The 230,075-nt window shown below is 41.2% G+C and overlaps 3 protein-coding genes across 3 annotated transcripts; all 3 read right to left on the reverse strand.

Annotated features, from left to right (window-relative positions):
• Positions 1-16,764: 16,764 nt before the first annotated feature.
• On the reverse strand, positions 16,765-52,253 carry LOC140729851 (uncharacterized). The gene is made up of 8 exons (XM_073050060.1): positions 51,841-52,253; positions 25,397-25,734; positions 23,781-24,096; positions 22,841-22,954; positions 20,626-21,066; positions 19,827-20,207; positions 17,521-17,832; positions 16,765-17,033 (listed from the first exon to the last, which is right to left on the reverse strand). The coding sequence occupies exons 1-8, from the start codon at positions 51,962-51,964 to the stop codon at positions 16,780-16,782; spliced, it is 2,280 nt and encodes a 759-aa protein (XP_072906161.1). The 5' UTR covers positions 51,965-52,253; the 3' UTR covers positions 16,765-16,779.
• Positions 52,254-61,345: 9,092 nt separating this feature from the next.
• Positions 61,346-174,421, reverse strand: LOC140729543 (uncharacterized). Its single transcript, XM_073049387.1, has 19 exons — positions 173,588-174,421; positions 165,919-168,478; positions 163,115-163,201; positions 149,842-150,006; positions 143,543-143,881; positions 139,017-139,310; positions 130,457-130,558; positions 117,722-117,814; positions 113,399-113,824; positions 110,031-110,075; positions 108,789-108,866; positions 108,439-108,483; positions 107,196-107,273; positions 104,758-104,835; positions 103,165-103,242; positions 101,572-101,649; positions 93,603-93,680; positions 93,255-93,299; positions 61,346-61,728 (listed from the first exon to the last, which is right to left on the reverse strand). The coding sequence occupies exons 4-19, from the start codon at positions 149,891-149,893 to the stop codon at positions 61,706-61,708; spliced, it is 1,932 nt and encodes a 643-aa protein (XP_072905488.1). The 5' UTR covers positions 149,894-150,006; positions 163,115-163,201; positions 165,919-168,478; positions 173,588-174,421; the 3' UTR covers positions 61,346-61,705.
• A 21,710-nt stretch (positions 174,422-196,131) lies between these two features.
• On the reverse strand, positions 196,132-206,802 carry LOC140729852 (natural cytotoxicity triggering receptor 3 ligand 1-like). The gene is made up of 4 exons (XM_073050061.1): positions 206,651-206,802; positions 204,181-204,519; positions 198,030-198,350; positions 196,132-196,217 (listed from the first exon to the last, which is right to left on the reverse strand). The coding sequence occupies exons 1-4, from the start codon at positions 206,697-206,699 to the stop codon at positions 196,132-196,134; spliced, it is 795 nt and encodes a 264-aa protein (XP_072906162.1). The 5' UTR covers positions 206,700-206,802.
• Between the last annotated feature and the right edge of the window lie 23,273 nt (positions 206,803-230,075).

A 230,075-nucleotide genomic window follows, 5' to 3' on the forward strand; every position in this document is an offset into this window, starting at 1 on the left:
GCATGAAAAGGAAGAGGAATGTCGGCTAAGGTACATCCAGAAAACTTGCTGCTGATTTGGAAGAGTTTCTTGGGAAAGTCAGGTTTTTACCAACGAAGACCTCTTCAGTTCCATGCACTTTCATTACACACTGAAATTCTATCTATTGTTCACTTACTCAAGACACCAAGAAATATTTATCATTGACTAATCCTCAACCATTTAAGTACTATAGAGTTTTAAAAATTAGGAAGAAAAGATAGTGACATTATTACAGTACACATTAAAAGGTACCTTTATGATTATGCATTGTTAAGCAATACTTTTACGTTAGTAATTATTAAAGGAATAAAGGGAAATATACAGAGAAGATATACATTCATTTTTATGCATACATTCATGTATGCATACATTTAAGATTCTGAAAAGTGTAAATTAAATAATTCTGAACCAATGACTGGAATTATAAGCAACACAACTGACATAGAGATCAAATTCCACCATTTGTGTGATTTTCTTACGTATAACTTACAGATTTTGAATTTGGTAACAATACAGCATGGATTTGTTGATATAATACAAGATATATTTGTCTGAAATTGTATACAAAGTGTGGTATAAGGAAGAGGAAGGAGATTGTGAAAGCATAAACTACCTCTCTTGTTTGTAATATCTATATTTTGATGAGATTTTCAGAATCCTTAAACATAGTTTAATGGTGCCTTGAAATAGTTGGAAACTTTTTTTTAATAGTTTTTAATTAATAATATCTGAAATCTTTAAAATTTTGATAAATCACTAAGATCGACGCATACTGTGCCGAGAAACAGGTTTTACAAGTGCTTTGGAAAACCGGCCTAAATGAAAGCAGCAATTCATGATCCACATTTGATTGTCCAGGCTAACAATGTTTTTTAACTTTGACCCAAGAAAATGCAAAACTTCTGGCATCTTACCTGAATATAAAATGGAAGACATCAAAAGGGCAGACAGAGTTAAGATTCCCATTATTAAAATAGAAGGTTTTCTTTCCTGTGCAGCCCGTTCTTGCAGCCCTTTAGTTTCAAAAACTTCTTAGTTTCACTTTCATCATTTCTGCACTTTGGTTTGTGGACTATAGACTGAAGCAATATATCAATGAAGTCTGAAAGATATTTTATTCGTGGAGACATCAAAATGGTAAAGTTTTTCTGACTGATTTCCGTCAGATTGTAAATATCTACACAACAATTCTTTAAACCACCCTCTAGAGATATTTCTGGAATGACGCCCACATTCTTCAATACAGCTGAACTTTCTTTGCCTCAGTTTGGTAGATACAGAATCACTTACTAACACTGAAAGAAAACATGTTCTGGCAGGGCAGGCAACACTGAATATTGAGAATTGCCCTTTTTTTGCTGATGATCACACGTACTGACATTCACCAATTTAAGCAATATGTAAGTTTGCTCGTCACACCACTGCCAAATGAAAAGTGGTAATGAATTGGCATGTAGGAAGGAGATTGAAAATCTGGCTTTATAGTGTCACAACAACCTCTCTCTCAATATCAGCAAAACCAAATGGTTGATTATTGACTGCGGGAGGAAGAAATTGGAGGTTCATGTTTCAGTTCTCATTAGGAGATCAAGGGTAGAGAGGGTCAGTAACTTTAAATTTCTGGGTGATACCATATCAGAGGATTTGCTCTGGGACCACCACATAAGTACCATTGCAAAGAAGGCATGACGGTGCCTCTAGTTTCTTAGAAATTTTTTCAGATTCAGTATGTCATCGAAAACTTCAACGAACATCTATAGATGTACAGTGAAGAGTATCCTAGCTGGTTGCATGAAGGCCTGGATTGGAAACACCAATGCCTGCCCAATTACAGAAAAGCCTACAAAAAGCACTAGATACAGCCCAGTCCATCTCAGGCAAAACCCTCCATACCACTGAGCACATCTACAAGGATCACTGCACCTCCACCAGCCAAACTATGTTCCCTTCTCGTGGCTGACATCGGAAAGGAGGTACACGAGCTTAGGTCCCACTCTACCAGGTTAGTACCCTTTAGCCATCAGGCTCCTGAGCTAGTGTGAATAACCTCAACACCATACAGATGTCACAACCGATGGATACATTTTCAAGGACTCTACAATTCATGTTCACAGTATTACTTATATATCTGTTTATAATTATTGTTATTATATTTTTTCAGAGCTCAAGCTGGTAAAACTTAAGATATGGGCGGAGCCCAGCACACACATTTCTCAATTGCTCGAAACCTTTGGACTGTTCTAGTGCTGTTTAGTACAATGGCTTTCTAGCTATTTACATAAATATTGCTGTGTAGGCCTAATTGGTTAATGCTATTTTGTAGTGAATTTGGTTGATACTGGTTGTAGATGTTACAACTGAGACCATGTGTACCCTGTTCATGTTCCATAGTCTCTCAATTTCATCATTTAATTTAACATATTTCTGGTATTCTTCATTTCTGTATGTTATGTGAGTTTGGAAATAAGTTGTTTTTGCTTGTTTATCCTGTTTTTACACACACACACACATATATATATATAATTATTATGGATTCTCATCTATGTAATCATGGATTGCTTGTAATATCTAATCGCAAACAAGAGAAAATCTGCAGATGCTGGAAATCCAGGATGCTGGAGGGTCCTGCCAAAGGGTTTCGGCCAAAATCATCAACTGTACTCTTTTCCATAGATGCTTCCTGGCCTTCTGAGTTCCTCCAGCAATTTGTGTGTGTTGCTTGTAATATACTGTAATTTTAGAACTCTGACTATAAAACTGGATCAGGCTTGTATTTATAATAAGGTATGTTATCTTTTATGAGTTTGTATATTAAAGCAAGATTTTGGTGAATGATGTGCCTGTGTAAGTAATCAGATTATGTTAAACTGCTACAGGATCCTGTAGTGCGTTGCATTGTTTCTGGTTTCTCTTGGCATTTTCTGCATTTATCATCTTGAATTTGTTGGATTTTTAATGCATTTTTTAAAACTTTTTTGTGTGTTAACTACCTGGTCCTATATTGTTACAAGGAACCCCCTCTGTTTCTGGGAAGCAGTCTTCAACTCTGATCCAGGTGTTTGACACTTCATTGTCAACATCTAGTCCGCTCAGATTGTGGGGATGTCTTCCATTAAAAATCAAGCTCATCTAAAGTGATAACTTCTGAATTTTTCTGAGTTGTGCTTTAATTTAAGTTTAGTGGCGTGTTCTTCTTATCAGAATTGCATATGTTCGCATGGAGTGTGGAATTCTGTTTTTGTTGATGAAAGTATATCCTGAGAAGTTTTATCTAACTGTTGAATAAATGTTTTATGCCTGTTATTCCTCTTCTTCCTCCTGTCCTAGATAGTGTTAATCTAAGTGCACTGGAGTGTACATTGGGTTTGTCATTTCAGTTCTTATTTTTCTTTGTAAATTTTCCAGATCAGTTTTGAACCAAGATATAACGCCAAAGGAATATGTTAATATGGGTATATTGAAAGTGTTTATTGCCTTTGTTATATTTTTTCTATTGAGCTCTGTTTGGCAGATTTTCTTCAGCCTGATGTAAGTTCTTTTGTAAGTTTCCCTTTTATTTCAATATGATCTATTTACTTTACTTGCTGATATCCCAGATACTTGCATGTTTCATATTCATCCATTGGTTGTACTGTATCTTGCTGCTCTGTTTTATATTCCACCAGCCCTATTGCACCTTTCTTTATGTTTAAGTCTAAAGTTCATGTTGATATCTTTAGTTCTACTCTTTGAATTAATTGCTTTAGATTTACTGATAAAGGAGCATATAATTTCAAATGGTCTATGTATACTAGGTGTGTCAAGGTATAATTCATTTAGTTGTCTCTATTTTCATTCAATTCAGTAATTTAGGGAGTGCGTTTAAAGCTAAATAAAATCATGAAAACCCAGGTGTACGCTTTCGTAAATAAAACAGCCGAGGTGCTTTCCGTTTAAAGAAATCTGTAACAACAACTTTATTCTCAACCAAGTACAGAATACAAAGTGCAGTAAAAAAACTTCATGTCATTACCTCATCACGTCAGAGCAGCCTCTTAAAGTGAACCCCAACTCAATGTAGATGGTTTTGAATTATGTGCGTTTCCACCCAATATGTTATCCTATGCAAGCCCTCCAGAATCCACCAGAACCGGCATTGTGAACCTGTCTGGAGCCCAAACAAGCTGCCCGGCTCAGGTCTGCTGTTCCAAGGGTGGAGGAACAGCAGGTGCCTCCAGCTTGCCCAGACGTATGGTGATGCACTCATGCTCATGTCGTGACGCTGGGTTGATGAAAATGAATGAGGCAGAACGTAGGTCAACAGGAATTGAAGAGTACTGTATGTCATGATGGGAGGTAGGAATAGGTACCAAGGAATTGAGTTTACTAAGAAGGGCAGAATGCTGTTGAGAGGCTGACCGGGCAGACATGGCATTAGGAATAAAATCAGCTGGCATAAAGGCTGTCCATGTACCAGGTCAACCACGGATGACCGCAGGTCCTCTTTTGGAGCCCTTCTGAGCCCCAGAAGGACCCGGGGTAATGATCATGATCAGTCAGAGAAGCCTTTAAGGTGCGGTGAAACTGCTCACTTCAGCCATTGGACTGCAGGTGATACAGCATGGTGTGATGTAGCCCAGCACCAAGGTTCTGGGCCATTGCAGTCCAGAGGCAGGTGTAAATTGGGGACCACGGTCAGAGGAAATATCAGATGGATTGTCAAACTGAGCAACCCACGTGCTGATAAATGCCCGAGCCATGTCAGTGGCTTTCCTCAATGCTAGAGGGATGACTTTGGGCCACCTAGTGGTACTGTCCACCATGATAAGGAGGTGCATGACACCATGAGAAGGGGGAAGAGGACCAACCAAGTCCACACTGACATGATCAACCATCGCTCAGGGATCTGTTGGTGCCAATGGTGCTCGAACACAATGGCTAATTTTCACCTGCTGGCACTCGACACAGGCTGCACTCCAATCACACACATCCTTTCTAAGGCTGTGCCACACTACATTTTGTGCAACCAGTTCCTGTGCGGCCTTCCAGCCTGGATGCAAGATGCCGTGAATGGAGTTAAAAACAGTACATCTCCAATCTGTGGACACTATGGGGCAAGGGCAACTGGCTGAGACATCGCACAGGACAGAAGCCCCAGCTTCCCCGAACTTTATGTCAGCCAACCACAGGCCTGTGCCTGCTGTTCAGTAAGTCTGGATCACCGGATTGGCTGCTATGCAGGCATGGTCAACCCCTGTGTATATGACCTCAATGGCTGGCCGTGAAAGCCAATCAGACTCGGCATTATTTCTCCCCTTGATGTGTTGTAGGTCAGCTGTGAACTCCAATATGGAGGCCAGGAGGTCTGATATTTTGGCCAACACATACACAAGGGGTTTGTGGCCAACGAAAACTGTGAAATGGCAACCCTCTAGTAAAATACAAAAACGGTGAACAGCCAGGTAGAGACTGAAAAGCTTATGGTCAAACTTGCTGTACTTCCTTTCAGGGGGACAGAGCTGCCGGCCGAAGAAGGTGAGCAGCTGCCACATGCCTCCAAGCAACTGAACGTGCACAGCATGCTCTGAAGCATCAAGAGTAATGGCTATAGGTGCATTGGAGAGCAGGTGTGCTGGGAGGGTCACATTGGAAAGAGCTTGCTTGCTGTCATCAAATGCTCTGGTCATGTCCACTGACCAGTCAACCACGTGATTAGGGGTTTTGCCATTAAGGGAACTATACAAGACTAGCATAAGTTCATCAGGTTGTGGAATAAACCAGTGATAGAAATTCACCATAGCTAAGAACTCTTGTAGTTTTTTAGCAGTGCAGGATGGTGGGAAATACATAATAGCAATGACTTTGGATGGGAGGAGTTTTGCACCTTCTGTGGAGATACGATGGCTGAGAAAGCCAATGGTTGACACCCCAGACTGGCATTCAGTAGGATTGATAACCAACCTGTGTTGGCTTAAGTGCTCTAAAAATTTGTGGGGATGAAATGCGCATTCAAATTCAGACGCACTGGCGACAAGTATGTAATCCAAGTAAACAAAAGGAAAATCTAAGTCTTTTAATGGAGTCCATCAGCCATTGGAAAGTCTCTGCTGCATTTTTCAGCTCAAATGGCATGTGCAGAATCTCAAAGAGGCCAAATAGGGTTATCATAGCCATTTTGGGAATGTCCTCTAAACACGCTGGCACCTGATGGTAGCCCCTAACTAACTCAACTTTAGAAAAAAAAACAATTTTCTGGATAAATATGCCAAAATGTCTTGGATGAGTGGGACTGGCTGACGGGGGTGATCGGGGATGGTGGCCTCATTAAGGTGTCAGTAATTGCCAAATGGGCAACCACCATCGGGCTTAAGGACTATGTGGAGGGGTGAAGCGTGCATAGAATGCCAAGTCATTCCACATTGGCAAACTCAACCTTTATGGTGGCCAGCTTTTTCGGGTCCAGTTAACACACCCGGGCATGGATCGATGGGGCAGTTGAGGGAATGTGGTACTTGACCCCCTTGTTTTGTGACTATAGTTGAGAATGTGGGCCTGGTGAGGTTTGGGAATTCGGCCAGAAGTCGAATGAACTCATATGTGGTACTGCATGCACTTGGCAGAATTGTTGTGGGGAACTTACTGGGAGAACAGGGTAACGACCCTAAGCCTTGACATCCACAGGTCAGCAGTTCTTAAAATCAGCCAGCAGTCTTTCTGCACACAGGAAATCTGCGCTAAGCAGACGCCTAGCCACTTCAGCCAGGATGAAGTCCAATGCATAACGTCGCCTGCTGAAGCAGTGTCACACATCATGTCCCATAAATCTGGATCCTGCTGCCGTTGGCGGACTCCAACGAGATTTTATCCCACATTGTCTTCTAATCAGTAGGTGAAGCTGGCAGCACACTCACTTGAGCACCCGTATCACACAAGAAGCATTGGCCTGAAAGGGTATCTGTAATGAACAGGTGTTCTTTACATCTTTTCATATCCTTATAGCACCCTTTCTTCTCTTCTGTAAGTGTGATGTGGTTAACTATGTGAACAGTGATTGATGGAAAGATGCATGGTTTGTAAACTAGTAATAGGGCGATACTTTGATGGGTCATTTGAGATTTCTCCTTTAGGTAAGAGATATGTTTTTGTTGGGTCAGTGACCACGTATTCTGTTAGTGTGCTGTTAAATGTTTGGATAATTGTGTCTGTTAGCTCCACTTTGTCATCAGCATCCTGCAGAGGCTCTATATCTGTGTTGTTTTTATTACCGTCAAGCTGTGCAGCAGTTGCTGAAGTATTTATATTTTCATCAATGCTCCGGGGGCAAGCGTGGCATCTTCATTATTTTCTTGTATAGTATTGTTGTGGTCTTTAGGTTGGTTTCTTTCTTGTGTTACTTCATATTTTATTTGCTTTAATATTTATTTGTTTATTGTTTATCCCGATACAGTGTGGAATAGGCCCTTCTGACCCTTGTGCCACATTGCCCAGCAACGCCCCCAAATTTAATCCTCACAGTCATGGGGAGAACATTCAAACTCCAGAATTGAACCTGCGTGCTCGTACAGTAAAGCACTGTGCAACCCTAAGGACTAAGATAAGTTCCATTACTCAATAATGTATGGGCATTATGAATGGAGTTACTTCCAATGAGCATTTCATGAATGTCTTTCTTATCTTAACTGCTTGAGTGGCTTCAGTTTTCAGTGTACAGCTCCCCTGCGAAACGCCTGCAGTATTTGCAGCCTGTGGTGTTGGTTGGCTACTTTGGTTGTATCTTTATCGGTTTCCCGGTGCCTGTGCAGCAGTTTCCTTACTGCTACGTCCAGTGCTGGCTCCTGACATGCCCTGGAAATCACCAGGCAATGCCTGTATTACTCAATTCCGTAGACATCTCTCCAGTTCTAAAGTGAAAGGGAATAGCCTTTTATACCTACAGCCAGGTTTTCGTTTCAGCCATCCCTAACATGGAGATCAGATGCTGACCAATATTGTTATTATTATTTTGTATTTGCAGAGTTTGTCTTCTTTTGCTCATTGGTTGTTTGTCAGACTTTGTGTGAAGTTCTTCACTGATAATATTGTATTTCTTTGGTCGACTGTGAACGTCTGCAAGGAAATGGATTTCAGAGTGGTATATGGGGATGTATAGGATCTTTGTTAATAAATTTACTTTAAACTTGGAATAATTTTCTCCAGACCAAGTATTAAATGTAGTTGATATCAAGAGTGAAATATGGAAGCATTGGCAATAAGAGAAGGCCAGTTAGCCCTTTAAGCATGTTTTACTATTCAACATAATCAAGGCTGATCATCCAAATCCAGTACTCTGCTTCTTGTTTTCCCCATATACCTTGACTTTGTTATTCAAATATACTTCTTAAATGCATTTGAGGATTGAGCTCCACGGTCTTCTGTAGTAGAGAATTTCATGGGCACACATCCCTTTGGGTGAAGAAATCGCTTCAAACCAGTCCAAAATGGCACCCCCATGACTTTGCACTCTGAACTCTTACTGTGGCCTTCTTCATAATCAGGAACACATTTCCTGCATGGAATCTGTCATTCCTATCAGGATTTTGTAAGTTTCAATGAGCGCTCTACTCATTCTAAATTGTAGTGCATATAAGCTCAGGTGTCTTAAGCTGCCTTCATGTGTTGGTCCTGGTATCTGAGGAATCAGTCTGATGATTCTTCAACCAAATCATTCTATAGCAAGAACGTTCTTCTTCAGATAAGGACACTAAAGCAGCACCCACTATTCAAGGTGTGGTCCTACTATTCCACCGTTCAATTGCAGTAAAACATCCTTGACCTCAAACCCCGCTGCCATACAGATCAACATAGTATTTGCTTGCTTAACTTCCTGCTGCACTTGCATGATTACTTTCATCAATTGTTGCAGAAGGATACCCAAGGGCATTTATGCCCCTGTCCAACCACACTACCCCAACTTTACCTTCCTCCTGAATCTATTGTAAAGGTAATCGGTCTTCCTTGTTTTAGCCACCTAAAACGATTTCACACACCAGCTTATCTGCATCCTCCTCACAACTCACAGTCACATCCAGCATTTAGTTGTTTGCAGACTTGGAGATGTTACATTTAGCCCCTTAACTAAAGCCTAAATATACACTTAATGGCCAGCTTATTGGGTGCAATGTACACACATACATCATTAACGGCAATATCTAATCAGACAATCATGTGGCAGTATCTCAAAGGATAAAGGCCTGCAGACATGGTCAAGAGGTTCAGTTGTTGTTCAGATCAACAGCAGAATGAGGAGGAACTGTGATCAAAGTGACTTTGACTGTGGAATGATTGTTGGTGTCCGCCAGTGTGGTCTGACTACCTCGGTAATCTTTGATGTACTCCAATTTTCACGCACATCAGTTTACAGAGAATGGTGCAAAAGACAAAAAAAAAACATCCAGTGAGTGGCAGTTCTCTGGGCAAAAGCACCTTGTTAATGAGAGAGGTCATAGGAGAATGGCCAGACTAGTTCAACCTAACAAGCAGAGGACAGTAACTCAAATAACCATGCATTACAACAATGGCGTGCAGAATGGTGTCTCAGAACACACACCACATTGAGCCTTGAAGTAGATGGCACTACAGGAGCAGAAGACCACTTGCATACGCTCAATGGCCTCCTTATTAACTGCAGAGGTACCTAATAAAGTGGTCAGTGAATGTACATGCAGAATAGCTGAGGTCTCATCGCAGAACTCTGTGGTGTTCCGCTAGTCACCACCTATAACTTAGAAACGAACCTGCATAGTGCTACCCATTATTTCCTATCTGACAGTCATTTCTGTAAGAATGCTGGTAAATTATCCCCAATCCCATGTTGTGCATATACTTGATTGGGATCCTATCAAAAGCAATCTGTAAGTCTAAATAAACACCAAGTCCACTGATGTAGTGTGTTTTCAAAGTTATATGCAAGGTTTCATTTCTTCACAGGACAGAGTAGTCTTATGGGGTGTTTTCAAATATCATGCAGATGGTGTCCAATGCCTGACTCCAGTTTTGCCTTGACTACTGCATGATGACACCGTCTGGTCTTTTTCAGAGTGACACCCAACTTGGCAGATGTCCTAGTTACAGTTGATGCTTAATATCCTTGGTCAGTCACAGCTTAAGTTGTACCAGCTCTTTATCAGCTCTCTGCATCAGATTAGAGGATCCAAAACTGGTAGTTATCATGCAAAGAAGCAAGTTAAATAAGAAGTGAAGAAGAACCCCACAATTCTCATGATCAGTGGCACCTTTAAGCAAATGAAAATACATTGCCATGACCAAAAAGGAGGGAGGAGGGAAGGATGCCAAGCCAGACTAAAACGCCAGGGCATGAAACCTCCTCTGCCCAGTATCCTGTTAGCAAACATTCACTGGAGAACAAGACCGAGGGCAAGATTGCTCTACCGGAGGGAAGTGAGGAATTGCTATCTTCCTGTTTCATGGAAACATGGCTTACTCTGAACACAGCAGAGTAAGATCCAAGGGTTTCTTGATACAAAGGATGAACCAGACTGCTGATTCAAAAAAGGCAAAAGCTGGGAATCTGTGTTTCATGATAAAATCTTTGTGGTGCCTGGACATAGTGTTCTTGTCATGTTCTTGTTCCCCTGACCTGAACATCTAATGATTACGTGTTGACCATTCTAATTACAGAGAGTAATTTGTGATCCTGATCACTGTTTACATACCAACAAAGGTAGCAAACAAAAACAGTCTACCCCGACGCCTTTTCAATCATTGTCAGGGTCTTCAATCAGACTTATATGAAGATATCTCTGCCCAATTATCATCAACATATCACTTGCAGCACCAGGAGTACCAACACAGTCAACCATTTCTATACTATCATTAGGAATACCTACCATTTCAAGCTTATACCACATTTCTGAAAATCTGATAACTTGTCTGTCCTCCTCCTACCTGTATGCAGGCAGAGGCTAAAGAGCAAGGCCCCAGAAGCAAGGACAACAAAGAGGTGCTCATGGGGGTCAGAGGAGCGGTATCAAATTGTTTTGAGTCTGTGAACTGAATGGTACTCAACATCTCATGAAAGGATCTGGATGAATACAACATGAATAACAATGACTTTATAAAAGCAGTCGTAGATTAGCGCATCCCCAAAAAATAATTCAGAGTCTTCCTCAATGAAAAGCCCTGGATGAACCATGAGATCTGCAATCTGCTGAGGGCCAGGCCTCAAGTCTTCAGGTCTGGCGACCAAGCAATATACAAATCATCCTGATACGATTTCCGCAAGGTCATCTTACATGCAAATTGGCAATTCTGGACCAAGGTTGAATCACTGAAGGAATCTCCACAGCTTCGGCAGGGCATGAATGCTATCACTTCCTGCAAAGTGAAACTATGTAATAAACACAAGAAAGTCAGCGGATGCTGGAAATTCAAAGCAACACACCAAAAATACACAGGGTCTTGTAAGAGACTCTTAGATAGGTCTAAGGAGCTTAGAAAAATAGAGGTCTATGCGGTAGGGAAATTCTAGGCAACTTCTAGAGTAGTTTACATGGTCAGCACAACATTGTGGGCTGAAGGGCCTGTAATGTGCTGTAGATTTCTATGTTTCTGTGTAAAAATGCTGGGGGAATTCAGAAGGTCAGGTAGCATCTATGGAAATGGATAGATAGTTGACATTTCAGGCCAAGACCCTTCTTCAGGACTGAGAAGGACAGGGGAAAGATAGCAGAACAAAAAAGTGGGGAGGGGGAAGAGACTGACTGGAAGGTGATAGGTGAAGTCAGGTGGCTGGAGAGGAAGGAATCTGATAGGAGAGACGAATGGACCATAGGAAAGAAGGAATGAGGAGGGGACCCAGGGGAAATAATTAAACATGGAGGCACCTTCACGAGCCCCCACCCCCCGACAGCTCCAAATGACCCTGTGGTTTCAGTCCTGAGCATCCTTCAGGAGAGTGAATGCACAGAAAGCATCCAGCCCAGAGAAGGTACCTGACTGAATACAAAAGACCTGTGCTGATCAGCTGGATGAAGTGTTCAACGATATCTTTAAACTCTTACTTCAGCAGTTTGAGGTACCTACCTGCTTCAAATAGACCGGTACCCAAGAAGAATGTGGTTACCTGCGCAATAACTATGATCGAGTTGCACTTACATCCACTGTACTGTAGTGTTTTGAGAGATTGGTGATGAAACACATCAACCTCTGCCTGAGCTACAACTTAGATCTGCTTGTAGATCTATCATCACAACAGGTCAACAGCGTTTCGTTGGTTCTTTACTCAACCCTGAAACATCTGGACAGCAAAAATGCATACATCAGGATGCCCTTCATTGACTACAGCTTGGCACTCAACACTATCATCCCCTCAATGCTAATCAATAACCTTCAAGACCTCAGCCTCAATACCTCCCTGCACATCTGGAGTCTTGATTTCCTTATTTACAGACACCAGCCATTTCAGATTGGCAACAACATCTCCTCCAAAATCTTCATCAGCACAGGTGCACCACAAGTCTGTGTGATTAGGTCCCTGCTCTGCGCACTTTATACAAATGACTCTAGGGCTAAGTACAGCTCCAATGCCATATTTAAGTTTGCTGTTGTCATCACTACTGTAGGATGAATCAAAGGTGATAATGGATCAGCATGTCAGAGGGAGATTGAAAACCTTGCTGAGCTGTGCCACACAAGAACTTCTAGTTAATGTCAACAAGACCAAAGAGCAGATTATTGACTTCAGGAGGAGGAAGCTGGAAGTTTGTGAGCCAGTTCCCTTTAGGGGATCAGAGGTGGAGAGGGTCAGTAACTTTAAATTCCTTGGTGTTATCATTTCAGAGGATCTGTCCTGGGTCTAGCATGTAACTGCCATTAAAAAGAAAGCAGGGCAGCATCTATACTTTCTATAAGTTTGTGAAGATACGGCATGTCATCTAAACCTTTGAGAAACTTCTGGTTGCATCATGGCCTGGTATGGGAACACCAATGCCCTTGAATGGAAATGCATACAAAAAGTAATGGATACAGCCCAGTGCATCACAGGTGAAGCCCTCTCCACCACTGAGCACATCTACATGGAGCGCTGTCACTGGAAAGCAGCATCCAGCATCAAGGACCCCCGTCATCCTGGCTATGCTCTCTTCTCACTGCTGCTGTCAGCCAGAAGCTACAGGAGCCTCAGGACTCACGCCATCAGGTTCAGGAGCAGTCACTACCCCTCTGGCTCAGGCTCTTGAACCAGAGGAGATAACTTCACTCAATTTCACTCGGCCCATCACTGAACTGTTTCTATAACCAATGGATTCATTTTCAAGGGCTCTGCAACTCATTTTCTCGATATTTGTTTTTTTCTCATATTTGCACAGTTTGTTGTGTTTTGCACATTAGTTCTTGTCCATCCTACTGGAGTCAGCCTTTCATTAATTCTATTGTTTCTTTTATTTATTGTAAATGCCCACAAGTAAATTAATCTCAGTGTTGTATATGATGACATATATGCACTTCGATAATAAATTTCCTTTTAACTTTGGACTTTGATACCTGCAGTTCATTTGCAGAACTTAAGAACTATTATAAAGGTAGCAGCTGCATAATGATAACGGTTCTTGCCTCAATGGATTCCAGTCCAACAAAGTCACCTTGAAGTCTCAGAAACTGCTGTTTCAACATATGTCATTCCTTGACAAATCTATGTTCTGAAAAGGAAACTAGGGAAGTCTATAGCTTCATAAGAATTAACACTGCTCAGAGTCACCGTTGACTCTCATATGTAGCACAGATGGCTGAGATACAAGGGACATACTGATGTGTTGGTGCCTGTACAGAAAAAAAAAACACCAATGAAAATATACAGGGCAGAATATAGACTTTGATTTCTTTATGTGAACTTGGGTTACACATTATTTATTGGACTGGGGTCTCTCTTTTTTAACTTTGGGTTCTTGGGTTTCCTATGTTGGATCCATACACAGGCTGACAATGGGAAAGAGTGTAGTAGCAATTGAGGGAACCCAAAGTCATGATATGCCCCTTGCTCACAATTGGCTCTTCTCAACACTGCAGTCATTTCACAGCAACCTGTGCTAAAGTGCTGAAGGGTTGCACTGGAGATATCATTTGCACTTTAGAGGCTTGTGTCTTCAACGTAATGTGAGTATCCCGATAGTTATCACACTAGTAGAAGCAGAAGATATAGAAAGACCAAAAGCAACACCAGAAACAGCTTGCTAATCACAGACCTGGAAGAGACAGAGGTAGCCAGAGAGCTCACAAAAGATCTACCTAGTTGACATCTTGATACATCCATATGTCAGGAGGCTTTGTCTATTGGTGGTGGTGGTCACTTACCCATCACTGGAGCAAACCTGCTGCCAATTAGGTCTGGTGGCCATGTTTTATTAGCAGCTATCAAAACATCACCATCACCAACATTTTGTCTGTGAATATTGCTCGTGCACTATTCACAGTGGCACATAACAGCAAAGGACAGGTGCCTAATGATAACAGTCTCCAGAATGAGTGTATGTGTGTGTGCTCAGGTTTGTAACTCTGATTGGCTTCTCATAAGTGCGGGGCATCATTTGGTTGTATGAATTTTGAAATAACCATTCTCATATCAATCAAAAATACTCCAAATGCCAGGATTTTCCAGTCCATCGATGTAACAGTGGTGTGCCAAAGCAAACAAAAATCCCAGGTAGTTGCTAATACAGACTGTGGGGGCCTAGACCTTATTCATGAATTTTTATAGAATTACCAGCTAAATGCTGAAGACAATGAATAACAATGAAAAGAATGAAGCCCAGAAGGAATATAACCTCCAGACATATGATCAGATAAGCCATTTGTTTCATAAGGTGCAATTCAGTTGCCTGGATAAATCTAGAAATATCCTGTAGCGTGTACCAGCCAGGATCTCTGCAATGACTGAATTATACAGTGGCTTACTCAGTATTGTTCAGCAGCAAAATCTGCCCAGTAGAAGAAGTAGACAGAGGGAATGAAATTCATCTGTAAATCCTCTCACAAAATGACAAAAATTCTTTCTCTGAATATGCTTCCACTGATAGTTAAGGCCTTGAATTATTGATGCATAATATATTGTGTAGCTACTGCCGTGTTGTATATTTAGTACCAGTAATTGAGATTCTTTTCACCTGTATTTTCTTCAGATGAAAACAAGAAGAGGAAGATGAAGGTGGTAATTCCAACAATGTTATAGGGAAGTGAATTTTTTCCTTATCAATTTTATGTCCTGGGTTTTCAGCATATCTTAAAGAGATATCTTCAGCATATCTACCTGAGCCCATGCGGCTTCAACTGGCATCATTTTGCCCCTGTATATGGGATCACACAACTCTCAAATTTCAATACCACTGCTCAGGCTCGGGTAAAGATTGCAGAAATCTGCATGTTATGTGCAAACAGAAGCAGACCAGTTAGTTCAGTGCAGAGGGTAGAGCACCTTGAGGCAGCACAAGAGAGAGTGAGCTGGACAACAGGATGGAATGTAGTCAACTCGAGAAAATGTTATATGGAAAACAGTAATAGAAGACGAAAGTAGATGGGCAAAAAAAGGCTTACTAATTAATTTGCATCAATTGTATTTCTAAGGACAAAAGTGTGATGGCAAGGTAACTGTCAAAAGGGATATAGGGTTGGTGGGCCTGAAAGGTATTTGGCATGAAGGTTCATTTGTACATCCAAGAGTAGTACTCCTGCTCCTCTAGATTGTACATTGCAGATAAATTCAATTTTCTTTTGCTACCTCTGGAAGCACTCTGACAGTTTATTCATTTGGCTTATTATATTATTTTGGCTTATCTTGAATACTTATCATTGCTTGTATGTTGAAAGGAGTTGGGAGCAAACACCATACCTCTCGACGTAAAAATCAAGCTGGTTGTCATATGGATGAGTATATGTATGCACTGGTGTAATGCAAAACATACTGCACAAGCCTCACAGGCATCAGATAAGCAGCATTCATAAAAAAAACATAATCACGCACGTTTTACAAGGAACACAATTAGAAGAAAAAATAATAAATGCATTTTTGAGCAAAGTGGTCACAGTGTTGCTGTACTGTAATGATTAGTGTTGTACCTTTTGGCTAAGAACTGAATGATTGACGGAAAGTAGCCATTCTTGAAAACGGTGGTTTTGGACCTCAGGCTGATTTATAAAGGAAATCTAATTAGTGCTGGTTCATACATTGCTGTGGATGATTGAGTGGCATCACTTAGAACACACTTCCAATACACTTTGAGCTTGTGCACACTGCATGGTGTATTAGCCTTCAGCAACAACAATAATTAACCATCAGTGGAGAATGCAGCATAGGAAGTGTGGAGATGCACCTAAAGTGTGCATTTGCCTACTTTAACTGTTCAATGATCACCATATATTTCAAATGAACTTCCAGTGCTTATTTTGAATTCCATTTTAGAAATCTAATGAGATTTAGGTTATGAAGTGAAGATGCATTCTGTTGAATTTGATAACCTTAGACAAGCATTACCTACATGCTTTCAGTTCAAGTCATGTGCTTGACCATTTCCAGCAACTGACTGAACAACAAACGAAGGTTATAAAAATGATTAGAGCTACAGGATCATACCATATGCAAATAGCCCTTTCTGCAAGCTATCAAGTCTACTCTAATCTGATTTTCCTTATTGCATTTCCATCATGCATCCCCTTCCTGCCATTTCTGCTACTCATCAACACAATGTTTAATTTACATTAGCCAATTAAAATAGCAACTAAAACATTCTTGGTTCATGGGAGGTCCGCAGCAGTTGGTATAAATGTCCACTGGGATGATCGTGAGTACAAACCACAGGAACCCAATTTACTTGCTTCAGTGACTATTCCTTCTCTTGATGGATCTTGAATTTTACTTAAATCTTTGAACCAGAATATCTGATTTCCTTCTGGATAAAATCCATAAGCTGTACAGGAAAGTGTTAAAGGCTTTCCTATTTCAGGGCAAGGTGGATCTGCCTCAATTTCTGAGATCTTTGGCAATGAAACTAGACATAATAAAGGAAGAAAGATAAGTTAAACTAAATATGCAACTTAAAGATGATTACAATTTAAACCAAAACCGACAAGCATTTCTTAGTAAGTAGTTAAAAACTGAAAACTATTAAAAGCAATGTAAAAAAACAATTGCCATGTCTTTCCTGATTTGGATTATTATTTTATTTCTAATTATTGGATCTCACTGCTTTCTTGTGGGTTCTGAGCTGTTGTTGATTGCTCATTATTCTGTTGTAATATCTGTTCAATCAAATCCATCATGTTCACCTTCCTTTGCAATAATACAATTAGCCTGTAGGCTTTGCAACAGTTGGCTTTCTGTCTTAGCAAACGGATGCCAAAGAATTACAAGGGTATGTCCTAGTTCCAACAGTTATCATTAGACGTTCATCTTTTATAAATTTCAAATTGATTGTAGAAAAAAACAATTTCAGAAACAAAAAGTGATCATGCTTTAGTTAAAAACCTGTTACTTACTCACTTCACCAGCTACCCAGTGAGTCTCTATTGGCTTTGATAAGCTCTCATGTATGACTTGACATGTGTATTTTGTCTCAGTGTCAGCAATGGTAAGAACAATCTTCACATTAGTTGTCAACTGATAGAGTTCATCCTGTCCAGTTTCTGCTTTATTAACTACAGAATTTTGTTGAATTTCTGAGCCATCTTTGAGCCATTTAACTGTGATATCTCTGGGGGAAAATGCACATATTTGACAGCTTAAAATCATGGGCTCTTCTGCAATTGGTTTTGCTGGTTCACACTTTATAGTGCCCAGTTTTGGAGGAGCTGGAAGAGAAAACAAGGCTTTAAACATTAGCAGATTGTCAAAAGTGTGGGATTAGATATTGCGCTTTCCATATGTAATTACTTATAGCTTCGAAAAATTTGGAAAAAAGACAAAATATAATTATTTAATTTATTCATTTCAGTATAATCATACCTGATTGATTTAGCTTGCTATATTCCTGAATGCTCTCAAATCTTTTCCTTCATAACATTATTACTACCTTGTAACAATAGGAGAAATATGGTATTGTTATGAATGTACCACAGCTCTGAGGGGCTGAAGGGTGTGGGACCAGCCCCCTCCTTCCGGAGAATCACAAGATCGCTATTAATTCGGGTCTTGGACTCAGGAAATGAGAGACAATGCAACAGATTTGACCATTGTTCTTAGAGGCACCTGTGTGAATTGCAACTCTATAGTACGTGCCAGCTATCAGGGACATGGACACCCTCGGGCAATGTGATGTGGGGATGGCCTCACCCTACCTTGATTGACATTTACAAATCTGCCAGCCATAATAAAACGGAGACTGCAGGAGGCGGTACTCCAGCGACGCACCAGACGGAGACCATCGCTCATTCCTCTCATAATAACGGGAAGCTGCTCGGAAGCCACGTGTGATTTGGTTCCCCTAGCTAGGGAATCGAGTGGCTAATAACCCCGAAAAGGATTCCGAACTGACAACGGGGAACTCACGTTCCCGATTCCACGATTTGAGTCCAACAGGCTGGCAAGTTTATTTTCTCTCTCCAACCCGTGAACACCCAGCGGTCCCTCAAATGGCTAAAAGCCTTCATGACCTGGCGAGACTTTTTATATTTCCATCGGACAATAGTTTTACCCCTAGACAAACGATAGAGCTACTTCGAATTGTTGATTATTACTATACCCGTGCTTTAGATTGAGTATTGACGACGTATATTATCTGAATGTTTGTATTAACCTTACTTTTGTGCCCCTTTATAAATAAAAACGTTTGAAAATGGTACCATCAGACTTCAGCGGACCTCTCTATCTTTGCTGGTAAGTGACCCAGTTATGGGGTTCATAATAGTATCAAGACAATGCCAATAGCCAGTGTAATAATGCCAATAGACAATAGGTGCAGGAGTAGGCCATTCGGCTCTTCTAGCCAGCACCGCCATTCACTGTGATCATGGCTGATCATACACAATCATTACCCCGTTCCTGCCCTCTCCCCATATCCCTTGACCCCGCTATCTATAAGAGCTCTATCTAACTCTCTCTTGAATGCATCCAGAGACTTGGCCTCCACTGCTTTCTGGGGCAGAGCATTCCACATTCCACCACTCTCTGGGTGAAAAAGTTTTTCCGCATCTCAGTTCTAAATGGCCTACCCCTTATTCTTAAACTGTGGCCTCTAGTTCTGGACTCACCCATCAGCGGGAACATGCTTCCTGCCTCCAGCGTGTCCAATCCCATAATAATCTTATATGTCTCAATCAGATCCCCTCTCATCCTTCTAAATTCCAGTGTATACAAGCCCAGTCGCTCCAATCTTTTAACATATGACAGTCCCGCCATTCCGGGAATTAACCTTGTGAACCTATGCTGCACTCCCTCAATAGCAAGAATGTCCTTCCTCAAATTTGGAGACCTAAACTGCACACAATACTCCAGGTGGGGTCTCACCAGGGCCCTGTACAACTGCAGAAGGACCTCTTTTACTCCTATACTCAATTCCTCTTGTTATAAAGGCCAGCATGCCATTAGCTTTCTTCACTGGCTGCTGTACCTGCATGCTTGCTTTCATTGACTGATGTACAAGAACACCTAGATCTCGTTGTACTTCCCCTTTTCCTAACTTGACTCCATTTAGATAGTAATCTGCCTTCCTGTTCTTGCCACCAAAGTGGATAACCTCACATTTATCCACATTAAACTGCATCTGCCATACATTCATCAGAGGAACCTCCAACTGAAATAAGCAATCTGGATCCTTTCTCGTTGCAAGGCTTAGATAACAGTATACCTGTAATGCTTAGGGTTATTGTTTTCTCTTGCTTGTCGTTAGTGGAGTGGTGCTGTATGCTACAGAAGTACTGCGAGTTGTGGTCTTGCTGTATATCTGGCACAATAACTAATACACTAGTAATGCTGTAAGTTTTGTCTTCATGCTCCACTTCACTGATGTAATGCTTTGCCTTCAAATTCATCTTGTTGTCACCGTGTATTATTGTCGTGTTGTCCAGCTGCAACTGGACAAGTTCTTCCAAATCTGCATTCTTTCTCTTTTGTTGCCATATAATACTTAATGGCCTGGGTTTAAATCCACTGACTGAACAAAACAAAGCCGCAGGTTCCTTGTTCCTGATGAGAGGAGGCGTCAAAATGTTTAAAACCTTAGGTGGCACTTAGAAAAGAGAAAATGAAAAATAAATCACACAAACTGAAATACAAAGAGAGAAAAAATATTGACTTATTCTAAATGTTTAATGACTGAGTCCACCTGATGAAGAACTGCATTCAACATAACTATCCACATCATTGACATAAGAGATTCTACTGGTGCTGGAAATCTTGAGCAAAACATGCAAAATGCTGGAGAAGCTCAGCAGGTCAGGCAACATCTATGGTGGGCAATAAACAGCTGATGTTTTGGGCCGTGACCCGTCAGTACTCTTCACCATAGTTGCTGCCTGACCTGCGGAGTTCCTCCAGAATTTTGTGTATCCACGTCAATGTCAAATACCATATATGTTAATGAAAGACATTCAAAATGGAGCCAAAAAGACAGCATTTAATAATTAAAGAAAATGTTTGCAATTTACCTGCTGTAACATCTAGTGTCAGTGTCTTAGTTATAGGCTCTTTAAGTGCTCGATGTTGAACTTGGATCCTTAACTCAGCCCCATCATCCTGAGAAATATCTGGATATATTCTGACACTGACTTCTACACTGGAAATCTTAAGTGTGTTACTTTTAAATTCAGAAATCCGTGGCTTAAAGGATGCATCTTCGACATCTGGCTGCAAAAGGATTCCCGTTACATTACAATCTTGTCCATTTGTTGATACATGCTGACTGTAGTTTTCATTCCAATCCTTATCGCTCCACTTCAGAAGCTGACGTTTATCCTCCTGCTTCCTCTTTGCGTAGATCACAACTGTAACCTCACGAGGCCGAAATGAGTTAACCATCCAAGTGACTACCTTTTCTTCAAGATGTTTCAAAACTTGATGTTCACTGCATCCAGTAATTTTTGGAGCAACTAGTCAAAACAAAATAAGTAATTAACACTTAACAATGTAAATGTTCTTTCTTGCATCCTCAGTCTTTATGGCCCTTCTGGAATTACAGAAATAAGACAATAAGTGTAAACAGACAAACTCAGAATTTCCATTAGTCTGTACCATTTTTATTCAGCATATTACAGTCCAAAATAGTGAAACCAACAAAAATTGTATCCAGTGGAATTAAGAGTATTTTAAAAAATTGCACTATTTGCTTATTCCAGAACACTGGACAGCTATTTATTTATTTAATTTCTTATGTCCAAGGGAGTAAAAAACTTTATGTTATATCTGATTCACAATGTACAAGCAGTAAAGAGGGGCAATGTGGGAGGATATTGCCCTAACATTAAAATTGTACACATGATTGTTTAGTATACATGCATGTACAGTTAAATATACAATCAGATCAATGTACAGTCAGATATACACTCAGATCAATGTACAGTCAGATAGACAGTCAGATCAATGTACAGTCAGATAGGCAATCAGATCAATGTGTATTGATAAATATAACTTCTGATTTCAGATTTCTGTTTATTGCTTCTATTGATGAACTTTAAAGCAGGTTCTTAAAAAAATCTAGGTAATAAAAACCTAGAAAATTCATCTCTTAGCACAGCTTATTTCTAAACATGTGAACATATTTTTTCTCTACCCCCCCCCCCCCAATCCCTCTGCAGATAAAGGATTTCACAAACAAGAGAAAATCTGCAGATACTGGAAACCCAAGCAAACACACACAAAATCCTGGAAAATCCATGGAAAAGGGTAAACAAGCGATGTTGTGGGCCGAGACCCTTCATCAATCCTGAAGAAGAGTTTCAGGCCGAGACATTGACTGTTTATTTTTCTATAGATGCTGCCAAGCCTGCTGAGTTCCTCCAGTGTTTTGTGTGTGTTGCTTAATGCTCATTTCATGTCAAGGGCAATTAAGCAAATGAAGTGACAAAAACCGGATAAGAACCCATGAAATGGGCCACATTTAGTGGGGTCCCACATTGTGCTATTAAAACAGTGCCCTGGAGGAAATTCAACTAGTTTTCTAGGGAAGAATCTTACTGGGGAAATTAATCTACATTATCCAAAAGTAACTTTGAAAATTGAATGATGTAATTTATTACATCATAACAATGAACTGTGCATCAATTCCTAATTCAAATGTGTTTGAAGGGAAATATAATTATAAAAAAATTCAAAATAAAATGGAGGTTGTGTCTGGAGTATCAAATTCCATTCAATGTAGAAACTCAGGGCAAGGTTTTCTGTTGAACACCAATGGGGGAGTACAATTACTGCAGCCCAGTTGTAAGCAAAGCAAAAAGATCATCACTTCCCAGTTTGGGGAAGAGATACAAGAAGCAGTCAAAGGATCAGAACAGCAGTGCAAATTCACAGCCAGCAACCCAGGTTCAATGCCAACCTCTGGCACTACTTGTGTGGAGTTTCCACACTGCCCGTGATGCAGGAATTTCCTCCAGGTGCTTTTGTTTCCTTCCGAATCACCAAATTAAAAAGAAAAAATGCAGGCCAATAGGTTAATGAAAACTCTGAATCTCCCCAAGTTTAGGTGAATGGTAGAACCTGGGGGGAGCTAGTGAGAAATTGGGGGAAATAACATGGGATTTTGTAACGAGTGCTTGATAGCTGACACGGACACATGGAGCCAAATGGGCAGTTTCTTTGCTGCATCTTCTATGACTCAATGCACAAACTGCAACACACCAAAAGGATTCACTGTCCTCATATTACCTTTTAGAAATATCCACAAATAAGCAGGAAGTCCTGCAGCAAACAGTAACCCAAATACTCCTAGAAATGCAGAAATAACCACTGCTGCTGTTGAAGTTGATTCAGGCTCTGAAACTTAGAAAACCAAAACGACAATATGAGCATTTAGACACACAAATAAACTTCATCATCTTGAGACACACGAGTTTTTGCAAATTATAAATCACCATTCATAAGCCCTGTAAAGAATTTCAAGAAAATTAAACAATAATTAAGCAACTTGTTTTCATTTTAAATCATGGTCTGGGAATTCCATTCTGTAGTTTTGTTATTTTTCATATAATCTGGAATAAGTGATGGGCTCAGAGTTACTAGTATCCCAACTTTTGACCGAACTTATTTGCACATGACATCAGTTGTAAGTTATGCTGTCAAATATTCAAAAAGAAAAAGAAAAAACTAGCCCTGGGTAAGGGTGGTGACAGAAAGCTAGAACAATGCCTCCAAACCTGCCCAAATTATTTATGGGACATATTAAAAGAATATCTAACCCACAGGATGAAGACAGAGGCAGAACGGCAGGGCCCTTCTTACTCAGCCAAATCAAGTACAGGAAAGGTAGACAGCGGTGTACAGAAAATGAAATGATACGATAAAGGTAGAAACTAATTACTCATGGCATAGAAAGAATCAGCAGTTGCATTAGCACAAATAGTAAAATGAGTTAATGAGCAAGTAACTAACAGCCAGGCACCAAGAGTCTCTGTACAAATCCAAAATGTGCCAGCCTACTGTTTATTTTCAGGCATGACTCAAATTCTCAGCCAATATCTTTCTGTGATGAAATAACAAACAATGAACTTTGATTTAAATCAGTGCAATGAGAGTCAAACATTTAAAAAAACATTGTCACAAATATTGCTACAAAGTATCCCCAACTTATTCAAAGTATGGAACATACCTTCAACTGTGAGTTTCACCTCTTGTGAAAGTTCGTCTGGAAGGGACTGATGTCTCACTGTACACTTGTATATATTACCATCATCATTCAGAGTTGGTACAATTCTAATATTACTGGAAACATTAAATGTTCCATCATTATTAGAAACCGCAGCTCCAGTGTAGACATGTCTTTCCAATCTCTCAGCTTTCCCTCTGGATATCTTTTCCCAGAAGATTTCATGATTCTGAGGATAAAATTCCGTAGCATCACACCAGACAGATTTCTCTGTACCATTCAGAATGGTAATGTGTTGTGTGGATAGAAGCACCTTTGGCTTAGCTATATTAAAAAGAAAATCCAACCTTAAGTTAGATTGGATGAAGTGTATTATCATAAATATCTAAAGCCAAGTCTAAGCTATTGCTATGTTAAAATAAACAAATGGTACCACTTTACTTCCTTCAATTACTCCAAAACACAGGATTTCCTTTCACTATTACTCCTGAAAGATAATTCACTTGCTCAACATTCAATGCAGTTCTATGTGAGAGTCTTTAATTAGTTATTCCTTCTGATCCAGAGTCTCCAAGTAATAAATTAACAGACAGTGGATAAGTGCATTGGTAATTCTGCAGAGATTGTATGCATTATGGAAAAAGTAGACAATTGCCAAAGGATATGGCAGGATATAGATCAGTTATAAATATGGGCAGAGAAACGGCAGATAAAGTTTAATGTAGCTAAGTAATAAGTGTCACAATTTGGGAACTCAAATATGAAGGGGTAGTAAACTTTTAATGGCAAAATCTTTAACAAAATTGATCTACTGAGGGATTTTGTGACCCAAGGCCATAGTCCCTGAAAACAGCACACGTTGATAGGGTGGTAGGGAAGTACATGGCACACTTGTCTTTATTAGTTGAGGCACTGAGATCAAGAGTTGATAAGTTATTTTGCAGCTTTATAAAACACTGCTTATGCTATGCCTAGAGCACTGCTTCCAGTCCTGGTTGTCCACATAATAGGAATAGAGTAGAGGGTTTGAAGAGGGTACAGAAGTGGGATGTTGCCTCAGGAAAAGAGCATGCGCTACAAGGAGAGGATGGACAAATGTGGAGCAACACACGAAGAGCTTCGTCAGGCAGCATGTTTTGGACAGTTAACGTTTTGGATTAAAACCACACAAATGAACTAGAGTTGCTTTCCCTGGAGTGTCAAGGTGAGGGAAAACCTGATGGAAATTTATAAGATCATGAGAGGCAAAGATAGAGTGGACAGCCAGTATCTTATCCAGGGTCAAAATGCCAAAGGTGAGGGGGCGGGCAAGTTTAAAGAAGATGTGAGTGGCAGGTTTCCTTTTTTTTAAAAAAACACATAGAGCAGTGGGTGCCTGCAATGCACTGCCAGAGGTGGTAGCAGAGGCTGATGTAACAGATGCATTTACAAAGCTCTTAGAAAGGCAAATGAATGTGTAGAGTCTAGGGACGATGACATTGTGTAGGCAGAAGAGATTACTTAACTTACTAGCTAGTTACTAGTTTAATTAGTTCTGCACAACATCATGGGCTGAATGGCTTGTTTCTGTGCTGTGCTGTTCTCTGTTCACACCAGGTAATGCTTTAGAAGTCTCTTACCCAAAACCACAACTCGTGAGCTCTTTTCCACTTTGGAGTGACAAGCACAACACAAGTGTATTCTCCGGCTTCACTTAACTGTATATTTGGAAGATGAAGTGAAGCATCTCCTTTCTGTAATTCAGTTGCAGATGTTTTGACTCCAGATCGCTTAGCGGTAACTGCTCCTGCATTAAAGGTGTAGATTTCTTTCTTTTGGGATCCATACAACCACTGAACACCTACATTTGATAGGTCAAGAACGGGCGTTCCAAAATCAGTAACTTTACATTCCAAGGTAATGTCTGTATTCAAAAATACATTCTTTGGACTTCTAAAAATGGTCAAATCCAACGTTTCTAAATGCAAACAGAAAAATGAGGCAAGTTTATCTTCAAACACATATTGCAAGTAGAAATTAAAAAGATTCAAGTTATAGTGTAAGTTATGGCATTTTTCTCTAGCAATCCCACAAGTCAGTAGGTTGTCCAACTCCAGGATTACAGATTGATTTGTGCATTGAAGTGGATGCTGTATTGTTTGAAATCACAGATTACAGATGAGGTACTAAACCTTCAGGAACATAATACATAGATACAAAATTTCTCATCAATATTAAATATGTCCCTGGGCACTACCTTGAACATAAACATAAGTCAACATTACTAACATCTCAGCTTAGTAAAGGTTAAGTAATAGGTTGTGTCTCAGATGTTAATAACAGTGTGCACTCTTCAAAAGGTACTTCCTTAATTGTAAAGTGCTCTGGGACATCCTAAAAGCTACTCTTTCATTTAAATCTTTCACTTAAATGGATTGGCACTGTATTATTTCCAATACTTGATCCAAAGCATTGTTACAGAATGGTTAAATGCAAAACACATCCCTAACTCACTGATGTGCCACACTGTAAATGAGTCATCAAATGGAAAGAGTTGAGGTGCTTACTCACAGGAAGTTTGGGGGCAATTATCTTAAAAAGGATTGCATAGTGCTGCATTTTCACAGCACCACAGGACTGTATTTTGATTTTATGCAAAGAATAAATTGCACCTTTAATCAATTTAGGATAAAATTGCATTAGTGGCTACAGATAGACGCTTTGATCTCAATGCACAACACTGATTTCAATGGTTTCCCCAACAACAAATGCACGACACTAACATGGCTGGATTAACAACAACTGGAGCACAAAGATCTGCACTGAGCACTGTTGAACAATTTTGGCCCGAGATGGAGACCAGTGTACTGTTTTTGAGTTTCCAAGCTACTTAAAGGTACATTCTGTTGGTCAAGGAAGAAGTAACTCAACAGCTTCAGAAATGGCTACATATTACAGTAGCACAGAAGTCTAAATTACTGGATGAGTAGTTAGAAGTCTAAACTAATAATTCAGAGACCCAGGCTCAAATCTGACACAGTAACTGTGGAACAGAAATGCAGTTGATAATCTGGAAGCTAGTAAAAATAAGGCTTAGTATTTCTAACACTAGGCTGTATTCTCCAATGTGCTCTTTGGGAGAAAACTGACATCTTTCCCTGGGCTGGTCTACGTGTGATTCCAAAGCCACTCCACGCAGTTGACTTTTGGCGGCCCTCCACAGTATCTAACAAGTTACTTTATACCAGAATCAAGTTTAATACCACTGATATATGTCGTGAATTTCTTGTTTTGCAACAGCCGTACAGTGCATTAAGAAATACTATAAAGTACAGTAAGAAATATCTATTAAAAATGGCTGCATGATGGTAGGGAGTGGGGACTTCAGGGCCCCATGTTTCAATTTTACAGGCTGCTTAGCCCGATTTCCAAATTTCCTTTACCTGCAGTCTGGAGTCTGCTGATTTTGACTAATCGACAGTTTTCTTAAAAATGTCTTAAGACAATATTGCTTATTGAATTACCCATGGGATTGACTGTGGATTTCAATTGTAGAATGCTGATGAGGATACACTTGGAATATTGTGTACAATTTTGGTTATGCTGTTATAGGAATGACTGCATTAAGCTGGAAAGAATACCAAGTAAATGTACAAGGATGTTGCTAGAGAAACCTCTTTTTACTGGGAGTCTCTGTAAATGCAGCTCTTTGGCCCCTCACTAACAGCCACTGGACTCCGCGGTGAGGAAACCATGGCTACATCCACACTAGACCGGATAATTTTGAAAATGCCAGTTTCACATAAAAACGATATGTGTCCACACTATGCGTTTTTGAAAATATCTCTGTCCACATTGAAATGGAGATTTCGGTGAATCTCCTCCTACTGGGCAGGACACATCTACCGAAAACAAGCGACATGTTTGGTGTCGAATTTCGCCGTAAAAGTGCGTGTTTGTATAGTTACAGACTAGAAAAAGTTTGAATGACAGACAGCTGTTGGCTCTCACGCAGGAGAACTTAAAAGTAAAAAAAAACAAATACTGGAGCGTACGGAGGCAACCAACAGGGAGTTCATGGACGCCTATTGTTTTTACTCAAAACTGGGGGTTTCAAAATTATCCGGTCTAGTGTGGATGTAGTCTCAGTATTATAGGAGCAAAAACATACGGGCTGCTACGGAGCTTCTCAACCCCCGAAAAGTTCAAGCAAATAGTAAAGACTCTCCAACAGCATTTAAACATCAAACCACTGGTCATTGCTGAAAGATATAAATTTCACCAATGGAATCAGAGCAAAAATGAAAGCATTTCTGAATATTGTGCTGAATTGCACAAATTATCAGAATATTGTCAATTTGGAGTGGGTCTATTGGACACATTAGGGACAGGTTAGTGTATGGCATGCACTGTGAAACCACACAGAAGAAGCTCCTGTTTGAAGAAGCACTGGACATTGCAATAAAATTGCAATATCATCAGAGATACAACAAAAATCTCTGGAATATACTACGAATAAAATATCACTGAACAGAAATGAAGGAAAGAAATCTTACCATTGTGGGAACATGTCACATAACCCTGAGAACTGTTGGATTAAAGACAAAGAATGCAGAAACTGTGGCAAACAGAGCCACATTGGCAGAGTATGCAAAACTAGTAAACAGCAGAAAAAGGACAAAATACAGAGAAACAAGAAACCACAGAAAGGAAAATACAACAATGTACACAAAATGAAAAAGCAGTTCTAATGAAACTGATTCAGACAAAAGTGAATTGTCTTGTCTGCAACTTCACAGCGTGAAAGGGACAGATGATTGAAGAGTAATATAGATCACTCCACAAGTGGCAGGCGTGAGACTGAAAATGGAGTTGGACACAGGCTCAGCTTTAACAGTGATCTTTGTACATGACTACAAATGACTGTTTTCCCACATACCTCTGAAATGAACTAAACTACTGCTAGAGACTTACACAGGACAGAGAGTATGTCCCAAAGATAAATTAAAGTGACAATAACCTACAGAGGCAAAACACAGCAGCTGAACCTCTATGTACTGAAACATAGAGGACCACCATTACTGGGACGTGAATGGCTCAGGAAAATCCAGTTGGATTGGAACACCATCAAGGCACTAGATGTTTCAGCAAAGGAGAGCAGCAAGGCCACATCTGAGAGACTGTCACAAATACTTGCTGACTCTGAGGAAGTGTTCATGAAAAGAATAGGAACACTTCAGGGCATGAAGGCAAAGATTGAGACTGAGGAAAATGTCCAAAATTTCACAAAGTCAGACCAGTGCCATAAGCAATCCGTCCTACAGTACAGGCTGAGCCGAAAAGTCTGGAGCAGGCTGGAGTCCTGTCAAAGGTGGATTGGAGTGAATGGGCCACACCTATTGCTCTAGTGATGAAGAAAACCTCCAGCACAAAACCAGGAAATCCAAACAAGGTGCGCATACGTGGAGACTTTAAAGTGGTTGTTAACTCAGTTCTCTGCACAGTACAGTATCCTCTACCTCATATTGAGGACATCTTGAGAGACATCCCACTGGTCGCTGATAGATTAGCAGCTTTTTGCAATTGCTCCTATCTTTATTACTTTACTGTTTCCAAACTGTTTTGAAACCTTTATTTTAAACATGATATTGTTTTACTATGACTACAAGTGGTGCCAAAGGTACTAAAAAAGAAGATTCCCCTGCATCTTAAGAATTATGGAGCTGCTTCGAAAACACAGAAAAGAATCTTCCACTGAAATTAAACAATTAGTTGCAAAATTGGATTCTATTCAAAAGACCTTAACTGAACATGATAAACGAATAGAAGAGAATGAAGCAAAGCTGACAATTTTGGATGTGAAAATTGATGACCTGCAAAAGCTTTGTGAAAAACAATCAAATTCTAATAAAAATTAGGACAGAAGATAATCGATTTAGAAAATGGAAGCAGAAGAAATAACCTATGAATTCCGGGCCTTGAAGAGTTAATGGAAGGTGATCAGCCTACAGAATTCTTTGCAAGCAGTTTGATACAATTATTTCCTAAAGTTTTATCGTCTTTACCTATGATTGATCAAGCTCATAGATGGCCTGTGCCCAGACCAGGTCCAGGAGCAAGACCCAGATCAGTAATAATCTGTTTTAATGAATTTCAAACAAAGGAACTTTTAATTTGTGAATCCTGTTGAAGAGGAATGATTGATTTTAATGGCCAGAAGATTAGCATTGTCAAGGATTTTTCACCCGAGATCATGAATGAGCGTGCTAAGTTCAAAATGTTATGTCGGAACATTTCTACTAAGGTTTAAACCCTTCTCTTCGTTATCTTGCTTGGCTCAGAACTATACTGAAGGATGGCTATAAGGAACGGTTCCATTCGACTGAAGAAGCCCAGGAATTTTGGAATCTATAGATTGACTGTTCAGTATCTTTCTACATGAATAATTGCTTCTTTTACTTTTGGTAAACCTTTGTAGCTAACTCTCTTTTCAAACCTTTTAATGCTTAACTTAGAGAATAAGATTTTAACCAGTTAATACTTTGCGTGTTCATATGTTTTGAATTTTGATAGGTTTTGAATTATTTTATATTATACTTATTCTTCTTGAGGCTTTTCTTCTATCAATAAGGCTTAGTATGAGTATTTTTCATTTTATTATTTTGAAACTGTAATAATTAATCTATATGTGTTCTTGTTATGAGGGCTAAGTTTTGTCTCTGTCTGTTGTTTTGTCTAGGTTGGAATGCAGCCAACTTTCAAATCAATTTGGAGCTAAACCAGTAGGTTTTTTTTGGTGGGATATCAACATTAGGTGTAGCTGTCAACTGTCTACTGGTCGACCTTCTGACTTTGGGAGGAGGGTGTCTGGATGGATTTTTCTTCTGGAAGCTGTTTTGGACTCTCAGCCAAATCTGTTGCTTGGTTACCCTATCTCAAGGTTCTTTGTTTGGTTTTAAAATAAATTCCAATGATTATTACTTTCTTTCTTGTAAATAGTATTAAAAATGGCTCAGACTATTAACTTACTTAGTCTTAACATGAAAGGGTTAAATCACCCTATGAAACGTAATAAGATATTTGCCTATATTAAAAAACTTAGGGTCCCAATTATTTTTTAAACAAGAAACTCACATACGTAAATGTGACAATTTACACCTTTTTAGCCGATGGAGAGAGCTTCATTTTCATTCCTCTTTTCAGGCTAAGTCTAGGGGAATTTCAGTCTTTATAGATAATACAGTTCCATATGTCCAACATAAATTAGTGTCTGTTACTAATGGGTATTTTGTTATAGTGTCAGGAAAATTAGATAATAAATTAATGGTATTTGCTCATCTGTATGCCCTGAATATAGATGATCCAGGATTCTTTGAGAGTTTTATTTTCGTTTCTGCCAGATTTGAGTCTTTACTCATTGGTGATGGGAGGAGATTTTAATTGCTGCTTAGATCCAGTTTTAGATTGGTCATCTTCCAAACCAGCGACAACTCAATAAAACAGCTTTTTTTCATTTAATCTTTCCTAATGAAATGTGATATTGTTGATGTCTGGCGTATCTTACATCCAGTAAACAGGGAGTATTCAGTTGTCTCTCATGTCCATCATACATATTCCAGGATTGATTTTTTTTAATTGATAGCCAAACGATTCCATTAGTTTGATCCTGTGAATATAAAGAGTTACTGTCTCAGCTCATGCTCCTGTGTTTTTGTCTTTAAATCTCCCTGGTCTCCCTCAAATAAACAGACTTTGGTGTTTTAATCTAACTTTGCTATCTGATAAGGATTTTTTAAAGTTTCTGGAGAGACAAATTATTCTGTTTTTTTTTAAGAGAATACGCTGCAAGAGACTTCTACTGTTATTATATGGGATGCCTTCAAGGCCTATATTAGAGGACAAATTATTTCTTATGTAACGCTCACGCGACCGGCTGGTGTATGTCTAGGGGTGGATTCATTCACTCGCCAAACCGCGCCTCTCATATATGTGGATGCTGTGAAATACACACTAATACAAACTCGCACACACAATATCAAGCGCACACCAGGTACGTTTACAGAGTACACTTTATAAATCTTACTAGAACTAAGTAATTAATAATGATACAATATATATGAAGGGAAAGAAAATAAAGAAAAGGCGTCAAAACTTATCAGAGTTCAGTCAATTAGTGCACATCATTGGAGCTCAACCATCGAGTTTTCCCACCATTCTTCGATCTTCTCCGAACTCCATGACCCACGCACCTGGGACCACCCTCGGTGATCGACCAGCCATGCTGCATCTGTCTGCCTTCCTTGCGGTCTCCTTCCTGACTCCCAAAAGTCCGCACAATCACAGCTCACAGACTCACAAGAGAAAATAACATCCAGCCCAATTGGTTAACAAATGAATACAATCCCCATTATCAGTAACTTTAACCCAAACAAGCTTCAAGAAGCTTTGAGAGTGCTCTGCAAGAAAAGCACTCTCTCACCAGTTAGCATAACAAAGAAGCATTTTTACTTTTAACAAAGTAGACATTTTGATTAACATACATAGTACACTTATATTGCAAGTATTCAGAAAAAAGCTAATAAAGAGAGAATTGATTTAGCTATTCAGTTGAAACAATTAGATCAAATATATATATATGAGGAGGAGTATAGGAAACTGATACAGGACTTTGTGATATGGTGCAACTCAAACTACCTGCGTCTCAATATCACCAAGACCAATGAGATGGTGGTGGACTTTAGGAGATCTAGGCCTCATATGGAGCCAGTGATCATTAATGGAGAATGTGTGGAGCAGGTTAAGACCTACAAGTATCTGGGAGTACAGTTAGATGAGAAGCTAGACTGGACTGCCAACACAGATGCCTTGTGCAGGAAGGCACAGAGTCGACTGTACTGCCTTAGAAGGTTGGCGTCATTCAATGTCTGTAGTGAGATGCTGAAGATGTTCTATAGGTCAGTTGTGGAGAGCGCCCTCTTCTTTGTGGTGGCATGTTGGGGAGGAAGCATTAAGAAGAGGGACGCCTCACGTCTTAATAAGCTGGTAAGGAAGGCGGGCTCTGTCGTGGGCAAAGTACTGGAGAGTTTAACATTGGTAGCTGAGCGAAGGGCGCTGAGTAGGCTACGGTCAATTATGGATAACTCTGAACATCCTCTACATAGCACTATCCAGAGACAGAGAAGCAGTTTCAGCGACAGGTTACTATCGATGCAATGCTCCTCAGACAGGATGAAGAGGTCAATACTCCCCAATGCCATTAGGCTTTACAATTCTACCGCCAGGACTCAAGAACTTTTTAAAAGCTATTATTAATGCTTTTTGAGATAGTGATTTAGATGCATATCATATTTTTTACTGAGTTAAGTATTGTATGTAATTAGTTTTGCTACAACAAGTGTATGGGACATTGGAAAAAAGTTGAATTTCCCCATGGGGATGAATAAAGTATCTATCTATCTATCTATCTATCTATTTCATATATAAAAGGCATGTAGAAATTAAAAATAAATATGATTTTCTTTTAACATATCCAATTGAAACTCAACTCCTAAAAGATAAAAAGTCAATTTTATATTCATGGAGACAAAACAGGTAAATTATTGGCTAACCAATTAAAAACCTTTCTAGCTAAATGGCAAATTAAAGAAATTTGTAAAGTTAACGGTGATAGGACAACTGACCATTTGTAAGTAAATGATACCTTTATAGAATTTTATTCTAAACTTTATAGTTCTGACTCTCCTAATGATAATACTGTAATGAATAATTTTTAGACCAATTAAACATTCCTAACCTTTATGTTGATAACTAAAAATAGTTGGGTCAACCTATTTATTATGAGGAAATTGCCGAGGCTGTACGTCATATAGGTCAAACTCAAGGCCCGCGGGCCAAATCCGGCCCACGGTGGAATTATCTTTGGCCCGCGAGATAATATCTAATTACTATTAAAGCTAGCCCCAGTAATCGAAGCGCCTATGGCGTATGATATGGCTAATGCTGAGTTTATTCAGGTACCAGGTTTTCAGTGTTTTTAGTGTTTATTCGGCAGTCTTGCTCGGCAGTCTTCTTCATAAGAAACGGAATTTGAAAAGTGAAACACTTTGTAGTTATAGCAGAGACTGAGGCACATGAGAGCAGGCTGAAAAAACGGAGGCAACGAAAGCTGCGTTCACACGCGTCCGACTGATCCGGCCCACATGAAGCTGCATTTTGCTCAATCTGGCCCGTGACCTAAAATGAGTTTGACACCCCTGCTGTACGTTCATTGCACTCGGGGAAGGCTCTGGGTCCTGATGGATTTTCTGGAGAATTTTATAAGGCTTTTTTCTCACTGCTTATACCTCATTTATGTTCAGTCTTTTTGGATTCCTTTAAGTTGGGTAGGTTAATCTTTTTTATGAAGCTTCTATTTTGCTTGTTCTTAAAAAGAATAAGAACCCAACTGAATGCTCTCCATATGGACCAATTTCCTTACTTAATGTTGATGTTAAAATCTTATCCAAAGTTCTGGCTCATAGGATTGAAAATATTTTACCATCTATCATTTCTGATGATCAGACTGGATTCATTAAAATTCGATATTCCCACATTAATATTCATTGTTTATTAAATGTTATCTATTCTCCTTCTAAGGAGATATCAGAATGTGTGTATCCTTAGATGTTGAGAAAGCTTTCGACTGGGTTGAATGGAATTATTTATTTAAAACCTTAATTTTGGGCCTGATTTCATTCAATGGATTACTTTATTTATCTCTCTCTGGTCAGGTTATTACTAATTTTAAGAATTCCAAACCATTTAAACTTCAGTGTGGAACAAGACAAGGCTGTCCTTTGAGCCCTTTGCTCTTTGATCTGGCCTTAGAACCCTTAGCCATTGCTTTTCAAGAATCTAGTGAATCTAAAATATCACTGATATTTTAAGGAGTGTTACTACCCACAAAGTTTTGCTCTAAGCTGATGACCTATTGCTTTCTATTTCTAATGTCGAGACTTCGTTATCTCCTGTTCTTTCTTTACTCTCCTGTTTCAGCTATTTTTCAGGATATAAACTGAATTTTGCATAAGAGTGAACTTTTTCCTTTGAATAATTTGGTATCAATTAATACTAACCTTCCTTTTAAAATTGTAAGAAATCAATTTACCTATTTGGGTGTAACAATTACTAAGAATTATAAACACCAACTTCAAGATTACGTTCTTACCCTACTGAATTATGTAAAAAGGGCACCATCAAATTGGTCGCCCCTCTCATTATCGTTGACTGGCCAAATTAATTCTATTAAAATGAATATCTTACCTATATTTATATAACTTTTTCAGGCCTTATCCGTTTTCAGTCCTAAACTCTTTTTTGATTCCCTTTATTCTATTCTAACTTTTTGTATATGGAAAAACAAACATTCTCGACTAAATAAAGTTCATCTTCAAAAGCTAAAAAGAATGGAGGTTTAGCTTTACCAAATTTTAGGTTTTATTACTGGGCAGTCAATATACGAAATCTTACGTTTTGGTCATACTAGTGTAAAGGGGGTTTCTTCTTCTTTTTTACTGTGTTATGTTAATCAAAATGGCTTCTTTGTTTTGTTAAAAGTAGGAATGCTTCTTTGTTGCGAGAGAGTGCTGGAAGCTTGCTTGGGTTAAAATTTACTGATAACGAGAATTGTATTCCTTTGTAAACCAATGGGGATTAATGTTGTTCTTTCTTCTGAGTCTGTAAGCTATTGTTGGCGGGCTTTTGTGGAGATCGGTGCGAGGGGGTGAGAAAGAGAGGATGCAATGCTGTAAACTGGATGAGGAATGGACCGCAAGCAGGGGTCCAAGGCCAGGAGGTACCCCGAGGAGAGGAGACGAAGATAGATGTGCTTGGTTGACCACTTCGGGTGGTCCTGAGCTGCGAGTCGAGGAGTTTGGAGGGGATTGAATGGTGGCCAGACAACTTCAGTGATTGAGCTCCAACGGTTGTGCACGAAGTGGTTTGGACTTTGATAAGTTTGGCGCCTTTTCTTTATTTTATTTTCCTTCATGTATGCCAGGGGTGTCAAACTCATTTTAGGTCACGGGCCGGATTGAGCAAAATGCAGCTTCATGTGGGCCGATCAGTCGGACGCGTGCGAACGCAGCTTTCGTTGCCTCCATTTTTTCAGCCTGCTCTCATGTGTCTCAGTCTCTGCTATAACTACTGTTACGTAACCCCGTAACCAGGTAACTTACCAGCAAAGATAGCGGGATCAGCTGAGTCCGATGCTACTATTTTCAAAGGTTTTATTCAAAAAGGGGCACAAGCGTATGGTTAATACAAAACATTCAGATCATATACATCATCAAAACTCAATCTAAAACACCGGTGTAACAATAATCAATCAGAAATAAGCTCTATAGTTGTCTAGGGGTAATACTGAGTCCAATTGAAATATAAAGAGTCACTCAGAAGTTTGCAGGCTTTTCCCTTTTGGGAACCGCTGGGTTTTCACGTTGTAGAGAGAGAGAGATGGTTTAGAAAGGATAAACACTTGTCCGTTGTCTTTACAGAGCAAATCCTTGGAATCAGGGGAGCAGGCTTCCCCGTTGTTAGTTAAAAGCAGTCTTCCGTTGGTCCTAGCCACAGATTCAAAATTTGGAATCTAACGCACGTGGCTTCCTTCAAAATGTCTTCCCGCTCCCACGGGAATCGGTATCGTGCTTCCTTGGTGTCTCCTGGGTGCGTCTGAGGGTTTCCCCCCCTCAGACCCTCCTTTATACTTCTTCACGGGATCGCAGGTGTCAATCAGGTTGCAGGTGATGCGATCTCTCTCTCAACCAGCCCACTTTGCCCGAGGGTTTTTCACGTGGTCTCCATGAGACAATAGTCAATGTCGCCTTTATTCTGCTTCTCAGGAGAACGTGGTCTTCCGCACGTCTCTCTCTCTCTCTCCCATTTTCCTGTGTCTATTCAGCACGTCTCTCCCTCTCCTGGGTCAGTTGACCCCCCCTTGACTAGGGCTCTTGCGATTCTCACAAAGGAGGGGGCCGAGGGCATAACACCTCCCCCCATAGCAGGTTTTTTTACCAGCGGTTAAAAACAGGTTGGTACAGGACTTTTTTTTTAATCTACATACTACACAAGCTTTTCTCTTCACAGAGTACTACCGTTATACATTCAAGTCAGTATCTAAACAGGTAACAAGTACAGTGCCCCTTTTCTTTAATTCCTTAACCTCACGTGCCATACTAAAGTCTGGTAGCATCAAACTTCAGCTTAATAACCACCTTATTTATTTATTTTCTTCAGCAACATAACTAAGGAGGTGTGATCTTAGCTTACGTGTGTACTACAAAAGTTCATGCAAAATACTAATTTTTATGTTACTTTCAAACATAACAGTCAAGCTTCCATGGGTGTTGTCTTTATTATTCACATACTTTGTCAAAATCCCTTAAAACCGGCTTCTGCTATTTAAAAATGGCGTCCCCATTAACCCTCGCCTCTTTTCCGGTTAATTCCCTCGTGGTGATCTTGGGCACCATGGCGAAATAGGCTTTCACCCGCTCCTTTCATAGGAGTTATTTTATCAACAATGTGTTCCAAACTTAGACCATCTTCCGAATTTCCACCCAATTCTTTAATTTTATGCAATTTGTTAGTTTCCTCTTCAGGACCCTTCAGGCTATTAGTTTTCAGTTTAAACTCTTTGTTCAAACAGCATTTCAAATTCTGCCTTTTCACACCACACTCTGGAATAACAATAGCGTGTGGGGCCCCTTTACCTTCCAACTCAACCTGTAATTGATTCACAGGCTTTGTGGTACCAAGCCATTGTCTCTGTAGCCTGGTTGCTGCTTCTGATATCAGTCCAGCCTTTAAATTTTCTTCATTCAATTTGGGAACTACACATTCCCCTTTTCCTTCAATATTAATATTCACCTCACCAACTTGTAACCCACCTTCGAGCACAAACACCTGGGAACTCTCACTTCCCAAGGTTAACCCTTTTTTTTCCCGAACCAAGTCTATCTGATCCAAAAGGACGGCCGTCTCGTCCAGCTGAGTCAAATACCTCAGCTTTTTCCTGAGCTCCGTGACTAGGTTCAGCACCACGTGCATCCCCATCTTGGACAGACTCAAACGGGACATTGGCCTCTTCCAGGCTTTCAACACCCATACCTTTTTCAAATTCTAACGTCCCCCGATCCTTCCAGCTACTCTCTAGGCAGCCCCCCATTGGGGAAGGTGCAACCCCGCGAGCTGAAACAACCTCCTCGGCCATTTCAGCTGACTTCTCCACAGCAAGGATACCCTTCCTCTCTAAGACTGCCCTCATTTCACTCTCGGGACCATTGAGAACACCTTTAGAACTCTCAGCTTCTCCAAACAATTCTGCCAAACCAGACAGATCAACCACGTCCAACTCTGGACGTTTTAACAGCTTTATCCGTTTCTCATCTTTATTTCCTACCTCTAGGACCTTTCTCTTCACTAAGGGGGGGGGCTATCTCCTCACCCTTACCCCCTTTCACTTTACTACCTTCTGTTTTACCACCCTCGGAACCCTCGTGGTATAGGGTCGGTAAAAACGTCTTGGCCAATTCACTATTGGCCCGATTTAAACTGCTCTGGTTCTCAGCTGCTTTTCTCAACAGGCTGCGAGTGACCGCACATGCGCGATAGCTTTGGGACTCTAGGGGCGGGGAGACCGTACTTGCCGGTCGGCGGGTCGGCATCATGGCTGCCCAAATCCTACCTCTGGCTAAATCGTCCCCCTCCCCTCTCTCTTCCCCTTGAGCTCTTCGCTCTTGCCTTCGCCTGTCCAGCTCCAATTCATGGCTCCTTTGTTTCTCTTTCTCTTCTGCTTCTGCTTCTAGCTGCTTTAGCTGGAGCTCATGACCCCATTTCATCTCTAATTCCTTTAGTTTGAACACATGCTCTCTTTCCTCAGCCTTTTCAGCTGCAGCTCTTTCTGTTGCCCTTTCAGCTCGTTCCGCAGCCTTCTCAGCTGCTTCTAGCTGCTTTACTTTAAGATCATGGTCCAACCTTGCTTTCTCTAACTCTACCTGATCTGTCCCACTCGCTAATCTCTTTTCGGGGATATTTTCCAAATCCTCAGCTGCAAACACCTTCTTCCCAACGTAATACTGTTGTATGACCCTTCGCACTTCCTGCTTTTTCATTGCTGGCTTCACCACTGTGAGGTCTAACGCCTGTGCCAAATTTACCAAGTCTGATTTTGTAGCCTTCCCTAGCGCCTCTACCGTCGGGTTTCTCGTAAATTCATCTACATCCATCTTTGCTGGTTTCCTGTCTGGCTACCTGCGTAACCAGATTTAAGTTTGGACTTACAGCCCGATTCACTGACCTTCCCCTTTGGTTTCAAATCCGGGACGAGAACCCCACTTGTTACATAACCCCGTAACCAGGTAACTTACCAGCAAAGATAGCAGGATCAGCTGAGTCCGATGCTACTATTTTCAAACGTTTTATTCAAAAAGGGGCACAAGCGTATGGTTAATACAAAACATTCAGATCATATACATCGTCAAAGCTCAATCTAAAACACCGGTGTAACAATAATCAATCAGAAATAAGCTCTATAGTTGTCTAGGGGTAATACTGAGTCCAATTGAAATATAAAGAGTCACTCAGAAGTTTGCAGGCTTTTCCCTTTTGGGAACCGCTGGGTTTTCACGTTGTAGAGAGAGAGAGATGGTTTAGAAAGGATAAACACTTGTCCGTTGTCTTTACAGAGCAAATCCTTGGAATCAGGGGAGCAGGCTTCCCCGTTGTTAGTTAAAAGCAGTCTTCCATTGGTCCTAGCCACAGATTCAAAATTTGGAATCTAACGCACGTGGCTTCCTTCAAAATGTCTTCCTGCTCCCACGGGAATCGGTATCGTGCTACCTTGGTGTCTCCTTGGTGCGTCTGAGGGTTGTCCCCCCCTCAGACCCTCCTTTATACTTCTTCACGGGATCGCAGGTGTCAATCAGGTTGCAGGTGATGCGATCTCTCTCTCAACCAGCCCACTTTGCCCGAGGGTTTTTCACGTGGTCTCCATGAGACAATAGTCAATGTCGCCTTTATTCTGCTTCTCGGGAGAACGTGGTCTTCCGCACATCTCTCTCTCTCTCTCCCATTTTCCTGTGTCTATTCAGCACGTCTCTCCCCCTCCTGGGTCAGTTGACCCCCCCTTGACTAGGGCTCTTGCGATTCTCACAAAGGAGGGGGCCGAGGGCATAACACTACAAAGTGTTTCACTTTACAAATTCCGTTTCTTATGAAGAAGACTGCCGAATAAACACTAAAAACCCTGAAAACCTGGTACCTGAATAAACTCAGCATTAGCCATATCATACGCCATAGGCGCATCAATTACTGGGGCCAGCTTTAATAGTAATTAGATATTATCTCGCGGGCCAAAGATAATTCCACCGCGGGCTGGATTTGGCCCGCAGGCCTTGAGTTTGACATATATGATGTATACTGTATCATTATTAACTACTTAGTTATAGTAATCTTTATAAACTGTAATCATTTAATCGCATATGATGTCCTGTTAGTTCTTTGGTGAGGCGGGGACATCACACAGCATCCACACCAGCTGATTACCCAGTTTGGCGGGGCCGAAGGCTGCTCCCCCTAGACGAGAACGAGCTGAGCGAGTCTGAGGCGACCCAGGGGGCTACATTGTGGGGGCTCATCCGGGATTGACTGCTGTGGAAGCTGTGTGATCGCTCTCTTTAAATTATGTCTGCGGTGAAGAGCTGGTGTGCCTTTGCGGTTGTGCGATTGCTGGTTATCTCTGCATGTGTGTTGGGTGGGGTGGCTGTTGATGCCCCAGAGGGCGTTGTTCAGGTTCCGACTAGCATTGACATAATGGTGGTGGGGCCATGGGCTGTCCATGCTGTTAAGAGAGCAGGGAAGGACTGGTGGGTATGTTCCAGCTATGGTGGGCTCCGTCCGGTTGTTGGAATAATGTCCCGCCCTAAAGGGGCAGAGGCGTGGGTGGAGCGGACCTCTCAGTTGTTGGGTGAGTGGCAGTGCTTGGCTGAGGGAAAGCAACAGGGATTGGTTGAAAGTTTGAGTAGGCGGGCTGGTGACGTTGTTAGAACTGTCGGGTACAATTACCTCGAAGTGACAGCTGCCAGTTCTGGGGAAGTGTGGGAAAATGCGTGTGGTTCGACTGGAAGTCAAATGCCGCAGCTTGGGGGCTTACCAAATATGTGGCAGGAGATTGGTGGGAAGTTTTTAGGGTATCCCTTTTGGCTAGGTTGGCAGATAAATTGCTTGCAGTGCCATGGGGGGTCTGTCAAGGGGATCAACTCCTCCCTCAGTTGTTCAGTTGATCCAAGAGATGTTGGGAAACTTAGAGGAGGCCCAGTGGGGGAACAGCTTGGGGTCTCTGGGGGAGCACATTCCCAGCAATGTACCAAGGAACTTCTGAAAGGAACAGACCCTATTCCTGAAGGCTTCGAGGGACCACGCACTCAGGTGTCATTACGGATGGATGGAAGCCAAGTTAAAGCCATCCTCGACATCGGGGCGCCAGTTAAGTTGCTGTACAGTTCATTTTATAACCGTTATTGGAAGCATTTACCCTTGACAACATTGAGGGCACTGGAGATTTGGGGTACCAGTGCCGGTGATTATCCAGACGATGGTTGTTGGTCAGTGAAAATGGAGTTCTTAGAGGCAAATGTGGGGGTGACTGAGGTTCGTGAATCATTAATGCTGATGCGTCCATACAAAGTTGAGACAGGAAGCGTTTCGGTTCTGGACAGAACCAATACCCTGCTGGTGCACTTGGGGGCTTGCCCGGAGGAGGTGGGTGAGCGTTGTTTGGAGGCATTGTCGATGCACCCAGAGTTTCGAGCTGCTTGTGCGGACGTGTGTAGCAGCATTGGGCCGGTACCGAATTCAAACAAGAGCCGGTGGTGGTACGGCCTGGGGGAAGTATCTGAGGGTGAGACCCTCTTAGTGGACACTGTGAAATACCACAAGGGAGGGGAGTTGACCGCTGAAGGCACCTCGGTGAGAGAGAGGTTACGACATTTGTTCTTTGGCAAGGCAGGGACATCACACAGCATCCACACCAGCTGATTACCCAGTTTGGCAGGGCCGAAGGCTGCTCCCCCTAGATGAGAACGAGCTGAGCGAGCCTGAGGCGATCCAGGGAGTTACACTATATCGTGAGGACCGTCTGGTATGGGTTTTTTAGAAGCTAATTCTGTTAATAAATTTTCTATCATTTCTCTTCTTGGATCCTCACTTCCTTTATCTTTAAGTAAACTAACTGACAATTTGGTAGTTAAACGTACTTTGAGGATCTGGGTACAATTTACAAAATACTTTGCTTTATTGAGATTTTCTCTTTCAAGTCCCATTTTTTTAAATTATTTTTTTACACCTTCTATGACTGATCCAGTTTTTGAAGAATGGGATAGATTGGGTATTAAATGCTTCCAGGATCTGTTTGTTGGAGGAAGTCTCTTTTAGTTTGAGCAATTGTCAGCTAAATATAGCTTACGAAAAACCCACTTTTATCATTATCTACAAATTAGAGACTTACTGCGATCTCAATTAAATATATTTCCTAAAAGTCCCGATAAGAACTTATTAGATGTAATTTCTAATTTGAAACCTTTTCAAAATGGTTCAATATCCAATATTTATGGCATGTTGCTGGGAATGAGAAATGCGCCTTTAGATAAAATTAAAAATCTGTTGGAACAAGATTTACAGATTTCAATTTCTGAGGAAACTTGGATTGGAATTTTTAAATCGGTTAACCCTTCATCATTATGTGCCCACCACTCTCTCCTACAATTTAAACTGGTTCAAAGGGCTCACATGACCAAGGATAAGCTATCTCATTTTTATTCAGATATATCTTCCTATTGTGATAGATGTAACAATGGAGAAGCTTCACTAATTCATATGTTTTGGACATATCCGAATCTTGAAAAATACTGGAAGGATGTATTCCAAACTTTCTCTGTGGTTTTCAAAGTAAATTTTAAGCCTAACCCTTTGACTGCCTTATTCAGTTTTGTTGGAGGAAAAGATATTAATTTGGAGACATTTGATTTGCACATTTTGGCTTTTATTTCTCTTATAGCTGGGAGGGCGCTCTTGCTTAAATGGAAGGATGTTGTTCCACCTACTCACGGTCAATGGTTACGTGATGTTAAGTCATGCCTAAATTTAGAGAAGATCCTTTGTTCAATTTCTGAATCTAGTGAAGACTTTCAAACATTGTGGGGACCATTTCTGAACTATTTTCAAAACCTTTGATTTGCTGTTAAAGTACAGATATTGGCTAATAACATATTTCACTATATTAGTGGTCACCAACCTTTTTAAGCCCAAGATCTCCTCCCTCGGCCTTAGTAAAAGGCAAGATCGACCCCAGATCAATTAGTTACACGCATGCTCACCGGGACAGAGAAGTCCGGAAGTAGAAATAATGTATAAACACCAGGGATAGCCACCCTTTTTTTGCACCGTGGACCGGTTTAATATTGACAATATTCTTGTGGACCGGCTGACAGGTGGGGGGGGGGGGGGGGGGGAGTGTTAATCACCACGAGAATACAGCGATACTCGAAGCAGGTTCCTTATGTCCAGTCTATTCCGCAATTTATTTTTCGCGGCTCTCAGCACTTAGCTGCTGTCCCGCGCTGCTCACGTTTTTTCCGCTGAAAAAACTCAACGGGTTTGTCTTGAAGTACTGGGTGCTTGGACTCAGGGTACTGAAGCAGTTTTGAGTGCTTCATTGCCTCATTGGACAGCCTCCAGGCCTGAACTCCAGCTTCCCGCCCGTCTGCTGCCAGACGCCTTGGCCAGGTGCGGTTGGTCGTGGGTGGGGTGAGAGGACAAGGTCAGGGTCGGAGGTCCCCATGCCGGGGCCGCGGCGGTCACAGTCCGGAGAGAGCAACTGACTGAGCGAGGAGTGCAACAGGGTGCCCGCCCGCACCCCCTGTAGGATCTATCGGCCGACAAAAGTTTGTTTCAGTAGATCGCAACAAGGTAGCTGCTCTGATACTTATGAAACGCTGAGTCCGAATTAGGTCGTCTGCGAATATTTTTGCACCAGATTCCCCACGAACATTCAGTGTGTTAAACAGGTTTAGTGGCAGCGCTGTAGGCCAGTAGTGATGGCACATCCTGCGCGGCCGCCCGCGGCCTACCGGTGATCCCTGGCGCGAGGGTATAACTGTGTTTAGGCGACTGATGATCTTGCATGGGTTCAAGTTCAAAATGTGCATGACAGGGAATGAGGAAAGGTGCAGCTGACTCCTATCGTTTCCTCGCGGCCTGGTGGTTGGGGGCCACTGAATTACACGGTGTAGTGTGGGGGAGCTACACACATGCGCACTGGGCAGAAAGAACAGAACTAAAACCCCGCAACCCAGAAACAATCTCAACAGAATTTGTGTATTTATTTTTCTTTTTTTTTCGGGATCTGCTGGGAAAGTCTAAAAAAATCGACTAGTCGATCGTGATTGATGGGTTGGTGACCACTACACTACATGATATGGATTTATTTCCTTTTTTCTTTCTTTACCAACCAGTTTCGGTCTTGATAGTGGGATTGGATTCTTTTTTTTAATAATAAAATTATCACATTTCAATATTATGATTTAATTTACATGAATATAGACGTAATGCGATTCCAAGTGTGATTCAAATATACTGTATTTGATAATATTTGATCCTTTTTTGACTTATTATATCTTATTGTACTCTGTATTCTTCTATGTAGAAAATTAATAAAAATATTGAAAGAGGATATCTTTGCTTCCCTGTCAGGAAGGGGACATTTCACAATAATTGATTTGGCCCAGGCTGATCTCCAATGGAAATCGATGATACATCCAAGAAATACCTGACAATAAATACACACAAAGGACTTCACAGGTTAGTGTTTGGGATAGCATCAGCTCCTGCAATCTGGCAAAGGGCAATGGACCAGGTCCTGAAGGGGAGTCCCGGGACTCAGTGTTACCTGGATGACATCATTGTCACCGGCAAAGATGATGACGAACATCTTTCTAACCTTGAACAAGTTCTCACCAGGTTACGAGAATATGGGCTCAGAGCTAATTGACAGAAATGTAAGTTTTTCAAAAGGAAATCTCGTACTGTGGGCATGTGATCAACAAGCATGGCTTACACGTGTCTCAAGACAAGATAGAAGCGGTGTTTAAGGCACCACCACCTGAAAATGTGTCTCAGCTGAGAGCATATCTTGGACTAGTGAACTATTACCACAAGTTCTTGCCTAACCTATCCACAGTCCTACACCCACTAAATGCACTATTACAGACAGGGACACAATGGAAGAGGACTGAGACTGTGAGAAAGCATTTCAAGAAACTAAAAGACTCATAACTTCAGAAGGGGTGCTCACACGCTTTGACCCCTCCTTACCAATATGACTGGCTGGTGATGCCTCACCCCATTGGATAGGAGCTGTGTTATCGCACAAGTTTGCAGATGGCTCAGAAAGACCAATAGCCTTTGCCTCAAGAACGCTCACTTCACTTGAAGGCAACTACGCACTGATTGACAGAGAGGCCCTAAGCCTTGTGTGGGGAGTCAGGAAATTCAGTCACTACCTGTATGGTCATGAGTTTACGCTGTTGACTGACCATCAGCCTGTCGTGTGAATCTTCAACCCAAGGAAAGGCATTCCAGTGTTGACAGCACAAAGGCTGCAGCGATGGTCTCTTTTCCTAGGAGGTCACATGTCTGACATTGAACACATGGGGACCAAACAACATGGCAACACAGATGGTCTGTCACATTTACCACTGCTGACATCAAAAACAAATGGATTCAGCAGAGGTATTTCACACACCAATTGTTGAACAATTACCAGTGACAAACAGCCTCATTGAAAGGGAAACACACAATGACACTATGTTGTCAAAAATGTATGACATCACGGTAAAGGGATGGCTAGCACATGGTAGCAAAGTTTCCAGCCTTCTCAGCGAGGAAGGAGCAGTTGTCAGTGTGTCGGGGAACAGTAATGTTTGTTCACGAGTTGTGATTCCTCCCAAGCTACGCACCAGAGTGCTGGAGGAACTGCACAAGGGGCACTTGGGTACAGTGAAGATGAAAAGTCTTGCCTGTGTCTATGTGTGATGGCTAGGAATCCATAAACAGATTGAGGACTTGACCAAGAACTGCTCTGGATGTCAAAAGATCCAGAACACACCACCACAATCCCCTCTCCATCCATGGGATAGGTCCTCATCACCACGGCACATCGACTTTGCTGGATCATTCATGGACTCTATCTTTTTAAATCGCCATCAATGCACATTCCAAATAGCCAGAGGTCATCAAAACGAGGACAACCACATCGGAAAAGACAATCACATTTCTGAGGACGATGTTTGCCAGGAATGGCATACCAGAGCAAATCTGCACAGACAATGGACGACAATTTGTCTCTGAAGAATTCCAAAGTTTTGCGAAGAACAATGGAATCAAACATTTTGCATTGGCTCCTTACCATCCATCCACAAATGGCTTGGCAGAAAGATTTGTGCAGACATTCAAGAAAGTCATCAAAGCAATGGACAGCAAAAATCGACCACTGCAACACAAGATAGACAACTTCCTCCTTGCCCATCATAATGCAGTACATGCAACCACTAACCAGACTCCAGCGATGATGTTTCTGAACAGGAACCTGAGGTCCTGCTGGATCTTCTCAAACCAGATGTACAACGTGATGTGGAGGAGACAGCTTAATCACTTGAATGCTAAGTCAACACAGAACAACAGTGGGGGACAGTCAGTTCTTGCACGTGATTACTGGACTGAAAAGTGGCAGCCAGGTACAATTTCCACCATAGATGGGTCTCTGATGTGGAAGTGGGAGAGAAGGTATGGAGACGTCATGTGGACCAAATCCTGGATGGTCAGGTGAGAAACACAACAACACCTTGCCTGGACTCCCCTGACATAAAGCAAACACTCCTGTTATGACCACATCAGCCTCATCTACAGATAAGCCAGTCATCATTGCTGATGACCCACCTGATGTACCTGTGGTGACTCATTCCCCAAAGCAAACTTTTCAGGACAGACGTTATCTGGAGAGGCAGAGAAGACCTCCCCAGAGACTTGTGTTATAAATGGGTCTTAGACTGAAAGTTAAAATAAAAGAAAAAGAAGGCTTGTTATAATTTGATATTAAGTTACTTTGCTATAATTTGTAAACAAATGGTAGGCATTTGTACGTTAAGGGTAAACATATTTGTTTAGCATAGTGCCCCAGAACCAGCTGGTGGTGTAATGGCATCAGTGCCGGACTTTGGAGTGAAGGCTCCAGAGTTCAAATCCAGCCGGCTTCCTTGCACGCTTTCCATCCGTGTTGGGTTGAGCGTTGAGCTAGCAACTCAGCCTTGTAAAAACAAGAAAGCCTGCTAAAAAAAAATGCTGTCACGAAGGTGTCCAGATGACTCGTTGTTAAGGTCGAAGAGAGATAGTGCCCAGGAAAAAAATTTTTTTTTAAAGTTGATACACTATTAAAATAAATGGGGAGGAGTGTACTGTATGCCCTACATTATAATAAGGGACTTCTTTATGTTTTAGTAACATGCGTTGCATGCGCTATTAGGCACGTATTGATCTGTATGTGTGTGTCAAGTTCAGACTCTACCAGTAAAGAACCATGAAACTCAGTTCCCATCTCCAGTGTTTTTATTACTAACATAGTTGTGTAAACAGGCCACATACACAACATGTGGCATCAGGAGTCACTTTAGCACCAGAGGCAACTACCAAAGACTGTGCCCTACTGACAGAGACCTCCCGCTCCTCCGCTGCATTTTCCTCCTCTCTTTTGTGAGTAACTCAGTAAAAGATGGAGAATGCCACATCTTGTGGGTCATTTGAATAACAATGAAACCACTTTTTACTGGGCTCCTCTGGAAATGCAGCTTGTTGGCCCCTTGCTAACTGGACTCTGTGGCAAGGAAACCATTTTTCTCAGGCTCTGTATGTCGAGGGTGTATGCAACTTTAGTCCTGCCAAACCCATGAGGTTGGGATGTCTCGCCCACCCAAACCCCAGTTTGTGTGAATACTGTGTGATTTACTGCCCCACCCCCATCGTCGTTGGTAAGAAATAATAGACCATACACTGCATACAAGTACAAAGAACGTATAATTAAGAATGTTAACTTAACCTAACAGTTATTAAAAAAAAGAAAAAAAGAGCCCATCATAACTAAACAGTCAAATGTGCACATAAGTAGGAGCTCATCTTGCAGTTGTCTAACTCACATGCTGGACCCGTAGTCTGTGTGAAAGCACACACCAGCTTCCAAATGTTGCTCGAAATCCATCTCAAACAAACGGGCTCTCCCATGGGAGTACTGGTCCTTCCTCCTTGAAGCCATTCATCTGTACAAAGCACCTTGTGCAACAGGGATGGCGTCCTCAGCCACCTTCCCTCCCAAAGTCTCCCAGCTCACGCCAAAAAGACGTCAACCCACACCCCTGTCCCTCAAAAAACAAATCATCTCTACCCAGCATTCTCTGGAACCTTCTCCCAATTCCACCATCCTGATTGGCTGACACCACATTCCTAAGCTGAACAACAAAGCCCCTTATTTCAGCCCAAAACCAAAAAGGCTGATCGCAGAACAGACTGCTCTTACAAAACTGCTAAAATGAAATATGTACAGCTCAGCGATTAAAAACTTCACAGGCTGTTACACCAGTAACTGTGGGTCGGAGGTTATAGAGGGAGGTCGACCAAGTTAGGACTTTATTTCTTGGAGCCTAAGAGACTGAGAGGAGCCTTATGAGAGGAGCCAAAATCATGAGGGCCATAGATATGGTGAATGCACAAAGTCTTCCTCCCAAGGAAAGGGAATCAGAGAGAAAGGCGTAGTTTTAGATGGGAAGGGAAAGATTTAAAAGGGACTTGAGCCAGGTCTTCCGGTAAGATGGTGATAGTTTAGTCACTTAAAACTATTGCTCCATTCCATTCCCTACCTCTGCACTCCGTATCTCCCCTTTTTCCACTCCAGACTGTTAAATGTTTTGCTCTCCTACCTGCCTGTGAATACGCCTGTCGTACAATGACTGCAAAGCTTCCTAAATCTGGGAAAAAAGAAGTGTCTGTGACTGTCTCTGGTTCCTCTGCCAAGATTATCTCCATTTTGGAACAGCACTGACAAGAGATTATATCTGAACTCAAGTCTGAATATAAGTCTTCTTTCAGTTCATTGGAGTCAAAATTGGATCAAATTAATTCCAAAGTGGAGGATCATGCCGAACAACTCTCTCATCTTGAGTCAGCTACTGAAGATTTAAAATGTCGTGTTCAGCAGCTGGAAGCCGTCTGTTCCAATTTGAGTGAGCATAACACCAAGTTAACGTTCAAAATAACTGATCTCGAAGGACAGAGCAGATGTCATAATCTACAAATCTTTGGTCTGCCAGAGGCTATTGAAAGTGGTTCTCTTGTTGAACTTTTTTTCTTCTTTACTCTGTGAAATTTTTGGGAAGGATATTCTTCCGACCCAACCCGAGTTAGACAGAGATCACCGTACATTTCTGTCCAAGCACAAGTTGGGCTCCAGGCCACACCCAATAATTCTGTGTTTTCATCGATATCAGGAGAAAAAGCTTTTGATTGTGGAAGCACGTCGGAGAGGAAAATTGGATTACAAGGTTCATTTTATTGGTACTGTTGAGGATTATGCTCCTCAAGTTCTGAAGCTGTGCGCCGAGTATAAAGAAGTTATGAAAGAGTTTTACAATCATGGATTCAGGCCCTCTCTGCATTCTCCAGCCCGTCTCCAAATAACTCTTAGTACTGGACACAAAAATATGGTTTAACTTGCTTACAGAAGCTCAGAAATTTATCGAAAGTCTCCCTGCTGTTTCGATGCCATCAGACTCGGTCTGATTATTTAAAATGACCAATTAGTACTTTTTAAAAATTGTTTTTCTTTCTTTTTTTCTGTTTTCTTTTTAAATTACTGATTTTTTTCATAGTTTCTCACGGGTAGGCTACTTTGGATTATTACTTTGAGTTAAGTTTGATACCTTTTGATGGAACTGTTTCTCTTTACTTTATGTATAATTTCAATTCATAATGCATAAGTTCTCTGGATTTTGAATCGTTAATTAAACGGAGCTTGCAATGATGTTATGAAACTGGAAGTTGGTTTTTGGGTTTTTTTTTCTCTGAAGAGCTTGCTGCTGTTTTTTGGTAGCTTTCTTGTTCTGGGATTTGAGGGGGGTAGGGCTCTCCAGTGCCAAAACCATGCATAGAACCTTTAGTTATTCTTTGTTACTCAGGACATTTTTTTGTCCTGATTCTCTTGTTTTATACTTTTGCCCCAGAGCTGTTATTTGAATGTTTGGTCTTGTTTATGCCTACTACCCTTTAATGGTTTTTTAGGGAGAGAACATTTTGAGAAAAAGAAAATGGTGCAAAATTAAAGTTCTGCTTAACATTGCAATTGACTGTCTCCACACTACCAAGAAGGATACCAGAGTAATTTTCTTCTGATTATAAACCAGAAATAATTTGATTCAATGAGCAGAGAGATGAAGGGTGTTAGTTTTGATGAGAATACTTCACCATTTACCAATTAAAATAGGGAAATCACTTAGAGTCCAGTCACTTTGGGAGTAGGCTGAAGCCAAGATCAAATCTAGAAAGAGTATAATACTTCCAGTCCAACCAACCAACCTATCAAGGCAAGCACCTCCTACTCCACCTGGGTCGAGTTTACAGGTACCATATTGGCCTCAAAAATACCTCAGAAATACAGTTAGCATCAACCCTGAGGAATTGCCAAAAAAGGGGTAAGAATGGGCAAAGAGAGGAGAAGAATTAATTAAGACAAGCTACAGCAAACAAAAACCACTTCACAATCCTATCTGGAATAATGACAAATTTTTGCTGGTGTCAAACAAATCTGTAGGTGGCCTAATTATATAAATTTAACAAACATAAATGAAATAGTAACCTGAACATCCTATTTTTGAGGTGGAAAACATTTTTATGGGTGGGGAACTCTAGTTAGAGCACACTTTAAAATGTATAATCATACCACAAAAGGAATATCACAAACGAGAAAATCTGCAGATGCTGGAAATCCAAGTAACACACAAATTGCTGGAGGTCATCAGAAGGCCAGGCAGCAACCATGGAAGAGTACAGTTGATGGTCCTGCTGAATGGTCTCGGCACGAAACACTGACTGCACTTTAATCCCTGCCTGGGTTGGCCTGCTGAGTTCCTCCAGCATTTTGTGTGTGTTGCCACAAAAGAAAATAACCCATCCGCATTTTACTTGAAAGAATTGACAATAAACAGATTATAAACAATAGGTGCAGGAGTAGGCCATTCTGCCCCTCGAGCCAGCACCGCCATTCACTGTGATCATGGCTGATCATACACAATCAGTACCCCATTCCTACCCTCTCCCCATATCCCTTGACCTCGCTATCTATAAGAGCTCTATCTAACTCTCTCTTGAATGCATCCAGAGACTTGGCCTCCACTGCCTTCTGGGGCAGAGCATTCCACATATCCACCACTCTCTGGGTGAAAAAGTTTTTCTGCATCTCTGTTCTAAATGGCCTACCCCTTATTCTTAAACTGTGGCCTCTAGTTCTGGACTCACCCATCAGCGGGAACATGCTTCCTGCCTCTAGCATGTCCAATCCCTTAATAATCTTATATGACTCAACCAGATCCCCTCTCATCCTTCTAAATTCCAGTGTATACAAAATTACAAAAAGATTACAAAAGTTTTAAGCAACACACACATGCTGGTGGAACACAGCAGGCCAAGATGAAGGGTCTCGGCCCGAAACGTCGACAGTGCTTCTCCTTATAGATGCTGCCTAGCCTGCTGTGTTCCACCAGCACTTTGTGTGTGTTGCTTGAATTTCCAGCATCTGCAGATTTCCTCGTGTTTGCTTACAAACGTTTTAAGCTTCTGTGTACAATTCTCGAGAATGATCTTTTAAAGAAAACTTTAGCCAGACTCTATTTTATGCCCCGCAGTCTAAATAAACCTGCTTTACCCAAAGGAGAGTAGACGCACGCTGACACCTTACCTGCCGCAGGGGCGAGCCACACAACAATCAGAAACAACACCAAGGGTCCCGAAGCCCTTGACCACCGGTATCGCCGCGACCCCGCCCGGGCGCGGCTGCAAGAAGAACCCAGCTCCGCCGCCATTTCAGATGGAAGACAACTGCTTTCACTTCAATAATCTTAATGTGGTTTGTTCGGGTAAATTCCCACCATCATAGACTACGTTTTAATTTAACCATGCTGTCTTGACAACCGCCGTCTCCGCAAGAGTGGGTTGTACATACGTTGTAGGGACGTATCGAAAACTCAGGCTGCGGTCTACAGCGGTGTGCGGGAAACTCGGCTGCAAGGTCCCGGTGGCCCCGCTCATCCTCGGAGAGGGAGAATCATTTAGCGCTTCGCCAGGCGGCGACTGCTGCCGATCCAGCGCCTCTCCTCGTCCCTTTCCCAAAATAAAACCTATGACCAGAGCCCACTAGGGACCTCTGTGTTTGTAATTTTTAACATGAGCTGGTCCTGAGACTTTTCTGTTGGTAATCCATAACCAATCTACCTAGTCTGGCTCTTGTTCTTCACCTGTTTGCCTGCACTTACCTCTCTAAATCCATCACTATATAATGCATTCTGTTATGTTTGCTACCTGAATATACTTACTTATGGAATGATCTGTCTGGATGGCTTCCAAACAAAAGCTTTTCGCTAAGGCTTGGTATTGGTATTATTGCCACATAACAATACCAGTGGTAGCAATTGTGATGTTGATAAAAGGCAAGGGTGTCTGACGTTCAGCAACATTGTAGCCCTGGTGATATCATATTCTGGCTCTCTAGGTCAAGTCTTGGGAGCTCCCAAGTGCAGGCATGAAAGGAAGGAAATCAAGTGGTGAAACCTTTCATATTTGGTGTCTGTCAGATGACAAGCAAATCTGTCTTCCTTTTGGCTTTTTTTGTTTTGAGAGAAAACAGATAAAACTGCAGATACTGGAACACAAAACAACATCTGCAGAAAGAGAATATTTTGGGTCAGGAATGAGAATCCTTGCCAAAGTTGAAGGATGAGGGATCAATCATCTGGTGTTGATGTAGTGTTGCACATCAACCTTGCACTCAATATCAGAAAGACCAAGGAACTGACTGTGGACTTGAGGAAGGGGAAGTCTGAAGAACACACACCAGTCCTCATCGAGGGGTCAGCAGTGGAAATGGTAAGTGTTTTTAAGTTTCTAGATGTCAACAACTCTGAAGATCTATCTTTGGCCCAATATATTGATGTAAATAAGAAGAAAGCATGCCAGCAGCTATATTTCATTAGGAGTTTGAGGAAATTTTTTAATGTCACAAAAACTTGAGAAAATGTCTACCGAGGTGCATTCTAACTGGTTACATCACAGTCTGGTATGGCAGCGCCAATACACAGGATCAGGAAAAGCTGCAGAGGGTTGTAAACTCAGCCAGCTTCATCATGGGTACTAGCCTCCTCACCACCGAGGAAATAAGACCATAAAATGTGGGAGCACGATTCAGCCATTTGGCCCATGAAGTCTGCTCTGCCGTTTCATTATGGCCAATCCATTTCCCTCTCAGCCCCAATCTATAAGACCATAAGACATCTTCAAAAAGGTGATGCCTCAAAGAGGAGACATCCATCATTAAGGACTCCCACCACTCTGGACATGCCCTCTTCTCATTACTACCGCAGGGAGCCAGTACAAGAGCCTGAAGCCACACACTCAATTTTAGGAACAGCTTCTTCACCTTGGCCATCTGAATTCTGAACAGTTGATCACCCATTAATACAACCTTGCTATTTTGCCTTCATTTTATAGGGTTTGTTTATCTTATATTTCTACTGTAACTTATTGTTTTTTAAATGTTTTGCACTAAAATGCTGCCGCAAAACTACAAATTTCAAAACCAATGTCAGTGATGATAAACCTGATTCTGATTCTGGGATTTAGCTGTTGATGAACTGAAATCATCAGTAATGAGCTTTCTGGGGTATCTAGCCCCCACCCTGCAACCCATTCTCTCTGCTGCTCGATGGTAGAATGGAATGCAATGAGACGTCCAAATGCCTGGTTGGGCTGAGGAAGTAGAATATGTGCAGGAGCAGCCTGTTCCCCAAACATCTCCATGCAGCATAGAATGGCATGGAGAGCCAAACATCTCCATGTAGCATAGAATGGCATGGAGAGCCAAACATCTCCATCCAGCATAGACTGGAATGGAGAGCCAAACATCTCCATGTAGCATAGAATGACATGGAGAGCCAAACATCTCCATACAGCATAGAATGGCATGTAGAGCCAAACATCTCCATGTAGCATAGAATGGTATGGAGAGCCGAACATCTCCATATAGCATAGAATGGCATGGAGAGCCAAACATCTCCATGCAGCATAGAATGGCATGGAGAGCCAAACATCTCCATGTAGCATAGAATGGCATGGAGAGCCAAACATCTCCATACAGCATAGAATGGTATGGACAGCCAAACATCTCCATGTAGCATAGAATGGCATGGAGAGCCAAACATCTCCAAACAGCATAGAATGGTATGGACAGCCAAACATCTCCATGTAGCATAGAATGGCATGGAGAGACAAACATCTCCATGCAGCATAGAATGGCATGGAGAGCCAAACATCTCCATACAGCATAGAATGGTATGGAGAGCCAAACATCTCCATGCAGCATAGAATGGTATGGAGAGCCAAACATCTCCATGTAGCATAGAATGGCATGGAGAGCCAAACATCTCCAGGCAGCATAGAATGGCATGGAGAGCCAAACATCTCCAGGCAGCATAGAATGGCATGGAGAGCCAAACATCTCCAAGTAGCATAGAATGGCATGGACAGCCAAACATCTCCAGGCAGCATAGAATGGCATGGAGAGCCAAACATCTCCATACAGCATAGAATGGTATGGAGAGCCAAACATCTCCATACAGCATAGAATGGCATGGAGAGCCAAACATCTCCATACAGCATAGAATGGCATGGAGAGCCAAACATCTCCATACAGCATAGAATGGTATGGAGAGCCAAACATCTCCATGCAGCATAGAATGGCATGGAGAGCCAAACATCTCCATACAGCATAGAATGGCATGGAGAGCCAAACATCTCCATACAGCATAGAATGGTATGGAGAGCCAAACATCTCCAGGCAGCATAGAATGGCATGGAGAGCCAAACATCTCCATGTAGAATAGAATGGCATGGAGAGCCAAACAGCTCCATGTAGAATAGAATGGCATGGAGAGCCAAACATCTCCATACAGCATAGAATGGCATGGAGAGCCAAACATCTCCATACAGCATAGAATGGCATGGAGAGCCAAACATCTCCATGTAGCATAGAATGGTATGGAGAGCCAAACATCTCCATGCAGCATAGAATGGCATGGAGAGCCAAACATCTCCATGCAGGATGGAATGGCATGGAGAGCCAAACATCTCCATGCAGGAAGGAATGGCATGGAGAGCCAAACATCTCCATGCAGCATAGAATGGTATGGAGAGCCAAGCATCCCCATACAGCATAGAATGGCATGGAGAGCCAAACATCTCCATGTAGCATAGAATGGCATGGAGAGCCAAACATCTCCATACAGCATAGAATGGCATGGAGAGCCAAACATCTCCATACAGCATAGAATGGCATGGAGAGCCAAACATCTCCATACAGCATAGAATGGTATGGAGAGCCAAACATCTCCATACAGCATAGAATGGTATGGAGAGCCAAACATCTCCATGTAGCATAGAATGGCATGGAGAGCCAAACATCTCCATGTAGCATAGAATGGCATGGAGAGCCAAACATCTCCATGCAGCATAGAATGGCATGGAGAGCCAAACATCTCCATACAGCATAGAATGGTATGGAGAGCCAAACATCTCCATACAGCATAGAATGGTATGGAGAGCCAAACATCTCCATGTAGCATAGAATGGCATGGAGAGCCAAACATCTCCATGTAGAATAGAATGGCATGGAGAGCCAAACATCTCCATGTAGCATAGAATGGTATGGAGAGCCAAACATCTCCATGCAGCATAGAATGGTATGGAGAGTCAAACATCTCCATGCAGCATAGAATGGCATGGAGAGCCAAACATCTCCATACAGCATAGAATGGCATGGAGAGCCAAACATCTCCATGTAGCATAGAATGGCATGGAGAGCCAAACTTCTCCATACAGCATAGAATGGTATGGAGAGCCAAACATCTCCATGCAGCATAGAATGGCATGGAGAGCCAAACATCTCCATGTAGCATAGAATGGCATGGAGAGCATATGTGAGAGATGGCTGATATTATATGGGATTAACTCCCAAGAAGGGTTTCAGTGCCGGTGTCTAATAAACAATTCCATCTGAATGAGGTTCAGCCTGATCAGGATTGACTCCTCCTTTCATGACCCCTCTGTCATGCCATGTTAATGTCATTTGTACATATTACAATTGACAATTGATATACAACATGAGAAAATAGAAGTAACAATAATTTATTTTACTTTGAGTGAGAATATTGGGAAATCATAAATACAAGAGGTTCTGCAGATACTGTACTGGTACTCTTAAGCAACACACACACTAAGTGCTGGAGGACCTCAGCAAGTCAGACAGCATTTATAGAAGGGAATAAGCATTAAATGTTTTGGCTTTGAATGAAGGGCTTCATCCTGAAACATCGATTGTACATTATATTCTCCTCTACAGATGCTGCCTGATTTGCTGAGTTCTTACCACAAATTAAGAAAGTGTATTTTTATAGTGTTATGATACCAGCCCCCTCCTTTGCGAGAATCGCAAGAGCCCTAGTGAAGGGGGGGGGTCAATGACCCAAGAGGGAGAGAGACGTGCTGAACAGCCACAGGAAATGGGTTGAGAGAGGGAGACATGCTGAAGACCACGTTCCACCGGGAAGCAGAATAAAGCGACCGTGGCTATTGTCTCATGAAGACCACGTGTAAAGCCCTCGGGCAAATTGGGCTGGTTGAGAGAGAGATTGACACCTGCGATCTCGTGAGGAAGTATAAAGGAGGGTCTGGGGGGGGACGACCCCTTCAGACGCACCAGAAGAGACACTAGAAATCCTGTGACAGCCGGTGGTGGGGTTCGTGTGCGTCTTTTCCTTGCCTGGGATTGGCGACCTCACCACGGAAGAACGGCTTAGCTACAGGGGAGGCCACAAATGAGCGTCGATTTCTCAACGAGACTTCGATGAACTGAACTCCTGAAGGTTGGAAAACCTGTCGGGTAACTGTTTCATTCAATCTCTATCTCTCTCTCTTTCTAACAAAAGTGCACCAATGCGACACCACAACAGACGGCAGCTGGTGGAACTGCAGTGACCACAAGAGACTTTCAGATATACAGCGGACAATATATACATTACCCCTAGACAACGATAGAGTTTATTTCTTATTGGTTATTACTATACCTGCGCTTTAGATTGAGTATTGACGACTTATGGTATCTGAATGTTTGTATTAACCTTACTTTTGTGCCCCTTTATAAATAAAAACGTTTGAAAATGGTACCATCAGACTTCAGCGGACCTCTCTATCTTTGCTGGTAAGTGATCCAGTTACGGGATACGTAACAATGTGGGTGCCTCGTCTCGAGATTTGAAACCAAAATTGGGAGGGCAGTGAATTGGGTTTGTAAGTCAAAAAAAAAGAAAAAAAATTTGGATCTGGTACGCGGGTAGCCAGACGGGAAACCAGCAAAGATGGACGTGGATGAATTTATGAAAAACCCGACTGTAGAGGTGCTAGAGGCGGCCACCAAATCAGACTTGTTAAATTTGGCGAAGGGATTGGACCTCACAGAAGTGAGGTCATCCATGCAAAAGCAGGAGGTGCGAGGGGCCATAACTCGGTATTACATTGGGAAGAAAGTGTTTGAAGCTGGGGTCTTGGAAAATATCCCTGAAAAAGTACCAGCGAGTGGAATGGATCAGCTAGAGTTGGAGAAATTAAAGTTGGAACATGAACTTAAAATGAAGCAGCTGGAAGCGGCTGAGAGAGAGAAAGAAAGGGAGCAGGCGTTCCACATAAAGGATTTAGAGGTGAAAGGGGACCAAGCTGAAAAGCAAAGACAGCATGAAATTCAGCTAAAAGAGCTAGAAGTAGCCGAGAAAGAGAGGGACCGAGCCGAGAAAGAGAAGGAACGAGCCGAGAAAGAGAAGGAACGGGCTGAAAAGCAAAGAGAGTATGAGGAGAGACGAGAACAGAGGGAGCATGACTTGGAGGTGGAGAAGTTAAAGAAAGAGCGAAGAGATCTAGGGTTAGATCAAGAGGAGAGGTTTAATGTTAGTCGGGAGTTGAGGGTAGTACCTCCATTCGAAGAGTCGGATGTTGATAGTTATTTCTTGCTTTTTGAAAAGGTGGCAGTAAATCAAAAGTGGCCCAAAGAGCAGTGGGTGGCGTTGTTACAAAGTGTGTTAAAAGGGAAGGCACAACAAGCATATGCGGCCTTGGCCGTCGAGGAAGGGGAAGCGGAGAATTATGCCAAAGTAAAAGAGGCCATTCTCTGGAGTTACGAGCTAGTACCTGAAGCGTATAGGCAAAGGTTCAGAAATTTACCGAAAGGGTGGAATCAAACGTATACCGAGCTAGCCTATGAAAAGGGTGTGCTCTTGGACCGTTGGTGCACCGCGGAACAGGTGGACGGGGATTATGGGCGTATCAGGGAGTTATTTCTGATTGAGGAATTAAAAGGGTGTGTTCCGGAGGAGATCCGGATGTATTTGAATGAGAAGGCGAATAAGTCCATCTCAGAAATTGCTAGGTTCGCAGATGAATATGCCCTAACCCACAGGATAAAGATTTCCTCACCAAAAGGTTACCCGAGAGACCATCGGAACGGTAGGGAAAGTCCGCCGGCTGAGGCAGAGGTCCCGCTGGGAGCTAGTGGTAAGGTTGAGGGGGAAAAGCCAGGCGGCCCGAGATTTCCAGGCTTGACCTGTTTTAATTGTGGGAAGGGAGGACATATTGCCTCTAGGTGCTTTGTTCCGAGAAAGGAGTCAGAAAAAGGGAGAACAGCATTTTGATAGCGACAGCCAGTGGTGGGGTTCGTGTGCGTCTTTTCCTTGCCTGGGATTGGCGACCTCACCACGGAAGACCGGCTTAGCTACAGGGGAGGCCACAAATGAGCATCCATTTACCAACGAGACTTCGACGAACTGAACTCCTGAAGGTTGGAAAACCTGTCGGGTAACTGTTTCATTCAATCTCTATCTCTCTCTCTCTTTCTAACAAAAGTGCACCAATGCGACACCACAACAGACGGCAGCTGGTGGAACTGCAGTGACCACAAGAGACTTTCAGATATACAGCGGACAATATATACATTACCCCTAGACAACGATACAGTTTATTTCTTATTGGTTATTACTATACCTGCGCTTTAGATTGAGTATTGACGACTTATGGTATCTGAATGTTTGTATTAACCTTACTTTTGTGCCCCTTTATAAATAAAAACGTTTGAAAATGGTACCATCAGACTTCAGCGGACCTCTCTATCTTTGCTGGTAAGTGATCCAGTTACGGGATACGTAACAATCGTAAAAAACAGAAGAGATTCTGCAGATGCTGGGAATCCAGAGCAAAACACAAAATGCTGGAGGGACTTAGCACTTTCACAGTATCTTTTCTGATCATACAAAAGAGTATCGCAGCAAATCAATACTTGAGATCTTTAGTCACCACAATGTTATGGAAAGGAAATAGTTGATTATTTTTCTCTCTGTGCTTTGCAGTTCAGATCAAGAATTTAATTATTGGACAAGCTTAATTAGTAAAGAACAACATTATGCTCTGAATCTTGGCTAAATTTGTAAAATATGTTTGAGTAAATGTACAATTTTGGCCTTAACCTCACAGAAGGAAAATACTCTGAATGTGAACTAAATAACTAATTCTACACTGGCTTACTGAGTGCATCAATAGCCTTGTTTTTTAAAATTATGTTACTGATATGAAAGAACAATTGTTAGACTGTTTATAAATGTTCTTTTCAATTATGAAGATGGGAAATTGTAAAAGTTGCATGTTGCTCAAACAGAATTGTAGTTGAAATGTTAGCCCATATGGTCAATACCATTATTTCATTTGTAGACCTTATTTATTGATGTTCAGCTTTAAAGTCATTGTCATATGTTCATGATTTCTTCGTGCAATAATGGTTACTATTCTGTTCCACTCCTTCATTATTTTCAATTTTAATAAAAATTCATTCTTCATATGACTCCATTTTATAATTTATGCTCTCAGTACTTTCAGTTTGTCTTTCTTTCCACATTTGCTTTTGGTTCGCTGCCTCATTAACACAAATGAAAGAGCTTACTAATCAAAATAAGACAATATCAAAAGCTACAAAATGTTCCATATATGATTTACATAATTCAAGTATGGTTTAAATACATCTAATTCAAGTCAAAACCAATTTAAGCAGAATTAATGCTTTGATCTGCTAATTCTGTTGAGAAAAAAAAAGCAAATATGCTGGTTTAAATTTTTTTTGCCATTCTTAAACCCATCACTTCATTGTTGAGACAGGATATCCTCGAAGTCTCCATAAGCAAGGCATTGGAGAGGTGCAGAAGAGGTTTACCAGGATGCTGCCTGGATTAGAGAGCATGTGCTATAATGAGAGATTAGACAAACTTGGGTTGTTTCCTCTAAAGCAGAGGAGGCTTAGGGGAGACCTGATAGAGGTTTATAAGGTTATGACAGCCATAGATAGAGTAGTGTATATAGACAGTATCTTTTTCAAAAGATTGAAATGTCTAATACCAGAGCCCATGCATTTAAGGTAAGAGGGATTAAATTCAAAGGAGATGTGAGGGGCAAGATGTTTTTACACAGAAATTGGTGGGTACCCGGAATGTGCTGCCTGGGGTAGTGGTAGAGACTGATACATGAGGGAATTTTAGGAGACTTTTAGATAGGGACATGAATGTAAGGGAAATGGAAGGATATAGACTCTGCATAACAGAAGCGAAGAGTTTAGTTGGCCATTTGATTACTAATTTAATTGGTTTGGCATAACATTGTGGGCTGAAGGGTCAGTTCCTGTGCTGTACTGTCACTTTTATATATGGGTAAGAATTAGGAACAAAAAAGGGTGTTGTCACTTTACTGGGGATGTATTACAGACATTCAAACCGTCAAAAATAAATTGAAGAACAGATATATAGGCAGATGTCAGGGAGGTGCAAGAAAAATGTTATAGTATCAGGGGGTTTTAATTTCCTGAATAATAATAGGAATTATCTTTAAATAAAAGGCTCTGTGAAGGAACCTTGTTTTTTTAGATGTATTCAAGAGAGTGTTGGATTGGGGTATAGAATTGTTAATTTTCTTGCTTTTTAACTTCCTTCTGCGTGCTTATATTTTTATATGATCAGCTATGTAATGTAATTTTTCAATGAATTTTCCAACAATTACAGTACAGTTGGCTCTATATTTTTCTAGAAACTTTTGAGATTCAGTAGCAGGTGTCATACTACTTAAATCTGGATATTTTATTAGTTAACTGTTATCAGCACAATTTTTGTTACCTCATCTGGTATAAAAAGACCATCATTACTTTATAGCCTAGTCTTTTCTTTGAACTCTCAACACTTCTTCTTGTTCTTCTTTGCTATTATAACATTTAATAAAACCATAGTAAGCATCAAGTTCTATGCTTATCCTTGTTTTCCGAAGAACCTTTAAATTGCTTAAACATTGGGATCCAACAGCTTGGTGGAGTCAGCAGGATGATTGCGAAAATTTATGAAGTAGAATAAAGATGAAGGGAAATATTTTGCTCCACACATGCGATCTTCCTCCTTACTTTCCTAACCATCAGAGAAATCATCTCATTCTTGCTTCGATCCAGCATCTAAACAAAGGAAATTTAGGATAAAGTTAAATGCATATAAAATTAAATTTTGGTTGCAAATCTAGAGATTAAAAATTGGAAGTAACAATTAATGTGTTCTGCATAACAAAAATTGTTACAGGTTGGAAGAATATCAATAAAATTAAAATTGTTACAAGCTTGCTGAGTGCCAATAAAATTATCATCAGATCACTAAGTTGACAAATTAAGTGTTATGTGCAGCACAGCAATGTCCAAAGTAGTGCAACCCACTACAGAAAAAGGAAACAATCCCCCAGTTGTTAGATGTGAACAGATGACTGAGAGTTAGGGTTCTTACCCGTACAAAATATTTCAACTTGACAAGATTAATGAAGAAATCAGAGTGAAATATGCTGTCAGTGTTGTCTAATGAAATTTGGCTGCTAGTCAATATTTTTAAAAAATCATGAGTAAAACCTTGGGAATGCTTGAGGGAAAGAAAAAACTGCATGGCTGTTAGCAGTGTTATCACAGTTAAAAGAGAAACGAATGCTGAGTTGGAAGGTCAAATATGTGGTTTTAAATGTGAACATGTAAGTTAATGGAAGTAAAAAAGTTAATTGAACAAGTGAAATAGGAAAAGGAAAACTGATGAGCTACAGAAACTGCATGACAGAGACAGTAAAAATTCTAAGGAGCAAATCTTAGAATTAACCAAACAAGTGAAAGAACTATGGAATAAGTGTATTGGCATGGAAGTGCATTGCATGGAGCTTTAAGATAAAATGAAGCAGTATCAGAAAATCCAGTAGAGACCTCAAGTGGAGTGATGCTCCTTCTTGGAAAACACTCCTAACATTGTACTGTCTTATGAGGCAACACCACTTGCCGAGCTCAGAGGAATTAGGAGATGGAAATTGCTTGGACTCTACAGAGACCTATAGTGACACAAGTGAAGATGGCAATAATGGAACAATGGGTTAGCCAACCGTATAATGACTTGCCCCAATAAAGACCAAGGAAGTGATAACACCCAAAAATGAAGATGGGAATTATGAAAACAGACAGGTTTATCATCAACCAGCTGAATTGGAGAAGACTGATAGATAGTCCAAAGAGTTTTCACGTCCTAAAAAAAGGAGGTTTAAAGTCTTGGGCTGAACTTAAATGTATTAAGAACCTATACAACACCCATATGATTGGAGAAAGGTGGTTGAGTGTAAACAAAAGACTTTTGAAAGCATTTCTGAATATGAGGAACACTACAGAACAGTGCAGTTGAGTTACTCAGGAGTTCTTAACAAGTTAAACATCGCGTAATGGCCAATATATTCCACAATTTTCATTGCACAAGTGGTTTATAACTGTCAATGTGGCCAGTGGATTCTGGTTTCTACCACTGGCACAGGAGTGTCAGCCATAGTTGGCTTTTACACTTAATGGACAGGACTATTCCACTGACTACCATATGGCTCAGAGACAACATCTTAGGGACTTACCAGCCATGAGTTTGACTGTCATACGGCATGTAGATGACATCCTGATTGCATTTGACAATGCAGACCCAGATGAACATGAAGTGTTTTATTTGCTTGATTTATCTTCCAAAGGCTCACAAAGCAAATTTGGACAAGGTGCAATTGCAACAATAAGAAGCAAATTACTTGGGACAGAAAGTTTCAAAAGTTCAGAGTAAGATTTATTATCAGAGTACATACATTTCACCATGTACAACCCTGAGATTCTTTTTTTTGTGGGCATACTCAGAAAATCTAGACAACAGTAACTGTAAACAGGATCAATGAAAAACAAACGGTGCAAATGCAAATATAAATGAATAGCAATAGATAACGAGAGCATGAAATGACAAGATAAAGAGTCCTTAAAGTGAGATCATTGGTTGTGGGAACACTAGATGTAGAATGCGTGTAGTTATCCTCCTTTGTTCAAGAGCCTGAAGCTTGAGGGGTAGTAACTGTTCTTGAACCCAGGGGTATGCAGCCAGTCAGTGCATCACACCGCACATCTATAGAAGTTTGCCAAGGTTTTATGACATCCCAAATCTCCGCAGACTCTTAGGGAAGTACAGGCACTGTCATGCTTTCTTTGCAATTACATTTATATGATAGCTCCAGGACAGGTCCTCTGAGATAGTGACGGCCATGAATTTAATGTTGCTGACACTCTCCACCTCTGCTCCTCTGATGAATTCTGGCTCATGGACCTTTAGCTTCCTTCTCCTGAAGTCGACTATCAGTTCCTCAGTATTGCTGACATTGAGTAAGAGGTTGTTTTTATGACACCACCCCGCCAAATTTTCAATCTCCCTCCTGCAAAGGCCGGCAAAACTGTAACCACCTACAACAGTCCAGCAAATCTGATCATTTCTGGGCTTGTGTAACCACAGCAGAGCGTGGGTTGATTCATCTCCTGAAATTGGACAACCACTCAACATCTGTTGAAGGGGAGAAACTGCTTAAATGATCGTGTGACTCTGAATGAAGAACAACTGGAAGCATTTCAGACTTTAATGGTGACATGATGTACAGATCCTGCATTAGGAATCCCTGATATGCGTAAACCATTTATCCTGTACGTCAATGGGAAAGACGGCTGCACGATGGCAGTCATAGGTCAAGAACATGCAGCATCATTCTGGTTATTACTCTGCCAAATTGGATAATGTTGTATTAGGATGGAGTTCAGGTTTATGAGTAGCACAGGCAAACTATCTGGCAGTCATAGTTGTTTCTCGCTTTGTGCTCAATCAATATTTAAATATCGATGTCTTCACTCAGTACATACATTACTGACAATGAATCGGGCCTTTCAAGTAACAGCTGCTCAGTGGTCTAAATGTTCAACTGCTCTTGATGCACCTAATATCATCATCAAGTGAACAAGTCCATTGAATCCAGCTACACTATTACATTGGATAAGGAGAGTTATAATGATCATGACTGTGCAAGCATAATAACATGCCATGGAGAGCAAATCAATACAAGTAAATGCCTCTGTTGAACCCAGATCAGATACTGTACACCGATAGCTCCTCAACAACAAGTAAAGAGTTTGAATACCTGGATGGGCTATTGTTTCTGAAACTGAAGTATTGGCATCAGGAAGCATGATTCCTGGTACCTTTACACAGATATGAAAACCCTGATTGAAGCGTATAAAATTGCAAAAAGAAGATCAGCTAATATCTACATGGATTCTTGTCTACATGGATATTTGGAGTTCATGACTTTAGAAACATGGAAGCAAAGGGGATTTAATGTATGAGGAGTGTTTGATGGGTCTGGACCTGTCCTAGCTGGAATTTAGAAGAATGAGGGAATATTGAAAGGCCTAGATAGAGTGAACCTGGAGAGGATATCCTGTAGTGAGGGAACCTAGGACCAGAGGAACAGCCTCAGAATACAAGGAAGTCCCTTTAGAACAGAGATGACGAGGAATTTCTTCAGCAAGATGGTGGTGAATCTATGGAATACATTGCCACAGAAAGCTATGGAGAGCAAATCCTTGGGTATATTTAAAGTGCAGATTGATAGATTCATGATTAGTAAGGGAGTCACTAAAAGGGAGTCCTATGGGGAGAATTCAGGAGAATAGGGTTGAGAGGAATAATATATCATTCATGATGGAATGCTGTAGCAGACCTGAAGGCCCAAATGGCCTAATTCTGCTTCTATGACTTATGATTTTGTTATGGCTGCAGGAACCACAAATGAGATTGGCCAAATAGTACAAGAACCCATGGATGTTATACAATTGCTGTCACAAGTATAAAAGCCACTCCAAAATGAATAGAATGGAAAGCTCTGGCAATGTATTCACAGACGAAATTGCAAAAAAGAGGCAATACGGGAAGGGGTAAAAGGAGTAAAAGAAGCTAAAGAACTAGAAGAAATATATTCTTAGATGGGGATTGCATGTCACATTGACTCTGACCAAGGGACACATTTCATTGGGAGTATATGTCAGCAATTATGTCGACTGATGAACATTGAATTGTTTATCCATTGTCCACACAATTTCCAGAGTCATCGGGACAAGTCAACTGAATGAATGGAATAATCAAACAATGACTTAAGTACCATGTCTACATCCATTCCAATGATCTTATGTAGCATGGAGCAACCCCAAATTAATAAAAAACTAAATTCAGTCCAAATAAACTCTTCTCAGGCTTCCAGCCAGGTACAGATAATAATTATAACTGATGTTTCGATAACAAACTTTCTCATCTTCTTCAAGGATGAAGAAGATTAGGTCTAATTGATGTAATAGGGTAAACCATGGCATTATCGAGAGTTCTTGGTCACAAAGCAGCTGATGTACATATCATGACAGTTTGGTTAACTACTGTGTGAAATTAACCAAAGCTGTACAGTCTGCTTTTCAGCAGGTTTCCACTGCTTGGTGTGATTCAACAAAAGGAGGACACATTTTGATTCTTGGTGAGTGGGAACAACAGAAGGAATCACTGAGAGCTCATTGAGACATACCTTACCAAGTGCTATTATTTACCAATTCAATAGAAGTAGAAGATAAAAGTAAATGGGTACATACTAGCTACTGTAAGTAAGCCAAGATGGTACCTGATGAAGACAAGAACAGAGGTTAATGTTCTAGGAATCTCCAACTTGGTGCCTACACTGCTGTGTTACAGTGTGCAATTCAATGACCAGACAGAAGACATTGAACAGAGTTGATAACTACTGATCAATAAGTTTATTCTGATTGTTATGATCCCAGCCCCCTCCTTTGTGAGAATCGCCAGAGCCCTAGTGAAGGGGGGGTCAATGACCCAAGAGAAGAGAGAGATACGTGTGGTGTCCCACGTTTCACGGCGAGGCAAAGCTGGAGACTGTGGTCATTGTCTCGTGGAGACACCTTTGTGAATTGGGAACTGTACTACATGTATACCCTCAGGGCAACGTGGGTGGAGAGATGGAGAGAGATTGCATCATCCCAACCTGATTGACATCTGAGACCCCGTGAGTTCAGATAAAAGAGGGGTGGTAAAGACAGCCCCCCAGATGCACCAGAAGACACGCTAGAAATCCGGTGACAGCGTTTTGATAGCGACAGCCAGTGGTGGGGTTCGTGTGCGTCTTTTCCTTGCCTGGGATTGGCGACCTCACCATGAGAGAAAGGCTTAGCTACAGGGGAGGCCACAAGTGAGCGTCCATTCCCCAACGAGACAAAAGACGGAATCGAACTCCTAAAGGTTGGACAAACCCGGCGGGTAACTGTTTCATTCAATCTCTCTCTCTCTCTCTTTAACAAAGTGCACCAACGCGACACCACAAAAGACGGCAGCTGGTGGAACTGCAGTGACCGCAAGAGGCTTTCAGATATACAGCGGACAATATATACATTACCCCTAGACAACGATAGAGTTTATTTCTTATTGATTATTACTATACCTGCGCTTTAGATTGAGTATTGACGACTTATGTTATCTGCATGTTTGTATTAACCTTACTTTTGTGCCCCTTTATGAATAAAAACGTTTGAAAATGGTACCATCAGACTTCAGCGGACCTCTCTATCTTTGCTGGTAAGTGATCCAGTTACGGGATACGTAACATGATATTGTTTATTGTTGTTCTATTTCTACCCATCTTGTTTGATTTAAAAATGTTGCTCAGCTTTAGAAAGAGAAAGCAATTACACTGCTGGTGCCTTAGAGAAGGTAACAACAGAAATAATTGCAATTGCAAGATGTGTATGGCATTAGATCTTCTCTTAGCAGTTAAAGGGGGAACATATGCAGTTATAGAAAAGGAGTGTTTTACTTACATATCTGACAATATCATTTATTTGGTTTAATCATATTCATAAAGAAGCAGCTAAGATACTTTAGTATGATGGATGGGGTTTGTTTGACTGGATTAAGTCTTGGAAGCTGCAATTACTGAATATTATGAGTCATAATATTTGCTCTGATATGCCTTATCATAATTTACATCTTATTTACTAGCATAAGGACCTTTATTAATAGTAAGCTCACTTAAGTGCACCTACTTATAAGAATAATCTTCCTAACAATGATGCAATCCTACGAATACCCTTTGATGTTTCCATAATGGGGTGAATTTTTGGTTATCTTTCATTTAACACAGGTACCTCAATTTTTTCTGTCTTTGAATTTTTTGAAGTAATGGTTCTAAATGTGTGATTTAGAATCAAAGGGAGAATGTTGGATTGGGGTGTAGAACTTTTATTTTTCTTCTAATTTAATATTCTTATGCTGTCTGCTCCTATTTTTATATAATCATCTATAAATATGTAATTTTTCTGTGAAATTGCTAATAATTACAGCACCATTGTCTCTGTATTTTTCAAAAAACATGTCAGTTTTGTTAGCAAGTGTCACATTACTGGAATATGGCCATTTTATAGGTTAATTGTTGTCAATGGAATCTGTTATTTCTAGTCTGGTATGAGAAGACTACAATACTTTTTAATCTAGACTTTTTTTTGTTCTCCAGACACTTCTTTGCCCTTGTAATATTTAATAAAATGGTAATAACAAACAAATATTATTCTGTGGCGACCCAATTACTAGCACACTCGAACCGGCTGACAATTAGCCAGAGCCAGAGACAAAGATACATAGCCTCAGGGAGTTTCAGTTACGTGCCTCTCCAAGTTTCGAGTGGGGGGAGACAGGCTTTTAAGCAAGACTGTGTTTGTGAAATAAACTTATTCCGTGGTTGCAGTTTACCGGCTCCGTGTCGTAATTTCAGCGCTGCGCGTAGCACATCGCTACATTGGTGACCCCGACGGTCCAACCGTTTTTTTGGACCGGAGATGGCAGACGCTGCGTTTGTTAACGCGGTTTCCTTGAAGCTGCCGAGCTTCTGGACGCTACAACCTCACCTATGGTTTCAGCAAGCAGAAGCCCACTTCCATGTTCGGCAAATAACCTCAGAGGACACCCGTTACTACTACGTGGTGAGCTCCCTCGACCAGGACACAGCGGCCCAGGTCGCAGAGTTCGTACAGTCTCCCCCGGCAGACGGCAAGTACACGGAATTCAAAGCCCTGCTCGTAAGGACTTTCGGGCTCTCCCGCCGCGAGCGAGCTGCCCGCTTACTGCACCTGGATGGCTTGGGAGACAGGCCTCCATCGGCTTTGATGAATGAGATGTTGTCTCTGGCCGACGGACACACGCCCTGCCTCATGTTTGAGCAGGCATTCCTGGAGCAGCTGCCCGAGGACATACGCCTGCTGCTGTCCGACGCGGATTTCAGCGACCCCCGGAAGGTGGCAGCCCGGGCGGACGCGCTGTGGAACGCCAAGAAGGTGAGTGGGGCGCCCATCGCACAGATCACCCGGCCACGCTCCCAGCAGCAAACCAGTCTAGGCCCGGCCGCAGAGCCCGCTAAACCCAGAGGCCGGGTTGTGGAGCCCAACGAACACTGGTGTTTCTACCACCAGCGGTGGGGCGCAGATGCCCGCCGCTGTCGCCCGCCCTGCCAATTCCACGGGAAACGCCAGGGCCAGCCGTCGCTGATGGCTCCGACGGCTGGCCTTCGGGATAGCCTCCTGTATGTCTGGGACAAACAGTCGGGACGCCGGTTTTTGGTCGACACCGGTGCCGAGATCAGCGTCTTACCTCCGACGAGTTACGACACCCGCAGCAGGGCGCCGGGTCCCCCCCTGCGGGCCGCGAACGGCAGCACAATAAGGACTTATGGCACCCGTCCGGTGCAGCTACGGCTCGACTCCAGCAAGTTTACGTGGGACTTCACACTGGCCGCCGTAGCCCAACCGCTTCTGGGTGCAGATTTCTTGCGGGCTCACAGCCTACTGGTCGACCTGCCCAGGAAGAGACTGGTTCACACCGAGACCTTTCAGACATTCCCCCTGGGTGCAGCCCAGTTGCCGGCCCCTCACCTCAGCTCCATCACGCTGTCCGGCAACGACTTCACCAGGGTCCTGGCGGATTTCCCATCGGTTCTGGCACCACAGTTCACGGCAGCCATGCCCCGACACGGTGTACAGCACCACATCCTGACCCAGGGACCACCCCTCCATGCCCGCGCTCGGCGGCTTCCCCCGGACAAGCTCCGACTGGCGAAGGAGGAGTTTACACGGATGGAGGAATTGGGGATCATACGGCGGTCTGACAACCCATGGGCCTCTCCCCTGCACATGGTGCCCAAGGCGACAGGGGGCTGGAGACCGTGCGGCGACTACCGCAGGCTGAACGAGGCTACAACACCGGACCGCTACCCTGTGCCGCACATTCAGGACTTTGCAGCCAACCTGCACGGCGCGCAGATCTTCTCCAAGGTGGACCTAATCCGCGGATACCATCAAATCCCGATGCATCCAGACGACATCCCCAAAACGGCTCTCATCACCCCGTTCGGCCTTTTCGAGTTCCTCCGCATGCCGTTCGGCCTGAAGAATGCCGCACAGACGTTCCAGCGGTTGATGGACGCGGTGGGACGCGACCTGGACTTCGCATTCATCTATTTGGACGACATCCTCATAGCCAGCAGCAGTCGTCAGGAGCATCTGTCCCACCTCCGACAGCTCTTTGCCCGGCTGAGTGACTACGGTCTAACGATCAACCCGGCCAAATGCCAGTTCGGGCTCGACACCATTGACTTCCTGGGCCACAGGATTACTAAAGACGGGGCAACCCCTCTGCCCGCTAAGGTGGATGCGGTCCGTCATTTCCCCCGACCCACCACGGTCAAAGGCCTGCAGGAATTCGTAGGTATGGTCAATTTCTACCACCGCTTCCTCCCTTCAGCTGCCCGGATCATGTGCCCCCTGTTCACCTTGCTGTCCGGTCCGGGCAAGGACATTACCTGGGACGAGGTGTCCGCCGCCGCTTTCATTCAAACGAAGGATGCCTTGGCGAATGCCACGATGCTAGTGCACCCCAGAATGGACGTCCCTACCGCCCTCACGGTGGACACCTCTAACACGGCAGTCGGTGGGGTACTGGAGCAGCTCATCGCGGGCCGCTGGCAACCCCTGGCGTTTTTCAGCAAACACCTGCGGCCACCCGAGCTCAAGTACAGTGCTTTCGACCGGGAGCTGCTGGCGCTATACCTGGCAATCCGGCATTTCAGGTACTTCTTAGAAGGTAGGCCCTTCACCGCGTTCACGGACCACAAACCACTTACCTTTACATTCACAAAGGTGTCCGATCCCTGGTCGTCCCGCCAGCAGCGCCATCTGTCCTACATCTCTGAATACACGACGGACGTCCGGCACGTCTCGGGTAAGGACAATGTCGTGGCGGATGCGCTCTCTTGTCCTAACATTCACGCCCTTTCCCAAGGGGTAGACTTTGAGGCGCTGGCAGAGGCACAGCTGGCAGATGAGGAGATCCCGAGTTACCGGACCGCAGTCTCCGGTTTGCAGCTCCAGGACCTCCCCGTAGGCCCCGGTGAGAGGACCCTACTCTGTGACGTCGCCACCGGCCAGCCCCGTCCCGTCATCCCGGCACCTTGGCGACGACGCGTGTTCGACTCCATTCATAACTTGGCCCACCCCTCCATCCGCACTACCGTCCGGATGGTCTCCAGCAGGTTCGTTTGGCACGGACTCCGCAAGCAGGTCCGTGACTGGGCCAGAACGTGCCTGCACTGCCAGACGGCCAAGGTGCAGCGACACACCAAGGCCCCGCCGCAGCAGTTCCACCCCACCCACCGGCGTTTCGACCACATTCATGTGGATATCGTGGGCCCCCTGCCTGTGTCACGCGGGGCGCGGCACCTCCTGACTATCGTGGACCGGTTCACAAGATGGCCAGAGGCGGTCCCGCTCGCCGACACCACCTCCGAATCTTGCGCCCGGGCGCTGATCGCCACCTGGGTGTCCCGCTTTGGTGTCCCGGCCCACATTACCTCCGACAGAGGCGCCCAGTTCACCTCCAGCCTCTGGTCAGCGATGGCCAACCTGTTGGGGACTCAGCTGCACCACACCACTGCCTACCACCCACAGTCGAACGGACTGGTGGAGCGTTTCCACCGCCACCTGAAGTCGGCTCTCATGGCCCGCCTGCGAGGAGCTAACTGGGCGGACGAGCTTCCCTGGGTCCTGCTCGGCGTCCGCACGGCGCCCAAAGACGATCTGCACGCTTCGTCGGCCGAGTTGGTGTACGGCGCGCCCCTGGTCGTTCCTGGGGAGTTCATACCAGCCCCAAGGGGGCGAGAGGAAGAACCCGCAGCGGTCCTGGGCAGACTATGTGAGAGACTCGGTAACCTGGCCCCCATACCCACTTCGCAGCATGGGCAGCACCCGACCTGCGTACCCAAAGATCTGCAGAACTGTAAGTTTGTGTTTGTACGCCGGGGCGGGCATCGGCCACCGCTGCAACGGCCCTACGAGGGGCCGTTTACGGTGATCAGAAACGACGGGTCCACGTTCGTGCTGGACGTTGGGGGGAGAGAGGAGGTTTTCACGGTGGACCGACTCAAACCGGCCCACGTGGACTTGGCGCAACCGGTCGAGTTTCCGGCACCGCGGCGCAGAGGCCGACCTCCCAAACAGGGCCCGGCCCAGACTGTGGACATTGGGGGGTGTACCGCCGGTTCTGGGGGGGGGGGGGTTATGTGGCGACCCAATTACTAGCACACTCGAACCGGCTGACAATTAGCCAGAGCCAGAGACAAAGATACATAGCCTCAGGGAGTTTCAGTTACGTGCCTCTCCAAGTTTCGAGTGGGGGGAGACAGGCTTTTAAGCAAGACTGTGTTTGTGAAATAAACTTATTCCGTGGTTGCAGTTTACCGACTCCGTGTCGTAATTTCAGCGCTGCGCGTAGCACATCGCTACAATTCCTCATTTTTGACTTCTTATCAGGGTTGACCAGACAGACACCTAGCAGAATCTATCCAGCTAAAACGAGTTGCATGCCAGTCGCTTCCAGCTCATCACCTATTTAAAACTAACTCTCATCCACATTTGCCTATTGAACCAGCTTGATACAATCAGTTGCTCCTAGCCTTCAGTGACCTTGTGACCTTGTTTCCTCTGGAGTTCACTGTCTGTTCTTTCTTCTTTTGTGGGCCCTTGTGGCTTGTAGTTTTGCAGATCATTATTAAAGTTATCACTCACCATAAATTTGTACCCTGTTGCTCTGCGTTTAGATCAAACCTTCTCTGATTTACTGAAACTTCTGAAGAACCTTCGGATCACAAAAGCAAAAGGATCCAAAAAGAGCTTTTTGATACAGTATGTAAATGAGTTAGTGTAGAAAGGAGCAATACTGGACCTGATCTTAGGGCAGGAAGCTGGTCAAGTAGAGAGAGAATCAATGGGGGAGCATTTGAGAAAGAGTGACAGTAAGAACTGGGGAAGGACCAATTTCATTAGAAAAAGAAAATACCTGGATAAAATTGACTTGAAGCATCTACTTGCAGGCAAGTCTACATTAGCACAATGAGAAGGATTCAAATGAGATTAAAAGACCATAAGACATAGGAGCACAATTAGGCCATTCGACCCATTGAGTGTGCTCTACCATTCCATCATGGCTGATTTAACTCGTCTCAACTCCATTCTCCCATCTTCACCCCATAACCTTTGACATCCCAACCAAGTAAGAACCTTTCAATCTCTGTTTGAATTATACCCAATGACTTGGCTTGAACAGCCATGAGTGGCAATGAATTCAACAGTATCACAACCCTCAGGATAAAGAAATTCCTCCTCATCTTTGTTCTAGAGGGATGTCTCTCTATGTGATGCTGTGCCCTCTGATCCGCCGCACATTCACTGCATCTAAGCCTTTCAATACTCAATAGGTTTCAATGAGATCACCCTCATTCTTCTGAACTCCAGTAAGTACAAGCCCAGAGCCATCAAATGCTGTTCATACATTAAACCTTCCATTCCTAGAATCATTGTTGTGTCCTCCAATGATGGTACACTATTGTTAGGTAAGGGGCCCAACACTGCTCACAACACTTCAAGTGTGGTCTGATCAATGCCTTATAAAGCCTCTGCATTACATTCTTGCATTTATATTCTAGTCCTCTCGAAATAAATGCTACCATTCCATTTGCCTTCCTTACCACCAACTCAACATGCAAGTTAAACTTCAGAGAGTCCTGCACGAAGACTCCCAAGTCCCTTTGCAACTCTGATTTTTAAATTTCCCCTGATTAGAAAACAGTCTACACTTTTATTTCTCCTACCAAAGTGCATGACCATATACTATATTCCAGCTGCCATTTCTTTGCTTATTCTCCCAATCTGTTTAAGTTCTTCTGCAGACTCTTTGCTTCCTCAAAACTACTTGCACCTCCACCTATCTTCATATCATCCATAACCCTGGACACAAACCCATCGATCCCTTCATCCAAATCAGTGACGTAAAACGTGAAAAGAAGAGCACGCAACATTGCAGAACATCACTAGTCACCGGCAGCCAACCAAAAAAACACCCCCTTTACTCTTACTCTTTGCCTCCTGCCAGTCAGCCAATCTTCTATTTATGCTAGTATCTTCCATGTAATACCATGGATTCCTGTTAAGTAGCCTCATGTGCAGCATGAAATTCCAAGAAAACAATATCCACTGACTCTTTGTCTATCCTGCCTATTATTTCCTCAAAGAATTCCCAACATATTTGTCAGGCAAGATTTCCCATTAAGAAAAGAAAACTGACTTTGGCCTCTGAGTACTTCGAAACCTTTTTCCTTAATAATAGACGCCAACATCATCCCAACCATTAAAGTCAGGTTAGCTGGCCTATAATTTCCTTTTTACTGCCTCAAAGAATGGAGTTATATTTGCAATTTTCCAGTCCTTAGGAAACATTCCAGAATCTAATGATTCTTTGAAGATCATTAATAATGCCTCTGCAATCTGTTCAACCACCTCTTTCAGTACAAAGGGCTACAGTGCATCTGGTCTAGGTGACATGTCTACCTTCAGATTACTCAGCTTCCCAATAACCTTCTCCTGAGTAACTCTTCTCTTCAACAGGAGTTCAGTGAGCTTCTCTCTCAGTGCTCCCCCTCTGTGATCTCTGCTGCCCTCTTATTCATTGCTTTTTATTTCATCTCCACTCCCCCACCCACCTGGCTTCACCTGTCACCTTCTAGCTAATCCTCCTGCCCCTCCCTCACTGGCATCTTTCCCCTTTCTTTCCAGTCCTGATGACGGGACCTGTCCCGAAATGCTGACCGTTTATTTATTTCCATGGATGCTGCATGACCTGCTGAGTTCCTAAAGCATTTTGTGCCTGTTGCTCTGGATTTCCAGAATCTGCAGAATCTATTGTTTTGATGATTTGCTGCTCCACTGCAAATTCTCTTTGAGATATGTCTCTCCTAAAAAGTTTAAATCATTTCTCTGATGGGTGTTCAGTGAGACCTTCTCTCACTGCACACCCTCTGTGATCTCCACTGCCCTCGGACACTTTGCTTCTTATTTCATTACCCTTCCTCAACCCATGTGGCTTCAGTCACCACCTTCTAGCTCGCCCTCCTTCCCTTTCCCCACTTTCTCATTCTGGCATCTTCCCCCTTCCTTTCTCATCCTGATGCACGGTGTCAGCCTGAAACATTGACTGTTTATTCATTTACATAGATGCTGCCTCCAGCATTTTAAGACCATAAGATATATGAGCAGAAGTAGTCTGCTCTGCCATTCAATCATGGGCTGATCCAATTCTTCCAGTCATCCCCATTCCCCTGCCTTCTCCCCATACCCTTTGATGACCTGGCTAATCAAGAACCTATCTATCTCTGCCTTAAATACACTCGAGGACTTGGCTTCCACAGACACTTGTGGCAACAAATTCCACAGATTTACCACCCTGTGACTAAAGTAATTTCTCTGCATCTCTGTTCTAAATGGAGTCCTTCAATCCTGAAGTCGTGTCCTCTTGTCCTAGACTCCCCTACCATGGAAAATAATTTTGTCATAGCTAATCTGTTCAGGCCCTTTAACATTCGAAATGTTTCTATGAGTTCCCCCCTCATTCTCCTGAACTCCAGGGAATACAGCCCAAGAGCTGTCAAACATTCTTCATACAGTAACGCTTTCATTCCTGGAATCATTCTTGTGAATCTTTTCTGAACCCTGTCCAATGTCAGTTTATCTTTTCTAAAATAAGGAGCCCAAAACTGCACACAATACTCCAAATGTGGTCTCACGAGTGCATTATAGAGCCACAACATCACGTCCCTGCTCTTATATTCTATATCTCTAGAAATGAATGCCAACATTACATTTGCCTTCTTCACCACTGACTCAACATGGAAGTTAAACTTTAGGGTATCCTGCACAAGGACTCCCAAGTCCTTCTGCATCTCTGCATTTTGAATTCTCTCCCCATTTAAGTAATAGTCTCCCCATTTATTTCTTCCACCGAAGTGCATACCCATACACTTTACAACATTGTATTTTATTTGCCACTTCTTTGCCCATTCCTTCAAAACTATCTGCTCCTCCACCTGTCTTTGTATCATTTGCAACTTTAGCCACAAATCCATTGATCTCATAGTCCAAATCATTGTCATACATCGTAAAAAACAACAGTCCCAACACTGACCCCTGTGGAACTCAACTTCTAACCAGCAGCCAGTCAGAATAGGATCCCTTTAATCCCACTCTCTGTTTTCTGCCGATCAGCCAGTGCTCTACGCATGTCAGTAACGCCCTTGTAACTCCATGGGCTCTTACCTTGCTAAGCAGCCTCATGTGCAGCACCTTGTCAAAAGCCTTCTGAAAATCCAAGTACACCACATCTACTGCATCTCATTTGTCTACCCTGCTTATAATTTCCTCAAAGAATTGCAGTAGGTTAGTCAGGAGGATTTTCCTTTCAGAAAACCATGCTGGCTTTGGTCTGTTTTGTCATGTGCCTCCAGGTACTCCGCAATCTCGTCCCTAACAATTAATTCCAACAACTTCCCAACCAATGATGTCAGGCTAACAGGTCTATAGTTTCCTTTCTGCTGCCTCCCACCCTTCTTAAATAGCAGAATAACATTTGCAATTTTCCAGTCATCCGGTACACTGCCAGAATTGATCATTTCTTGAAAGATCATTGTTAATGCCTCTGCAAACTCTCCAACTTCTTCCTTCAGAACCCAAGGGCGCATTTACCAACATTGTACTCCATCTGCCAGACCGATTGCCCACTCACTTAACCTATCTATATCTCTCTGCGCACACTCCTTAACTTCTGCGTAATTTGCTTTTCCACTCAATTTAGTACCATCAGCAAACTTGGATACTCTACACACGGTCCCCTTTTCCAGATTTCTATGTATATCATGAACACTTGAGGGCCCAGTACTAACCCCTGCTCACCACTGATTGCCAACCAGAGTAACACCCGTGTATCCCAACTCTCTGCTTTCTGTTAGATAATAAATCCTCGATCCATGCTAATACATCACCTCCAACTCTATGCATCCTTATCTTATGGATAAGTCTTTTAGGTGGCACCTTAACAAACGCCTTCTGGAAATCCAAGTAAATAACGTCCATCTGTTCCCCTCTATCCACTGCACTCATTACATCCTCAAAGAACTCCAGTAAGTTTGTCAAACAGGATCTGCCTGTGCAGAGTCCATGCTGTGTCTGCCTGATGGATCCATTTCTTTCTGGATGCCTCACTATTCCTTCTTTAATGATAGCTTCAAGCATTTTCCCAACTACAGATGTTAAACTAACTGGCCTATAGTTACCTGCCTTTTGCATACATCCTTTTTTGAATAATGGCGTGACATTTGCCATCTTCTAATCTGCCAGGATCTGTCCAAAGTCCAGACAATTTTGGTAAATTATTCACCAAAGCCTCTACTATAACTTCTGCCATTTCTTTCAGTACCCTGGGATGCATTCCATCAGGACCAGGGGACTTACCTATCTTCAAGCCCATAAGCTTTCTCAACACTACCTCTTTAGTGATAGCTATTGTATTGAGGTTCTCACCTCCCATCGCATCCATAACATCTCTTTTTGGCATGTTAGATGTGTCCTCCACCGTGAAGACCAACAGAAAATAGTAATTCAAAGCCCCGGCCATTTGCTCATTTCCCAATATCAATTTCCCCTTCTCATCCTCTGAGGGACCTACATTCACTTTAGCTACCCTTTTCCAATTTATATTATAAACATTTTTACTATCCATTTTTATAGTTTGTGCTAGTTTATTTTCATAATCTAGCTTCCCTTTCTTTATCGCTCAATTAGTGGTACTTTGTTGCTTTTTAAAGTTTTCCCAATCTTGCAGTTTCCCACTATTCTTGGCAGCTTTGTATGCACGAGCTTTTAGTTTGATGCCTTCTTTTATTTCCTTTGTTATCCAAGGCTGGCTCTCCCCACCCTTACTGTCCTTGCTTTTAACTGGAATATACTTTTGTTGAGCACTGTAAAAAATGTCTTTGAAAGTCTTCCACTGTTCGCCAACTGTCTCACATATAGCATGTGTTCCCAGTATACACTAGCTAAATCCTCCTTCATCCCATTGTAGTCTCCATTGTTTAGGCACAATACAGTGGTTTTAGACTGAACTATTGCACCCTCCATTTGTATGAGAAACTCAGTCACACTGTGATCACTCTTTCCAAGAGGATCCCTATCTACAAGATCATTAATTTTACCTGCCTCATTGCACAGGACCAGATCTAAGCATGTTCCCTTATAGGTTCAGTAACATGCTGTTGAAGAAAGCCATCATGGATGCATTCTATTACGTCCTCCTCAAGTCTGCCTCAACCAACTTGATCCATTCAATCTATGTGCAAGTTAAAGTCCACCATGATAACTGCTGTTCCATTCTTACATGCCTCAGATATTTCTCTATTTATTGCCTGTGTACTGTAATGTTAATATTCGGTAGCCAATAGACAACTTCCACCAGTGATTTTTTTTTCCCTTTACTATTCCTAACCTCTACCCAGATGGATTCATCATTCTGCTCTCTAGGTCTTATATTGTCTTTCACTATTGCCCTGATCTCATCTTTAATTAGGAGTGCTACCCCACTTCCCTTACCTTCCTGCCTACCCTTCTGCATTACCTTATATTCATGGATATTTAATTCCCAATCCACTCCACCCTGCAACCACGTCTCTGTAATGGCCACTAAATCATACCCCTTTGTACTGATTTGAGCCAGAAATTCACTCACCTTGTTTTCAATACTATGGGCATTCAAATAAAGTGCACTTACGCTCATTGTGCTTTTAAAATCCTGTAATCTTTTACTCTTTTGCTCTTGTCCTTTCTTCACTCTTAGTTTTCCTTTATCTTTTGTTTTTTCTTTATCTTTGTAAAAACATAGAAAACCTACAGCATAATACAAGCCCCTTGGCCCATAAAGTTGTGCTGAACATGTCCTTACCTTAGAACTATCTAGGCTTACCAATAGCCCTCTATTTTTCTAAGTTCCATGTATCCATCCAGGAGTCTCTTAAAAGACCCTATTGTTTTCGCCTCCACCATTGCCACCGGCAGCCCATTCCACGCACTCACCACTCTCTGCATAAAAACCTTACCGCGACATCTTCTCCGTACCTACTTCCAAGCACCTTAAAACTATGCCCTCTCGTGCTAGCCATTTCAACCCTGGGGAAAAGCCTCTGACTATCCACATGATCAATGCCTCTCATTATCCTGTACACCTCTATCAGGTCATCTCTCATCCTCCATCACTCCAAGGAGAAATGGCCGAGTTCACTCAACCTATTCTCATAAGGCATGCTCCCCAATCCAGCAACATCCTTGTAAATCTCCTCTGCACCCTTTCTGTGGTTTCCACGTCCTTCCTATAGTGAGGCGACCAAAATTAAGCACAGTATTCCAAGTGGGGTCGACACTTTTCTTTTTTATTTTATCCATACTTCTCCAATCTGTTGAACCCACCCCCCTACTATTCAGTTTAAATCCCTATCCACAGCCCTAGTTATGCAATTTGCTAGGATCCAGGTCCCATTATGGTTCAGGTGGAGCCCATCCCCTTGGTACAGCTCCCTCCTTCCCCAATATTGGTGCCAATTTCCCAGGAATTCAAACTCACTTCTCCCACACCAATCCTTGAGCCATGCATTCAACTCTCTAACCTTCTTGACCTTATGCCAATTTGTATGTGGCTCATGTAATGATCCAGAGATTACAACCCTTTTGATTCTGCTTTTTAATTTAGTCCCCAGCTACTCGAATTCCCTCAGCAGAACCTCTTTCCTTGTTCTACCTATGTCGTTGGTACCCACATGGACCACAAAAAACTGGATCTTTCCCGTCCCACCATAAACTCCTCTGCAGGTCAGATAAGATGTCCCAAACCCAGGCACCAGGCAGGCAACCCAGCCTTCAGTACAGTCTATCCTTGCAACAGAAAACTCTGTCTATTCTCCGACTATACTATCCCCAATTATCACTCTATTTTTCTTTCCCCACCCCCCCCTCCTGAATGGCTCCCTGAACTACGGTGCCACAGTTAGGTTGCTCATCCTTCCTACTGCCCCCACTGTCATCCACACAAGGAGCAAAAATCTCAGACCTGTTGGATAAGCTCAAGGTCTGAGGCTCATCCAGCACTGTCTCTTGGATCTCACTACCCACCTCACACTCAGTCATATCATAGGAATCAACTCTCATCATACACACATGTCCTCTAGTTTTTTACTTCCTTACCCAGAAGGACAGTCACTACCTACCTTATCTATGCCCCTCATAATTTTACAGACTTCCATTAGGTCACTTCTCAGTCTCCATCTCTCCAGGGAAAGTAGCCCCTAGATATTCAGATTTTCCTAATAACCTAACCCTTCCAAATCCAGGCATAGTCCTGTGACTCTTTTCTGCGCCCTATCCAGCTTAATCACGTGCTTCCTGTGGTGTGGTGAACAGAACTGCACATTTGTATTCCAAGTGTATCTGAACTGACAATTTGTAAATTTTAACATGATGTTCCCATCCCCTGTACACAATGCTTCAGCTCTTGAAGACAAATACCTTCTTTACAACTCGATCTACGATCTACTTGTTTTACCAGTTTCAAGGAACCGTGTGCTTGTACCCCAGATTCTTGCTGTTCATTTATATTCCCCAGTACCTTGTGCATACCCTGGCCTGTGTTAACTTCCCAAATGCATCACTTCATGCTTGCCTAAGTTCACTTGCCTTGCTCACTTTCACAGTGGATCTACATCCTGTTGCAATCCGAGGCAATCTCCTTGATTGCCTGCTATAGCACTAATTTGGATGTAATCTGCTAAGTTACTAATCATACTACTGACATTCATGAACATAAATTATTAAATCATATGCAAGATGATAATGGAACTGGCACAGAACACCACCACAGGCATCCAATCTGAAAAACAGCCCTTCACTAACACCTTTGCCTTCTACCACCAAGCCAGTTTTGTATACAATTTACTATCTTACACTTGGATCCTATGTGATCCGACCTTCTGGATTAACTTACCATGTGGGGCCTTATCAAAAGCCTTTCTAAGGTACATATAGAACAGAGGCTCCCAACATTGTTTTACATCATAGACCAATACCATTATGTAATAGGTCCATAGACCCCAGGTTGGGAGCCCCTGATGCAGAAAGAAGACAAACCACTGGAGAAACTCAGCTGATCAAGCATCATCTGAAGAGGCAGAGGGTTGATTGACATTTTGGGTCATGACCCATCATCACAACAGAGAGTAGAGAGGGAAGGTAGCCAATATAAAGAGGTGGTGGTAGTGGTGCGACAGGGGCTGGAAGCTGATAGGTGGAACCAGGTGAGGTGGGGGCTGATGGGCAGATGGAACTAGATGGGAGAAGAGAACGAGAGAAGCTGATGGATAACGGGTGGAAGCAGCTAAGGGGGAAAAGGGGGGACAAAGACAAAGAGGGGAAGGAGAGGAAGAAGGCGGAGAAAAAGGATGAAAGGTGATTAAAAATAACCAAAAAATGGTGAAATGATGGGTAGGTGAAACTAGGAATTGGGATATGTGCTTTTTGCATTCAGATCTGAAATCAAAGAAAGGATATGTGAGGGACCTGGGATATAGTGTCCATGGATTGTGATGGTGACACAGACTTTGCACTTTTACATCCATGGTGTGCAATGCACCCAAATAACATGTAAACTCATTGCTGGAAGGAAAGTTGAATATTTAAACAACCTTCTGGGTGTGCAGGTTACTGAATAATGTTGCCAGCATTCACAGACATTAACTTGAAGATAATCATGTGTAATCTACAGAAACTGCAATGCAAAAAAACTCACGAAGATTTCAACAATTCACTGGGTGTCCCAACAAACATATTACCTTCACTTTTTCCTGAATTTTATTTATCTGGTATCTCTTCTTTCCTTTCATGTCCATCGAGTTTTGCTGGGGTGGCCTCTGAATTTTGTACAGTATTTGAAAAAAAGAAGTTGCCTCAAATGTAAAATGACAACACAGCTTGAGACAAAATGTAGTAGGACTTTCTGTGAAGCTGGATTACGGTCATGTATTTTTGCAAACTCCTCCAGCAATTTGCCAACACAAAAGTCAATCATTAACTTGTCTAAAGATCTCCATCTCACAGCTTTTTTCCATATTTTATTTAAATTTTTAAAGAAGGAATATAATGACTCAATTAATACAACTATTGATACATATTGAAAAAAATGAATTCAAATACATTAATTGGTAATACATTGGTAAGGCCGGGTAAGTTCCTTTAAAAAGAGAACATTTCAAAAGTTGAGGCAACGTATTGGGTAGGTCATGGCAGCTGAGATCAGCCCCGTGGTTTGTTCATCCTGCAGCATGTGGGAAATCAGGGATACTTCCAGTGTCCCTGACGACTATGTGTGTAGGAAGTGTGTCCAGCTGCAGCTTCTGGCAGACCACATTGAGCGGCTGGAGCTGCGATTGGATTCATACTGGAGCATCCGCGATGCTGAGAAAGTCGTGAATAGCACGTTCTGTGAGTTGGCCACACCGCAGGTAAAGGCTACACAGGCAGAAAGGGAATGGGTGGCCACTAGACAGCGTAGCAGTAGGCAGGTAGTGCAGGAGTCCCCTGAGGTCATCTCCCTCCTAAACAGATATACTGTTTTGGATACTGTTGGGGGAGATGTCTCATCAGGGGAAGGCAGCAGCAGCCGAGTTCATGGCACCATGGGTGGCTCTGCGGCACAGGAGGGAAGGAAAAGGAGTGGGAGAGCTATAGTGATAGGGGATTCAATTGTAAGGGGAATAGACAGGCGTTTCTGCGGCCGCAAACAAAACTCCAGGATGGTATGTTGCCTCCCTGGTGCAAGGGTCAAGGATGTCTCTGAGCAGCTGCAGGACATCCTGGAATGGGAGGGTGAACAGCCAGTGGTCGTGGTGCACATAGGTACCAACGATATAGGTGAAAAACTGGATGAGGTCCTACAAAGTGAATTTAGGGAGTTAGGAGATAAACTAAAAAGTAGGACCACAAAGGTAATAATCTCTGGATTACTACTAGTACCACGTGCTAGTCAGAGTAGAAATAGGAGGATATTTCAGATGAATACGTGGCTTGAAAAATGCAGCGATTCATGGTGTCCACGTTCTGGCTGCGGCGATTCAAGGTCCTAGTCTCCAGGTCCAAGGTCTTCGGCGATCCAAGTTCCAGTGTCCAAAGCCAAGGTCTGTGGCGATCCAAGTTCCCTGTCTCCAAGTCCAAGGTCCATGGCGGTCCAAGTTCCCTGTCTCCAAGTCCAAGTTCCCTGTCTCCAAGTCCAAGGTCCGCGGCGATCCAAGTTCCCTGTCTCCAAGTCCAAGTTCCCTGTCTCCAAGTCCAAGGTCCGTGGCGGTCCAAGTTCCCTGTCTCCAAGTCCAAGTTCCCTGTCTCCAGGTCCAAGGTCTGCGGCGATCCAAGTTCCCAGTCACCAGGTCCAAGTTCCCAGTCTCCAGATCCGAGGTCCACGGCGATCCAAGTTCCCAGTCTCCAGGTCCAAGGTCTGTGGTGATCCAAGTTCCCAGTCACCAGGTCCAAGTTCCCAGTCTCCAGATCCAAGGTCCGTGGCGGTCCAAGTTCCCTGTCTCCAAGTCCAAGGTCCACGGCGATCCAAGTTCCCAGTCTCCAGGTCCAAGGTCCGCGGCGATCCAAGTTCCCATGTCTCCAAGTTCAAGGTTCGCGGCGATCCAAGTTCCCATGTCTCCAAGTTCAAGGTCTGTGGCGATCCAAGTTCCCAGTGTTTAAGTCATGGCCGCAGCGATTCAAGTTCCCAGTTTCCAACTCCAAGATCCGCGGCGATCCAAGTCCCTAGTCTCCTAGTCCGAGGTTTGTGTTCCCCCTTGTCCTCCTTGATTTCCCAGTTCTCTGTGTAGCGAGTAATAAACACTATTTTATTGAACCTAAGAAAGATGTGTTTTTTGTCCTGCTTGTGGGTCCTCTCCCAGCATCCTTGCCCCCACCTTGTAACAGGATATTCAATATTCAGGAGGGATAGACAGGAAAGAAAAGGAGGTGGGGTAGTGTTGGTGGTTAGAGAGGAGATTAACACAATAGAAAGGAAGGACATTAGCCTGGAGGATGTGGAAGCGATATGGTAGAGCTGCATAACACTAAGGGGTAGAAAACACTGGTGGGAGTTGTATACAGGCCACCTAACAGTAGGAGTGAGGTTGGGGATGGCATTAATCAGGAAATTAGAAATGCGTGCATTAAAGGAACAATAGTTATAATGGGTGACTTCAATTTAAATATAGATTGGGTGAACCAAATTGGTAAGGGTGCTGAGGAAGAGGATTTTTTGGAATGTATGCGGGATGGTTTTCTGAACCAACATGTCAAGGAACCAGCTAGAGAGCAGGTCATTCTAGATTGGGTATTTAGCAATGAGGAAGGGTTAGTTAGCAATCTTGTTGTGCGAGGCCCCTTGGGTAAGAGTGACCATAATATGGTGGAATTCTTCATTAAGATGGAGAGTGACATAGTTAATTCAGAAACAAAGGTTCTGAACTTAAAGAAGGATAACTTTGAAGGTATGACACATGAATTAGCTAAGATAGAACGGCAAATGATACTTAAAGGGTTGACGGTGGATATGCAATGGCAAGCATTTAAAGATCGCATGGATGAACTACAACAAGTGTTCATCCCAGTTTGGCAAAAGAATAAACCAGGGAAGGTAGTGCACCCATGGCTGACAAGGGAAATTAGGGATAGTATCAAGTCCAAAGAAGAAACATATAAATTAGCAAAAAAAAGCAGCACACCTGAGGACTGGGAGAAATTCAGAGACCAGCAGAGGAGGACAAAGGACTTAATTAGGAAAGGGAAAAAAGATTATGAGAGAAAGCTGGCAGGGAACATAAAAACTGACTGTAAAAGCTTTTATAGATACGTGAAAAGAAAAAGATTGGTCAAGACAAATGTAGGTCCTTTACAGTCAGAAACAGGTAAATTGATCATAGGGAACAAAGACGTGGCAGACCAATTGAATAACTACTTTGGTTCTGTCTTCACTAAGGAGGACATAAATAATCTTCCGGAAATAGTAAGGGACCGAGGGTCTAGTGAGATGGAGGAACTGAGGGAAATACATGTTAGTAGGGAAGTGGTGTTAGGTAAATTGAAGGGATTAAAGGCAGATAAATCCCCAGGGCCAGATGGTCTGCATCCCAGAGTGCTTAAGGAAGTAGCCCAAGAATAGTGGATGCATTAGTGATAATTTTTCAAAACTCCTTAGATTCTCGATTAGTTCCTGAGGATTGGAGGGTGGCTAATGTAACCCCACTTTTTAAAAAAGGAGGGAGAGCGAAACCGGGGAATTATAGACCGGTTAGCCTGACATCAGTGGTGGGGAAAATGCTAGAGTCGGTTACCAAAGATGTGATAACAGCACATTTGGAAAGAGGTGAAATCATTGGACAAAGTCAGCATGGATTTGTGAAAGGAAAATCATGTCTGATGAATCTTACAGAATTTTTTGAAGATGTAACTCGTAGAGTGGATAGGGGAGAACCAGTGGATGTGGTATATTTGGATTTTCAGAAGGATTTTGACAAGGTCCCACACAGGAGATTAGTGTGCAAACTTAAAGCACACGGTATTGGGGGTATGGTATTGATGTGGATAGAGAATTGGTTGGCAAACAGGAAGCAAAGAGTGGGAATAAACGGGACCTTTTCAGAATGGCAGGCAGTGACTAGTGGGGTACCGCAAGGCTCAGTGCTGGGACCCCAGTTGTTTACAATATATATTAATGATTTAGATGGGGGAAATAAATGCAGCACCTCCAAGTTTGCGGATGACATGAAGCTGGACAGCGGTGTTAGCTGTGAGGAGGATGCTAAGAGGATGCAGGGTGACTTGGATAAGGTAGGTGAGTGAGCAAATTCATGGCAGATGCAATTTAATGCAGATAAATGTGAGGTTATCCACTTTGGTTGCAAGAACAGGAAAACAGATTATTATCTGAATGGTGGCCGATTAGGAAAAGCGGAGGTGCAACGAGACCTGGGTGTTATTGTACACCAGTCATTGAAGGTGGGCATGCAGGTACAGCAGGCGGTGAAAAAGGCAAATGGTATGTTGGCATTCATAGCAAGAGGATTCGAGTACAGGAGCAGGGAGGTTCTACTGCAGTTGTGCAAGGCCTTGGTGAGGCCACAGCTGGAGTATTGTGTGCAGTTTTGGTCCCCTAATCTGAGGAAAAACATTCTTGCCATAGAGGGAGTACAAAGAAGGTTCACCAGATTGATTCCTGGGATGGCAGGACTTTCATATGAAGAAAGACTGGATCAACTAGGCTTATACTCACTGAAATTCAGAAGATTGAGGGGGGATCTTATTGAAACGTATAAAATTCTAAAGGGATTGGACAGGCTCGATGCAGGAAGATTCTTTCCGATGTCGGGGGAGTCCAGAATGAGGGGTCACAGTTTAAGGATAAAGGGGAAGCCTTTAAAGAGATGAGGAAAAACTTCTTCACACAGAGAGTGGGGAATCTGTGGAATTCTCTGCCACAGGAAACAGTTGAGGCCAGTTCATTGGCTATATTTAAGAGGGAGTTAGATATCGCCCTTGTGGCTAAAGGGATCAGGGGGTATGGAGAGAAAGCAGGTACAGGGTTCTGAATTGGATGATCAGCCATGATCATACTGAATGGTGGTGCAGGCTCGAAGGGCCGAATGGCCAGCTCCTGCACCTATTTTCTATGTTTCTATGTTTAATAGGTCCAAGAGAAAAAAAAGAACACCTATCCCAACACCTTCTCCCCGCATTTAGAAAAAAGGAACAAGAAAAAAAACATAAGAGACAGAGGAAAGAAAGGAAAGGAGAGAAGAAAGAAAAGAGAAAAAGAATAAAAAAGAATCATCCAGCTCTCAGTCAGTTTAAAATACAAATTTAAGAAACTAGCTTATAATAAGGGATATATTAATTTAAAAGAATTAAAATAAATAAGTTAAACAGTCCAGGCATTTTTGTAATCCAAGTATGGTTGCCAAATCTCAATGAACATAGTGTATCCATTTCTAAGAGTACAAGTAATCTTCTTAAGGGGTATACAACTTTGCATTTCTTTATTCCAACGATCAATATGTACAAGGGAATCAGATTTCCATGTCACCAATATGCATCTCCTGGCTACTGACAGCGCAATTTTAATAAATTTGAATTTATTCCTGGGGAGGTTAGCTTTCAAAACTGCTAAGTTCCACCAGAAGAAACAACCTGTTTATAAGGCTGTCATATAACTTTAACAAAAGCAATGGTTAAAAGGAAAAATCGTGGAAATCCTACTGGCGCTAGTGCTGCCAGCCTTGCACTCCCGGGGGCGTCTGGAGTTGAGGGACACGGAAGCAATGGTGATGAGGCCTGCTTATCGGACAGTTCCTCTGAGCCTGCAAAAGGCCCGAAGACGGCGGCAGCACAACGCGGAGATGGCTCGGGCAGTGACCTCGCAGCCGTGATTGATGCTTTGGCTGATGTAGTCCGGACTTTAACCAGTAGGATGGACAAATTTAAGAGTCATTTAGACGTTATCATTCAAGAATCTAAGGAAATGAAGTAGACTTTGGAATCTTTAAATTTGTGAACCTAGGACTTAGAAAATAATATGAAGGATGTTGTGAATAGATTACAAAGCCTGGAAAAAGAAAAAGATTCCTGGAGGATAGAGAAAGTAAAAATAATGGATAAACTGGACTCCCTTGAAAACTATAGCAGAAGAAATAATATCAAAATAGTGGGTTTAAAAGAGGGACTGGAAGGGAGAGACACAGTGACTTTCTTTCAAGAATGGATCCCCAAAGTTCTGGGGAAAAAGCATTTTGACAAAGAATTACAGAAAGAGCCCACAGGACTTTAATCTCCCGACCACCTTCAGAGCAAAGGCCTCACTCTATACTTATACACATTTTGAAGTATCAAGATAAACAAGAAGTATTACGAGCTGCAGCAATAGAGGTCAGAGAGAGAAATGGCCTATTAGAGTTTGAAGGGGGAAAGATATCCTTCTTTCCAGATATTAGTGTGGCCTTGTTAAGAAAAAGGAAAAACTTTGACTTAAAAAGGAGGTTATTAAAGAATAAAGGTCTTCAATATTCTTTATTATATCCAGCAAGGACAAGAATTACTCTATCGGATGGAGGGAGGAAATTTTTTACTAACCCCCAGGAGGCAATAAACTTTATTCAAAAAAATATCTGAGACATCGTGATTCAGAATATTCTTCTTCTGGAATAAGAGGCCTAGAAAGATGTATCTTGGGCAAAATATATGAAGAAAATTATTTGATTTTCTTTATTAATATAGATTAGTTTTAACATAATTATAATCTTGAACTTTGAATCTACATGATTATGGATGTAGACTATTATGATTTAAAATATTGAACTTAAAATTCATATGATTATGGATGGAAACCACTATGAATATTAATTTATTATTAAATCTATTTAGGTTTTTTCTGGGTCTTTTTGAATTATACTACTTAGGAAATATATAGTTCATCTAATTTTGTTATATTTAGTATGAATAGCATTGATTATATAGATATCATCTTTTGATATGTTTAGTTTTTGGTATGCTGGATATGTATTAAGTTACAATATTTACAAAGAGTTTCTTTGAATTCTCTTCTTTATTTGGATATATTGCTATATTAATGATATTTACTTTCAATATTATAGACTATGTTAGATATTTAGTAATAACGGATGTGGAATATAATTTAATTTTTACAGATGTTTAATTAAGGAGTTATTGGGAGAGTGGATAACCTTTTTTTCCTTCTCTTTTCTAAAAAAAAAGATTAATTATGTTATTTATTAAAGAATGTCCATCTTTAGTGTGATGTTTATCGGACCCCACAGTAAGAGGGGTTCAGGCGCCGTGGGCTTGGAGCGCCAGTTGGGAGGGTTTTTCTCCCTTTCTTTTTCTTTTTTTTTCCTCTTTGGTTTCCTTTCTATTTTCTACACTCTATTGAGAATGGCACCAAATACCTCAGAGTCACTCAAAGAAGTGGCAGTAATTTATTTTTTTTTGTTAGCAGGATTTATCAACTAATAAAATCTGATAACTATAAATAGAGCAATTAAATTTTTAAGTCTTAATGTTAATGGGATAAATGGACTGATAAAAAAGAAAAAAGTCTTGGCATATCTTAAAAAATCATATTGATATTACCTTTCTTCAAGAAACTCATCTTACAGTGACAGAACATAACAAATTAAAGAGAGGATGGATTGGTCAAGTAATAGCGTCCTTCTTTAATTCTAAAGCCAGAGGAGTGGCAGTATTGATAGGGAGGAATTTGCCAGTGAAGGTGGAGGGTATTATCATAGACCCGGCTGGGGGATTTGTTATGGTCTACTGTCAAATATATTCAGAATCCTAGACACTTTTGAATTTATATGCTCCCAATTATGATGACGAGAAATTTATTCAAAATATCTTTTAAAAGTTGTTCAAGGATATGAAAATATCTTAATTGGAGGGGATTTCAATTTTTTTCTGGATCCAATTTTAGATACATCAGTTAAAAAAGTCGTTAAGGTCAGGGCAGCAAAAACCACCCTGGCCTTCATGAAGGACTTGAATATAATAGATGCTTGGAGACAGCAGCATCCAAGGGAAAGAGGCTACTCCTTCTATTCAAAACAATATGATTCCTACTCTAGAATTGACTTATTTCTAATATTAGCTAAATTAGAAAGTAGGCTCATTCAAATAGAATATGCCGTGAGACTACTTTCAGACCATTCACCTTTAATTATATCAATTGAAATGCCTGATAAACAAAAAACATTATATAGATGGCGTTTTATTCCTTTCTTGTTGAAAAGACCAGAGTTTCACAGTTTAATTAGAGCTCAAATAGAACTATTCTGTGAGATGAACTCACTCTCTACTGCCAATAATTTATTATGGGATACATTAAAAGCATACTTAAGAGGACAGATAATTGGATACGTTAAGGGAATAAAAAATAAATATGTAACAGAATTAAATGAACTGGAGAAAGAAGTAACACAATTAGAAAAAGATTGTCAGAATTCAACAAGAGGAAAATTATAAAAAAATAAAAATTAGAGTATAACACGAAACAAACCTATAGAATAGAAAATATGATACTAAAATCAAAACAACAATATTATGAATTAGGAGAGAGAACCCATAAAGTACTATCTTGGCAATTGAGGGTGGAAGAATCCTCCAGAACAATAAATGCAATTCAAATAGGGGAAGGTAAGATTTCATATAAGCCAAAAGAAATAAATGATATTTTTAAGCAGTTCTATTCGGAACTATATAAATCAGAATCAGTGGGTGACTCCCAGAAAATTGATGATTTTTTGTCTAATTTACAATTTCCCAAATTGAGCCAACAAGATCCGGAAGAATTGAATGCCCCTTTTTCTAGCGATGAAATTGAAAAAGCCCTGGACTTACTACAGGCTAATAAGTCGCTGGGAGATGATCCCCATGAATTTTATAGAGAATTTAAGGATCAATTAATGCCCTTTTTTATGAGGGTTGTGACTCAGGCTGAGGAGACCCATACTCTACCGGAATCCTTTTCAACAGCAACTATTATGTTAAATTTTAAGGATAAGGATCCGCTAAAACGAGCGCCTTATAGACCTATCTCACTTTTAAATGCGGACTATAAAATTATAGCAAAGGCATTAACTAATAGATTAGCTCGATATCTGCCAAAATTGATTAAATCTGATCAAACAGGATTTATTAAAAATAGACAATTATCTGATAATATTGGCAGACTATTGACTATGTTACATTTAGCTAAGACGAAGGTGGACCCGACTGTAGCAGTGGCTTTAGATGCTTTAGACTTGAATATGATTTTTTATTTAAAACAATGGAAAAACTTGGTCCAGGCCAAATACTCATAAATTAGATAAGAGCACTTTACCATCAATCTAAGCCAAAATAATTATGAATGGGCAGATTTCACCAGTTTTCTCTCTACATAGATCTAGTAGACAAGGTTGTGCACTATCTCCAGCTCCATATGTTCTGCCAATAGAGCCATTGGCTGAGGCTGTTAGATGGGAAAAAGTGGCCCAGGAAGAATATAAAATTAATTTATCTGCTGATGACATTTTAGTATGTTTGGCTGACCCGGCCGGCTCTTTGGTAAGACTAAGGGCCTTGCTGAACAATTATGGTATAGTTTTGGGATATAAAATAAATTGGAATAAAAGTGAAATTTTACCTTTAGGTAGAGGGGACTATGCCCAATATCAATATGGCACTCAGTTTAGATGGGTTAAATCCAACATGAAGTATCTGGGGATTAAGTTTAATCGTAATTTGGATGACCTTTATAAACTTAATTATCTCCCCCTGCTGTGGAATGTCGAGGAGGAACTACATGGGTGGATAAACCTGCCCATCACACTGATGGGTGGGGTAAACTGTATAAAAATGAAGAAAATGCCAAGACTTCAGTTTTTTTTTCAGTTTTTACCTATCCCATTATCTAATAATTTTTTAATGGACATATTCATCTATTTTTATGGTCAGGTAAAACATCTAGAATCTCCATGGAAAAATTGACCTGGGACTATAAACTGGGAGGGTTAAAATTACCAGATTTTAAAAAATATTATTTAGCTGCACAAGCATGGTTTATTGCTTCTTTTTTGATGAGACAACTATTCCTTCTTGGGTTACAATTGGCTTACACATGGTAGGAGAAGAGATGGCAGAAGAATTTATATATAAATGAGACTCCAAATAAATTAAAAAGAAAACAAACAATCCTCTACTGAGACATGTAATTTATGTCTGGGAAAAAATTAAACAATTTATGGGTCTAAAAAAAGGAATATCCACAAAGACACCTCTATCTCAGAACAGATTAATACCCATGACTCTGGGTAATAAATTACCTGGTATCAACATGGTATCAGGTGCGTTGAAGATTGTTATAATCAGCAGAGGCAATTTATGTCTTTTGAGGGACTTAAAAATAAATATAATTTATCTAATAACACATTCTTCTGCTATCTCCAATTACGATCTTTTTTGAGGGACTGTTTGGGTCCATCACTGGCCCTACCAAGGTGCTCAAACATGGAGATTCTAATTCGAAAGGGGAATACAACTAAATTTATCTCTAATATGTATTCTTTATTCCAGGACCAATACCCAAAGTTTGGTATATACAGATCGAGGGAGAAATGGGAGTCGGATTTGGGCATTGTAATTGATCATCAATGCTGGTCACATCTATGCTTGGATAGTGTTACCACTCTTATCAACTCTAGGTACAGAATGATACATTTAAATTTTTTACATCAGTTATATCTCACACCTGAAAAAAATACATTAAAATAAACCAGAAATTTCTAACAAGTGCTTCAGGTGTGGCATAGATGTTGGTACCTTTATGCATTCCACCTGGCTATGCACAAAACTGAGATCTTTTTGGATAGATTTGGGGGAGGTACTGGGAAAGATTCACGGGATGGTTTTCCCTCTAGATCTCCATCTCACTGTTGAATAAATTACCCAGACCTTTCTTCATTTAGACACAGAACATTAAACATAAAACTTTCAACTAATCTAGCTTCTGATTCCAGTCAAGTGTTTGTTAGGCTTCAGAATGAATATTCCTAGGCCCATCACACTGGCAAAAATGAGTCTCTGCCAAGTCAGGCAATGAAAAGTTGAAACAATATTGATCCATGGCCATAGATTCAGCAACAGGATAATCATGTGACAACAACTGAACTTGAAAACAAAGTACCACACATTTTTGAATTTGAGGAATTGGGGAATAATTCGTGTCAGATAATGGTGCTGGCACTAATTTGGCATGTTCCCATGTCAATACCCAAAAGAGACTCATGCCTCCATTCCAGTAGCAAATTTGAAGAATTGACATTCCACCAGGAGGAAGGTGTACAGCATCTCCAAGAATTTTCCAGAGGTTAGGCAGAAGAATATCTGCAGAAATTTTCCAGGGATTAAGATTTGCAGAACACAGTTTATAAACCACATCTAATTCTCACTCCATCTATAATAGATGTTATGCAAGTGCCAGAAAAAAACATAAAAGTACCTGCATTTTTCTGTATTTTCAGATTTGTGCCTGAACTCACCTGGATCTTCATCTCCTTCTATTTCTGTGTCTTCTCTGTTCAGCACTGCAATCAAAGACAGGACATATGAGGGAGCTGCTGATGACTGACCATGGGTTGTGATGGTGACACAGACTTTGCATGTTTACATCCATGGTGTGCAATGCTCCCAAATAATATGTAATTTCAGTGCTGGTAGGAAAGTTGAATATTTAAGCAACCTTCTGGTTGTGCTGCTTAATGAATAATGGTGACAGTATTCACAGAATTAACTAGAAGATAATTGTGTGTAATCTACAGAAACTGCAATGCAAGCAAAGAAACATGAAACTTTCAACAAATCTCTGGGTATCCCAACAAACATAATACCTTCATTTTCTTCTGAATTTTGATTGGTCAGCTTCTCCTCTTCCCTTTCATGTTCAGCAGGCTTTGCTGGGGTGATCTCTGAATCCAAATAAAATAAATTTATTTGTCTCTATCAGCTCTGGCAATGTAAGAGTGAAACAATAGTGATTCATAGCCAGAATTTTACCAAACGTAAAAACATGTAGCAACAACTGAATTTGAATGTGTAGGTTCCAAAGCAAAATCCCACATACTTTTAAAATGGAGGAATTGTGGAATAATTCCAGTCTGATTACACTAATTTGTCATGGTCCTTTCTACGATATGCAGCTCTGCACAGAAGAGAGACGTGCTACAAGTCCTGGTGCAAAGTTCAACAATCTACCTTGCCCCAGAGAGTTTGGCGGATGGAATATACACAGTATCTTCAGGAGTGTTCCAGACATTAAGCAGGCAATGTCTGTAGGAATTTTGAAAGGACGAATGAAAAGTGAATCTCACTTTGTTTACAACAGAAGCCTTGCAATTACAAAGATAATACCTACAACTTTTTCCATATTTTCCTTACTTTCATCCCTTAATTCATTTCCATGTCCATTTGGTTTTATTTCTTCAACTGGTCCATTCGAAACTGTCATCAATATAAGGATACTTTATTTGAGGAATTTAGGGAAATATACCCTGTGTGTGATGATAAGTGAATTATGCTGATAACATTCACAAGAATTAAGAGATGGTAATCACGTGCAATTTACAGAAGCTGGAAGAAATCTGCTAAGTTGTATTGATGACAACATTGACAGAGGCATGACATTTCTAACGCTTTCTGAACAGTTGCTTGTATTTTGTGAATTCATGCAGTGCTGTTGTATTGCAGAATATAGGCAGAGAGTAGAGAGAGCAGCCCCAGTAGTAAGGGCCATGAATATATGATCAAGGGAGGATGGGGATTATTTACATGACTGCTTTCAATTAGTGGATTAGGCCAATTTCAACGAAACATCTTCAGATATCCTGGTGGATTGTAGATTGTTCAACTTTGCTATGGAACGGAGGCAAGAATTTTCCAGGGATTTTCCAGGCATTGAGCAGGCCATATCTTCAGAAACGTTCTAGGGATTAGGAATTTGCAGGCCTCTGTATATGAACCACAATTAATTCTCACTCCAACTGCTTTAGGAGTTATACAGTAGCAGGAAAAAGAAACAGACAAATAAATGCATTCATTTTTTTTGGTTTTTCTTCATAAAATTTGTGCCTTAACTTCCCTGCCTGTTTGGATGATTCTGCTTCTGTGGGTTTTGCATTTAGCTCTGAAATCAGAGAAAGAATATGTGTGGGATCCGGGATTCAGTGACCATGGGTTATGATGGTGAAACAGACTTTGCATGATTTAATACATTGCGTCCAATGCTCCCAAATAACATGTAAATTCATTATTGGTAGGAAAATTGAATATTTAAGCAACCTTCTGGGTGTGCTGGTTACTGAATAATGTTGACAGCATTCATTCTGGATTACCTAGAATATGATCAGTCGTAATCTACAGATACAACAATGCAAGCAAAAACTCATGAAGTTTTCAACAATTCTCTGTGTGTCCCAACAAACATATTACCTTCATTTTCTCCTGAATTCTGATGGTTCGGCCTCTCCCCTTCCCTTTTATTTTCATCAAGCTTTGCTGGGGTGACCTCTGAATCGAAATAAAGGAAATGTGTCTCGATCAGCTCAGTCAATGTAAGAGTGAAACAACAGTGATTCACAGCCAGAATTTTACCAAACGTAAAAACATGTAGCAACAACTGAATTTGAATGTGTAGGTTCCAAAGCAAAATCCCACATACTTTTCAAATGGAGGAATTGTGGAATAATTCCAGTCTGATTACACTAATTTGTCATGGTCCTTTCTACGATATGCAGCTCTGTACAGAAGAGACACGTGCTACAAGTCCTGTTGCAAAGTTCAACAATCTACCTTGCCCCAGAGAGTTTGGCGGATGGAATATACACAGTATCTTCAGGAGTGTTCCAGACATTAAGCAGGCAATGTCTGTAGGAATTTTGAAAGGACGAATGAAAAGTGAATCTCACTTTGTTTACAACAGAAGCCTTGCAATTACAAAGATAATACCTACAGCTTTTTCCATATTTTCCTTACTTTCATCCCTTAATTCATTTCCATGTCCATTTGGTTTTATTTCTTCAACTGGTCCATTCGAAACTGTCATCAATATAAGGATACTTTATTTGAGGAATTTAGGGAAATATACCCTGTGTGTGATGATAAGTGAATTATGCTGATAACATTCACAAGAATTAAGAGATGGTAATCACGTGCAATTTACGGAAGCTGGAAGAAATCTGCTAAGTTGTATTGATGACAACATTGACAGAGGCATGACATTTCTAACGCTTTCTGGACAGTTGTTTGTATTTTGTGAATTCATGCAGTGCTGTTGTATTGCAGCATATAGGCAGAGAGCAGAGAGAGCAGCCCCAGTAGTAAGGGCCATGAATATATGATCAAGGGAGGATGAGGATTATTTACATGACTGCTTTCAATTAGTGGATTAGGCCAACATCAAGGAAACATCTTCAGATATCCTGGTGGATTGGAGATTGTTCAACTTTGCTATGGAACGGAGGCATGAATTTTCCAGGGATTTTCCAGGCATTGAGCAGGCCATATCTTCAGAAATGTTCTAGTGATTAGTAACTTGCAGGCCTCTGTATATGAACCACGATTAATTCTCACTCCAAATGCTTTAGGAGTTATACAGTAGCAGGAAAAAGAAACAGACAAATAAATGCATTCATTTTTTTTGGTTTTTCTTCATAAAATTTGTGCCTTAACTTCCCTGCCTGTTTGGATGATTCTGCTTCTGTGGGTTTTGCATTTAGCTCTGAAATCAGAGAAAGAATATGTGTGGGACCCGGGATTCAGTGACCATGGGTTATGATGGTGAAACAGACTTTACATGATTTAGTACATTGCGTCCAATGCTCTTAAATAACATGTAAATTGATTGTTGGTAGGAAAATTGAATATTTAAGCAACCTTCTGGGTGTGCTGGTTACTGAATAATGTTGACAGCATTCATTCTGGATTACCTAGAATATGATCAGTCGTAATCTACAGATACAACAATGCAAGCAAAAACTCATGAAGTTTTCAACAATTCTCTGTGTGTCCCAACAAACATATTACCTTCATTTTCTCCTGAATTCTGATGGTTCGGCCTCTGCCCTTCCCTTTTATCTTCATCAGGCTTTGCTGGGGTGACCCCTGAATCGAAATAAAGGAAATGTGTTTCTATCAGCTCAGGCAATGTAAGAGTGAAACAATAGTGATTCATAGCCAGAATTTTACCAAACGTAAAAACATGTAGCAACAACTGAATTTGAATGTGTAGGTTCCAAAGCAAAATCCCACATACTTTTCAAATGGAGGAATTGTGGAATAATTCCAGTCTGATTACACTAATTTGTCATGGTCCTTTCTACGATATGCAGCTCTGTACAGAAGAGACACGTGCTACAAGTCCTGTTGCAAAGTTCAACAATCTACCTTGCCCCAGAGAGTTTGGCGGATGGAATATACACAGTATCTTCAGGAGTGTTCCAGACATTAAGCAGGCAATGTCTGTAGGAATTTTGAAAGGACGAATGAAAAGTGAATCTCACTTTGTTTACAACAGAAGCCTTGCAATTACAAAGATAATACCTACAGCTTTTTCCATATTTTCCTTACTTTCATCCCTTAATTCATTTCCATGTCCATTTGGTTTTATTTCTTCAACTGGTCCATTCGAAACTGTCATCAATATAAGGATACTTTATTTGAGGAATTTAGGGAAATATACCCTGTGTGTGATGATAAGTGAATTATGCTGATAACATTCACAAGAATTAAGAGATGGTAATCACGTGCAATTTACAGAAGCTGGAAGAAATCTGCTAAGTTGTATTGATGACAACATTGACAGAGGCATGACATTTCTAACGCTTTCTGAACAGTTGCTTGTATTTTGTGAATTCATGCAGTGCTGTTGTATTGCAGAATATAGGCAGAGAGTAGAGAGAGCAGCCCCAGTAGTAAGGGCCATGAATATATGATCAAGGGAGGATGGGGATTATTTACATGACTGCTTTCAATTAGTGGATTAGGCCAATTTCAACGAAACATCTTCAGATATCCTGGTGGATTGTAGATTGTTCAACTTTGCTATGGAACGGAGGCAAGAATTTTCCAGGGATTTTCCAGGCATTGAGCAGGCCATATCTTCAGAAACGTTCTAGGGATTAGGAATTTGCAGGCCTCTGTATATGAACCACAATTAATTCTCACTCCAACTGCTTTAGGAGTTATACAGTAGCAGGAAAAAGAAACAGACAAATAAATGCATTCATTTTTTTTGGTTTTTCTTCATAAAATTTGTGCCTTAACTTCCCTGCCTGTTTGGATGATTCTGCTTCTGTGGGTTTTGCATTTAGCTCTGAAATCAGAGAAAGAATATGTGTGGGATCCGGGATTCAGTGACCATGGGTTATGATGGTGAAACAGACTTTGCATGATTTAATACATTGCGTCCAATGCTCCCAAATAACATGTAAATTCATTATTGGTAGGAAAATTGAATATTTAAGCAACCTTCTGGGTGTGCTGGTTACTGAATAATGTTGACAGCATTCATTCTGGATTACCTAGAATATGATCAGTCGTAATCTACAGATACAACAATGCAAGCAAAAACTCATGAAGTTTTCAACAATTCTCTGTGTGTCCCAACAAACATATTACCTTCATTTTCTCCTGAATTCTGATGGTTCGGCCTCTCCCCTTCCCTTTTATTTTCATCAAGCTTTGCTGGGGTGACCTCTGAATCGAAATAAAGGAAATGTGTCTCGATCAGCTCAGTCAATGTAAGAGTGAAACAACAGTGATTCACAGCCAGAATTTTACCAAACGTAAAAACATGTAGCAACAACTGAATTTGAATGTGTAGGTTCCAAAGCAAAATCCCACATACTTTTCAAATGGAGGAATTGTGGAATAATTCCAGTCTGATTACACTAATTTGTCATGGTCCTTTCTACGATATGCAGCTCTGTACAGAAGAGACACGTGCTACAAGTCCTGTTGCAAAGTTCAACAATCTACCTTGCCCCAGAGAGTTTGGCGGATGGAATATACACAGTATCTTCAGGAGTGTTCCAGACATTAAGCAGGCAATGTCTGTAGGAATTTTGAAAGGACGAATGAAAAGTGAATCTCACTTTGTTTACAACAGAAGCCTTGCAATTACAAAGATAATACCTACAGCTTTTTCCATATTTTCCTTACTTTCATCCCTTAATTCATTTCCATGTCCATTTGGTTTTATTTCTTCAACTGGTCCATTCGAAACTGTCATCAATATAAGGATACTTTATTTGAGGAATTTAGGGAAATATACCCTGTGTGTGATGATAAGTGAATTATGCTGATAACATTCACAAGAATTAAGAGATGGTAATCACGTGCAATTTACGGAAGCTGGAAGAAATCTGCTAAGTTGTATTGATGACAACATTGACAGAGGCATGACATTTCTAACGCTTTCTGGACAGTTGTTTGTATTTTGTGAATTCATGCAGTGCTGTTGTATTGCAGCATATAGGCAGAGAGCAGAGAGAGCAGCCCCAGTAGTAAGGGCCATGAATATATGATCAAGGGAGGATGAGGATTATTTACATGACTGCTTTCAATTAGTGGATTAGGCCAACATCAAGGAAACATCTTCAGATATCCTGGTGGATTGGAGATTGTTCAACTTTGCTATGGAACGGAGGCATGAATTTTCCAGGGATTTTCCAGGCATTGAGCAGGCCATATCTTCAGAAATGTTCTAGTGATTAGTAACTTGCAGGCCTCTGTATATGAACCACGATTAATTCTCACTCCAAATGCTTTAGGAGTTATACAGTAGCAGGAAAAAGAAACAGACAAATAAATGCATTCATTTTTTTTGGTTTTTCTTCATAAAATTTGTGCCTTAACTTCCCTGCCTGTTTGGATGATTCTGCTTCTGTGGGTTTTGCATTTAGCTCTGAAATCAGAGAAAGAATATGTGTGGGACCCGGGATTCAGTGACCATGGGTTATGATGGTGAAACAGACTTTACATGATTTAGTACATTGCGTCCAATGCTCTTAAATAACATGTAAATTGATTGTTGGTAGGAAAATTGAATATTTAAGCAACCTTCTGGGTGTGCTGGTTACTGAATAATGTTGACAGCATTCATTCTGGATTACCTAGAATATGATCAGTCGTAATCTACAGATACAACAATGCAAGCAAAAACTCATGAAGTTTTCAACAATTCTCTGTGTGTCCCAACAAACATATTACCTTCATTTTCTCCTGAATTCTGATGGTTCGGCCTCTGCCCTTCCCTTTTATCTTCATCAGGCTTTGCTGGGGTGACCCCTGAATCGAAATAAAGGAAATGTGTTTCTATCAGCTCAGGCAATGTAAGAGTGAAACAATAGTGATTCATAGCCAGAATTTTACCAAACGTAAAAACATGTAGCAACAACTGAATTTGAATGTGTAGGTTCCAAAGCAAAATCCCACATACTTTTCAAATGGAGGAATTGTGGAATAATTCCAGTCTGATTACACTAATTTGTCATGGTCCTTTCTACGATATGCAGCTCTGTACAGAAGAGACACGTGCTACAAGTCCTGTTGCAAAGTTCAACAATCTACCTTGCCCCAGAGAGTTTGGCGGATGGAATATACACAGTATCTTCAGGAGTGTTCCAGACATTAAGCAGGCAATGTCTGTAGGAATTTTGAAAGGACGAATGAAAAGTGAATCTCACTTTGTTTACAACAGAAGCCTTGCAATTACAAAGATAATACCTACAGCTTTTTCCATATTTTCCTTACTTTCATCCCTTAATTCATTTCCATGTCCATTTGGTTTTATTTCTTCAACTGGTCCATTCGAAACTGTCATCAATATAAGGATACTTTATTTGAGGAATTTAGGGAAATATACCCTGTGTGTGATGATAAGTGAATTATGCTGATAACATTCACAAGAATTAAGAGATGGTAATCACGTGCAATTTACAGAAGCTGGAAGAAATCTGCTAAGTTGTATTGATGACAACATTGACAGAGGCATGACATTTCTAACGCTTTCTGAACAGTTGCTTGTATTTTGTGAATTCATGCAGTGCTGTTGTATTGCAGAATATAGGCAGAGAGTAGAGAGAGCAGCCCCAGTAGTAAGGGCCATGAATATATGATCAAGGGAGGATGAGGATTATTTACATGACTGCTTTCAATTAGTGGATTAGGCCAACATCAAGGAAACATCTTCAGATATCCTGGTGGATTGTAGATTGTTCAACTTTGCTATGGAACGGAGGCATGAATTTTCCAGGGATTTTCCAGGCACTGAGCAGGCCATATCTTCAGAAACGTTCTAGTGATTAGGAATTTGCAGGCCTCTGTCTATGAACCACAATTAATTCTCACTCCAAATGCTTTAGGAGTTATACAGTAGCAGGAAAAAGAAACAGACAAATAAATGCATTCATTTTTTTTGGTTTTTCTTCATAAAATTTGTGCCTTAACTTCCTTGCCTGTTTGGATGATTCTGCTTCTGTGGGTTTTGCATTTAGCTCTGAAATCAGAGAAAGAATATGTGTGGGATCCGGGATTCAGTGACCATGGGTTATGATGGTGAAACAGACTTTGCATGATTTAATACATTGCGTCCAATGCTCCCAAATAACATGTAAATTCATTGTTGGTAGGAAAATTGAATATTTAAGCAACCTTCTGGGTGTGCTGGTTACTGAATAATGTTGACAGCATTCATTCTGGATTACCTAGAATATGATCAGTCGTAATCTACAGATACAACAATGCAAGCAAAAACTCATGAAGTTTTCAACAATTCTCTGTGTGTCCCAACAAACATATTACCTTCATTTTCTCCTGAATTCTGATAGTTCGGCCTCTCCCCTTCCCTTTTATTTTCATCAGGCGTTGCTGGGGTGACCTCTGAATCGAAATAAAGGAAATGTGTCTCGATCAGCTCAGTCAATGTAAGAGTGAAACAACAGTGATTCACAGCCAGAATTTTACCAAACGTAAAAACATGGAGCAACAACTGAATTTGAATGTGTAGGTTCCAAAGCAAAATCCCACATACTTTTCAAATGGAGGAATTGTGGAATAATTCCAGTCTGATTACACTAATTTGTCATGGTCCTTTCTACGATATGCAGCTCTGTACAGAAGAGACACGTGCTACAAGTCCTGTTGCAAAGTTCAACAATCTACCTTGCCCCAGAGAGTTTGGCGGATGGAATATACACAGTATCTTCAGGAGTGTTCCAGACATTAAGCAGGCAATGTCTGTAGGAATTTTGAAAGGACAAATGAAAAGTGAATCTCACTTTGTTTACAACAGAAGCCTTGCAATTACAAAGATAATACCTACAGCTTTTTCCATATTTTCCTTACTTTCATCCCTTAATTCATTTCCATGTCCATTTGGTTTTATTTCTTCAACTGGTCCATTCGAAACTGTCATCAATATAAGGATACTTTATTTGAGGAATTTAGGGAAATATACCCTGTGTTTGATGATAAGTGAATTATGCTGATAACATTCACAAGAATTAAGAGATGGTAATCACGTGCAATTTACGGAAGCTGGAAGAAATCTGCTAAGTTGTATTGATGACAACATTGACAGAGGCATGACATTTCTAACGCTTTCTGAACAGTTGTTTGTATTTTGTGAATTCATGCAGTGCTGTTGTATTGCAGAATATAGGCAGAGAGCAGAGAGAGCAGCCCCAGTAGTAAGGGCCATGAATATATGATCAAGGGAGGATGAGGATTATTTACATGACTGCTTTCAATTAGTGGATTAGGCCAACATCAAGGAAACATCTTCAGATATCCTGGTGGATTGTAGATTGTTCAACTTTGCTATGGAACGGAGGCATGAATTTTCCAGGGATTTTCCAGGCATTGAGCAGGCCATATCTTCAGAAACGTTCTAGTGATTAGTAACTTGCAGGCCTCTGTATATGAACCACAATTAATTCTCACTCCAAATGCTTTAGGAGTTATACAGTAGCAAGAAAAAGAAACAGACAAATAAATGCATTCATTTTTTCTGGTTTTTCTTCATAAAATTTGTGCCTTAACTTCCCTGCCTGTTTGGATGATTCTGCTTCTGTGGGTTTTGCATTTAGCTCTGAAATCAGAGAAAGAATATGTGTGGGACCCGGGATTCAGTGACCATGGGTTATGATGGTGAAACAGACTTTGCATGATTTAATACATTGCGTCCAATGCTCCCAAATAACATGTAAATTCATTGTTGGTAGGAAAATTGAATATTTAAGCAACCTTCTGGGTGTGCTGGTTACTGAATAATGTTGACAGTATTCATTCTGGATTACCTAGAATATGATCAGTCGTAATCTACAGATACAACAATGCAAGCAAAAACTCATGAAGTTTTCAACAATTCTCTGTGTGTCCCAACAAACATATTACCTTCATTTTCTCCTGAATTCTGCTGGTTCGGCCTCTGCCCTTCCCTTTTATCTTCATCAGGCTTTGCTGGGGTGACCCCTGAATCGAAATAAAGGAAATGTGTTTCTATCAGCTCAGGCAATGTAAGAGTGAAACAATAGTGATTCATAGCCAGAATTTTACCAAACGTAAAAACATGTAGCAACAACTGAATTTGAATGTGTAGGTTCCAAAGCAAAATCCCACATACTTTTCAAATGGAGGAATTGTGGAATAATTCCAGTCTGATTACACTAATTTGTCATGGTCCTTTCTACGATATGCAGCTCTGTACAGAAGAGACACGTGCTACAAGTCCTGTTGCAAAGTTCAACAATCTACCTTGCCCCAGAGAGTTTGGCGGATGGAATATACACAGTATCTTCAGGAGTGTTCCAGACATTAAGCAGGCAATGTCTGTAGGAATTTTGAAAGGACGAATGAAAAGTGAATCTCACTTTGTTTACAACAGAAGCCTTGCAATTACAAAGATAATACCTACAGCTTTTTCCATATTTTCCTTACTTTCATCCCTTAATTCATTTCCATGTCCATTTGGTTTTATTTCTTCAACTGGTCCATTCGAAACTGTCATCAATATAAGGATACTTTATTTGAGGAATTTAGGGAAATATACCCTGTGTGTGATGATAAGTGAATTATGCTGATAACATTCACAAGAATTAAGAGATGGTAATCACGTGCAATTTACGGAAGCTGGAAGAAATCTGCTAAGTTGTATTGATGACAACATTGACAGAGGCATGACATTTCTAACGCTTTCTGAACAGTTGTTTGTATTTTGTGAATTCATGCAGTGCTGTTGTATTGCAGAATATAGGCAGAGAGCAGAGAGAGCAGCCCCAGTAGTAAGGGCCATGAATATATGATCAAGGGAGGATGAGGATTATTTACATGACTGCTTTCAATTAGTGGATTAGGCCAACATCAAGGAAACATCTTCAGATATCCTGGTGGATTGGAGATTGTTCAACTTTGCTATGGAACGGAGGCATGAATTTTCCAGGGATTTTCCAGGCATTGAGCAGGCCATATCTTCAGAAATGTTCTAGTGATTAGTAACTTGCAGGCCTCTGTATATGAACCACGATTAATTCTCACTCCAAATGCTTTAGGAGTTATACAGTAGCAGGAAAAAGAAACAGACAAATAAATGCATTCATTTTTTTTGGTTTTTCTTCATAAAATTTGTGCCTTAACTTCCCTGCCTGTTTGGATGATTCTGCTTCTGTGGGTTTTGCATTTAGCTCTGAAATCAGAGAAAGAATATGTGTGGGACCCGGGATTCAGTGACCATGGGTTATGATGGTGAAACAGACTTTACATGATTTAGTACATTGCGTCCAATGCTCTTAAATAACATGTAAATTGATTGTTGGTAGGAAAATTGAATATTTAAGCAACCTTCTGGGTGTGCTGGTTACTGAATAATGTTGACAGCATTCATTCTGGATTACCTAGAATATGATCAGTCGTAATCTACAGATACAACAATGCAAGCAAAAACTCATGAAGTTTTCAACAATTCTCTGTGTGTCCCAACAAACATATTACCTTCATTTTCTCCTGAATTCTGCTGGTTCGGCCTCTGCCCTTCCCTTTTATCTTCATCAGGCTTTGCTGGGGTGACCCCTGAATCGAAATAAAGGAAATGTGTTTCTATCAGCTCAGGCAATGTAAGAGTGAAACAATAGTGATTCATAGCCAGAATTTTACCAAACGTAAAAACATGTAGCAACAACTGAATTTGAATGTGTAGGTTCCAAAGCAAAATCCCACATACTTTTAAAATGGAGGAATTGTGGAATAATTCCAGTCTGATTACACTAATTTGTCATGGTCCTATCTACGATATGCAGCTCTGCACAGAAGAGAGACGTGCTACAAGTCCTGGTGCAAAGTTCAACAATCTACCTTGCTCCAGAGAGTTTGGCGGATGGAATATACACAGTATCTTCAGGAGTGTTCCAGACATTAAGCAGGCAATGTCTGTAGGAATTTTGAAAGGACGAATGAAAAGTGAATCTCACTTTGTTTACAACAGAAGCCTTGCAATTACAAAGATAATACCTACAGCTTTTTCCATATTTTCCTTACTTTCATCCCTTAATTCATTTCCATGTCCATTTGGTTTTATTTCTTCAACTGGTCCATTCGAAACTGTCATCAATATAAGGATACTTTATTTGAGGAATTTAGGGAAATATACCCTGTGTGTGATGATAAGTGAATTATGCTGATAACATTCACAAGAATTAAGAGATGGTAATCACGTGCAATTTACAGAAGCTGGAAGAAATCTGCTAAGTTGTATTGATGACAACATTGACAGAGGCATGACATTTCTAACGCTTTCTGAACAGTTGCTTGTATTTTGTGAATTCATGCAGTGCTGTTGTATTGCAGAATATAGGCAGAGAGTAGAGAGAGCAGCCCCAGTAGTAAGGGCCATGAATATATGATCAAGGGAGGATGAGGATTATTGACATGACTGCTTTCAATTAGTGGATTAGGCCAATTTCAAGGAAACATCTTCAGATATCCTGGTGGATTGTAGATTGGTCAACTTTGCTATGGAACGGAGGCATGAATTTCCAGGGATTTTCCAGGCATTGAGCAGGCCATATCTTCAGAAACATTCTAGGGATTAGGAGTTTGCAGGCCTCTGTATATTGCTATGATACCAGCCCCCTCCTTTGTGAGAATTGCAAGAGCCCTAGTGAAAGGGGGGTCAATGACCCGAGAGAGAGAGCAAGAGAGAGAGAGACAGGCCGAATGGACACAGGAAATGGAAAGACAGCGACGTGCTGGATACCGCATTCCACTGGGACAAAAGCTGGCGACTGGCATTGTTCTCAGGAGACACCTGGGAACTGCAGACGTGCCAACTCGCAGGGACACTGTAAAGCCCTCGGGCAAAGTGGGCTGGTTGAGAGAGAGATTGCATCACCTGCAACCTGATTGACACCTGAGATCCCGTGAGGCAGTATAAAGAAGGGTCTGAAAGAGGACGACCCTCAGACGCACCAAGGAGACACCAAGAAGCACGATACCGCTTCCCATGGGAACGGGAAGCCATTTTGAAATAAGCCACGTGCGTTAAATTCCGAATGCGGGGTTTGTGGCTGGAACCAACGGAAGATCGCTTTTAACTAACAACGGGGAAGATCGCTCCCCTGATTCCATGGATGTTTTGGGCAAGTTTTTCCATTTATCTCTCTCTCTCTCTAACACGTGAAACCAAAAGGGAAAAGCCTGCAGACTTCAGAGTGACTCTTTATATATTTCCAATTGGACTCAGTATTATACCCTAGACAACGAAAGAGCTTATTTCTGAGTGATTATTAATGTACCTGCGTTTTAGATTGAGTATTGACGCATGTTATCTGAATGTTTGTATTAACCTTAATTTTTGTGCCCCTTTATTAATAAAACTTTTGAAAATAGTACCATTGGACTTCAACTGACATATCTATCTTTGCTGGTAAGTGAAACCAGTTACTGGTTTCGTAACAATATGAACCACAATTAATTCTCACTCCAACTGCTTTAGGAGTTATACAGTAGCAAGAAAAAGAAACAGACAAATAAATGCATTCATTTTTTCTGGTTTTTCTTCATAAAATTTGTGCCTTAACTTCCCTGCATGTTTGGATAATTCTGCTTCTGTTGTTTTTGCATTTTGCTCTGAAATCAAAGAAAGAATATGTGTGGGACCCGGGATTCAGTGACCATGGGTTATGATGGTGAAACAGACTTTGCATGATTTAATACATTGCGTCCAATGCTCCCAAATAACATGTAAATTCATTGTTGGTAGGAAAATTGAATATTTAAGCAACCTTCTAGGTGTGCTGGTTACTGAATAATGTTGACAGCATTCAGTCTGGATTACCTGAAATATGATCAGTCGTAATCTACAGATACAACAATGCAAGCAAAAACTCATGAAGTTTTCAACAATTCTCTGTCTGTACCAACAAACATATTACCTTCAGTTTCTCCTGAATTCTGCTGGTTCGACCTCTCCCCTTCCCTTTTATCTTCATCAGGCTTTGCTGGGGTGACCTCTGAATCGAAATAAAAGAAATGTGTCTCTATCAGCTCAGGCAATGTAGGAGTGAAACAATAGTGATTCATAGCCAGAATTTTACCAAACGTAAAAACATGTAGCAACAACTGAATTTGAATGTGTAGGTTCCAAAGCAAAATCCCACATACTTTTAAAATGGAGGAATTGTGGAATAATTCCAGTCTGATTACACTAATTTGTCATGGTCCTATCTACGATATGCCGCTCTGTACAGAAGAGACATGTGCCACAAGTCCTGTTGCAAAGTTCAACAATCTACCTTGCCCCAGAGAGTTTGGCGGATCGAATATACAGAGTATCTTCAGGAGTGTTCCAGACATTAAGCAAGCAATGTCTGTAGGAATTTTGAAAGGACGAATGAAAAGTGAATCTCACTTTGTTTATAACAGAAGCCTTGCAATTACAAAGATAATACCTACAGCTTTTTCCATATTTTCCTTACTTTCATCCCTTAATTCATTTCCATGTCCATTTGGTTTTATTTCTTCAACTGGTCCATTCAAAACTGTCATCAATATAAGGATACTTTATTTGAGGAATTTAGGGAAATATACCCTGTGTGTGACGTTAAGTGAATTATATTGATAACATTCACAAGAATTAAGAGATGGTAATCACATGCAATTTACAGAAGCTGGAGGAAATCTGCTAAGTTGTATTGATGACAACATTGACAGAGGCATGACATTTCTAACGCTTTCTGAACAGTTGCTTGTATTTTGTGAATTCATGCAGTGCTGTTGTATTGCAGAATATAGGCAGAGAGTAGAGAGAGCAGCCCCAGTAGTAAGGGCCATGAATATATGATCAAGGGAGGATGAGGATTATTTACATGACTGCTTTCAATTAGTGGATTAGGCAAATTTCAAGGAAACATCTTCAGATATCCTGGTGGATTGTAGATTGGTCAACTTTGCTATGGAATGGAGGCATGAATTTTCCAGGGATTTTCCAGGCATTGAGCAGGCCATATCTTCAGAAATGTTCTAGGGATTAGGAATTTGCAGGCCTCTGTATATGAACCACAATTAATGCCCACTCCAACTGCTTTAGGAGTTATACAACTGGATGAAAAAGAAACAGGCAAATAAATGCATTCATTATTTCTGTATTTTTTCTTTAAAATTTGTCCCTTAACTTACCTGCATCTTTGACTGGTTCTGCTTCTGTGCTTTTTGCACTCAGATCTGAAATCAAAGAAATGATACGTGAGGGACCTAGGCTACAGTGACCATGGGTTGTGATGGTGACACAGACTTTGCATGATTTAATCCATGGCGTGCAATGGTCCCAAATAACCTATAAACTCACTGCTGGTAGGATAGTTGAATATTTAAGCAACTTTCTGAGTGTGCTGGTTACTGAATAATGTTGACAGGATTCAGTCATGTTTACCTGGAATATAATCCCTTGTAATCTACCAATATGATAATGGAAACAAAAACTCATGAAGTTTTCAGCAATTCTCTGTGTGTCCCAACAACATATTAACCTTCATTTTCTCCTGAATTCTGCTGGTTCGACCTCTCCCCTTCCCTTTTATCTTCATCAGGCTTTGCTGGGGTGACCTCTGAATCGAAATAAAAGAAATGTGTCTCTATCAGCTCAGGCAATGTAGGAGTGAAACAATAGTGATTCATAGCCAGAATTTTACCAAACGTAAAAACATGTAGCAACAACTGAATTTGAATGTGTAGGTTCCAAAGCAAAATCCCACATACTTTTAAAATGGAGGAATTGTGGAATAATTCCAGTCTGATTACACTAATTTGTCATGGTCCTATCTACGATATGCTGCTCTGTACAGAAGAGACATGTGCCACAAGTCCTGTTGCAAAGTTCAACAATCTACCTTCCCCAGAGAGTTTGGCGGATCGAATATACAGAGTATCTTCAGGAGTGTTCCAGACATTAAGCAAGCAATGTCTGTAGGAATTTTGAAAGGACGAATGAAAAGTGAATCTCACTTTGTTTATAACAGAAGCCTTGCAATTACAAAGATAATACCTACAGCTTTTTCCATATTTTCCTTACTTTCATCCCTTAATTCATTTCCATGTCCATTTGGTTTTATTTCTTCAACTGGTCCATTCAAAACTGTCATCAATATAAGGATACTTTATTTGAGGAATTTAGGGAAATATACCCTGTGTGTGACGTTAAGTGAATTATATTGATAACATTCACAAGAATTAAGAGATGGTAATCACATGCAATTTACAGAAGCTGGAGGAAATCTGCTAAGTTGTATTGATGACAACATTGACAGAGGCATGACATTTCTAACGCTTTCTGAACAGTTGCTTGTATTTTGTGAATCCATGCAGTGCTGTTGTATTGTAGAATATAGGCAGAGAGTAGAGAGAGCAGCCCCAGTAGTAAGGGCCATGAATATATGATCAAGGGAGGATGAGGATTATTTACATGACTGCTTTCAATTAGTGGATTAGGCAAATTTCAAGGAAACATCTTCAGATATCCTGGTGGATTGTAGATTGGTCAACTTTGCTATGGAACGGAGGCATGAATTTTCCAGGGATTTTCCAGGCATTGAGCAGGCCATATCTTCAGAAATGTTCTAGGGATTAGGAATTTGCAGGCCTCTGTATATGAACCACAATTAATGCCCACTCCAACTGCTTTAGGAGTTATACAACTGGATGAAAAAGAAACAGGCAAATAAATGCATTCATTATTTCTGTATTTTTTCTTTAAAATTTGTCCCTTAACTTACCTGCATTTTTGACTGGTTCTGCTTCTGTGCTTTTTGCACTCAGATCTGAAATCAAAGAAATGATACGTGAGGGACCTAGGCTACAGTGACCATGGGTTGTGATGGTGACACAGACTTTGCATGATTTAATCCATGGCGTGCAATGGTCCCAAATAACCTATAAACTCACTGCTGGTAGGATAGTTGAATATTTAAGCAACTTTCTGAGTGTGCTGGTTACTGAATAATGTTGACAGGATTCAGTCATGTTTACCTGGAATATAATCCCTTGTAATCTACCAATATGATAATGGAAACAAAAACTCATGAAGTTTTCAGCAATTCTCTGTGTGTCCCAACAACATATTAACCTTCATTTTCTCCTGAATTCTGATAGTTCGGCTTCTCTCCACCCCTTTCATGTTCATCAGGCTTTGCTGGGGTGACCTCTGAATCAAAATACAGGAAATGTGTCTCTATCAACTCAGGCAATGTAAGAGTGAAACAATAGTGATTCATAGCCGGAATTTTACCAAACGTAAAAACATGTAGCAACAACTGAATTTGAATGTGTAGGTTCCAAATTTTCACACGCTTTTGAAATAGCGAAATTGTGGTATAATTCCGGTCTGATTACACCAATTTGTCATGGTCCTATCTATGATATGCAGGTCTGTACAAAAGAGAAACGTGCCACAAGTCTTGTTGCAAATTTCAACAATCTATCTTGCCCCAGAGAGTTTGGCAGATGGAATGTATACAGTATCTTCAGGAATTTAGGGAAATATACCCTGTGTGTGATATAAGAATATAAGCAGTGAGTAAAGTGTACAGCCCCATTGGTAAGGGCCATGAATATATAATCAAGTGTGGAAGAGGAGCATTTGCACGATTGCTTTCAATTGGTGGACTAGGCCATCTTCAAGGGTTCACCTTCAGTTATGGCTAGAAATAATTCCAGTCTGAGGAAGTACCTGGACCAACTGCTCTCCATTCTGCTTTGGAACACATAAGCAACTACACAACTGACAAGCTACTGGTTATCAATTACAGCATGGCATTCAACACCATCTACACCTTAGTACTAATCTTCAAGCTTCAAAACCTGGGTGTCTGTACCTCTCCCTGCAGCCAGAAACTCAACTTCTTTATCTGAAGACCAAAGTCAGTGAGAATCGGTAATAACATCTCCTCCTTGCTGATAATCAACACCAGCATACCTCAAAGATGCATGCTTGGCCCACCGTTTTACTCTTTCTAAATACATCACCATGTCTCTATTGTTATGAGTGCTGAGCAGACCTTATGGAAATGGGGTGCAGAGTTAACCATTTCCACACCCCCCCATGAGAAATATGGACTATTACTACTAAGGTTGGGGCTTCGAGGACCAAATCAGGAGATCGGTCAATAAAGCTCACAGTGTTACAGCAGGGCCGGTGGGGGATGTGTGTGTGTGTCCACTCATGCCAGAGTGACGAGTCCACCACAGAAGAACGGTCTAGCCGAGAACGGAGGGGTCATAGCTGAATGACCACAATGGTACGACGGAATCAGAAAGCAACAGAAGGTTTGCTGGCTGCAGCTGCTCAATCTCTTGCTCACTCTCTCTCTCTCTCTCCAACGATTGCAACACAACCATAAATACCTCAGCACACATGAACTGAACTGAACTTTATATTTTCCTATGACAATTCATTTACCCCTAGACATTGATAGTGCTTGTCTATTATTGCTTATTATTATTCCTACACTTTTATGTTTACTGTTGCTAACCTGTTTTATATGTATATTTGCATTTTTGATACTGTATTGTGTAGTTTATGAATAAACACCTTTAGTTTTCGGTACCACCAGACTCCAACGGATTCTTCTATCTCTGCTGGTCTGTAAACCCAGTTACGAGGTACATAACACTATCAACTCAGGCAATGTAAGACTGAAGCAATAATATTGATTCGTAACCACAGATGTACTAACAGTAAAATCACATGGCATCACCTGAACTTGAATGAGTAGACACAGTTCAAATGCCATTGATAAATTTATCCATGACACCACTCTTGTTGGCAGAATTTGGAGGCATAAAGAAGGAAATAGATCAGCTGGTTGAGTGCTTCACAACAACAACCACACACTTAACACCAAAAAGACCAAGGAATTGTGGTCTTCAGGAAGGGGAAATCTGGAGAACACACACCAATGTTCACTGAGGACTCAGCAGTGGAAAGGGTGAGCAGACTCAAGTTTGTGGACATCAACATCTCGGGGGACCATTCCTGAGCCCAACACACTGATGAAATGATGAAAAAAAAACATGCCAGTAGCTGTACTTCATTAGTAGTTTGAGGAGATTCAGCATGTCACCAACGACTCTTACAAATTTCTATAGATGTCTAGTGGATAACATTCTGACCTATTTCACCGGAGCTTCATACAGAGGCTCCAATGCACAGAATTGCAAGAGGCTACAGAGAGTTATTGACGCTGCTAGCTCTATCATTGGCATAACCCTCCCCACCACTGAGGGCATCAAAAGGGCAGTATCCATCGCTAAGGACCCTCACCATCCAGGATATGCCTTTTTCTCATTGCTACCATTGAAGAGTTGGTACAGGAAACTGAAGACCTGCACTCAATAATTCAGGAGCACTTCTTCTCCACTTCCATCAGATTTCTGACTGGTCCATGAACCTATGAACCATTATTATTCCTTACTTTCTGCCCTACTGATTTGCCTCTGTATTTTACATTGTCTATCTCTCCTCTGTACTGCTGCTGCAAAGCAAGAGTGTCATCATATGATTTAGTGATAATAAATCTGATTCTGATTTTGAATAGCAGAAGTGTGAACACTTCATAAAGAATGACTAACTATTCATTTTGACCCATTTGTCAGCGTTCTTGGTTATGTTTTAGAAGGTTTCTGTTTTTTGGCTCCACCTTCAGATTTTAGCACTCAGTTGAGGTAGTATTTCAGTGGAATGTAGAGGGAGTACTACATTCCTACGCAACTGTGTAATCAACCTTGCCCCATCTATTAGTTGATAGATCAATGGCATTTTTCCTTGTAGAACAGAATGCTGTCTAGTGTGCCATGTATTTAATAACCACAGAAACTATACATTAAAAGCATCATGAGGTACTTAGCACTTTTATATAGAGTGTTTGGTTACTGCCTCAAAGAATAACTGGTACATCACTCTTCCAATACAAACTCATTCTGATGATACTGCATTTTTGAAAATTTAAAAGAAAAACTGTCTTTCCTGGAAAGTTAAATGAAAAGCCAGAATAATACACAGATTAGGCTGCCTCCATATAAAGAGAAGATAAGTTACCCTTCAAATTTGAAAGTATTTCTGTGAGCAACAATGTGGACAATTTACCTGATGTAAATTGAAGTACTGTTGAAGTACAGACTTTCTCCTGAGAGCCCAGATAAATTTTAATGATTAACTCAGTCCCATTATCTGTGGATATATCAGGCTGCACTTCAATACAGCAGGGTATGCAAAACCCCGTATCCTTTGTGCGTTCTAAATCTGGTACATCAGCAGTGAAGGATTTATCTTCCTCACATGAATTGCATATATTTTTCAGAGGTTCAGTCACTTTTTGTGGTCCATATAGTTGTTCTGCTAACAATTGCCAGTGAAATAGTTGCTTTTCCTTCGTTTCTTCCTTTATTTTCCTCTTCAGGAATACCATAATTTCCATTGGAACTCTAGTGGGAATGGTAACTTTCCACTTCAGATAAGTAGTTTTACCATTCCAGACCTCAAAGGGATTTGGTATATCACTAATTGTAGGAGCTGAGGAAGAAGCAAAAAAAAAGATGTAATATTAACACAATATTTCATTTCTCTGACATAAGAGATTCTGCGGATGCTAGAAATCTTGAGCAGCACACACAAAATGCTGAGGAACTCAGCAAGCCAGGCAGCATCTATAGAGGTGAATAAATAGTCAACATATTGAGCCAAGAGGTATGTAGTGAAGCAAATATCATACATTTGTTTTTATGACATACAATTGATATGAAGGCATTGAAACATTGACTGTTTATTTTTCTAAATAGACACTGCCTGACTTGTTGAGTTCCTCCATAATTTTGCATGTATTGCTCATTTCATTTCTTTCCTGTGCATTCATCCTTAAACACAATTTACAAAATAAATTGATTATAACTTTGTGGGCTATACATTAAGTTCTCATCTGTTGTTGTCTAACTTAACCCAAGATACATGTATGTGAACAAATTGAGATTGTTTTCTTACGTAGCCTCTTAGTACATCGATACCACACAGTGAAGAAAATGACATAAATTGGTTTTTATGATGTGGAATTGATTTGAAAGTATTGGAAACATCAACAGTTATAGACACTGCCTGACTTGCTGAGATCTCCAGAATTTTGTGTGTATTGCTCATTTCATTTCTTTCCTATGCAGTTATCTTTAAACACAATTTACAACATAATTTGATAATAACTTTGTGAGCAGTACATTGTTCTCATCTGCTATTGTCTAACTTAGCCCAAACTAAATGAACAGTAGGTGAACAAATTGAGATTGTTCTTTTAAGTTGCCTTTTCATCATCATCATCAGGTGCCATACCCAGTTTGAGCTTTGACTGCCATGGCCCACACACTCCTGTTTCGTGTCAAGTGGATCCACTCATTGTTAAACACGAGGAAATCTGCAGATGCTGGAAATTCAAGCAACACACACAAAATGCTGATGGAACGCAGCAGGTCAGGCAGCATCTATAGGAAGATGTACAGTCAACTCATTGGTATTCATTTCCAGTTCCCTGGCTGCTGTCTCCATCCTCATTTGTCTTTGTCTTCCTCTTGCTTTCTTCCCTTCAATTTTTCCCATAATTACCATGCATTCTAGCTCCTCTTTCCTAATCACATGTCTAATGAAGTCACGTTGCCTTTTCATGATCTCAGACATTATTTCTCTTTTTGTGCTTGCTCTGTTCATGACATCATCATTAGATATCCAATTTGTCCACGATATTCTTTGCATCCTCCTCAAAAACCACATCTTTGCTTCACATTCAATTTATTTCCTCATGTTACTAGATATTGTCCAACATTCTGAGCTATATAACATAACTAGATAAATGTAACATTTCAGTACTCTGAGGCGTGTTGTCAAGCCTAGTTTAGTGTCGGTCAGTATGCTCTTCATTCTCGTAAAGGTGTCTTTTGCCATCTCTATTCTTCTTTTGAAGTCCATGTTGCACCTGCCATCTGATGTCACCCAGCTTCCTAAGTAGCAAAAGTTCTGTACTTGTTTAATGTCTTCCCCGTTATTCTCAGCCTGAAGATAGGATTCTCCTTCTTTTTGGATATCACCATATAATTTGCCTTTTTGCAATTGATAGATAGACCCATTTTTGCATGTTCTTCAACAACTATATGAATTAAGTTTTGTAGTCCTTCCTTCGTACTTGCAATTAACACAGTGTCATCTGCATATCTGAAATTATTGATGTTTTCACCACCAACTTTGATTCCCAAGATGTCTCTTATTTTTTGTAATATTGTTTCACTGTACACACTAAATAAATCAGGGGAGAAAACAAACCCTTTTCTTAAGCCTTTCTTGATTTTCGTAAACTGACTCACTTCTCCATCTATTCTTACAGTGGCAGTTTGTTCCCAGCACAGATTTCTAATTAGGCAGAGGTCTTTTGAATCTAGATCTAGAGTTTCCTGTAATATTTCAAATAACTTATTGTGCTTCACTTTATCAAATGCTTTTGTGTAGTTGATAAAACAAACAAATCTTTTTGCACTTTGAGAGTATCCTTAACATCAATATCGCATTTGTTGTACCTTTGTCTTTCACAAAACCACATTGTTCTTTACCTATTTCAGCTTGTATCTTACTTTTAGCTCTTGTCATCAAAATTCTTAGAAGCATCTTGGTGATATGACTCATTAAAATTAGGGTAATCCAAGACACTTATGGACCTGGAAAAGTCCAGGTGATAACGCAAGAAATCAAATTGACTTTATTATTATAAACCAAAGACTTAGAAACTGAGTGACTCAATGCAAAACATATCCAGGTGCAGACTGTAATAGTAACCATAACCCAGTAATATCTCATGTAAAAGTAAAACTGAAAAAACTAAAGAAGCAAAAACCCAAACAATCCCTTGACTACTCGTCATTAATTAAAGAAGAAAGCTTAAGACAAAAATTTACAATTGAAGTAAGGAATAGATTTCAAAGTCTAGAAATAAAATCTGGTGAAGATGATAACAATCATGTAGAAATGAAGTTTAACTCTCTAAAGGACGACTTGGTAGAATCAGCAAAGTCAGTGATTCCTAAAAAAAAGAAAAAAACACTAAGAATAAATGGATGACAGATGAAATAAAAAATCTGATGGAAGAAAGGAGACGGAAGAAAGCAAATCCTATGGAATATAAGTCCTTAGATAAAAAAGTTAAAAGCTGATGTCAAAAAGCCAAAGAGGAATGGTTAAACTAGCAATGTGAGCAACTGGGAAGAATCCCTATTACTGATCCAAAAAGGTTACATCAACAAATCAAGAATATCACTGGTAAAAAGCTCCTCTGTTCTTCAGGTGGATGTTTGAAAGCAAAGGATGGTACCATTATCATGGAAAAAGATGAGATTATGAGCAGATGGACTGTGTATATTCAGGAATTGTTTGAAGATGATCGAGGTGAAAAACCAGAAATTAAGAAGAACATTGAAGGTCCAAGTATTTTACAATCTGAAGTTCATAATGCAATAACTAAGATGAAGAAAGGAAAGACAGGAGGTCCTGATGATTTAGTAATAGAACAAATAATCGCCCTTGAAGATTATGGAATTGAAAAACTTACTGATTTAATCAATAACATTTATGAGACTAGAATAATACCAGAAGAGATGAAAAAATCAGTATTTATCACTCTTCAGAAGAAACCTGGAGCAATAGAATGTGAATTTCATAGGACCATAAGTTTAATGAGTCATATCACCAAGTTGCCTATTAGTACATTGATACCATACTGTTCAAGAATCTTCAGATGAATGATTTATAATGAGTAGATGGCAAGAGGATTTGTGAACAGCAAAATCAGTTCTAGATTCATCAAATGTGAATCAAAAGCTTCATTATTTACACTTATGTTTGCATTTAATAAACAGAGGATATAAGAATGGCCAGATTTTAAAAAAAAGATTTTTGAAGTAAACTTAGAAAATTTGGTTTCTTAAACAGAGTCTGTTGATGATTGTGAGTATTTAGCTAAAACCTGTTTAAATGACTATGAAATCACTCAGTGTGCACGTGATTTTGTTTCACATTTTTGTTTTTGATCTAAAGTAATGTAGCTACCAGCTGAAATATTAAACTTCAGTCTTTAATTGAGACGACATTTGAAGGGACGTGGATTAAACATTCATCAACCATAAGAGAAACTGACCTGAAATCTCTGGTGTTCAACCCAGTCTCTAATTGTTTTGAAAATCCTGTTCCCCAGTTCAGTATTTCTATACAACGTATATAAAGTGCATACAAAATACATCACTATCTTGACATTAGAGGAGCTTTTTTTTCTCAAGTTTGGGAATGTCTAAACTGTGTTTAAAACATTTATATAATTTTCTGCGCTCAGAATGTCCATTAAAAATGGACATTTTGCTTTTAATATAATCAGACATGTCAATCACTTACCGATTGAAAGTTGGGATTCCCGTCTTTTCAAAAGCGGTTGGTAGGTTTGATCTTCTGTTTGCACTATTTCACACTGACTGGTATTTGCAGATGCTAATTTAAAAGATATTTAATTATATATATGAATCTAAGCTTTCTACACAATATATAAAATGTATCAACACTTAATTCAGAGTTCAGGTTTTGAATTTTCACGCTTTTCGCCATTGAGCTATTCTGTATTTGTTGCAAATAACTACAAAATGTTCAGAGTAAATTTACTGTAATAGTTCATACTGTATATGTCATCATATACCACCTGGAGAGTTGTTTTCTTGCAGACGTTCAGAGTAGAGTGAAGGAAATCAGTAGAATCAATGAAGAAAGCTTTTCACAAACAAAAACTGACAAACAACCAATATGCAAAAAAAGATGCACTGTATAAATAAAAAAAAAGTAAATAAATAATACTGAGATCATGAGTTACATAGTCAATCAAAGTGTCCATTGGTTGTGGAATCAACTCAGAGTTGGCATGAGTGAAATTATCTACCCTGGTTCAGGAGGATATTTAAAATTTTAATTATTTTAACATTTTAATGCTTTCCACATCTTGCTTTGATAATTACTTAGAATGTATATCTGCCTAGAGAATTTTTTTTCTTGATAGAGAGCCAAGTTAATACTAAATGCTCTCTTTTAATATATCAAATTCTGTCCATATCTGAACTTAAGACTTCTTTGTTTTTACACCAAACTATAATTTCTGCCCAGAAATTAGATTTCCTGCATTTTTGTTACACTAAATATGTGCTGCATTTCTGCAATTAGTAGAAATGCTAAAAATCTGAGTACTGGCAAAATTTATTTCTAAAAAACGTTTGGATTAGTTTTTGCATGTTTTGGTTCAAAAGGAGATTTATGTAAATATCCAATGATGGCTGCTTCCAAACGCTGTGGGTGCCAGGTCATTGCCACTAGGGATCATGGGAAACATGACTTGACTTCAAAGTAGACCCTTCATTGTCTGCAGTAAATCACAGTGAAGGAAACATCTTCAGCATCAGCACTGGGAGGCGAGGCTGGCCCTTTCAGAGAGTAAAATATTCTTTCCCAGTTAGGACACATCATGCTATGTGTGATTTACACCTGAGTGTAGGGCTTGCTGTTTGTTTTATTGTAAGTGAAAAAAGTTATATAGTACATATTTGCAACATTTATCAATTAAAAATTAGCTGTCAACACCACAGTGATGTCAAATTGTGTTGAATTACACACAGAAAATGACAATTGAGCTGAAGTTATTTGCATCTTGAATTATTTGATCCGACTTCATGACTAGTGAGACATCTCCATGAAATTTGAACAACTTAAAGGATATTGAAACACTGTTTATGAGCATTTCACACATAAAGCACAGTAAAGGTTTTCAATTAGATATTGAATGGTATTTTATTAGATCTAAAATAATACTTGATAACTCTTCAGTGAAAATGTCTTCACCACCCAAGTCCAGTGAACAGGAAGCAAGTGCTGATTATTGTAATTGAATAGTAAGATGTTAAATGTTTTCATGTCCATTAATGATTGCTTTCCAACATCATGTTAACATTATTTAAATTGTACTAAATATACACAATATTAGCTGAATGTACAATATCTTTGTTTAAAAAAAAACAATAGAACCTGACACAATAAATACATTTTTGAAACCTTCATGGAAAATTGTGAAATAGTGGTGTGCTAGTTATATTTACTATCTATATTAGTAATTTCATCCGGGCTCCTCAGCTGTGGTTGGTAACTCATCTAGGAGAAGGAAAACTCTGATCTCAAACCTCTTGCAACTATATCCACTCATAGGAAGGCTTTGGGAGTAAACCCCGAGGGAAAAATCCAGAGCTGGAGTCCCTAAGGCAGTCCTACATTGAGTTCAATGCTGACCGGCAACTCCTGCGACGCTGCGGGTGCCAGACTGCATCAGTCTCTGCAGTTCCTTCGGGTTCATCAGGTGCGTGGAGAGGGAGAACTTGCTACGTGGACAACAGCTTGCTATCCATATTGTACTGCCCGGGCTTGCATATCTAGACAGCTAGGATGCAACATCCATGGTTGACCCTGACCTAAGGAGACCTCATCATCAACGGAGGGAATGCAGTATGAGTATTCAAGTTTATCTAAAAGTCAGAGTACTGGTGAACTTTATCTCTTAAAAAATGTTAAGTTATTTTTTCAAGTTTTGGTTGAAAAGGAAAGCAGATCTATGTATATATACAATGATGGTTGCCTGCTGATGCTACAGCGGCCAGATCCCTGCCACTAGGGATCATGGGAAGTGTGACCCAGCCTTAAAGTATTTTCTTCAATCTGACACAAGAGATTGTGTCTGCTGGTTCATCTATATATTCAGGAAAATTATAGAATGTTATCCATTGTTACAGATGGAACAAAACATAATTTAACTGGGAATGTTGGTGTGTATTTTTGTGCCTGAATTACAGGTAATAATAAAGTAATGACTTCCTAGTCGGTACCAGTATAGACAACAGAATTGGGTGTCATCATGTTAGGCTTACAGTAGGTGGATGAAATTATCCATATAAGGTTGTAGTTTGTTCCAGTTCCTTTTCAGTTTTGATGAGTCTTATAAGAAGTCATTCTAGTGGTAGATCAGATGTATTGTTGGAGGCTCAAACATTATTTTATATACAAAGTCACAAACAAGAGAAAATTTGCAGATGCTGGAAATCCAAGCAACACACACAAAATGCTGGAGGAACTCAGCAGGCCAGGCAGCATCTCTGGAAAAGAGTACAGTCGATATTTCAGGTCCTGCAACACTCTACTACAACTTTCTGGCTTTGCAATGTCACATCCCATTTACTACCTCATCCCAAATGCTGAGTGGCTGAGCCTTCTTGACCAGCCTCCCTTAAGGGACTTTGTCAAATGCCTTTTGAAGTCCATGGAGACAACGTCCACTGCCTTACCTTCATACATTTTCCTGATAACTTCCTTGAAAAACTCTACAAGATTGGTTAGACATGACCTACCACACACAAAGCCATGCTAACTGTCCTTTATTAGTCCATGACTATCCAAATACTTATATATCCAGTCCCTTAGAATACCTTTTGCTAATTTTCCCATACCTAATGTCACTGGCCTATAATTCCCTGTTTTCTGTTTTGAGCCTTTTTAAATAGTCAAACAATATTGGCTATTCTCCAATCCTCTGGTACCTCTCCTGTCATGAAGATTGTTTTAAATATTTCTGATAGGGCCCCAGCAATTTCTGTCCTTGCCTCCCTTATGTTCCAAGGGAACACTTTCAGGATTGGGGTTTTATCCACCCTGATTTACCTCAAGACAACAAGTACCTCCTCCTCGGTAATTACAGGGTAAGTTGATGCTGCTTTGCCTCACATCTATAGACTTTGTATCTATCTCCAAAGTAAAAATAAATGCAAAGAATGCATCTAAGATCTCCCCCATTTTGGCTCCACACTTGGATTACTATTCTAGTCTTCCAGAGGACCAATTTTGTCCCTAACAATCCTCTTGCTCTTAACATATCTGTAGAATCCCTTAGGATTCTCTGTCACCTTGTCTGCTAGAGCAACTTCATGCCTTCTTTTAGCTTCCTGATTTCTTTCTTAAGTGTTTCCTTGCATTCCTTGTACTCCCTTAAGCACCTAATTTGTTCCTACTTGCCTATACCTGCTACGCACCTTTTTCTCTTAACCAATATCTCTTGAAAACCAAGGTTCCCTATGCTTGCTATCTTTACCTTTTATTCTGACTGCCATATACAAGCTTTGCACTCTCAAAACTTTGCTTTTGAAGGCCTGCCATTTTCCAAGTACACCTTTGCCAGAAAACAGCCTGTCCCAATCCACACTTGCTAGATCATTTCTGATACCATTAAAATTGGCCTTTCTCCAATTTAGAATATCAACCTGCAGACCAGCCCTGTCTCTTTGCATATTTCCTTTGAAAATAATGGCATTGTAGTCACTGGATTCAAACCTTACACAAGCCTCTGTCACCTGACTTGTCTGATTCCCTAATAGCAGATCCAATATTGTATGCTCTGTCATTTGGACTTCTACATACTGATGAAGGAAACTTTCCAGAACTCATTTGACAAACTATCCTATCTAGTCCTTTTACAGTCAGGGTTTCCCTGTCAATATGTGGAAAGTTAAAGTCACCTGCTATAGCAACCTTATGTTTCTTGCAACAGTCTGCAATTTCTTTACACATTTGGTCCACTAAGTCCCCAGGACTGTTGGGTTGTCTGTAATATAGCCCCTTTAACCTGATCATAGCTTTCTTTCTCAGTTCCACTCATACAACCTCACTAGTCAAGTACCCCAGTCTGACCTGACGGAGTACTGCTGTGACATCTTCCCTGATTAGTAACGCCACCACTTCTCCTTTAATCCCTCCCACTCTGTCACATCTAAAACAATGCTACCACAGAATATTGAGCTGCCAGTCCTGCCCCTCCTGTAACCAAGTTTCACTCATGACTACGATGTCATAATTCCAGGTGATGACCTATGCTCGGAGCTCATGTGATATTTCTTGTGTTGAAATATGTGTTCAGGACACTAGTCACACCATGTTCAACCTTTTGATTGCTGACTTTGTCTGAGGTTTTACGAACATCTGCCTCCAGATCCTCTCCACTAACTGTTCTGGCACTCTGATTTCCATTCCCCTGCAACTCTAGTTTAAACCCCACTACACAGCATTAGTAAAACCTTCCCACTAGGATATTAGTCTCCCTCCTGTTCAAATGCAAGCCATTCCTTCAGTACAGGTCCCACCTTCCCCTGGAAGAAGCCAATGATCTTATGTCCATCCTCTTACACCAACTCCTTAGCACATATTAAGTTGTATAATATTCCCAATTCCAGCCTCAGAAGTGCATGGCATGGGTAGAAATCCTGAGATCAAAGCCCTGGAAATACTGCTCTTTAGCTTAGCTCCTAACTCCCTATGCAGAACCTCATCACTCATCCTACCCAAGTCATTGGTATCTACAGGGACCATGACCTCTGGCTGTTCAGCCTCCTTATTTCTCTATCAGAAATCAACTGTTATAAGGTTTTGTATTTCCATAGGAAGTTTTAAAGAAGAGGAGTACAGCCTGGGAATTTGTCAGGGTGCTGGAACCAGGATCCAATGGCAGACCCAGTACTGTGCACACAGTGACATTAACTGAGTAACAAATCTCAAGGTGCAAACAAGGTCAGGGTCAAAGTTCAGGCAGAGATCAAAACATCCAGAGAAATCCAAAAACCAGAATCAGGAAATAGGCAAAGTCAATATCCAGATGGACAGAGTACAGATACAAATGCTGGAAAGGCTCAGGAAAATTCACTGGCACAATCTGGCAACAAATAGGTGAAAACACAGGACTGAAATACACTGAGCAATAAACAGAGAGGCAGATGATAGGTGGAGCACAATGAGACACAGGTGGCAGTGTTATGATACCAGCCCCCTCCTTTGTGAGAATTGCAAGAGCCCTAGTGAAAGGGGGGTCAATGACCCGAGAGAGAGAGAGCAAGAGAGAGAGAGAGACAGGCTGAATGGACACAGGAAATGGAAAGACAGCGATGTGCTGGATACCGCATTCCACTGGGACAAAAGCTGGTGACTGTGGCATTGTTCTCAGGAGACACCTGGGAACTGCAGACGTGCCAACTCGCAGGGACATTGTAAAGCCCTCGGGCAAAGTGGGCTGGTTGAGAGAGAGATTGCATCACCTGCACCCTGATTGACACCTGAGATCCCGTGAGGCAGTATAAAGAAGGGTCTGAAAGAGGATGACCCTCAGACGCACCAAGGAGACACCAAGAAGCACGATACCGCTTCCCATGGGAACGGGAAGCCATTTTGAAATAAGCCACGTGCGTTAAATTCCGAATGCGGGGTTTGTGGCTGGAACCAACGGAAGATCGCTTTTAACTAACAACGGGGAAGATCGCTCCCCTGATTCCATGGATGTTTTGGGCAAGTTTTTCCATTTATCTCTCTCTCTTTCCAACACGTGAAACCAAAAGGGAAAAGCCTGCAGACTTCAGAGTGACTCTTTATATATTTCCAATTGGACTCAGTATTATACCCTAGACAACGAAAGAGCTTATTTCTGAGTGATTATTAATGTACCTGCGTTTTAGATTGAGTATTGACGCATGTTATCTGAATGTTTGGATTAACCTTAATTTTTGTGCCCCTTTATTAATAAAACTTTTGAAAATAGTACCATTGGACTTCAACTGACATATCTATCTTTGCTGGTAAGTGAAACCAGTTACTGGTTTCATAACAAGTGGGGGCTCGTCCGGGATTTGACACCAAAAAAGGGGGAGGTCAGTCAATCGGGATTGTAAGTCAAAACAAAATAATTTGGATCTGGTACGCAGGTAGCCAGACAGAAAAACCAGCAAGGATGGACGTGTGTGAATTTATGGAAAGCGCGACTGTGGCGGCGCTAGAGGTGAGCACCAAATCAGACTTGTTAAATTTGGCGAAGGGGTTAGAACTGGAAAACGAGCAGGATCAAGCTGAGAGGCAAAGACAGCATGAAATTCGGATCAGAGAGTTAGCAGCAGCCGAGAGAGCGGCAGCGGGGAGAGAAAGAGAGAGGGAGGAGCTAAGGAGAGAGCGGTTTAATGTTAGTCGGGAGCTGAGAGTAGTACCTCCGTTCGAAGAGACGGATGTTGATAGTTATTTCTTGCTTTTTGAAAAGGTGGCAGTGAACCAGAAGTGGCCACAAGAGCAGTGGGTCGCGTTGTTACAAAGTGTGTTAGCAGGAGGGAGGATTTGGGCAGCCATGATGCCGACCCGCCGACCGGCGAGTACGGTGGCCCCGCCCCTAGAGTCCCAAAGCTATCGCGCATGCGCGGTCACACGCAGCCTGTCCAGAAAAGCAGTGAGCAGTTTAAATCGGGCCAGCAGTAATCTGGCCAAGATGTTTTTACCGACCCTGTACCATGAGGGTTCCGAGGGTGGAAAAACAGAAAGCAGTAAAGTAAAAGGGGGTAAGGGAGAGGAAATAGCCCTGCCCTTAGTGAAGAGAAAGGTCCTAGAGGTAGGAACTAAAGTTGAGAAACGGATAAAGTTGTTAAAATGTCCAGAGTTGGACATGGTTAATCTGTCTGGTTTGGCAGAATTGTTTGAAGAAGTTCAGAGTTCTAAAGGTGTTCTCGATGGTCCCGAGAGTGAAATGAGGGCAGTCTTAGAGAGGAAGGGTATCCTTGCTGTGGAGAAGTCAGCTGAAATGGCCGAGGAGGTTGTTTCAGCTCGCAGGGTTGCGCCTTCCCCAACGGGGGGCTGCCTAGAGAGTAACTGGAAGGATCGGGGGACGTTAGAATTTGAAAAAGGTACGGGTATTGAAAGTCTGGAAGGGGCCAATGTCCCGTTTGAGTGTGTCCAAGATGGGGGCGCACGTGGTGCTGAACCTGGTAACAGAGCTCAGGGGAAGTCTGAGGTGTTTGATTCAGGGGGACGGGGCGGCCGTCTTTGTGGATCAGATAGGGTTGGTTCAGTAGGAAAAGGGTTAACCTTGGTAACCGTGGGAAGTGTGAGTTCCACGGTGTTTGTATTCGAGAGTGGGGCCAAGGTTAATGCCGAATTTAAGGGGGGAATGAGGATTGTTATTGAAGGAAACGGAAAGTCTGTAGTTCCCAAGTCGAAGGAAGAAATTTTAAACCTGGCAGATCGCTCACAGAGTGAGTCGGGAAATAGCGGGGCCCCCCACTCTATTGTTACGCCAGGGTGGGGTGTGAAGAGGTTGCATTCGAAATGCTACCTGAAAGAGGAGTTGGAATTAAAAACAAATAGCCTGAAGGGTCTTGACAGTTTGGGGCATGGTGTTGAAAAAATAGCCCCGATGAACGAGGCGGGCGGGAGTTCGCCACGCCAAATTACTCAAAGTCCCAACGGGGGGGACTCGCCAGAAAAGAGGTGACGGTTAATGGGGATGCCATTTTTTTAAAACAGCAAAGCAGGTTTTTACGGGTTGCGCCAAAGCCTGTGAATAATAAAGACAGACCTTTGGAGACCTGCCGGCGAAGTAAACCGACCGAAACGATTAGTATTCGCATAAACTTTTGTAGATGCACCTAAGCTAAGATCACACCTCCTTAGTTATGTTGCTGAAGAAAGCAAATAAATAAGGTGGTTATTGAGCTGAAGTTTGATGCTACCAGGCGTTAGCATGGCACGTGAGGTTAAGGTATTAAAGGAAAGGGGCACTGTACTTGTTACCTGTTTAGATGCTGACTTGAATGTATAACTTGAATGAATGTTTTCTGTAGTGAAAAGAAAAGCTTCTGTATTGTATTAGATTCAAAATTTCTGTAAGACTGTACCACTCTGGGTTTTGACCGCTGGTAAAAACCTTTTTAAGAGGGGAGGTGTTATGATACCAGCCCCCTCCTTTGTGAGAATTGCAAGAGCCCTAGTGAAAGGGGGGTCAATGACCCGAGAGAGAGAGAGCAAGAGAGAGAGAGAGACAGGCTGAATGGACACAGGAAATGGAAAGACAGCGATGTGCTGGATACCGCATTCCACTGGGACAAAAGCTGGTGACTGTGGCATTGTTCTCAGGAGACACCTGGGAACTACAGACGTGCCAACTCGCAGGGACATTGTAAAGCCCTCGGGCAAAGTGGGCTGGTTGAGAGAGAGATTGCATCACCTGCAACCTGATTGACACCTGAGATCCCGTGAGGCAGTATAAAGAAGGGTCTGAAAGAGGATGACCCTCAGACGCACCAAGGAGACACCAAGAAGCACGATACCGCTTCCCATGGGAACGGGAAGCCATTTTGAAATAAGCCACGTGCGTTAAATTCCGAATGCGGGGTTTGTGGCTGGAACCAACGGAAGATCGCTTTTAACTAACAACGGGGAAGATCGCTCCCCTGATTCCATGGATGTTTTGGGCAAGTTTTTCCATTTATCTCTCTCTCTCTCCAACACGTGAAACCAAAAGGGAAAAGCCTGCAGACTTCAGAGTGACTCTTTATATATTTCCAATTGGACTCAGTATTATACCCTAGACAACGAAAGAGCTTATTTCTGAGTGATTATTAATGTACCTGCGTTTTAGATTGAGTATTGACGCATGTTATCTGAATGTTTGGATTAACCTTAATTTTTGTGCCCCTTTATTAATAAAACTTTTGAAAATAGTACCATTGGACTTCAACTGACATATCTATCTTTGCTGGTAAGTGAAACCAGTTACTGGTTTCATAACAGCAGCAATACAGGTAATAATGAGAAGCAGATGAGAGACGGAGTACTCAGTAATACAGGGGTCAGAGTAGAGCAGGAGTGTGGACAGGAGCGCATGGTAATACAAAACCACAGACTGACAGCTAGGGGGAAACACACAAAAAGACAGAGTTCAACTGGATGTACTGACAGATTTGTGTTTTGTGTTTCATCTGTTACTCTGTTTCTTGTTTTCATTTAGTCAGTTACTTCCTTACTTGTTTTCTAAATCTGTTGCATGTTTACTGTGTCTTAATATGTCACTTTGTTACTTGTTTCCCCATATGATTGGTTTAGGGTGACCCATTTCATACTGGCCGTATGAAATTTGAGTTGAAATTTAGTAGAAATTTGGACAACTTTGTTCTTGATATGAGATGGCCACATTTCAGAGGGAATTTAGCACTTGGGGAGCAATTCTTGTAGTACTGTTTTTGTTGTATTTTCTAAATATCCAGTGGCTAATCAGGAGCGAGTGCATTTGTATCTCCCTACATTACAGAATGGCAAAGTGTTGGATGGTGATTTGTGGTGGGAGATCATGTGGTACATTTCTGGGGACGGTGTTCAAATTTGCACACTGGATTAGCAGTCAGATTGCTGAATATGTATGAATACTTACCTCATCAAGGAAGGGATGCCACTGATATTGATCCTTTCGACAGGGAAAAGACTGTGAGGGAATTATTTGGTTTCTCAGATTTTTGTATTCTGTTTTGGGGGAGCTGGGAGTGAGTAGTCTTCCAGCCAAACCCTGACCCAGAGTATGGTAACAGCCTTAAAGAGACTTGAGCCTCAGTAGCCTTGGTGGAGTGAATGCTTTAGGGGCTGGTATATCCCTATGTACCATATGTATAATTAGAATGTCCTGATTCTTAGTGATTTCCCCACCTGACAGTTGGTGTAGGTGGTATGTTGAGTACAGGAACAAGGTGCAAAGTGGATGGCAAGTGTGAGAAGGAGCAGTACCCTTGGATAGCTGTGTCTATGCCAAATGGTGTTATGAAGTTGGGCACTTACTGGATATGCAGTCCCAAGCCTACCTGTGGTTCTCATAGGGTGGTGAGATTGATATGTGGTGACCTGGATGAGCACCTTGCCCATGCTCATCAGTAAGAAGGCTATGACAAAGGAAGGATGTTTTGAATGATAGGCTTTCTCAGCATGGCATGACCAGACTGTCCAGGAACTGATTACGATGGCCTTGGATTATCTGTTCACAAGGGAAGGTGGCACTTGTCCTGTTATTGGTTAAGAATGGTTATTGATGGGTTGGTGAACATCACTCATTTCTCAGAATCTGTGTAGAAAACTAAGAGGGGGGCCAGCTTATTGGCTATTACACTCCAGGGTGGGGCTGGTGGAATTTTGGGGCACAGGAGGGCTGATGGACTACTGTAGTACACTGGGGGTGAGTATTGGGTTTACAGTACTTGGTATTGTGCTCTTGTGATTTATATATAACATAGGAGTCCATGAAATCCAACCCTCAGACTAGTATGACTTTGCATAGTAAACTGTTAAATGTTTTCATCACCATTATTGATTACTTTCCAACATTATGTTGAATTTATTTAATTTGTATTACATTTACACAATATTAGCTGAATGTACTGAGTCTTGTTTTAAAAAAAAATAGACCAGACAAAATCAATGTTCATCCAAAGCTTAATAGAGAAATGTGAATTAGTGGAGTGTTATTTATATCTACTATCTAATAATTTAATGAAGGGAACACTGAGTTATTCAAGTTTGCCTTTGATATGAAGGTAGACATACGAAGGTAGTTATATTCTGATGAGAAACACAGTGTGGCCTCCTCTATATCAATGAGAGCTGATGTAGATTGGAGGACTGCTTCATCAGCACCTTCGTTCTGACTACCACAACAGGTTGGTTTTCCTGGTGGCCACCATTTTAGTTTTACTCCCCATTCCCATTTCAACATGTTGATTAATGGACTCCTCTATTACCTCAACGAGGCCACTCTAAGGTTGGAGGAGTAACACCTCATATTCCATCCGAGGAGCCTCCAACCTGACAGCATGAACATTGATATCCCTAACTTGCACTAATTCCTCCTCGTCTCCTTCTCTGTTTCCATTCCCCAAATTGACACCTCACTTATCCCTTTTCTTCTCCTCACCTCCCTCTGGTGCCCCTCCTCCTCCTTCTCCCGTGATCCATTATCTTTCTTTCCCTCTTTACCTTTTTCACATATCATCTCCCAGATTCACACTTCATCCCCTCTCACTGATCCACTAAACATCCCCCCTCACCTAGCATCTTGTATTTATCACCTGCTAGCTTCTATTCTTTCTCTTCCCTACTTATTCTAGCTTCTTTTCAATCTCTTTCCAGTCCTGATAAATCATTCTTGTTCTAAACATCAGCTGTTTATTCTTCTGCATGAATGCTGTGTGACCTGCTGAGTTCCTTCAGCATTTTGTGTGTGTTACTCTGGATTTTCAGCATCTCCAGAAACTCTTGTATCTCTGATGGGAATGTTTGGACTCAGCAGTAGGAGATAGATAAATTAAGTAAATGAGTAAGAATGAGGGAAATGGTATTTAATGTGGGCACTTATGAAATCATGCACTTTGGCAAGAGGAATCAAAAGGAAGACTCTGATTTAAGTGAAGAGAGTTTACAACTGGGAGGAGTATAGAGGGATCCATGTGTTCCTGTGCACAAACAGCATGAAGTTAGCAGGCAGGTGTAACAAGAAGTGAGAAAGGCAAGCAGCATATCGGTCTTTATTACCAAGAAGTTTATTACAGAATACAAAGTATTGGTGAGGCTACACCTGGAAGACTGAAAAAAGACTTCCTAGCATTGGAGGTAGCCCAGAAGAGATTGACTATGTGAATATCTGCAATAAAAGGGTTTCTTATTACAAATGGTTAAAGCAGTTCAATCTTTAATCTTTGGAGTGCAAAAGAATATGGCGTGCCACAAAACTCGGAAACCACAAAATCAGAGGGCAATATGTTATCCTTGACCCCAAGGCACTGCTTATGAAGTAACAAAGTAAAAGTAATTATTGATTATTGTATCTGAATTTAAAATACAAAACGTTGTGTCCACAATTAACGAATACATTCCAACATTTCAGATAGGTTTACCTAATTTAATTAGAGTTTAATTATCAGACTACTAGTGTCTTTTGTTTAAATCACTAAGATGGTATCAGTAACCTGTTAATAGTTCATTCAAAACCGAATTGAAAATTGTGATGAAAATGTTAACCCATGAGAATCTTAATAAGACTAGTGGATAATATTACAGGAGAGAAAAAAAAGGTATTCTAATTCTGATTAAATTTTTAAAAATTATTATAATTTAAACTTTGAGTTAAGCTCCAGATAACATAGATTTTAATAAATTATCAACAGATAATTAAGCATTTTATTTTTCATACTCTAGTCGACCTTTATAAACTGAGAAAAGCATTACCTTTAGATTTTTTCTTGCAGATACAAATTCCAAAACCCAGTACACAAAGTAGCATGACAATGCCAATGATAACTCCACCAGTCAGCTTAATAATATCGTGTCCTGTTAAAACAAGCACAAGTTTTTGAAAACTTGAAAATGAATAAACTATGTAATTTACAAAATTCATGAGAATGTTTTACTAACTTATTCGACTTATCAGTTTGATTTATCCCCTGCATGAATTAGTGGTACAAATCATATGAATTATATTTATTTTCAAGATGTGAAATAGCTAAAGATTGACACTTTTATGAATGAATGTTACATGTGTATTTGGGCTGATTCTAATTGTTTCGGTACTATGTTTTTATTGGCTGAAGCAGCTACCTCTTGCAATATTTTTATTAGTTTCTGCATAGAGGAATACAGAGTACAAGATATATTATAAGTCAAAAGAAAAAATAAAATAATATCAAATATATTGTATTAAAATACAGTTATAATCACAAAATCCTGTATTGATAAAAATCAAATTAAATTGTAATATTGAAATATAATAATTTTGTTATACAGAAAAAAATCTAAACCCACTACCAAAGTCAAAGCTGTTAAGAAAAGCAAGAAAAAAGGGGGAAAAAGACCTTGTCATATAATAAAATATATTATTAGCCACCATCTGTACTTTTACAACAAATCAAAGGTTTTGAAAATAACTCAAAAATGGTCCCCACAATGTATAAAAGTTTTGGCTAGGTTCAAAAACTGAACATCGGATCTTCTCTAAATTTAAGTATGACATAACATCCCGTAACCTTTGAGCGTGAATAGGTGGAACAGCATCCTTCCATTTAAGCAAGAGCGTCCTCCTAGCTATAAGTAAAAGCCAAAATATGCAAATCAGGAGTCTCCAAAATAAAGTCTCTTCCTCCAACAATAACCAAATAATGTGGTCAAAGGGTTAGGCTTAAAATTTATCTTGAAAAGTACTGGGAAAGTTTGGAGTACTTCCCTCCAGTATCTTTCAAGGCTCGGGCATGTCCAACATATATGAATTAATGAAGCTTCTCCATTATTACATCTATCACAGAAAGGAAATATATCCAAATTAAAACCAGATAGCTTATCTTTAGACATGTGACCCCTATGAACCACTTTAAATTGTAAAAGGGAATGATGGGCACATAACAATGAAGTGTTAACCAATTTAAAAATTTCATTCCAAGTTTCCTCCCAAATTGAAGTCTGTAAATCTTGTTTCCAAAGATTTTTAATTTTGTCTATAGGAACGTTTCGCATTCTAAGCAACATACCATAAATATTGGATATTGAGCCATTATAAAAAGGTTTCAAATTAAAAATAATATCTAATGTCTTTATCGGAACTTATAGGAAATGTATATCGTTGAGAACGCAGTAAGTCTCTAATTTGTAAATAATGAAAGAAATGAGTTTTGGGTAAACTATATTTAGCTGACATTTGCTCAAACGAAAGAAGACTTCCTCCAACAAACAAATCCTGGAAGTATTTAATACCCAATCTATCCCATTCTTTAAAAACTGAATCGTTCATTAAAGGTTTTAAAAAAAAGTTAAAACAAATGGGACTAGTCAAAGAAAATCTCAATAGACCAAAGAATTTCCTAAATTGTACCCAGATCCTCAAAGTATGTTTAACTACCAAATTTTTAGTTAGCTTACTAAAAGATAAAGGGAGTGAGCATCCGAGAAGAGAAATAATAGAAATTTATTAACAGAATTAGCTTCTAAAGAAATCCATATCAGACCATCCTCATGGTTAATATAATATGTCCAAAATGTAAGATTTTGTATATTGACTGCCCAATAATAAAACCTAAAATTTAGTAAAGCTAAACCTCCATTCTTCTTAGATTTTTGAAGATGAACTTTATTTAGTCGAGAATGTTGGTTTTTCCATACATGTGAGAAGATATAAGAGAATCGAGAGAATCAAAAAAAGATTTAGGAATAAAAACAGGTAATGCCTGGAAAAGGTATGTAAATTTAGGAAAAATGTTCATTTTAATAGAGTTGATTCGGCCAATCAAGGATAACAAAAAAGGCGACCAGTTTGATAGTATCCTTTTTCAAAATTCAGTAACGTAAGAAAATTTTCATTAAATATGTGTTTATAATTCTTGGTAGTTGTTACACCCAAATAGGTAAATTGATTTCTTACAATTTTAAAAGGAAGGTTAGAATTAATTGATGACAAATTATTCAGAGGAAAAAGTTCACTCTTATGCAAATTCACTTCGTATCCTGAAAACTGGCTAAAATGGGAAAGTAGAGAAAGCACAAGAGGTAATGAAGTCTCGACATCAGAAATAAAAAGCAAAAGATCATCAGCATAAAGCAAAACTTTATGAATAGTCCCTGTCTTAGAATGCAAGTAATATCATTAGATCCTTGAAAAGCAGTGGCTAAGGGTTCTAAAGCCAAATCAAAGAGCAAAGGGCTCAGGAAAGAACCTTGTCTAGTTCCACGTTGAAGTTTAAAAGGTTTGGAATACTGAAAATTAGTAAGGGCCCTTGCAGAAGGAGATAGATATAGTAATTTAATCCATTGAATAAAATCAGGCCCAAAATTAAATTTTTCTAAATTTTTAAATAAATAATTCCATTCTACCCAATCAAAAGCCTTCTCAGCGTCGAAAGAAATCACATATTCTGATATCTCCTTAGAAGGGGAATAAATAACATTTAATAATTTTCAAATATTAAAGTGGGAATATTGATTTTTAATAAATCCCATCTGATCATCAGAAATGACAGATGGTAAAATATTTTCAATTCAATGGGCCAGAATTTCAGATAGGATTTTATTATCAACTTTGAGTAAAAAAATTGGTCTGTATCATGAGCATTTGGTTGGGTTTTTATTCTTTTTAAGAATTAGCAAAATAAAAGCTTCATGAAAAGATTGTGGCAATCTATCCAACTTAAAGAAGTCCAAAAAATCTGTACATAAATGAGGTATAAACAGTGAGGAAAAAGCCTTATAAAGTTCTGCAGAAAATCCATCAGGACCCGGAGCCTTCCCCGAGTGCAAGGAACATACAACCTCGGCAATTTCCTCATACAAAATAGGTTGATCCAATGGTTTTCAGTTATCAACAGAAAGTGTCGGAATGTTTAATTGATCTAAAAATTTATTCATTACAGTGTTATCTTTGGGAGGGTCAGAACTATAAAGTTTAGAATAAAATTATTTAAAAATATCGTTTTATTCTAAATGGTCAGTTGTCCTATCACCATTAGCTTTACAAATTTCTTTAATTTGCTATTTAGCTATAAAGGTTTTTAACTGGTTAGCCAATAATTTACTTGTTTTGTCTCTGTAGATATAAAATTGACTTTTATCTTTTAAAAGTTGAGATTCAATTGGATATGTTAAAAGAAGATCATATTTAGTTTGAATTTCAACATGCCTTTTATATAAAGCAGGATCTGGAGCCAAGGCATATTTTTGATTTAATTGTTTTAACTGATTAGCTAACTCAATTCTCTCTTTATTAGATTTTTTCTTGACTCTTGCAGTATAGGAAATAATTTGACCTCTAATTAAAGCCTTAAAGGCATCCCATCTAATAAGACTAGAAATCTCTTGCAAAGTATTCTCTTCAAAAAAAAGAATAATTTGTCTCTCCAGAAATTTTAAGAAATCTCTACCAGATAACAAAGTTAAATTAAAACACCAAAATCTGTTTATTAGAGGAAGACCAGGGAGATTTATGGATAAAAGCACCGAAGCATGATCTGAAACAGCAATTTCTTTGTATTCACAAGATCGAACTAAAGGAATCATTTGACTATCAATAAAAAAGTAATCAATCCGGGAATACGTATGAAAAAATTAAAACTCCCTATCTGCTGGATGTACGAAATACCATACATCAACAATACCAGCATTTCATTAAAAAGATTGAATAAACAAAGAGGGTGGCATGGCTTTACCTAACTTTCGCTTATATTATTGGGCAGCTAATATATGTTGTGCTACCTTTTGGTCTTTCTTCCACGGCCAGCCCGAGTGACCTAACTGGGTGGCAATGGAGTTGAGCTCCACTAAAGAATTATCTATCTCTGCACTTCTTGGCTCTGCACTCCCTAGTAGTCTGCCCAGATCAATAGCTAATCCTCTCGTTAGACACACTTTGCGTATATGGGCTCAGTTCAGGAAATGCTATGGCTCCAGGGGTTTTCTGTTTCCAGCCCTGTCGCACATAATCACCTTTTTTTACCTACTACATACGATTCAGCATTCCATGTTTGGTATAGGAAGGGCATTAGACATTTTGAAGATCTTTTCATTGATAATCACTTCGCCTCTTTTCAGCAGCTCTCTGTTAAGTTCAATCTGCCTAATGCTCATTTTTTCAGATATCTCCAAATCCGACACTTTATTGCTCCTTTAATTCCTAACTTTCCTGAAATGCCTGCGAAAAATGCTATGGACCTATTTCTTTCCATCAATCCACTAGGTAAAGGTTCAATATCAATTATCCGAGATAAACTAGCAGCCTTAGGACGGGCCCCTGGGGATAAAATTAAAATGGCCTGGGAGCAGGATTTAAATATCTCCTTATCCGAGGAGAGCTGGGACTCAGTTCTCAAATCGGTTAACTCAACCTCTCTTTGTGCTCGCCATTGCCTTTTACAGTTTAAGATTGTTCATAGAGCCCATATGTCTAAATCTAAACTATCTCGATTCTACCCTAGCATTAGTCCGCTCTGTGATAAATGCAAGAGGGGCATGGCCTCTCTCATCCATATGTACTGGTTCTGTCCTAGTTTAGAGAAATTCTGGAAAGATGTCTTCACTACGTTATCGTGTATTCTGAATCAGCGCCTAGAACCAAACCCCTTAATTGCTCTGTTCGGTTTTTGGGGCGAGACAGATTTATGTCTGGGTCCGACCAAATGCCGAATATTATCCTTTGCCTCTCTCCTGGCTAGACGCTTGATCCTCCTTAGATGGAGAGATGTTGCCCCGCCCACTCATGCGCAATGGCTTAATGACATTATGGCCTGCTTGGACCTCGAAAAATTTCATTATTCAGTTCTCAATTCGGATCTAAAGTTCCATAAGGTCTGGGGTCCTTTTATCGAGTACTTTCATAACCTTCCTCTTGACTAGGGGTTTTGTTTTTTTTTCTTCTTCTTTTCGGTCCCTTGCTTTCAGCTCCCTTTTTTTTCTGGTAGTAGGCATTATTATCCTCTGTTGCTAAGTGTATTCACAGTCTGGGAGTTTGACTGTTCTGACTTATACTCTCTATATTGTATTGTGGTTGGTCTGGAGTTGTTGTTTTTTCTTGTGTTGTGGGGCTTGGGGAGGATACTAAGCTTACTTGTCTTTAATTTAGGTGCTTTTTTGTTAATTCTCTTCCTTTGTAGCATATTGTTATTGTATGCTTAATTTTGCACTGTATTAATGTTCCTCATTGGGATTTGGGGTTTTTAATTTGTAAAATGTTTTGAAAAACTAATAAAAAAAAGATTGAATAAACAAAGCTGATTTATTAAGTGTCGCTGTTTTAAATGATGACCAATCTAAAACTGGATCTAACCAACAATTAAAATTTCCTCCCGTCACCAATGAGTAAAGGCTCAAATCTGGCAGAAACGAAAAAAAAAATGCTCAAAAAATCCTGGACCATCTGCATTCGGAGCATACTGTTACGCCTGTGCCCCAACTCTGAGGGGCTGAAGGGTACAAAGTAGCCCCCTCCTTTTTGAGAATTGCAAGATCGCTATTAATTCAGGTCAGGAGACCCAGGAAATGAGAGAAAGACACGCAGAATCTACAAGGGGTTTGGAATGTCCTGGCCCCTCAGCGATACAAAGCCATGGGAAACGGCCATTGTCTCTTGGAGATGGAATTGTGTATTGAGCACTGTGCTATTCATCGAAGCCCTCAAGGAATGAGCAATGTGGGCTGTTTGGGGGATGGCATCATTCCAACCTGATTGACATCTGAGACCCCGTGAGTCAGGATAAAAGAGGGTCTGGGGAACAACCCCTTTAGACGCACCAGGAGAAACACTAGAAATCCCGTGACAGCATTTAATAGCGACAGCCGGTGGAGGGCCCACGTGTGTCCTTTCCCGTTGCCCGGGATTGAGGCCTTACCACGGAAGATGGCTTAGCTAAGGAAGAGATCACCACCGACGACATTTCGAAGGATTGACATCATAAAAAGGAAAACGGGCAAGTTCTAAAAACATCGTCTCTCTCTCCAACCAAAAGCTGCAGCCTGAATGAACTTGAGTGACTTTTATATTTCCATTGGACAATACATTATCCCCTAGACAACGATAGAGCTATTTCTTATTGATTATTATTATACCCGCGCCTTTAGATTTAGTATTGACGACGTATATTAGCTGTATGTTTGCATTGATATTATTTTTGTGTATTTTTATCAATAAATACTGTTAAAAATAGTACCATCAGACTTCAACGGACCTCTGTATCTTTGCTGGTAAGTGACCCAGTTACGGGGTATGTAACAATAAATATTGGCAAATACCATTAATTTATTATCTAATTTTTCTGACACCGTGACAAAACGCCCATTAGTATCAGACACTACTTTATGTTGGACGAAGGGGTCTGTATTATCCATAAAAATCGAAACTCCTCTAATCTTAGCCTGGAAAGAGGAGTAAAAATGCAGTCCTTTCCATCTACTGAGAAGACGTAAGTTGTCACAATTACGTGCATGTGATTTTTTGTAAAAAAAAAAAATCGGGGCCTTAAGTTTTTTAATATAAGCAAAAATCTTATTCTGCTTCACAAGGTGATTTAATCCTTTCACATTAAGACTGAGTAAGTTAATAGTATGACTCATTATTAATACTATTCAATAGAGAAATTAAAGTATTAACATTAAAGTAATAATGTTTAATAACATTAAAACCAAACAATAAGCCTTGAAATAGTGTAACCAAGCAACAGATTTGGCTAACATCCCAAAACAGCTCCCAGAAAAAGACCCCCCCTCCACTCCCTCCACCAAAGTCAGAAAACCAGCCTAAAGATAGCTGGCAGCTACAACTAATGACATCACCCTCCCAAAACAACCTGCTGATTTGACTCCTAATTAATTCCAAGGTCAACTGTATTCCAGGCTAGACTAAATACTGGCCAAAAAACAAACTTAGCCCTCATAACAAGGACACAAGTAGATTAACTATTACAGTTTCAAAACAATAGAATGAAAAATACACAAACTAAGCCATATTGATTAAAAAAACCTCTAGAAAAGTGTATGAAATAATTAAAAACTTATCAAAATTCATAACATATAATCACACTCAGTATTAACTCATTAAAATCTTATTCTCTTAGTAAAGCATTTAAATCACAAGGAAGCTTAGCTGCGAAGGTTCACCAAAAGTAAGAGAAGCAATTACTCATATAGCAAGATACTAAACAGTCAATCCATTGTCTTTAAAAAATCCTGGGCTTTTCCACTGGAGCGAAACCATTCTTTAGAACCATCTTGCAGAGTGATTCTAAGATGAGCAGGATAATGATACTGCTTTAAACCTTTGTTAAAAAGTTCCCACATAATCTCTTTGAATTTAGCAAGCTCGTTCAAAACCTCGAGTGAAAAATTCTCAACAATCCTTAATCTTCTGACCCTTGTAATCAATCATTCCTCTTCAACGAGATTCACAAAGCAAACATTCCTTTCTTTGAAATTCATGAAAACAAATTAGAACTGATCTGAGCTAGGCTCCCATAAGTGGTCCAGGGACGGGCGATCTATGAGCTCGACCGATCATAGGTGCAGACGGTAAGATTTTAGGAAATAATTGTACCAAAAAGCTTGCAAAGAATTCAGTAGGCTGATCACCTTCCGTTAACTCTTCAAGACCCAGAATTTGTAGGTTATTTCTTCTGCTTCTGTTTTCTAAATCGATAATCTTCTGTCTTAATTTCTCATTATATTTAGATTGCTTTTCACAGGTCATCCATTCTTGCATCCAAAATCGTCAGAGTTTCTTCATTCTCTTCTATTCGTTTACCATGCTCAGTTAAGGTTTTTTTGAATAGAATCCAATTTTGTGTCCATTAGTTTAAATTTAGATCTAAGTTGTTGGAACTAGTTGGAAGATTCTATTTTGTGTTTTTGAAGCAAATCCATCACAGAATCCAAAGATGCTGGGGCATCTTCTTCTTTTTAGTATCTTTGGCACTCTTCATACTCATAGTAAAAAATATCACGTTTAAAAGTGAGGTTTCAAAACAAATTGGAAGCAGTGAAGTAAGTGAGATAGGAGTGACTGCATGAAGCTGTTGCTCCATTCACAACCAGCAGCTACCTATAAATATTTCTATCTCTTTGGACATTTAAATTAGAGGCAAATTAGAATCAATCTCAAATAAGCCATTTTCACATCTTCTGTATAAACAGTGTGATTGCTGGTTGAGCTGATAGTAATATTTGCTCCATAATCAACGTACATGTGTGAGGATTATCAGGGAAGCTTGAATATTGTAAGACAATATTTTTGAAATAAATTCTGTATACTTTTCCAATTGGATCTTACCTTTAGCCATTTTGTTTGCCAGTGTAAAATTTCCATGGAACGTCTTGTGCTTCACTGTACAGATGTACTTAGCAGAACTACCCACCATCGGTTCTACTCGTACTTTAGTGGTAAGACTAAATGTCCCATTTAGGTCCATAACAATATCTTCAACAGACTGATTTTTTGAAATAGCTTCCACTTTTTCATCTAGTACTTTTAACCATCTGACTGTAATTTCCTCTGGATAAAATTCCTTCACTTCACATATTATAAAGTTCTCCTTTTGCATAAATACATTGACTTCTGGTTTGACTGTGGAAGAGAGAACAGAATAAGTTCATGATTAATATATATTACCAAATACTCTAGTTTAGAGCTTACTGACATCAACAATGAGGGACCAGAAAACTACATTCTATGCATTCAAGCTTCAAGCTGTTGTTCTTTTTATTTACATATTTCTTACTTTTTTTTACTTTATCAGTTAAAAATGCAGTGGAGTGTCTACATCTTGATGCAGAATGTAGGAGGTAGGAATTCAAGTGAAAAGGAATCCCAGAGAATTGGTGCATAATCTTAAGCACTCTGACAACCTTAAGGACATCAAGATCAGTGAGAATAGTGATCTTTCAGTCCACAGTGGGGGTGGGGAGTCATTTGGTATAATCTCAGCCAAAACACTGGACATTTGGGGCATCACGGTAGCATAGTGGTTAGTACAACAGTTACAGTACACACAACATGAGTTCAATTCCCACCACTGACCGTAAGATGTTTGTATGTTCTCCATGTGACCTGGTGGGTTTCCCCCAGGCGCTCTGGTTTTCTCCCACAGTCCAAAGATGTACTGGTTAGTAGGTTAATTGGTTACTCTCAATTGTCCCATGATTCAGCTAGGGTTACATCCGGGGATGCTGGGCGGTGTGGCTCAAAGGGCTGGTAGCACTTATTCCACGCTCTATCTCACATAAGTAAAAGTATCCCAACTGCTTAATATTGAAGTTAGGAGGTTAGGACTGTAAGTGGTAAGAGTGGTGATGATAATAATAGCACTCACATCTACGACAATGAAATGCTTGGAGAAGTTGGTTATGGCCAGAATCAATATCTGTCTCAAAAAGGACCTGGACCCATTGCAATTTGCCTACCACCACGATAAGCCTGCAGCTGATGCGACCTCAGTGGCTCTCTATGCAGCCTTGGACCACCTGGACAATGCAAGTACCTGTGTCGGGATGCTGTTTATTGACTGTAGCTCAACATTTAATACCACCATTCCTACAGTCCTGATCAGAAAGCTACAGAACCTGGTCCCCTGTGCCTCCCTCTGCAACTGGATCCTCAGCTTCCTAACCGGAAGACCACAATCTGTGCAGACTGGAAATAACATATCTACCTTGTTGACAATCAACATAGGCGTACCACAGGGGTGTGTTACACCCATGACTGTGTGGCTAGGCACAGCTCAAATGCCAGCTATGATTTTGCTGATGGTACAACCATTGTTGGCAGAATTTCAGATGGTGACGAAGGGGCGTGGGGGTGAGATATACCAGCTAGTTGAGTGGTCTCACAGCAACAAACTTGCACTCAACATTAGCATGACCAAAGAGCTGAATGTGGACTTCAGAAAGGGGAAGACAAGGGAACACAGACCAATCCTCATAGAGGGATCTGAAGTGGAGAGAGTGAGCAGTTTCAAGTTCCTGGGTGTCAATATCTTTGAGGACCTAACCTAGATGCAAAATATCGCTGTAGCTATAAAGAAGGAAAGACAGTGGCTACATTTCATTAGGAGTTTGAGGAGATTTGGTTTGTCAACTAAAAAATGTTCAAACCTCTACAACTGTACAGTGGAGAGCATTCTGACTGTCTGGTATGGGGGAGGGGGCTACTGCACAAGATCTAAGTAAGTTGCAGAAACTTGTAAACTTAGTCACCTCCATCATGGGTACTAGCCTCCGTATATCCAAGACATCTTCAAAGAGAGATGCCTTAGGAACACAGCATCCATCATTAAGGACCCTCACCACCCAGCGCATGCCCTCTTTTCATTGTTACCATCAGGAAGGAGATACAGAAGCCTGAAGGCAAGCACTCAGTGATTCAGGAACAGCATCTTCCCCTCTTCATCCAATTTCTAAATGGACAATGAACCCACGAAAACTACCTCACTATTTCTTTTTATTTCTGGGGTTTTTTTGCACTATTTATTTTTAACTTAACTATTTAATAAATAAATAATCACAACACACACACACACACACACACACACACTTACAATATTTCATGTTTTTCTCTATATTTATTTATCACGTATTTCATAGTAATGCTGCCGTAAAGTTAACGAATTTCACGACATATGCCGATATTAAACTTGATTCTGAATATTGATATTAGTAATTATGATAGCAACAATGTCAAATCCCAGTTTCTCTACATCAGTGACATTACATCCTGTTTATATTACCTCAGAATAACTGATGTGATCAATCTCACTCAAACCAAATGGAGTATCTGAATATGTAATAGTCAAGTGTTGTTACCACTTTCACAATTACATGTAAGAAACAACCCAAGTGGCAAAGTCTGCTAAGTTGTATTCCAACAGTGGAGTTAACTTTTTCATGAGATTAGAGGTAAAAATAGTCTCTGCGGAAACTTCACCACAAAAAAAACTCCAGATAATTCTCTGTATTGTGTCAGCCATTGAAATCTATGGACTGAACATTGTTAACATGCATAATGCCACAATCTCTTGATTGCCACTCACTCATTGCAGTTGGGATCACCACTCATGTTCAAGTTAATTATCATTCAACCATACATGAATACCCATGAAAACAGCAAAATGAAACAGCGTTCCTCTGGGATCAAGGCATAAAACACAATACCCGCAGTCATACACAGCACAAGGCACATATTGCACATATAGATAGCAGCAAACATACAGTCACACAAGAATATAGATAGAGAGAGCTCACTTCCCTGAGTGACACGTCCTATAAATACTGTTGCTGATATGGACAGGCAGTTCTCAGCAGTCCGAAGATGGGAGGACCCAATCCCCAAATACAACAATGCGATCCTCATAGAGAAAGGCATTAATTAAAAAGAATGACCATGTATTTATGTACACACTCTAAAGCACTGCAATTTCCCAAGGAATTCTGAATCGAAATCATTCATTATGGGAAATCTTTCTGATGTTTTATTGAAAATGCTGGAGTTTACACACTGAAGTATGCAGAAAAGAGAGGGCCTGACATTATTGAATGGAATTGAATTGAGCTGACGTTATTTCTTACATCCTTCACATACATGAGGAGTGAAAATATTTACATTACATCTCCGTCTAAATGTGCAATGTGCAATCACAGTAGTTTATAATAATTTATAATAAATAGAACAGTCAATGTAACATAGTGTGTTAATCAGTGTGAGTTAATCAGTCTGATGGCCTGGTGGAAGAAGATATCTTGGAGCCTGTTGGTCCAGGCTTTTATGCTCCGGTACCATTTCCCGGATATTAGCAGCTGGAATAGATTGTGGTTGGGATGACTCAGATCCCCAATGATCCTTCAGGCCCTTTTTTCACACCTGTCTTTGTAAACGTCCTGAATCATGGCAAGTTCACAACTACAGATGTGCTGAGCTGTCCACGCCATTCTCTGCAGAATCCTGCGATTAAGAGAGGTACGGTTCCCAAACCAGGCAGTGATGCAGCCAGTCAGGATGCTCTCAAATGTTCCCTTGTAGAAATTTCTTAGGATCTGGGGGCCCATACCAAACTTCCTCAATCGTTGCGTGTCAGTGTGCAAAAGTGATTCAATTCTAACGTTACAAAATTGGAACTCCACTTATTAGCCAAAGCTCACATTTGAACAGATCTAACTGGCCCATGACCTCCAATACAGACACCAAATATGAAGCCTTCATTTTATGTCAGTCTAGAAAGCTATCTTTATTTGAGTTGCCACAGTAGGTAAAAGGCTGGCTCCAAGGCCAGATAGCTCTGACACACAATCCAAGCACATGCAAACACCATAAAAATATAACATATATGCTTCATAAAAATATAACGTATATGTTTCACATGAAGCATGATGGAGTGGGCCAGTGGCCTACTGGACTAACACCTCCATCACTTGAACTGTTGTACAAGATGTGATTGGGTATCAAAATTAGTAATGGTCTACTGCACACTACACAAGATTGTTACTTTTTAGAGCCAAACATTATCAAATGCAACATAACAATCAGTTGAAGGACAAGAAGAAGAAGATCAAGGCAAGGATAAGGAAGAGGAGAAGGAAGAAAACAGAAACACAGACAGGAATCCCTTTCCTTGGGATGCCTGTCCAGAATTAATCTGACTGATATCAGTAATTACAACTCTAATTCCCTATTCACAGACACATCTGGGAGCAGACATCACAGTATCTGGTTGTTTACATTGCAAAGTCATCAGCAAATAAAAATGACTAATAATGTTATTAACGAGTCTTTGGCTGTCACAGCAAAGTAAGAGATCTTTGTTTTACCTGAAACAAGCATTGTTGAAGTCTTTTCATCTTTACTTGGGGTGACATAAACAGTGCAGGTATAATTTCCTTCTTCATTAAGTTGTACTTTAGGGAGGTAAAGGGAAGCATTTCCATTCTGTAATGCATCTTCAAAAATCTGTGCACCTCTTCTCTTGGGGTCATGTTTCCCTCCATCAAATATATACAGGTCCGTCTGAGATGTTTGAGATTTGTAAGACCATTGAACAGCTACATGCCTGAGATCATATTCTGGTTTACTGTATATGCATTTTAGAAGAACATCTTCATTTACTGATACTTCCAGTGGAGAGGAAAATATCTCCACTTCCAAAGCACCTGTAAAATAAGTTAAAGTAGTAAGTTATTGATCAGCTTTAATATCACAAATGGATGTAAGAATACATGATGAATGCTTAAACCATTTGTTGTTCAAACATGGTAGATTTGACTGGATGGTGAAATTACGAAGGTTTGGGACAAGCTAGCTAACTGGTCACAAAATTGCTTTGGTGGAAGGAGTCAGAGGTTGGCGGTGGAGACTAACAAACAATATGCAGGAAGAACTCAGAGGAACGAGTAGTATCTGTGGTAGAAAAGGAATTGTCAACATCTTGGGTCTAAGCTCTACATCAGGAAGGATGTTAGTGGATGGCTGTGTTTCAGAATGGAGGCCTGTGACCAATGTGAATGCAATCCAATCACCCTCTGATTTTCTTTCTGCTGTCTTCTGCTGTTCTGCATCAGCAGATATCGAAAGGGGACTATGGCTGAGTAGTAGGAGGAATCACAATAAAAATATGCTGTTTTCCTTATGTTGATGTAGGTGTTATGGACATGTCGGAATGGGAATTGAAGTGGAATTAAAGTGGGTGGCCACTGAGAGATCCTGCTTTTTCTGGCAGATGGAGCATAAGTGCTCGGCAAAGCGGACTCCCAATGTACATCGGATCTCACCGATATACAGGAGGCCACACCAGTAGCACCAGACACAGTATATGACCCCAACAGACTCACAGGTGAAGTGTCGCCTCATCTGGAAGGACTGTTTGGGGCCTTGAATGGTAGCGAGGGATGAGGTGTAGTGGTAGGTGTAGCATTTGTTCCGCTGCAAGGATATGTGCCAGGAGGGAGATCAGTGGGAAGGGACTTTTCCTACACTACATCGATGACTGCATTGGTGCTGTTTCCTGCACCCATGCTGAACTCGTCGATTTCATCCACTTTGTCTCCAATTTCCACCCTGCCCTGAAATTTACCTGGTCCACTTCTGACATCCCGCTCCTCTTTCTTGATCTTTCTGTCTCTATCTCTGAAAAGAGCTCATCTACTGATGTCTGTTACAAACCCACGGACTCTCACAGCTACCTGGACTACACTTCCTCCCATCCTGTTACTTGTAAGAACACCATCCCCTTCTCTCAATTCCTCCGTCTCTGCCACATCTGCTCTCAGGATGAGGCTTTTCATTCCAGAATGTAGGAGATGTCTTCCTTCTTCAAAGAAAGGGGCTTCCCTTTCTCGACCATCAATGCTACCCTCAACAACATCTCTTCCATTTCATGCCATCTGCTGTCACCCCTTCCTCCTGCCACCCTACCAGAGAAAGGGTTCCTTTTGTCCTCACCTACCACCAAACCAGCCTCTGCATCCAGAACATAATACCCCATAACTTCCACCATCTTCAATGGGATTCCACCACCAAGAACATCTTTCCTCCCCCCACTTTCTGCTTTCCCAAAGGATCGTTTCCTACACAACTCCTTTGTCCATTCTTCCCTCCCCACTGATCTTCCTCCTGGTACTTATCCTTGCAAGCAGAGAAAGTGCTACACCTGCCCCTACAACTCTTCCCTCACTACCATTCAGGACCTCAATCAGTCCTTCCAGGTGAGGTGACACTTCATCTGTGAGTCTGTTGGGGTCATATACTATGTCTGGTGCTCCCAGTGTGGCCGCCTGTACATCGGTGAAACTCAATGTAGATTGGGAGAGTTTCACCGAGCACCTACATGCTCTATCCGCCAGAAGAAGCAGGATCTCCCAGCAGCCAACCATTTTAATACCACTACCCATTGCCATTCCAATATGTCCATCCATGGCCTCCTCCACTGTCATGATGTTGCCACATTTAGGCTGGAGGAACAACACCCTATATTCTGTCTGGGTAGCCTCTAACCCGATGGCAGGAACTTCGATTTCTCGAACTTCCAGTAATGCCTCCCTCCTGCACCTTTCCCCATCCCATTTTCCCTCTCTCACTTTTTCTCCTTTCCCGCCCATTGCCTCCCTCTGGTGATCCTCCTTCCTCTTCTTTCTTCAATGGCCTTCTGTTCTGTTCTATCAGACTCCCCCTTCTTCAGCCCTGTACCTCTTTCACCAATCAACTTCCCAGCTCTTTGCTTCATCCCTCCCCCTTCAGGTTTCACCTATCACCTTGTGTGTCTCTCTCCCCTCCCCAATGTTTTAAATCCACTCCTCCAGATGATTGATAAGTTTGTGGCCTAACGTAAAAGGAGATGAATTATACAGCTCTTGTTACATGCATGTGCAGTTCAACTCTTTGAGTGATTATGCAGAAAGTTTTAAGTTAATAACTCATCTCCTTCTACCTTCGGCCACGAACTTATCAATTACCCCATGCTGTCGACCACTTCTAGTGGTCCAAGACGCCGACTTCTACAAAGAAGGGATCCGTATGCTCCACAACCGCTGGACTAAGTGTGTAAATGTAGGAAAAATAAATGTGCTAGGTTTTCTAAATTTGACTCCTACCTTAGGCCACAAACTTATCAATCATCCCTCATAATTTTTCCTCCTCTAAACTTAAACCTATGCTCTGTAGTTTTAGACTCCCCTAACCAGGACAATGGGTTTATCCATGCCCCTTGAGTTATAAAGTCACAATTCAGACACCTTCACTCCAGGGAAAACAGTTCCAGCTTCTACAGCCTCTCCTAATGAAATTTCTCCAGTCTTAGCGATACCTTTGCAAATTCTTTTGGTGCTGTTTCTTGCTTATCATATACCTGCTATAGCATGGCAAACATAGAACACTACAGCACAGAAACAGGCCTTTTGGCCCTTCTTGGCTGTGCTGAACCATTTTTCTGCCTAGTCCCAGTGACCTGCACCTGGACCATATCCCTCCATACACCTCTCATCCATGTACCTGTCCAAGTTTTCCTTTAATGTTAAAAGTGAGCACACATTTACCACTTCATCTGGCAGCTCATTCCACACTACCACCACTCACTGTGTTAAGAAGCTCCCCCCCCCCAATGTTCCCTTTAAACTTTTCCCCCTTCACCCTTAACCTATGTCCTCTGGTTTTTTCCCCCCTAGCCTCAGTGGAAAAAGCCTGCTTGCTTTCACTCTATCTATACCCATCATAATTTTATATACCTCTATCAAATCTCCCCTCATTCTTCTACGCTCCAGGGAATAAAGTCCTAACCTATTCAACCGTTCTCTGTAACTCAGTTTCTCAAGTCCCGGCAACATCCTTGTAAACCTTCTCTGCAACCTTTCAACCTTATTAATATCCTTCCTGTAATTTGGTGACCAAAACTGCACACAATACTCCAAATTCGGCCTCACCAATGCCTTATACAACTTCACCATTACATTCCAACTCTTATACCAGATGGCACACAAGTTCCAGGAGCAGTCTCACTAATATTTTGTAAAGATGCAACAGGGCATCAGAACTCATGTGCTGAAGTAAGGCATGCCCAATGCATTCTTTGTCATATAGTATACCGGTATACTATCAGATATAGTATACCTGTCAGGGAACTACTTTATGTACTCGTACCTCTACGCCTCTCTATTCCACAACACTCCCCAGGGCCCTGTCGTTCACTGTGCATGTACTGCACTGATTTACCTTTCCAAAATGCATTACCTCAGACTTCAAACATGAAACGTGAAACATACTGTAGAACACCACAGCACAGAGATGTTGTACCAATCTTGTAAACTATTCTAAGATCAATCTAACCCTTCCCTCCTCCATAGCTCTCCATTTTCCTGTAATCCATATGCTTACCTAAGAGTTGCTTAAATTGTCTTAATGTACCTGATTCTACCACTGTTATGTTTTGTAATTCCAAACAACGAAAGGATTTTTATTCCCTCATGTTGTGGGACGGATGTAAGATATAAACAAACAAATAAATAAACAAAATACTAATTGAAAGACAAGCAAGGGCACTTGAGAGATGCGTGTAAACTTTACCTAGTTAAATTCCACCTGCCTTTCCTTTGCTCATTTTGCTAGTTGGTTACGTTCCTGAGATAATCTTAGACAAGCTCCTTACTGTCTACTACACTAATTTTGGTGTCACCCACAAACTTACTAATTGTGCCACCTATCTTCTCATCTAAATCATTAATATACATTCAGTGGCCACTTTACCAGGTATCTCCTGTACCTAATAAACTGACCATTGAGTGTCTGTTCATGGTCTTCTGCTGCTGTAGCCCATCCTCTTCATGGTTTGACGTGTTGTGCATGCAGAGATAACTTTCTGCACACCACTATTGTAATGTGTGATTATTTGAGTTACTGTCGCCTTCCTGTCAGCTTGAACCTGTCTGGCCATTCTCCTTTGACCTCTCTCATTATCAAGGTGTTCCCACCCACACAAATACCACTCACTGGATGATTGTTTGATTTCATACCATTCTATGTAAAGTTTAGAAACTGCTGTGCATGAAAATCAGGAAAGATCAGCAGTTTCAGAGATACTGGAAACACCCCATCTGGCATGAATAATTATTCCACTGCCAAAGTCACTTAGGTCACATTTCTTCCCCATTTTGATGCTTGGTCTGAACAACAACTGGATGTTTTTATGCATTGAGCTGCTGGCACATGATTGCATTTGTGAGCAGGTGTACAGGTCTACCTAATAAAGTGACAACTAAGTGTATTCAACAAATAGCAGAGGACACAGCCATCAATCTCTCAGCGTACAACTGGTCATACCAACTTATAGAAACCAAAATGGAATGAGTTTTATCAATACTATTTTGAAATAATAAACTTACACTGTCCTACAAGCGTCAATAATCCTGAATTTTTATTTAAAACGACACTTGCATCAGCATGAGGACTTTTCTCAGATGAAAATTCCCTAGCTCCAAATTTGTTAACTTGCAGAATGCCACATTTTTTCACTCACATTCTAGTACAAAACCTCATCATGCTAGTAAACTACAAGCACCAAGGTCACAATATTTGCTATCATAACTCAGGGAGTCAGATACTTTGACATTGACAATTACAGCACTGTGTAAGACATGTCAGGCAAGAGATGGGCAATTTGAACAAGGCCAAGAATAATCTTTTATATGGAAGCATGAAAAGGAAGAGGAATGTCGGCTAAGGTACATCCAGAAAACTTGCTGCTGATTTGGAAGAGTTTCTTGGGAAAGTCAGGTTTTTACCAACGAAGACCTCTTCAGTTCCATGCACTTTCATTACACAATGAAATTCTATCTATTGTTCACTTACTCAAGACACCAAGAAATAATTATCATTGACTAATCCTCAACCATTTAAGTACTATAGAGTTTTAAAAATTAGTAAGAAAAGATAGTGACATTATTACAGTACACATTAATAGGTACCTTTATGATTATGCATTGTTAAGCAATACTTTTACGTTAGTAATTATTAAAGGAATAAAGGGAAATATACAGAGAAGATATACATTCATTTTTATGCATACATTCATGTATGCATACATTTAAGATTCTGAAAAGTGTAAATTAAATAATTCTGAACCAATGACTGGAATTATAAGCAACACAACTGACATAGAGATCAAATTCCACCATTTGTGTGATTTTCTTACGTATAACTTACAGATTTTGAATTTGGTAACAATACAGCATGGATTTGTTGATATAATACAAGATATATTTGCCTGAAATTGTATACAAAGTGTGGTATAAGGAAGAGGAAGGAGATTGTGAAAGCATAAACTACCTCTCTTGTTTGTAATATTTATATTTTGATGAGATTTTCAGAATCCTTAAACATAGTTTAATGGTGCCTTGAAATAGTTGGAAACTTTTTTTTAATAGTTTTTAATTAATAATATCTGAAATCTTTAAAATTTTGATAAATCACTAAGATCGACGCATACTGTGCCGAGAAACAGGTTTTACAAGTGCTTTGGAAAACCGGCCTAAATGAAAGCAGCAATTCATGATCCACATTTGATTGTCCAGGCTAACAATGTTTTTTAACTTTGACCCAAGAAAATGCAAAACTTCTGGCATCTTACCTGAATATAAAATGGAAGACATCAAAAGGGCAGACAGAGTTAAGATTCCCATTATTAAAATAGAAGGTTTTCTTTCCTGTGCAGCCCGTTCTTGCAGCCCTTTAGTTTCAAAAACTTCTTAGTTTCACTTTCATCATTTCTGCACTTTGGTTTGTGGACTATAGACTGAAACAATATATCAATGAAGTCTGAAAGATATTTTATTCGTGGAGACATCAAAATGGTAAAGTTTTTCTGACTGATTTCCGTCAGATTGTAAATATCTACACAACAATTCTTTAAACCACCCTCTAGAGATATTTCTGGAATGACGCCCACATTCTTCAATACAGCTGAACTTTCTTTGCCTCAGTTTGGTAGATACAGAATCACTTACTAACACTGAAAGAAAACATGTTCTGGCAGGGCAGGCAACACTGAGTATTGAGAATTGCCCTTTTTTTGCTGATGATCACATGTACTGACATTCACCAATTTAAGCAATATGTAAGTTTGCTCGTCACACCACTGCCAAATGAAAAGTGGTAATGAATTGCCATGTAGGAAGGAGATTGAAAATCTGGCTTTATAGTGTCACAACAACCTCTCTCTCAATATCAGCAAAACCAAATGGTTGATTATTGACTGCGGGAGGAAGAAATTGGAGGTTCATGTTTCAGTTCTCATTAGGAGATCAAGGGTAGAGAGGGTCAGTAACTTTAAATTTCTGGGTGATACCATATCAGAGGATTTGCTCTGGGACCACCTCATAAGTACCATTGCAAAGAAGGCATGACGGTGCCTCTAGTTTCTTGGAATTTTTTTCAGATTCAGTATGTCATCGAAAACTTCAACAAACATCTATAGATGTACAGTGAAGAGTATCCTAGCTGGTTGCATGAAGGCCTGGATTGGAAACACCAATGCCTGCCCAATTACAGAAAAGCCTACAAAAAGCAGTAGATACAGCCCAGTCCATCTCAGGCAAAACCCTCCATACCACTGAGCACACCTACAAGGATCACTGCACCTCCACCAGCCAAACTATGTTCCCTTCTCATGGCTGACATCGGAAAGGAGGTACAGGAGCTTAGGTCCCACTCTACCAGGTTATTACCCTTTAGCCATCAGGCTCCTGAGCTAGTGTGAATAACCTCAACACCATACAGATGTCACAACCGATGGATACATTTTCAAGGACTCTACAATTCATGTTCACAGTATTACTTATATATCTGTTTATAATTATTGTTATTATATTTTTTCAGAGCTCAAGCTGGTAAAAGCTGAGCTGAGCACACTCAGCTATGGGCAGAGCTGAGCACACACATTTCTCAATTGCTCGAAACCTTTGGACTGTCCTAGTGCTGTTTAGTACAATGGCTTTCTAGCTATTTACATAAATATTGCTGTGTAGGCCTAATTGCTTAATGCTATTTTGTAGTGAATTTGGATGATACTGGTTGTAGATGTTACAACTGAGACCATGTGTACCCTGTTCATGTTCCATAGTCTCTCAATTTCATCATTTAATTCAACATATTTCTGGTATTCTTCACTTATTGATTTCTGTATGTTATGTGAGTTTGGAAATAAGTTGTTTTTGCTTGTTTATCCTGTTTTTACACACACACACACACACACACATATATATATATATATAATTATTATGGATTGTCATTTATGTAATCATGGATTGTTTGTAATATCTAATCGCAAACAAGCGAAAATCTGCAGATGCTGAAAATCCAGGATGCTGGAGGGTCCTGCCAAAGGGTTTTGGCCCAAAACATCAACTGTACTCTTTTCCATAGATGCTGCCTGGCCTTCTGAGTTCCTCCAGCAATTTGTGTATGTTGCTTGTAATATACTGTAATTTTAGAACTCTGACTATAAAACTGGATCAGGCTTGTATTTATAATAAGGTATGTTATCTTTTATGAGTTTGTATATTAAAGCAAGATTTTGGTGAATGATGTGCCTGTGTAAGTAATCAGATTATGTTAAACTGCTACAGGATCCTGCAGTGCGTTGCATTGTTTCTGGTTTCTCTTGGCATTTTCTGCATTTATCATCTTGAATTTGTTGGGTTTTTAATGCATTTTTAAAACTTTTTTGTGTGTTAACTACCTGGTCCTATATTGTTACAAGGAACCCCCTCTGTTTCTGGGAAGCAGTCTTCAACTCTGATCCAGGTGTTTGACACTTCATTGTCAACATCTAGTCTGCTCAGATTGTGGGGATGTCTTCCATTAAAAATCAAGCTCATCTAAAGTGATAACTTCTTAATTTTTCTGAGTTGTGCTTTAATTTAAGTTTAGTGGCGTGTTCTTCTTATCAGAATTGCATATGTTCGCATGGAGTGTGGAATTCTGTTTTTGTTGATGAAAGTATATCCTGAGAAGTTTTATCTAACTGTTGAATAAATGTTTTATGCCTGTTATTCCTCTTCTTCCTCCTGTCCTAGATAGTGTTAATCTAAGTGCACTCGAGTGTACATTGGGTTTGTCATTTCAGTTCTTATTTTTCTTTGTAAATTTTCCAGATCGGTTTTGAACCAAGATATAACGCCAAAGGAATATGTTAATATGGGTATATTGAAAGTGTTTATTGCCTTTGTTATATTTTTCTATTGAGCTCTGTTTGGCAGATTTTCTTCAGCCTGATGTAAGTTCTTTTGTAAGTTTCCCTTTTATTTCAATATGATCTACCGGTATTTACTTTACTTGTTGATATCCCAGATACTTGCATGTTTCATATTCATCCATTGGTTGTACTGTATCTTGCTGCTCTGTTTTATATTCCACCAGCCCTATTGCACCTTTCTTTATGTTTAAGTCTAAAGTTCATGTTGATATCTTTAGTTCTAATCTTTGAATTAATTGCTTTAGATTTACTGATAAAGGAGCATATAATTTCAAATGGTCTATGTATACTAGGTGTGTCAAGGTATAATTCATTTAGTTCTCTCTATTTTCATTCAATTCAGTAATTTAGGGAGTGCGTTTAAAGCTAAATAAAATCATGAAAACCCAGGTGTACGCTTTCGTAAATAAAACAGCCGAGGTGCTTTCCGTTTAAAGAAAACTGGAACAACAAATTTATTCTCAACCAAGTCAGAACACAAAGTGCAGTAAAAAACTTCATGTCATTACCTCATCACATCAGAGCAGCCTCTTAAAGTGAACCCCAACTCAATGTAGATGGTTTTGAATTATGTGCATTTCCACCCAATATGTTACCCTATGCAAGCCCTCCAGAATCCACCAGAACCGGCATCGTGAACCTGTCAGGAGCCCAAACAAGCTGCCCGGCTCAGGTCTGCTGTTCCAAGGGTGGAGGAACAGCAGGTGCCTCCAGCTTGCCCAGACGTATGGTGATGCACTCATGCTCACGTCGTGACGCTGGGTCGATGAAAATGAATGAGGCAGAACGTAGGTCAACAGGAATTGAAGAGTACTGTATGTCATGATGGGAGGTAGGAATAGGTGCCAAGGAATTGAGTTTACTAAGAAGGGCAGAATGCTGTTGAGAGGCTGACTGGGCAGACATGGCATTAGGAATAAAATCAGCTGGCATAAAGACTGTCCATGTACCAGGTCAACCACGGATGACCACAGGTCCTCTTTTGGAGCCCTTCTGAGCCCCAGAAGGACCCGGGGTAATGATCATGATCAGTCAGAGAAGCCTTTAAGGAGTGGTGAAACTGCTCTCTTCAGCCATTGGACTGCAGGTGATACAGCATGGTGTGATGTACCATAACACCAAGGTTCTGGGCCATTGCAGTCCAGAGGCAGGTGTAAACTGGGGACCACGGTCAGAGGAAATATCAGATGGATTGTCAAACTGAGCAACCCAGGTGCTGATGAATGCCCGAGCCATGTCAGTGGCTTTCCTCAATGCTAGAGGGATGACTTTGGGCCACCTAGTCGTACTGTCCACCACGATAAGGAGGTGCATGACACCATGAGAAGGGGGAAGAGGACCAACCAAGTCCACACTGACATGATCAACCATTGCTCTGGGATCTGTTGGTGCCAATGGTGCCCGAACACAATGGCTAATTTTCACCTGCTGGCACTCGACACAGGCTGCACTCCAATCACACACATCCTTTCTAAGGCTGTGCCACACTACATTTTGTGCAACCAGTTCCTGTGCGGCCTTCCAGCCTGGATGCAAGATGCCGTGAATGGAGTTAAAAACAGTACATCTCCAATCTGTGGACACTATGGGGCAAGGGCAACTGGCTGAGACATCGCACAGGAGAGTAGCCCCAGCTTCCCCGAACTTTATGTCAGCCAACCACAGGCCCGTGCCTGCTGTTCAGTAAGTCTGGATCACCGGATTGGCTGCTATGCAGGCATGGTCAACCCCTGTGTATATGACCTCAATGGCTGGCCGTGAAAGCCAATCAGACTCGGCATTATTTCTCCCCTTGATGTGTTGTACGTCAGCTGTGATCTCCGATATGGAGGCCAGGAGGTCTGATATTTTGGCCAACACATACACAAGGGGTTTGTGGCCAACGAAAACTGTGAAATGGCAACCCTCTAGTAAAATACAAAAATGGTGAACAGCCAGGTAGAGACTGAAAAGCTTATGGTCAAACTTGCTGTACTTCCTTTCAGGGGGACAGAGCTGCTGGCCGAAGAAGGTGAGCAGCTGCCACACGCCTCCAAGCAACTGAACGTGCACAGCATGCTCTGAAGCATCAAGAGTAATGGCTATAGGTGCATTGGAGAGCAGGTGTGCTGGGAGGGTCACATTGGAAAGAGCTTGCTTGCTGTCATCAAATGCTCTGGTCATGTCCACTGACCAGTCAACCATGTGATTAGGGGTTTTGCCATTAAGGGAACTATACAAGACTAGCATAAGTTCATCAGGTTGTGGAATAAACCAGTGATAGAAATTCACCATAGCTAAGAACTCTTGTAGTTTTTTAGCAGTGCAGGACGGTGGGAAATACATAATAGCAATGACTTTGGATGGGAGGAGTTTTGCACCTTCTGTGGAGATACGATGGCTGAGAAAGCCAATGGTTGACACCCCAGACTGGCATTCAGTAGGATTGATAACCAACCTGTGTTGGCTTAAGTGCTCTAAAAGTGTGTGGGGATGAAATGCGCATTCAAATTCAGACGCACTGGCGACAAGTATGTAATCCAAGTAAACAAAAGGAAAATCTAAGTCTTTTAATGGAGTCCATCAGCCATTGGAAAGTCTCTGCTGCATTTTTCAGCTCAAATGGCATGTGCAGAATCTCAAAGAGGCCAAATAGGGTTATCATAGCCATTTTGGGAATGTCCTCTAAACACGCCAGCACCTGATGGTAGCCCCTAACTAACTCAACTTTAGAAAAAAAAACAATTTTCTGGATAAATATGCCAAAATGTCTTGGATGAGTGGGACTGGCTGACGGGGGTGATCGGGGATGGTGGCCTCATTAAGGTGTCAGTAATTGCCAAATGGGCAACCACCATCGGGCTTAAGGACTATGTGGAGGGGTGAAGCGTGCATAGAATGCCAAGTCATTCCACATTGGCAAACTCAACCTTTATGGTGGCCAGCTTTTTCGGGTCCAGTTAACACACCCGGGCATGGATCGATGGGGCAGTTGCGGGAATGTGGTACTTGACCCCCTTGTTTTGTGACTATAGTTGAGAATGTGGGCCTGGTGAGGTTTGGGAATTCAGCCAGAAGTCGAATGAACTCATATGTGGTACTGCAGGCACTTGGCAGAATTGTTGTGGGGAACTTACTGGGAGAACAGGGTAACGACCCTAAGCCTTGACATCCACAGGTCAGCAGTTCTTAAAATCAGCCAGCAGTCTTTCTGCACACAGGAAATCTGCGCTAAGCAGACGCCTAGCCACTTCAGCCAGGATGAAGTCCAATGCATAACGTCGCCTGCTGAAGCAGTGTCACACATCCTGTCCTGTAAATCTGGATCCTGCTGCCGTTGGCGGACTCCAACGAGATTTTATCGCACATTGTCTTCTAATCAGTAGGTGAAGCTGGTAGCACACTCACTTGAGCACCCGTATCACACAAGAAGCATTGGCCTGAAAGGGTATCTGTAATGAACAGGTGTTCTTTACATCTTTTCATATCCTTATAGCACCCTTTCTTCTCTTCTGTAAGTGTGGTGTGGTTATCCATGTGAACGGTGATTGATGGAAAGATGCATGGTTTGTAAACAAGTAATAGGGCAATACTTTGATGGGTCATTTGAGATTTCTCCTTTAGGTAAGAGATATGTTTTTGTTGGGTCAGTGACCACGTATTCTGTTAGTGTGCTGTTAAATGTTTGGATAATTGTGTCTGTTAGCTCCACTTTGTCATCAGCATCCTGCAGAGGCTCTATATCTGTGTCGTTGTTATTACCGTCAAGCTGTGCAGCAGTTGCTGAAGTATTTATATTTTCATCAATGCTCCGGGGGCAAGCGTGGCATCTTCATTATTTTCTTGTATAGTATTGTTGTGGTCTTTAGGTTGGTTTCTTTCTTGTGTTACTTCATATTTTATTTGCTTTAATATTTATTTGTTTATTGTTTATCCTGATACAGTGTGGAATAGGCCCTTCTGACCCTTGTGCCACATTGCCCAGCAATGCCCCCAAATTTAATCCTCACAGTCATGGGGAGAACATTCAAACTCCAGAATTGAACCTGCGTGCTCGTACAGTAAAGCACTGTGCAACCCTAAGGACTAAGATAAGTTCCATTACTCAATAATGTATGGGCATTATGAATGGAGTTACTTCCAATGAGCATTTCATGAATGTCTTTCTTCTCTTAACTGCTTGAGTGGCCTCAGTTTTCAGTGTACAGCTCCCCTGCGAAACGCCTGCAGTATTTGCAGCCTGTGGTGTTGGTTGGCTACTTTGGTTGTATCTTTATCGGTTTCCCGGTGCCTGTGCAGCAGTTTCCTTACTGCCACGTCCAGTGCTGGCTCCTGACGTGCCCTGGAAATCACCAGGCAATGCCTGTATTACTCAATTCCGTAGACATCTCTCCAGTTCTAAAGTGAAAGGGAATAGCCTTTTATACCTACAGCCAGGTTTTCGTTTCAGCCATCCCTAACATGGAGATCAGATGCTGACCAATATTGTTATTATTATTTTGTATTTGCAGAGTTTGTCTTCTTTTGCTCATTGGTTGTTTGTCAGACTTTGTGTGAAGTTCTTCACTGATAATAGTGTATTTCTTTGGTCGACTGTGAATGTCTGCAAGGAAATGGATTTCAGAGTGGTATATGGGGATGTATAGGATCTTTGTTAATAAATTTACTTTGAACTTGGAATAATTTTCTCCAGACCAAGTATTAAATGTAGTTGATATCAAGAGTGAAATATGGAAGCATTGGCAATAAGAGAAGGCCAGTTAGCCCTTTATGCATGTTTTACTATTCAACATAATCAAGGCTGATCATCCAAATCCAGTACTCTGCTTCTTGTTTTCCCCATATACCTTGACTTTGTTATTCAAATATACTTCTTAAATGCATTGAGGATTGAGCTCCACTGTCTTCTGTAGTAAAGAATTTCATGGGCACACATCCCTTTGGGTGAAGAAATCGCTTCAAACCAGTCCAAAATGGCACCCCCATGTCTTTGCACTCTGAACTCTTACTGTGGCCTTCTTCATAATCAGGAACACATTTCCTGCATGGAATCTGTCATTCCTATCAGGATTTTGTAAGTTTCAATGAGCGCTCTACTCATTCTAAATTGTAGTGCATATAAGCTCAGGTGTCTTAAGCTGCCTTCATGTGTTGGTCCTGGTATCTGAGGAATCAGTCTGATGATTCTTCAACCAAATCATTCTATAGCAAGAACGTTCTTCTTCAGATAAGGACACTAAAGCAGCACCCACTATTCAAGGTGTGGTCCTACTATTCCACCGTTCAATTGCAGTAAAACATCCTTGACCTCAAACCCCGCTGCCATACAGATCAACATAGTATTTGCTTGCTTAACTTCCTGCTGCACTTGCATGATTACTTTCATCAATTGTTGCAGAAGGATACCCAAGGGGCATTTTGTGCCCCTGTCCAACCACACTACCCCAACTTTACCTTCCTCCTGAATCTATTGTAAAGGTAATCGGTCTTCCTTGTTTTCGCCACCTAAAAAGATTTCACACACCAGCTTATCTGCATCCTCCTCACAACTCACAGCCACATCCAGCATTTAGTTGTTTGCAGACTTGGAGATGTTACATTTAGCCCCTTAACTAAAGCCTAAATATACACTTAATGGCCAGCTTATTGGGTGCAATGTACACACATACATCATTAACGGCAATATCTAATCAGACAATCATGTGGCAGTATCTCAAAGGATAAAGGCCTGCAGACATGGTCAAGAGGTTCAGTTGTTGTTCAGATCAACAGCAGAATGAGGAGGAACTGTGATCAAAGTGACTTTGACTGTGGAATGATTGTTGGTGTCCGCCAGTGTGGTCTGACTACCTCGGTAATCTTTGATGTCCTCCAATTTTCACGCACATCAGTTTACAGAGAATGGTGCAAAAGACAAAAAAAAACAACATCCAGTGAGTGGCAGTTCTCTGGGCAAAAGCACCTTGTTAATGAGAGAGGTCATAGGAGAATGGCCAGACTAGTTCAACCTAACAAGCAGAGGACAGTAACTCAAATAACCATGCATTACAACAATGGCGTGCAGAATGGTGTCTCAGAACACACACCACATTGAGCCTTGAAGTAGGTGGCACTACAGGAGCAGAAGACCACTTGCATACGCTCAATGGCCTCCTTATTAACTGCAGAGGTACCTAATAAAGTGGTCAGTGAATGTACATGCAGAATAGCTGAGGTCTCATCGCAGAACTCTGTGGTGTTCTGCTAGTCACCACCTATAACTTAGAAACGAACCTGCATAGTGCTACCCATTATTTCCTATCTGACAGTCATTTCTGTAAGAATGCTGGTAAATTATCCCCAATCCCATGTTGTGCATATACTTGATTGGGATCCTATCAAAAGCAATCTGTAAGTCTAAATAAACACCAAGTCCACTGATGTTGTGTGTTTTCAAAGTTATATGCAAGGTTTCATTTCTTCACAGGACAGAGGAGTCTTATGGGGTGTTTTCAAATATCATGCAGATGGTGTCCAATGCCTGACTCCAGTTTTGCCTTGACTACTGCATGATGACACCGTCTGGTCTTTTTCCAGAGTGACACCCAATTTGGCAGATGTCCTAGTTACAGTTGATGCTTAATATCCTTGGTCAGTCACAGTGTAAGTTGTACCAGCTCTTTATCAGCTCTCTGCATCAGATTAGAGGATCCAAAACTGGTAGTTATCATGCAAAGAAGCAAGTTAAATAAGAAGTGAAGAAGAACCCCACAATTCTCATGATCAGTGTGCCACTTTAAGCAAATGAAAATACATTGCCATGACCAAAAAGGAGGGAGGAGGGAAGGATGCCAAGCCAGACTAAAAAGCCAGGGCATGAAACCTCCTCTGCCCAGTATCCTGTTAGCAAACATTCACTGGAGAACAAGACCGAGGGCAAGATTGCTCTACCGGAGGGAAGTGAGGAATTGCTATGTTCCTGTTTCATGGAAACATGGCTTACTCTGAACACAGCAGAGTAAGATCCAAGGGTTTCTTGATACAAAGGATGAACCAGACTGCTGATTCAAAAAAGGCAAGAGCTGGGAAGCTGTGTTTCATGATAAAATCTTTGTGGTGCTTGGACATAGTGTTCTTGTCATGTTCTTGTTCCTCTGACCTGAACATCTAATGATTACGTGTTGACCATTCTAATTACAAAGAGTAATTTGTGATCCTGATCACTGTTTACATACCAACAAAGGTAGCAAACAAAAACAGTCTACCCCGACGCCTTTTCAATCATTGTCAGGGTCTTCAATCAGACTTATATGAAGATATCTCTGCCCAATTATCATCAACATATCACTTGCAGCACCAGGAGTACCAACACAGTCAACCATTGCTATACTATCATTAGGAATACCTACCATTTCAAGCTTATACCACATTTCTGAAAATCTGATAACTTGTCTGTCCTCCTCCTACCTGTATGCAGGCAGAGGCTAAAGAGCAAGGCCCCAGAAGCAAGGACAACAAAGAGGTGCTCATGGGGGGGCAGAGGAGCGGTATCAAATTGCTTTGAGTCTGTGAACTGAATGGTATTCAACATCTCATGAAAGGATCTGGATGAATACAACATGATTAACAATGACTTTATAAACGCAGTCGTAGATTAGCGCATCCCCAAAAAATAATTCAGAGTCTTCCTCAATGAAAAGCCCTGGATGAACCATGAGATCTGCAATCTGCTGAGGGCCAGGCCTCAGGTCTTCAGGTCTGGCGACCAAGCAATATACAAATCATCCTGATACGATTTCTGCAAGGTCATCTTACATGCAAATTGGCAATTCTGGACCCACTGAGGGAATCTCCACAGCTTTGGCAGGGCATGAATGCTATCACTTCCTGCAAAGTGAAACTACGTAATAAACACAAGAAAGTCAGCGGATGCTGGAAATTCAAAGCAACACACCAAAAATACACAGGGTCTTGTAAGAGACTCATAGATAGGTCTAAGGAGCTTAGAAAAATAGAGGTCTATGCGGTAGGGAAATTCTAGGCAACTTCTAGAGTAGTTTACATGGTCAGCACAACATTGTGGGCTGAAGGGCCTGTAATGTGTTGTAGATTTCTATGTTTCTGTGTAAAAATGCTGGGGGAATTCAGAAGGTCAGGTAGCATCTATGGAAATGGATAGATAGTTGACATTTCAGGCCAAGACCCTTCTTCAGGACTGAGAAGGACAGGGGAAAGATAGCAGAACAAAGAAGTGGGGAGGGGGAAGAGACTGGCTGGAAGGTGATAGGTGAAGTCAGGTGGCTGGAGAGGAAGGAATCTGATAGGAGAGACGAATGGACCATAGGAAAAAAGGAATGAGGAGGGGACCCAGGGGAAATAATTAAACATGGAGGCACCTTCACGAGCCCACACCCCCCGACAGCTCCAAATGACCCTGTGGTTTCAGTCCTGAGCATCCTTCAGGAGAGTGAATGCACAGAAAGCATCCAGCCCAGAGAAGGTACCTGACTGAATACAAAAGACCTGTGCTGATCAGCTGGATGAAGTGTTCAACGATATCTTTAAACTCTTACTTCAGCAGTTTGAGGTACCTACCTGCTTCAAATAGACCGGTACCCAAGAAGAATGTGGTTACCTGCCTCAATAACTATGATCGAGTTGCACTTACATCCACTGTACTGTAGTGTTTTGAGAGATTGGTGATGAAACACATCAACCTCTGCCTGAACTACAACTTAGATCTGCTTGTAGATCTATCATCACAACAGGTCAACAGCGTTTCATTGGCTCTTTACTCAACCCTGAAACATCTGGACAGCAAAAATGCATACATCAGGATGCCCTTCATTGACTACAGCTTGGCACTCAACACTATCATCCCCTCAATGCTAATCAATAACCTTCAAGACCTCAGCCTCAATACCTCCCTGCACATCTGGAGTCTTGATTTCCTTATTTGCAGACACCAGTCATTTCAGATTGGCAACAACATCTCCTCCAAAATCTTCATCAGCACAGGTGCACCACAAGTCTGTGTGATTAGGTCCCTGCTCTGCGCACTTTATACAAATGACTCTAGGGCTAAGCACAGCTCCAATGCCATATTTAAGTTTGCTGTTGTCATCACTACTGTAGGATGAATCAAAGGTGATAATGGATCAGCATGTCAGAGGGAGATTGAAAACCTTGCTGAGCTGTGCCACACAAGAACTTCTAGTTAATGTCAACAAGACCAAAGAGCAGATTATTGACTTCAGGAGGAGGAAGCTGGAAGTTTGTGAGCCAGTTCTCTTTAGGGGATCAGAGGTGGAGAGGGTCAGTAACTTTAAATTCCTTGGTGTTATCATTTCAGAGGATCTGTCCTGGGTCCAGCATGTAACTGCCATTAAAAAGAAAGCAGGGCAGCATCTATACTTTCTAGAAGTTTGTGAAGATACGGCATGTCATCTAAACCTTTGAGAAACTTCTGGTTGCATCATGGCCTGGTATGGGAACACCAATGCCCTTGAATGGAAATGCGCACAAAAAGTAATGGATACAGCCCAGTTCATCACATGTGAAGCCCTCTCCACCACTGAGAATTCTCGGGAATTCTGATGGCACCCCCATTTCAACTGATCCATACACCAGCTCACAATCCAAAATGACCCTACGCAAAGACACCCTTTCTGTCCCTTTTCCTATTCCTCTCAGGGCTACCTCGCCTGTCGGAGGTGCGAATTGTAATACGTTACGGCTAATTAATGATAGCTCCACCCCCGTGTCTCTCCAAATCCGTACGGGAATTGGTGGGTCCCCCTTCCTCACAGACACAGTTCCGTGTGACATATAAATCTCCGACCCCTCGCGCTCTCTGCTCCCCTGGGACCCTCTTGCCGATTTTCTGATTACCACTGCACACCCGATAGGGATCGCTGCTTTCCCTCTCTCTGGCTCCTTTCTCGGAGCAAAGCATTTAGATGCAATATGACCCACCTTTCCACAATTAAAACAGGTCAAGCCAGGACCTCTCCTGCCGTCTTGCCTCTCCTCTTCAATTTTACCACTAGCTCCCAGCGGGATCTCCGACTCAGCCGGCGGACTTTCTCTACCGTTCCCACGGTCTCTCGGGTAACTTTTTGGCAAGGAAAACTTTGTCTTGTGGGTTAGGGCATATTCATCTGCGAACCTAGCAATTTCTGAGATGGACTGATTCGTCCTCTCATTCAAATACATCCGGATCTCTTCCGGAACACAACCTTTAAATTCCTCAATCTCATCTGTGGCCTCCCCTGTAGCTAAGCCGTTCTTCCGTTGTGGGGTCGCCAATCCCAGGCAAGGAAAAGACGCACACGAACCCCACCACCGGCTGTCGCTCTCAAAACGCTGTCGCAGGAATTCTCGCGTATCTTCTGGTGCGTCTGAAGGGGTCCTCCCCCCCAGACCCTCCTTTATACTTCCTCACGGGACCACCGGTGTCAATCTCTCTCAACCAGCCCACTTTGCCCGAGGGCTTTACACGTGGACTTCATGAGACAATAGTCAAAGAGTCGCTTTATTCTGCTTCCCGGGGGAACGTGGTCTTCAGCACGTCCCTCTCTCTCTCTTGGGTCATTTGACCCCCCTCTTGACTAGGGCTCTTGCAAATCTCACAAAGCATGCAATTTCAACATATACAGAATTTAATTATTTAAAAGAAAGCATTACTTACTTTACATCTAAAACCATGAACTGAAAAACGTTTTGATGAAGGGTTGATGAGTTGTCTTTTCATTATTCCTTAAGGTGAAGTCTATGCCTGAAAAAGTAATATTGAAATTACAAAATGGTAGATAATTTTTATGTCATTATATGTCACTGCTTCCTTCTACAATTTAAATAAACTTTTTTGCTTCCAGTGCTTTATCATCTATCTAGTATGAACTTTCTGATCAGTTAATGATCCATTAAAATGGAATTAGAGGAAATCCATTTAACAAAGTTAAAGGGGTTAACTATTTAACAAAGAAAGATGAGGGCTTTTTTTCCTCAGAGGCCAGTGAATGTTTGGAACAAAATCCAAAATGCTGAAATAACTCAGCAGGTTAGGCTGTGCCTTTCAACGTTTTGGTTCCGTGACCTTTCATCAGAACTGAGAAACAGAGAAAAGCAACTTAGTTTTCAGTAGGTGGGGTGGAATATGTGGGGAAAAAAGGGAACATCTGTGATAGGATGAGTTGAAATGGCTTAATAACAGTAGATTCCAGCACATGAAACTTTTTGGTCGATATAATGAGCTATAATGGTAAGATGGTGGGACCTGCCCATCAGGCCAGGTATTCGAGTAGAATAAGGAAAAGAAAGCCAACATAAAAACAGAAGAATGTAAAATGTGGTATGAACTAAGCAGGTGAGATAGTATCTGTGAGAATAAGAATAGTTGATGTTCCAGACCAGTAGCCAAACATCAAACCTGAAAGAGAGAGAGAGATAAGTTAGTCGAGGTAGTGGCAATATATGAGTGAAATTTCTCTGACAGAGTGAATGCATGTGGGATAAGGTACCTTGGCTTGTAGCAAGTTATCTACTCAAAGAGAGGAAAAGGAAAAAGGGTGGCAGCCTGAAATGGTTTGATATAGATAGGAAAAATCCAATGTTATCTAATGTTATAATATTCAACTTGAAGTGCGCTATGACTTGATCTTGCATTAGATCTGATTGTTAGATTGTTGGCAAGGGCAAAATATTACTATGGATAAATGAGATAGGAGAGTTGATATTATTATCGTGATCTTATTTCATGAAGAAATAAACTTGAAATATTGAATGATCTTAACCTGTTTCTAATTCATATGTATCTTACGAATTATTCCAGTTATTACACTGCAAACTCTAGAGATTAATATCTATGATTAAATATACAATACCAAAGTTTCAATAAAGTGCAGTTCCGCGCAATGCTCCAAGAATGTGAAATCACATCAAAAGAACAGCCGACCCAAATGTGAATGTTGAACAGAAAATTTTATTGAATCATTCCACCTATCTTTCACTGGTTTTTACAAACCAGAATACATTAAAGGTTCATTCATGGACTAAAAGAGTGACTATTCTTTGCTCTACGGAGAATGCATAATTATGGAATAATAATATGTGACAGCAGAAAAGAGAATGGTCAAACAATTCCTCTTGAGAATCAGTCAACTAAATCAAGAAACCAGTTCAATCAAAAAAATGCAAGCAACCATTCAAAAGGATGCAATAGTAAGATATCCTGGCTCCTTAGTCCAGTTAGAAATTTGATTGATTAGCTCTGCAAGAATAATCTGGTTGAATTGTTTGCAAGGACAATAATTATTATTATTAATAATAATAATCATAGTAAGTACTTTACTGATCCCAAGTGGGAAATTATTTTGTTACAGCAGCAGCATCTAAAAACACACTTAGCAATAATAAAAAATATAATAATATTGACTAATAATAAAGTATAGAATAATATGCACAATAAAGTTGTACCAATATGTGCAATAATAATGTACAAAATAATAAAGCAATTATAGAGTGATGTGTGCTCTCCCGTAGCACAGAGATGAACCGTTGTATGTGCTTATTGCATTTGGTAGGAACTATTTTCTGTAACGATCCTTGTGACAGCAGAGCTGAATGAGACTGTTTGAAAGGGTGCTTCACTGCATATTCAGTAGGTCATGGAAAGGATGTGCCTGGTAGTCCATAATGGATAACAGGTTGTTTAGTGACTTTCTTTCCCTCACTAACTCAAAAGATTCCAGGTTGTAGCCAAGGATGTATCCAGCCTTTGTGATGTGTTTATTTAATCTTTTTGCTTCACCAGCACTGATGCTGCTTTGCCAGTATAAAGCAGCAAGAAGACTGCACTCGCTACAACAGACTAGTAAAAGATCTCCAGCATCCTGCTGCACACATTGGAGGATCTTAGCTTTCTTAGAAGATAGGGTCTGCTCATCCCCTTCTTGTAAACAGCCCTTGTATTGGTTTTCTAGCCAAGTCTGTTGTCAAGGTGAACACCCAAGTATTTGTACTCCTCCACCATCACAACTTCTTCTCCCAGAATGTATACAGGACTTGTCACAGTCCTCTTCCTCATAAAATCAAGCATCATCTACCTGATTTTGGCCACATTCGGGAGCAGGTGATTCCTCTCGCACCACTCCACAAAATTGTCTACCAGTCCTCAATACTCCCACTTCTGCCTAGCTCTGTTACACCCAACCACCGCGGAGTCATTAAAGAACCTCTGCAAGTGATAAGACTCAGATTGGGTCTGAAAGTCTGAGGTGTACAGCGTGAACAGAAATGGAGACAGGACAGTCCCTTGTGGTGCTTCAGTACCACTCATCACCATCTGAGACGGAGAACTACCCAGCTGTACAACAGGGGTCAGTCTGTCAGGTAGTCAATAATCCAGGAGATAGTGGATTTGTCTATGCCGATTCTTCTCACTCAAAAGTAGTGGCTGGAATGTATGGAAATGTTGCATGAAATTATAATTACCTAGATTAACTTCATCAATCCAAAGATTCCTCCTTGCCTTTATCCACCAACAGAAATCGTAAAGTGCTAGGGAAGATATATACAAAGATTCAAAGTTTTAAGTGATGTGCACTCAATAACAGAACGAATATGATGGCAAACTAATCTCTCTGTGTCAATTATAAAGAGCTGTGGGCAAGAAGAGTTCAGAAATTCATTACAAAGGCCATCTGTGATCCTGGCTATTTGAGGCACAAAATACAGAAATAAAATAATGGAATTTTGTAACACATAGTTAGGGCTGCAGATAGAATATATTGCCCAATTCTGGTTGCCATGCAAAAGGAAACATACAATGTCTTTATGGAGGGTACAGAAAAGATTTACTAAGATTTTTCAAGGCTGAGGGACTTTAGTTATGGAGAAGCTCATGTAGTTTTTCTTTGAAATGAGGAAGATGCAAGGGAATCTGATAGAAGTAGTTTCAATTGCCTTCTTCAAGAGATCTTTGGATAAGTTTCTCAAAATAATTTGTTGATAAGACCATGAGAAGAGGAGGAATGGACTCAACAGCCTGAATGCCCATGAGCAAAAATATCAAATGACAACCCTGTGCATGTCATATGGTATATCAGTGGTTCATGCAGTTACGTGTGTATCGGTAGTTTGCTGTAACTTAGAAAGGCAACAGGAGGACAGGCTTTAGATGTGGCCACTGGGCTTTATGACAGTTCGCACCCAGCAGAACCAGAATGGTAACATGAACTTGAATGCAGACACCAAACCAAACAAGGTTCTAGACCAATAGATCTTAAAACAGAAACATCAAGCGATGATGACTGAACCTGAATGTGTGGAGTTCCAAAATTAAAGCCTACAGATCTTTTCAGTTGAGGAAGTTTAGACTGGTTTTGCTGACACTAACTGTTTCCACCCATGATGCCCAGGGTTGGGAGTAAAGCTGAAAGCCCTAAGCCTGCAGAAAAGCTGAACTGTGTTAGATCCTCTCTCTCCAGTCACTGAATGATGTAGCCTTTATCTGCAGGAGCATTTCATGGATTTGGAACTTGCAGATTCATTACCTGAAGCACAATTAATTCTCAATCTGTCTTGATCCAAAGATTAGAAATTGCAAAAAAGAAATATCTGCACCTTTTGTGTAGTTTCATTCTGTTTGTATCTTTAATTACTTGGCTTTTAATCAGGTTTCAAATCGTGTTCTACAGTAGTATCAACTGACATGGACACTGACGTGATGGCAAAACAAAGACACAGATATAACTTACACTAGATGTTAACCATGTGTATGATGTCAATAAAATCTAATTAGGGTTTCAACAAATTGCAGTGTGATTCAACAAATGTATTACCTTGGCATTGTTGTGCACTTTGCTAATTTTGCCTCTTTGACCATTTCATCTTTTTCACTATTTGCTCCAGCTTTATTTGATTCTGGTCCTGTACTGACAAAATGTAAGATCCCTCAGATATAAAATACTCAACAACATAGTTTAAGAAAAGACACGGTAATGCATTCTGAAATGCTGATTTGGTAGTTTCACTTCCACAATTTTGACAACTCTGAAGTGAAAATTAACTTGACTAATTAATTCATCTCAGTGCTGTAGAAATTACCCATAGCTCAAATCAAATTAGACAGGGCACTCAGCACATTAAATTTTCTTCTAAATCTGATTCTTTTTAAGCCAAATATTAGTTACTCTTCAAAATTATCATCCTAAGGCTGCTCAGGCTGGGCAAAATATGTTTCTGTCAACCTGGGCAATGCTAAATCGGAAAAATTATGTAATTGTTTTGTATCTTTACCTGTAGCAAGGAACAAGAGAAATTTATACAGCCACATCATGCAGCAGGAACTGAACTTGAAAATGTAGCATTCCAAAACAAGAAGTCCGTGGGTGTTTGAATTTGAAGTAATAGGGCATGATTTTGTCAGGTATTGGTGGTAACACTAACTTCCCTCCATGAAGTTCAGGGCTGTGAGTAAAGCTGCAACCTCAATGATTGTAGGAAAGTTAAACTTTTGTTCCATTAGCCCATGCAGGTCATTGAATAATGCAGGCATTTCTGTAGGAGTTTTTTGTGGATGTAGAGATTGCAGGTCAAATTGCAAAATCTGCATTTAATTCTCAGTCTGCTTGAAAAATGAAGGAAACTAGAAAATAGAAGCTGCAGCTTTTTTTTTTCCAGCATTTTGCTTACTTTCGTGTTTTCAAATACTTGCCTGTTACTTAGATTCACATTTCTGATCGACAATGGTCACAAATAACATGGGTCTACAATAGCTGCAGAAAATATTGAAAATTCTAACCTGCCCCTGGTTGTGATGGTTATCGAAAGATGCTGGTATCATCCACCTAAATTACCAAAGTGTTAGTTACATGCAACCTGCAGATCCTGAATAACAAGAAGATTTCATGAGGGTTTCAACAAATCTCAGGGTAACCCAAGAAACGTATTGTCTTCACTTTCCCCTGCACTTTCATTGTTCTGCTTCTCTTTGTCCTTTTCATCTTTTTCAACATATGCCATGGCTTCATTTGCTTTCAGCCCCGTATTACTAAAAGAAAGAAATAGATATGATAATGCATTTCTGAAAAGCTGGTTCAGCAGATTCACGTTCGCAGGTCACCTCCACCGTTTTGAAACACAAAAGGGAGACCATAACATGACTAAGCAAGTCCAGCTCAGTGCTGCAGAAGATCTCTACAACTCATGTTCAATTAAGATATGACACTCCACGCATTAAAATTCCTTCTGAGTCAGAATGACTACAAGCCAAATATTTGCTACTCTTAAAAATTATCACCCCTTGGCTCCTCACACTGCTCAAGCTTTTTCTCTGTTAACGTGGGCAATGCCAAATTGGAAAGTAATGTAATTGTTTTATATCTGCAATTGGAGCAAAGACCAATAGTCCTTCCTACAGTCAGATTACGTGTTAATAGTTGACCTTGGAAGTGTGCAGTTCCAGAATGGAAATGCAGAATAAAGTGCAATAGCTAAAGAGAAGTGCAGTAAAGTTTGATAAGAATGTGCAGGGCCATAATGAGGTAAAGTGTATGGGTCAACAGTCCATTTTGTTTTTCTATCAAACCATTTATGATTTTAACGGCAGGCTAGAAGTTGTCCTTGAACCTGCTGCTGCATGTTTTTAGGTTTTTGTATCTTTTGCCAGATGGGAGAGGCAGAAGAGAGATTGTCCAGTGTGGATAGGATTATGCTGGCTGCTTTACTGAGGCAGTGAGTAGTATAGATTGAGTCCAAGAAGAGCAGACAGATTTGCATGATGAATTAAGCTACGTCGACACCTCATTACAGTTTTTCACGTTCATAGCTAGAGCAGATGCCTTGTGATGCATCCAGATAGGGTGCCTTCTATTGAACATTGATAACAATTAGTCAGCAGGGACAAGCCAATTTTCTTTAGCCTCCAAAGGATGTAAAGGCCTTTGTGAGCTTCTTTGGCCGTGGCATCTACACATTTGGACCAGGACATGCTCTCAACTTCAGCACCATTGAAGTAAGCAGGAGCATGTGCACCACCCCCACCCCCCCACGCTGAAGTCAATGACCAGCTCTTTTGTTTTACTGACTTTGATGAGACATCTATTGTCAGAACACCATGTTTTAAAGCATGCTAAGACCATACAACATAGGAGCAGAATTAGGCCATTCAGCCCACTGAGTCTTCTCTGCAATTCCGTCGTGGCTGACTTTTTATCCCTGTCAACCCCATTGTCCTGCCTTCTCCCATAACCTTTGACACCCTGATTAATCAAGAGCCTATCAATGTCTGCCTTAAATATATCCAATGACTTGGCCTGCACAGCCATCTCTGGTAATGAATTCCAAAGATTCACTAACTTCTGGCTAAAGAAATGTTTCCTCAGTTTTGTTCTAACTGGGTATCCCCCAGTTCTGATGCTGTACCCTTTGGTCCTAGACTCCGCCAATATAAGAAACATCCTCTCCACATTAACTTTATCCAGACCTTTCAATATTCGATAGGTTTAAATGAGATCTTTCCTCATTCCTCTAAATTCCAAAAAGTACAGCCCAGAGCTATCAAATTCTCCATATATGTTAACCCTTTCATTTCTGGGATTATTCTCATGAACCTCCTTCTGGACCCTCTCAAATGCCAGTGTGACAATGTTTAAATCTGAATTGAATTTGAAATGAATTGAATTGACGTTATTTCTTACACATTTCACATACATGAGTAGTAAAAATCTTAATGTTACGTCTCTGTCTGATTGAGCAATTTATAGTAATTGTATGTACAACAGGACAGTCAATATAACATAGAAATACAATTGTATCAGCGCAATTTAATCAGTCTGATGGCCTGGTAGAAGAAGATGTCCCAGAGCCTGTTGGTCCTGGCTTTAATGCTGCAGTACCATTTCCCAGATGGTAGCAGCTGGAACAGTTTGTGGTCTGGGTGACTCGGGTCCCCAATGATCCTTTGGGCCCTTTTTGTCTCTGTAAATGTCCTCAATAGTGGTAAGTTCACATCTACAGATGTGCTGGGCTGTCCACACCACTCACTGCAGAGTCCTGCAGTTGAGGGAAGAACAGATCCCATACCAGGCAGTGATGCAGCCAGTCAGGATGCTCTCAATTGTGCCCCTGTAGAAAGTTTTTAGGATTTGGGGACTCATGCCAAACTTCTTCAACCGTGAGGTGAAAGAGGCGCTGTTGTGCTTTTTTCACCACACACCCGGTATGTACAGACCACATGAGATCCTTGGTGATGTGTATGCCAAGGAACTTAAATCTGCTCACCCTCTCCACCCCAGATCCATTGATGTCAATGGGCGTTAGCCTATCTCCATTCCTCCTGTAGTCCACAACCAAGTCCTTCCCTCATATTGACTGGCACTTCCTGAGTGCAAGGGAGATAGATGGGGCTGAATATGTCACGTGTGTTCAAGAAGGATTCCTGACACAGTATATGGACCAGCAGACGAGAGGAGAGGCTATACTGGATCTAGTTCTGGGTAATGAACCTGGTCAGGTGACAGACCAGGTGGGGGAGCAGTTTGGTGTGAGTGACCGCAACTCCCTTAGCTTCAGCATAGCTATGGAAAGGGATAAAATCAGATGAAATGGTAAAGTGCTTAACTGGGGAAGGGCTAACTTTGAAGGGATGAGGCAGGAACTAGTGAGAGTAAATTGGAAACAGATGTTCAAAGGGGAAAGCACAGAAGTAATGTGGGAGAAGTTTAGGGACCACTTGAGCTGGGCTCAGGATAGGTTTGTCCCACTGAGACAAGGAAGAAATGGTAGGAAAATGGAACCATGGCTGACGAAACATGTGAGGCAACTCGTTAAGAGGAAAAAGGAAGCATATGTTAGATACAAGAAGCAGGAAGTAGGAGGGGCTTATGAGAAATATAGGGTAGCCAGGAAGGAGCTAAAGAAAGGACTCAGGAGAGCTCAAAGGGGACATCAGAAGGCCTTGGCATGTAGGATTAAGGAGAACCCCAAGGCGTTCTATGCTTATGTGAAGAATAGGGGGATGACGAGAACAAAGGTGGGACCGCTAAAGGATGAAAAGGGCATCATGTGCCTGGAAGCGGAGGAGGTTGAGGAGGTCCTAAATGAATACTTTGCTTCAGTATTCACAAGTGAAAAGGATCTTGATCAGGATGAGGTCAAAGTAGAGCGGGCCTGTGTGCTGGACAATGTGGAGATTAAGGAAGAAGTGCTCGATCTTCTTAAAAACATTAAGATGGATAAATCCCCAGGGCCGGATATGATACACCCCAGGTTCTTGTGGGAATTGAGAGAAGAGATCGCAGGAGCATTAGCTATGATCTTTGAATCCTCTTTGGCTGCAGGGGAAGTGCCGGACGACTGGAAAATGGCAAATGTAGTTCCTTAGTTTAAAAAAGGTAATAGGGAGAAACCTGGGAACTATAGACTGGTGAGTCTTATGTCGGTGGTATGCAAACTACTGGAAAGGATTCTTAAGGATAGGATCTACGAGCATTTGGAGAAGTACAGTCTACTCATGGATAATCAACATGGCTTTGTGAAGGGAAGATCATGCTTCACGAGCCTGATTGAGTTTTTTTGAAGAGGTAACAAAAGAAATTGATGAGAGTAGGGCAATGGATGTAGTCTACATGGACTTTAGCAAAGCCTTTGACAAGGTCCCTCATGAGAGACTCATCCAGAAAGTCATGAGGCATGGGATAAATGGAACCTTGGATGTTTGGATAAAAAATTGGCTTAAAGGAAGAAAGCAGAAGGTAGTTGTAGAAGGAAAGTATTCTGCCTGGAGGTCGGTGACTAGTGGAGTACCGCAGGGATCTGTCCTGGGACCCCTGCTATTTGTGATTTTTATAAATGACCTGGATGTAGAGGCGGAAGGATGGGTGAGTAAGTTTGCGGATGACATGAAGATTGGAGGAGTTGTGGATGGAGCTGTAGGTGGTCAAAGGTTACAAGAGGATATAGACAGGCTGCAGAGTTGGGCAGAAAAATGGCAGATGGAGTTCAATCCGGACAAGTGTGAGGTGATGCATTTTGGAAGGACAAACCAGCAGACTGAGTACAGGATTAATGGTCAGTTACTTAAGAGTGTGGATGAACAAAGGGACCTCGGGGTTCAAATCCATACATCCCTCAATGTCGTTGCGCAGATTGATAGGGTGGTTAAGACGGCCTATGGGTTGCTAGGTTTCATTAACAGGGGGATTGAGTTCAAGAGTAGAGAGGTCATGTTGCAACTCTACAAATCTCTGGTGAGACCGCACTTAGAGTATTGTGTTCAATTCTGGTCACCTCATTATAGGAAGGATGTGGAAGCTATGGAGAGGGTGCAGAGGAGATTTACCAGGATGTTGCCTGGTTTGGAGAACAAAGCATATGAAGCAAGGTTAGCAGAGCTGGGAATTTTCTCTTTGGAGCGTAGAAGAATGAGAGGGGACTTGATAGAGGTCCACAAGATTATGAGAGGCATAGATAGGGTGGATAGTCAGTACCTGTTTCCCGGGGCACCAATAGCAAACACCAGAGGGCATATGTACAAAATTAAGGGAGGGAAGTTTAGGGGAGACATCAGGGGTAAGTTGTTGTTGGGTTTTTTTTGTTTTTTTTTGTTTGTTTGTTTTTGTTTTTTTTGTTTGTTTGTTTTTTTGGGGGTTTTTTTGTTTTTTTTTTTACAGAGGGTTGTGAGTGCCTGGAATGACTTTTCAGGGATGGTGGTGAAGGCTAAAACATTAGGGGTATTTAAGAGCCTCTTGGACAGGCACATGGATGAAAGAAAAATGGAGGGTTATGGGGTAGTGTGGGGTTAGTACTTTTTTTTAAGGATTATATGGGTCGGCACAACAAGGAGGGCTGAAGGGCCTGTACTGTGCTGTAGTGTTCTATGGTTCTATAGTTCCTTTGTTTTTGCAACATTGAGGGGGAGGTTCTTTTCTTGACACCACCATGGGTCAGGGTGATGACCTGCTTTGCAGGCTGCCTCAAAATTATCTAAGATAAGGCCAATCGATGTAGTGTCGTCAACAAACTTAATTAGCAGATTGGAGCTGTGAGTGACCACACAGTCATAGGTGTAGAGAGAGTAAAGGAGGGGGCTGAGGACACAGCCCTGAGGGGCACCTGTTTTGAGGGTCAGAGAGGTGAAGGTGAGGGAACCCACTCTTACCACCTGCCGGCGATCTGACAGGAAGTCCAGGATCCAGCTGCACAAGGCAAGATGAAGGCTGAGGTCTCTGAGCTTCTTGTCGAGCCTGGAGGGAATTATGCTGTTGAATGCTGAACTGTAGTCCAAGAACAGCATTCTCACAGAAGCATCCCTCTTCTGCAGGGGTGCAAGGACGGTGTGAAGAGCTGTGGCTTTTGTGTCATCTGTCAATCGGTTCTGTCGGTAGGCGAATCGTATGGCGTCCAGTTTGGGTGGTAGCAAGCTGCAGATGTAATCCTTGACCGGCCTCTCTAAGCGTTTGCTTATTATTGAGGCGAGAGCGACAGGACGGCAGTCGTTCAGACATGTTAACTTGGTCTTTACAGTGACAATATTACAGGGACAATGATGGATGTTTTGAAGCAGGCGGGCACTCTACACTGGGAGCGGTGGGGATTAAAAATGTCTGTAAACACACCTGCCAGTTGTGCCGCGCGCATCTTGAGTACCCGCCCTGGGATGCCGTCCGGCCCCGCAGCCTTGTGACTGTCCACTCGCTGGAAACACCAACATCAGCCTCAGCGATGACCAAGATGCAGGTCGCTTCGGCGGCCCTCCTCGGGGGCTCAGTGTTGACGATATCGGACCGAGCGTAAAAATTTTTTTAGCTCATCTGTGAGATGTTGGCAGCGCCTTTGCGTTGAGCTTTGAAGGCTGCGATGGTGTGCAGACCTTACTATCAGCTGCATGTGTTGTTGATGCAGAGTTGTGTCTGGATCTTGTCCCTGTATTGTCGTTGACGACTCTGCGTAGATCGTAGCTGCGTTTCTTGAGCTTCTGTTGGTTACGGGCAATGTAAACTGTCTCGCACCGTAAGTGCTGCCCGCACGGAACTGTTGATCTGTTCAATTTAGTTATAAATAATTGTTCAAATAATTTTTAAAAAGTGTTAAAGAATTTATTTAATGGGAATATCATTTCATGTTGAGAAAAAAATGGATATTACTTTAAAAACATGCAAATGTGTTTAGTTGAAAATTCTGAGAATCTGTGTGCAAGGTAATCTTTTATAATATTGAGCACCGAATCTGCCATCAACTTTCAAGGATTTGTATTCAATCTTCAGCCCATGATTGATTGCTCATAGCTGCCTGAGTGCCTGGGGAGGGGCAGTAGATGCCAAACTCATTCACTATAAAGCGGCATTTCTCAACCTTATTGCCCTGGAGGAATACTTGAAATAATTTTCAGGTCTCAGAGAACCCCCAAGTGAAAATTATATCTACAGTTCACGGTATGTTAGCTTGATCAGTAAGATGTAGACAAAAATAATACACAAATAATTGTTAATGCTCTTTTGAGTAGAGAATGAACTTTTAGCCAATCTTTCTTGAAAAAAAACAGGGAGTTAATCTTAGTTTACCGTTCTTGAAATTAATCCCTTTCATAACTTTTAAAAACTCATGTGGCAAACATAATACATTTTTGTTAAAGAACTGGCTTAAGCCAAAATGAGATTAAATTTTTCCAAAGGTAGGCTCAGTAGATCTAATTTAAATAAAGCTTGTAAATGGATTTTAATTAATGCTATTTACAACATGAAAATGTATTTGCAATGTTGAAGGAGTGTGTTGTGACAATATCAGGATTTTCACTTTTTACAAAAGAAACAAAACCTCTCATGGAGCCAACCATTGATGGGGCACCATCAGTACAGATGTCAACACCATGCCCTCCAAGACAGACCTTTTGTTTCCAGATTTGAAGACCAAACATTAAATATATCTTGGTCTTTGCTTGTTTCGGGAAGCTCTTTGTAACAGAAAGTTTTCAAGTCAAATCAAGTCAAGTTTATTGTCATTTTGACCATAAACTGCTGGTACAATTGTCACATGGGGGGCATTGGGAGCGGACCCAAATGCAAGACACAGACACTGAACTACCAGGAACAGGACTAGGTGTGAGAAGGAAGCAGGGGAAGAGAGGAAGAAAGGACACTGGATATGACACAAGCCCCAGACAAGACAAGGATTCCGGGCCTGGGCTAGGATTTGATGAGGATAGCGGAACCAGGACATGGAACTGGAAACTAGGACCCTGGGCTTGGACTCCGAGCCAGAGACTAGACAAGGACCCAGAAGCTGGGTCTTGACTCAGGCTCAGACCCCAGAACCAAGCGAGGACATGACAAGGTTACAGGATGGGATGCGAGACTCATGGACAGGACAAAGGAACCCCAGCACTGGACTGGGCAAGGAACTCCTGGGCTGGGTGAGGCACATGACAAGACGAGAACACAAAGCCGTGGCTTGGACAGGACAAGGACCTTGGACGTGACTAGGACTGGATGAGACCCCAAAGCCTTGACTTGGTCAAGGAAGAGACAGGAACACAAAGCCTTGGTCAAGGGAGAGACAGAAACGCAGAGCCTTGATCGAGGGAGAACAGGAACAAAGAACATTGAGCCTGGGTCGAGGAAGGACAGGAATGCAGAACACAGAACCGGGACCCCTCCTTGGGTACAGGACGTAGGGCTGGGACTCATCACACAGAACAAAGAGCCAAGACCCCTCCCTGGGTACAGGACATAGGGCCGGGACTCATCACACAGAAGGCTGAAGACAATAAGACAGTTCCCAATGCTAAGTAGCGGCAAAACAGCCAGACCTACCTAGCAAAGCCGTGGACACAGACAGACAGTTCCAAACAGGGCAAGGATCCAAACACAGGCAAGGTGAGGCAAGGCTCCAGGCAGAGGCGAGGCGAGGCAAGGCTCCAGGCAGAGGCGAGGCGAGGCAAGGCTCCAGGCAGAGGCGAGGCGAGGCAAGGCTCCAGGCAGAGGCGAGGCGAGGCAAGGCTCCAGGCAGAGGCGAGGCGAGGCAAGGCTCCAGGCAGAGGCAAGGCGAGATGAGGTAAGGCAAGGCGAGACAAGGCAAGGCAAGGCTCCAGGCAGAGGCAAGGCGAGGTGAGGTGAGGTGAGGTGAGGCAAGGCAAGGCTCCAGGCAGAGGCAAGGTGAGGCAAGGCTCCAGGAGGAAGGGGAAGGGATACAGACAGGAACAATCCAGCACCCCAAGGCTGAATCCTGAAGCTATTTATGAGGCCAGCCCAAACAAGAATCAGCTGCCTCAACAGAAACTGGGGAAACCCGAAAAACCTGGAATAAGGAACATGGACCGGACTGTGAACCGGAATGCGGATTTTACGGGCTGGACCATGACAACAGTACACAGTAAAAATGAAACAACATCTTCCAGGACCCTGCTGCTACATGAAACAACACAAAACTAAACTAGACTATGTGAGACGACTCAAGGCTACACTAGACTATGTAAAACAACATAAAAACTGCACAGGACTACATAAAGTGCACAAAACAGTGCAGGGTAGTACAATAATTAATAAAGAAGACAATAGGCACAGTGGAGGACAAATGACAATATAATAATAAATGATGTAGATGTCAGTCTAGACTCTGAGTATTGAGGAGTCTGATGGCTTGGGGGAAGAAACTGTGGCACAGTCTGGTTGTGAGAGCCCAAATGCTTCGGTACCTTTTTGCCAGATGGCAGGAGGGAGAAGAGTTTGTGTTAGAGGTGCATGGGGTCCTTCAGAATGCTGTTAGCTTTGCGGGTGCCGTGTGTGGTGTAAATGTCTGTAATAGTGGGAAGAGAGACCCTGATGATCTTCTCAGCTGACTCATTATCCGCTGCAGGGTCTTGCGATCTGAGATGGTGCAATTTCTGAACCAGGCAGTGATGCAGCTGCTCAGGATACTCTCGATACATCCTCTGTAGAATGTGGTGAGGATGGGGGGTGGGAGATGGACTTTCCTCAGCCTTCGCAGAAAGTAGAGACACTGCTGGGCTTTCTTGGCTATGGAGCTGGTGTTGAGGGACCTGGTGAGATTCTCCACCAGGTGCTCTTAACAATCTCAACGGAGGAGCCGTCACTGTTCAGCGGGGAGTGTCGCTCTGTGCTCTCCTGAATTCAACAATCATCTCTTTTGTTTTGTTCACATTCAGAGACAGGTTGTTGGCTCTCCACCAGTCTGTTAGCCGCTGCTTGAATTTCACCATCAGTTACAAATCTTACAAATGCTACAACATAACATTTATTGGTGAAATCTGTTGACTCATCAACCTGGACAGAGAAGCTGTTGTTTTTCAGTTTATCACACAAAACCTCTTTGGCATCATGACATGTCATCAATATGTCAACTTATCATATTGTTTGAGAATGAAGCCTTTTCAATTTCTCATACTGTATCTTGTTCTTGCATTTTACCCACTATAATTATACATGCTGGCATGATGAGGTTCTCACAAGCTGTGTGACTTTTTCTTTCTGGGCAATAAGTTCTGCTACTAAATAACGTGCTTCCTGGATCCCTTTAGTGACCGTGACTTCATTAACAAAAGCTTCACTCTGTTTGTTTTGAGATTAAAACAGGTGTTAAGAATAATCACCACTTTCATGTGACACGTGGATGTGATATGTAGTTTAGTGTCTTTTCAATTTTGCTGGAGCCATTGCTGCATTTGTAAGTTGTTGCCACAGACAAGGCACAATGGAACAGGACAACTTGGATCATATTCAAACAAATGATGATCTCCTAGTTGGTGTAATGGCAAGATACCATTATACATTCCCAGAAGCTGAATTATGTCTCCTGGGTTATTCTTGTACTTCTCAACCATTTTGATAGCCATTAAACTGCCTGAAGATCAGCATCTCACAACTACAGTCATCGTTCTCATTCAGTTAGACACAAAGCCCTAGACCTAAAATATTGTGTTTTCTGGCTCCCAAGAGAAGCCATATGTTTGCAACCCTCAGAACTATCAATTCAAAACTCCTAACTCAGATCAAAATCTGTCCCTCATCAATTTCTTGTCTTCTGGGGACTTCCAGTCAACATGGCACCAGAGAACATCGGTTCATTGGGCTACATCTTTCAGATAGCAAATATCTCCAATTATTTCACTTTTTCAATGCCTTCTGCTCGTCCTTTTTGTCTTGTTGGTGTTAGGAAAACTGTTGGAGCCTGGGAACTTGATTGAAGAATCCAGCTCTATGATGTGTCTAGAGAGCTGCCTCATGGAGATTAGAGAACCACACACAAAATGCTGGAGGAACTCAGCAGGCCAGGCAGCATCAATGGAAAAGAGTATAGTCTAAGTTTCAGGCTGAGACCCATCATCAGGCCTAAAGAAAAAGAGACGGGGAGTCAGAGTAAGAAGGTGGGGGGAGGAAGGAAGAAACACAAGGTGATAGGTGAAACTTTGAATGGGGGAGGGGTGAAGTAAAGAGCTGGAAAGTTGATTGGTGAAAGAGAGACAGGGATGGAGAAGGGGGAATCTGATTGGGGAGGAGAGAAGGCCATGGAAGAAAGAAAAGGGGCATCAGAGGGGAGGTGATTGGCAGGCAAAGAGATAAGGTGGGAGAGAGAAATGGGAATGGGGAATGATGGGGGGTGGGGGGGATTACTGAAAGTTTGAGAAATCGATGTTCATGCCATAAGGTTGGAGGCTATCCAAATGGAATATAAGGTGTTCTTCCTCCAACCTGAGTGTGGACTCATCACGACAGTACAGGACCACCCAGTAGGAACAGGGACATTGAGAAGGAGATAGGGAGATAGTTTCTGGAAAGGAGTAATAATAGTAGGGTTGTTGTGGTGGGAGATCTTAATTTCCCAAATATTGATTGGCATCTCCCTAGAGTGAGGGGTTTAGATGGGGTGGAGTTTGTTAGGTGTGTTCAGGGAGGTTTCTTGACACAATATGCAGATAAGCCTACAAGAGGAGAGGCTGTATTTGATGTGGCATTGGGAAATGAACCTGCTCAGGTGTCAGGTCTCTCAGTGGGAGAGCATTTTAGAGATAGTGTTCACAATTCTATCTCCTTTACAATAGCATTGGAGAGAGATAGGAACAGACAAGTTAGGGAAACGTTTAATTGGAGTAAGGGGAACTATGAGGCTATCAGGCAGGAACCTGGGAGCATAAAATGGAAACAGATGTTCTCAGGGAAATGTACCGAAGAAATGTGGCAAATATTCAGGGGATATTTGTGTGGAGTTCTGCATAGGTACACTCCAATGAGACAGGGAAAGCATGGTAGGGTACAAGGTCCATGGTGCACAAAGGCTGTTGTAAATCTAGTCAAGACGAAAAGTACAGCTTACGAACGATTCAAAAAATTAGGAAATTATATGAATATAGAAGATTATAAGGCGAGCAGGAAGGAGCTTAAGAATGAAATTAGGAGAGCCAGAAGGGGCCATGAGAAGGCCTTGGCGGACAGGATTAAGGAAAACCCCAAGGCATTCTACAAGTATGTGAAGAGCAAGAGGATAAGATGTGAGAGAATAGGACCTATCAAATGTGACATTGGAAAAGTGGGTATGGGACCGGAGGAAATAGCAGAGGTACTTAAGGAATGTCTGCTTCAGTATTCACTACAGAAAAGGATCTTGGCGATTGTAGCGATGACTTGCAGTGGACTGAAAAGCTTGAAAATGTAGATATTAAGAAAGAGGATGTGCTGGACGCTTTTGGAAAGCGTCAGTTGGATAAGTCACTGGGACCGGACAGGATGTACCCCAGGCTACAGTGGGAAGTGAGCGAGGAGATTGCTGAGCCTCTGGCAATGATCTTTGCATCATCAATGAGGACAGGAGAGGTGCCGGAGGATTTGAGGGCTCTAGATATTGTTCCCTTATTCAAGAAAGGAAGTAGAGATAGCCCAGGAAATAATAGACCAGTGAGTCTTACCTCAGTGGTTGGTAAGTTGATGGAGAAGATCCTGAGAGGCAGGATTTATGAATATTTGGAGAGGCATAATATGATTAAGAATAGTCAGCATGGCTTTGTCAAAGGCAGGTCATGCCTTACAAGCCTAATTGAATTTTTTGAGGATGTGACTAAGTACATTGATGAAGGTAGAGCCGTAGATGTAGTGTATATGGATTTTAGCAATGCATTTGATAAGGTACCGCATGCAAGGCTTATTGAGAAAGTAAGGAGGCCTGGGATCCAAGGAGACCTTGCTTAGTGGATCCAGAACTGGCTTGCCCACAGAAGGAAAAGAGTGGTTGTAGAGGAGTCATATTCTGCATGGAGGCCGGTGACCTGTGGTGTGCCTCAGGGATCTGTTCTGGGATCCCTACTCTTCATGATTTTTATAAATGACCTGGATGAAGAAGTGGAGGGATGGGTTAGTAAATTTGTGGATGACACAAAGGTTGGGGGTGTTGTGGATAGTGTGGATGGCTGTCAGAGATTACAATGGGACATTGATAGGATGCAAAACTGGGCTGAGAAGTGGCAGATGGAGTTCAACCCAGATAAGTGTGAGGTGGTTCATTTTGGTAGTTCAAATCTGATGGCAGAATATAGTATTAATGGTATGACTCTTGGCAGTGTGGAGGATCAGAGGGATCTTGGGGTCTGAGTCCATAGGACACTCAAAGCTACTACACAGGCTGACTCTGTGGTTAAGAAGGCGTGTGGTGTATTGGCCTTCATCAATCATGGGATTGAGTTTAAGAGCCAAGAGGTAATGTTGCAGCTATATAGGACTCTGGTCAGACCCCACATGGAGTACTGTGCTCAATTCTGGTTGCCTCACAATAGGAAGGACGTGGAAACCATAGAAAGGGTTCAGAGGAGATTTACGAGGATGTTGCCTGGATTGGGGAGTGTCCCTTATGAGAATTGGTTGAGTGAACTTGGCCTTTTCTCCTTGGAGTGATGGAGGATGAGAGGTGATTTGATAGAGGGGTACAAGATAATGAGAGGTGTTGATCATGTGGAAAGTCAGAGGCTTTTCCCCAGGGCTGAAATGGCTAGCACAAGAGTGCATAGTTTTAAGGTGCCTTGAAGTAGGTACAGAGGAGATGTCAGAGGTAAGTACTTAACGCAGAGACTGGAGAGTGCGTGGAATAGGCTGCCAGCGGTGGTGGTGGAGGTGAAAATGATGTGGTCTTTTAAGAGACTCCTGGATGGCTACATGGAGCTTGGAAAAATAGAGGGTTATGGGTAAAGCCTAGGTAGTTCTAAGGTAGGGACATGCTTGGCACAGCTTTGTGGGCTGAAGGGCCTGTATTGTGCTGTATGTTTTCTATGTTTCTATGGACTGACATACTGGAATGGAAATGGGAATTGGAATTAAAATGGGTGGCCACTGAGAGAGCTCACATTTTCTGGCTGACAGAACATAGGTGCTCGGCGAAGCGATCTCCCAATCTACATCTGTTCTCACAGGAGACCACACCGGGAGCACTCAACCCTAATAGACTCACAGACGAAATGTGCCTCATCTGGAAGGACTGTTTGGGGCCCTGAATGGTAGTGAGGGAGGATGTACTGTATAGGGGCAGGCGTGGCACTTTTTTCGCTTGCAAGGATATATGTCAAGAGGGAGATCCATGGGGAGGGACAACTGGATAAGGGAGTCGCGTAGGGAGTGATCTCTGCAAAAAGCAGAAAGTGTTGGGGGGGTGGGGTTGATGTGCTTGGTGGTGGGATCCCGCTGGAAATGGCGGAAGTTCCAGAGAATTATGTGCTGGACGCCAAGGCTAGTCCAGCATTAATGTGTGAATGTGGAGTGAGTCAGCAATGGCCCCAGCGGAGGCGTTTGGACCCAGGTCGGCGGCCAGCTTTGAGGTGCTTGCGGGGGAGGTCGGCGATGGCAGTAGCCGGATCGGTGGCGTTCTGACGTGGGTTGGCAGTCATTCTTCATGGCGGGACTGAGCAATGGCGGCCGCTCTCCTCGGACGCAGATGAAAAGATGTTTCCGATATTCTGAGATTTATGTGATCATTGGACTGTACTTTATACTGGATTCCTTCCGTTTTTCGGTGTTTCCTTTCTTGTGGGTGGGGTGGGGATTTTGGTGCTACTGTTGCTATTCTTTTCTGCAGGCGAGGAGATCGGGGATTATTATTGCCGGTGTTTTTTCACTGCGGGCGAGGAGGTCAGGGATTTTTTCTCTCTGCGAGTGGGGATTATTACTGTCACTGTTTTTTTTCTCTGGAGGGGAGCTTAGATGCTATTGGTTTTTTTTCAGCAGGAGGGGGAGATTTCAGGAAAAGATAAATATCAGAACTGTATTTTACATGTGTACTTTGACAATAAAATGAACCTTTGAATTTGAACAAAGTTTGATAACTTGTGAAATTTATGGCCCTCAGCTGCTTATCTTAGTTAATAATTCTTTTTTGGTGGCAACTTTTCGTTTCTTCTGCATTTTCTGTCTTTTTTTTGTCCAAGTTGCGAGGTGCTTAACCCAGCATGAATGGAAAGTATGCAATTATTCTAACCCATGAGCATTTAACTCGAAGTCCGCTGCTAATGCCACTACACTATACCCGCCAGCCAAAGGGCAGATCTTACAGGGTGAAGAAATCACTGGGTGAAGGCTGAATTTGAATGTGGCATTCCAAGAAGTAAATTCCACCACATTTCTGAATTTGGGGGAATGATTCCTGCCCATTTCAGAATTGTGAACACACAATTACAAGCCCAACCTGACCAAAGGTCTGCATTCCACAATTTTAGTAGATACTGTATCTCACAATTCTTCTTCATGCATAGTGCCTTTCAGAAACAAGTAGAATTATTGCTATCATTACATGCTGAAGTAATTAATTTCAACTTTAAAGTCAGAGGATTAAATAGCTTTTGAACTTTTATTACCCAAAAGTAGATGCACCACTGTGAACTGTTATGATTTCCTTTTAAAGTTTTAAATTAACTGCCACAGGAAATTTGCAAGTTTTGCCTGTTCTGGCTAGAAAGCAGCTCTGCAGTGCAGAGCTAATAAGGATTTCAATCACCCTTGTAAATACTAATTCATAATTTTGGGGACAAAGATAGAAGGGAGTTTTTGGGAGTTTTCTAGCCAACGCAAGGATCACAGGAAATGTGTGAAGTAACCCGGATGTGGGCAAGAAGGGTTTACAAGAAAAGACAAGATACAGCTGCAGTAAGGGAAATAAATTGGAGGAGGAGGGGAACAAGAGCAGGGAGAAACAATGAGTCAACTGTCAATGAATAATCCTAAATCAACTTTTGGTAATAAAATATGGCAAGTTTGGTTAAGGGGAGGGGGGCTGGGTAACACATTTTTTTTAATACACATTTATTCTGTAACTATTTGAAAACAATAAAAAAAGTTTTTAAAAAAATATTACATTTATAGTCATATTTGAAAAGAACCGGGAGCAATCAAGTAAACAAAGAGTTAGAGGAAGACATTCATTTCAGTTAAGCTTTAAATTGGGAGGCATTGCAAAGTAGCACTAATAAAACTGAGAGCAAAAAGGAGAACCGACTAGTGAATAACTAAAAAGGGAACCCATGTCATGTATAAACATTAAAATAAAACTTAAAGGATGTTTGAGGCTGTTACGGTTTGTAAATTCAAAGGAAGACATGGGAGTTTGGGAATGCGGGTGTAACTTCAAATTTACTTCAAGTGAGGTGTTCATATATGGTAGGGTGATGTCATATGCAATCGATGTGTTGTTACATATTACACGTAATGAATTATTTAAATGAACAAAAATGCTTAATCAACCAATATATATACACAAGATTACTCAAATACCATTGAAATATTGAATACACAACACTTCTCTGCTTAGCTATGAACTCCAACTCAATACAGAATGCATCTCAACTATAGAAGCAAAAGTCAGATGTAACAATATTACAGTAGAGTAAAGGGAATTACAGAGGCATGAGAGGAATTGGCCAGAATTGATAGAAAAAGAACACTGGCAGGGATGACGGCAGAGCAGCAATGGCAGGAATTTCTGGAAGCAATGCAGAAGGCACAGGATATATACATTCCAAAGAGGAAGAAGTTTTCTAAAGGAAAGATGACACAACCGTGGCTAAGAAGAGAAGTCAAAGCCAGCATAAAAGCCAAAGAGAGGACATATAATAGAGCAAAAATTACTAACAGAAGGCAACTGAAAATGTCATTAAGAAGGTAAAGATGGAATATGGAAGTAAGCTAGCCAATAATATGAAAGAGGATACCAAAAGTTTCTACAGATACATAAAGTGTAAAAGATAAGCGAAAATGAATATTGGATACCTGGAAAATGATGCTGGAGAGATAGTAATGGGGGACAAGGAAATTGCGGATGAAGTGAATGAGTATTTTGCATCAGTCTTCACTGTGGAAGACACTAGCTGTATGGTGGAAATTCTAGGTGCCAGGGGTCATGAAGTGTGTGAAGTTACCATTACTAGAGAAATAACTATTGGGAAACTGAAAGGTTTGAAGGTAGATAAGTCACCTGGACCAGATGGTGTACATTCCAAGGTTCTGAAAGAAGTGTCTGAAGAGATTGTGGAGACATTAGTAATGATCTTTCAAAAATCACTAGATTCTAGAATGGTATTTGAACACAGGAAAATTGCAAATGTCACTCCATTCTTAAAGAAGGGAGAGAGGTAGAATTAAGGAAATTATAGGCCAGGTCTGACCTCAGTGAATGGGAAGATGTTGGAGTCGATTATCAAGGATAAGGTCTCAGGGAACTTGGAGGCACATGATAAAATAGGCCATAGTCAGCATGGTTTCCTCAAGGGAAAATCCTGTGTGACAAATCTGTTGGAATTTTTGAAGACACAACAAGCCGAAAAAGCAGGATAGGCAAAGGAAAATTGGTTGATGCTGTATGCTTGGATTTTCAGAAGGTTTTTGACAAGGTGCCTTACGAGTCTGCTTAACAAGCTACAATCCCATGGTATTACAGGAAAGATTCTGGCATGGATAAAGCAGTGGTTGTTTGGCAGGAAGCAAATAGTGGGAATAAGGGGAGCCTTTTCTGATTGGTTGCCAGTGACGAGTGGTGTTCCACAGGAGTCAGGGTTGGGACCAATTCTTTTTACATCATATGTCAATGATTTGGATGATGGAATTAATGGCTTTGTGACAAAGCCATTAAGATAGTTGGAGGGTCAGGTAGTTTTGAGGAAGTAGAGAGGCTACAGAAAGACTTAGACAGATTAAGAGAATGGGCAAAGAAATGGCAGGTGGAATATAGTGTCAGGAAGTGTATGGACATGCACTTTGTTAGAAGAATTGAAAGGGTTGACTATTTTCTAAAGGTTAATTTGCAGGTTGAGTCTGTGGTAAGGAAGGCAAATGCAATGTTAGCATTCATTTCGAAAGGACTAGAATGTAAAAGCAAGGATGTAATGTTGAGACTTTATGACGCACTGGTGAAGCCTGACTTGGAGTATCGTGAGCAGTTTTGGGCTCCTTATCTTAGAAAGGATGTGCTGGAACTGGAGAGGGTTTAAAGGAGGGTCATAAAAATGATTCAAGAATTGAATGGCTTGTCATATGAAGAGTGTTTGATTGGTCTGGGCCTGTATTCACTAGAATTCAGAAGAATGAGGGGTGGGCTTATGGAAACCTATTGAATGGTGAAAGGCCTTGATAGATTGGATGTGGAGAGGGTGTTTACAATGCAGGTCGAGTCTAAGACCAGAGGACATTGTCTCAGAATTGATGAGACTTGGCCTAATGGCAAATGGCCATAAAACAAATGGCCTAGTTCTGTTCCTACATCTTATAGTCTATATACACAGTACAATATATAATACAACTCCTATAAACAGTCATCCACACCATAGTACATTTTATATTGTCCCATTCAGGCCTAAAGATTTAATCATTGTGGAGGATTTCTTACTCTTGTGGGATAATGTCTTTCCTGACAAAGGTGATCATTCTGCTTGGTAGGTGAGTTTTATGTCTGTGGAATGACCTCAGGTTCTGGGGCCTCCTCATGCTGATTATAGGAGGTGACTCTAAGACAGCAGGAAGTGGTTTTGATAGCTGTAGCCAACTTTCTTCTCTATCAATTGACTCTGCTCTCCTTAATGTATTGGTGTGTCAATTCCAGATGATTCTCCACTGTACAGGAGCGTGGTCCAGTCCTGTCCTTAATCTTTCTGAGTATCCAGTTTTGATCACCTCTGTAGTCCCCCTCCGGAACTGCTTTTCCAGGAGTGAAACTGCGATCCTCTTTGAGGAGTTTCAATTTGTCTCAACTGTTTGTCCTGCATCCTCCTTCGAAGATTGGGTTTGAGAAGATCCAAGCATGAATGCAAGGGATGACTCTGGAGCAACATAGCTGGTGAGTTGATGGATATGGAGTGTGCTGCATTACGATATGCAAGGAGGAAATTGGTGAGCTTCTGGCTCGGTGTTAGTGTAGTGCGTTCTGCTGACGTTACTCAGTGTGTTCTTTAGACTCTGGACAAACCATTCTATCAAGCCATTTGTAGCTGGGTGATATAATGCAGATATAATATGTCTTATTCCATTTATTTTTACGAATGATTGAAACTGTTCCCCCACAAACTGTGGTCCTTTGTCACTGACTAAGTGTTCTGGACACCAGTCCTTGCGAAGAGGCTTCTCAACACATCAACAGTGTGTGAAGCTGTAGTGGAGGCTATTGGGAACACTTTTGGCCTTATTGTAGCTGTATCCACTACTACTAAGAAATTTGTGCCCAGGAATGTTAGGCAAATTCCGCATGAATCCTCTGCCAAGCCAATACATTCACAGGGATGGTGAGATGCTGCTCTTGGCTTATTCTGGACGTGTCAGCTCTCTGTACAGTGCATAGCAAGCTGCTCAATCTGCCGATCTATTCCAAGCCTCCAGACAAAGCTTTGAGCCAATGCTTTCATTTTAACCACACCCAGATGATCAACATGTAGCTTTACCAATATTTTTGCTCTCAGCTTGGACGCTACAACAACTCTATCCCCACATAAGGCAACCTCTATCAAGGGCAAGTTCATCTCGACACTGGTAAAAATGGAGAAACTGGAGTTTCTGTTGTACATTTCAGCCATTTTGGCCCATTTTCTGGTTTCTCTTTGGATCATCTCTGCCATAATAGGGAGACTTTTGATTTCCATTAGGGAGAATACGTCAAGGGTAAATGGGACAAGCCATCAGCATTTCCATGATTAGTTGTCCCCTTAAATTCAATCTCGTAGTTGTGTCCTCCCAGAAATGGAGCTCATCTCCTCATTCATGCTGCTACTGTTAGTGGAACATCCTCCTGTGGACACTAGTGGATGATGATCAGTAATGAAGGGAAACTTTCCCACACAAGTACTGGTTGAAATGTTTTATACTGCAAACCAGACTCAAGGCCTCTCTGTCAATCTGTATGTAATTTTTCTCTGCAGCAGTAAGGGATCATGATGCAAAGGCTATGGAGCATTTACTTCCATCACTCATAACATGTGACATGGCTGCCCCCATCCCATAAGGCAAAGCGTCACAGGCCAGCTTCACTGGCTGATGTTGATCATAATGCGTCAGTACAGTGTCAGACATCATCATTTGCTATTCCTTTTGGAAAGCCATCTCACGCTGCTTTGTCCTTTGCCATTTCTTCCCAATCTGCTAAGTATTTCACCTGCTAAGTATCTCAGACTCTCCTGAATAGTCAAAGAATAGCAAATGTATTACCCAGGCAAAGGAGTCTACACTGGCCAGGCATTCCTCGTAGTCCAGATTTACTTACCACGAGTTCCACGTAGGGTCGCTCATGCTTGTATCTGCAATGGTTATTCTTCAAAGTTACTGCTGCCAGCATACATGAATTGTCCACTTCTATATCCATTCGTTATCAATTCAAATGTTGTTTTCCAGTACCGTTGGTTACACGTCATGTGTCTGACCTTTAACACCTTGTTATTGGCTCTGGTCCAAGCCAACATCCATTTCTTGCCCTCTTCCCAGTAAATGGCAGTCAATAATTTCTCTTTTTTCTCTATCAGCAACCAGCTCGAAGCATTCCAGGCAGGCACCAACCCCAACATTCACAAACCTGTGTGTTATATCCAACAAAAAACATCTCACAAATAACTTATTTGGAAACAACGTTTAGTCCAACAGATTATGTGGAATATCATTGTGTCTTACATAAGAAATAGGAGCAGGAGTAGGCCATCTGGCTCTTCAAGCCCACTCCACCGTTCAATAAGATCATGGCTGATCTGGCTATGGACTCATCTCCACCTACCTGCCTTTTCCCTATAACCTTTAATTCTCCAATTATGCTAAAATCTATCCAACCCTGTTTTAAGTATATTTACTGAGGTAGCTTCCAATGCTTCACTGGGCATTGGAATGCAATTCCAATTGGATGCAATGCTCCTCAGACAGGATGAAGAGGTCAATACTCCCCAATGCCATTAGGCTTTACAATTCTACCGCCAGGACTTAAGAACTTTTTAAAAGCTATTATTAATGCTTCTTGAGATAGTGATTTAGATGCATATCATATTTTTTACTGAGTTAAGTATTGTATGTAATTAGTTTTGCTACAACAAGTGTATGGGACATTGGAAAAAAGTTGAATTTCCCCATGGGGATGAATAAAGTATCTATCTATCTATCTATCTATCAGAGGATTCCACAGATTCACCACCCTCTGGGAAAAACAGTTCCTTCCTCATCTCCATCCTAAATCTACTCCCCCAAATCTTGAGGCTATGTCCCCTAGTTCTAGTCTCACCTACTAGTGGAAACAACTTTCCTGCCTCTATCTTATCAATCCCTTTCATAGTTTTATATAAGATCTCCTCTCGTTCTTCTGAATTCCAGTGAGTACAATCCCAGACAACCCAATCCCTCCTCATAGTCTACCAGGTGAACCCCCTCTGCACCACCTTGAGGAAGGCAGTATGTCCTTCCTCAAGTAAGGAGACCAGAACTGCATGCAGTACTCCAGGTACTACCTCACCAATACCCTGTACAGTTGCAGCATAACCTCCCTGTTCTAAATTCAATCCCTCTAGCAAAGAAGACCAACATTGATATCAGGAGCACTACCTTCTTGACAGCCTGCTGCACCTGCAAACCAACTTTTGTGATTCATACACAAGCACTCCCAAGTCACTCTGCACATCAGCATGCTGCAATTTTTTACTATTTAAGTAATAATCTGCTCTTCCATTTTCCATTCCAAAGTGGATGATCTCACATTTACCAACATTGTACTCCATCTGCCAGACCCATGCCCACTCACTTAACCTATCTAAATCTCTTTGCAGACTCTCTGTATCTTCTGCACAATTTGCTTTTCCATTCAATGTAGTGTAATCAGCAAGCTTAGATACACTACACTTGGTCCCCTCTTCCAGATCATTAATGTATATCGTGAACAGTTGCAGGCCCAGCACTGACCCCTGCGGCTCACCACTCACCACTGATTGCCAACCAGAGTCACACCCATGTATCCCAACCCTCTGTTTTCTGTTAGTTATCCTGCCCTCTATCCAGGCTAATACATCACCCCAACTCTATGCATCCTTAACTTATGAATAAGTCCTTTATGCGGCACCTTATCGAACACCTTCTGGAATTCCAAGTAAATAATGTGCATTTGTTCTCCTTTATCCACTGCACTCATTATATCCTTAAATAACTCTAGTAAATCTTCTTTAAAACATTGATCAAGCCAAGCATTTCAAGCTCACAAAATAGAGAACAGAATGTCTTCATTAAATGGCAGCTTCCATCCCCAAGCACGCAACAAGAATAAAGACAATTAGCCTGTCTGCTTCCACTGTCCCCAGTTTATTTGAATTCACTGATTTGTATGATCAACATACTGCTGCTTGAATCTTCTTACGATACTTGTGTAATAGTGCACAATAAGTGATGCTTGGTTTGAAGAATTCACATTTGTCATGTTATCCTCTGAATCCATAATCTTCTAATATTTTTAACACTGGCTTCAGGATTTCCTTGTGATCCTTACAATGACATCATGCAGGTAACAGTGAGTGCCTGGGCAGGTTTGCAGCTCTTGTTATCTTTAGGTAAGATAAAATAACCATATAAAGAGAAAGGTACGGGACTGAAGATAGTATGTATTCAAAGAAAATTTATTATCAAGTTACATATATGTCACCATAATAGAATCAATTAAATAACATTCCCAACAGGATGGACAACCATGTGCAAAAGACAACAATCTGTGCAAATTCAAAAGAGAAAAGAAATCATAATAATATATAAATACTGTAAGCAATAAATATCGAGAGCGTGATGTGAAGAGTCTCATAGCTACAACTGATGGGGCAGTGAAGTTGAGTGAGGTTATCCTCTCTGGTTCAAGAGCCTGATGGTTGAGGGGTAATAGCTGTTCCTCAGCCTTGGTGGTGAGTCCTGAGGCACCTGCAACTTCTTCCTGATGGCAGCATCTGACAAAGAAGTGATAGCAACTGTGCTGCCATGTACTGTGCTAATGCAGACTGGGGTAGACAGAGGTACTAAATGTGTTTTAAGTGTGCAATGAAAATAAGAAATGGGTGAAAATGACAATTTCCAGCAGAAACTATGGAGAAGGGGATGAAGCGTGTCTGTGAAACAAGATGGCAGAGGAGGTGTTGGAAGCAGATACAATCACATTGCCTAAAAAGAATTTGGAAGATACATGGATAAGAAAGGAATAGAAAAAATACCGGCCCAATGCAGGAAAAAGGGGTTAATGTAAATAGGCCTCTATGTTGATATGGTTACATTGTTCTGTGCTGAAAAACTTAGTAACTCTGAGTCTTCAGTTCCCTCCCTATAGGTACAACTGGCGTGGGTTAAAGGGCCGGTTTCTGTGTTGTTTGACTCTAACGGTGCTACGTCTCTATGTCGGAAAAGGGGATAAATAGTCCCTATGTTGTACCAAATCAGAGATATAAAGTTTTAAAATATTTTCTCATCAGATTTAGCAGGAGGGAGTGCCAAAATATGCCAATGAATCCTTGATCTCTTTCAGGAAATAAAGAAAATCCCAAAAATTTTGTACTAGAAACATCTTCTCTTGCTCTTCATAAACTTAAGATAGTTTTCTTGAGTAATGTGATAAATAAGATTCATTCCCAATCAGGAAAACTCTAAATTTATATATCATTTCAAAACCAATGACTAATTATTTGGATAAGGATTTGTCTTTGAATTAGAACTGAGGCATTCTCCTTCAAAGCAGAAGTTAATTTTACTTTGATGAATCACCTAGGATGTAGAAGAGAAAGGAAAATTAAGATGCATTGTTAACCTGGTTTGCCTTCTCATGCAGTTTGCTTAGGAAATAATTCTACTTTACTGAGAGACAATGTATTAGCCAAAAATATTTGGCTTTCCTCGTCATTATATGAAGAGACTGTAAATGACAAAAATGAAACATTATGTATTTTATAATGTAATGGATTATGTTTAATGTAACATCTTACATAACCTATAGAAAATTAAACTTAGTATATCCTGTCATCATTCTATTCAAAATATAATCTGTATCAATATTATCTTATAAGATGTCAATGTTAACTATAACACATTAATATTTTCAGAATACATTCTATTTAACATGACAATCTGTAAACTTAATAAACTAAGACCTGTTTTCCACCTATATGCAGGCAAGGTTTGTTTATTTGTGATGGGATTTGCAAGTCTGAACCAGGAAGTAAACTGAGTGCAAATTGCTGCCAGTATTAAAATCATTGGTGCTGAAGGTAAAACTGGCTTTGTTTTAAAAGAGACCTGTTACAGGGAATCCTTGGTGCTCATTTCATACAGATAAAAAGCCCTCTGTAATTTGTTCAATAATACAAAACTTCAGTCTGAGATAATAGTAAATCATGTCCATGGAAGGTGGAAAAGCTCAGGCAAATACTGAAGGGAAATCTTAAGCTAATTTCTATGAATGAAGACTCCAGATGAGGTAATTTAACCTGATGCACTGCTGCACTGAGTAATGTCTCTGTGGAGCTGTGAGCCTTTCCTCTCACCACAACTACCATTACCTAACACTGTCTCATTGGGAAGATTCATCAGGAGATCTGTAGGGAATCATAGAGCACTGCTGATAAAGTTAGTTGTGATCCACAAAATGATAGTTTATTTTCCTGTCAATATGTAAACAAGTGCATCCTTGGCTGTATTTTTGCCCTGCTTACTTGCTTATCTCATGCTGCACTCTCGAATTATTTCCTTTCTCATAATAGTTCATCAGTTCATCATTGCACTGACAATCAAAATGTGGCACACCTCAGCATTGCGTGCTTAGCCCACTTCTCTACTCTCTCTGCACCCGTGTCAGGCACAGCTCAAGCACCATCTATAAATTTGCCAATGACAACAATTGTTGGCAGAATTTCAGATGGTGATGAGGAGGTGTACATGAGTGAGGTAGATCAGCTGGTTGAGTAGTGTCACAACAACAATCTTGCATTCAACGTCAGTCAGACCAAGGAGTTGATTACGGATATACTTCATTATGAGTTTGAGGAGATTTGCCATGTCACCAAAGACCAGCAAATTTCTAAGATATACTGTGGAGAGCATTCTAACAAGTTATATCACCAACACACACAAAATGCTGGTGGAACACAGCAGGCCAGGCAGCATCTATAGGGAGAAGCACTGTCGACGTTTCGGACCGAGACCCTTCGTGTTATATCACCATCAGGTATGGACAGGCTTCTGCCCAAGATCGGAAAAAGCCACAGAAAGTTGGAAATTTGGACATCTCTATCGTGGGCACTAGCCTCCTCAGCACTGAGAACGTCTTCAAAAGGTGATGCCTCAAAATGCCACATCCATCATTAAGGACCCTCATCACCCAGGACATGCAAGTATTACTTGATCCTCATTGCTACTGTCAGGGGGGAGGGAGGGTACAGGAGCCTGAAGACACAACCAATGTTTTAGGAATGGCTTCTACCCCTTTGCCATCAGATTTCTGAATGACCAGTGAACCCATTTATACTACCTCACTATTTTTTCGCTCTTTTTACACTACTTATTTACAGTGCCTATAAAAAGAATTCACCAACCCCCCCCCCCCCCTGGAAGTTTTCATATTTATTGTTTTACAACATTGAATCACAGTGGACTTAATCTGGCTTTCTTGACACAGAAAAAGACTCTTTCGTGTCAAAGTGAATATTTATGCAATCAATTATTTTGTGTTTTAAGTGAAAACAAAGTGATCTAAATTAATTATAAGTATAAAACACAAAGAAATTGAGTACATAAACATTCACCCTCTTGGATATGACACACTTAATCATCACTGGTGCAGCCAATTTGTTTAAGAAGTCACATCATTAGTTAAATGGAGATCACCGTGTGTAGACAAGGTATTTCAATTGATTGTAGTAAAAATACACCAATATCTGTAAGGTCCAACTGCTGCTGAGTCAGTATCATGGCAAAAAAATGCACCATGAAGACAAAAGAACATCCCAAGCAGCACCACAAAAAGGTTATTGAAAAGCACAAGTCAGGAGATGGATCCAAGAAATTTTCTCATCAAGAAATGGTAAGAATTTGGCACAACTATAAAGCAGCCTAGAGCAGGCTATCCTCAAAATTGAGTGACCGTGCTAGAAGGGAACTAGTGAGGGAGGCCACCAAGAGACCTATGACAAGTTTGGGGAGTTACAAGCTTCAGTGGCTAAGATGGGAGAGACTGCGCATATAACAACTGTTACCCAGGTGCTTCCCCAATCACAGCTTTATGGGAGAGAGCCAAAGAGAAAGCCACTGTTGAAAAAAACTCACATGAAATCTCAGCAAGAGTTTGCCAGAGGGCATGTGGGGGACTCTGAAGTCAACTGGAAGAAGGTTCTGTGGTTTGATGAAAACAAAATTGAGCTTTCTGGCCATCAGACTAAATGCCATGTTTGGAGTAAGCCAAACACTGTACATCATTAAAGACACACCATCCCTACCGTGAAGCATGGTGGTGGCTGCATCATGCTGTGGGGATGCTTCACTGCATCAAGCCCTAGAAGGCTTGTGAAGGTAGAGGGTAAAATGAATGCAGCAAAATACAGGGAAATCCTGGAGGAAAACCTGATGAAGACTGGAAGAATCTGGGAGAAGATTTGTTTTCCAGCAAGACAATGATGCCAAGCATAAAGCCAAAACTACACAGGAATGGCTTAAAAACAACAAAGTTAATGTCCTGGAGTGGCAGATCAGAGTCCAGACTTCAAATCAGGCAAACGTTACAGGAGCATCAAAACTAAAACCACAAGGCTACTAAACAGCTTCCTCCCACAGGCAGTCAGACTGCTAAATAGCTGCTCTACCTGACTCTGCTTTGGACACTTTTAACTTGCACTAGACACTTATAACTTGATTTTAACTGATTTTAACTGACATGTGACTGTTGTGTTTTACTATTTATTGTTATGTTTATTATTTAGTGTTGCGTTTGTTATGTTATGATTACACTGCTCCTGGGAAACGCTGTCTCATTCTGTCTTGCAGAGCTGATGTACGGTTAGAATGGCAATAAAGTTCTTGAATCTTGAATCTTGAATTTGTAGCTGGACTTGAAAAGTGCTGTTCATTCATGTTCCCCATGCAATCTGACAGAGCTTGAGCAGTTTTGTAAAGAAGAATGGGGAAAATTGCAGTGTCCAGATGTGAAAAGCTGATAGAGACCTATCCACACAGACTCAATTGCTGCCAAAGGTGCATCTATAAATATTGTCTTGAAGGGGGGTGAATACTTATGCAATCAATTATTTTGTGTTTTGTATTTGTAATTAATTTAGATCACATTGTAGAGATCTTTTTCATATTGACAAGTAAGAGTCTTTTACTGTTGATCAGTGTCAAAAAATGCTGAATTAAATTCCACTATGATTCAATGTTGTAAAACATTAAAGCAAGAAAATTTCCAGGGTGGGGGTGGATACTTTTTATAGGCACTGTAATTTAGTTTTTATATCTATTTTCTTATTGCAATTTATACTTTTTTTTGTTATGTGTTGCAATGTACTGCTGCTGGAACACAACAGATTGCATGACATATGCCAGTGATATTAAACCTGATTCTGACAATTGTCTCCTCCACTACACCCTTACCCATCAACATCCAAGGATCCTGAACCATCCATTCACTCTCTGTGCTCATATTTTTCACCCAGGTGGCACAACCTGCAGGTACTCAGGTTCTTGTTGTCTGTCTCACTCATTATTCTAACTTAGCTGCTTGGAATTGCCAGGATATTAGCCAATTTATGGAGAGATCAGAGACTCAGTATTCTTCTGAAAGTAGCTTATTCCTATTGCCAGAATCTTCTCTATCACTTAAAAGGCCAAGTTAAGACTGTTGTGAATAACAAAGCAACACTCAACAAATTAAACACAATCTTAATACAAAGCAGGCTACTGTGATTACAGTAAGTGTTATCAAAAATTGTATTGGTACTTGCTTAAGCTATTTCAATGCCACCTTGCAATCCCACAAACTCTAACTCAGCTCCACTCTGCTCAACTGTCCCACATTTAAAATAGCTTTTCCATCATCATTGGGTAAAAGTCCTAAAGCATTGTCATCACCACACAACAAGTGTTCTCTCAGAGACACAGTGATGGACAAAGTATGTTTGACTTCATGCCAATACCCACATTTCTAGAAGGAATAAAGAAGATAATAGCAGATATGTTCATGTACTGAGAAAAATAAGAAGACCTTACCTCTTCATATCTCATAAATGTTGCCGAGTACTGCCAAAATACAAATAATAATTGCAGCAATTGCAACAATAATGTAATGATTCCTGGGTTCTGTAAATTTTAAGAATAAAAAAAAAATCAACTAATATTTGATCATTTGAACCAATGTATTGGCTTAACTTGACAGGATGATCCTTTGTATTTAACACAATACTTATACAGATTTGATGCTATTAAGAACAATGGAACAACTGTGAAATCTGGAAAAGAAACAAAGAGACTCAAAGCTAAAAATGAGCATGAAATATAAATAGATGTAATATTACTTCAGACTTTCACATTGAAAGAACTGAGTGTGGTATCTTTCCTAAACAAAGATTTTATATTCTAATGGCATAGATGGGATGGAATTCTTACAAATGATAAAGTAATGATGTCTCACCATCAGCCAAGAGCTGAAAATAATATAACATGAAGAAAATAATTAATGTGTTGATCATCTCCTTTTACACACAGAATTCACCCACAGATTAGAAACCAAGATTAATCTTAATCCAGTTATGGCCACAAAGGAGACATCTTATCTCACTTCACCAAGCAATAAGTGGGGACAAATGTAAAATCCTCACCAGGCCTAAGAAAAAGACTAACAAAAGAAAAGGTTATCCTTCTTCCCTGTCCCAGCTGTGAGAGTTTTCACTGCCATACTTCTTCAGCCCATCCAATTTCTCCCTCAATTCTTTATGTTATCTATTTGTTTTTCCATTAAGTTCTTTGATTTCCCTTTGATAGACCTGCAGATTGTATTTTTTTTAATGGAGGAGAATGGAATATAGTAAATCTGGTTGACAAAGAAGTCAAATGTGGCTTGACCCCAGGCAGAAAATTGTCATTTGTTGATTGTGTTAAAGCTGGGGTTCCAAGCCTTTTTATGCCATGGATCCCTACCATTAACCAAGGGGTCTGTGGACCCCAGTTTGGGAACTCCTGTATTAAAGATTCATCTGAATTTTATCCTTGCTCACAATCTCAGCAAAAATGCATGAAACAAAAGCTACTGAGACAACAGCAACAAGAAAAGAGAAGATATGATTGTAAGTTTGGCTATCTGTTCAATGACATAAGATTTATAAACAGCCTAGGTTAAACACAGAAAAAAATTGACATAGTTTACCACATGATTTACAGAGGGACAGAAGTCCTTAATCAAACTTGGAATTCTCGCATTGGACTGAGCAATGAGTCCTTCAGTGGAACACATATTTCCTAAGCTGAGGGTTCAAGTGCACATCAGATCTAATCCCTCAGTTTTCTTCATGGCTGGTGATTGCACGCATTTGAAAGAGCTGGCGGTTTTGGTTATTTTTTTACATGTTTAATATTTAACTCTATTTAATAATATTCTTTATTATATTATTTTTTATTTTGATGCAATAAATAAATGAAACAATTATTTAGCCCCAGTTTAGACAAGCACTTTACAGGCAGGGATTGAAGCAATATAGACTGTGTGCAAGCAGATGGGATCAGTACAAAATGACATCTCGGGCCACAGGGCCTGTTCCTGTGTTGTACTGTTTTATGTTCAGTATTCTGTATCTAAGTTTACTAAAGGTCAAAACCTTTTAGGACAATTCAGGACACTCTGATTGACCTCCTGAGGGCTTGCAGCCTATGGCAGGGCTGCAAAAGGGAAGTGCCACTCTGCTGAAAGGAACAGGAAGAGAGGCTCAATATGGTTGTTGGACTGGATCAGTGTCTAGCTTTTCCAAGCATCTTTTAAAAGAACAAAGTAAATGGATATATCATGTATCTATAAACTTGTCCTACGCACTCACCCCCATAGTTTTATCAGATGCACTTACTTCTCTGCTGTCTTCTAACTCCTTTTCTCATTAACGTTCTTCTATCAATCGAACTCACCTGCCACAGTGAGAGTTGATTCTATTGTAAAATCATCCAGAAATGTTAGATGTCTCACTACACATCTGTACTTGTCACCATTATTGTTGAATGTTGGTTGAATCTTCAGTTGACTGCAAACATTAAAAGTGTTATCACTATTAGTGACAACCTGATTTGTATAACAGTCTGATGAAACAACTTCAGTTCCCAGTTTTGTCATTTTCACCCAGCTGATGTCCAGCTGCCGAGGGTAAAATCCATTAACGTTGCATGTCAGGGAGCCTTCCAAACCATTCAGAATTGTTATGGAGTGTGAAGATATGCTAATGTTTGGTCGAGCTGCGCAAAAAAACAAATGTACAGTTTAATAACTGCAGGTGTTGGAAATGGAAAACAGAAACAGACTATACCAGAAACACTAAGGAAATCAAAAAGTATCTGCAGGGTCATTTTTTCAGGTGAAGAACTCTCCGTCAGAACTGGAAAAGTTAGCATCACATGAGTCTCAAGTTCTAGAAGAGGAGAAAGGAATTCAACAGAGGGACAATCAGCAACAGAGTGTTATAATATTTATGGGAGATTTCAGTATGCAAGTAGATTGGAAACATCTGGTTGGTGTTGGATCCCAGGAGAAGGACTTTGTAGAGTGCCTATATGTTCATTTTAGAGCATCTTGTGCCGAACCCTGCCAGAGAAAAAGTAGTTCTGGATTTGGTGTTGTGTAATGAACCAGATTTGATTAGGGAGCTTAAAATAAAGGAACACTGAGGAGGCAGTGATAATAGTATGATAGAATTCACCATGCAGTTTGAGAGGGAGATGATAAAATCAGATGCATCGACATCACAGTTGAGTAGAAGTAACTACAGAGGTATTAGTGAGGAGCTGGCCAAAGTTGATTGGAAGGGGACACTAGTCAGGATGACAATAGAGCAGCCATGGCAGGAGTTTCTGGGAGTAATTCAGAAGATGCAGGATCAGTTCATCACAAAGAGAAAGTATCCTAAAGGGAAAATCAGACAACCATGGCTGACGAGGGAAGTCAAAGACCACACAGAAGCAGAAGAGAGGGCATATAATATAGCAAAAAATGAGTGGGAAGCTCGAGCATTTGGAAGCTTTAAAAAAAAACAGAAGGTAACTGAAAGAGCAAGGAGAAAAGGAAAGATGAAATATGAAGGTAAGCTTGCCAATAATATAAAAGAGGATATCAAAACTTTTTCACTTATATAAAGAGTAAAAGAAAGGCCATGGGAAAATGATGCTGAAGAGATAGTAAGAGGAAAGACTGAAAATGTGGTGAACCTAATTAGTATTTTACATCAGTCTTCACTGTGGAAGGCACCAGCAATATGGCACAAATTCAAAAGTGTCAGGGGCAGAATTGACTGTAATTACTATAACTAACAAGAATTTGCTTGGGAAGCTGAAAGGTCTGAGGCAGAGAGGTCACCTGGACCGGATGGTGTACACCTCGAGGTTCTGAAAGAGGTGGCTGAAAATATTGTGGAGCCATTCATAATGATCTTTCAAGAATCACTACATTCTGGAATGGTTCCAGAAGACTGGAAAATTGCAAATGTCACTCCACTCTTCAAGAAGGAAAAGAGGCAGAAGAAAGGAATCTATAGGCCATTTAGTCTGACCTCAATGATTGGGAAGATAATGGAGTCGATTATCAAGGATGAGATCTCAGGGTACTTGGAGGCACATGATAAAATAGGTCATAGTCAGTATGGTTTCCGCAAGGGAAAATCTTGCCAGAGAAATCTGTTGGAATTCTTTGGAGAAATAACAAGCAGGCTAGACAAAGTATTTTCTGAAGGTCTTTGTCAAGGTACCACACATGAGGCTGCTTTACAAGCTATGAGTCCATGATATTACAGGAAAGATTCTAGCATGGATAAAGCAATGTTTGGTTGCAGGAGGCAATAAAGGGAGCCTTTTCTGACTGGCTGCCGGTGACTAGTTGTGTTTCACAAGGGTCTTTGTTAGGACCAATTCTTTTTACATTATATGTCAATAATTTGAATGATGGAATTGCTGGCCTGGTTACAAAGTTTGCAGCCAATATGAAGATAGGTGGAGGGGAAGGTAGTTTGCGGAAGAAGAGAGGATACAGAAGGAATTAGACAGATTGGCAAATAGACAAAGAAATGGCAGATGGAATACAGCATCAAGAAGTGCATGGACATGGACTTTGGTAGAAGAAATGAAGGGGTTAACTGTTTTCTAAATGGAGAGAAAATACAAAAAACTGAGGTGCAAAGGGACTTGAGAGTCCTTGTGCATGGTTCCCTAAAGGTTAACTTGCTGGTTAAATCTATGGTAAGGAAGGCAAATGCATCAGTAGTGCTCTTTCAGGAACCGCTAGATTCTGGAACAGTTTGGGAGGACTGGAAAATTGCAATGTTACTCCATTCTTTAACAAGGGAGGAAGCAAAAACAGGAATTTATAGGCCAGCTAGCCTGACTTCAGTGGATGGGAAGATGTTAGAGTTTATTATTAAGGTGATGTTTTAGAATACTTGGAAGCACATGATAAAACAGGCCAAAGTCAGCATGATTTCCTTAAGGGAAAATCTTGCCTGACAAATCTGTTGGAATACTTTGAAGAAGTTACAGGCATGACATACAAAGGAGAATAGGTGGATGTTGTTTATGTGAATTTTCAAAAGGCCTTTGACAAGGTGTTGCACAAGAGGCTGTAAAACAATTTAGGAGCACAGTAGATTGGCTGACTGGCAGGAGGCAAAGAATGGGGAAAAAAGGAAGGCTTCTCTGGTTTGTTGCTGGTGTCTAGTGGTGTTCTACAAGTTCAGTATTATGACCACTTCTTTTCATGTTATGTCAGTGAGCTGGATTATAGAATCAATGGCTCTTTGGCCAAGTTTGCAAGGATAGATGGAAGGGCTGATAGTGTTGAGGAAGCAGGGAATCTACAGGTGGACGGACTGATTAGGAGATTTGGCAAAGTAGTGGTAGATGGAATAGACAACAGGGAAGTACATGCACTTTGCAATAAAGGTATAGCCAATTTTGAAAAATGAGAGAAAATTTAGAAATCCGAGGGGAAAAGGAACTTGGGAGACCTAGTGCATGGTTCCCTAAAGGTTAACTTGCAGGTTGCGTTGGTAGTATGGAAAGCAAATGCAATGTTAACATTTGTTTCAAGAGGACTAGAATATTAGATTAGATTAGATGCAACTTTATTGTCATTGTCCGGAGTACAGATACAAAGCCAAATGAAATGCAGTTACCATCCAACCAGAAATGCAAAGAATAGTGTTATTCACAAAATAACTGAATAAAAAGTAAGTGCTACAACACACAAATATAAAAGTACTGAGACAGTACAATATGGGTGCATTACTGCTTAGCGCTGTGATGTGAGGTTCGGCAGGGTTACAGCCTCAGGGAAAAAGCTCTTCCTGTGCCTACTGGTGCAGAAGCAGAGGCTCCTGTAGTGCCTACCAGATGGGAAGAGAGTAAAAGGTCCATGGTTAGGGTGAGATGCATCCTTGATAATGCTTTTCGCCCTGCCCAGGCAGCATTTATGGTAGATGTTCTCAATGGTGGGCAATTGAGTGCCAATAATCCGCTGGGCAGTTTTCACCACACGCTGGAGTCCTTTGCGGTCTGATATGGGACAATTGCCATACCACACTGAGATGCAGTTGGTGAGTATGCTCTCAATGGTACAGCGGTAAAAGTCCAACAGTAGCCTGGGACAAAGGTGAGCTTTCTCGATGCTCTGCAGGAAATAAAGGCACTATTGTGCCTTTTTGATCAGGATGGAGGAGTTCAGGGACCAGGTGAGATCCTCGGAAATATGGACACCACAGCTCCATTGATGTAGGTGGGGACGTGAGCGTGGCTCCTAGCATGCCTGAAGTCCACAATGATCTCCTTGGTCTTCTGGGTGTTAAGGGCCAGGTTGTTGTCGGCACACCACACGGCCAGTTGCTGGACCTCGTCCCTGTAGGCCCTCTCGTCATCCCCTCTGATCAGGCCAATCACTGTGGTGTCATCTGCAAACTTGATTACGGAGTTAGAACCACCTACAGGAATGCAGTCATAGGTGAAAAGGGAGTACGGAAGAGGGCTCAGCACACAGACTTGAGGTACGCCAGTGTTCAGGGTGAGAGTGGAGGAGGGGGGGGGGTGTCTAACTTAACAGATTGGGGTCTGTTAGTCTGAAAGTCCAAGGTCCAGTTGCAGAGGGATGAGCTGATACCAAACTGGCGAAGTTTGGCGATCAGCTTGGAGGGGTTCACAGTATTGAATGCCCAACTAAAGTCAATGAACAACATTCTGACGTAAGAGTTGGGGCTGTCCAGGTGGGTCAGGGCAGGGTGAAGTGCCATGGAGATGGCATCCACTGTTGACCTGTTGGTGCGATAGGCAAATTGATGGGGGTCCAGGGTAGTGGGCAGAAAGGATTTCAGATGTGATAGAACCAGTCTCTCAAAGCACTTTACAATGAAGGGGGTGAGTGCAACTGGGTGGAAGTCATTCAGGCCCATGGCAGTGGAATATAAAAGCAAGGCTGAGGCTTTATAACACATTGGTCAGATAACATTTGGAGTTTTGTGAGTAGTTTTAGGCCCCTTATTTAAGCAAAGCTGTGCTGACATTGGAGGGGGTTCAGAGGAGGTTTACGTGAATGATCTTGGGAATGAAATGATTTGTGTATGAGGAGTGTATGATGGCTCTGGAACTGTACTCACTAGAGTTTAAAAGAATGCGAGGGGATCTATTGAAATCTACTGAATATTAAAAAACCTGGAGCGAGTGGATATGAAGGGCATGTTTTGAAAAGTGGGAGAGTCTTAGACTAGAGGGCACAGTCTCAGAGTAAAAGGATATCAGTTTAGAATAGAGATAGAGAGGATTTTCTTTAGCCAAAGGTTGGTGAATCTGTGGAATTCATTGCCACAGATGCTAATGGAGGACAAAGCATTGAGTATATTTAAAGCAGATGTTGATAGGTTCTTGATTAGTACTGTAAATGTGTCAAAGGTTATGAGCAGAAGTCAGGAGAATGGGGCTGAGAGAGAAAGGAAATCAAAGAAAGAAATTAAAGAGAAAAGACAAAAATAAACAAATTAAAAGAGAGAGAAATGAAAGGGTAATTATGTGAAATTCAATACTGTTTACTGAGAGCCGTCACATGCTCAGATGAAAAACACCTCCCTGTTCCTGACAGCAAGAAGGAAAGATTTCCCATGGTGCTCACCTTGCAACCCGCCAACATTCATATTTAATGGGTAAAAATCCATAAATTTTACCACCTTGATTTGATTTCATCACAAGGCAGACCTGTCAGTTTTCCTAAGGGATTACTCACTCTGTGACCCCTGGTGTCCTCTTTAATCACCTCCAACCATTCCCCTTCTCTTGGCATTTTTCCTCATAGCTATAGGGAATGAAACAAGTGACACTGGAGTGTGGTAACTCATTGTAAGTTTCTCTCTGCAGATTCACTGATTACTTCAATTATGATGATTCTACCTTGCTGTACCTCAATGTACAATGTAATGATCTGATTTGTATCAATGACAATCTTTTCACTGCATCTCAGTACATGACAATAATAAACCAATTCCAATTCCAATGTCTTTTTCCTTTTCCCATTCCATTGTCCAATGACCCAAACTGTTCTTCTAAATAAAGCAATAAATCACTTGAAGCTCTTCCAGTTTAGCATATAGCATTCAGTGCTCACAATGTGGTCTCATTTAAATTAAAATGAAATAAAATACAGATAAGGTGACTGTTTTGCAAAGCGCTTCCATTCAGTCAACAGGAAAGAGCCTGAGCATCGAATTATCTGCCTTTGAAATTCTCCTTTGCATATTCGGTGTGACTCCTTTGTTCCCAGCTTCTTCTATTGCTCCAATAATTCATGTAAGAATGAAGAATAACATCTTACATTCCATCCTGCATTTTGCTGCCCCTGGGACTCAACACGGAACTTAATAATACAAGTTACTGACAAATTTTCTTCACTCTCTACGGATGCCCTGTATTTTTTTTTTGTTTCACTTTGTCTTTTTTTTCTCTTTATTTCAAATTTTCTGACACTTTTGGTCTTCAGACACAGAATATTCATTTTTGTTTCAAACTTTCAAAGTATTTTCAAGATAATATTTTGTTTTACTCTTACCCAACACTTTCATGATTGAAGTCTGTTCTGCACTTTCAGGAACGATGAATACAGTGCAAGTGTATCTTCCTTCATCAGCAATCTGTACTTTTGGAAGACGAAGTGAAGCATTCCCCTTCATTAAATCAGCCTCAGAAATGTACGCACCAGATCGATTTTGAGATTGATCTCCTGTCTCATAAGAAAACACGGCTGTTTTTCTGTTAAGAGTCCATTTGACTCCTAGCTTGTCTAAGTCAATCTCTGCACCTGCAAAGTCAGTAACTTTGCATTTCAGACTAACATCTTCATTTACAAATACTGTCAATGGGCTTGGAAACATCTCCAGATTAAAAGCACCTTTAAAAGAAGCATAAATATTGCAAAGTTATAAAATCCCATTTAGATGTAATGTCACAACAGCATTGCAAGATTGTCAATTCAAAGCACATTTACAGTTTCAGAACAATACCAGTAAAAATTCTGTTAGTGCACTCTATCTCTGTATGTCCTCTAGAAGCACTGCCTGCCAGGATGGGTCTACCTAGAAGCTCAGTGAGGATATTTTCATGTCTGGCTGTGATGTCAGCTATCAGTGTACACTTTCATGGTACAATTTTTCACTCATCAATCTGAACACATGTCCTAATATTTATTACAGATCAAGTCACAGTTGATTTGTGATTTTCATGTGCATTAACAAGTATTTCAATGGCAATATGTAAGTGGATAATGAGTGAACAGAAAGACTTGACAATTAAAATGTGCAAGTTTCTTTGTGAGGAAGCACACATATTAATTGTCAAGCCTTTCCATTCATTATTTATCCACTTGCAGATTGTCATTGAAATACTTACTACTGCACAGAGAACTATTCAACCCACTGAGTCAATGCCAACCCCAGGCTGAGGAATTCTGTCAGTTATCCTTCCTTCTCTTACTTTCCCTGTAATCTATTCACCCTCACACATAGATATCGAACCACTGGAAAATGATGCTAGAGACGTAGTAATGGGGGAACAAGGAAATGGTAGACAAACTAAGCAGGTATTGTGCATATCAGTCTTCACTGTGAAAGACACTAACAGTATGCTGGAAGTTCAAGCGTGTTAGGGGGCAGAAGCGTATGAAGCTGCTAGTCTAGGGAGAAGGTTCTTGGGAAACTAAAAGGTCTGAAGGTAGGTGAGTCACCTGAACCAGACAGTCTACACCCCAGGGTTCTGAAAGAGATAGATGAAGAGATTGTGGAGGCATTGGTAATGACCTTTCAAGATCAATTTATTCTGGCATGGTTCCAAAGGAATGGAAAATTGGAAATATCACGCCAGTCTTGAAAAAGGAAGTGAGGCAGAAGAAAGGATAGGCCAGTTTCAGCCCTAAACGTCGACTGTACTTTATTTCATAGATGCTGCCTGGCCTGCTGAGTTCCTCCAGCATTTTGTGTGTGGGAGTCCTTGTACAGGATTCCCTAAAGGTTAATGTGTAGGTTGAGTCAGTGGTGAGGAAGGCAAATGCGATGTTAGCATTCATTTCAAGAGGACTAGAGTATAAAAGCAAGGACATAATATTGAGGCTTTAAAAGCAGTGGGGAGGCCTCACTTGGAGGACTGTGAGCAGTTTTGGGCCCTTATCTAAGAAAGGATGTGCTGACATTGGAGAGGATGCAAAGGAAATTCACGAAAATGATTCTGGGATTGAAAGGCTTGTCACATAAGAACATTTGACGGCTCAGGTCTGTACTCACTGGAATTCAGAAGAATGAGGGGTGACTTCATTGAAACCTATCGAATGTCAGAAGGCCTCAATAGAGTGGATGCGGTGGGGATGTTTCCTATGGTGGGGGAGTCTAAGACCAGAGGACACAACCTTAGAATAGATGGGTATCCTTTTAGAATGAAGATGAGGAGGAATTTCTTTAGCCAGAGAGTGGTGAATCTGTGGAGGCCAAGTCATTTGGTATACTTAAGGCAAAGGTTGATAGATTCTTGATTAGTCTGGGCATAAAGGGATACGGGGAGAAAGCAGGAGATTGGGACTGAGAGGAAAAATGGATCAGCCCTGAAGAAATAGCGGAACAGACTCTATGAGCCAAATGGCCTACTTCTGCTCCTGTATCTTATGTCCACTAGCTCCCTCCCAATTCCTTTGCCACCAACCCACACTACAAGGTAATTTTCAGTTGTCAATGAGCCCACCCCCATGGTCACAAGGAGAACAAGCTCCTCACAGGCAGCACTTGAAGTCAGGATCAAATCTAGGATCTCTGGCACAGCACTAATGCAGTCCTTAACTGAATATACTGTACCTAGAAGATAAAACACGGAAAAATACAGTACGTAACAGGCCCATTGGCCTTCGATGCCTGTGCTGCCTGTGAGGTAAATTTAAGTTTCACATCTGCCTGCACAAGGACTATATCCTGCCATTCCATGTACATTCATGCATCTGTCTAAATGCCTCTTAAAAGTAAACTTAGATCGTAATACTTTACCTGATGCTGAAATAAGTGAGACAATACCACAAAGGGTCAGAATTTTCATCCTTACTTCAACCTTTCAAAGCATTTTCTACCAATTATATCCATGAATAGTTTAATTAAAGTAGAAAAACTATTCTACTTCCATTACGACACGAACTTTTGTACACTTCATTCTAAGTGAAAGTAAATGAAGCATTCACCTTTGTTTGATATGAAGGGTACAAAGGTTGTAATATTAGGGCGGGCAATAGTTTAAGCATAATTAAACAACATTCTAAAAGGGGCAAGATTTCAAATGAAATTAGCATTTATTTAAATACATACGAGGGGTGATCGATAAGTTCGTGGCCTAAGGTAGGAGTCAATTTTAGAAAACCTAGCACATTTATTTTTCAGCATAGCCCCCGCCTACATTTACACACTTAGACCAGTGGTCATGGAGCATACAGATCTTGGACCTCCAGAAAGTGTCCACAGTATGGGTGATTGATAGGTTCATGGCCTAAGGTAGAAGGAGATGAGTTATACAGCTCTCATTACATGCACATGCAGTTCAACTCTTTAAGTGATTATGCAGAAAGTTTGAAGTTAATAACTCATCTCCTTCTACCTTAGGCCACAAACTTATCAATCACCCCTGATGAGTTATTAACTTCAAACGTTCTGCATAATCACTCGAAGAGTTGAAGACCTGTGCCCCATCAACAGACCTGGGTAGCGGTGGGATGGATGGTGGTGGGGCTAAAGGGCTGATGTTTACAAATTTTAATTTGGAAAAGTGGAAAGTGGGATTGATCCAGAAGGTCTTGAGGAGCTGCAAGGTCTAAGCCACCAGGTTTACTTTCCTGAGAATCTTAAATGACCCAATGAACTTGGACGCCAATTTCCTAGACGCCGCTCAGAGAGGTAAGTCCTGAGTCGACATCCAGACCCATTGCCCAGGATGAAAAACTGGTCCCTGTCTTATTTGTAGTTAGCCTTTATTTCAGCCTTCCAAGTAGAAGCTAGCAAAATCTTCCTTTCAACTTGGACAAGCTCTTTGGCCGCAGGAACCCCAACCTCAGCCTCCTGCTCAGGGAGAGTGATGGAGAATACCCAAATTGGCATTCAAAAGGGGGCATCCTATGTGCCGAGTGCCATAAAGTGGTGTTGGCAACCTCTGCCCACATTAAATGGTCACACAACTCATCCAGTGTTTCGGAGGCCAGGCACCTTAGAGGGTTCATTCCAAATCTTGGTTCATCTGGTCATTGGACTGTGGTGAAACCCAGAGGAAAGACTCGTCGTTGCCCCAAACAGCTTACAGAATGCCCTCCAAAAACATGACTTGAATTGCGGACCATGATATGACACAATGTTCACTGGAAAACCTGGAATCCTGAAGACCTGGTGCAGGACGATTTTGGCCAACTCTGCTGCAGATGGTAGTCAGTCTAAGGCGATGAATTTGCAGGCCCTCGAAAAACAATGTACAATTATCATGATGATGGTCTTCCCTTTGGAAGGAGGAAACCCATGACAAAGTTCATAGAGCTGTGTGCCCATGGTCTGTCCAGAACAGGTAAAGGGTAGAGGAGCCCTTGAGGTTGGGTGTAGGGTTCCTTGTTCTGGGCACACACCTTGCATGCCTGCACATACTGATGGACCTCCCTCGGCATTCCAAGCCACCAATATCTTCTCGTAATGAACTTGAGGATCCTGGCAATCCCTTGGTGAGTGGTCATTCTCAATGCATGTCCCCATTGAAGAACCTAAGACCAGATAGAACTAGGAATGAACAGCCGACCTGGAGGGCCGTACTGAGGAATCTCCCCTTGAGCCTGGGCCTTGTCAACTAGTGTGTCAATTCCCCAAATTGGGGAAAAATGTTAGTAGGCTGCTCCTTTTGCAGATTTGTTGAACTGACAGAACAAGGCATCCACTTTCTGGTTCTTTGGTCCTGGTTGATAGATCAGGATGGAATTAAAGCAGTTAAAGAAAAGGCATCACCTGGCCTGCCTGCAATTCATTCTCGCCAGCCTCAAGCTAATGACGCCGTTCCTCCAGAGCTAACTTGAGCACAAGCAGCTCTCGATTTCCATTGTCGTAGTTCACCTCTGTTGGGGACAGCCATCTGGAAAAGTACACCCACGGGTGCAGTTTATTGTCTGAAAGTGCCCGTTGAGACGATGCTGCGTCCACTTCGATGCCTGAGGCATCCACCTCCACGATGAAGGGAAGATCCGGGTTAGGTCCAACCAAAACGGGTGTTGTTTGAGTTCTGGGAAAGCAGCCTAGCCTTTGAGAAAACCAGGATGGCGTTCAGGTAGACAAAGGTGTACTCATGGGGTGCATCGCAGAGCACATCGCTTATAAAGGCCTGCAAGGTATGACTTATGCAAACCAGATTGTACACACTCCACAAGACCAGCTTTGGAAATACGCTTGCCCCTTGGAGATTCACGAAGGCAGTGTTCATGAGAGGAAGAAGGTAATGATTCCTGACCATTATGCAATTCATCCCTCTAGAATCAATACATAGCTGCAGGCTGCTATCCTTTTATGTATAAAGAAGAAGCCAGCACCAGCTGGAGAAGTGAAGGGCCAAATGAATCCCAGAGCAAGAGCCTCCTTTATATACTCCTCTATAGCCATTCTCTCCAGGCCCGAGAGTGCATATAATCAACCTCGTGGAGGACAAGTAGATTTGTAGCACTGTGGTAGGGCTGGTGCAGTGGAAGAGTTGAGGCCTTTCCCTAGCTGAAGACCTTTTCCACATTCTTGTAGGTGGAAGGGATTTCTGCTGGCTTGAGTGCTGCTATTACCCCCGGACCATGCTCTGAGGATGACTCCTGGGGCTCCTTTGGTAGCAGGAGTGATTCAGCAGACCTCACAGGTTCACAAGAGTCTTTTATGAAAACAGAGGCCAAGTCACAGCCCTAATCCTCGTCCATATCCTCAGACACCAGCAACAAGGTGTGACAAATGGTCTTTGTGCTGCCGGGGCTAGGCTGTTTTGTAGGCTTCCCCTTAGATGGGACCTGGTAACTGGCTTAGCGGCTGGAGTTCCTGACCGCCTGGGCACCTCCTTGGTTTGCTCCCGAACTGGAGATCTAGTTCCAACGCACTCCTGACTGGACATGGTTGGGACCCACATGGGCCTGTTAACTGGAGCTGGTTTGTCTGCTCTTGAAGGCAGGCCTAGGTTTCCTGAAGGCTCCAGGTTACCCTGAACAGGTCTGCCCCCTCATCAGCTGCTGGTCTCGGGAGAGTCTGGGGGCCGGAACACAAAGTCAGAAACATACCTTCTTTCAGCAACTGGACCATGTAATGATCCTCCCTTCCTTCCAGTTCACCGAAGGGTTATGCTGGGACAGCCAAGGGTGCCCGAGGATCAGGGGTATGTGAGGAGACTCAATGATATAGAGACTAATGTTCTCCGCGTGATCCTCTCTCCTCATCCACAAGACCATTGTCTGCCTGGAACCAAGTGGACAGCTGTCCAAGACAGTTGCATTCATGGGCTGACTCAAGCCCTGCAATGGTATGTTGACCCAACATGCTGTCCCCAAGTCCAGGAAATTTCCAGCTGCCCCAGGGTCCAAAAAAGCATTCACCTCTCATCGGTTTTTACCCCAGGAGACCTCCGCCCTCAGTGTGACACCAAAATCTGTGAGGTTGTGGGTAGTGGCTGCTATCATCACAGTCCTCCCAACAACAGGCAGTCTTAACAGTTCTCTCAACAGCTTCAGCTTTGGATCTTCAGGTTGCAGGTGACCTGCTACCCCACAGTAAAAGCAGCAACCTTGACTCCGACTCCAGAACCTCTCATCGGCGGAGATGCTTATGCGGCCAATTTGGGAGAAAAAACACTAGAAACCTACCTACAGCCTCTGAATGTTCTTGCCTGTCGAGCCAAGATCTGAGAGTATAACGTTCTCGCTCGGGTGTAACGTAATGCTGAGTTAAATGTCGAGATAAACCGTAGTCAATGAAAACAAGGTTGCAGTAAGATTAACCATTTACTGTTCACTCTTCACATTAACGTATGGTGAAAACTGTTGATAAAACAATACAAGATTGGTACAGTGTTTGTTTCCTTCTAAATATCACATTTACATCATGAATACTTGCAAAGGTAAAACTACAATAACTACATTACATTAAAGTGCAGCATACAGTCAGAATCTACCTGCTCCATTGACTGCTTTAAATACAGTTCAACACAAACTATCCCGACTCTTTAACTAACGAAAACATAAACCTTATCGACCGTCATTACTTTTAACAGAATCGGCGTTAACATTTTAATTCAACATATCGACTATCTAATGACTTACAGCGTTGCTTTCACTGTGTTTTTGGTGCGTAGAGAACAACCTACTGGCGCTGAACTGCCACATGTGAGCGACCCCCACCCTTGTGTTTATCCCAAACCGGTATTTTCCCACAAGACGCGGCGAACCCGGATGTGCCGTCATCGCAGCCGCGATATATTACAGACAAATGAATTTACTTAAACAATCTTAACTTTAACTAAAAAATGCTAACAAATTACTAAGCGAAAATATTATAAACTAAATAACTGCCATAAAGGCAGCACAGAGAGGGAGAGACAGAGAGACAGACAGACAAAGATTAAGAGAGAGAGAGGGAAAAAGAGAGAGAGAGAGGGGGGGAGAAACAGAGAGAGAGAAAGAGGGGGGGAGAAAGAGAGAGAGAGAGAGAGAGAGAGAGATGCAGCATGGAATCAGGACCTTCAGCCCTCCAACTCCATGCTTATCATGAGTTGTTCTTTCCACTTTCTCCTCATCACCCTCCATGCTCTAGCAACCACCTACATGGTAGGAACAGGATGCCATGGCCAATTAACTTACCAATTGACATGTGTTTAGGATGTGGGAGGAAACAGGGCATTGGGAAACCCACACTGCCACTGGGACTGTGCAGACAGCACTGCGGGTTGGAATTGATCCCAGAGGTCTGGTGAGGCAGCAGGCCTTGAGTTGTGCTACTGTGCTGTTGTACGGGTGCTGGTCTAAATTGGTTACTGCCTAGACCAGCATATAACTGGCAGATTGTAAGTTCTCTCCCCTCTTCTTAGGAGGTGTGGTGTATGGCATGGTAGAACTATGCAAACCCTGAATTAATTACAGTTCAAGTCCCATTTATAGATTGCCACACCTTAGGAAGAAAAGTTTGGTACAGGAGAGAGTTCAATCAGATTCACTGTATGTTGTCAAGAGTGAAAGTATATTCAGTGGCCACTTTATTAGGTACACCTGTACACCTGCTGATTAATCAGTCACTCATACGGCAGCCATGCAATGCCTAAAAGACATGGCCAAGAGGTTCAATTGTTGTCCAGATCAAACATCAGAATGGGGAAGAAATGTGATCGAAGTGACTTTCACAGATTGTCGGTGCAGATGGAGTGGTTTGAGTATCTCAGAAACCGCTGACCTCCTGCACATCAGTCTTTAGCGCTTACAGAGAAAGCTGTGAATGGCAGTTCTGTGGGTGGAAGCTCCTTGTTAGTGAGAGAGGTTGCAGGAGAGTGGCCATACTGGGTCAAGGTGACAGGAAAGTGGCAGTAGTGCAAATCAAAAACTAAGGACATTTCTGCATAACTACTCAGCAATCAACCATGGCTGAGCTAGTATTATAAAACAAATACTTGTCTGTTAAGCAAAATAGTTAGATAGATAGATAGATAGATAGATAGATAGATAGATAGATAGATAGATAGATAGATAGATAGATAGATAGATAGATACTTTATTCATCCCCATGGGGAAATTCAACATTTTTTTCCAATGTCCCATACACTTGTTGTAGCAAAAACTCATTACATACAATACTTAACTCAGTAATAATATGATATGCATCTAAATCACTAACTCAAAAAGCATTAATAATAGCTTTAAAAAAGTTCTTAAGTCCTGGCAGTTGAATTGTAAAGCCTAATGGCATTGGGGAGTATTGACCTCTTCATCCTGTCTGAGGAGCATTGCATCGACAGTAACCTGTCGCTGAAACTGCTTCTCTGTCTCTGGATGGTGCTATGTAGAGGATGGTAGTTAGCCATGTATCTAGATAATGTAATAGAAAAGAGTAGAACTTAATATTGTTATTTCCATTTCTTAAAATGTAGGCTATTTTCTGTCAAATCAAAACATGCAAATAAATTAAAGCTTTATATAAATGTTAGTATTCGACATATTTAATAAAGGGTTCACTAAAGTGTACTTATCTTCTACTTTTGATTCAGATTTATTTACCAGAGGTACATTGAAACAAGTGTTGCTACACATTCAGGTGCCAATGTTGCATGCCCATAATGTTCAGCAGAAGAGCACAAGCTGCAGCAACAACAACAGCAAGTCAAGCCCCTTCACCACCCTCTTACCCCTCCTATCCATCCACACACACACACACACACACACACACACACACACACACACACACACACACACACACACACACACACACACACACACACACACACACACACACACCACCCCCCCCCCCCCCGCCCTCCAATCTCAGGACATGCTGCCACCAGGCCTCCAGTCCTTGGCCCTGGACACTCAAACTCACAGACATTAGGCCTCTGACCTCCAGACAAGCAACTGGTCAAAGGTCAAAGGTTTTGACTTTTGGGCCTTTACCTCCAGATTCACTGAATTCAGTTTTCGACCATTAGCCCTCTACCCCTAGATTCACTGATCTCTCGACTTTGTCCTTCATCTTCATCCTCTGGAGTTCACTGACCTCTGGGTATCAAGACTGTAATAAAAATATTTTAAAATTCATTTCCTGTTCTTTCCTGATTCAGCAGCAAGAGGTATCCAAAGTAAATTTATTTTCAAAGTACATATATGTCACCATAAACAACACAGATTCATCTTCTTGCAGGCATACTCACTAAATCCAATAACTATAATAGAATGAATGAAAGAAATGAATTCTGAGATGTTTTTTCATATTATTTACAATAACCTGCTTGCATATCACATCTTTAATGATTTAACTTTTATACTGCCATATGTGATAATGTCTGTTCAAAATGTCTTCTGATTGACTCAATAATCATGCACATCGAAATTACAATGTACCTAACAATGTTACTCCCATATAGAGTTGTGCAAAATTGTTTTTGAAGGGACATTAGGGCCTTCAGGTGATGGGGGAATAAGAATAGACACAGTAAGGACACTCTCTATTGAAGTCTGTAAGCAGGATTCTTAAACAAGAGAACTAGGGTCTCAAGTGGAAATTTTATGTAAAAATCTTATGGATGTTTACCATTACCCACATCTTTCCATAGTTTGCTAGCTTCATGTGGAAAGGATTGAAGTGTTTTTCAGTGGCACATCTCATATTTTTCTGGGTCACACTCCAGTGACCCAGTATAAATTCCAATCTCTGGTTCTGCCTGTGCAGGGTTTGTGCAGAAAGTTCTTCCAGTGGCTACATTGTTCTCTTCTGGATATTCTAGTTTTATCCCAAATGTGGGATGGCAAGTTACTTGGCTATTGTAAATTGTCCCCAGTGTGTTAGTGAGCAATAGGGTCCAATCAGAATAAAATGGGATTAGTATTAATGGATAATCAATGGTCAGTACAGACTTAATGATCCAAATTGTCAGTTTCTATGCTGTAAGACTCTATAATCTATGACTTTGTAAGTATTAGTGAACTAAAGACTGAATTACGTGGCAAAAGCAGCTCAGCTGGGAGACATGGCAACAATGCCAATAAGCTGTTGGGCTGGCACAGTAGTGGAGCAATTTGTGTAACACTATCACAGCATTCACTTCGCCACTATGTGTAAGGAGTTTGCATGTTATTCCAGCGACCACAAATATTTATTCTTAGGGTCTGGTTTCCTCCCTCATTCAAAAGGTTAGTGGTCACCTGGGTGACTTTGGATGATGTGGACTATGGGTTGGAAGGGAATGTTACTGTGCTATATCTCTAAATAAACATAGATAATTAATGTTTATTAGTCCAGTGAAATCTTAGTGCTGCTACGCCAATTATACAGTACATTTAATTTTAAATAATTGCTCCTTAGGTGTTTGATGCAGAAATTGCTTTCTATTTCCCAAGGACATGAAACAACTATATGCGCATTCAAAGGACCATGGATGGGTGGATTTTGAAACTGAGTGGAAGGACTCTCCCAAAACTCTCATCCTGCAAAACAATGTTTAGAATATACTCTGTTGCTGAAAGGAAATTTCACTGTACAGATGACAGGAAGATGAACCCTGTGAATGTGGATGCAGTACAGTTTGATATCATAGGGGAACCTAGCACCTGAAAGCACAGCCTCAGAATAGAGGGATATCCCTTTAGAACAGAAATGAGGATGAGATTCTTCAGCCAGAGGATGGTGAATCGGTGGAATTCATTGCCATATATAGACGTGGAGGCCAAGTTACTGGTATGCTTAAAGTAAAGGTTTAGGGGCTCTTGATTGTCAATGGTTAAGGGGAGAAGGCAGGACAATGCAGTTCAGAGGGATAATAAATCAGCTACAATGGAATGGTAGAGCAGACTTGATGGGCTGAATAGCCTAATTCTGTTCCTACGTCTTATGGTCAAATTTTTTTCAGTTATAAATTTTTAGCTCATTCTAGGATCTCCTCTTTTCAAAGTTTGTGTGTTATCTTTAGGTAAGATAAAAGAACCGTGTAAAGAGAAAAGTATGGGACTGAAGACAGTGGTTATGTTCAAAGTTCAAAGTAAATTTATTATCAAAGAATCAGAATCAGAATCAAAATCAGGTTTATTATCACCAGCATGTGACGTGAAATTTGTTAACTTAGTAGAAGCAGCTTAACGCAAACTCCTTACACATAGTGGCGAAATGAATGCTGTGATAGCATTACATTTCATAAAATAGAATAAAATAATAATAATAAGTAAATCTTATTCAGTATACTTTATACGTATATTGAATAGATTAAAAATTGTGCCAAAAAAACAGAAATGCTATATATTTTTTCAAAAGTGAGGTAGTGTCCAAACATTCAATGTCCATTTAGGAATCGGATGGCAGAGGGGAAGAAGCTGTTCCTGAATTGCAGAGTGTGTGCCTTCAGGCTTCTGTACCTCCTACCAGATGGTAACAGTGAGAAAAGATCATGCTCCGGGTGCTGAAGGTCCTTAATAATGGACGCTGCCTTTCTGAGACACTGCTCCCTGAAGGTGTCCTGGGTACTTTGTAGCCTAGTACCCAAGATGGAGCTGACCAAATTTACAATCCTCTGCAGCTTCTTTTGGTCCTGTGCAGCAGCACCCTCCCCACCCCCCATAGGAGACAGTGATGCAGCCTGTCAGAACGCTCTCCACAGTACATCTATAGAAGTTTCTGAGTGTATTTGTTAACATGCCAAATCTCTTCCGACTCTTAATGAAGTATAGCCACTGTCTTGCCTTCTTTATAACTGCATCCATCTGTTGAGACCAGGTTAGATCCTCAGAGATCTTGACACCCAGGAATTTGAAACTGCTCACTCTCTCCACTTCTGATCCCTCTGTGAGAATTGGTATGTGTTCCTTTGTCTTACCCTTTCTGAAGTCCACAATCAGCTCTTTCGTCTTACTGACGTTAAGTGCCAGGTTGTTGCTACGGCACCACTCCACTAGTTGGCATATCTCACTCCTGTACGCCCTCTCGTCACTACCTGAGATTCTACCAACAATGGTTGTATTATCAGCAGATTTATAGATGGTATTTGAGCTATGCTTAGCCATGCAGTCATGGGTAAATAGAGAGTAGAGCAGGGGGCTAAGCACATACCCCTGAGGTGCACCAGTGTTGATTATCAGCAAGGAGGCCGCACAGATTGTGGTCTTCTGATTAGGAAGTCAAGAATCCAATTGCAGAGGGAGGTACAGAGCCCCAGGTTCTGCAACTTCTCAATCAGGATTGTGGGAATGATGGTATTAAATGCTGAGCTATAGTCGATGAACAGCATCCTGATGTAGGTGTTTGTGTTGTCCAGGTGTTCTAAAGCTGGAAAATCTGGACATCCGAATGTTCTGTATTGATTACAGCTCAGCATTTAACACCATCATCTCTTCAAAACTGATCAGTAAGCTCTAAGACCTGGGCTTCCCTTGTGCAACTGGATCCCGGATTTCCTTACTTGTGGACCCCAGTTAGTTCAAATTGGCAAAAACATCTTCTCCACAATCTGTGTCAACGTAGGAGCACCGCAGGAACGTGTACTGCTCTACTCGCTTTACACCTGTGACTGTGCGGCTAATTTCAGCTCCAACACCATATACAAGCTTGCTGCCGACACCACTGTTGTGGGCCGTATCAAAGGTGGTGGTGAGTCAGCATACAGGAGGGAGACTGAAATCTTGGCTGAGTGTGTAATAACAACAACATCTCACTCAATGTCAATGAGACAAGGAACTGATAGTAGACCAGGAGAGGGGAACCAGAGGTCCATGAGCCAGTAATCATCAGAGAATTAGAGGTAGAGATGGTCAGTATCTTTAAATTCCTGGGTGTCACTATCTCAGAGGACCTGTCCTGGACCCTTCATATAAATATTATTGTGAAGAAAGTACGACAGGGCCTCTATTTCCTCAGGAATTTATGGAGGTTCAACATGTCATCGAAAAACTTGGCAAATGTCTATAGATGTGTGTTGGAAAGTGTGTTAACTGGCTGCATTACAGCCTGGAATGGGAACACCAAAGCCTGTAAGTGGCAAATCCTACAAAAGGTAGCGGATTCGGCCATGTACATCACGGTAAAACCCTCTCAACCATTGAGCACATCTACATGAAACGTTGCCGTAGAAAAGCAGCATCCAGGCCATGCTCTTTTCCCGCTGATGCCATCAGGTAGAAGGTACAAATGCCTCAGGACTCACACCACCACGTTCAAGAACAGTTACTATCCCTCAACCATCAGGCTCTCGAACAAAAGGAGATAGCTACACTCATTTAAGGGGTCTGTTATATTGTTATTTCATGCTTGTAATTTATTGCTGTTTATTTACAGTATATCTGCAATTGCACAGTTTGTTTACAGTTTACACTTGCTTTTCTATAGATTTGCTAAGTATGCCCACAGAAAAAGAAACTCAAGGTTCTATATGGTGACATGTATGTACTCTGATAATAAATTTTACTTTAAATTTTGAACTTTGGGGAAAGGGATTCATTTTCTTTGGAAGAATTTCCTGAAATATTGTGCAATACATCATTCCATTATTAATTCTGAACAGTGTTGATCTTTCTTCACCTTCTCCAAATCTACCATCTCTTGTTGATGTAGCTAATGACCTTCCTTTAAGTCCAATCGTAATGGGCCCAAATAAAAAGCTCTTTTATTAGTGTGCTTTTTTTCTTAAAAAGAAACCATGCCAAAGTGCAATATCATAATGAAGTGCTAAACCACTATCATGTGAGCTCTTCAAGAATTCCATCTCTCTATGGAAATCAACAAAAATAAGTGTAAAGTGATTAGCTAGGAATCGATCTCTTGCCTGATATGTTCTGAAAATTGATCTTTGATATCAAATCAGGTACCTTAACTGTCAAATTGAAAAGTCAAGCAGTTTACTACAGGTAAGATTTAGAGCTATAGCATTGCAGGTGGACAGGTTACTGCAAAGGGCATTTAGCATGCTGGTCTTCATCAGTCGGGGCAATGAATGCAGGGGCTGGGCATCTTGTAGTTGCACAGCCCACTGCTGGGGCTGCACTTGGAGTTCTGTGTAGAGCTTTGTTCACCCTGTTATGGGAAAAATGTAATTAAATTGGAAAGAGTTCAGTGATCATTACCAGGATGTTGGCAGGACTAGAAAGCCTGAGTTATAGAGAGGGATTGGCCAGGGTTGGTCTTTACTCCTTGGGAATGAGAAGTCACCGTATCAAAATGTTTACAATTATGAGGAGAATAGATACGGTGGATAGTAATGGTTTTTTCCCCTAGGGCAGGGGAGTCTAAAACTAGAGTGCATAGATTTAGGCTAAAGGGCAAGATTTAAAAGGGACCTGAGGGGCAACTTTTTCCACACAGAGGGTGGTGAATATATGGAACAAGCTGCCAGAGGAAGTAGTTGAGGCAGGTGCAACAATGTAATTTAGGAAGCACTTAGAACAGGTACATGGAGGGGTGCATCTTAAAGGAATATGGTCGACAAGCAAGAAATTAAAATGAGCTGGCTGGGCACTATGGTTGGAAGGGCCTGTATGCATACTGTATTACTCTATGAATCTATGACTAGAACCTGATGCTCACTCTTATCCTAACTGATATATTCACTCATTTGGTCTCACCAATCAGAGATATTCCCTTTGTTCTAACCACTCATCTTGCGCCTCTCTCTCGTACTGAAAACTAACTTTTTTTCTCTTTCCCGACTCTGATAGTGAGGCTCAGACCTGTAATGTTGACCGCTTCTCTTTCCACAGGTGTTGCCTGTTCCCAGTACTGTCGTTCTGAGTTTGGATTTTCAGCATCACAATTCTGGTTTATTTTATAACTGTCTGGTAAACTAACTGCAATCCCTGTAAAGACAATAATATTATCCTACAACCTCTCAGATCTCGTTCCTTTTAATAGTTTCAATGCCCTGGTTTTAAGCACACTTTCTGGCACCTTGTTCCACCGCTGATTATTCTGAATGCAGACAAACAATTCTTTCCATAGCTGTTCAACATTTGTCTTTTATGACCATGAGTGCTGGGCCTAGTTGGATGTATTTTGGGCTATTGAGCCTCCTGCTGGTAAAGTCACATGTGAAATTTACAAGTCAAATAAATTGTTGATTCATTTCCTCAAAAACATTGAGTCCCAATTCCACAGAATGAAGACACATTGAACAGGACCAGACAATCACTGATTGTTAAATCATCACCTGGGTGAAGAAAGACAATCTCATGTTGTAATGGGCTGGATAAGGACCCACCCATCAGTTCAATCTGCTACTCAAAGGACAAACACGATGATTTAATTAACTTAGAACTCTCTCCATCCAGTAAATGAACCTAATGTAACAAGTAGATGGCTGAGTCCTTAGAAATCACAGTGAATTAAGTAAAATAATTTTGAACCAAATATTAATAACTCTGGCGAGTAGTTCAAATTTGTTTGCTGGGATGTCTATAGTGGAAATATGGGAAGAAAGCCTTTTTTGGAGAAGGTTGTCATCTTTGGAAAATGAAGGGTTAAATTGTCCGACCTGATGTTGGGCCACCATTTCCTGCACAACACACCACTCACATATTTTGACAAAGTCAAATATTTAGGAAGAAACATTCACTTGAAAAATCTTTTTAAAAGTTTTTTTTAAAAATTCATAGACTTAGGAAGTGCTTCTGCCTCCATTTAATTGTTTTCCAAAATACTTCTGCTTTATTTTCTGGTATTTTATGCAAAAAAATGTATGGGCAATATTTACTACATTCTGCTCACTTTCTGGGTAACTAGACTGAGCCAGTGAAGTCAGATAAGGCCTGAAATTTTCTGAGGAAGGAAACCTCTTCCTCAATCATTTGCACTGAAAAATCCCACCTGGGGGATTCCACTAATATCATCCACATATTGGATGTTGCTTCAATGCCATATGGTAGACAGGACTATTGAGAAGTCCCTGTGGTAGCCTCGTTCACTGGTATTGTTGGTTAGCAAGTGTAGACAGTTGGTTCATCTATGTTGATCTTATTTGAACTTTGATATCTCACTATACTTGTTTGCACCTTGCATGCTAGGAAACAGCAGTTTTGCTCCAATTTGCTTTTGTTAGCTTCACCATTTTGGCAACACAACACCTGCTTTCAAACCATCAATGGAAGTCAGATTGAGAGGGCCATATTACCTTCAGTCATTCCTTGAACCCCTGAGTAGCTGATCCAAAGTCTTGTATAGTTTGCAACTGACCACTTTCTTCCATTCACTCTGTGTTAGCGATTGTCGTTCTGACCATTTTTTAATCTCACCCCAATCATATGGTAAATCTGTTTATCCTCTCCTATACCATCCTCAACTCACTGTGTCTACTGGTTTATTTGCTGAGTTGTTAGCATGGTAGCTAAAATTTAAAGGCCATCATGTGAATGCTATTTGCATATATTCCTAATTCATTGGAGTTCAGCCCTCGTCTTTAAGCTTCCTTTTTTAGGATGTGGAACCTCCCTGAACCATTTGTCAGTTTTTTCCAGATCTGGTGGTTGACGACAACCTCCAGTTTCCTTTCGTAATCATCATTAGTCTTGCGTGTTTTCTCTCAGATTTTACTGGGGCAGGTCTTGCAATGGCTGTCAGACCAATGATGTAATTACTACCTTCACCACTTCAGCCACTAGGGGTCACTGCAGTTCATTGGCATTCCCAAGGTGTCATTGTTTCTGGGTCTAGACAGTGTTGACTGCCTTTAAACATGATTGACATCACCATTAACACCACCCACTGGGTTGCCTGAACCGCCCACCGAAGGTCTTTCCTGTGCAGCACTAATTTACCTCATTTCGCTTTGCAACTCTGAATAGAGCTTCTGAATACAGACATATTTTGAAGGCTGTACTTTCACCCACTCCGTTAACACAGAGATCTGCATTTTGGCTGATGTATTGTCTTTTTCCTTTTCTCCCAATTGATAGGTTAAATTGTTTACTTACTGGGGCAGTTCACCATTTTGATTTTCTAAATCAGCATGTCTGCATTTCAAAGCATTTATCTGGTTTTGCAGTTCATTACGCTCTCACTTTCACAGCTCTGTTAAGGTCAACAGAGTCCAAGTACCGGTAGTCTTCTTAATTCCTGACCATATCCTTCTGATATTATATACTGCATCATTTAAACATCACTTATAAGCCAATCCTCACTAGACTTAGCATCAATAGCACATTACTTCCATATTTCTTTACAAATGGTATCAAGTTTATTGGAGGCACTTAAGTAAATGTTTAACCAAATCGTCAAATCTACTTACTAACATGTAAAAATATTTGAAATGCATTACCTCGCCCATGTCTTTCACGAAGAAACTCAACACAGTGCCATAGAAACCCCACCGCCAACTAGAGTTTCGGCGCACACTAACGCACACTCGCTACGGCGTAGAGCGACACAGGTGAAAATCAGGGCTACGGCATAGGCTACAGTGTAGCCCATACGCATAAGTATAAATCAGCCTTAACTGTTCAATTGTTTTTGATAACAAACAATATAGTAATATTGAAATATGCCATATATAAAAATCTTAGCTACCATTGTTCAATCACAAACAAGAGAAAATCTGCAGATGCTGGAAATCCAAGCAACCCACACAAAGTGCTGGAAGAACTCAGCAGGCCAGATAGCATCTATGGAAAAGAGTAAGCAGTCAATGTTTCAGGCCGAGACCCTTCATCAGAGTTGGAGAGAAAAGATGAGAAGTCAGGGTAAGAAGATGGGAGGGGAGGAGGAAGTACAACACGGTAGGTGATAGGTGAAACTGAGGGGAGGGTGAAATAAAGAGCTGGGAAGTTGATTGGTGAAAGATACAGGGTATAAAGGAGGGAACAGAAGGCCATGGAATAAAGGGAATGAGGAAGAGCACCAGAGGGAGGTGGTGATCAAATAAGGAGATAAAGTGAGAGAGGGAAATGAGAATGGGGAATGGTGAAGGGTAAGGGGCCATTACCACCTTAGTAATTGTTTTTCATGCCATCAGGTTGGAGGCTACACAGACAGAATAGAAGGGGTTGCTCCACCAAGCTGAGTGTGGCCTCATCACAACTGTAGAGGAGGCCATAGACTGACATATCAGTATGGGAATGGGAAGTAGAATTAAAATGGGTGGCCACCGGGTGATCCCGCTTTTTCTGGCGGATGGAGCATAGATGCTTAGCAAAGCAGTCTCCCAATCTATGTTGGATCTCACTGATAAACTGGAGGCCACAATGGGAGCACCAGACACATATGACTCCAACAGACTCACAGATGAAAAGTGGCCTCACCTGGAAGGGTTGTTTGAGGCCCTGAATGATAGTGAGGGAAGAAGTATAGGGGCAGGTGTAGCACTTGTTCGCTTGCAAGGACAAGTGCCAGGATGGAGATCAGTGGGGAGGAATGAATAGACAAGGGAATTGTGCAGGGAGTGATTCCTTTGGAAAACAGTAAGTGAAAGATGTGCTTGGAGGTGGAATCCCATTGGAAATGGCAGAGGTTATGAGAATCATGAGCAGCTCGTGGAGGCTGGTGGGTGGTAGGTGAGGACAAGAGGAACCCTATCCCTGGTGTGGTGGTGGGAGGTTGGGGTGAGGGAAGACGTGTGGGAAGACATGCACAAATGGTAGAGATGCAGGTGAGGACAGCATTGATGGTGGAGGAAGGGAAGCCCATTTATTTGAAAGAGGTGGTCATCTCCTTAGTTCTGGAATGAAAAGCCTCATCCTGAGAGCAGATGCAGAGGAAATGGAGGAATTGTGAGAAGGGGGAGGCATTTTTTCAAGTAACATGGTGAGAAAAGGTATAGTCCAGGTAGCTGTGAGAATCAGTGGGTTTATAAAAGATCCCTAGATAAGCTGTCTGCAGAGATAAAGACAGAGATCAAGAAAGGGGAGGAAAGTGTTGGAAATAGACAAGGTAAATTTGAGGGCAGTGTGGAAGTTGGAGGCATAGCTGATGAAGTTGATGAACTCTGCATAGGTGCAGGAAGCAGCGCCAATGCAGTCGTCGGTGTAGCGTGGGAAAAGTTGGGGAGTGATACCAGTATGGGCTTGGACCATACTGTACCACGTAGCCGACAAAAAGGCAGGTATAGCTGGGATCCATGCTACAGTGTAGCCCATGACTACACTTCTGTTTTAAGGAAGTAGGAGGAGCCAAAGGAGAAACTATTGAGAGTGAGGACCAGTGCAGCCAGATGGAGGAGAGTGGTGGTGGAAGGGAACTGGTTGGGTCTAGTGTCCAGAAAGAAACAGAGAGCTTTGAGGCATTCCTGATGGGGGAATGGAGATTTCTAGGAACTACATATCCACAGTGAAAATAAGATGATCAGGGCCAGGGAACATGAAATCATTGAAAAGATCAGAGTGTGTGAAGTGTCATGGATGTAGGTAGGAAGGGACTGAACTGGAGGGATAAAGCAGAGTCGAGGTATGCAGATACAAATTTGCTGGGCCAGGAACAAGCAGAAACAGTGGGTCTACGTGGGTTATCAAAGAGCAATTCCTGCTGAAGAAAATGAGTTTCCAGGCTTCTGCTGGTACATGACAAGCATGTCAAGGCAAGCTTCAATCCAATTTTCCCCCCAGTAGTGAAGTATCTGGACTCCAATTAATATTACCTCAGATTAATACACATAAATCAGCATGTTTTAAGAGTGAAAATCCATGCTCTCCAGATACTTTTAGAGTGGAAATGTACAAATAATTTTTAATTAATACAATTAATTAAATTAACTTGGAGAGGGTTGGAAATGTCAAAATAAATCAGTCTAATTCTTTATGCCTTCTTTGTTATCCAGCAAAGAGTATACATACATGAAAATGCAATAAAAATACTGTGCTTAATATTGAGCAGGAGTGAGAGTGGGAAGAAATGGAAACAGTAAATCTTGTGGATTGGCGTATTGGCTAATTGGCCCATTGGCTAACTGGCCCAGAGTGAGAGCAGGATTTTGATGCTTTGTTTCAAGAGGTCTTAATCCTTCCTCTTCAAACAACTCAAACAATCCAATTACTTAGTGGGGTAAATGAGGTAACTGACAACATAGTAACTAAATAAAAAGACACCAAATTAAAACTAGAATAGAATTAGCTGCTGTGTTGTATCTACATTATCTGGAGCCAGTTGTAGTTCCGGATGACCACATGTTCAGCAAGTGCTAGTTGCTTGAGGAACTCATGCTTAAAGTTGATGACTGGAAATCTGAGCTTCAAACACTGCTATGGATGAGGGAAGTGGAATGTTACCTGAATGTTTGCTGTAGGAGACAGTCACACCCATTAGATTAACTGCTTCAACTTCCATCTGTGATCCAAGACAAGAGGACGTAACTGCAGGTGAGGCAGGTAGAGGGATCCAATAGGTGGTTAGTGCTGGAGGAACTTCAGTCTTTCAGCCTGTCTGACTGGTCTGAGATTCTTGCTCCCTATGCAGGTGTCAGTACCTCCAGCTGAACTTTGTCTTTTTGTGTGTATTCCTCCTAGCCGTCAGTCTGGAGTTTTGTATTGTCATGTGCTCCTGTCCCCGCTCCTGCTCTAGTCTGGCCCCTGTATTACTGAGTACTCCGCCGCTCACCTGTTTCCCATTATTACCTGTTTTGCTGCCACCTGTGTCTCATTGTGCTCCACCTATCATCTGCCTCGCTGTTTATTGCTCAGTGTATTTCAGTCCTGTGTTTTCACCTGTTTGTTGCTAGATTGTGCTAGTGAGCTTACTTTAGCCTTTCCAGCATTTGTATCTGTACTCTGTCCGTCTGAATATCGACTCTGCCTGTTTCTCGATTCTGAGGCTTTTGGATTTCTCTGTATTTTTTGATCTCTACCTGAACTTTGGTGCCAACTTTGTTGCTGCTCTGGATTTGCTACTCAGTAAATATCACAGTGTGAACAGCACTTGGTCTGTGATTAGGTCCCTGCTTCAGCGTCCTGACAGCAGGAGAGAGTGGGGGCTCTAGGAAAGATGAGCAACCAAACCATGGTGCTATGATTTAGGGAACTATTCAAGAGGGTTGGCTGAGGGAGGGGAATGCAGTTGTAATTGGGTAATATATAGTCAGAGAATAGACACAGTTTTCTGTCACAAGGGTTGAGAGTGTCAGAAGTTATGTTGCCTGCCGGGTGCCTGGGTTCAGGACATGTAATCTGACCTGAAGCAAAATTTGCAGCTGCTGAGGTCTGTGCGGGTAACAACAATGCAGTTGGAACAGGAAAGAGGTTGTGCTGAGGAAGTTTGAGCAGCTAGGGACTAAATTAAAGAGCAGAACCAAAAGGGTCAATATCTCTTGGTTGCTACCTGTGCCACTTGTAAAGTGGCACATGGTCAATAAGATTAGTGTCTTAAATGTGTGGTTGAAAGATTCGTGTGGGAGAAGTTGGCTGGAATTTGTGGAACACGGGCACTATTATTGGGGAAGGAGAGAGCTGTTCCAATGACTGGGCTCCACCTAAACCATGCTAGGACCAGAGTGCTGGCAAACTGAAAACACACAGCACTAAAGATGAAACCACTGTTAATCAGTGGATTGACGATCTAGTGACAGACCCATCAACCATTGTTCAACCACTCAACAATCTGCTGAAGGACATTAAGTGCTCAGTGACCCTGTGACTGTTGACGAAGAACAGCTGGAAGCTTTTCAGACTTTAAAAGTGACATTGTGTACTGCACCTGCATTATGAATACAAGTAAACAATTTGCCCTGTATGTCCATGAGGATCACATGATAACAGTTTTAATTCAAGAAGGTAGAGACCGACCACATCCTGTTGGCTATTACAATGTCAAAAGTTTGTACACTGATGGCTTCCTAATGACAGAGAGAAGAATTTGAATAGTTGTTTCTGAAACTGAAGTGTTGCCGTCTGAAAGCGTGGCTTCTGGTACCGCGGTGCAACAGGCACAACTAAAAGCTTCAACTGAAGCCTATGAGTTGGCAGAAGGAAGATCAGCTAATATCTACATTGATTCTCAATATGCTCTTGGAGTTGTTCATGATTTTGGAAACTTATGGAGACAGAGTGTTTCTTATGGCTGTAGGAACCCCAATCAAGAATAACCAACTCATGGATGTCAAACAACTACTGTCAGAAGTTGTTGTAATAAAATGTAAAAGATACTCTGAAGTGACTATAATGAAAAGCCATAGAAATGCATTGGCAGATGAAGTTGCAACAAATTGGAAGGGATAGGAAGGGGGTAAAAGAAGTAAAAGGGATTTAAGAAAACAGATACAGTGAACCTGATGAATGGATTTGGAAACCAAGTTAAACTCTGTAAGAGAGATGTAATACAAGATATTCGAGAGATGCAAGCTGAATGCTCTCCACAGGAAAAGTGGTTCTGTATGGAGAATGGTAGGAAGATAGACAGTGATGGAGTATGGAGATGTGGCTCTAGTCATAGACTGGTAGCCCCAACTACACTGCTTCCTTATCAGGCACAGCAAATACTCTCTCAAGAACACATTGCAGTGCAAAAGTTGATCATCATTCTCCCAGTGGTAGTGGAATCCAAAATCCATGGCACAAGTACAAAAAAGAAGCTTTTGAAAGATGCATGGCGTGCCAGAAAATGAATCCTGGAACAGTTGAAAAGATATCACAATTGTGCTTCTGCCCCACCTGGCCCTTTTTTACACTGACAAATGGACCACATTTCTTTATCAAAGTGCCAGGAATACTATAGTAGTGGAGAAGTTTTCAAGATGCTGGAAGCTGTTCCAGCAAGGAAAGCCGCTGCCACACACAGAGCAAAAATTCTGATCAGGGACTATATTCCTAGAAGAGGATTGCCATGTCACATTGACTTTGACCAAAGAACATTTTGTACTGAGAGTGTTTGTCAGGAATTATGTCGACTGATGAACACTGAATAGTCTTTTCATTTCCACATCACCCAGAGTCATTAGGACAAGTCAAACAGATAAATGGAACCATCAAACAATGATTGACCAAGTATCATGAAGAAGGTGTACCATGGTCTAGGCATTTCATATGGTCTTGTGTAGCATCAGAGCAACCACAGCAAGAAAACTAAATTAAGTCCATTCAAGGTGGTAACAGGGCATCCTATATCACTGCCAAGAGTCCTTGATCACAGAGAGGCTGATATACTCATTATGGCAGACAGCTTGGTTAACTATTGTGTGAAATTAACCCAAGCTGTCCAGTCTGCCTCACAACATGTTACCACCACCGCTTAGAGTAATCCAACAGAAGGAGGATTTCTGTTGAGTGGGTCCTGATTAAGAAGTAGCATAAAGAACCAATGGGAGCACTTATCAAGTGCTGTTAATTACTAACTCAGCAGGGAAAGTAGAAAGTAGAAGTAACTGGATATGCACCAGCCACTGTAGGCGAGCTATGGTGGAACCTGATGAGGACAACAAGTAGCGAGGTTAACCTCTTGGCCACAGTACCTACACTGCTCCGCAACAGTGGGCAAATCACTAACCAGCCAGCAGACTTCAAGCAAGTGACCAGAAACGAATGCAAAACTCAATACTCGACTGTAATATGTATATTTAAAGTGGAGGTTGATAGGTTCCTGATTAGTAAGAGCAACAAAAGTTATGGGGAGAAGGCAGCAGAATGGGTGTGAGCGAGATAATAAAACAGCCATGATGGTATGGCAGAGCAGACTTGATGTGTTGGATCTGACCATGTAGTTCTTGGATTAGACTTTTAATTGCCATTTGCTTTGCAGTTTAACAATTTGTTTATATTTTATATAATTACTTATGTGCAACTATAGAAGTAGGCAATATAAAGTATAATTCTGGAAAACTCTGGAAACTTCTTTGTTCTGCATTGGTGAATAAGTGTTTCCTCATTGATTAATTTGGCACTGCAGTATTGAGTAAGTACTTTCTAAATGGTTAATTTTTAACTATAGGTTTAAATGGATTTTTCCTCATCTCGGGATATAAAGTAGCTAAGCACTATGCAGCACCATCTTTAACCTTAGCCTTCCCTGCCACTGTCCATTCAGTATTCTTCTGTTCTATCAATTCTTAATAAAATGATCGTGAAGCAACAGGTTTTATGCCTTGTTCCTTGGCAGCAAAATGAATTAGAGATTCTTTTTGGCGCCAAAGAGCAAAGCTCACTGCAATTCACTACAAACATTTAAAAACAGATAAAGTGCTGTAATTCTTTTTACTCCAATTGGTTGTGCAGACAAGAATGGTCCTTAAATTTGAAATATGTCAGGATCAAAAATGGAATTTCTTATGTATTCGGCTATGAACAGGAGGCTGGGAAGTGGGTTGGATTGAATAGCTCTTTACTGAAAAGCACAAGCATCAGAATTCAACTGACTCCATTTTTTTTCAGTAAAGTTCCATGAAATGATACAAAAGCCCAACATTCCCCTGTGCAAATCTTTCCTCTTAATAAGCACTAAATTTATAAATTATGAGTGATGCAATCTCAACTTAGTGTAGCGACAGACACTGAGATCAGTCTAAGTTCAAATTAATGATTCAGCACATAAATATAAAATACTTTCATGGCCTTCTTGTCAGTTCAATGTTACATTTATCAAACGTTGAAGGGCAAATTAGGGCAAGAAACATCACAAACTGAGTGGGCATCTGAAAAGAATTTAATTTCAAGTACAAGGTTAATTGTCATTCAGCCATGTATGAATTAAGCCCAACGAAACAGCATTCCTCCAGGGCCGAGGTGCAGAGCACATTACCAACGGCACATTGTAGTCTGTACGTTGCACGTAGCACAAATAGCACACATGGTTGTGATTTCAGAAACAACATGCAGTCAAAAAGAGGGAAAAAGAATATTGATGGCAAGTTGTCCTGGTCCAGCTTGTCCTTCCACTGAGCAAGTACTGGAGAGCGGCTCTGTCACAATGTCTCCTCTGCAGGGTGACTGCCACAGGCGATCCTGTAGCCTCGGCCTAGGCCTAGTCCTCGCCATGACCGAGGCAACGCAGCTCCCCCACCAATAAACCAGTGAACTGGACTTGTGGTATTCCACGTTACCAATGTCCAACAGAGTCTTGTGATCACAATAAAGATATTCAAGGCAACCCTTCATCGAGTTTCAGAAGGGACATCATCTTGCAGTTATATAAGTCATTTGTGAGACTGCACTTGGAATATTATGTACCTACAGTTTCGGTCGCTTTGTCAGAAGAATCAAGAGGCTAAAGAAGAATTGAGTGTGCTGCCAGGAGTAGAGGGTCTGAGTTACAGGGGGAGGTTGGCCAGGCTATGTTTCTATTCCTTGAAGTGCAAGAGAACGAGGAGTGCTCTCAAACTTACAACATTATGAGGGGCATGGATAAGGTGCATCATTCTCCCTAAGGTTGTAGAGTCCAAAGCTAGAGGGTTCTGATACAAGATGAGAGAGGAGAGATTTAAGAGACCAGAGGTATAACTTCTTCACACAGAGGGCAGTGAGTAGCTGAAATGAGCTGTGAGAGGAAGTGGTTAACTTTGTGTACAAATGACATTTGGATAGGTACATGGAGGGGAGGAGTGTTAGGGGCTGAATATACATTTAGACTAGCTAATGGACCAACTGGGCTGAAAGATTTTGATGTATTAGAAAAGGAAGCGAGGAAGGGAAGATAATTTGCTCTACTAAACAGGGATAACATCACAACTGCACTCAGAGGGGACATAATGGAGGGCTCTTCAAATGAGTCTGAGTCAAAAGAGGAAGGATACACTCACTCTGGGAACCTCCCAACAGCCACCAGGACACTGAGGAACAGATATGAAGACAGATTAAGGAAAGTTATA

This window comes from Hemitrygon akajei, chromosome 6, assembly GCF_048418815.1.
Source record: "Hemitrygon akajei chromosome 6, sHemAka1.3, whole genome shotgun sequence".
NCBI lineage: Eukaryota > Metazoa > Chordata > Chondrichthyes > Myliobatiformes > Dasyatidae > Hemitrygon > Hemitrygon akajei.

What these genes read in the sequence shown, in the direction of transcription:
- LOC140729543 (XM_073049387.1), bottom strand. Translation starts at nt 149,893, where the DNA reads ATGGGAATCTTAACTCTGTCTGCCCTTTTGATGTCTTCCATTTTATAT. An exon ending in GGCAAACAAAATGGCTAAAG is followed by an intron (nt 130,559 to 139,016) that starts GTAAGATCCAAT and finishes TTGTTTTAACAG; the next exon opens with GACACGATATTATTAAGCTG. An exon ending in GGAATCCCAACTTTCAATCG is followed by an intron (nt 113,825 to 117,721) that starts GTAAGTGATTGA and finishes CTTCTTCCTCAG; the next exon opens with CTCCTACAATTAGTGATATA.
- LOC140729851 (XM_073050060.1), bottom strand. Translation starts at nt 51,964, where the DNA reads ATGGCGGCGGAGCTGGGTTCTTCTTGCAGCCGCGCCCGGGCGGGGTCG. An exon ending in CTCACGAGTTGTGGTTTTGG is followed by an intron (nt 24,097 to 25,396) that starts GTAAGAGACTTC and finishes AATATAGCTAAG; the next exon opens with CCAAAGGTGCTTCTATCCAC. An exon ending in CTGGGTAGCTGGTGAAGTGA is followed by an intron (nt 17,034 to 17,520) that starts GTAAGTAACAGG and finishes TATTATGTCTAG; the next exon opens with TTTCATTGCCAAAGATCTCA.
- LOC140729852 (XM_073050061.1), bottom strand. Translation starts at nt 206,699, where the DNA reads ATGAAAATTCTGACCCTTTGTGGTATTGTCTCACTTATTTCAGCATCA. An exon ending in TTCAATCATGAAAGTGTTGG is followed by an intron (nt 198,351 to 204,180) that starts GTAAGAGTAAAA and finishes TTTTTTGCGCAG; the next exon opens with CTCGACCAAACATTAGCATA. An exon ending in ATCAACTCTCACTGTGGCAG is followed by an intron (nt 196,218 to 198,029) that starts GTGAGTTCGATT and finishes TAAAATTTACAG; the next exon opens with AACCCAGGAATCATTACATT.